The sequence below is a fragment of the Marmota flaviventris genome, chromosome 11, assembly GCF_047511675.1.
Source record: "Marmota flaviventris isolate mMarFla1 chromosome 11, mMarFla1.hap1, whole genome shotgun sequence".
Classification (NCBI taxonomy): domain Eukaryota; kingdom Metazoa; phylum Chordata; class Mammalia; order Rodentia; family Sciuridae; genus Marmota; species Marmota flaviventris.
Window position 1 is genome coordinate 60,458,004 of NC_092508.1, and position 288,358 is coordinate 60,746,361.

The following is a 288,358-nucleotide window of genomic DNA, read 5'->3' on the forward strand; positions in this document are numbered from 1 at the left end:
ACCTCAATCAACTCTTGAGTTTATTTTCCTTCATAGTAGTAGCAAATGAGAATCTCCAGGATTCCATACCCCCTAAAAAAAACACCTCAAGAGAAGAAGACATGTCCAAATGATAAACTATGGTATAGGACTGTCCTGGAGGTATAAGTTAGACAGAGAATTTCCACTTTAAAATTTAAAGTTGCCTCATCTTTGATTAAAAAAAAAACAGTTATTTAAAAGAATAATTCTTCTCCAGGCATGGTGGTGCATGTCTGTGATCCCGGCCGCTCGAGAGTTTGAGGCAGGAGGATCACAAGTTCAAAGCCAGCCTGAGCAAAAGTGAGGCGCTAAGCAACTCAGTGAGACCCTATCTCTAAAGAAAATATAAAATAGGGCTAGGGATGTGGCTCAGTGGTTAAGTGCCCCTTAGTTCAATCCCCAGTACCAAAAAAAAAAAAGAGTAACTTCCAATAAATATTGTTGTGAATTAGTATTAACAACTTTTTAAAACAGAGTTGTTCAATAGTAGAAGTTTCTCTCAAGAGACAGTAAGCAGTTTGTCATCAAAGTACTCAATCAGACCAAATAATGTGTCAGCAATGTTAAGTGATTCCTGATGTATATGGTGGGGAGTATTGAACAAGATGGACTTCCTAAAAATTTGTGATCCTAAGAACATGTAATGTTGACACAGATTTTTATTACTCCTGGCAGAAATGAACAATACAGTAAGGAGATATGTTGAGGGGGAGCAGGATCTGAACCCCATGCATGGCAAGATGAGGTACCAGATTCCATCGAGCTATTGAACTTCCAGGTGGTACTGTTACATTTCTTCTGGCATGTGAAGAATTCATTATTCTAAAAGCAAAGTAGTAGTAAGTTGTTGAGAGCCACAGCCGAAGGGGCCCCAGCAAACTTCCAGCTGCCGGCTGATGATTGGCTCACAGCGGCCCCAGCAACATCTAGCTGATTGGCTCCTCTGCGGTGATGCTCATTGGACTGTTTCCCTGCCCTTTCAGACCACGGAGCTGCTCATTGGGGGACTTTTTTGGCTCCGCCCACGTGACCCAGCCAATCGGCCTCAAGAGCAGGAGGATTGTGGGAGGTGAAAAGAAGCTTGTGTGGGAGAGAGAGGCTTGTGGAAAGCCGGTGGTGGCAGTTGAGGCTCTGAGGGTTTTTCCTGAGAGGCTGTTTTGTTTGGCGTGTGTGGTTCTAAAAATAAAGTTAGTTTCTTTTGACAAGTGGCTCCTGATTGTGCCCAGCCAGACTGTGGCAGTAAGTTGTACCAAGTGGTTTGTTTTATATAAAATGTGAACCATTTTTTAAACTTCCAAATGTTGACAATATATTACTCTTTGCCCCTTAATTCTTCACCCTTTGCCTTGCCTGCACCCTGGGAGGCTGACATCTACAGTACTTCTTTGCCCTCTCACTTCCTATTGGGTTTGACTGATGGGTGATTCTTACCAGAGATTAGGGGGCAGGAAAGAAGACAGGCCAGCCTTCTTATCCCACTGTGCCCGCTTGTCAGATCAGGGTTTTTGCTGTGATTATGTTCTTTTGTGCCATGCGACTTTCTAGTGTCCTCTCTCTCACAGTTATGACTCTCAGAGGGTCCAGCAACCTCCCCCCCACCCAACATATACACACTTGTTTTTTCAGGCCTAGGGTTGCTGCAGTTGCTTGTCCTCACCATTCTTGATGGATTCCCTTAAGTCTATTTGAACCTCTGAAAACATTCCATTTAATAAACTCTCTTCAATAAAATCATTTGTGCAAACCAGATGCTTCCTGCAGCACCCTGACAGGTACAAGTGGGAAAATACTCTGGTCTAATACTAGCCCCACCCCAGTTGTCCCTGCCTTCTTAGAACGTATCATGGATGGAGGGATAGATAAGGCAAGAGAAAAGCAAAAGCAGGAGGAATAAGATGAGGTCACATTTCCTTTTTACCTTCTACTAGACAAGAAGTTTGAGGATCAGAAAGTTGTCCCAGATGACCAAGATTAAGTTACTCCCTGCTGACACTGTAATTCAAGCCACACCCAGCAAGTGGTCAAAGGCTTCTTAACAAAATGATGAAAGGATCAGTGGTTAAAAGAACAAAGGCAAACCCATGTTAATGGGAAGAATATACCTTTGTCTCTGGAGGCCCATGAAAGACCTATAGGCAGGCAAATGTTTATTTCTAGGGAAAGTTAACCCCGAGAGGGGTGCCTTTCACAAGGCACTAATAATGCCAGAGATCAAGAATACAGAAAATAAGTTCGTTTTGTATCATGGAAATTTATGCTCTATCTGAGGTGCAGGTGGCCAAGATTTTCTCCCATTCTGCAGGCCCTCTCTTCACACTCTTGATTGTGTCCTTTGCTGTGAAGAAGCTTTTTAGTTAGAGGGATCACAGCTTAGTGGTCAACAAGATGAACTCAAGTTCTAACATTAGCCTGATCATGGTCTCACCACTTACTAACTAGTGTATGACCCTCATTACCCTAAATAACTGGAATTATTTATCTTTTTTGTACCTCAATTTCTTTATTAAATGGGTTCTTTATTAAATGGATTCTTTATTAAACGGGAGGACTAAATGGGTTAGTACATATGTAAAGGACTAAATGACTGGTCTAAAGCACACACTACAAAAAGAAGAAAAAGACAGAACATAAGGAAATATAGTTAATGTAGCTGGGAATGGTTGTTGACACAGAAAAGGCATTCAGAACACATTTATTCACTGTCTGTCTAGAAGAGTTAGCCTAAGATAGAGTCAGAATTAATGAAGAAAGAAATACCCTAGGACATTTTTCTTATAATCAAGCTTTCTTGCACATAAATCAAATGTTATAAGTACATCAAACTGTTTGGATGGGACATCAAAGTATGCAAAAAACTGAGCTGAAGGTTTTGAGGAGTAGCCAAACCCATAGTTTTACCTTTGGAGAACTTTATTGGATGCTTTCTAGTTTGGTTTTGTAATGACAGGAGTAAATGCTTTAATTATAATCTCCTCTGTCACCGATGCAATTTTAAAGTGTTCACAGGCAAAGTATTTCTGAAATATTATGTCCAGAATTTTGGCTCATAGACATCAGGGTCTTATTGAAGCATGAAAGGATCACATGTATCCAGAAAAGAGCTCTGAATGTAGACCAGAGCAGCTTTCTTAACAGCCTTACCTATAATCAATTACCTGTTAGTTTAGACATATCTCACTGGATCTTGGGGAAAACTTGACTTTGATTTCTGTTAGCAAGTAAGGCTCTATTTTAAAGAGAAAATCAAATAATATAAGTCCAAATTTTACATTTGTTCCAAAATAACTTGGCTCTGTCATTTATATGTTCCATCTAAGCCTAAAACCTTGAGATTCCAGAAAACAGGAAGCTTTGGAATAAGGGAATATATATTGTTCTCAGACTTCAGTTTGCTACTAGTTTGCTGTGTAATGAGACAATTCACAAGGTCCAAATAATTAGGCTTCACTTTGCTAATCTGTTAATCAGGATAGTTTTGGACTTGATTAAAGTAATTTTTTTGTTTTGTTTTGTTGTACAGTACTGGGGATTGAACTGAGGGCCTAATGTGGGCTAGGCAAGCATAGTACTACTGAGCTAAATCCCCAGACCTTTTTATTTAATTTTGAGACAGCGTCGTGCTAAATTGCTCACGCTAGCCTGAAACTTGTGGATCCTCCTGCCTCAGTCTCCCATATAGCCAGGATTGCAGGAGTGCACCACTCTTAACCTGGTTTATGTGGAGAGAACATAGATGGGGAAAATGGTATCTTTACTTTCATTAATTCCTAACTGAAATTTAGCCATTTCTTTAATTATGTATGCAGACAATAAACCCCACTAGTCTTCCTGGTAGCTATGATTTTGTTACCAATGTTATCCTTAAGTCACATTAGAATTGATACAAATATTTCAATTTATCATGTATGCTCAGCACTTCTTCAAAGTAACAGTAGTAACTAGTTAGATCTGCTACAGATTTTATTAATGAATAATTAAGCACATACGTTATTATATCACATATTTATTTTTATTTTTCTAATTTAAAAAACTCCTTTTCAATGGGACTGATTTCCTTCGTAATCCTATATTTTGTTTTGTTTTATTTTTAATGCATTTTAAAACAATATTGTGTGGAGAAGTCCATAGGATGTATTAGCTTGCCAAAAGAGTCCATAGCACTTTTGAGGCCTTCATCTTTTTGTTTTCCCACTTCAGAGTAGGAGTCAGCAATTTTCTGTAAAAGCCCAATAGTAAGTACTATAGGCTTTGCATGCCATATGGTCCCTGTGGCAAATACTCATTTCTGACATTGTAGCATGAAAGCAGCCACAGATATATGTAAATAAATGTATGTGGCTGTGTTAAAATAAAACTTGGTTAACAAAAGCATGCTGAAGACTAAATGGAGTGAAATATGTTCAAACTACATACCTTATAAGGGACTCATAGTTAGACTATATATAAAGAATCTTTAAACTCATCAGTAAGACAACAGACAGCACACTTGGAAAAAAGGGCAAAAGACTGCAATAGACACCTTATCAAAAAAAAAAAAAGGTATATACTTGATAACTAAGCACAAGAAATAGTGTTCAAAATTACCATCCATTAGGGAAATACAAATTAAAACCACAATGAGATCCTATTATACACCTCAAAGAATGGCTGAAATAAAAACACTGACATTTCTAAATGCTAGTAAGCATGCAAAGGAACTGGATCTCTCATACATCACTGTTGGAAATAATACTATGGCACGGCTACTGTGCAAATCAGTCTGGCAATGTCTTATTGACTTTCATGCACACTTGCGATATTTACCCAGCAGCTAAACACTCTTGAACGTTTATCCCAGAGAAATAAAAAATTATGTTCACCCAAAACCCTGTACACAATGCACGCTTGCAATAAGCAAAAACTGGAAACAATGTAAATGTGCTTCGACAGGTGAATGGTTAAGCACCTGTGGTACATCAATAGCAGGGAATGCTGCTCAGCAATAAAAAGGAATGAGCTGGGGCTGAAGCTGTAGCTCAGTGGTAGAGTACTTGCCTCAGAACTGTGACCAGTTGGATCCTCAGCATCATGAAAAATAAACACATTAGAAGATATTCTGTCCATTTACAACTAAAAAAAAATATTTAAGAAAAAAAGGAATGAACTATTGCTACATGCAATATAGGGCTCTCAAGTATATTAAGCTGGGTGAAAACAGATAATGCAAAAGGTTATTATGTATAGTATGGCCGCATTTCTATAGCATTCCTGAAAGGGCAAAATGATTAGAGAACAGGTCAGCGGTGCCAAGTGTTTGAAGGGAGAAGGCCACATGTGCTCAATGAGCAGCAGGGGGAGCTCCATAGTGAACAGCTCTGAATCTTGACCATGTGGTGGTTCTGTGATTCTCTACTTATGATGAGATGCCATAGATTGTATATGGAGGCTAGGTGTGTGGTTCAATCCTTGCCTATCATGTGCAAGGCCCTGAGTTTGATTCCCAGTACTAGGGAGTAAAAAATGGAAAGGAAAGAGTTAAGAACTAGTGAAATCTGGCTCATTTATATCAAGCCAGTGTCATTTTCATGGTGTTAATACTGCACCTTAGAGCTGAGTGTGGTGGACTTGGATCTTTGACGCAGGAGGATGGGAAGTTCAAGGCCAGCCTTGGCAACTTAGCAATACCCTGTCTCATACAATAAAAAGGGCTTGGTTGGAACTCAATTGTAAAACACCCCTGGGTTCAATCCCTGATATGAAGAAAAAAAATAATGTGACTTAGTTATGTTAGATGACATTATTGGGGGAAGATGGTGATAGATATTGGGCCCTCCCCCACTTTTTTTTTTTTTTTGGTAAATCTGTGAGTCTGTAATTATTTCCAAAGACAAAAACAAAGCAGGCAGTGGGCTGAATTTGGCCAAGGTGTGGTTTGCCAACCTGCTCTTTTATCATTTCCTTGTTATATATATATCCCAGAAGGTTCTGACAGACCTGGCTTGGGTCATGGGCCTCTCCTATCACTGTGTATAAATAGAAAGCAAGGCCATCTGATCAGATAGGAGAAGCTGCATGGGGTGGAGAGATTGTGCCCTCAAACAAGGAATAGGTGCAAGGTGGACAATGGGTGCAAGGTAATACGTTCACTAAATGGGTGTCTTAAAATCTCCAAACTAGGAAACACAAGCAGGCCTCATGTAGAACTGGAACCAGGAATTCAAAACCTCAGGACCAACAGTGCTTCCCTCTTTGTATAGTCACATGATCCTCTGCATTGGGTTCTTTCTGCTTTCCTGTGGGCTACAGGTGGTTCCCCACAGTTTTGTGTTTGTTCCCCCAATTACTTATATTATTAGGCTCATCTTTTACCTTGTGCTGAAGAATACTAAATGACAGCAACTTTTGATTTTCCATTTGGGAATTTGTATTACTAATCATAGGCAATTTTATCTTTGTGATGCCATCCTTTCCTAGCCCAACAAGTTATGTGTATTATGTTAAAAAAAAAAAAAGCAATGTGTAAAGTGTGGAGCAGATTTAAAATAAAATATTGACTCTGGTGAGAATGTGCATGTGTCATTATACTGAAATGCTTAGTAAATGGAGAAAATGAAAAACCACTACAACAACTCCAAGACTGACAAGTGTCTCCTAGTGTCTGACCAACTCTCTGAAGGCTCTTCTGAATCCAGTGCATCCTTCAGGTCATTAATGATCTATGACAAGTAGTGGGGTCAGACAATGACGATGTGGCACAGGGCTCACCCTCTGAGACAGCGTAGTTTGTGGGGGATGGGAGCTTTATGCTCAGCAGCTCCTGGCCCAAATGCATCTGCACCATTCAGGGACAACCATGGTGCTGTGTCCCTGTAGCAGAGACAGTGGGGTATCCTCAAAAGTCATGATCCCACTTTATAGGGTGTTAGTGTCCTGAGAATCAGCTGCACAGGTCTTCAGTTTAAAGGACCATGTTTCCTAACCCTCTTTGCATCTGAGTGGGCCCCATGACTGATGCTTACATCTGGAATGTGGACAGAAATGATAGGAGCCACCTCAGGCCTGGCTGCCCCTACCACCACCCCAGGCCCCATGTTTTACACACTTCTCCGGCCTACTCACCTGCTGCTGGCTCCAGGCAAAGGACTCCCAAGGCCCAGAGAGGGATGGGAAAACATTTTATGTAAAGGGCCAGAGAGTGAATAATTCAGACTTCTTGGTCATATGATCTCTGTCCCAATTGCTCAGCTCTCATGATAGCACAAATATAGCCATTAACAATACAACTAATGGGTGTAATTGTGCTGTAATCACACCGTGTTCTCAAATAGGCAATGGGGAGCCAGACCTGATTCATAGGAGGTTTAGGTTTTATTGCTGCTTTCATGTGATCTTGGCCACATTGCATAACCTCTCTGCTTCTCAGTTCTTTATTTGTGAAATGAAGGTGGAAGTGATGTCAAGATTGTCTTAATAAACCCAGGTTCCACAGTATCAACTCAACTGTTATTTCCATTCAACCTCTAACTAGGATGTATTTGTATGTGTGTGTGTATCTGTGTATACATTTTAAAATATTGACAACTTTCTTACTTCAAAACATAAAATTCAAAGAAAATTAGCTCTAAAATATATAGCAAGTAACCTCTCCCCCACCCCACCCCCAACCAAGTTTAAGAAAAAGTAGAGGAGAAAATTATCAACAAGAAAAGCATCAGGGACTTTTACCGTTTACAGAACTTAACAGTCTAAATACAAAAAGAGTGTCAGTAATGAGTTCCAAGCACACATTCTCATTGAACCAGACCACAGGGTTGGAGCTTGATCACAGCCATCACACAGGAGGAAAATGGGAAGACTTTCTTTGGAAAGTTCACCACATTATTATTAAATAAGCACACTGGGAGCTAGAATTGTTTGACTCTACAGCAGTACAACACAAGGAGAAGAGAGGAATGACAACATGAGTCCTTCAAAAACCTAGTGGTTTGCTCAGCAGAAGAAAGATCATGGAGTAAAAAAAAAATATCAGCTGTCATGGTCATAACGATAGCTGAGATCCATATTTGTGTTTAGGTAGCAATCTGCTTTCAAGAAGCCCTGAGCACATGAGTCTTCTAAAGCCCACATTGGTGGGATACTAGTAAATAATATAGTATTATTCTTGTTAAAGAGAAGAAAAACCTGTAAAAGTCAAGCATGGTGGAATACCTATTATCACAGAAACTCAGGAAATTGAGGGAGGAATATCACTAATACAAGGCCAACTTGGGCAACATAGTGAGAACCTGCCTCAAAATAAAAGATAAAAAGGGATGGGGATGTAGCTCAGTGGTAGAGTGCCTTGGGATTTAACCTCCAGTAGCACAGAAGAAAAAAGAAAGAAAAGAAGGAAGAACAAAGAAAGAAAGACATTAATACATAATTGTTATGGTTTGAATGTGAGGTGTCCCCCAAAAGCTCATGTGTGAGACAATACAAGAAGGTTCAGAGGTGAAATGCTTGGGTTGTGAGAGTCTTTTTGGAACCGAGGATTGAACTCAGGGGCACTTGGCCACTGAGCCATATCCCCAGCCCTATTTTGTATTTTATTTAGAGACAGGGTGTCACTGAGTTGCTTAGTACCTCACTTTTGCTGAGGCTGGCTTTGAACTTGTGATCCTCCTGACTCAGCCTCTAGAGCCACTGGGATTACAGGTGGAGAGTCTTAACTAATCAGTGAATTAATCCCTAAGGGGATTAACTGAGTGGTAAATGGAGACAAGTGGGGTGTGGCTGGCAGAAGTGGTTAATTTGGGGCGTGGCTATGGCGAATATATTTTGTATCTGGAGAGTAGTCTCTCTCTCTCTGCTTTCTGATCATGATGTGAGCTGCTTCCCTCCACCACACTCTCCTGCCAGTATGTTCAGCCTGGCCTCAAGCCCTGAGGAATGGAGTGGTCCTTCTATGGACTATGACCTCTGAAACCGTGAGCCCTCAAATAAACTTTTCCTCGTTTAAAATTGTTCTGGTCATATCTTTTAGTCACAGCAGCGAACAAGGAGACTCAAACAATAATTAAAGACAGACCTGTAAAGGCACTTATTAATGTATTAATGTCCCATTTGTGTCTATCCAAGTTTCAGTATACCCAGTGTAACTTCAGGGGCCAATATTTTATTGAACATTTTATAGAAATTATTCCAAAATGAAAAAGCAGGAGTAACTATTTTATCATGACTAATAATACAGGAACAAAGCCAGGTGTGGTGGCACATTCCTGTAATCCTAGTGACTCAGGAGGCTGAGACAGAAGGATTGCAAGTTCAAGGCTAACCTCAGCATCTTGGCAAGACCCTGTCTCAAAATTAAAAATAAAACGGATTGGGGATCTAGCTCTGTGGTAGAGTGCCTCTGTGTTTAATCCCCAGTACTGCAAATAAATAATAATATAGGAAAAATAAAATCCATTTTTAAAATACCAGGTTCTATGTTGTTTTAAGGGGCTCGCATTAAACCAGTGAGGTTGGCTGAATCTATGATGGGAATCCCATTTGATAAATGAGAAAATCGAAGCACAGGAAGGTAGATGGCATGCCCACACTTACTCAGCTTCTTGGAAGCAGAATGAATACCAGCATCTAGGTCTCCTGACTTGGAAAATGATTTCATATATTTTGGTTCAGATCATTCTTCTCCCAAATACAGCACCTTGTCATTTGAGAAAACAGCTGAAGCAGGAAAGTCACTCTCATCCCACCCTCCACCTTTCTTTCTCCTCTGAAGCAACTCAAAACCTAGCAAGGTCATTCTCTGACCTTCTTCTAATCTTCTCCTTTGAAACAGAGCTGTGGGTCATATATGCTAGAGTGACTGAGGAGGTGAGAAGGCCACCACTACTTGAGTTTTTCTCCAACTGTGCCCAAGAAGATGACAACCAATCTTTCCATTGAACTTTGCAGTCACTAACCTGGATAAGCAGTCTTGGAGTTACCCAAATCTAACCCTAATTCCAGAGGAGCCTTCAGCACCATTGCATTGGGGAAGACTTCCAGGGCCCCAGGCTTTTGTACTGTCCCCTTTTCACTTAGCAAAGGTAACTAGGCTAACAATCATACCTTTGTGTTGGTGATCATAAGATTAATATCACTCTTCCCAGCTAGAGAAGTTGAAAGGCCCAGGAGAGGGACTTTTTTTTTTTCTATTTCTGCTCTTCACTGTGTCCCAAGCACCTGGCCAAATAACTGGCATTCTGTTAAAAGAAACATATGTATGTATAGATGGGTGCATGAATAAATGAATAAATGTATGAGACTTTAGTGGTTTTAAGCTCACTGGTAGAGTGCTAGCCTAGCATGGATTTGATTCTTGGAACTAGCAAAAAAAAAAAAAAAAAGTTTTAAGACTAAAGTAAAATGCAAGTTACCCAGTTAAACTTGAATTTCAGATAAACAACAAACATTTTTTTTTAGTGTAAGAGCATCTTATACAACATTTGGATATACTTACACTAAAAAATTACTCATTAGTCATTGTGTATCTGAAATTCAAATTTTCAAATTTAATGTGTGTATTGTGTGTTCTATATTTTATTTGCTAAAACTAAACATTGGAGCTCAAGGAAACTTGGAAAATTATAGTTTTTTAGGTGGTGCTGGGGATCAAACCCATTGCCTCAGGCATGCTAGGCAAGCGTCTCCCACTGAGCCACAATCCCAGCCCTCAGATTCTTAATTTTAAAGACAAAGTGACAAGGGAGGGGAAGATTAGAAGTTCATAGGACTAGACAAAGAGAAATGAAGGGAAGGAAAGGGGATAGAAATAAAAAAGTCAGTAGAATGAATCAGACATATCTTGCCTATCCTTATATATGAATACATGACCAATGTAACTTGACGTCATATACAACCAAAATAATGAGATCTTAATTGGAACAAGTTATTCTATGTGTATATGTCAAAATACATTTTACTGTCATGTGTATCTAGAAATGTAAGGGTCCCGCGAAACGTCGGAGAAAGAGATCACCAAGTGACCACTCATGCAATTGGCAGAAGGGGATTTATTGAACCAGCATGCTGGGGCTCCGTGCCCACTCAAGAAGGGAAAGCAGCCCAGAGCCCCGAGCAGGGGCTGAGCACTGCTTAAGTACACTTTTTGGGGAGGGCGGAGGGCTTTGTATACATCAGAACAAATCATCATGAGGCGCGGGAAAATTGAACAACAATTCCTAAACATGATTAGTTCATTCATTGGTGGGAACAGGTCAGGCTGGAGTGATAGGTCATTTCTAAACGGGGTACACATTCAAACTGATTGGTTCAGGCCCTGCAAGGCCTACGTGCAACCACACAGAGCCCTTCAGTTATTAAACAACCAAACAGTCAGGGGAACTGTTTACTGGGCAGTTCCAAGCATTGTCTTAACAGCTACAGAAATTTCAGGTTTTGCAGGTAGCATAGAAACCTAACAATACCTAATCCTTTACATTTTAACTCAGACCTTGCAGCTTAGAAACTTTACAACACCCGGTCTTTTACCCTTTAACTTTTATGCTTTAACTTCAATTTCTTTTACCCTTACATTCCCCACTCCTTTTTCTGACTACTTTTAATCTTAAAAGTAATGCATCACGATTATTGAAGGGTTTCACATTTCATGAGTTGTTTTGCGTTCCCTGGAATCATTTTCAGCATGGCCTCCATTTTAGATTCCACTCGGTATTAGACCCCGATTTATCTAACTACACTGACTACCTAACTTAAAATCTGGCTTCCTTCCCCCCTCTAATTTGGGAACTCCTTACTGCTGTAAGGAAGGGGGGCGAAGAGAATCTTTCTGGCTTCTTCAGGCTGAAGAGGGATGGTGTGGGGCAAGCAGCTTGGAGTCCCCCTTTAAAAAATCGGGTCTATCTAGTGGTCCATGATAAAAGTCCAATTGAGAAGTATTAGGCTGGAGGGCCATTCGAGTGATGGGTGGTCTATAAGAGAAACAAGAATTCATTAATACTGGAACCATATTGATGCAGCAATAAATGTCACAGCACAGGAATATGCCAATGAGTATAATGGCCAAGACAGAGACTAACAATGTTTTCCACCAGGAAGTACCAAGAACCGGGAGCTAAGATACTGTTTCCACGACAAAGTTGCTGAGGACATGGCTTCTATCTGAGCATGTAAATCTTTAAGGACCTTTGTCACATTGCCAGAAATGTCGGGGATATAAACACAACAACTAACATTTAGGTTTACAGATGTTTTTTCCTTTAAGATATAGTCTAATAATTTAATGTCATTTGATCTTGCAAAATCCTTTTTACTAGTATGACCTATGTCTAATAGAGAAACCTTTAATTCTGTTACTTAGGGCTGGATAACCATACTAGCAAACACCAAGCCTACCTGTGTAGGTTAGGAATAAAGGCCTTAACCTTAAGCTAAAACTACTCTGGCAGTTCCTTTTAATAGTTATCAGGCATTCCTGTCTGAGAATCTCTTTTGTAGCCTCCAGTTTACTTATTTTTGGAAGTTACATTTAACTATTATTATCATTTAAAATGTCCAGGAACAGCTGTGCTTTGGCTTTAACTATCTTTGCTAAGTGTTTAAGATGAAGCAAGTCAAACTGACTTTTGTTCTTATCTATTGTCAACAGTCAGCTGAGTTTCCCTGGGAGTCCTCGGGGAACTTCATAGCAGCTTCTCAGTTCTGCTAGTGCCATTTACCTTAGGATGGGTCCAGGCCTTGCTTGACCATGTGGCTTCCCTCGGAAGCATCAGGGATGTTTCCCCTTTTCTGATGACCCTCCTCTTCATAGCAAATGCACCAATTGGCTTTCTGTCCTCCACTGGTCTCATTAATCTCCCTGCTCAGGAGGTTATGTGGCCTAGAGTTGCAGAGCCCTTTGCAGAAGTCCCCTATTCCCTGATTCAGACTGACTCAGAGGGCAAGAGCCAAATTTTTAATTTTAAAACTTAATCTTAAACATCCAGCAAATAAGTTAACAGCCTTCTATTAAGAGCACTGGGCTTTAATGTCTATCTCTCTATCCTGTAGGTGATAACTCCTTATCTTAAGTTGACCCAGGTTGTGAGTTCTTAAAGCAGTACCTCTTTAAAACATTAACAGGCAATCCTTAAACCATCTATAAGCAAACTACAAAACAAAACTAACTAGGGTAAAAACATATTTAGCTTACATAATAGCTACCTTGAATTCTGGCAGGGTTATACATCATAATTCCCTTTTTGAGATCCTAGTAATCTTGGCAAAAAACCTACTTTTGGACACAACTTTAACTGTACTGAAATCTGGCTTATTTCTTTCATAGCCACTTTCACATGTAGTGAGATGGGACAGAGCCTTATCTCAAGTAAGGCAGGGCTCTTTATAAATCTCAAGTACTATAGTTCTGAAGCTGATCATTTTACAAAGTTTACATAAATTGTTGTTCAAGTTTACATGAACATTAGCTAACACAACGTAATATCACACCTAAAACATGAATTAAAGGCTGAAAGCTTTTAACCCTTTATAGAAAAGTAGCAAAGTACTTTTGTGTTTTACAATAAAACCTTCACACAGATTAGGCTCTCATTAACTTAAAAATACATAAATTGTATCTCAGAGTAGAAAGTAACATGGAACTGTTGATAACAAGTCCAGTTGTAGAACACAAATGATATAAATAAATCTTTAACATGTTTTTTCTTTTAAGCCTAAAATTACCATACAACTTTAGAATACCAGCTTGATATAATGTTCTTTTGAAGCTTTTACCTTACAGACTTGTATACCTGGAAGATATGAACACATTAACAGCACCATAATTACATTGATGTTTTTATATTAACCGAGATTAGCTTTTAAAGTAACAACATTACAATATTGAAAAATAACAGCTGTTGTTTAACCATAGTTGTATAATCTTTAATTTCTTTAAGATTACTTGCTCAAAAACTTACACACATAACCAACTTACACAGACCTTCTTTATCACTTACTTAAACCCTCTTAATTACTTAATAACATAGACTCTCTTATCCAGAAACACATTTTTCCTCTATTAAATCTATATTTAGAACCTTTTAGATTCTCTTTTCCATCTGTTAACCTCCTTCCGTTCACATTTTGAAACAATATCTGTAAACTTCTGAATTTAGGCAGATTATTTCATAGACATCAACATTTTATCTGTTTACCCAATTTAAATTGAACCATTTGAATCACGTGAATCAAAGATATTTGGATCCATTTTTAAATTTTTTATGAGTGCTCCTCATCTGTCAATTGTCATATCACTGCAGGATATATGGACATACACACATACAGACATACCGACATACAACACATAACACAAGTGTAACACCCTTGTAGCTTTTTCAGGTGAAATCTCCATTGCAATGTTTAAAAACTCCACAGTTGATCAGAAATAGAACTGATCAGAAAACATTAACCCGTCTGTGGGATTAAAATCATGAGCTCCAAAAAAAAATACAGAATCTAAGAAAAAGCAAGAGTCCTAAAAAAGATGACTGGCCAGTAATTAATAAATACCATATAATTTACTTTTTGGTTGGGGTCTAGTTTGAGTTCAGGTAAAAACACACTTTAACTCTTTTTTTTTTTTCCCTTGGGCCTGAAATCTGTCTCCCGCTGAGTGTTCCAGACTTCTTCTATTTGCATATCAGCTTAAGTCCTGGCTGAGGTCTGGAAGGAACTGGGAAAACTGGAATTCTGAGCAGAAACCTCATGCCTAAGGCATTTTAGCTATAAGTCATAATTTCCAGGTTTAAGATGCAATTCTCAAAATTTTATATCTTTATATCTCTTTACATTAGAAACACTTGCCCACACAAAACTGAAAATAGGATCTTTTTCTGATAATATAAAGGCCACCATCAGAGGAAATTCCCTCAGGACCATTAAGCTGCTTCCTTTGTTCTGAAGTTCCTAAAGTAGTATTAAGTTTTACCATGTATATCCAAAATCAAGCCTTAAAAATTTCCAAGACTGTTGCTAATTAATGTCATTTCAATAAGCCAGACCAACGTTTTAATTTAGCACCCCCTTTTTTTTTTTCCTGAATCTTACACACTGAGGGGAACAGATATCATATCATAATTTATTATCTTTGCCCAAGTTAATGCACTGGAATACCTAGTGAAATTTTCTGAGGCTACCCAGTTCAAAATTGAAACTTTCTAATTTTTTTATCCTAAGTATTTAAGTTTTCTAGCATGAGCTATCTGAAATCAAACTAAACAATTGCTTAAACCCAACTTTTAACTGCAAGATAGTGCAATGCTTTAGAAACCCATTCAGATACCAAATTGTTACAATAAAAAATCATCTTTTAGATACACATTTAGCCAAGATCATCCCCAAGAAACAATCTATAATATCAACACATTACTGCATTTATTGTCCCATTAGTTAAGCAAACAGAGGTGGGGTAATCCCTAAAGTGCAGGTAAGGAAGGAGGAGACTCCCCAAAGCAAAATGGCTTTGGCAGCTGCTGGGAGCCCCTTAGTTCCACCTTTAACTTATAGGATTAGTTCCTCTGGCTTGGTCTGACCCCAGGCACTAGGCATTTTTCACATCTCCTAACTTTTCAGTAGTCAGCTTCCCAAAAAGTTCATCTTCTGCTTGCAGGAGTTTGAGAAAAGTTTAAGCAAGATATCAAAGTTTTTAGACCCCAGGCATTTCCCTCTGCAGTGGGTGTGCTCAAGCCAACTACGGAAAGAAAAGAAAACACTGCTTCCCTAATCTCGCTTAACAAAAGGGGGGTAAAGTTTATCAAAGTTCTTTAAAACACAGCTAAGAGAGGTGTAAAAGGTGAGAACAGAAAAGCTGGCGGTTCTATTGACTTTTGGTCCCTCACAGGAGAAACATTAGGTTAAAATTTAGCTAAAGTTACTTCCACACATCTAAGGCTGTTTGGAATTTGGGACTCTGCATCAGTCCAAAGTAAAACAATGCCATCACACTTAACAGAGACACAGACAAAAAGACACACAAAGATCATCATGCAGCTCCCGTTCGTTCACAACCCCAAGATCTACAATCTTGTGACTCAGGGAGAATGGAGGGAAAAGGGGGAGGAGCAGAAGGATTGAGTGATAGGATCTTGGGGGAAGGGGTCGGAGTGGAGGCAGGGACCAAGAAAGGCTTCAGGGACAGGGGCATGGAATGGCTTTGTCCCATACTGGGAGTTACTCAGGCAGAGACAGGGACAATACAAACGTGACACAGAGACAAGGACAAACAGTAAACAGTTAATACAAGTTTAGAGGCAAAGATTAAAGACAGACTGTGAATCCAATCTGAGAGAAAGAATTGCCGGCGAAACCAAACGGGTTGGCAGCAGAGTACAAACGAGGGCACTCTTGTCCCTCTACCAACTGGGGGCACTTTTGCCCCCCCCCAAATCCTCCAAGGCATCCCTTAAGACGAGTGGCCTGTGGATTAGGACACGTCTGTCACCACTGCCAGGGAGAATTTACACTCTCCACTGACGGCCACGCTGCCAACCCAACCAAACCAATCCAAGCCAAAAACCAAACCTGAACCACAAAGCTCTGAGAACTTACGCTCTCCACCGAGCCAAAAACCAAAAAGCTCTAAGCGATCGCAAAGGAAAAACAAGAAGGAGAAGAAGGAGGAGAAGAAGAGGAGGAAGAAGAAGAGGAAGAGGCACCTTACTTACCCCCTAAAGGAGTCCGTTGGAGCCTCTTTGGCGATGCGCACTTCCCGGCCAATGCACCAAGTGTAAGGGTCCCGCGAAACGTCGGAGAAAGAGACCACCAAGTGACCACTCATGCAATTGGCAGAAGGCGATTTATTGAACCAGCATGCTGGGGCTCCGTGCCCACTCAAGAAGGGAAAGCAGCCCAGAGCCCCAAGCAGGGGCTGAGCACTGCTTAAGTACACTTTTTTTGGGAGGGCGGGATTTTATATATATCACAGTCTCCTTTAACAAATCATCATACACCGCGGGAAAATCAAGCAACAACTCCTAAACATGATTAGTTCATTCATTGGTGGGAACAGGTCAGGCTGGAGTGATAGGTCATTCCTAAACGGGGTACACATTCAAACTGATTGGTTTTAGGGCCTAAAGGACTATGTGACCAGTTATACAGAGCCCTTCAGTTATTAAACAACCAAACAGCCAGGGGAAATGTTTACTGGGCGGTTCTAAGCATTGTCTTAACAGCTATAGAAATTTCAGGTTTTTGCAGGTAGCATAGAAACCTAACAATACCTAATCCTTTACATTTTAACTCAGACCTTGCAGCTTAGAAACTTTACAACACCCGGTCTTTTACCCTTTAACTTTTATGCTTTAACTTCAATTTCTTTTACCCTTACAGAAAGAACAACAACAACAAAAGGACAGAACCTCAATATAGAAAGATGTATGATTCTTAGACTAATGATACAGAAGCATCTAAAGTAATTTTTGAACTTTTCAGTAACATGAACCAATAAATTCCTTTTATCAGTTGAGATGGCTTGAATGGTATTTCTATCCATTTTAACATTCAGATTCCTTGCTAATATTTGTGTTTTCATATTTCTTGTTTCAAATTCATAGTGCCGTTCATGTAGAAGCTCAATAAATATTTATTAAATAAGTCATAGCTAGATCAATTGAACAATTTGTCTTGCACACATACTCAATTGAAGGGTCTGTCTTTATATATTTGTGCTAAAACATACTAATACAGAAAGTCCAAATATCATCTTAGTTAAGAGAAATTGTTCTGATATATGTAGTAAAAGGGAATTGGAAGTATTATTTCCAAATCAATCATACCACATAAATTTGGCCAACATATTATGTTTAATTCCTTTCATGGTCTTTTACTTTGCTGTAGGTTTTTTTTTCCAATAGAACTCCATGCTTTTGGGTACACACACCAAGAGGTGACAGAGAGTGGAAATTGTGATCACTTGTCCAATTGAGCATGTTGGAAACCAAAGGAAGGCTGAATATTTTTATACCTAGCCCACTAAGTCCAAACTGCCAAAGGACAAAATTATAACAATTTAGTTTAAAGATTTTAATTGGCTTTATTTTTTATTCTAGAATCAAGTAACACTTCATTCCTATAAAATGGAGTTAAGTGTTCTGATGCGTTGAGCAGAAGAGATTGATTTTATATACAGAGAAGGACTTAAAAAAAAACAGGGGAAAAAAAAAGAACAAAACATAGATTGGTTATTTCGGAGCTTCTTTCCTTGGAAGGTGGGGACAGGGAGACAACATCAGAAAAATAACTGGTAACATCAGGTTATGTTACCGTATTTTTTATTCTCAAGGATTAAAAGAGAGGAATTCATTATCATGTCAATTGAAGATGGCCTGTTTGGAAAATTTAGCTTCTGGTTTCTGGGAAGGTCAAATCACAGCTTTGTTTTGGTTTTGTGATATGAAAGTTTAATGAGTTTTGATGGTTAATCTAGTTGTTGGGGCCTTGTGCAGAAGCCTAATCTAAAACAATGGCTCCCTATAATTTTTAGTTAAGAGTTGCTAGATTATTAAAGAACCAAGCCATTTCCCATACAGAAGATGAAAGGATAAAAGAAATTGAAATTAAAATGTAAAGGACCAGGTTTTGTAAAGTTTCTAAGCTGCACTCAGAACCTGAAATTCCTGTGGCAGTTAAGATAATTCCCGGAACTGCCCATTAGATGTGTGTCGAAATCCCCCCGCCCTTGACCACCTAGTTGCTTAATGACCCGGATCCGTGCAGCTCAGCATGTACGCACCCCGCGGCCTAAACCAATCAATTTGAATGTATACCCCGCCTTAGGACTGACCTATCACCCTTGCCCGACCTGTTCCCGCCAATGAATGTACTAATCATGTTTGAGAATTGTTGTTTAATTTTCCCGCGATGTATGATGATTTGTTAAAGGGGACTATGACGTGTGTAAAGTCCCTGCCCTCTCTAAAAAATGTATATAAACCCTGCACAAGTTGTTCTCGGGGCTCTTGGCCGCTCTCCCTTCTTGAGTGAGCACGGAGCCCCAGCGCGCTGGATCTTCAATAAACCCCCTTTTGCTGTTGCATGAGTCGGTCTCTTGGTGGTCTCTTCCTCCGTCGTTCGCCGGTCCCTTACAAAGAAATTAGTTCAATAACAGAAATATATTGAGAGTCAACCCCATGCCAGGCATTCTTTTAGCCCATTGGGACACATAAGAAAACAAAATAAAGATGAGTTGCTTTCATGAAACTTACATCCCAGGGAATGTGGATTGAGGGAATGCAGGCTTCACCTAGAGTGAAACCATATGTTCTATTAATCTCCAGAGCCCAGAATGGAACCCAGAGTGACTCATGAGGCTGAAACAGGAGGACAGTAAGTTGGAGTTACCATCCTTGGCAATTTAGGGAGAACTGTCTCAAAATAAAAAATAAAAGGCTGGGGATGTAGCTCAGTGTAGAGCACCCCTAGGTTCAATCCATAGTGCCAGCGTTGGAGTAACAAGGCAGTCACAAGCAGCCACTATTATGTTCAAAGATACTATGTTAGAATCCAGCTCCCATTTGGTAGGTCATGAGATGGCACCCTCCAAGACATGAGATGGTACCCTTTGAAGTGGACTAAAAGGCTAGAAAATGAAAAATCTGGTCCATACCCTTAGAAAATACTCATCCTTTGGATTTAGACTTTCTGACAGTTTGTGATATGGGAAGAAGCATGTGAATCCAGATGTTACAATCAACAGGATCTGTATTGTGATTCTAGCTGGATGACTTTTTAAATTTTTTTAAAAATTTTTTATTACTGCTTTTCATAATCTTACTTTTTAAATTGCACAATGTTCATTTATTATAAGAAAAAATTAGGAAGACAAAGATAAACAAATCCTTTAAACCTATAATCCAGGGCTGGGGTTGTGGCTCAGTGGTAGAGCACTTGCCTAGCCTGGGTGAGGCACTGGGTTTGATCCTCAGCACCAAATAAAAATAAATACATAAAATAAAGGTGTTGTGTCCATCCATAACTAAAAATAAATAAATTTTTAAAACCCCATAATAAAAAAAACCCGTATAATCCCATCCTCCCTAGATAATCCCTAATTTGAAAATATGAAACTCCTTAAATAACAGTATGATGCCTGAAGTGGAAAATTCCACACCATGAAACTTTGTTTTTTCTAAAAATTAATAAAAATAATATATGAAATTACCTTAAGGTTATGTATATAAACGGTATATGAAACATGTGGATTGCAGGTTTAGACTTTGTTCCCAGTGTGAAAATATGTCATTGTGAATATGTAAGTAAGTATTCTGCAATCTGAAATTCAAAACACTCTGGCTCCAAGCATTCGAGTTAAGGAATATTTAGTTCGTATCATTTTGGCATGTCTCAATTTGGTATTCAGAAATATTTAAGTCAATATATGAATCAATACTTCAAAAATAATACTTTACCTTCCTAACTTGGACCTGAAGTTGGCTGACACCTGCCTTTTGAGGAGGGAAAGAGCCAACTTTCCTTCCTACTTGTAAGGGGAGGGAGAAGGGGAAAGTTCTCACATGACAAGTGGAATTTCTCACCCGAGTGCTTTCCTGGGTTCCTTGGGAGATTTCCTGCTGAGTTTCTTTAGCTGTAATTCCCATGGTACAGCCAGGAAGTCTGTCTCACAGGTGCTGTTACCTCTCTGCTCTGAGTTATTCATTCAGGCCCTTCTTTTTGAAGCTTCATCTGCTTCCTCTTCCCTGAAGCAAGGGCCAAAACACGTGCTCCACATCTGACAAACTCTGGGAGGACAGAATGCTCCTGATGCAGCCAGCAGCTCTGCATCATCTGGAACCAAGCAGGTCACTCTTCATCTCTCCCGCCCTGTGGGTTTTCATCAGCAGCAGAAAGACTCAGTCCTTTTGATCCCAAACTCAAGGGAACACAAATAAAGCCATGAAACCCCTCTAACTAGTGAAGTGAAGAGACAGTCATGCTCTTCCCCTTCCCCCGTGGGGAGGGAAAACAAATTTACTGCCTAGCTCTGCCCCCAAAAACCTTCTCATAAAATAATCTGCTTCTACTTTCATAATATTTTTCTGTCTTCCTTTCAGTTTCAGAGCTACATAATATGTTCTACATCATTTACTGTGAAATTTCCACTTGGTATTCTGACATCACATCTGTTATTTTACAGTGCCATCTTAGTATTCTACATCTGCTGCAACAAATTAGCACAGAACAGTTTAAGCAACACAAATTTATTATCTTACACAGCACTGTGGGATAGAAATCTGATTGGTCTCACTGGGCTAAAATCAAGGGGTCACAGGGTTGCTGCATTCCGTTTTTGTTATTTTCGATACTAGGGATTGAACCCAGGGGTGTGCAATACCACTTAGCTACAAGCCTTGTCCTTTTTATTTTTTATTTTGAGGCAAGGTCTCACTAAACTACTGAAGCTGGCCTCAAATTTGCAATTCTCCTGCCTCAAACTCCCTAGTCACTGGGATTACAGGTATGTGCCACCATGCCCAGCTGCATCCCCCACCACCCCTTTCACACACCCCCGCCCCCATCTTTTTTTTTTTTTTTTTTTTGTTCTAAGGAAGAATCCACTTCTCTGCCTTTTCTAGCTTTTACAGGCCATGGATATTCCTTGGCTCAACATACCACCTATACAAATGGCATCATCTAAGGTTATACAGGGCATGATATGAACAACTATATGTGGTAGCCTGGACCAGTTTTATAATATGGGGATTACATTTTACTGTTTCTGACTTGGTCTTCTGTTATTTGTGGCCATAACTTTTGGATATTTTGTTCTGGGCAACCATTCATGGCCATCAGCTAAGTCTGTCCCCTTAACTTGGTAGGAAGATTAATTCCAAGAATCAGCAACTATAGGAAATAGTGCCTACCAGATTATTTTGACTACTCAGACCAAGTCTAGATTCAGTAATGTTCCAAGATGTAACAAACTTAGCTTCTAGAAATGTTAGAGTCTGTAAACAAGTCAAAATAACACCTGGCATTTTGCCAGGGGAATGTTAAAGTTTGTAAACAAGTCTGGATGGTGCCTGGCAAAATGCCAGAGGGAGTGGTTTGAGAAGTAACAAAAGCGAGCCATTAAGTGTGGAGATTCCTTATTGGTTGACTGATGTATCTAGTTTATGCTAATTAGATAAGCTGTGTGGAATGTATAAATACTGCTCCTGTCCTGCAATAAACGGCTTCCACTCCTGCTGTATCAACCTGCGCAAGTTATTCGTCACCCCCCCTGATTATTCTGCTGCAGCTGGACTGCGGCATAGAAAATCCTTCTAACCATTTCCATCTCTTAGATAATAAATATACATTTAAGGTATATCAGGATGATTACTTAAGTCAAAAATGCTAAAATAAGGGCCTAGTCACCTTCTGGCTCTTCGGATACCAGGAAGGATTTATTTAATACCCAACAGAAAAACTATAATATATTCTGCTGGTCACATTCATGTCTGTTATCAGGTCCCTAAAGACATAAAAGTAACAGGGGCATGAACTTGCTTTACTTTGTAGATATTCTGCATTAGTTGCTGAAACATTCTAAATTAGAAAACTTAGAAGACATGAAAATCCTTTCCCCTAATTTACTTCCAAAAGACTTTATTACTGTAATTTTAAAGTAAGAAATGGATTATATATATATATATATATATATATATATATATATATATATATATATAAAATATTAATATATATTAAGTAGATGATTATTGATTATAATTTAAGGTTTAGATATATTTAATTTATGAATGCTTAAGAGGCTGTAATAATTTTCTACCATAAATTACTTTTCAGTGCAAAGATAATAGTAGAATCCATTGCCAATTTTAGTTTTGTACCTGCAATTCCATTCCATCTATTCCACTATAAAATGTCAGGCATGCATGCCTATTTAAATTATTTTAAAGCAAAGGACTGGCAAATTTATTGACTAGATTAAAAGTACAATAGTAATTAATCTTCGTAAAAATTGGTTCTTGTTAGGGAGAGAAAAATAAGATATTCTCTCATATATAAAGAATAGCATTTGGGACATTTGCAGTTCATGAAGCAACAAACTTGCTTTAGACGTCATTATTTGTTCAATTTTGCTTAATGTTCCATGTGTACTTGAAAAGTTTTCCCACTCCATGGGCTGGGGATGTGGCTCAAGCGGTAGCGTGCTCCACCGGCATGCGTGCGGCCCGGGTTCGATCCTCAGCACCACATACCAACAAAGATGTTGTGTCCGCCTAGAATTGAAAAATAAATATTAAAAAAATTCTCTCTCTCTCTCTCTTTAAAAAAAAAATAAATAAATAAAAGTTTTCCCACTCCAAAATCTCAGTGAAATTTTGAAATTGTTAACACTGCATCTATATTTCAGAAGGGAATGTAGAATATTTTTGAGAATTGCATGAAGCAAATATTTCATATATTTTTCAGTATTTATAAACAATATAAAATGATAAATTTGTACAACCTCTACAGGGCAATTTGATCTAGTAATTCTGTTTCTAGGAATTTATAATACAGATATACACACATAGGTGTGAAATGATATTGCAACATTGCGTATAGTAGCAAATAATTGGATTTAATGTGTAGGTCTATCATTGGGGAGCTGGTTAAATAAATTCCATACAACAGAATATTTATATAACCCTACAGAAAAATGAAGAAATTCTGTAATGATTTGGAGCAATAAGCAAAATATTTTATTAGGGATTTCCAAATATGATGTTACAGATGACTAGGTGCACTGAGGCATCCATCTGCTAAGGAACAATTAGACCTTGGATAGGACCCATTTCTTTGAGGCATTGTGGGACTCTGATAAAATAGGGAGTTCTCCAAAGGTGCTTTACCTCCAAACAAACAAAAAAAATCCAAAACCAGAATCATTCTGAGTAAAATGCAGATAGTAGTACTGCTATCAGGATACTAAGGCTTTGGCCAACACAAAATTTGGAAGGATGAACTGAGCCAAGATACTGAAGTAGTCCTTGAATGGTGGCATATTTTACCTATAAACAGAAGATGAAATAAATCTCCTCTGGAGGAGAATGTTCTGAGATTTATTTCAATCAATGAGTTTACAACCAAAGACCATGAAGTTCGTGAGAAGGCAAGGCAAGCCACTATTAGTGAGAATCTGCATAAACAACAGACAAAATGCAGAGAATATATGAATAAAATGATTATGAAGTAAAGGAACACAAAAATCAGTGTCAGATAGATTGAAAATCTAGCCTAAGGAAGGAAAAACTATAATGCTCTTAGAAAAGGATGTAGAAGAATATTTTCATGGTCTCAAATGACAAAGAATTTTAAATGCAAAATAACAACCATAGAATGAAAGAACTGATAAACTCAACTACACTAAAATTAAGAAGTTATTTCTGTTCCTAAAAATACTCCATTATTATTAGGTATTACACAGTAAAGAAAGTAAAAGATGGGAAAAGATATTTGTATTACTTATAATCAAGAATGCCTAATAAGCATAAATATTCAAAAGTGATAGGACAAACAAGCAAATAGAATAACAGGTAAGATACTTTAACAGTCAATTTACAAAAAGGGATATCCAAATGACCAATAAGCAAAAAGAAGATCTACCTTTAGTAACAGATAAGAGCTAATTAAAACAAACCTGGGACATACCCCTATTAAATTGGAAAAAAATGAAGTGTTTAGTGAATGGAACAACAGAAATTCTCAAACCCTGCTGTTGGGATTACAAATTAGTATTATCATTTTGAAAAATAGTGTGGCATCCAAGAAAGGTAAACATATACTTAGCTTCATAAACCCTAAAGAAAAAAGCACATATGTGCCTCTAGATGATGTAAAGGAACATTTAGGAAGTATTGTTAATAATTGGCCCAAGTGCAAACAACCAGAATGTCCATCAGGTATAGAATGGATAAGTAAATTTTGATACAGTTGGAAACTTTACCATAATAAAAACTAAAATATAATGAATAGGAATAAATTGAAGATAAAATGAATTGTACATACATAATGTTGAGTAAAAAATGATGAAAACAATATAAATAATAAAATTATATAATATTTTTTAAAAGGCAAAAGTAAGCCACACTTGGTGGCATTCACCTGTAATTCCAGAATCTGGAGGCTGAGGCAGTAGAATTGCAAGTTCAAGATCAGTGAAGCCAGATTTAAAATTAGGTAGTCAGTGTAGTTAGGTAAATCGGGTCTAATACCGAGTGAAATCTAAAATGGAGGCCATGCTGAGAATGATTCCAGGAAATGCAGGACAACTCATGGAATGTTAATGAAGTCCCAAGAAAAGCCCTAGGCCCAAAGTCCATCCCAAAGGAATGTTAATGAACAGCCCCAGCAGATTTGAAGATAGCCCATCCCAAAGAAGTGTTAATGAAGTCCTTCCTGCTCAGACTACTTCTTTGGCCCACCTGTGTCCCACCCCTCTGGCCTTCCCACCTACATTTCATCACTGAAAGACCTATAAAAAGGGAAGACAACCGCATTTCCACGGATTCCACCTCTTGGGTCCCCTTCTTCCTCTGGGAGAAGTCTTTTCTGCTGTCCTTTAATAAACTTCTAATTTCTACTCTGACCTTGCCTCGCGTGCTTTTCTGGTGTTATTCTTCAACATTGGGGAAGCAAGGACTCGTCACCGGTCAACAGCGGTAACACCAGCCTTGGCAACTGAGCAAGACCCTGTCTCAAAGTAAAAAAAAAAAAAAAAAAAAAAGGCTGGAGGACTCATGGAAGATGGCAGAGTAGGAAGTTACTTTCTAAGTGCTCTGTGGCATGAGACCAAAGAGTAGATAAATAGCTTCTCAATGAGGTGGGTAAAACAGGGACTTAACCCTGGGCTCAGAACAGCTTAGGGACTCAGATGTTTGGACACAATAAATAAAAGAAGAAAGCCTACTGCTGGCACCAGTGACTGTTGGAGCTGATCCACTGTGGGAAAAGCAAGGAGAGGGACTAAGAGGACCTGCATTGTGGCACCATGATGTGTCTTGGTACAGAGAAACCAGAGATCAAGGACGTTGCTAAACTGATCCAGAGGGTGTGCTACACTATATTTTCCTGCAGGAAAGATGCTAAGCATCTCCCAGTTGTCTGCAGAGAGCCAAGGCAGGACCCATTTTGCCATCTTGCTACTGTGGTCTGCAGCTGTGGGAGCAAGTCCAGGAGCCCAGAGCAGGGAAATCTAAACTAGGTCCATAAAACAGACTTGGCAGATGCCTGCCCCATGACTCAGAGTGTGCCTAGGAGACCAGGAGGAAATGAAGCACAGAGAGAATTTTACCCAGGGGAATACAGGTCCAGCCATAGAGACCCATGAGATCCTGTGTCCCTTTTCCCCACTTTGTGTCTGGACTCACAGGACCAGCTAGGGTGGGCTAGGAATTTGATTGGGTGGGCAAGAGGGACTATATGCTTGGAAACTGAGCCTGGAAATCTGGGAAAGGCAGGATCCATGGTTGGCAGAGGGGGCTAAGGGTTGGCTCCTCTGCTGTACCAGTGGAACCCAGGCAAGACTCCTGAGGTATAGCCTCCCAGCACGGTACCTTTGGGGCCTTGGAGGTGTGCTTATTTATTTAAAATCTTCGTACTAACTGCCATTCAAGGAAGCACCTGGGACCTACTTAGATCTAAATCCTGCCTTTAGGAGCTCTGCCTATGGGATCTCCTCCCACAGAATGTTGAGAGCCACAGCCGAGTCAGAATGATGCCTGGCATACTGCCAGAGGGAATGGTTGAAAGGTGAACCATTGAGATGATGATTTGAGTTAAGCTGTATATAATTGCTGTGATGCTGGATTGATTGAGTTGTATATGGACCCTGCTCTGGAATAGGGCGGCTCCAGGAATCTGCCTCAGGCGCCTGCTACTTTGGAGTTTCCTGCAGTTCTCGCGGGGGTTCGAGGAGATTGGAGCCCGGTGGAAGGAGTGTGTTCCCCAGGAGTGTGTGTGCAGTGCGTTGGGGAATAAAGAGTTGCTGTTTGAACCTACAAGGCTTTGTGGCGGCTCGGTTATTTGTGCCCAGCCAGACTGCGGCAACAGAACTCTACAGCGATTCCACCATGAGAGTGAGGCAGACAACACTCTCCAACCTGCTTCACATCATATTGCTGAGAAGGGAAGTGTGAATTTTTGAACTCCAGCTGGCAACTTGATGAGCAATTTGACATCCTGTGGCCCCTGCTCTTTTGTGCACAGTACACACTTCAAGAAAAAACAAAAAGAGGGGGATAGTAGAGGATAGGAAAGGCAGCAGATACAACAGACACTAGTATGGCAGTATGTAAAAACGTGGATGTGTAACCGATGTGATTCTGCAATCTGTATACGGGGTAAAAATGGGAGTTCATAACCCACTTGAATCAAATGTATGAAATATGATATGTCAAGAGGCTTGTAATGTTTTGAACAACTAATAAAAAAAGAGACATTTGGGAAAAGACAATGAACATATATTCTCATTGACAATTTTAGACCAAGGCAATGCAAACAATTCTTTTGTTTTTTATTAAGAACATTTTTAAAGGGGCTGGGTTGTGGCTCAGTCGTAGAGCACTTGCCTGGCATGTGTGAGGCACTGGGTTCAATCCTCAGCACCATAAAAAAATAAACAAAATAAAGGTATTGTGTCCATCTACAACTAAAAAAAAAAAAAAAAGAAGATTTTTAAAAAATTATTTTATCTTTTCCTTCTCTCTCCGTCCCTCCCTCCTTCCCTCCCTCCCTCCCTCTCTTGATTTTGTGCTGAATGGTTAGTGGACAATTACACATATACATAACTGTCTCTCTTTGCTCATTTCTTGTAGTTTTTGAAGGTAGTTATTTTTCATGACTGTTTTTTAAGAAATAGTGTTTGGGGTTAGTATATTTTGTTTTTGTTTGTAAAAAAACTTTTCTGTTTCTTTGATTTTCTTTCTCTCTTTTCTTTTGCTAATAGCAAAAATTCTATTGTTTTCTCTTTCATTTTTCCTTTATTTTTTTTACTCCTATTTTCTCTCCTCCTACCTCATAATCATCACATCCTACATCTCTTCTGCATTCTCCATGTTCACCTTTTGAAACTGCAAACACTTTGACAAATTTACTGTTTTTACTGTTGGCAATTGTGTATCATACCATTTCTGTATATTGTACCAATTAACATTGTAGATGTCATAGTAGGAATTAAATATTTAGTTTAATGCTGTATATTGTTTGCATTGATTGTTGTTATTATTTGTCTCCCATGAAACTGTGAGGTACTAGAAACCTTCAGGGACACCATAAGGTCATAGGGTAGAACTCTGCTACCTTCAGATAGAGGTAGAAACTTACCAATCAAAAGACATATATTGATAAATGGGTAGACACACAAACAATATGAAGAAATAAGAGAACAAACCATCCCATATAAGCCAAAATATCCCAATAACAGAAGCCATTGACACTACAGTAGAGGAAATGTCAAGAAGGAATTTAGAATGTTCATAGTTAAACTGATCTGTGAGGTAAAAGACAATGTAAAGAGTGAAATCAAAGAGAAAATATAGGAAGTGAAAGATCACTTCAAAAGAGAGATATTCTGAAAAAGAATCAAATAGAAATCCTCAAAATGAAGGAATCAATAAACCAAAAAATATTCAATGTAAAGCATCACCAACAGACTAGACCACTTGGAAGATATAATTTCGGGCAGTGAAGACAAAACATAATTTTGAAAATAAAGTTGGCCAAGGAGAAAAGATGTTAAAAGATCATCAACACAATTTCCAAGAAATATGGGATAACATGAAAATGCCAAATTTAAAATTAATAAAGGTAGATTTAAAATTCATAAAGGCTCTAAAATACAAAATAAATGAATGCACAACCATTTCAATGAAATAATATCAGAAAATCCAAAATCTTAAGAATAGAATGCAAAACCAAATACAAGAGGTATACAGGACTCCAAATATACAAAATTACAACAGATCTACACTAAGGCACATTATTATAAAAATGCCTAACACATTGAATATAGAATTTTAAAAGCTGCTAGAGAAAAACAACAGTTAGAGGTAAACCAATCTGGATTTCTCAACCCACATCCTAAAAGCTAGGAGGTCTTGGAATAATATATACCAAGCTTTAAAACAAAATGGATCCCAACCAAGAATACTATGCCCAGCAAAACTAAGCTTCAGAAATGAAGATGAATGATAAACCTTCCACAATAAACAAAAGTTAAAAGAATTCACAATTAGAAAGCCTGAACTACAAAACATACTCAATAAAATATATTTTAAAAGAATTTTTTAGTTGTAGTTGACATAATTCCTTTATTTTATTTATTTATTTATATGTGGTGCTGAGGATTGAACCCAGGGCCTTGCACATGCTAGGCGAGCATTCTACCACTTAGCCACAGTCCCATCCCCTCGATAAAATATTTTATGAAGAATAAAAGAAAAATAAAAGTGAAAACCAGCAAAGGGAGGATCTATACTAATAGTCAATAATAGTCAAAGGAGAAACTAATTCAAATTAAACCCCATAAAAATCAAAATATCAAGGAATAAAAATCCTATCTCAATAATAACACTGAATGTAAATGGCCTAATGCATTAATCAAAAGACATAGTCTGGGGCTGGGGTTGCGGCTCAGTAATAGAGTGCTTGCCTAGCATGTGTGAGGCACTAGGTTCCATCCTCAGCACCATGTAAAAATAAATACATAAAATAAAAGGTATTGTGTCTATATACAACTAAAAAAATTTTTTTAAAAGACATAGACTGAGCTCGGGATGTGGCTCAAGCGGTAGCACGCTCGCCTGGCATGCGCAGGGCGCTGGGTTTGATCCTCAGCATCACATAAAAATAAAGATGTTGTTTCCACCGAAAACTGAAAAATAAATATTAAAAAATTATCTCTCTCTCTCTTAAATAAATAAATAAATAGATAAAATAAAGATGTTGTTTCCACCAAAAATTTAAAAATAAATATTAAAGATATTCTCTCTCTCTCTCTCTCTCTCTCTCTCTCTCTTTCTCTCTCTCTCTTAAAAAAAAAAGACATAGACTGGCGACTGGATAAGAAATAAGACTCAATATGCTGTTAAGAAACTCACCTTTTAGGCAAAGACATCCACAGATTGAAGGTAAAATGATGGGAAAAAAACATATCATTTACAGGGATCTTGTAAACAAACAGGTGCTTCTATCCTCATCTCAGATAAATTGAACTTCAACCCAAAGTTAATCTGAAGGGACCAAGAAGGTCATTTTATACCGCTTAAGGGAATTATACATCAAGAAGACATAATAATCATAAATATTTATGCCCCAAACAGTGGAGCATCTATGTATATCAATCAACACTTCTCAATTTCAAGAATCAAATAGACAACACAAAAATACTAGGTAACTTCAACATGCCTTTCTCATCACTAGATAGGAGCTTCCAAACAAAAACTAAGCAAAGAAGCTTTAGAATTAATAAATACAATTAATAATTTAGACTTAACAGACATATGTAGAATATTTCATCCATCAATGACTGAATACACTTTATTCTCAGTAGCACACAGATCCTTCTCTAAAATAAGGCCACAAAGCAACTCTTAGCAAATACAAAAAGAGAGGGAAAGATAATACCTTGCATTCTATCTTAGGCCACAAAGCAACTCTTCGTAAATACAAAAAGAGAAAGATAAAACCTTTCATTCTATCAGATCATAATGGAATGAGATTAGAAATCAATAAGATAAAGGGTAGAAACTACTCTAACACCTGGAGACTAAATAATATGTAGTAGGAGAAATCAGAGGTGAAGCAAAAAAAAAAAAAAAGACTTAGGGGTAAATGAGAACAGTGATACAACTTATCAAAGTATCTGGGACACAATGAAGGAGGTTCTAAAATTCATAGCTTTGAGCTCATTCATTAAAATAGACACCAAATAAATAATTTAACATTATATGTCAAAGCCCTAGGAAAAAATCAACACCAAAATCAGTACAGGAAAGGAAATTATTAAAATCAGAGCTGAGTTCAATGAAATTGAAATAAAATATTTACAAAAGTTAATGAAACAAAAAAGTTGGGCTGGGCACAGTAGTGTATGCCTATAATCCCAGCGGCTCAGGAGGCTGAGGCAGGAGAATCCCGAGTTCAAAGCCAGCATCAGTAAAAGTGAGGTGCTAAGCAACCCAATGAGACTCTATCTCTAAATAAAATATAAAATAGGGCTGGGGATGTGGCTTAGTGGTAGAGTGTCCCTGAGTTCAATCCCCAGTACCCCCCCAAAAGTTGATTCTTTGAGAAAATAAATAAAATTGATAAACACTTAGTCAAGCTAATCAAGAGGAAGAAGGAAAAACTTAAATTAGTAAAATTTGTGATGAAAAAGTAAATATCACCATAGACACTACTGAAATATAGAGGATATTCAGAAATGATTTTGAAAATTTATACTTGAATAAGGTAGAAAATCATGAAGATATTGACAAATTTCTAGAGACATATGATCTACCCAAATTAAACCAAGAAAATATAGAAAATTTAAACAAATCCATTTCAAGTAATAAAATTGAAGACACCATCAAAAGCCTACCAACAAAGAAAAGCCCAGGACTAGATGTATTCTCAGCTGAGTTCTTCCAGACATTTAAAGAAGAACTTATATCAACCTTCCTCAAATTATTCCATGAAATATAAAAGGAGAGAACCCTTTCAAACTCATTCTGTGAATCTAGTATCACCCTGATATCTAAACAAGACAAAGACACATCAAGAAAAGAAAACTTCAGACCAATATCCCTGATGAACATAGAAACAATTATTCTTAATAAAACCCTGGCAAATCGCATACAAAAAAATATTAAAAAGATAGTGCACCATGATTATGTGAGTTTCATCCCAGGGATGCAAGGTTAGTCAACACACAGAAATCAATAAATGTAATTCACCCTATAAATAGACTTTAAGACAAGAATCACATGATTCTCTTTTTAAAAATATTTTTATTTTTTAGTTGTAGATACACACAATACCTTTATCTTATTTTTATGTGGTGCTGAGAATCGAACCCAGTGCCTCACACGTTAGGCGAGTGCTCTATCACTGAGACACAACCCCAGCCCCTCACATGATTATCTTAATAGATGCAAAAAAAGCATTTGACAAAATATAGCATCCATTCATGTTTAAAACTCTAGAAAAACTAGGGATAATAGGAATAAACCTCAACATTGCAAAATCTACATACAAAAAAACAAGGCCAATGTCATTCTAAAAGGAGAAAAATCTGAAAGAATTCCTTCTAAAAACTGGAACAAGATAGGGATGCTCTCTGTCACCATTTCTGTTCAACATAGTCCTTGAAACTCTAGCCAGAGCATTTAGGCAAAAGAAAGAAATTAAAGAGATACAAACAGGAAAAGAAGAACTCAAACTATCTCTGTTTGCCAATTACATGAGCCTAATTTAGAAGACCAAAAAAAAAAAAAAAATTCCACCAGAAAACTTCTAGAACTCATAAATACATTCCACAAAATAGCAGAATACAAAAATTGACATTCATAAATCAATTGTGTTCCTATACACCAGTGATGAGTCAACTGAAAGAGAAATTAAGAAAACTATCCCATTCACAATAGTCTAAAAAATAACAAAACAAAACGACTTGGGAATCAATCTAACAATGAAAACTACAGAACACTAAGGAAAGAAATAGAAGAAGACCTCAGAAGATGGAAAGATCTCCCATGTTCTCAGATAGGCAGAATTAATATTATCAAAATGGCCATACTACCAAAAGAACTATACAGATTTAATGCAATTCCTCTTAAAATTCTCATTATTCTTCATAAAAATAGAAAAAGCATTCACAAAATTCATTTGGAAAAATAAGAGGCCCAGATTGGGTAAAGCAATCCTTAGTGAGAAAAGTAAAGCAGGAGGAATCAGAATACAACACCTTAATTATACACAGAACTATAGTAACAAAACCAGCATGGAATTAGCACCAAAACAGGCATGAAGAGCAATGGAATAGATAGAAGACACAGAGACAAATGCACATAAATAGTTATATTATACTAGACAAAGGCACCAAAAACATACATTGGAGAAAAGATAGCCTCTTCAACAAGTGGTGTTGGAAAAACTAGAAATCCATATGTAGTAGATTGAAATTGAACTCCTATATCTCACCCTGCACAAAACTCAACTAAAAGTGGATCAAGGACTTAGGTATTAGACCAGAAACCTTGCATCTACTAGAAGGAAATGTAGTCCCATCATGTTGGCTTAGGAACTGACTTTCTCAACTAGACTCCTAAAGAGCAAGAAGTAAAATAAAAAATCAATAAATGAGCTGGTATCACTTAAAAAGCTTCTTCACAGCAAAGGAAACAAACAAGAATGTGAATAGAGAAGGGAGAAAATCTGTGCCACCTGCACCTAAAATAATGTGTTAATTACCAGGATATACAAAGAAATCAAAAACCTTAATACCCACCCCCCCCAAAAGCAAAGAACCTAAACAGACACTTCTCAAAAGAAGAAATATGAACAGTGAATGGTAAACAAATACATGAAAAAATGTTCAACATCGCTAGCAATTAGATCAATGTAAATTAAAACTATACTGATATTGCATCTCATGTCAACCAGAATGGCAATTATCAAGTATAGAAGTAACAAAAATGTTGGCAAGAATGTGGGGAAAAGGGTACACTCATACACTCATACCTTGTTGGTGGGACTGCAAATTGGTTCAACCACTCTGGAAAACAGTATGGAGATTCCTCAAAAAATTAGGAATGAAACCACCATTACTCCTGCTCTCAGTATGTATCCAAAGGAGTTAAAATCAGCATACTACAGTAATGAAGTCACATCAATGTTTATAGCAGCACAATTCACAATAGCTAATTTTCCCCAAGTTCAATCACACACACACACACACACACCCACACACACACATACATACATACAGGCAAAAATAAACTCTTGCTTAGAGATGCATTCACAGTAAATTTATAAAGAGAAGCAAGAAATTACTGTATCAGAAGTCAGGCAATGATTGTATCATGGGGAAAGAATAGGACTGTGATGACATAGGCATACATATCTATGTGGTTTCTAGGGTACTGATAGAATTCTATTTCTGGACCTGGGGAATGGCATTATGTAGTTATTTGTCAAGATATAAACCACAAAGGGCTTTTAGGCATGAACAGAAGAACTGAGGGAAAAGTAAAACTTTTCAAGTATGTAGCAAATTTGACTAAATGCTGGACCACAAAGCACATTTCAACAAATATCAAAGAAATGAAAAGGCATAGAAAATATTCTCTATCTATAATGGGAGTGAGCTAAAAATAAATATAAAAAGAGTAGAAGATCAATAAATTTATAAGAAACATATTTCTAAATGTGCCATTGTTCAGAGAAAAATGATTAAGCATAATTAGATATTTAGATATACCTCTCAAGAAATTAGAGAGGGGTGGTGATGTGGCTTAGTGGTAGAGCATTAGCCTAGTATGTGTGAGGTCCCAAGTTGAGTCCTAGCAACTCACACACACACACACAGGCAAAAATAAACTCAATCTTCCCCCCCCCACACACACGAAATTAGAAAAAGAGCAGAAAAGGAACCCAAAAAAAGTAAAGATAACGATAAAAACAAAAAGTCCACACAATAAAAACACACACATAATGGGAAAATTAACACAACCAAAATACAATTTTTTTATAAAAAAGAAAAGCTAATGAAAATAATAAACTCTGATAAGACTCATCAGGAAGAAAGAAGATACTTGAAGATACTTCAGATTATTAACCTTCACCAGTGGTAAACAGAATTTTCAGATGTCTAGTATTTACTAATCTTTATTACAAATACTTTAGACAGTTAGAAATCATAAAAAGGATATTATAAATAACTTTACTGTTATAACTTTGAAATTTTAGATGAAAGGGGCAGATTTCTAACAGGACTCTATTCTCCAAAATTGTTACAAGAAGAAAGAGAAAAACAAATCAATTAAAAAACTCCTAAACAAATTAAATCTGCAATTAAAAATCTTTTTAGGGTTTGACAAAGCCAATTTGGTGAATCACAGTTTCTGAGGCGAAGGAGCTAAGGGACAGTTGAGTTTCAACATGCTATAATTTGCAGTAAGTCAGGAACTAGTCAAATACAGTAGAAAGATCAATGACCATGATGATAAAATAGCCAAATGTAAATCTTAGGGTGGTTACTTTACTTTAAAATAACCTTGGGCAATATATATGTAAATAGAGAGCTTTGCAAAACTATGAAAGACTAAGATATTACAAAATGCAATGCATTATCTCCTCATAAAACTCAGATGGGATTTTGCAAGGGTTAATTGTGAATACACACAAAACACTTGGAGATGCCTGAGCATGTCAGAGCAAGCATGCAAAGACAGATCTTGTATGTAAAAGAAGGTTCCAATTGACATCTCCCATTACTGAGGGTTCTCATTTTCCTGTTAGGCAGATAGACTAAAAGACAGATCACCCCAATTTAATCAGTAACTGAAGTGGGTCAGGGCTTTTGAGAGCTTGTTTTTATTTTTTATTTTTTGGTACAGGGGATTGAACCTGGGACACATAATCACTGAGCCACATCCCCAGCTTTTTATATATATATATATATATATATATATATATATATATATATATATATATATATATATTTTATTGAGAAGCAGGGTCTTGCTGAGTTGCTAGGGCATTGCTAAATTGCTGAGGATGGCTTTGAACTCATGATTCTCCTGCCTCAACCTCCCAAGCTGCTAGGATTACAGGTGTGTGTCACTGTGCTCAGATTGAGCTTGTTTTTAAAAACCTAAAGTTTTGTCCTTAAGAGTTTTGAGCTTAACTCTTTGGCTTCTGTTGTTATGGGCTGAATTGTGCCTTCCCCCTACCAAATTCATGATTGAGCTCAACCCCCAATTACCTCATAGTATGATATGATTTCAAGATAAGTTCTTTAAAGAGGTAATTAAATTAAAATGGGTTCATTATGGTGGGCTGTAATCCAACATGCTGGATTAGGGCACAGATACAGAAGGAAGACCATATGAAGAGATATGAAGATCTTGATCTATAAGACAGGATAGAAACCTCAGAAAAAAACAATCCAACTGATGCCTTGATCTTGGATTTCTAGCTTCTAGAATTGTTTTCTAAACTACCCAGTGTGTGGTACTTTGTTATGACATCCCTAGTAAACTAATACACTTATGTACATACACCCGAGGAAGCAACTAGTTGTAATTAGTGATAGACTCCTTCCCCTTAATAAGATCTTTTCCCCTTTAAGTGCTACAAGACAATGAGGGATTTCAATCTGCTTTTCTGGCCTCATAGTCTCACAGATTATCCTTAAAGTCAGCAAGAGGGAAAAAAAAACTTGGACTCTTCCAGTTTCTAATAGGTCATATCAGCCCTTCTTGACTGTCAAAAATCCTGAGGGCTTCTTTTTCTTCCATTAGTGTCTCTCTGCCTGTGTCAAGTCCATTGGGGAAGAAAACAAAGACAACCATTAGCTTACTTAGGAAGACTTCTTCTAGAATTTTGGTTCTAGAAGATTTCTCTAGAATTTGGTTCACCTGTTCTTTGTGCCACAACTCCGATAATTTTACTAATATAATTTTGCAATTTATCCATTCTATTTTTTAGTTGTTGTGAAAAACACTTAATGCTGCAAATTAATAAATCTTGCATAGAAGTTTAGGTTATCAAGCAAAATAACAGCAAGCAACCAACAAAATATAAAAGGATACATGACAATCAAATTGAGCTTATCTTATGATTATTTTCACACACACACACACACAAACAATCAACCAAGGTAATTCATCATATTGGCAGAAGAAAGGGAAAAAATCATCATTATCTTAGATGTAAAGGTTCAGAAAAGTCTACTTATAGTATAAGAAGAATTCTTATCAAACTAGGGGTAGAAACTAATTTGTTAAGAGTATCTTTTTAAAATGCATGAAACATGGTACTTAATGGTGAAATGTTGAAATTGTTTGCTCTGAAATTTGGAACATACTTGAGGTCACAGATTGTAAGGGTCCCGCGAAACGTCGGAGAAAGAGACCACCAAGTGACCACTCATGCAATTGGCAGAAGGGGGGATTTATTGAACCAGCATGCTGGGGCTCCGTGCCCACTCAAGAAGGGAAAGCAGCCCAGAGCCCCGAGCAGGGGCTGAGCACTGCTTAAGTACACTTTTTGGGGAGGGCGGAGGGCTTTGTATACATCAGAACAAATCATCATTAGGCGCGGGAAAATTGAACAACAACTCCTAAACCTGATTAGTTCATTCATTGGCGGGAACAGGTCAGGCTGGAGTGATAGGTCATTCCTAAGGAGGGGGTTACATTTAAACTGATTGGTCGAGGCCCTGCAATGCCTGCGTGCAACCACACAGACCCCTTCAGTTATTAAACAACCAGACAATCAGGGGAAATGTTTACTGGGCGGTTCTAAGCATTGTCTTAACAGCTAACTCAGACCTTGCAGCTTAGAAACTTTTACAACACCCGGTCTTTTACCCTTTAACTTTTACGCTTTAACTTCAATTTCTTTTACCCTTACAAGATAATACAATAAATGTAAGAAAAAGAAATATCAGAATTAAGGACAGATGAAGTAATAAAATTGAATTAACTTGCATTTCTAGTTAGGCATCAAATTATTTAAAAATAAAATTTAAAAAATATTCCTCTTATAATAGCATCAAAACATATCAAATACCTAGCAGTAAATCTAAAGGAAGATGCATGATGTCTCCATACATCTTAAAATCTAGAAATATTTTAAGAGATTGAAAATCACCTGAATAAAGAATAAAATATATTAATGTATGGGAAGACTTAAAACAGTAAAGATGTTATTTCTTCCTAAACCTGTCAACAGAGTCAATGCAATCCTTGTCAAAATTGCAATGAGTTTATTTTTGTGGAATTGGCAACAGATTCTAAAATGTTCATGGCAGGGTCAAGACTAGACATGAGACTCCTGAGAAACAATAATGTGGCATACATACTCTACTAGATATTAAGACATGATACAATGCTGAGAGCCATAGCCAAGTTGGAAATGACGCATGGCATTTTTGGGTTGAAATTGTTCAGAAAGGTGACCCTGCTCAGGGATTAGGGTGGCTCCAGGTTTAGGGTGGATCCTGCTGGATTAGGGTGGCTCCAGGTTTAGGGTGGATCCTGCTGGGAATAGGGCGTATCCTGCTGCCTCAGGCGCCCGCTCCTTGAGTTCCCCTGGAGTTCTCGCGGGGTTCTGAGAGAATTGGTGGAGGGAGTGTATTTTTCCCAGAACGTGCGTGTAGAGTTTCGGTGAGAGTTCGGGAATAAAGAGTTGCTGTTTGAATCTACAAGGCTTGTGTGGTGGCTCGGTTATTTTGTGCCCAGACAGACTGCGGCAATACAAGTCTATACAAGTCTATAGTAATTGAGACAGTATGATACTGATGAAGATACTAATAGGTCAATAGATCAGAACAGAGACACCACATGTAGACACATAATATATGGCAAAAGTATTACTGTAAATGTGGCACTTGTAGTACTAGATTAATTGTTTGTTTGTGTGTGTGTGTGTGTGTGAAAGGAGGGAGAGTTAGACCCCATCTCACACCACCAATAAAAATCAATCAATTCCAGCTGGATTGTTGCTCTAAATGTAAAAGATAAAGATCAGAGAGAACCCAGAAACAGACCCAGGAAAAGGATGAGAAGGAGATTTACTTTTCACTTTTGATTATTTTGAATTTAATAACTGCAATAGAACTGTAAGTTACCCTACTACAGCATATCTAAATGGCATTGAGACATGGTGGTTTACAATAATTTCTGTTGGTCTTCGAAGGGATCCAGATCCCTTTCTTGAAATAGACTTAACCTAAGGAAAGATATTGTCAGGAAACCATTTCAAACTAAGTTCTTTCCTTTGTGATATGGATCATCGGTCAACGAGCATTACTGAACTGTGATTCCCAAGTTTCTAGTTCTCAGTTGTATCCTGATTCAGTCCAATCCCAAACGAGGCATTTCTACCTGCTTCTAATACCTTAGATATCTGCTGCATTTAAGGATGTTTCCTTATTCTGCAGAGTTGTTCATTCATACTCCTTCATGAGTCTGGGCAATTTTGTTAAAAATAACTCTGTCAATTCCTCTTTCTCCAAATAAATCTATTGATTCTCCTTGAAACATCAATAGGTTAAAAAAAAAAAAAAAACCCAATGAGCATAGCCCTAGGTATTAAAAACACACTAATTGTAACACCATACCCCATATAACATTTTTTATTAGAAGGACTATCAGGGGGCTGGGGATGTGGCTCAAGCGGTAGCGCACTCCCCTGGCATGGGTGCGCCCCGGGTTCGATCCTCAGCACCACATACAAACAAAGATGTTGTGTCTGCTGAAAACTAAAATGTAAATAAAATATTAAAAAAAAAAGAGAGATTACAGATCAGGGCTGAGAATATAGCTTAGTCAGTAGAGTGCTTGTTTTTTTTTTTTTTTTTTAAAAAGAAGAACTATCAGGTACTATGTGCTTTTGAACCCACCTAAATATAGAATTTCTTACTCAATAGAATTTTTTTTTTTTTTTTTTTTTTTGGCGGTGCTGGGGATTGAACTCAGGGCTTGTGCATGCAAGGCAGGCACTCTACCAACTGAGCTATATCACCAGCCCTTATTCAATACAATTTTGATTAATATGGGCCTATATGAAAATAGCTTTGCTCCATCAATCTGTTTATAATTGCAATAGTCAACTAGAAATTTTACTTCCTAGTTGCATCTCCTTGCCTAATAGCAGGTATCAGTAGTAGCTAAAATGAATCATAGCTTATTCCTATATCATTAAAAATATAATTAACAATGCTGTTCTTTGAAGATCTAATACCTAATGAGTATGGTGATCAAACTCATGAAATAGCCACAGAGGTTATTGCCTAAATAAATTTGATAGTTAATACTTTGAGATGACTCAAAAGTATTCTTAAATATTTCCATGTAGTCTATTAAGTTCAAAATGGGTAACAGATATTTATCACAGCATATTGATGAATTCCAAGATAAATTTTTAGAAAGAAACTCATGCAAACTTATAATACAGTCATTATTTCACTGCCACCTATTAGTGTCAACATTTATAAAATAACAGGTATTATTTCACTGGACTATGAAATGTGTATTTACTCACTGTAGAAGCATATGAAAACCATATCCACTTGAACTCTGGGAAACACACTTTAGAACCTGGAATAGATAGATCCATTCAGTGCCTGGACTTGCAAATTGGCAGTACTTTTGTGTGTCTCCCACACTTCCTCTTAAGGAATGGCTGAAATTTTGTTCTTCCAGCTCCACATGAAGCTAATGGCTAGGGCTTGTTTCTATCACCACTCCTACTTCAAAGTGGGCTCCCAGGAATATCCTCATAGCTCTCTTGCTCACCCCTCATGGGGCAGTAACCAGTCTCATATTTGTGAATGAACTTAGAATGAAAGTGCCCTTTGTTTCCTAGATAATAGGAGGAGGAAGTAAGAAAGTAAATAATGTTAATACTAAATTCCATTCATTCCAAGTTGTAGATTAAAATAATCAATGTAATCTATGAGCTATCTGAAAACTCTTAGAAGAAAACATAGGAGTAAATCTCTGAGAACTTATATTAGGCAATGATTTCTTAGATGTGACACTAAGAGCACCAACAAAAGAAGATAAAATTGGACTTCAGCAAATGTAAACCTTTTGTGCTTCAAGAAACACACACACACACACAGAATGATAAAACATTTGCAAATCACATATCCAATAAGGGATCTGTATCCAGAATTATATAAAGAATTCATAAATCAACAATAAAAGAAAATCCCAATAAAAATTGGCCATGAATTTGAGTAGATATTTCTTCAAAGAAGATATACAAATGACCAAGGAGCACATAAAAAAATGTTCAATACCAATAGTCATTAGGGAAATACAAATCAAAACCACGAAAGATCACTTCACACCAACCAGGATAGCTACAATAAAATAAAATGAAATAAAGCAGCTGTATCTGTGACAAAATATCTAAGATAAAACACTTAAAAAGAAAAAAGGTTTGGGCTGGGGTTGTGGCTCAGTGGTAGAGTGCTTGCCTAGCACATGCAAGGCCCTGGTTTGGATCCTAAGTACCACATAAAAATAAAAAAATAAAGGTATTGTGTCCATCTACAAATAACAAATAAATATGGAAAAAAAAAAAAAGAAAGAAAAAAGGTTAATTTTGGCTCATGGTTTCAGATGTTTCAGTTCATGGTCAATTGGTTCCATTGCTTCTGGGCCTGTGTCATGCTAAATGAATAAGCGAGTCCCATAATGCCAAAGGTTGAATGTTTTCTCTGATATGTGAAGGCTAACCCACTTAAGTGGGGGTGGGGCAGGGGGAGAAGTTTAGTAGATTAGATAATGGGGAATAGAGGAAAGGGAGGGGAGACAAGAAAAGGAATCTGACATAATTTTCTTATGTACATATATGAAAACATCATAGTGAATTCCACAAGAATGGATTCTAACTAGAATAAGATATATTCCATGCTTGTGTAATTATGTCAAATTGCATTATACTGTCATGTACAACTAAAAAGAACCAACAAAGAAATAAATAAATAGAATACCATGGCAGGGTGTTATGGAACTACACAGCCAACCTTATGGAGACCAGGAAGTGGGGTGTGTGGTGTGTGTGTGTGTGTGTGTGTGTGTGTTGAACTTGAGAGAATTTGAGAGAAAGGGAGAGGGGAATCCCTAGGTTCCCAAGATCCCCTTCAACGACACATCCGTAAGACCTAACTTTCTTCTACCCAGCCCTATTAAAGGTTCCACCACAGGCTGATGATCAAGTCTTTAACACATGGGCCACTGGGAGATAGTTTTAAATCACAGCATCTGGCCAGAATTTTGAGAAACTGGAACTCTTGTACATTGTGGTAGGAATATAAAAAGGTATAGCTGCTATGAAAAACAGTTTGGAAGTTCCTCAAAAAGTTAAGCAGAATTACCATCTGACCCTGTATTCTACTCCTAAGGATTTACCTAGAAGAACTGAAAAGATATGTCTAGACAAAAACTTATACACAAATGTTTACACAGCATTATTGATAACAGCTAAAAGGTAGATATTTTAGGCGAATCCATAGAGTCAGAAAGTTGATAAGTGATTGCCAGGGCTTAGGGGAGGAGGATATGGGAGTGACTGCTAATGTATACAGGGTCTCTTTTGGGGGGGATAAAAATATTATGGAATTAAGTAGTGGTGGTGATGTTGTACACCTTTATGAAGTATATACTTTGATAGGGTTGATTTTTTGGTATGTGAAATATAGATAAAGGTGTAATGAAAGAGCCATAAAGATTAATCTTTTATAAAGAATAAAGAAACTCTATTATCTGACATTATTAAGGAAGGTAGGTTAGTTGGTAGGTCAGTTAGTTTTAAAGTGTCAGTTAAGGGGCTGGAGTAGCTTGGTGGTAGAACATGTGTTGAGCATGCATGAGGCCCTGGGTTCAAATCCATGTGTACACATAACATCTTAGTTAAAAAGGGATTATGTAAAGATATATACAACCTAAAAATATTCTATGCCAATTTAAAATATGAGTGTTTTTACTTAAGTATCTTCATTATAAGATCAAGGTCTTTGCTTTTGGTTCGTTTGCTGATCAGTGTTTTCTGCCATCATTCTGGCATAAACTGCACTTAGTGGTAAATATTTCTCAAAAATTTTTTTTCTTTGCTGGGGAATGAATCTCGGTCCTAAGCAAGCATTCTTATATTGAGCTACATTCCTAGCCCCTAGAATTGGCATTTTAAAAGATACATCTGAAAAAATTTGGGCCCAGAATCCTTCCAAATTTTTTCGGTTACTCATTCCTTTTGCCAGATAGCCTGTGCTAATTCGGATTCTCTTGACCTCACTCCTCTCTTGTTCTGGTCACAGCTACCAAGACTGTTCTGTGTGGACTCTGAAAAACGTCATGCTGGCACCACCTGCCCTGTGTCCCTATCTCCTCCTGCCTGCCGCAGTCCGGCTGGGCACAATAACCGGGAGGTGACAAGCAACTTGAAGGTTGAAGCGGGAACTGCTTTATTGCGGGGAAACTCAGAGGGAACTCAAGGTAGCGGGAGCCGCTTTATTGCGGAACAGCATAGGTATATATACCTAACTGATTACACACAGCTTGACTCAATTAGCATCATCTAGATACAGCAGTCAGCCAATAAGGAATCTCCACCATCTTAACGGCTTGGTGGCATTGCCTCACAAACCATTCCTCCTGGCAAACTGCCAGGCGCCATCTTGACTTGATTTGCGGTCCCCAACACCTGCCTATTGATGTTAAGGTGAATTCTCCCTGTGCAATCTGGAAATTATGGAGAGACATTCTAGAAGTGAGCCTTTAAGGAGTGACAGGTAAGAACTGGAAGGTGAGTTCTTCATCCTTTCTCCCCAACCTTGCATCCCACTCATACTGCTCCGGGACAGTTTTTAATGATTTCTCAGAGATTTGTCCATGAGATTAAGCATTTAGTTGCACTTACTGGTGACAGACCTGATATCACACCCTCACACTGGCTTTCCTTCTGGATCTGTTTCACCCTGGAAGCTCCTCATTCTTGCTCTCTGACACTTCATTCCTCACCAAGGAAACAGCCTATAAGCTTTTGCCTCAGGCAATGCTTTTGGTGGTGGTGGACCCAAACTAAGGCATTTTCCAATCTTGTACAGGTATTTTATCCACACCTTATTTGACAGCAATTTTTAGTACCTTAATTTCAGCAAGTCTTTCCAAAGTACTTAATCTTGATAGAAAAATCAAACTTTTCAATATGATAGATAAATTATATAATTGCAATCACAACTGGCAAAAAAGAAGTTTAAAATAAACATAATTGGACTTGGCAGTTATACAACCCATGAGTATGCTGGAAGGCACTCATGAGCCTGCTAATTATTTTTTTTTAATGAGCAACAACTTTATTTACTCACATAAAGGCTGATGAAAAACCATTACTAGTCCTATTAAAGAAAATCCAACATTTCAATAGAATAGTATCTATTATTTACTCATTAAGTACTCATCATAAGAAATTTTGTAAAACACAATTTGAAAACATCTAGAATCCTTCTTTAATTTTAGTACAATGGATTCAAGACCAAGTATCAAAACTAGGACACATGCATCAAAGCTAGATTACAAATAATCATAGTCACTATCATCGTCATCATCATCATCATCATCTTCATGTTTCTTTTCAATGCACTTGACGATCCATTGGCAATATTTTATGATAAAACCATATTATTCATATATATCAATAATATGGTTTCATCATAAAATAATAAGAATGTTTTTGAGCCCAATTAATGGATTAATCAGACTGTTCTGAGCTGCTGGTGTTGCATGAATTGAGGTTTTTATGGCAGGAAACTGTGAAATAGGCCCTCTGTACTGTCAACTTTCCGCTGTGACATTGGAGTCCCTACTTCAGTTGAAACAGACATGGTTTGTTGGATTGGCACACTTCGTCTGGTAGTAACTGAACTAACACTTAACCTTGGAACTATTATTCTTCCCACAGCAGTAGGTGATTTTTTGTAAAGACTTGGGCCTATAGTTTGGAGCTGTTAAGCAATATCTATAAAGTGGCAACCAAGGACCTGAATATGGCTTGATCAGTGGCAAAAATGTTTGATTTCTTTGCCTTGCAATATCTAATAAAACATCTCTTGAGAGAGGAGAGGTAAAAGAGTGGTTAGCTCCACATTGGATTACCAATCACACATGTGCATCAACAGTAGCCTTCTTTGCATGGCTTGAATAAATTTTAGCATCATCTAGAATTGTGGTCACATATTAGAAGGCAAATTCCAACATCTGATTTGTAACTCTTGGTTCATATTCTGTAATCCCCATATCCTTTAGGATTCATGTCACCATCTATGCATTTTTCAGCATGCTCTTGGGAGAAGCCATCTTGCAGGACTCCATGATATCCGGTGATCAAACTTCTTAGCTAAATCATCCACATTAATGTATTTCAGTCCTGATCTTGATGCAAGTTCTTTGCCTAGTATGGCTTTTTCAATCCCTGATGTACTAATGAGAAGAATGTTCATAAGCAATATACTCCTGCACCTAAGGGTAGAAGTGACTGGAGTCATGCACCCAGCACACCACTGATCCTGCTGATTTTATATATATTAGATGGACACAATACCTTTGTTTATTTATATGGTGCTGAGGATTGAACCCAGTGCCTCACACGTGGTAGGCAAGTGCTGTACCCCAGCCCAGATGATTAATTTTGATGGCTTTTTCTGGCCATCAAAATTGGAATTTTTAAATGGCCCATAGTTAAATTCTTAAATGATGATTCACCAACAGCTGAGCTTGTTAGTAAATGCTTGTAATCCCAGTGTCTCAAGATGCTGAGGCAGGAGGATTCCAAGTTCAACCAGCCTCAGTAAATTAGTGAGGACCTAAGCAACAGAGACCTTGTTTCAAAAAAAAAAAAAAAAAAAAAGAAAAAGAAAGAAAGAAAGGGCTGAGGATGTGGCTTAGTGGTAAAGTGCCCCTGGGTTCAATCCCTGGAATCCCAGGTACAAAAAACAAACAAACAAACAAAAAAACATTTAGCCAGACACAGTGGCACATGACTGTAGCCCCAGCAATTTCAGAGGTTGAGGCAGGATAATTCCAAGTTTGAGGTCAACCTCAGCAATTTAGTGAGACCCCATTACATAAGAAAAAATAAAAACAACTGGGGATGATGTAGCTCAGTAATAAAGTGCCCCTGGGTTCAATACCTAGGTCAAAAACAAACAAACAGAAAACGGAACATTTAGTCTAAATTAAGATTCACTACTTAAAAAATTATAAGACTGGAACTATTAGAAGTGAACATCAGACAGGGAGGAGGCTGGTTGTACTGAAGGATATTAAACTTAGGAAATTGAACTCTACTTTACCTAGTTCCACATTAAATCTTGAGGGCCTGTTCTAGGATTTCTTTGGTGAACAAGAGGCAATATTCAGAGGCTCTAGAACCAGGAAATTAAAAGTCTCCTTTGACAGGGCAAATTGAGCAACTCATGTCTGGAGGATCTCAACCTGCATAAATGGTATCATCTGTAAGTCCTTATGATAATGTGTAAAGCCTGTACCTCCAGCATGCTGTGCTCTCCCTTTGCATTTTTGGAATTATTTCTGTAAATTTCCATACACTTTTCTATTACAGATGTTTTCCTACCTTTAACTCTGTTGGTGTTTTCCCATCATTTATATTGCTTTCCTGTTTGATAATCAGATCAGTGATAATAAGATTGGGACTGTCAAAAAGATCCCTGAGCTTAGTGGCTAGGTTGATTTAAGTCATAGGTAACCTGCAGGAAAAAGTATGAACTTGGAATACCAGGGTTTAATACAAAATTACCCTTGGCACAAATAGGTTTATAGATGAAAATGAGAAATTATTTTAATGGAGTATGTCCATTATTTCCTTATTTTGGGGAATTGGCATAATACATAAAAAAGTAATATGTAATGGGGCAGACTTATAGTTTCCTGTTACTTTTATTAGCTCCATCTAAAGTGACCATAAGTTCTCCTTGGTTCAGGGAGGCTTGGTTTATGCCTATTATCAGGTAAAATGATTATCGTCTCCTTTCATTCTTAAAACTATCCGAGTTTGGGCAATACATCATATGATCATTCCAGCTCTAGCCAGAGGTAGAGAGACACTTAAGACTTTCCAGCAGGGACTGGGCATGTAGCATGCAAGGTCTGGGTTAAATCCCTAGCACCACCAGAATGAAACAAAGCAAAACAAAAAACTTTCCAGCAGAAACTGAAACAGGAAACTACTGGATTAGGAATCTAGCTGGTAGCTCAGACCAAGACAAACTCTGCAAATATAACATTTGGGATGTTACAGTAGGTGTGGCAGGGGGTCCAGTGTCCTCTACAAGTACACACTAGGCTGTCAGCAGTCTTTAAGCAGATATTGTGTAACAGCTGAATATATATATGTATATATATAATAAGTCTTACATGAACACTAATATATATACATTAGTCTTAGATGGACAATAACATTATTTTATTTATTTATTTTTGTGGTGCTAAGGATCAAATCCAGTGCCTCATATATACAAGGCAAGCACTCTATGGCTGAGCTAAAAACCCCAGACCACAGGTGAGTTTTCAGAGAAAAGGTTGGAGCTGGGAAATAATTTAATTCATTGGCTTTGTTCTTTATAGTAGAAAGAGGAGACAAATTGCACACAGGAAAATCAAGTGTTAGAATGGCTTTCAACCATTATTTTTCACGTTTTGACCATTCTTATTGACCTTACAAATAAAGCTTGAAAAGCAATGTATTTGGAGCTTGTACTTACTTATTTATTAGTTCTCATCAGCTACACATGACAGTAGAAAGAAAGTTCTTCTATTCATTGTACATAAATGGAGCAGAATTTTTCACTTCTCTGGTTGTGCATGAAGTAGTCACAGCATTCATGCAATCATACATATACCTAGGGTAATGATAATGATGTCCACCTCATTCCACTGACTTTCCTACCCCTTTGCCCCTCCTCCCTTCCATTTGCTCCATCCAAAGTTCCTCCACCCATCCCCCCCATATGGATTAGTATCCACTTATCAGAGAAAACATCCAGTTACTGTTTTTTTTTTTTTTTTTGAAATTGGCTTATTTTGCTTAGCGTGATATTCTCCAACTCCACCCATTTACCTGCAAATGCCATAATTTTATTCTCTTTTAATGCTGAGTGATATTCCATTGTGTATATTTACCACATATTCTTTATCCTAATTTGTCTACTGAAGGGCTTCCACAGTTTAGCAATTGTGAATTGTGCTGCTATAAACATTAAAGTGGCTTTGTCACTGAGGTATGCTGTTTTTAAGTGTTTAGAGTATAGATCAAGGAGTGGGATAGCTGACTCAAATGATGGTTTGGAGCTTGGCCTTTTCAAAGATATAAAAAGGTGTTCAGAATAGGATTCAGAAATGATTGTCTACTTGAGCACATGCCCTTCTAAGAGAAATAAAAAATAATTAAGCCATCGACTTTTTAAAAAAAATATTTATTTTTATGTGATGCTGAGAATCTAACCCAGGGCCTCACACCTGCGAGGCAAATGCTCTACCACTGAGCTACAGACCCAGCCCCTAAGCCACAGAATGTTTATTGGTAAAACAACTGGTAAAGAATTTATTTTCCTTTGTAGATTTCATTTCAGAGACTTCTTTATGGATGCATATTACTTGGGCAGGTAGTGTTCTGAATGAATATTTTCACTGATCTTTATAAATTTAGCTAAATAAGTTTTATCACTTCCCTAGCGATCCAAGTTTTCAAAGCATGTTGAACTCAAATGAGTTCAAAGTAGTGACTGAGATCACAGGAAGTATTAACTGACTTTTCTACTTTAGATATTATTTTATTTAGTATATGAAACTGCTGGAATGAGATAAGACGGGAGTGGCTCGTAACATGCTCAGAGCTCCTCAAAGTATGTTTTAGGTCCTGGGAAGAAAATAATTTGAAGCTGTTAAGATTCTTGCCTTCTGGATCTGGCTTATGAAATTTTACCTGTCTCCTATAAATATGTACAAGAGCTGAAAAGATAAAAATAGTGTTGGAAATGCATGGAGATATAAAGTGAAAAATATCAACAGAAGGAAAATCAACTACACTTGAAAAACAGTTTTATTAAAATTAGTTAGCAAACTCTTGGAAGCTCAAGAACTAGAAACACAGGAAAGGAGCAGACAGCATGAAGCCTCACACTGGGAAGAGAGAGGCAGCGACATGCATTCCCTGATCCTACCCAAGCCGGAAAATACAATTTGAAAGATGGAGATGTCTAGGGATATATGGTGGAATAGTTGTGCTGTCCAGATGCAGGGGTCATCTGGACACGCAAGTGAATATTTTGGCAAAACAAAGAAGTAGAAAGAAGAACAGTGGGGCATAGGCAGTAACCATCCACCCTTTTCAGCTCTTTGGAGACAATTCTTTTATTTTAATTAAGAATCTTTTTTTTTCTTCTTTTGGTGTTCTTGCTGTGATGATTGGTTTGTGTATACACACACGTGGGTATATGTATACATACATATTTGTTTCTTTTTTTCTCATTTTTATGATAGTTATTTTTCCTTGTCTTTTGAGGATTAGGGTTTTTGGTTTATTTTTGTTTTGTATTGGTTCATTTCTTTCCTTTCTTCTCCTGCTACAGTCAAATTCTCTTGTATTTTCTCCTGTTACTTAGTTTTATTTTTTAAATTTTTTTCTTCTTCTTTATAACCATCACTTACTATATACATATCTTCTGCTACATACATATTTGCTATGTACATATTTTCAATATTCTTAACATGGTCTTTTGAAGAGAAGAAGTTCTAAATCTTGATAAAATTTAATATATCATTTTATTTATTTATCTTTTTAACAGATCATTCTTCTGGTATTGTATCTAAGAACATTTTGTTTAAAGTAGTAGTTCTCAACTGAGGGTGATTTTGCATCTAAGGGAGCATTAGGCAAGTCTGGGGATATTTCTGGTTGTCACAATTGTGATATTACTGGTATCTAGTGGATAGAGAATTGAGGGTCCTGTTAAACATCCTACAATATACAAGATAGCCTCCTACCACAAAGAATTAGACAAACCCCAAATGCCATTAGTGCCAGAGTTGAAATACTATGGTCTGATGCAAAATCACAAAGACTTTCTCCTATGTTTTCTCTTGTAGATTTTATTGTTTTATCACTATGATCCAATTTTTAATTTTTTTATGTTACAAGTTTGAATCAGAGTTCTTTTTTTTTGCATATAGATGTACAACACATAGGGAATAATATTCAGTCTTTCACCATTAAGTATGATATTACCTGTAGGTAATATGGATGAGAAAGTCAATAAAGAGTTAAAAATATTGAAAAATAATGAATTAGAAATCTTGGAAATCAAAGACACAACAAATCAAATAAAACTGTTCAGTTAAGGCTGGGGTTGTAGCTCAGCGCTAGAGCACTTTCCTAGCCATGTGTGAGGCACTGGGTTGGATTCTCAACACCACATATAAACAAACAAACAAATAAATAAATACATGATATTTTTAAAAAACTGTTCAGTTAAAAGTCTCTTTAAGGGTCTGGGGGTTATGGATCAGTGGTAGAGCACTTGCCTGGTATGTGTGAGGCACTGGGTTTGATCCTCAGCAATACATATAAATAAATGAATAAAATAAAGGTGCATCAACATCTAAAAAATTATTTAAAAAAAAAAAGGCTCTCTGGTAAAGCACACCATGCTGAAGACAGAATATCAGAGCTTGAAAACAAAGTAGCCAAGCCTGACATTCAAATAGTATTAAAGAAAATAAAATATATGACCAGACTATTCAAGAACTCTGGAATAACATTAAGAGATCAAATTTAAGAATAATTAAAATTGAAGAGCATTGTGAGATTCAGGTGAATAACATGGATAACCTCTTTGGGAAAACACTAACAATAATTTCCAATCCTTGAGAATGAGATGGACATTCAAATACAGGAACAATTTAGAACCCCAAATAAACAAGGTCAAAAAATAAACTTTACATGACACAATTAAAATACTTAACATATGGAACAAGGATAAAGTCTTAAAAGCCTCAAGTGAAAAATGTTAGGTTACATTAGAAGCAAGCCAATAAGAATTACTTCTGATTTATCAGCAAAAACTAAAAATCCAGGAGGCTTGGAATGAAGTATTCAAGTCCTGAAAGAAAATAATCATCTACCAAGATTGCAATAGCCAGCAAAGCTACCCTTTAGGATAAAAGGAGAAATAAAAACTTTACAAATAAGCAGAAACTAAAAGAATTCATGACTGCTAAGCTAGTGTTTCAGAAAATACTTCACACAGAAGAAATAAAAAACAAACCTCAGAGATCACAAATGGACAAGTTCAATTTGAAGAGTAGTTAAGCAAATGAGAAACAGGACTTAAACATTTGAAATAAATCAAAATGGCAAGAATTCATAAATCTCTCTCTACAATAACATAGAATGTAAATGGTCTCAACTTTCCAATTAAAAGACATAGGCTAACAGGATGAATAAAAAAAAAAAAAAAAAGAACCAACTAAATGTTCTTTGCAAAAGACATACCTTACAGGCAAAACCAGCACATTACAGGCAAGAACAGCCACAGGCTGAAAGTAAAATGGAGCCTGAAAACAAGCAGATGTAGCTACTCTCATACATGACAAAACAGACTTAAAACCAAAATTAATCAGAACCCCAAATAAACAAGATCAAAAAATAAACTTTAATCAGAAGAGACAAAGAAGTTCCCTGATAAAGGGAACAATCTAACAAGAAGATATGATAGTATATATGTATGCCCCAAATGTTGGTATGCTTAATTACATAAAACAGACACTACTCGAATTAAAGACTCAGATAAGACACCGATACAATAAAACTGGGTGATTTTAATACACCTCTCTCACAAATAAATCAGTCATCCAGACATAAACTCAGTAAAGACTCTTTGGACTTAAAAAATATTATAAATCAAATGAACTTAACAGACATCTATAAAATATTACATTCAACAACAAGAGCTGAATATAATTCTTCTCAGCAGTTCATGGAACCATATTTTAGGCTACAAAGCAACTCTTATCAAATACAAAAAAATTATATAATTCCTTGAGCCTTTGGGATCAAAAGGGAATGAAATTAGAGATTAACACCAAAAAACTCTACAGGAACTATATAAACACATGGAGATTGAAAAACTTTTAAACGATGAATTGGTATTAGAAGAAATCAGGGGAAAAATTTAAAAATTCTTAGAATCAAATGAGTATAGTTACACAACATACCAAAACCTCTAGATCAGTATGAAGGTAGTCTGAAGAGAAGAGTTTGTAGTTATGAGTGTCTACATAGGAAAAAAGAACGATCCTAAATAAACTGCCTAACAATGCATCTCAGTTTCCTTGAAAAACAAGAAACAATCCCAAAACCAGCAGAATGAAGGAAAAAATTAATATCAGAGCCAAAAATCAATAAGATTGAGAAAAAAATTTACAAAGGATCAATGGAATGAAGTTCATTCTTTGAAAAGATAAACAAGATTGGTAAAGTCTTTTTTCTAAAATTTTGTCTTGTAGTTGTAGATGGACAGAATGCCTTTATTTTATTTGTTTATTTTTATGTGGTGCTAAGAATTGAACCCAGTGCCTCACACGTTAGGCTGTGCTCTGCTACTGAGCTACAGCGCCAGCCTCAAGATTGATAAATTCTTACTCAAACTAACCAAAAGAAAGAAGATCCAAATTAATAAAATTAGAGATAAAAAGGTAGAAATCCTTAGGTACTGTTTTGAAAACGTATAATAAAAAATTTGAAAACCTAGAAGAAATGGATACATTTCTAGATATATACAACTTGCCAAAATTGTATCAAGAGGACATGGGAAATAACTGCAAATGAGATAGAAACAGTAATGAAAAGTTTTCCAACAAGGAAAAGCCCAGAACCAGTATTTCTTATTTTAAGAAATGTTTGTTCATGAATTCTACTAAATGAACAAACATTTCTTAAAATAAGAAATACAAATGGCCAACAAATATATGAAAAAATGCTCAACACAATTATCAATTAGGGAAATGCAAATCAACACTACACTGAGATTTCATCTCACTCCAGTTAGAATGGCAAACATGAAGAATATAAATAATAGGGCTGGGGTTGTAGCTCAGTGGCAGAGAGCTTGCCTCTCACATGTGAGGCACTGGGTTTGAAGCCTCAGCACCACATAAAAATAAATAAACAAAATAAAGATACTGTGTCCAAGTATAACTAAAAAATATTTTAAAAAAGAATATAAATAATAAATGCTGGAGAGGATATGGAGAAAAAGGAACAATTTTACATTCTTGGTAGGATTACAAATTAGTACAACCACCATGGAAACTGGTATAGAAGTTTCTCAAAAGACTAGAAATGAAACCACCATATGAACCGCTATATCCCTCCTCCATATTAATTCTAAAGAATTAAAGTCTGGAAGCTGGGGTTGTGGCTCAGTGGTAGAGTGCCCGCCTAGCATACAGGAGGACTGGGTTCAATCCTCAGCCCATATAAAAGTAAAATAAAGATATTGTGTCCACCTAAAACTTAAAAGTAAATATTAAAAAAAGAAGAATTAAAGTCTGCATACTATAGTGATACATGCATACCCATGTTTATAGCAGCACAATTTACAACAGCCAAATTCTGGAACCAGCCTAGGTATCAATGGGTGAACAGATAAAGAAAATGTGATATATATGTATATATACAACAGCATTTTATTCAGTCATAAGGAAAAATAAAATTATGTCATTTGCAGGAAAATGGATGAAACTTGAGAACATTAAGTGAAGTAAGCCAAACTGTTTTTTTCTCATGTGGAAGCTAAAGAAGAAAAGTTGGGGACGGAATTAATAAAAATTGAAGGGAAATCAGCTGAATAGAGGAAAGGGACCAGGGGGAGGAGGTGGGAGGGAAAGGGGAAAAACTACAGAATTTGATATTGGCCAAATTATATTGCTATTTGTGTGTATGTACAAGTATGTAACATCAAATCCCATCATTGGGTAGAATTGCAATGCACCAATAAAAATATGGAAAAAAATGAACTAAGGATACATGCAATACAGATGAATCTCAAAATAACCACACTGAAAGAAAGATAGAAAGAGCACTTATTGTATAATCCATTTACATACAATTATAGAAAATGCAAATTCATCTCAAGTGACAGAAACAAATGAGAGGTTGCCTTGGGAAAAGGGATGAGAAGGGCTCAAGAGAAGGATTAAAAAGGAGTATGAGGAAAATTTTTGGAGTGATAGGTATGGTCATTATCTTAATTGTGATGATAGTTTCATGGGTATACAAATGACAAAATTTACCAAATTATATACTTTAAATATGTCCAGTTTATTGTATGTCAGTTTTATCTCAATAAGTCTGTTATGAAAATCTAAAAATCTGATAATTCTAAATTATAATTTGATTTTATTTGCTGACATTTACTGGATTTATTGCTTTTCAAAATTGGCTATTTTAATTGAGAAAATAAATTAGTATTTATCCAAGATTTTTTTGAAAGTCAAATTCAGTATTGCCTCTAATAAAGAATCATAATGGGGGTAAGGGTATAGCTTAGTGGTACTGCATATGCCTTAGAATGCATGAGGCCCTGGGTCAATCCCTAGTACCAGGTGGGGGGAAAAGACACCAACCAAGAAGTTAAATAGAATTATCAGACAAGTTTTTCAAGCTTTTGCTCGTTTGAAACCTCCCTTTCATTGCTATTATCTATTAATCTCATGGGATTCTACAAGCGATCCTAGTACCCTGTGTGTGGTAATTTTTAGGGGGTCTATAGAAGAGGCAGAGATTCCCAGTCTCCCAGGTAGGGTTTAAGTGACCATGAGGAAAGGGACTGAATCTGTACTCTTTTAAAAAAAATTTTATTTATTTTTTATTTATATATGATAGCGGAATGCATTACAATTCTTATTACACATACACAGCACAATTTTTCCTATCTCTGGTTGTATACAAAGTATATTCACACCATTAGTGTCTTCATACCTGTATTTCGGATAATAATGATCATCACATTCCACCATCATTAATAATCCCATGCCCCCTCCCTTCCCCTCCAACCCCTCTGCCCTCTCTAGAGTTCGTCTATTCCTCCCATGCTCCCTCTCCCTATCCCACTATGAATCAGCCTCCTTATATCAAAGAAAACATTTGGCATTTGGGTTTTGGGGATTGGCTAACTTCACTTGGCATTATCTTCTCTAACTCCATGCCATGATTTTATTCTCATTTATTGCTGAGTAATATTCCATTGTGTATATGTGCCACATTTTTTTTATCCATTCATCTATTGAAGGGCATCTACGTTGGTTCCACAGTTTAGCTATTGTGAATTGTGCTGCTATAAACATTGATGTGGCTGTGTCCCTGTAGTATGCTATTTTTAAGTCCTTTGGGTATAGACCAAGGAGAGGGATAGCTGGGTCATGAATCTGTACTCTTTGGAACAAATTTTAGGGAACTCGAATTGATAATCAGAAAGAGTGAAAGAAAAAATGAAGTTTCTAAATTTTTTAACAGTTCTAAAACATGAATATATTATTTAGTATCACAACATATGTAGCCTAGAACACTACAGTTAGTGGGAAAGGCATAAAACTTATTTAATACACTTTCATGTTAGAGAAAAATTCACCTGATTATATTCCATGTTTGATAAAGAATAATTCAAGCTGAGTTGTGGGCTATCTTTTTTTTAAAATATTCTTTTAAAAATATATGTTTAGTTGTTGATGGACATATATATATATATGCAGTGCTGTAAATTGAACTCAGTGCCTCACACATACTAGGCAAGCACTCTACCACTGAGCTGACAGCCCTTTTGAAAAAGGTTTAGGTTATACATTTGCAACCTGAGTTGTGGGTTATTTTAACAATTATCACAAAGAATGTTTTCAGCAGTTCCTCAAGGTGAGGGTGCAGTGTGAAAAGACTCAAATATCATTCATAAGAAGGCTGTTAAAAACAAGTAGAAACAATCTATCAATTAGAAGTGATAACACATCCATCATAAATGTTAACAAAGGCTATCAACCATAAATGTTAAGTAAAATATAGAGTAACTGGAAGTCTTCTACAGTGTTTGAGGTAAGTGAAATGGTATACTCCTTTGGAAAAAGGTCTGGCAGTTTCTTATTAGACATACACCTACCAGAGGACACAAAAATTCTATCCCAAGAAATGTATCCAAGAGAAATAAAGACATTCACAAAAAAATGTGTACAAGAATGTCTAAAGCAGTTTTATTTATAATAGTAAAATCAAACAAACAAAAGCAGAAATAGTGCAGGGATCTATCAACAGTAAGATAGAAAACTGTGACATATTCATACAAAATATTACTCAGCAATTAAAATATACAACAACATAAATAAATCTCAAAAGCATTATGATGGGTGAAATGAAGTTTTAGGACAGGAAAATCTAATCCAGTATACAAAAGAATCAGAAAAGAGTCACACATGAAGGATGGAGATGGCTTGGGAAGAGATAGTAGGAAACTTTTTGGGATGATTGCAATGGTTTCAATTTTGAAAAAGGTTTAGGTTACACATTTGCAAAAAACTGAGGAAATTTATACTGAAAAATTGTGCATTTTATTGCATTAAATTTTAAATTTAAAAATAAATACTAAATAATCATAAACATGCTAATATATTGGGGGCAGTATGCTGACATCTGCAATTTATTTTGACATGTGCTGAATAGTAAGCTGGACAGGTAAACAGCAAAACCAGTTTAATAAAATGTCAAGTCCATGTGGTTAGTGTTTGGTTGTTCACTATAAAATTCTTTCAACTTTAGTGTATATTCAAAATTTTCATAATAAAATGATGGGGAAAGGTCCTTAGTTGATTTTATGTTTCTCTTATATATCCTTTGCTTGCAGTAAAGTTTCTTTCCATAAAACACAGATTCTATTGCAGCGCAGGGACCAAACATTAGCTTCTGAATTTTTTTAAGGATTCTAAAAGGTAGATGATACATGTATAAACATGGTTAAGGAAAAGAAGAAACATATTCCTGGGGCTGGGGTTGTGGCTCAGTGGTAGAGCGCTTGCCTAGCACATGAGAGGCACTGGGTTTGATCCTCAGCACCGCATAAAAATAAATTCATAAAACAAAGTTATTGTATCTGTCCACAACTAAAAATAAAAAAGAAACGTATTACTGAAAATAATGTTTATTGTCACTACAATTAGTATCACTGAGTATTAAAATGAGTATCATTTTTAAACATCTTCTAACTACTGAATGAAGAACCATCTTTTTAGTCAAATGATGGATGTATTGACTGTGTCTTATCCAAAATTTAGATCTTTAATCATCCTTTAAAACACACAAGCTGGGCTTGGTGGCACATGCCTGTAATCCCAGAGACTCGGGAGACTGAGGCAGGAGGATTGAAAGTTCAAGACCAGCCTCAGCAACTGAGCAAGGCCCTAAGCAACTTAGTGAGACAGTCCCAAAATAAAAAATGTACTGGGGATGTAGCTCAGTGGTAAAAGTACCTCTGGGTTCAATCCTCAGTACTTAAAAAAACCACTAAACACTTTCCTTCATACCTATTATAAGCTTCACTTTCTTCCCTCATATGTATAAAAGGGGAAGATGATAGCTTATACCTCATATGATTATTTTGAATATCAAGTGAGACAACCATTTTACATGTGTCTTAATGACTGGTATACAGGAAATAATAAAATTAAGTTTCCGTTATTAAAAATAAGTGTGCATAAGACACAAAACATTCAATTGGTAAAAGAATGTTGAGTGCCTTAATTTGTTTAAATAGAATATTATCTTCTCTTCATTTGTCTGTTCAAACAGTAACTGATAGGATTTGTTTTGTCTTCTCCCAGAGTTGAAAGAAATAATGTAGAAAGTCAAAGAATAATAAGCTTGCTGCATCAATAGTGTGAAAATACAGAAACTTAGATCAAGGAGTGAAATGCAGAAATGTATCTCTTTTTAGTTTAATGTCTGTACTTGCTGAAAAGCAACCTACTTCACTGGGTCTTGCATTAAACACTCAGAAATTGTACCCATAATGCTTTGTACCTGTCACTAGCACTTGTTAAGTATGTTGGCACATAGTTAGAATCACATAGCCAGTGCAGAGGTAGGGTCAAGGTGGGACAGGAGGATGTTAAGTATCATGCCCCATCACCCACAAACTGAATAGCAAAGTCTGCTGTCTGACAGGTGGCAGAATGAGAAGGTGCATGACACTAGAGTGATAGGAAGCCCATATCTTTGGGGAAGCATATAGTACTGTCTCTTGTTATTTGTGCTATTTAATTTTCCCACATTCTTTGCTATCTTCAGTATCTTTTGGCATCTTTTCTTTTGCAGTGCTGAGGATTAAACTCAGCACTCTTGCACCTGCTGTGTACACTTTACTGTTGAGCTACAACCCCAGACATCTGGCATTGTTTATCAATCATCTAGTTTACATTTTCAAATATTATTAAATTGGCTGAAACTAAGTACTTGCAGCTTATCCTTTTAGTTGGGATTTAGCTCTCCTGTTTGTTACATTGTCCACAATTCCCTACTGTCTTTCACACTAGGTGTATTTCCTGCCTAGCCTGTATGGCATTTGGCCTAGTCTAGTCAGATTTCAATGGTGATGATACATTACAAATTTCTTAGTGGTCTATTCCTATCTAGACTAGAAGGATCCTACTCCTAACCCTGTCAGGCACTGCAGGTATTTCTCAAATGCCTTTCTGAGTAGATGAGTTCCTTTCTATCGTTTTACTAAAAGTCGGCGATGAATTAAGAGGAAAAACCCAATAACTACCTTAAAAACAACAAAACTCTGCCAGAACTGAAGTCTGAAGACAACCTTGTTCTCTAGAAATGAAGAGCAAACACTGCTGATACACAGCACTGCACCTGCTTTGAAGCTCACACAGCATTGTTTCTTTCTTTTCTCTGCTATTGTGCTCCTCTTACCAGACTTGTTTTTCAGGATGTACATTTACTATGCAGGATTGCTTAGATATAGCTAGTGTCTAACTGAAAATTTGCAGCAAGATCTAGCACACTGTCACACTGTAACTATTTAATTGCTTTGTAATCATAATAATATCTTTAAAATCTCTGAAAGCTTAAGAGATATTTAACAGTATTTATTAAATATGCACAAAATAGATTTTTCAATTAGCAGATAATAAATATTATAATTTAACATATGAAGATAATTTTATCATCTTGCTTGTGAGGTAATCACTTCTACTTTCCCAGATGGTTATTATACATAGGATCAGATTCAGAAAAAATTATTTTTAGCTCACATATAAATATTTCAGCTTATTCTAAAATGTCAGTACAGGTTAAGCATCCCTAATCTGAAAAATCCAAAGTCCAAAATCTGAAACGTTTTGATTGCTAACATGATGCCACAAATGGAAAATTTTAACACCTGACTTCATGTGATAAAACACAGTCAAAATGTAGGCACACAAGGTCTGGGGGTACAGCTCAGTTGTAGAGTGCTTGCCTTGCATATATAAGGCCCTGAGTTCAATCCCCAGCACCACCAAAAAAAAAAAAAAAAAAAAACCAAAACAGTAGGCACACTAGAAATATTGTATAAAATTACCTTCAGGGTATGTGAATAAGGTATATATGAAACATAAAACCATTTCATATTTAGACTTGGGTCTCATTGCCAAGACCTCATTATGTACATGCAAATATTCTCAAATTGGAAAAAAATAGAATTCTAAAACACTTCTAGTTCCAAGCATCAGATAAGGGATATTCAACTTATAATTTTTCTTATTTATTTATTTTTTCCTTTTACATAAAGGACAGTTTTAGGTTTATTTCCTTTAAATTTACTGACCCTGCTACCAATTCCTTAACTTTTGGAACAGCTAACACTTTGTTAGTCCTATGATCATAATAAATCAGAAATCTATTTCCAAACTTTCAAGAGCAGAATGGAATAGATTTCACATCATTCTTAATATGGGATTGAGCCAAAACTGAAGGATTTTAATGTAAATCATTCAAGCTAAAATTCCACATTTTAATTTTAAGCTTGAATCAGCAATGATTTTTTTTAAACAAATGTTTCCTTCTTCTTTTTTAAAACTAGTTATTTTTCTGAGGCTGAACCAAAGAAATATGCTAAACATATGGATTGCAATAACTGCATTTCTCAGACAGGAAGTATAAAGAAACATTTCCTCCCTATATAAAGGCTTAGCTGCCTTTTTTAATAGTATGAAGAATGATTATTGGAGTTTAAGTATCATATTTAGACTTGTTCTTAAAAATGAAGGGAAAAATACTCCTTTCATAATTAAGATAGCCAAAATTTTCTCTGGCTAATTGGGTAATTTCCACATTAGGAAGAATTTCCTCTGGGACCTTATCAACTCTTCTCCAGGGAATTCAATTGGTGCAGGTCAGAGTACCTTTATTTTCTTGCATAGGTATGAAAACATTGCCTCAACAAAATGGTTAGACTCACAAAATAAATAGAATGGTGAAATGAGAGCATCCTTAGAAATACTGAGTTAAAAAGGCTACATATCAGAAAAAATTTCATTCAGGTTTGCTTGGAATCTTTTATATTAGTCTATAATATAAGCACAAATACTCAATGGGACATTAAGCCAAAAGAATAAAACCATGGAAGAAAGGTAATTTGGGAGTTAGAGTTAATCCTTGATACGGTATACAAATACAAAATCCTATATACATATATATGATTAAAAAAACACTCTAATGTCAACATTTTGGCTCAAAATTATGTTTTCACATTCTACATCTCATTTTTCATCCTCAAGCAAAATTTGGTACAGAGTAGACAGAATTTTTTCTGAATCTATAATTTGTATCTATTTTTGTCTCTTTCCTACCCTCACCAATCACAATTCCATACTGTCCTTTAAGAACCGGGTCAGACATCTCCACATCAGTGATACTCTCTCCACACCAACTGGGATTAACCTGTCCTTTCTGCTTTTAGCATTTTATATTTGCATTAGCACGTAGCTAAAAGTCCAAAAAACTAGACTTGTTGGGACAACATTTTAAAAAATACACAAACCTTTTCATAAAATGAAGTTCTCAGCACCTTCTATGGTAAAAGCTTTAGTCATCTGAAGTCAACCCAACACCTTTTCTGGAAAATACTGCAGAATGTGCCATACAAATAATAAAAGGAGGATTGGAACACAGTTCCTGGGTTGTTTGGCTAAAAGTTTCATAAGTTATAATTATTTCACTCCTTTTAATAACTTTTGTTTAGGATTTCTTCTTCTTCTGCAGGGTCACATACCATCTGGTAAACATAGCAGCTGAAGACCCTGTTTGGTTTCTGTTCTATGTGTAGCACCAAGTCTCTGTCAAAGTAGACTTCATGGCTATATGTCTGTAATAAAAACAGTCATATGAAATCTCATTTTCACAGAACCATATTCATTATTGTGTCACTTGGGATCATTGAATATACAATGAATACACAAAACATTTATTTTTAATTGTTTGTGGATATAAAGATTACTAGTGAAAAAAAACATTGTATAAAATATAGAGAATGAAAAGAATTCTGAACTTAGGAGTCTAAATATCAAGATTCTATAGTGAAACACTGCTAATATCTATTTTACTGTGTGATGGGGTACAAGCTGTGGTGCCTCTCAAGTTTTCCATTGATAAAACAAGTCCTGGATAGAATGTCTGGTGTTCCTTTTAACTTTTATATTCTATAGTAGTTGGAAGAGGAGACAAATGTTTCTAAGAGTGCCTGGAAATCCAACTTGCTTAGAGATGGTCCGGAATAACTGGGACTAATTATCTTATACTTTGCATTTAACAAAGACATAATTGGGAGAAAATCATACTATGGTAAGGAAGAAAGTCTTAGGAAAACATGAGAGCTTTCTTTTTAAGGCCTTCACTAAGGGAAGCGTCCCTGAGTGCTGGGGAAGCTTAAGAAAGTTCATTTTGTTTCATATATTGGACAATGACTTCTTTCATGTGGTCACCAGCATAGACGAGTCTGGACAAGTAAAACGTAACACCTTTTCCAGTAAATGGCACCCATAAAGAAAACTCATAATTTTGTGTCCCATCATTTCTACTTACCACATCCCATGACTCCACTAGTGGAATGCTTTTAAGTAAAGTTCCATATTCATTACAGTGGAAATCCAGGTGAGCTTTCCCTTCAGCATCTATTTGCGTAACAGCTACCACAGAAAGCAAATCCAACTCATCTTCATAATCCACAATTTTGAAAGTCTTGGGGATAGATGGGTAAGGCAATGAAAAGAGGGTTCAAATCTAGTTTTTCAGTTAGGAGTATTACTACATTTATAGTTTAACTCTTCTATTACTTACAAACATATGGCCAAAGGAAAAGTGAATAGGTGAAAAAGTAGAAATGTGTCTATTCATATGCCTAGTTAAACATCAGCCTCAGACTTTGAAGACTTAGCAATATCCTAAAGATTTTGACAAATGGATCCAAGTTTATATATATATATATCTCAGAGTAAAAATGGAATCTCTACAATGACAGCAAACCAGACCTCTCCAAATTCAAAAGTAGTCAACTGCTGCCTTTGATGTGTGTTCACAGGTTTCTGGTCTAAATATAAGAAGCTCAGATTTGAAACCTGAAGACTGCTCTCTGAGCTCTAAAAGTTCTCACTCTGGAAAAACAGTCATTTCAAGGACTGATAACCTATCATGCACTATTTATGACTCCTATTTGCCATCCGTTTTTTTTTTTTTTTTATGATTCCATTTTTTTGGTCTTTATTTATTTTTATGTTGTGTTGGGGATCGAACCCAGGGCTTTGCCTTTGCTAGGCAAGTGCTCTACCGATGAGCCACAACCCTAGCCCCCTTTTGGTTCTTTTAAAAATCCTTTTTGGTTCCCTAAAGAAAGAAAAGTGGCTATCTATACTTGAGAGGAAATATTGGGAACTGAAATCCAGCCTACAGAACAGGACTGGGTCAAGAAGGCTTAGCTATGGTAAAGAGAGAAACAAAAACAAAAACAAAAACAAAACAAACAAAAAAATCAGAACTCTGCCTGTAGGGAGAAAACCTGAGGAGGCAGATCAGTGCATGGCCAGCCAATAATGGACCAGATGCCTGTTATCAACCTTTAGGAAGGCACAAAAGTTTCTCTTAATCACCAACTACTAATTAATCCTTCACTTAGGTTTGGTCAAACTGCTTTTTAACCCATTTGTATTTTCTGTCTTTACCACTTTATGACAAAAATTTATAGATTTGTTATCTATGATTCCTTTTTATTTACTTTTTTTCTTTATTACCACGGTCAACTTTCAAAATGTAACTTATTACCTATTAGTGATTTTATAGATTTTAGCCAGAATCCCTTTCAACTTTTCATTTAAAGGCTAAAAAATTTTGCTTTATAACCTCATGAAATAGAGCATCTCTCTATTTATTGTCATTCTTTGCCCCTTACTTCTGCTACTATTTGGCAATTTGACTAAATCTTTCTTGAATATACTTTTATATATGGTGTAGGAAGCTTTTTGCTTCCTTCTTAATAGATTTCTGTGATCCAAAAGAATATAATTTTTTGTTTTGTTTTTTGACAGAACACCATATCCTGGGCTACATCTAACCTAGAAGATTTTCAAAACCTAGAAGATTTTCAAAAACTGTCCTTAGAAGGTTACTCTGTTTCCACCTTGATATGCTCATACAAACAATATAGTTATAAGGTTTAAGTGGATTTAGTATTATGCAATAGTTTTATATTTAAGGCTTTTATAATACTTTCAATGTCTCTAAAGGAAAGATAAAAATATATTCGGTGACTGGTGATGCCAAGTTGAGGGCAAAGGCTGAAAGGATTTGTCATACCCTCACACCTACTTCCTCTGGCCCATGAATATTAACAACATATCCATATCTAGTAAGTAAAAACATAAGGTAAAGGTCATAAAGGCATGCTAATATAATCTTGAGAATTTTCTATTAAGAGATTTTCTTAGAAAATATATCAACAACAACAACAACAACAACAAAAAATGAGTTAATCATGTTTTCAAATTATTTTGGCCCTATGAACTTTCATACAAAATATTATGAATAATTCCAATAAAAAAAGAGGATAATGGGGCTGTACACTATAATTGTACACAATTCTACCATTTGGCCTAGAGAAAATCCCTAGCCCTAATCTCTAGCTCACCACCCACACAAATACAATCTAAAAGTAATAATTTGAAACTTATAGTGTAAGTACACACTGGTATGCTTTGTTATCTTAGGCTAAAGTAATACCTCTTGTTCTGGGTCATCATCCAGAAGGTTAAAACTTTTTTTGACCACCCGTCCAGAAGCAGTAACAGTGACTAAATTTTCATTCTATCACATGGAGAGAAATAAAAAGATACAACAAATTCTGTTACATGCAGTTAAAGGCAAAATTGTATTAACAAATGGGTAAAACGAACCAGCCCTTCTTTAACATCCACAATTCTTTCCTAACTGAGAAAATTCTGAATCAGATTTCTAATCCTTCAGTTAGTAAAAGTACTTTTTTGTGGTAAAGGCTTTAAGTGGATAAAATCCCAGAATAGGCAAAAGTTAATTAATTACAAGGTTATAGGTTTGCTGCTTAATCCATCCTTTATACTTTTGACTTAACAGTTTAAAAAATAGTAAATAAAAAGTAGATTTGCTTTTAGAAATTTCACTCCTCATCATTTTCTTTAGTTCTTGATTTATACACTAAGGAAAAGTACCAAAGGAAAAGTACCATCTGGAGTTCAAGTATGGGATATAAATTTAGAGATTTACCATATCTTCCTAATCCTAAATTTGCACAAGTAATTGGACCCAAAGGTTGAAATTCATTAAAAACTTAAAAGAGAAATGCAGAAGAATAAGCAAAAGATAAACTCAATACAATCAATCAACTCTTTTCAAATCCATTAAGTACCTGGGTCTAAGACCCATATAGACAACATGAATAAACTTATAGGGTTGTGCTATTATTTTCATGCATACTCAAGGCAAACATATATGTATATTATATACTCTTACAAAGACAATTATATACAAAGGATTTTAAAGTATTCTGACTTACTTTGTTCTCCCTGTTGGCCAAAATGACAAAATCCTCAGAGATCTGATGCTGAGAGCTATTATTTTCTATTTCATTTAGCTTTAAAACTCTGAAAAGGGAAAATACAAACCTAAGAACTCAAAAACCATCAAAGTGCCAAAGCTGAATTACTTCATTAAACTCTTTCCAACTTAGAGAGTTTATTAAATAGGAAACAGCAACTGTTAAAACAGGTACTAGGCATGAAGTAGGCATGAAGCAGCTTGCTTAGGCCTAAACATCTTCTAAACTGGCTTAATTAAATTTAATCTATAGAACCTCATTTCTCACCTGCAACAGGTCTTTAATATCTCAGTTTTAAGGATGGCATTACAATATATATTTCCTTTTTTTTTTAGAGCTGAGGACTGAACCCAGGGCCTTGTGCATGTGAGGCAAGCGCTCTACCAACTGAGCTATATCCCTAGCTCCTATATTTCCATTTTTATTTCTGAAGATAGAATGAGATATCTATGAACAATATTTAGAGTTAACTATAAAGCAGACTAGCAACTAAATCTGAACTAAGTTTTTATTATAGAGTAATAGTTAAAAACTGCAACTGACAATATGTTTTTCTTTGGATTAAAGATTTGGCTTTTCTGAGTTCAAATGACCTCATGGATCAGCTTATTCAAGAAGAGAAAATAATTTGCTCACTACCCACACAAATACGATCAGATCATCAATAAGCTTCAAAAGCACAATGTTCTCAAATGCTCAAAGTCTCAAGTGCATGTAAAGAGCACAGTTGGGAGAAGCAGGTACTGTGCCCAGGGATAGCTACATGCCTCAGAGTTTCCAGAAACAAACAAACAAAAATCAGATAATATTTTAAATTACTTGATTAGTTATCTGAATTAGTGACAATATTTAAAAGTATCTATCTTTTAAAACCTGGCAAAAGGACATATAGTCTTTGTGGGCCTTATTTTCTTAAAACTAATTATGATTGATAAGAAACATTAAAAGGATGGGTGATAATAAACATCAAAGTAAGGTTTACTGAAACTGAATCACAGTTTAAAATGTTTTGTAAAAGCTAATAAACTTATTTTGTTAAATCCTTTCATCCTCCTAAGAAGAGATGAAGAGAGGTAGACTGATTATTATGAAGCATAAAGAAGAAAAAAGGCAGACACTGTTCTTATTTAACAAATACTTACTGAGTATCTGTTTTGTGTCAAGCACTGTGCTCAGCACTGGAATTGCTGGTATCAACAAAACAGACCTTCTCCTTTCATTATGGAGAATTAATTAAAATTGTTCTATGTGCAAGATTACACAGTTTATGCAATGAAAATATGGTGGGTGAGTAAATCTAACAAGGGTATCAGGAAAGGTCTCTGTCAAAAAGTGACATGTGGGTTAGGCCAGAACAGAAAACAGATAGACTCCAATCCAAGAAAATAGGTCCTCAGCTGTCTAAAAAACACAGCATGATTGAAGTTAACTGAGTGGGAAGAAGTCTTTCAGACCCTGTCAACTATATTGGTCTATATTCTAAGAGCAACAAGAAGCCACAAAATGGTTAAAACAGAATTCAGTTGCTTAGGTTTTTTTATACTTCATGTTTCTGAAAATGATTCTCACTGCTGAGAAGAAAAAAATAAAGTCCAAGAGTGGATTCTGGATGCCCTCTAAGTAGTCAAGGTTAGTGAAGACAGCTGTCTGACCAAAATGATGAGTGGCCATGGTAGAAATAGGCACACTTAAAAAATATTTAGTAGTGAAATAGACTGTATTAACAGAAGATATGATGTGTGTGGGGGGAGAGAAGGGAGGAAAAAGGGAGAATGCATGTAGGGCAGGCCCAAGATGGCTATAATTAGGCTCCCTCACTGAGATTTTCAGTGGGCTATGTTTTTAGTATGTAGCCAAAGTCACAAACACCCTGATTCAGCGGATGTACTCAAGGTCATAAATATTTGCTTATAAGCATGCACCCACTTTTCTAACCTATTGGCAATGTGCCTCCTTCATCTGGCCTGCATATAAAAAAAAGGCCTATGGAAATGGCTTAGGGGGTTAAATGGAACTGGTTGGGACAAAATGAGGCTGGGTAGGGGTTATTGCCACCAAACAAAGAAAATCTATCATCCCAACTGCATCTTGTATCCTCTTCCACCTGCCAGGATCCAGAATCTTCTTCCTAGGTCTGAGCGTCCACCCTGACAATGCACACGTGTTTAAGTGTGTGCATGCTGATGAAAGACAAGAAAGTGAGGTATCAAAAAGAATTCCAGATTTCTGGCATAAGCTTAGATGAGAAGGTTGAGTTAGGATATAAATGTTAGGGGTTTTGGTACATATATTTGATATTTGAAGACAAGGGAATAAATAGAATCATGAAGAAAAAGAATGCCTACTGAGAAGAAAGCCCAAGTACTGAGGATATTCAACAATTAGAAAGTCTGGGTAGAGAAGAGCAAGCATATAAGGTTACCAAAAAAGACATATAGGAGAAGGAGGAAAATATTCAGGAGAATTGAGGTGTCAGGAAAACCAAATGGAGAACACTTCAAGGGAGGACAAGTCAATTTATGGGAGACGTGTAAAAGCAAAAAAACCTAAAACAAAAAACAACCCACTACCTTTCTTGTGTTAGGGCTGTCTTTCAGAATAAGGATAAATCATCTCATTTCTTATTAATCCTAGAGAATTAGGATCTGGTAAGGGCAGCCAATCTGTAAGTCCCTTTCACTTACATATCATCAATCAAAGACTATACTCAAATGTAAATATTTACAAATAGTAATGATGAAGTTAAAGGAATAAAGTTAGATTTCTAGATGCCAGTTTCTGAGGAAGTGCCCTACAATATACTAATTATTTTCATAACTGGCTCAATAGTTAGCTGGTAAAAAATAAAGATGCCAATAAATGCTATCAAAAGCTGTTTTTAATTTAAAAGTGTTTCTGAAATTACTCACTTGATTTGATTTGGGCCAACATGTATTATTCTACCAGAAGCATCAGGATGAAAATAAATCCAGTCAGATTCCAAAGAACAGCACTCCATTTCTTGGATCCCATTTTTTGCCTTAAGTTGGGGGGAAAAAATGACAAAGATTAGGAGTAAATCAAATAACTTTTCAAATCTAACACTAGTGATGTATCAAAAATTCCCAAGTATAGGGAAGAGACAACATTAACCAGTTGAACTGGAGTGTAGGAGGGCTGCATTAGAATACCTAAACTTGAGAAATTGAGAACATCTGAATTCAGAAACTCCATAAATTTACTCTATACTATATACTTATTATACCTTACAAATAATAATATAAGTTATCATATCTCAAGCACGTACTCTGTGTTGGGAACTACATTAGATACTTTATGGTCACTACTTAATTTGATCTTAATAACACTCAGACAAACATTAACTCTATTTTATGGCTAAAGGAACTGATACTCAAAGAGATAAATCATTTGTCCACTTTTGAACTTGCTATATAAAGGATCTGACGCCAAAGTCCATGAACTCTCCACTATATAACTGCCCTAATTATGGTCATGCAGTTCCATACAACTTCCTCCTTCCTTTCCCATCTCCAACTACCTGTCAATCAGGGTAACATGCATATAAACACAACCACACTAATGCCTCAGACACAGGTCACAATCTCCTTGGATAAATGAATGTTAAATTCTCAAATCTAGTCGGGTATAGTGGCATATGCCTACAGTTCCAGCTGAGGAGGAAGGATCATTTGAGTTTATAAGATTGAGAACAGCCTAAGCAATATAGAAAGACCCTGTCTCAAAAAACAAAAACCAACTCTTTCATATCTGAGGAAATAATCTAATACTGCTTAGCAATTAAGGCTGGAAAAGAGATTTATTTCATTACAATATATTCATACATTAAATTGGAAAAAACCCTGTATGACACATGATCACATGTGTATGCAAATATTCTATCTTATACAGAGGAGCACTGGGAACTAATACTAACATAGATATATAACTTTTTCAGCTTTATTCAAGTTATTTAATTTCTCAAATGTAAAATAAAATGATATGTCATACCTAATGGATTCTCATAAAAGCTTTGAAATATTAGAGTTCATAAATTCCATAGCATATATTGACTGGTTACTACATTTTAGATATTACAGTTGGCATTTGTACCTGATATGAATTAGACATCAAGATATTTATAGTCTAAGGTAGAAACAGAAACAAAAATAGAAAATAATAAAGCAGTACAGAAAATGAAATGATTGAGCATAAACAGGATATCTGAACAGGAAATTATCAAGAAACCAATCCAGATGAACAGAATTTCAGGAGGAAAAACTTAAACTAGACCTTAAAGGATAAGTAGAAAACAGTGTGAAAGAAGAGACAGCACAGAACAAATGTACAGAAGAATTAATCCAGACTATGTATGTACAAAAATATGAGAAGGTGCTAAAATTAAGTAGTATGTAGGCACGAGGCTGAAAATATTAAGGCTTGGGCTATGATGTTAAGCACTCTGTATACCACAATTCCCCAAATTCTGGAATTTAAAACATTTTATATATCACATTAGTAAATGAGTTTCAGCCTTTCATTAATTTTTACAAGTATTCTAATTATTTCTAATGGGAATGATGGTATTATTATTATATTTTATAAGAAAACTAATGCAATTATACATCTTGTTTGTCATGAGTTAAGGTTAATATATCCGTGATGGTACTGGCTCCAGAAGCTCCATTGTTTAATATAAACTGTACATACTATATATATCTTTCTTTAGAAGGCTATTCTCTTTATTATAATATCTAAATAGAATGTGCAAAAAATTCTCTTTATGTTAAATACTACTAGCAACTTCATTACCAGTTCCTGTAGTTTTTATTATTTACTCAAATGCTAGATTTAAAGCTCAGGGTAATAAAGAAAGCTATGAAACATTTTCTATAATCTTCTTTGGCTACTTAATGTGTTTTGGGATTATCCACTCTTCTGACTGAAAGGAAGGTAATATGCATATGAATCATAAAGGTAATGTCACAGCAATAAAACTGCCCAGCAAAGATTAATAAAACTGGTATTACAGTATGAGAGTATGTGATAGGGATGAGGGATGCTTGGCATAAATGTTGAAGGCCACCATTAATATATGTATACACACAAATATATAAACAAACACATACATGTATATATATGTGTGTGTATATGTATACACACACACACATATCAGACATATATTATCTGTTCTTATATAAGAAGAAGATGTGCTAAATGTCCAGAATGTGAATTATGCAGGGTTTCACTGGATATAAAAGTTAAATGAAAAAGAAGGGACAGGTCCCAGTGTCTGAAGGATATCCTGGCTAGGAGGTAAACAATCAAATGAAGATTTGTCATGGCAGGAAACGGTCCCTAGAAGGTGCTTTATAAAAGAGGATGTCATTGGGCTGGGCCAAATAGAAGCCCATTGTGATAAATAAATGAGAAAATCGAAGGGAACAACGCTAACACAAATGTGCTTATTTTAAATATAGTGAAAGGTAACCTGTGAGTCATTGGTGTCAAGAGTGACTGTACAAGGTCCTGGAAGAGACAAGGGTAGAATAAGCTGAGCCTACCTCAAAAAAAAAAAAAACAAGCTCATCTGATATATCAAGAGGGTCCATAAATAAACTAAACAGAAATGTAAAACAAAAATGGAAATCTCCATCTTTTGTGGACTTTTATACTTACCTCAATCACTGTACTGATCACACCACATCATTCATATATATATATATATACACACACACATATATACTTTCTTTTGAGAGTACAGGCAAACTGAGGGAAGTAAATGTATTCCCAGTCATGTCTGGCACATTGTAGGCTCTGGATAAATGTTTATCAAATAGCAAATCAATGCCTAATCATGTTTTAAAAGAAAATGAAGAAAAATGAATCCAAGAGGTAGAAATTTCTATTGTTTTGCCATATATCATTTCTTCCTACTCTGCCATATATTCATACTTAATATCCTTTAGAATTCAGTGTTTTAATGCCAATACTGTGATCTCCAGAATTCCATCTGATTCTGCCAAGGAAGGCAAACAGCAACAAATCACATAGAAATAGAACAATAATATATTCCACAGCAATTTTAGAGGCAGTCTGAACATATTTTATCAGTGTTTCCCGTTGTGGAACATGAGAGATGCTTTGGGTCCCTTGCTAGGACGCTGGTAAGAAAAAAAGATTCTTGATACCTTAAGAATTTCCAAATGTTATATTTTTAGATTCTGGGTAATACACACAAGTTATTTGCTATATTCTCTATACTCCCACAAATTATTAAAACAAAGTAATTCTTAGGAATGTAGAGCTATTAGGAGGTAGAGAATAAAGAATTTCTGATATAAATTTACTACTAAGAAGTCCGATCACTAATGATTACCAATGAATTATCTTTTAGGGCACAAATATGGAAAACTCCTTTCTGTTTCTTCTTATTGGGTGTGATGATGTAGTGCCAAGGATGGCCTCCAATCTGAAAAGCATTCTCCAGGGATGACACCTCAAAGAGCAGTGGTGGTGAGTCTGTAGAGATGAACAAAAGGAATTTACCAGCATCCCTGCTTCCTGTGGCCTTGGACCATTTATTAATTGAATTTAACATTTCTTTGCATGCATCATTTGTGAGTTTCCATTAATGAAAAATTACTCTATCAAATGAAATAAAATGCAATCAGGAAGAAGGTTTATTGCTAAGAAATGAAAAAGTTAGGAAACAAACAGTCTATGAATTAACTTTATAGACATCTGCTTTTGGGGTATGTGTGGCCTGTAAGCAGAAATTAAGAGAAATAAGAGATGAAGGTGCTTATTATGTTAAGAAAAAGAAAAAAGGATAAACTGTACTTAATAAAAGTAGTTGCCATTTATTGAGCTTCTGCTATGTGTAAGACTCTGAGTTAGCTACTATTTCTAACTCCCACAACAATCCTACCAGGTAATTAGCTCTAATAATTCCTTTAAATATGAGGGAGAGCTCTTCCATATCCTAGGAGTATATGCAGTAACTTTTCAAGATCTGTCTTGCATAAGATTTGCAATGTAGAGATGACATTACTCATAACGAATGCAACCACTGAGGATACGGCCTGCCACAATGGAGGCTTTATTAAGGATAGCCACTACTGCTAGTATTATCATCATAGAAGTTAGCTTTAACCTGGTGCAGATATATCCAGTCAGTTTCTCCTGGAGACTGATATCACAAAAGAAATTTCTGTTGGTGTTTTTTAGTCTTCCTTTATGATTACAATTTTAGTAGTGTGGAAGGTATTGCAGCTTTAGAGGATCAGAACTGCTTTTAGGCAACCTATGGGAAACACTACATGGTTTTTTTGGGCAGATGGCTAATCTATGACTGACTCTTCATCAATCCCTCTAAGTTGAAAATTTAATTTTTGGTTTGTGAAGCCACTACTATTATATAGGGGCTTGTCTTAGGAAGACCATTCATGTAAGAGTCACACATTTTATACAGAAGTGTGTACTCTTTCAGGCTTCTTCATAAGGATTATTTACTACTTACAGCTATTCATAGGATAAAAACAATGAGAAGTGTTTCAAACTGACAATACTGAGGAGAAAGGAAGAAGCAGGTATCAACCTTTACGGAAAAGGTGATATCTTTAATAGAGTTTTTTTCAAGTAATAAGAAAAATATAACAACCCCAATGTAAAAATGGTCACAGGACAAGAGTTGGTAAATTATGAAAGAAATATAAATACCATGTAATAATTTAGTGGTTACCAAACAATAATGGATGAAGAAAAGAATTATAAACAGGAAACTCTAAGAGTTTTAATTTGGGATTAAAATTTATTAGGTTATAGAGAATGTAAAACAGAAATTAAAAATAAAAAAACAATGCAAACAGACATATTTAGAAGAAATACTTTTTCTCAACAGTTGCTAAATTTGGCTCAGAAACAGCATAACTCTGATGGGACCTGCTAATCTTCCAAGAGCTCAAATTTTGACCTGTAATACTATTCTCAACTAAAAGGCCTAAAAGTTCCCAGAGAGTAACTGTTTTACTCCTTATGGTGAGAAAATTTTTGGATGCATCCAAACCATCCTGTTAGAAAGCAAGGATATTACAAGGATGGCAGCGGGTAGTGTGAAAAGAATAGGAAAGCCAGCAAAACAAACTCCTTCTGGCTAGACTGTGGAAAGACAGTCATTACAAAGAAAGTAACAATTATGGTTAATTAGAATACTGTCAGTCAGTGTAAGGTCCAACAATATTTAAAAGGAGAGTTTTAACATAGTTGTTTTTAGTTGTTTTGTTTATTAAAAAAGGACTCCAATAGGACAGAATTTTCTATACTTTTAATGTACAGATAATTACCAAAAAAATGTTCATCTTAAAAAATTTAAAACATAGATATGTTTTAAGTAAAAATATAAGGTACAAAACAGTACTGTCATATTTGGTATAAGAAGGCACTATTTAAAATATATATCTATATATTCGCTTAATTTTGCAAAAAGAAACAACAATGGAAGAATAAACCATAAACTAAAAATAATGGTTATTTTTGAGGACAGATGTGAGATACAGAGAGGGAAATAACAAAAGGATGGAAGGGCAAAGGTTGGAAGCAAAATTTCTCAGAGTATATCTTTTCACATAGTTTTGACCTTTCAAAAATATATATATATATATATATATTTCGTAACTTCAAGAATAAAATCAAAAGGAAAAAAGCAAACTCAAAAATTGAAAATAAACTGAAACAAATGAACTTAATTAAATTGGTACCCTAATCACACAGAAAAATGATTTCAAATTACCACTGCACACATTACTCTGTATGTACATTGATTGGTCTATATATACTAAGGACAAAGGAACTACAGAGAAATCTTAACCTACATTCCATGATTTAGTTTTTCATAGTAACATTGGTACTGCTATTTTAAGTGACAATCATATATTATAGGATAAATTTTTATTTAAAATCAAGAAGTTCATTGTGGGGCAGGGGATGAGGGTCAGAGTTAGAAGAATGCCTAGCATATGCAAGACCCTGGCTTGGATCCTCAGCACTGGGGAAAAAAAAAAAATCAGTGTGAGTTAAAAGAAATACATATATTAAACAAAAAAGAATGATTAAATTAGGAAATACAAAAATGAACTAATGTATTTCCCAGGTGTTTATTGAAAGGGTCTAAAAATATGTATAAATACAACTAGGTCTTGGTCTTTGTTGTCGGGTGAACTGTGTCCCCCCAAAATAAATGCTGAAGTCTTGACTCCTTGTACCTGTGAATATGACTTTATTTGGTTATAGGGTCTGTGCAGATATAATCAAGTAAAGATGAGGACATACAGGATAAGTCAGCCCCTAAATTCAATGACTGGTGCTCTCATAAGAAGAGAGAGATCTGAACACACGAAGCTTGCATGAAGAGAGGCAGAGATTGGAGTTATGCTGCCACAGGCCAAGGAACACCAAGGATTGTGAGCAACCACAAGAAGCTAGAAGAGGCAAGAAAGGGTTCTTTCCCAGAGCCTTCAGCAGAGGGCTGGTAGTACCCTGATTTTGGATTTCTAGCCTCTGGACTGAGAGAGAATACATTTCTATTTGTTACTCAGTTTGTGGTGTCATAGCAACCCTAGGAAACTGAGAGCCTCTATTGATATTCTCTAGTAAAATGGCTCCTTGTGAGATCTAGGACAAATAGAGTAAAAAAGTAAGCCTGGGACATATCATTATTCCAGAAACAAGAAATTCTCCAAGACTACTGGGATATGTTCTTAAAGCTGGGTGTGGTGGCTCTTCTTAGGAGGCTGAGGAGAGTCACAAATTCAAGGCCAGCCTGGGAAACTTAGGGAGGCCCTATCTCAAAATAAAAAGTAAAAAGGGCTAGGATGTAACTCAGAGATAAAGTGTTCCTGGGTTCAATCCCTAGTACCTAAAAGGAAAAAAAGAAAAAAAAAAAAGAAAGAGCTCTTATTGGCCAAATTCAGGACAATTTGAGTATTATTAAGAATAATGATAAAAACTATAAATACTTAGTAAGTAAAAATTCATGAATCTTATTGTATTTATATAATTTTGTCACCACTGAAAGTAATTATCAGTCAACTCCTTGTTTGAAATATTAGTAAAAGGAAGGAATAAATATTTACCTTGCCTTTTTAAAGGAATTATAGTTTATCCTTAAGTTGATGAGTTGAAGTTTTTACTTATAGAAAAATGCTGGTTACTAAAGGTTGAAGAAATAATGTAATTTTTAAAACCGACTTTCTGTAACTTACAATGACACTGATTCAGGCAAGGCTCATTAATAGTTGTAGTATATAGTTATGTTATTCTTGTACTATTTATAAACACAGAAAATTAGAAACAACCTAAATGCTAAAGTAGCAAATTGATTAAATATATTGCAGTTCATCCATTAAGTGGCATATAAAAGTTCTTTAATACCTTATGGGATATGCACAAAGAACTCCTTTTTGACATAGGTAATATAAATACTGTGTTTTATAAACACCAGAAACTATTTCATGAAAACTAAGTTCTTCCTTCACCTATATCTCCCCAGAGATAATGACTATGTATCAGATATTTCAGGCAAATCTAAAAGCCTGATTGTATATGTACCTTTAACAGGAGTATAAATATACAAATAAATATACATGGTTTTATACCTATTTTATTCACTTACTATGCTGGAAATTTTTCTATGACAATACAAAAAGAATTATTCTTTCTTTTTAAACAATTTAACAATTAAATTAATGATATGGTCATATAGTGAAATATTATTACTATCATTTACCAACATAAAATTGTTTCTAATATTTTGCTATTAGAAACAATGTTATAACTGTACATTTATCATTTTCTACACATGTGAATATATCTAGGGTAAATTCCTAGAAGGGGAACTGCTAGGCTCAAGGAGTAAACACATTTAATTTTTTTTTTTTGAGAGAGGGGGGTGGAGAGGGAGGGAGAGAATTTTTTAATATTTATTTTTTAGTTTTCGGTGGACACAACATCTTTATTTTATTTTTTTTTTATGTGGTGCTGAGGATCGAACCCAGCACCCAGCTCGTGCCAGGAGAGTGCGCTACCACTTGAGCCACATCCCCAGCCCCACATTTAAATTTTTGGTAAAAGTTTTGAAGGTCATATTGACAAAAAGGACAAAGTAACAAACTGTCCTCCATAAAGGGTCCCAACCATAAATGAGAGTGCTTTTTCTAAAACTTCACCAACCACAATATACCAAAAAGTTCTTTTTGATATCTGAGAATCTGAAAAGATGAATCTTATAATTTTAATATGCACTTATCACTGACCTTGAGCTTTGTACTACTCTGAAAGTCATTTATATTTCCTACTGAACAATGTTCCTTGTTCATTTTTTACAATATTTTTTTAGTTGTAGTTGGACATAACACCTTTATTTTATTTATTTATTTTTATGTGGTGTTGAGGATCGAACCCAGTGCCTCACACATGCTAGGTGAGTGCTCTACTGCTGAGCCATAACCCCAGTCCCCTCCTTGCTCATTTTTAAACTGTTGTCATTCTTGTTCTTACTGATCTACAGACCTTTTTATATACTGAGGAATTACCCCTCCCCATACCATTGGGTTACTTGATTTCTCAGTTAACTGATGTTGTTTATGTTTTTGTTTTTTTGCAATGTACAACTTTAATTTTATAATCAATTTATCAATCTCTTTTATGGTTTTGTGTCATTACTTAGAAAGGTATTCACCATTCTGAGATAAAGACTCTCCAACTTTTCTTCTAGAACTTTTAAATCTTTCATCTGTTTAGTATATATTTTCAGGTAAAGAGTGAGACTTTATTATTTTCACAAGATAATCTATTTACTACTCATATTAACATTTAAAAAGTGTGTTTAGCTACAGATACATGCAATAAGATGAAGCTCAAAAATAATATCCTGAATGAAAGACAATGGGAAAATAAAAGAGTACCTCATATTATTTCATTTATACAAAACTCTAGAAAATATAAATTTAACAAATCAAAAGAAAGCAAATCATTGTTTAGAGCTGTGATGAGGAGAGAACTGGATAGGAGGGGCACAGGGAAACTTTGAGGAGAAAAAGATTCTAAATTTTCTCTTTTGCTTATTTTATTTCCTAAGTGTTCTGTAGTAATAATGAATTGTTTTTGCACTAAGAAGTTACTTAAAATTAAAACAAACATTGTATTGGATAGATCTTAAAAACACTGAAAAACAAATTTGGGGAAACAAGGATTACAGTCTGTACCATATGAAACAAACATTCAAAGCTTCCAGTTAGCTTCATACTACTTCTTCTTTGCCAAATGGGTAAAAATCAGTGAATTATATCATTCTACAATGACAAGTGATTTCATGTTTTCAAGAATTACTATTTTAAAGTTGAGAAATGTAAGCCCAGAGAGGTTAACAGGCTCACTATCATATTAACAGTTAGCAGAGGAATTTCACTATTTTAATAGTAGCAGATTTACAATTATGACTCTAATCCAGTCTTCCTTCAAAAAACAGAGACCAAAGCTACAGCACAATCATTCAGGTGCTATGTGTTTTGTCTTTACCATCTTGTTCTTTGTTTTGATACTCACTTATACTCTGCACATAAACAAGAATAATGATACCATTTTGGGAAATTCTTTTCAAGATAACCCATTTTAGTTATCACTGGAGCCTGTAGTTTTAAAACTCTTAATAGATTCCTGTTAGTGTATTTGTATTGAATATAGGCGGTACTGCTGAGGTTACAAAGTACTGCTGAATTTTCATCAAGTTGCCTAATTCACCTTGTCAAAGGAATTTAAGAATTGAGTCATTTTTAAAATATTTATTTTGAACTTCATGGATAACTTAATTGGCTATGTTGAACTCTCAATATTTTTATAACTTATCATTTACTACAAAAAAAACATATTTTTTTCCTTTTTCACAATTCTATCTTTTATTTGTTACTTGATCCATTGATACAATGGTAAATAATAATAGAAAAATATCCTGTCTTATTCTGCCTATATTAGAAAACCTTTGGAGTTTCACTTAAAAATATAATGTTTACTGGTTAGAAATAGAAGGTATATAACTCAATGTGATAAGGAATGGATCTCAATGAATTAAGAATAAAGATATTGGTATAACAAAGTGTATTTTCTCTTTTAACCTGTGATTTTTATATCATTTTGCAATCATTAAACCATTCTTGGATTCCTGAGATGCATGTCACACAAAGTTTTTCTTTTAACATATACTGCTGAGTTTCTATAACAGTTTATTTATTTTTTTAAAAAAATAGTTATACTTAAACAGTTAAATAAAGAACATTATTACTATATAGAATTATGTACAATTTTGTTTTTGAGCTTTGTCAATCTGTAAGTATATTGGGAAGTTCTTTTCTGTATTTAGGTTAGGTTCCATCTATGTTCAGAGGGGTAGTAATATTTTCCCTGGAAAACATCTTTCTTAGATATGGATAAATGTCACAAAATGAAAAGTACTAAATTATAAGGAAACTTATAATTTAGTACTTTACAAAGTTTGCTGCAACTAATCATCTTTCAGATAAGGAAATCAAAGATTGAAATGTAAAGGGACTTCAAAGTCTCAGGCCAAGCAAGGTTCAGCATACCCAGGCTTTTAGTTCAATGAGTAAATGACAGAATTTTGCTGATACTTATTCACTTAGCAAGGAAATGTACTGTATACAAATAAAATCAGTTTATAATTAAAAACATTTGGATGTTTACAGTGAATAATTATTTATATGCCTACTTATTAAGATAAAAAATACTATACAGCAGCCATACCTGTGATTTTAATATTACAAGGAATGCCAAAAGGAGCCTCTCCTACAGTTCCAGTAGTCCCACCCCATCTGCATGCACACCCTAAGTCAAGTTTCTGTTGCATGAACTAAAAACAAAACAAAACAAAAAATGGTGGCTTTAGCACCTATTTATTTGCTGTTTGGAGAGAAAAAAAAATTCACATGTATATGACAGAGAAAATGTCTTTATTCAAGAGCCTTTCTATTTATCTTCCCACCCCACTTTTATAGATTACTTTGTCTTTCTACATTTCCATTCTATATTTCATATAGTTGAAAATAAGAAGTGCTTTATTTTAAAAGCATCTAATTTAAAAAAAAAATCATATTGCAGTACAAACCTCATGATAGTAAAATATAGAAAATTTCAGTTTTCTCTACCTGTTCAGTGATGGCTTGGAAGCTATAGAGTCTGACCAGTCCTGAGCTGTACATCACAATCAGTATTCCATGAGACAGAGTAGCATCTGTTACGTTCCCGAAAATCTGAGGGGAAAGGCAGATATCACCTGAGAAAAGACCAGAAGGCCAATCTTCTGAGTGTTCACCATGGTTCATCCTCTTGCTTAATACTCAGGTCATCATTACAACCTTGCTGCCTAGCATTAAAAATTAATTACAATTTAGCCAGGCATGGTGGCACATGCCTGTAATCTCAGTGGCTCAGGAAGCTGAGGCAGGAGAATCTCAAGTTCAAAGCCAGCTTCAGAAACTTAGCGAAGCTCTAAGCAACTCAGAGACCCTGTTTCTAAATAAAATACAAAAAGGGCTAGGGATATGTCTCAGTGGTTAAGTGCCCCCAAATAAATAAATAAATAAAATAAAATTTAAAAATTTAATTACAATTCAGTAACTTTAGGCTAGGGTGTTATTAGGGGTGAACAGTAAGCTATTTGATTCTCAGACTAGAGCACATACCTGTCCAAATGATGCACCAAAATTTTTAGCTTCATAGCTTTGTCAATACCTATTAATCAAATCCTGTTCCTTATGGACATTGGCATACAGTAAGGTCAGGTAATTCTAATGAATATTGAATTTACCATGCATATCCTGCCAGGGACTCAATTCTTTATGCTGCAATGTTTTTTACAAAGAGGTAAATTATTAGTTATTAAGAGGTGAAAAGCTTGGGAAAGTAATTATAAGAGAAACAGCCACCTCCAGTTTATTATTATTATCTTATTCTTTAATTTCTAATATTGTTTGATTTTTTTATTCATACAAAAGTCAAACATATTAAAAACCAAACACCTATAGAGACATCTAGCCTACCTAACCTTGAATAAAGCTTTGACTGACTGTTCCCCAAAGTTCTATGCATGATTCTGTCATGAGTCTCCATATAGCTACAGCAAACAACTTGATTCTATACTTATTTTAATAAATAATTAACAAAAGCCAATATAACCAAATATTCATAGCAATGAAAGAGCAACAAGATATAAAATGAAAACCTGTCTATTTCTATTGAAGAAAGCTTAGTGAAGATTTACAATCTTAACAAACAGCTTAAATATATAGGACTACACAGGATCCTGGCCCGTAAGTAGTTTTTTTTTTTTTCTTTCTTTCTTTTGTTCCCTCAGTATTATGGATTCAACCCAGGGATACTTTGCCACTGAGTTACATCTCTAGCCCTTTTTTATTTTTAGAAAGCTTTTCACTAAGTTGCTACATTTCCTCCCCTTTCTTGTCCTTCCTCCCTTTCTACTCCACTAGTCTTCCCTATATCTTTATGATACACGGTCCTCTCCTCCTCCTTACTGTCATTGTGCTTTAGCTTCCACATATGAGGGAAAATATTTGACCCTTAGTTTTCTGAGACTGGCTTATTTCACTTTCCATTTCCATTCATTTACCAGCAAATGCCAAAACTTCATTCTTTTTCATGGCTAAGTAAAACCCCACTATATAAACACACCACATTTTCTTAATCCATTCACCTACTGACAGTTATCTGGGTTGATTTCACAATTTGACTGTGAATTGTGCTGCTATAAACACTGAGGTGGCTGTATTGTTATAGCATGCTGATTTTAGTTCTTTTGGATAAATGCAAGTAGTGGGTTAGCTGGATTATATTGTAGTTCTATTCCTAGTTTTTTGAGGAATCTCCATACTGCTTTCCATAGTGCCACCAACAATGTATGAGTAGACCTTTCCCCCACATCCTTGACAGCATTTATTATTGTTTGTGTTCCTGATAATTGTCATTCTGATAAGAGTAAGATGAAATATTAGTGTAATTTGATCTGCATTTCCCTGATTGCTAAAAATGTTAAACATCTTTTCATATATTTGTTAGTTATTGTTTCTTCTTCTGTAAAATTTCTGTTTAGTTCACTTGCCCATTTATTTATTTTTAAATTTTTATTTTTTCTTTTTAGATATACATGACAGTAGAGTGTATTTTGACATATTATATACACATGGAGTATAACTTCCCATTCTTGTGGTTGTACATCATATGGAGTTATACCGGTTTTGTATTCATATACAAACACAGGAAACATTACGAATTTGCCCATTTTTGGTTGGGTTTTTATTTTTATTTTTTTATTTTTTGGTGTTTTAAGTTTTTTGAGTTCTTTGTATATCCTGGATCTTTTTTTTTTTTTAAATATCTTTTATTTTATTTATTTATTTTTATGTGGTGCTGAGAATCGAACCCAGGCCTCGCATATGCCAGGTGAGTGCTCTACCACTTAGCCACAATCCCAGCCCTATCCTGGATCTTAATACCTTATCAGAGGAGTTTTTGTCAAAGATTTTCTCCCATTCTGTAGACTTTCTCTTCACACTTGTGATTGTTTCCTTTGCTGTACAGAAGTTTTTTAATATGATGGCATTCCACTTATTGATTCTTTCTTTTATTTCTTGAGCTTTGGTGTTCTTTTAGGAAAGTCAATATGATGGAGTGTTGACTCTGTTTTCTTCCAGCAGCTGCAAGGTTTCTGGTCTAACTCTTAATCCTTTTTAACTTTTTGTGCAGGGTGAGAGATAGGGATCCAATTTCATTTTTATACATATAGCTGTCCAGTTTTCCCAGCACCACCTGTTAAAAAGATTGTCTTTTCTCTAAGACACATTTTTGAGACCTTTGTCAAGTATCAGATGGCTCTAAATATATGGGGTTTGTCTCTGTGTCTTCTATTCTATTCCATCAGTCTTCAAGTCTATTTTGATGTCAATACCATGATGTTTTTGTTACTACAGTTTATATCTTTATGATACACAGTCCTCTCCTCCTCCTTACTGTCATTGTTTATTGAGGATTTCAGATCAGTTATTGTGATACGTCTTGCATCATTTTTCTTGCTCAGTAGCACTTGGATATTCTGGGTCTCCTATTCTTCCAAACATATTTAAGGATTGCTTTTTCTAATTCTGTGGAGAATGTCAATGGTATTTTGATAGGAATTGCACTGAATTGGTATATTACTTTTGGCAGTACTGTCATTTTGACAATATTAATTCTTCCTATCCAAGATCATAGGAGGTCTTTCCATTTTCTAAAATGGATTTTCAATGTCTTTCTTCAGTGTTCTATAATTTTGATTGTAGAGATCTTTTATCTTCTTGCTTAGATTAATTCCCAAGGGTTTTTTTTTTTTGTATGTTTGACATTATTGTGAATGGGATGGTTTTACTGATTTCTTCCTCAGCTGAATTACTGTTAGAATACAGGAATGCTATTGATTTACTCCGAAGTTAATCTTGTATCCTGCTACTTTGCTAAATTCATTATAAGCTCTAAAAGTCTTCTGTTAGAGTTTTTCTTTTTTTGATGCGGGGGGGGGGGGGGGTGTCTTCTAAATATAGGATCATGTCATCAGCAAACAGTCTGACTTCTTCTTTTCCTATTTGTGTCCCTTTAATTTCCTTCTTTTGCCTGATTGCTGACTAGTGTTTTAAGAACTATATTGAACAGAAATGATGAGAGTGGGCATCTTTGTCCTGTTCCTGATTTTAGAGGAAATGCTTTTAGTTTTTCTCCATTTAGTATGATGTTGGCCCGTGTTTGTCATAAATAGCCTTTATCATGTTGAGGTAAGTTCCTTCTATCCCTGGCTTCTTGAGCTTTTAATATAAAAGGGTATTCAATTTTATCAAAGGTCATTTTGCATCTATCAAGATGATCATGTGATTTTTGTTCTTAATTCTGTTTAAGTGGTGAATTACATTTATTGATTTGCATACACTGAATCAACCTTGCATCCATGGAATGAAAATCACGGCATATCATCTTTTTGATATGTTTTTGAATACATTTACTAATATTTTATTGAGGATTTTGCATCAATGTTCAGCAGGGATATTAGTCTGTAGATTTCTTTTTTGATGTATCTTTGTCTGGTTTCGGTATCAGAGTTGTACTGGCTTCATAAAATATATTTGGGAATGTTCCCTTCCTTTCAATTTCATGGAATAATTTAAGACTGGTGTTAGTTCTTCAAGGTTTGGTAGAACTCAGCTCAGAATCCATCTGGTCCTTGGATTTTCTTTGTTGGAAGGCTTTTAACTACTGTTTTCAATTTCATTACTTAATAATGGTCTTAGTTTAGGTTTTCTGTATCTTCCTGGTTCAATTTGGGCAGTTCAAATATATCTAGAAATCTGTCAATATCTTCTAGATTTTCTAGTTTATTAGAGTATAAATTTGCAAAATAAGTTCTGATAATCCTCTGGATTTCAGAAGGGTCTGTGGTGATATCTCTTTTTGTTGATTTGGGTATTCTCTCTTTTTCTTGGTTAGTTTGGCTAGGGGTTTATTAATCTTATTTATCTTTTCAAAGAACCAACTCTTTGTTGCACTGATCCTGTATATTTTGACTCTCATCTTAATTATTTCCTGTCTTTTACTGACTTTGGAATTATTTTCTTTCTTTTCTAAGGCTTTGAAATGGAGCCTAAGCTTATTTATTTGGGATCTACTATCTTTGTTCATTTATTTCTAAAAAGTTTTTAATTTCTTCTCTCATTTCTTCTATGATCCATTCTTCATTTAAGAGTATTATTCAATCTCATGTGTTTACATGATTTCTATATTTTCTTACTGTTGACTTCAAGCTTCATTCCATATGGTCTGACAGGATATATGGGAATTTATCAATTATTCAGCATTTGCTAAGACTTACACTGTGATCTACACTATTTGGAAAAAGTCTATTTGTAAAAAAGTTCCACATAGCTCTTCCACTTTTAGGATCTGTATAATTACTTAATTTCTGAATTAAACACATTATATGTTACTATGTTATAAAATACTCAAAAGCACTTATCACGAAGTAAACAATAATTAGTAACTAATGCTTTTAGTTTATGCATTTTACAGTATTATTTTTATAAAATGTTTAAATACATTTATCTTGTTTACTAGTGATTATTAGTAGACCCTCCAGACCTTGTCCTCATGATTTTAGATACTTAAAGTCTAGTATAAGAGGTCAGTAAATAATTATTCACCCAGAGGAAGGTAGAAAACTTGATTCTGTGGGTTTTTTAACATTTAAAAAATTTTTGGTGTTAGGAACTTAATCCAAGACCTTGCATATTTTAGGCATGTGTTCTACCACTGAACTATATCCTGATTCTTTTACTCAATTATAATTACTCAATTATAACTCGTTCCTTTTTTCCTCCCATGTAACAACTTCACAAATGAAGAAAAAACAACAGAACCCCAAACTGATTGAATTAAAAAATTTACATGTGATTATAAAGCTTATTTGCATACCATCAATCACACTTTGGACCTACATCTTTCGATTAAAATAATACTTTTTTTTTTTTTTTTGGCAGCTTAACGATCATTTTAACAAAGTTTGGAAGAAATTTCTTTGAAAAACATACCTTACTCATTTCATAATTTTATAAAATAGTAGTTCATTAATAACTCACTACCTACTTGAGAGGCATAAAACCATGCAGAAAGATAAAGGGATAATCAGGCTGTCTTTTGAAATCAAATGTTCTCATATGTTTTGATATGAAAGAAAACAGGTCAGTGAACATTTTATAGTAGGGGAACATTACTAAATAAATCATCTAATAAATAATTAAATGACATTATATCTTATTGTCAAAAAATTAATATTATAATTAAATAAGAAGTGAGTTCTTACCCTTTTGTTGATCTCTAGAATGCCTATAAGAGAAAAAGGTAGAACTTGGAACACTGCAAGGTACAACAAAATGGGTTGCTGAATGCCTGCCTAGAAAAAAAGACTAAAATTACAGGCAGCTCTCCAAAGTACTTCAGAAATGCTTTGTTTCTGAAAACATCCATGTCATTATACAGAGGTTTTCCGAATTGAAACATCCATTTATCTAGACTGAAAAGTTACTGAAGAGGAAGGCAAACATATTTAAAATATGTCAGCTAAACCTTTGGCTCTTCAGATACACACGTGCACACAGACACACACAAAAACTTACAAACGTAAAAAGAACAGGTGGCATTCTGTAGCAACAAGATACTGTGTATTTATCCTGTATACTGAAGTTCTAGTAATAAACAGCCTAATCAAGTAGAATTGGGAAGGTATCTCAATGGTAGAGTGCTTCCCTAGCATGTATGAGGTCCAAGTCTGATTCCCAGTAGTTCCCCACCTTCCCCCAAAAAAGCCTAATCAAATCTCATATAGTTATTATGGTTAGATCCCTGAAAATAGTGTTGCACTGACATGCCTGTATGAAATGAAAAAAAAAAAATATATATGCCAACAATAAATAAAAGCTTGAGCTTGAAGAGGAACACTCCCTTTACTTCGAGGAATAGGTTCCAGTCAATTTCTTTCTATTATGAAATGTAAAATAATGTTGTACTTCCCCAGTACTGGCTTGAAGGGAATTTCTTGTTTTTTTGTGACAGGCAAACGTGTCTGCCCCATCACAGCCTGACTCTACTTCAACAGAACCCTAAGTAATGGAGCACAAAGACCACCAATCAAAACTGCCATAACTACAGGTTAGAAAACAAAACAAAAAAGACTGCAATGTTTTAAAGCTCTAAAGATCCTCCTTTCAAAAAGAATACATTCTTTTAAACTATGATTTTTTAAGACATAAATAGATTCCTTCCAAGTTTCTAAAAACCAAAGGAAAGGCATAGTTTATATATCCTGATTTTGAGCTTTTGAGCTACGAGTTCTTGGCTGGATAAAGTCTAGAAATGCAAAAATACTGACAAGACATTAATTGGCATTATCAGTGGTAAATGAAAAACCTTAATACATAGTACTTGCTCTTGAGGAATTAAATTCTTAAAAAGACACATTAGAAACTTGAGCTGGGCTGGGTGTAGTGGTACGTGCCTGTAATCTCAGTGGCTCGGGAAGCTGAGACAGGAAAATTGCAAGTTCAAAGGCAGCCTCAGAAACTTAGCAAGGCTCTAAGCAACGTAGCAAGACCCTGTTTCAAGATAAAACATAAGGAAGGGTTGGGGATGTAGCTCAATGATTAAGTGTCCCTGTGTTCAACATCTATATGAAAAAAAAAAAAAAATTTGAGCTGGGGGTAGTGATATTCACCTATAATCCTAGTTACTAAGGAGGCCTCCTCTTGATTCTCCTCCTCCACCTTAGAAAATTCAAAAATTCAAGGCCAGCCTGGGCAACTTGACAAGACCCTGCCTCAAAATAAATTTCTTTTAAAAGGGGGATCTGGAGGTAAAGTTCAGAGGTACAGCACTTGCCTAGCAAGCTCAATGTCTAGGGTTCAGTCTCCAGAACCACACACACACACAAAATAAAAATAAACACAGAAAATGAGAAAGAACACAACCTCTGCCAAGAGGAAACAAAAATAATTTTTTCCTCCCTAGATCCCTGGGAGATAAAGCAGCAGCAAACTTCTAAAAGCAGAATCTATGTCTATTTAAGAGAAAGTGCTCAATTAAATGTTTGTTATAGCATTTCCCTATTAAGTCACCAACAGAACCAAAATAAGATTCTTGAAATAAATTTCTACACTTTAGGTAATTCTTTAAAAGGAGAGAAAAATATTAATCACATGCTTTAGAAAAAAAACACTTACCTACTAACTTTAATAGCAAGCTTCAGAAATCAAAGATCATTAGTTCTTTCATAACAGTTTTTCAGACAAATTCCTAAGGAAGAAGTTCTTGGTTTATTGACTGTTTACTGATGCGTACCTGTCGGGCCACTGCTGAGCTTTTGTTCTGAGCAGACTTGACTGCAATGACTTCTTGAGGTGTGTCCCAGCTCAAGTACCTTTTAAGAAGTGGAGATTTAATGATGTAGGTCAGTTTCCTTATACAAAACATTATAGGTAGAAGTAAGCAAATTTTTAGTTACCTAATTTATAAAAGCAAATTAATCTTTTTAAAAACAAACAAATCAGCCAGCTGCAGTTGCATATGCCTGTAATCCCAGCAAATTGGGAGGCTGAGGCAGAATTCCAAGTTCAAGGCAAGCCTCAGCAATTTAGCAAGGCTCTAAGCAACTTAGTAAGAATCTGTCCCAAGATAAAAAATAAAAAGGGATGGATAGGTATCTCAATAGTAAAGCACCTCTGGGTTTAATCACCAGTGGTACCACCACCACCACCAACAACAACAACAAAACCCAGGAGTTACAAAATGTATCAAAAATAGTATTTTCACAAATCACACACAAACACTCTAAAAATTTACATCTAATTTACAAAACTGTTAAAATAATAATTCTCAGATTGTACTAGGCAAATAATTTAACTGAAAACAGATCAGCCTTCAGGAAAACCTCCATAAAGTACACTTTACATAGAAAATACTACTTGTAGAGGAGTGACACATTATTAAAAAAAAAGTTTATCTGTCAACTGATATGTATAAGTTACTTACTTATTAGGGAACCAAAGATAAATGATAGAGGGTTTCTATCCTCAGCTCTTCAAAGGTCACAAGGGAAGAAAAAAATTAAGTTTATAGAACTAAGATCACGGTAAATACTGAAAAAGTGGGGGAGGCAGCTTTAAAAATTTCCTGGGGTACATTCTCAAATTTTTATAACAAAATCTTAAGTAATAAACTCAAGAGTTAATACCTGAATTTGCAATAGGAAGCAAGATAGATCTTCTCCAGGATTTTTCCTGTAGTTGCTGATATACGAAGTAGCCAATTGTGAGCAGTCAGTGCTATGAGTGAAGATTTATAATCTGATGGATCGGGAAGTACCTCCCCCTAAAAAAATAAATGAGGTGTAAAAGTGAAACTGCTTAGCCATGAACAATTTGCAGTAATCAATGTCCAAAGAAAATAACTAAATACTTAAAGACAGTTGAAAAAGTAAACCAGAGAAGAAATATTAAATGCAGAGAAAGATAATTAAGGTAAGGAAAAGTAAGATTGTGGGAAATTACTTTCATCATTAACTTATTAAGTGGATTTATTCACATAAGACATTTAAACAGTGCTTCAAGTAATTTATTTACTACGTATTCAACAGATAGTAGCCAACAATAACAGTAGGAGTATTAATGCTGCTGTTGCTGCTGTGATAATGATAATAGCAGCTCTTAAAATCATGTATAACTGCAGAGCTATTAAACATCATATGGTAGAAGAGTTGTTCCTATTGTCCCCCCGCCTTTTTTTTTTTAGTACAGAACTTGTTTTCCTTTAGATGGAAGTGAATGCGACAAAATGCAAATTATCATACAGTTTACTGCTGTTCTATTCTAACTTCAAATGAGAACTTAGAATCCAGAATCAAGGTAGCCAAAGAAGAATAAAAGATGAACCTGTTTTTAAAAACAACCTGTCATCAATGAATAACCCAGAAAAGGTAGATAGCTGTTTGGGTACTTTTGTTACAAAGGAGCTACCTCAAGGTGGAAGTCTAATGTAGGAAGGGAGAAAAAAAAAAAAAGAGCAAAGGAGTCTACTATGAATTGTGAACTATAATGTAGTTGGTAAGAAGAAAGTTAAGAATAGAAAATTGAAATTAATTTAGTATTTTCTTAGGACAAAGAGTAGGAAAAAATGAGGTCATGGTTATTTTACATATGCCCCAAAAGAAGTGTCTGCCCTTTCAAATGTTACAGAAAGAAAAATGATCGCTTCTTTGTGTTTTGCTTTTACTTTATTAACTGGAAATCTTACATCCTCAGGTCATAGACAATGATATAAGAGCATTTTTTCTACAATATCTTAGTAAGTATCACTTCATGGGGATTTCAGTTTTTAAAAACATACTACTTATACTTTGCCTATTAAAAAAACATTTGATGCAGCATATATAACAGGTTTAAATTATTTTCTTAAACCAAAAGTTGGATTTCACACATTGTCTCAAAAAAGAAAGGTAATAATTGAAAAGTAGTTTCACATTAGTATGTTAATGTTAATACAATATGCTTCTTACTCTTTCTTCATGGAAAATATTATTTCACTGCAAATGAGAACAAAATATTTAAATGTTAAAGGGAGAATAGAAAATAAGTTACTAGAAATTTTATTTTTGCCAAGATTTCTCTATAAATTTTTGGTGTTTTTACAAAACTTTCTCAAGTAAGAAATCTGTCATCTCTCTACCATACCAAAATGAAAATGGATTAAGATGCTTAAACTGCTGGAGGCACAAAATTATTTTTTATTTTTTAAATTTATTTTTAAAAAATAAATGACAGTGGAATGCATTACAATTCTTATTACACATATACAGCACAATTTTTCATATCTCTGGTTGTATATAAAGTATGTTGGGCACAAAATTATTTATAGCTTTCAATGAGAAGATGAGGGGAAAAAAAGATATTTTGAAAGGAGCCTTCTATGAACAGAAGATAAATATATAGGGAAAAAGAAAGCAGCTCCAGAAAACTGATTTAAAGATCTGATTAAGTGGTTGTAGTATTCCAAAGGCATTACTTAGAATATTAAAAAATGATGCCATGGAAAACTTACATTTAGAAATATTCCTCCAAAAAAGGAAGTTTTACAACCAAAAAAATTTAGGAAAATGATTTATAGTCATTGTGTACATTAGTACTATTTGAATTACAAAGTCTCTGAGAAGTAATTATGTAAGTAAACTTATGTAAAATTATGTAAGTAAAGTTATTATAAAGTCTCTGAGAAGTAATTATGTAAGTAAACTTTTTGAATTCAGAATGTTCCAGACTTATTTTTCCACAGCCCAATTCCTCCCAACTCTTTTGGTACCTACATACCTGTTAACATTCCATAAAAACAGTGTTCTGAAAAATATGTACCAGGGCAAGGCTGGTCTGATGAATGAGCTTATACAGCCACATTTGTTATTTTTATCTTATTATTTTCCTAACAACATTTGCAGAGAAAACTTGTAAGAATCCGCTTTATGATGGCAAGTATGTGGGGAAAAGGTACACTCCTAAGTTGTTGGTGGAACTGCAAATTGGTGCAACCACTCCAGAAAGCACTATAGATTCCTCAAAAAACTAGGAAGGGAATCACCATATGACCCGGCTATCGCACTCCTCGGTATAACAGTATACTACAGTGGTGCAGGCATATGAATGTTTATAGCGGCACAATTCACAATAGCTAAGATATGGAGCCAACCTAAGTGCCCTTCAATAGTTGAACAAATAAAGAAAATGTGGTATATATACACAATGGATTATTATTAAGCCATAAAGAATAACAACTTATGGCATTTTCCAGTAAAAGGATGGAACTGGAGACCATCACGCCAAGAGAAATAATGCAGGCCCGAAAAGTCAAGGTAGGGGGGATTTAAAAAAAAAAAAAAAAAACAGAAGAAAGATCAGTGGAGTAAGACAAAGGGGAATAAAGGGAAGGGAAAAGAGATGGGTTAGGAAAAGACAGTGGAATGAATCTGATCTAACATTCTTGTGTACATGTAGGAATATACCACAATGAATCTCACCATTATGTACATCCACAAGACACTAATTAAAAACAACAACCAAAAAACCTGTAAGTAAATAGAAGAAAGATTAGCAGAGTAGAGGGAAGGGAAAAGGGGGTGAGGAAAAGGGAAAGTACTGGGGATTGGATTAGAACAAATTATATTCCATGTTTTTATAATTATGTCAAAATGAATTCTATTATCATGTATAACTAAAAAGAACCAATAAAATTCTGTATATCATAAAAGAGGCTCTCCATACTTTTTTATTGTTCTGTTTCAGTAAGTAGAATGATCCACCAAGAACAGTAATAAAGTAGTTTAGATTGTTATGAAACTTTTAATGTTTCTAACTTTTCCTATTTTCAATATTTAAAAACTACACCTATTTTAAAATATTCATAATATTAATGATTTTTTAAAGATAAAAACATTTATGAGAAAATGATAATAAAAAGATACATTCTCCTCTTCATTGTGCTAATAATTCTGGAATCACTGTGATATTTAATTTTTAATCCTTAATGGAATATATTAACAATAACCAGTTCTTCTAGGCTAAAAATACTGTAGAAACAAATGCTCTAAAAACAAATCTTACCACTGGGCATTCCCATAACAAAGCATCCTCTATTTTTTCCGATTTGGAACATTTTGGCATTTCATAAAGTTTTTTTGGCTCTGAGGCAACACTGGAAAAAAAAAATTATTAGTATTCCTGATAAATGAAGCAGTATTTGCTCAGGTTTGAGACTTTTTTTCATACAGATAACTGAAAATACCAAAATACTATTTGTTGTTTGTTTTCCTTATTAATTTTTTTTTAGTTACAGAATTCATCATATACATACATAGAAAAAAATATGAAATAGTTTATAATACTATACAACTACAAAACTAAACATTCACATTTTGGTTCTTTTTCTTCTAGTTTTTCTTTAAATACATAGAGGTAGCTGAACATTGTTTTGCTAAATTGGATTATATTAAACTTTTTTTTTTTACCCTTGAACATATCTGAATTCCATTGAATTCTTCAACTATTTTTCTGATATGTAAAATCAAAATTAATAGATAAGTTGTTCCCATTATTTTAGAATGAAAATCAGTGGATAAAAAAGGAAACACTCTTGGCCAGGCACGGTGGTGCATACATACCTCTAATTCCAGCATCTTGGAAGGCTGAGGCATTAGAATAGTGAGTTCAAAGTCAGCCTCAGCAATTTAGCAAGACCCTAAATAACTTAGAATTTATCCTTAAATTTTTTTTAAAAAGAAGGCTGGGGATGTGGCTCAAGTAATTAAGTGCCCCTGGGTTCAATCCCCAGTACCACAAAAATATTTTTTTTTAATTTAAAAAAATTAAAAGACTCTTTACAATTTTTGCTCCTAAATTATCTATCAGAAAGGTAAAATAAGTTGATATTTCTACCAATATTGAACAGTCTTTGAGGTAAAAACAGTCTCTTATTTATTGGTACTGGGAATTATAGATCCAGTGGTGCTTTACCATTAAGCCACTTCCCCAGCCCTCTTTATTATTTGAAACAGGGCCTCACTAAGCTGCTGAGGCTGGCTTCAAGGGACTCTCCTGCTTCAGTCTCTCAAGTGGTTGGGATTACAGGGATACACCACTACACCTGGCTTATTTATTTTTAAGACAGGATCTCACCATGTTGCCCAGGCTGGTCTTGAACTCCTAGGCTCAAATGATCCTCTTGCCTCAGCCTCATAAGTAGCTGAGGCTACAGGTACATGCCACCATGCCTGGCCAACTTCCATTGAGATGTGAATATAGATGTTTAACATATGAACTTTAGTATTAAACCACTGTTAAAAGAGAAATGAAGGAGGTTCTGGAACATAAAACTGAGCAAATAATATTGTTTTTCTGTGCACACATATGAACATGTAACACTAAATCCCACCATTACATATAATTATAATACACAAAAATATTTTTAAAAAGAGACAATTTTCAGAGTGACATTCTATTCACCTTTGATATTCTCTCAGAGTTAAAGGTTTAAACCAAACAGTTTCACAGGAGTAAAATCAACCTCATTTGTGATTCTAGCCTTTGGGTAAAAAAATCCCTGGATGGCATGTTAAAGAACTCCAATGTTATTTACCATTAGAACACTAATCAATGCCAATTACTCTGATTAATCTTATTAAAATTAAGCAATATGTACAATCTGGAGAAGTTATGAACTGCGTGTTAAATGGTACCAAAGAAATACAACTAATTTTGTTAGGTGTGAAAATGATACTATGAACATAAAAATTTAAGTCTAGATTTCTACTTCCAGCATGACAGTGGTAAGGCTTTGTAGACACACTCTTAAAGCAAACTTGTAAAAAATTATAAAAAGATAACAACCTAAAAGTCTTGGGAAATGCTATTGGGGACATAGAGCACATGAAGACATGTTTATTAATTAAAATCTATTAGTACTCATTAAGAATATAGAGTATGGGCTGGGGATGCAGCTCAGTGGTACAACACTTGCCTACTGTGCACAAGACCCTCAGTTTAATCCATAGCACTGGAAAAAAAAAATCTTAGAATAATAGGAGTCTTTGGTGTTTGGAGCAGGAAGGGTTCCATTCTTCCTCACTCCTAGTTCAACAAGATGGCCACTCTACTTCAAACTGGTATACCAAGAACACAAGGCTCCTCTCCCCACTGCCTCTACTAAGAGAACTATCTCCCCAAGAGAGGCAGGATGGCAGCATTCCTCATTCAACCCCCAGCTGTCTGTTGCAGACAATGAGTCCTGAGTGAATGTAGTCAAGAGGTGGGGCTCCTCTCTGCCACCTAGGTCCCACTCAGGAAGTGGAGGCTCTGCCTTGGGTGCAACATGGCTGAGAATACTAGGGCCCTGATAGGCCTTATCCCTCTTTATAAAGCAATGGGTCCATCCTAAGAGAGGCAAGTTGAAAAGATGTAAGGCTAGTGTTCCCTCAAACCTACAAGTTCAGCTTTTAGAGCAGGGATGTGACTCACAGAGAAGAGTTTCATTTACTAAGAGTGCTGGTTTGAAGATTTTGCCTGGGAAATGCAGGTCATAAAACAGATAGTCCCTAGTTCCTTCTAGAAAAACTGACTTTATTTACAACAGATGTGGAGAAGATCAAGCCTAAGTGCACTGTCAAAACAAGTGAAGATTGTGGTAAAAGACAAATGGGAGATAGGCAGATTCATTTGAAATACAGGCTAAATTATTGTCTGGCTAATTTGCCAGAGTGAACCAGAAAAAGCTAACTGAAGGAGCCCTTCTGAGTTCAGAACAAACTCCAAATGCAGACTATTCTAACTTCTGCTTCTGGTGCAACATGAAAAGAGCAGAAGTTGTGATGCTTGAACTCATTAGAAAATAGCTAAACAATTAAAAAATTAACAATTATTCTTAGATCCATCAGAGAATTGAGGTTACAGGGAAAGAATCACAGGTTAGCAGGAACAGAATCCAAGAAACAAGCCACTGGAACCAGTAATGGGAAGACATAAACAAGACAATAAGAAAAATTTAACTTCTGATACCTATGGTTACATCAAATAATAATAGCTTCACCCAGATAAACATAAAATCTAAAGGCCTACTTACCTCAATTCCTTTTCCCTAATATGTCATACAGTCTTCAACAAAAAAATTACAAGGCATGCTAAAAGGCAAAATACAAAGTTTGAAGAGACAAAGCAAGCATCAGAACTGGGCTCAGATATGGCAGAGATTCTGGAATTATAAGATCAGGAACTTAAAAAACCTGTGGTTAAACCTGAACTCCCAGCTATTTGATAGGCTGAGGTAGAAGGATCCCATGTATGAGACCAGTCTAGGCAACTCAACGAGGCTGTTTAAAAAATTAAAAAAAAAAAAAAAAAAAAAGGCTAGTTGTGTGGTTGAGTGGCAGAACACTTGCCCATTATGCACAAGGCTCTGGGTTTAACAGTAAGGCAAAACAACAACAACACTATGATTAATATGTTAAGGGCTCTAAGGGAAAAAGTGGACAACAAGCAAGAAGAGATGGCCAATTAAATAGAAAGATAAAAATCAAAGGGAAATACTAGAAATCAAAAACACTATAGTAGAAGTGAAAAATGGCTCATCAGTAGGCTGGATACAGCTGAGGAATCAGTAAGCTCAAAGAGAAGTCAACAGAAATTTCCCAAACTGAAAAGAAAAAAGAAAAAAATAGAACAGAATATTCAATAACTATGGGACAATTAAGAAAAGGTATAATGTACACACAATGGGAATACCAGAAGGAGAAAAACAGAAATAGTTAAAATAAGGACTGAGAATTTTCCAAAACTCACGAGACGCCCAAGTACAAGTCCAGGAAGCTCAGAAACACTACTAGGGAAGTTAAAAAGAAAAAAAAGAAAAAGAAACTACACGTAGATATATCATATTCAAACAGCAGAAAACAAAAAAAAATGAGGAAAGGGCTGGGACTGTAGCTCAGTGGTAGAGCACTTGCCTAGCACAGGTGAGGCACTGGGTTTGAACCTCTGCACCATATAAAAAACAAATAAATAAAAAATACAGGTTAAATTCTTTTTAAAAAAATGAGAAAATCTTAAAGAGAAGCAGGGAGGGGAAGGCACCTTATCTATAGAGGAGCAAAGAGAAGAATTACATCAAACTTCTCTTTCAGAGATCATACAAACAAGAACCAAGTGAAATATCTATAGTGTTGAAAGAAAACAAAAAAACTCCACAGCCTAGAATTTCTGTATCCAGAAAAATTATCCTTCAAAAGTGACTATCCAGATAAACAAAATTGAGAATATCTTGCCTTGTAAGAAATATTCAAAACATTTTTCAGAGAAAGGAAAATGTTATAAGTCAGGTCTAAAAATGGAAGTGTTAGAGAAGACATAAATGAAGGTAAAATAAAATTCCTTGTTTTTCTTTATTGAATTTAAAAAGTTTGTTGAAAATAAAAACAGCAAAAAGATATTCAGTGATTATAACAAAAATGTTTAAAGATATCTTTATATCAACTAAAATGATGTTATAAAAGAGGGAGAAAATAGGAATATTCTGTTGATACCAGTACTACCCATGAAATGGTCCTGTATACAAACAAATATACACTAGTCCCTTCCCTTGCCCTGAATATGGCTTTTTTGCCTTCTTTTATAGTCTTTTGCCCATAAGTATTACAGTTTTTGAGATTTCGGCTTTTAAAATTTCAACATTTGGCATTTAAATCTCTTAGGATTATAATTTTGGGGATTTTGATTTTGGGGGATTTCTAAATTTAGGATCACAGCATTCAAGATTGTCTTTTGTTTTACAACAATGAAAATGTATAATTATGGTGATGGCTGTGTGTATCTGTGAATGTAAAAAATCAATTGTACATTTTTCATGGAGAAATAGTATGGTATATAACTATCTTAATAAAGTTCTTAAAAAGAAAATGCCCAAGATTTTTTAAGAGATACACACTGAAGCATGTTCAGAATATGCTTTAAAATACCTAGCACAGAGGTAAAGGAAAGGGGATATGGATGAGAGAAAGAGAGTGTTGCAAATCTTGATAGTTTCTGATTCTAGGTAATGGGTATATGGGGATTCACTGCAGCTTTCCCTGTAGCCTCACGTTGGACTGTTGTGGTTGAGGTTAACTGTTAAACATTCTGGATCTATAAATACTATTATTTTGTTTGAAAATTTTTCTCTTAAAAAAGCAGCATCTAATTATATACTAACCAGCTTTCAGGACTCTGGTATCTTTAAGTTTTATAAATAATGAGGCAGGAAGAAAGGGGGGGAAGTGCTGTGGAATGATATTAGACAAGTTATATTGCTGTGCTGTATGCATAATAAGAATATGTGACAACAAATTCCATCACTATGTACAACTATGATGCACTGATAAAAATGTGGGGAAAAATGTATTATTTTGCCTGGATTAAATGTAGTTGTGCTTTAATACAGTATTTCTAAAGAGTAAACCCACAATTTTAGACTTAAGATTTTTAAATTACGTGCATTTTACTGCCTAGTCTTATTTCGGACCTATTTTCCCTTTCTTCTATTTTCCTGTACATTAATGTAAGCATGTGATTCTATAAAACTTACTGATGAGATCAACAGTCTGAAAAATTATCACTAAAAATTTACCTGCTAACACAGCACCGATAATTGTCAAAATATATTCTTCCTCTCTCATAAGCTATAGGTGACTTGGAATGAGTTGTCCAAACATTCTTAAATTTAGTACTTTCCTGAAAAATACAAGGGATTTCGGTTTAGGAAAGAATTCATAAGTTTCCACTCTGTGCATCCATTTTAAGTAGGGTAAATATATCATTTTCAAAGTAATTTCACATACGCTATTTAAAAACACTTTGAATTCTTCCTCACCCTGCCCTCGCGTTTAGGTTAAACTGGGTGCCCAACTTTTAGAAACACAGTTTGCGGGAAGGCATAAGCAGCTTAAAACTAAAACCATATGGCGGCCCTATTAACACCTATTTACTAATCCCCCAGGTGCACGACACGTATTCCCCCTTCCCGTCACATGAAACACACTCAAAAGGGAGCCCTAGAATGCAAAAACTGCACCCCAGCAGGAAGTCTGACCACAGGCGCCCCGCTGCCTCCACTCTGCCCGCGACCGGCGGGAGGTCACCTGGCACACCAGCTCCCGAAGGATGCCCAGGTTCGTCCTCTGCACCACGCCTGCGTCGCGCGCGAAGAAGCCCAGCGCCCGGCGACTCAGCCTCCGGCACACGTTGGGCTTCCGGGTTGGGCCCATGGATGAGCGATCGGCGCGCAGGGTTGGCTGGGCGGAAGAGGGGCTGGCCCCTCACTCCCACGTAGGGCAGAAACAGCTACCTCCGAATCTCAAAAGAAAGCTAACCGGGTAGCCGCGTACTGGGTACCCAGTAACTGGGCGAGGGAACGCAAAGCACGCACCACCTGAACGGGAAGAGGGGAAGAAAAAAACGCCCCCTTCCTGTCTTGCCCCTAAGACGCTCTCCGCCCGCGGACAATGCAAAGCCGCTTTACCTCGCGGCCTGCCGTAGCCGCTACCTCAGAGGGAAATGTAGTTCCCAGGGCACGCTGGCCTCCTCCTGGACTACAACTCCCATCAGGCAACAGGAAACGCGTTCTTGCCCCAGCCCCGCCCCAGCATGCCGTGGCCCCGCCTTCAGAACGCCCTCTTGGGTCCAGCAAAGGTGTGGGTTGTGCTGTGCGGCTCGAGAGCTTTCTCGGGTTGGTAGCGGCGCGCAAGGAAGACCCCTGGGGGCGCTGTGTTGCCGCCTCCTGGTCCAGTTTCCTGTGCTGCACTCAGGGGTCATTGCTTCTCTGGTACCCCGTCTCCTGCCGCCCCTGGCTTTCGCTCTGGGAGGCTCAAGCCAGGCGCCCGCAGGGGCTGTGTCGAGTGTGACCACTCTCCAAAGGTACGCCCCGAGGCTTTCCCTTCAGCCGCTCGTTAGACGTCGTGGATGAGGTTAACTGTTAAACATTTTATTTGTATAAACACTTTGCTTTTGTATTATGATTAGTGGTGAAAGATGATGGCTTTCCCACCAAACTAGGATTGAATTACTCTCCTTCTCAGAGGCCCGCCTTTTGTGTGGCCTGCGGAAAATGACTGGTATTGCGATAATTGCTGCGTTTTCCTTCCTCTCCATTCCAATCCCATACCCTGCCCCACTTAAAGGGAATAAAATATGAAATGCTTACATTCTTATAGGACTACCTAAGATATTCCACCTTGATTTCTGTAAGTAAAAGATAGCATACTTTGTTAACTAGCCCTGCCTATATGTTCAAAGTTTCCAGTGCACTAAAATTTCAATAATCTTAAGCCAGAAGTTGTCCCATTGTTTTGTTGTAGGTCCCTGAGAGAGGTCTTTGCATCTCCATCTAGTACTTAGGTGTTCTAGGAAGGTGAGTGATCATGTCTGACTGGCAGTTCAAAAATTACAGTACTGGTGAGTGCGCTGGGTCACAATTTAAATTCAGTAAAAAAAAAAAAATCATATCTCTTTTTAACCTTGATGCATTTCCTTCAGAGCTTGGCTTTTGCTGATTTTCACGACTTATTTAGAGCATACAGTGGAGTGCTTTATTTTTAGACAGCACTACAATAGTTAATTTGGTAATTCATGAATGCAGCTGTCACTGAGAAAACTAGAACCCAGAAAACATAACTGGATTTTCTTTGGCTGGAATGAAATTGAAGTCATTGCTGAATTGAACTCATTATCTCTCTTTTCTCCTTCCTCTTTGCCTTCACTTGTTTGTCTTCCTGTGGTCTTTATCTCACCACCAAAACACCCAAGCCAGAGTCATTCTATCTAGATGTCTCCCTTTACCTCACCACAGCCAAGTCCTTCTGTTCTCTTATTGTCTCATCTTCATTTCATTGAGTAATTTGGGGCCTTACCATTTTTATCATATTATTAAGTAGCCTCCTAACTGTTCTTTCAGTTTGGTACTTTCAGTTCCAATGATCCCTTCTTCCAGAGTGATTTTTCTAAAGCACAAAGCTGTTCGCATGTTACAATCTTTCAGTGGTTCCCTGTCACTTACAGCAGAATTTCTCAAACCAGAACTGGTACCCAGGATCCTCCATTCTAACTTAAAATATCTCAGTATGTTAAACATAAAATCAAGTATGAAACTAGGTATAAACTCTTTATATTGTATTTTTATACAACTATAACACCTAAGCATTTAAAAATGAAGCAAAACTATAAAATCAATAAATTCAAATGAATACTTACACCTTATGTCCAATAAGAATATTTAACCTCTTCCTTATTGAAAAGCCTATCCATTTTCCCTAGTGTCAAGAGATCACTCGATGTTCCTTTCTTTGTTAAACCACTGCAAAAATTTCCTTTATTTGGTGTGTCATGACTTCTGTTTATTTACTTGGTTGAACCCAGGAGTGCTTTACTACTGCCCTATATTCCCAACCATTTTAATTTTTTATTTTGAAATGGGGTCTTGCTAAGTTTCCTAAGACTAGTTTTGAACTCGAAATCTTCCTGCCTCAGGCTTTTGAGTAGGTAGGATTACAGGCATGCATCACTGTACCCTGTTGGTTCATAACTTCACTGAACCTTCATTTGAAAATGTCATTTATGTATAATAGTCCCCATTTCTTTCTCATCCTGCACCAATGACAAGTGGTGCAACAAATGTGACACAAATGTGTCTGAACCAAATGTGTGAACTGAAATCTTGTAACACTCAACTAAAAGTGGTCATCCAGATGACCCAGAGTACCCTTTTTTAAAAAAATCTTTTTTTCCCTTCTTTTCAATTTTTGTCAGACTGAAAGTGAAAGGTTTCTCCTACAGAAATCTCAATCTTGAGAATGTATGTACAAATCCCTAAGGGTCCATATAAGCCTCATCTTTCTGGCCATCCCTCACATGTGCTCTGTGGTTCTGATATTTGCCCACTTTATCTGGAACTCCTTTCCCATTATCTCTTATGCATTTATGGCAATACTCTTCCCAGGTGTCAAGAGTTCCACTCAGACCCTTTTCCTGACCTCTCGAGCTTAATATAAGTAGCCTTGTTTTGTCCCTCCATGTTTCTCTGCCTGAGCAGAAACAGTAGTAAGTCATTCTGCCTCTTTAGCACATTGCCTAAAATGTGGCTAATGCACATGTGTGTTGATGAATGAATGACCTATAGGAACATGTGACCATAAGGAATTTATTTAAGTACTTTTAACATAGATGCAGATTCAGTCTCCACTTATTCAGGTAGTGATAATCAAATCAAAATGGAAATTATAATATTAAGAAGAAGAACTAACTTTCCAAAATCTTAAATCCCTAAGAGTTCCACCTATAAAATAGATATTTTTTCATTTTTTTAAAGGAAAATAGCATGAACAGATACATTTATGATTGGGAAACAACTTAGTTTGGGAAGTTTAACATAATTTGATTCTTTTGTTTTCTTTTTTCCCATTCTTTGGCTGTGTTATATTTATAGAGTCCTTAGCCATCCTAGCCATAATATTTTTAAGACAAAGAAGAAGAAATGTAAATTTACAAGTGAATAAAATGCTTTTTGTTCATATGCTTTTCTTAAAGAAGCATAGTATGACTAAATAAACATATATAACACTCAGGTTATTAAACTTAAATTTTTGTTCAGAGACAAAGAATTCTGAACCAAGGCCTCAGGAGGTCATTCATTCAATACACAATTATTTTCATTCACAATGTCCTGGGAACTATTTTGGCATAGGTTATAATAGCAGACAAGCTAGACAAGGTCCCTAGTTATGAGGAAGAAGATATACAGGAAATAATTAGATGAAAATTTCAGATAGTGATAAGTGCTAGAAGAAAAATAAAACTGGGTGAGGTACTAGAACATGGTTGGAAGCCCTGCTTTAACCAGAGTGGTCAGGGAAGGTCTCTTTGAAGAGGATCCCTGAATGGATCCCTGAATGATGAGGAAGAGCTGAGCTATAAAGATCTAAAGTAAGTGTCCAGGCAAAGGAATGCTTGAGCACAGGGTTCCCAAGGCTTATAACAACAAGCTTGGCTTATTCTGAAATGGTCAAAAGACCAGTGCAGCTCTTTAATGTGCAAGAGAGAGAGAATCTTGAAGTGGTAGGCTGGGACCTAATCATGTTGGGCACACTTTCTTCATCCCCCCTTTTTTATTGGTGATTATAGTTATACATAATTCATGTTGGGCTTTGTAAGGCCATGGTAAGGAGTTTGGATTTTATTCTGTTGTGATGGACAGCCATAGTAGGCTTTGAGGAGGAAAGTAATGTGATTGAATTTGTGTTATAATAAGCTCTTTATGGGTATAGTATGGAGAATGTATTGCGGGGGGGGGGGGATAAGTGTTGCAACAAGACAGGTGGCCACATTGTTCTAGGTGCAAGCGATGATAGTGTTTTGGACTAAAATGGTAGCAAGAGAGATGGAAAGAAGTAAACAGATTCAGTATATGTTTTGGAAACAGTTAAGAGAACTTATGCTATTAAAGATATTAAGGATGAGGGAGAAAAAAAGAATCAATTGAAATCATAGTAAAGCAGAATGATAACAGTTACCCACAAATTCCCTGGAATAAATGGGAAACAGGTAGCTACTTATAATGTCAATAAAACAATGCCTAGATTTTATGAAAAATATATATTAGCATTATAGACATTAGCACTGAAGAATGTTAGAATATATTCTGTGACTAGGACATAATAGAAGAGGAAAATAAAATCAGATATCAGAAGCAGGTGAGAATAGAGGATGTGGGATTCTGGAAATGTGATGATAAGTCATTAGACTCCTATAGCTAGCACAAGAAATAAAATCAAGAATCAATAAATGGGATAGATTCAAACTGAAAAGCTTCTTCTCAGCAAAAGAAATAATCAGTGAAGTGAAGAGAGAGCCTACAGAATGGGAACAAATTTTTACCACATGCACATCAGATAGAGCACTGATCTACAGAATATATAAAGAACTCAAAAAACTTAACACCAAAAAACCCCAAACAACCCAGTCAATAAATGGGCCAAGGAACTGAACAGAAAATTCTCAGAAGATGATATAGAATCAGTCAACAAATATATGAAAAAATGTTCAACATCTCTTGCAATTAGAGAAATGCAAATCAAAACTACTCTTTAAGATTTCATCTCACTCCAGTCAGAATAGTAGCTATTAAGAATACAAACAACAATAAGTGTTAGTGAAGATGTGGGGGAAAAGTCACACTCATACATTGCTGGTGAGACTGCAAATTGGTGCGGCCAATATGGAAAGCAGTATGGAGATTCCTTGGAAAACTTGGAATGGAACCACCATTTTACCCAGTTATCCCACTCCTTGGTCTATACCCAAGGGACTTAAAAACAGCATGCTACAGTGACAGCCACATCAATGTTTATAGCAGCACAATTCACAATAGCTAAATTGTGGAACCAACTAGATGCCCTTCAATAGATGAATGAATAAACAAACTGTGGTATATATACACAATGGAATATTACTCAGCATTAAAAGAAAATAATATCATGGAATTCTCAGGTAAATAAGTGGAGTTGGAGAATAGCATGCTAATTGAAATAAGCCTATCCCCAAAGCCAAAAGCTGAATATTTTCTCTGATAAGTAGATACTGATCCATAGTGTGGGTGGAGGTGGGAGCATGTGAAGAATGGAGAAACTTTGGATAGGACAGTGGGGTGGGAGGAGGAGAGAAGGGAATAGGGGTAGGGAAGATGGTAGAATGAGATGGACATCATTATCCTAGGTACATGTATGAAGACACAAATGGTATGACTCTACTTTGTGTACAACCAGAGAAATGAAAAATTATGCTTCATATGTGTACTGTGAATTGAAATGCATTTGGCTCTCATGTATAGCAAATTAGAATAAATAAATAAATTTTAAAAAAGTCATTAGAGTGATAGGACATTCTCTTTAAATAGATACTTGGGTATAGTATTGGGAATGGGAGTGAAATGTAGGGAGATCAATTAGCAGGTAAGTGTAGGCTTTTACATAAAATAATTATCTAAGAAGCAACTGTCCATCATATTCACAGGTCCTATCCACACTCAAGGACTATATGGGAGGTGTGTAACAGTGGGAAGCTGAAGGGGCAGAAATCTTGGAGATCATTTCATAATTTTGCTTACCACAGAGTATTAGTACATAGGCATTGAATTACTGGATTATAGGGCATATGCATTTTCAGCTTTATTAGGTAATACCGTGTTGACTTTTTATGTAACTGTAGCAGTTTTTATGTTCCCATTGACAGGATGTAAGACCTCTCAAGCATTTCTTTACCTCCTTGCCTGCCTGTATATTGTTACACTTTCACTTTTTGTTGTTGTTTGTTTGTTTGGCAGTACTGGGAAGTGAACCAGAGGCACTGTACCACTGAGATACGTCATTGGCCCTTTTTATTTTTGAAACAGGATCTTCCTAGGTTGCCTTGCTGGCCTCAAACTTGCTATCCTCCTTTCTCAGTCTCCCAAGTTGTTGGGATTACAGGCATGCAGCCCTATGCCCAGCTGGACTTCTACATTTTTTCCTATCTAGGCAATATAAAATTATATCACATTATGAAGTTATCATGGATTTCCCATGTCATCGCTTTTGCCCATTTTCTATTGGATTTTTTTTTTTTTGTGGAATGCTTATGCATGTTCCTTCTGTTGTACTAATCTTCCATCATATGTGTTGCAAATATATTCTCCCAATGACTTGTTACTGTACAGAAGCTTTAAATTTTTTTAATTTTTAATTTTTATTTTTGTTGTTCTGGGTATTGAACCCAGGGCCTTGTGCACGCAAGGTAAGCACTCTCTCAACTGAGCTATTTCCCCAGCCCCAGAAGCTTTTAATTTAAATGTAGTAAAAATAATCAATATTTCTCTTTAGAGTTAGAACTTTCTGGCTGTTGTTTGAGAAATCTTTAAATTTTCCTAAAAAGTTCTAAAATTTTACCTTTCCTATTTAAATCTTTAATTGAGGACAGAATTGATTTTGGAATGTAGTAGTACAAAATAGGGATCCATTTTATTGTTTTTTCATACATGAATAACCACTTGTCCCAGAACTATTTGTTTAGTAGCCCCTCATTTCCTCACAGATCTGCAGTGCTAATTCTGTTACATATCAATTTACAATTTACATGGTGTATTTGTCTATTTTCTATTACTATAACAACATTCTTGAGTTTGGATACTTTATAAAAAGGTTTATGTTTTTCCCAAATTTAGAGACTAAAAGTCCAAAATTCAATGACCCCATCTGTTTGGCCTCTGGTAAGGGCCCCCTTGGGTACATAATAGCATGGTTGTAGCATTGTTGTAGGAATACAAATGAGAGAGAGAGAGACACTATAATATGACAGGAAGCCAGAGAGATTCAAAAGCCAGGCTTCCTCTTTTTATAACAGTTTGTTCTCTTGGGAACTAACCAGGGTGCTATGAAAACTATATTAATCTCTCCCAAGGTGGTGCCCCTGTGAACTAATTACCTTCCACTAGACCCCCTCTCTTAAAAGGTTCCACAACTTTTCAACACTATCATACTAGAGACCAAACTTCTAGCCCATGAGTCTTTGGTGAACATGCTGAAATCATATTTCTATTCTGTTTTTTCCTCCATTGTTCTATCATTCTATCCCTGGGCCTGCATCTGTCCACTTAATTACTACAGTGTTATAACACTTGATAACTGGGAGAGTAGGTCCTCTACTTTATTCCTCTTCTTCAGGGATGTCTTAATTTTTGCTGTTTGCCCTTTCATATGTTTTTGGTTTTTGCTGCAGTTCTCTTTGTTTTGGGGTGTTGTCGTTTGGGCAGTACTGGGGATTTAACATGGGTGCTCTACTACTGATCCACATTGTCAACCCTTTTTTATTTTTTATTTGAGACAGAGTCTCACTAAGTTGCCCAGGCTGGCCTTGAACTTGTGACCCTCTTGCCTCTGCTTCCTGAATGACTGGGATTAAAGGCATGCATTAATGTGCCCAGCTTCATACACATTTTTTAATCAGCTTACATTTCAGGGAAAACCTATTGGAATTTTGAATTGGATGACACTAAATGCCGCAGTCTGGCTGGGCACACAATCACGAGCCACCACACAGCTTGTAGATTCAAACAGCAACTCTTTATTCCCGAACTCACACCAGCCGTCTACAATCACGTTCTGGGGAAATCCACGTTCTCTGCCCAAATTCACCTCCATTGGGCTTCTGTCTCCCAAAAAAATACTGTCTGAATCCCGTGAGAACTCAAGGGGAACTCAGGCAGCAGGATACGCCCTATTCCCAGCAGGAACAATCTTAAACCTGGAACGCCCTAAACCCGATTATCCTAAACTGGGAACACCCTAATCCCGGATCCGCCCTGGTCCTTGAGCAAGGTCACCTAACTGCAATGTCACTGCAAAATGTCCTATTTCCACGAGTCCTTCCACTAAGCAACATGGGGTACGCTGGCAAGGAAATTGTCATACCTACTTGGCTAATGGCTCCCAGCAACTAAATCTGTATATCAATTTGAAGAAAACTGACAAATTACCCATATCAAATTGTCCTGTGAAGACAGTGTATCTCTCCATTTATTTAGATCTTCTTTGTCTTTTAATTAAGTTTTATAATATTTTCTTTAAGGGATTTGCACATTTTGCATCTTCTCAAATATATTTTTGTACAGTATTATAACTTGTATATTTTTTACTAGAACGTTATAATTATACATAGTATTTGGGTCCATTTTGACAAACTCATACATGCAAGAAATTTTATTTCAATCCCCATCTCCCCTTTTACTTCCCTCCTCCCTATCCCTCTTCTCCCTTCTCTATTAAACTTCCTTTCATATCTATCTATCTACACACATATATAAAAATTTACATTTTCCATATATATATATATATATATATATATATATATATATATATATGGAAAATTCCCTTTGGTACCTTTATGCATGAATATAATATGATTTTGTTAAATTCATTCCCTATTTCTTCCCCTTTTCCTTTCCTTCCTCCTTCATTCTCATTCTTCTGCTCTACTGATATTTCCTGTACCTTTAAGATATCCAATACCCTCCCCAACCACCTTCTTTTCCTTATTTTGCTCTAGCTTCCACATATGAGAGAAAACATTCAACCCTTGATTATTTGAGTCTGGCTTATTTTACTTAGCATAATTTTCTCCATTTCCATCCATTTACCATCAGTGCCATTATTTCATTCTTCTTTATGGCTGAATAAAATTCCATTGTGTATATATACCACATAATCGGGATTTTAAATTATATTTTGCTATTATATAAAAATGCTGTTATCTTTTTGTATAACTAGTCTTTTATTTAGCAATCTTGAAAAACATTATCTTTAATAGTAATTATCATCATTAGTAGGATTTGGAAGATTTTCTGTGTAGATAGTTGTGTCCTCAGGAAATTGTGATAGTTTTGCTCCTTCCTTCTCAACCCTTTGACTTTATGTTTCTCTTTCCTTTATTACCATGGTGGCCAGTGCACTCTTGAATAGAACTGTTGTTAATGAGCATCCTTGTCTTATTCATGTTTATAAAGGGAATACTTTCAATATTTTGCCATTAAGGAAGACAAGGCAGGCAATTGGCAGCTTCCCTTTATCAAGTTAATGAAATTCTCTTCAATTCCACATTTGCTAAAATTTTTATTTGATTTTTAATCATGAATGGATGTTGTATTTTATCAAATGCTTTCTCTGCAGCTGCTAAGGTGATATGATTTTTACCTTTAATTTGATAATGCAGTGAAATTCATAAATATATTTCTTAATGTTAATCAAATGAGCTTATTCAGATGAATTTCTGTGATGCTTTGTTTTTCATACATTGTAGGCTTTGGGTAGCTGCTGGCTTCAATACTCATTCAGCTCTGCAATTTTGCTAACCTTTGGTTTCTGAAGATTTGTTTTTCTTGGTGGCTCAGTGATGTATTTAACAAGATATTTTTAAAAATTAATTTATCCAGCATTTTGGGAGCTGTATAACAATTTTTTAAGGTGTCAAGTTCACCAAATTTCCAGAATTAGAATTCACTTTCTCATGTTTTTAGTGTGAAAGGTTTAGTTAATATGAGATATAATTTAAATGACCACTTACCACCACTTCTACCTTTTATTCTTGTCTCACTGCACAGCCATCCACTTGCTGCTGAAAAGAAGAAAGGATTGTGTAGTAGAAAGAGCATCATACCAGGAGTTAGAAGGCACAAGTTCTAGTGCCAGTGCCACTTACTGAGATGTTGAGTGAGCCTCTTACTCTCCTTGAGTTTCATTCAGTCATCTGCTAAGTGGAAACATTTAGGATTGAAGTGAGATCACATATGTTTACAAATACGAACATGGTATAAGGGGAAAGAATGAAAGTATATTGTCTGTTAGAAGAATGTAACAGCAACAGAGCTCTGGAGGAGAGAGGGTTGATTAACCAGGGATTTTTTAGGTTGATGAAACTATTTTGTATGATACTGTACAAAATGATGGGTATATGATACTATAAACCCCCTACAGTTACAGCACAGAGTAAATCTTTCTTTTTTTTTTTTTTTTAATTTTTTATTGTGGGTTGTTCAAAACATTACAAATTTCTTGACATATCATATTCCACACTTTGATTCAAGTGGGTTATGAACTCCCACCTTCACCCCATACCCAGATTGCAGAATCACATCAGTTACACATCCATTGATTTACAAATTGCCATACTAGTGTCTGTTGTGCTTCGCTGCCTTTCCCGTCCTCCACCCTCCCCCCTCCCCACCTCTCCCCTCCCCTCCCCTCCTCTCTCTCTACCTCCTCCACTGTATAACCCTGAGGGTCTCCTTCCATTACCATGCAATTTCCCTTCTCTCTCCCTTTCCCTCTCACCTCTCATCCCTGTTAAATGTTAATCTTCTTCTCCTGCTCTTCGTCCCTACTCTGTTCTTAGTTACTCTCCTTATATCAAAGAAGACATTTGGCATTTGTTTTTTAGGGATTGGCTAGCTTCACTTAGCATAATCTGCTCTAATGCCATCCATTTCCCTGTAAATTCTATGATTTTGTCATTTTTTAATGCAGAGTAATACTCCATTGTGTATAAATGCCACATTTTTTTTATCCATTCGTCTATTGAAGGGCATCTAGGTTGGTTCCACAGTCTTGCTATTGTGAACTGTGCTGCTATGAACATCGATGTAGCAGTGTCCCTGTAGCATGCCCTTTTTAGGTCTTTAGGGAATAGACCAAGAAGGGGAATAGCTGGGTCAAATGGTGGCTCCATTCCCAACTTTCCAAGAAATCTCCATACTGCTTTCCAAATTGGCTGCACCGATCTGCAGTCCCACCAGCAATGTACAAGTGTACCCTTTTCCCCACATCCTCGCCAGCACTTGTTGTTGTTTGACTTCTTAATGGCTGCCAATCTTACTGGAGTGAGATGGTATCTTAGGGTGGTTTTGATTTGCATTTCTCTGACAGCTAGAGATGTTGAGCATTTTTTCATGTACTTGTTGATTGACTGTATGTCCTCCTCTGAGAAGTGTCTGTTCAGGTCCTTGGCCCATTTGTTGATTGGGTTGTTTGTTCTCTTATTGTCTAATTTTTTGAGTTCTTTGTATACTCTGGATATTAGGGCTCTATCTGAAGTGTGAGGAGTAAAGATTTGTTCCCAGGGTGTAGGCTCCCTATTTACCTCTCTTATTGTTTCTTTTGCTGAGAAAAAACTTTTTAGTTTGATTAAGTCCCATTTGTTGATTCTAGTTATTAACTTTTGTGCTATGGGTGTCCTATTGAGGAATTTGGAGCCCGACCCCACCGACTGTAGATCGTAGCCAACTTTTTCTTCTATCAGACGGCGCGTCTCTGATTTGATATCAAGCTCCTTGATCCATTTTGAATTCACTTTTGTGCATGGCGAGAGAAAGGGATCAGTTTCATTTTGTTGCATATGGATTTCCAGTTTTCCCAGCACCATTTGTTGAAGATGCTATCCTTCCTCCATTGCATGTTTTTAGCCCCTTTATCAAATATAAGAAAGTTGTAGTTTTGTGGATTGGTTTCTGTGTCCTCTATTCTGTACCATTGGTCCACCCGCCTGTTTTGGTACCAGTACCATGCTGTTTTTGTTACTATTGCTCTGTAGTATAGTTTGAAGTCTGGTATCGCTATACCGCCTGATTCACACTTCCTGCTTAGCATTGTTTTTGCTATTCTGGGTCTTTTATTTTTCCATATGAATTTCATGATTGCTTTCTCTATTTCTACAAGAAATGCCGTTGGGATTTTGATTGGCATTGCATTAAACCTATAGAGAACTTTTGGTAATATCGCCATTTTGATGATGTTAGTTCTGCCTATCCATGAACAGGGTATATTTTTCCATCTTCTAAGATCTTCTTCTATTTCTCTCTTTAGGGTTCTGTAGTTTTCATTGTATAAGTCTTTCACCTCTTTTGTTAGGTTGATTCCCAAGTATTTTATTTTTTTTGAAGATATTTTGAATGGAGTGGTTGTCCTCATTTCCATTTCAGAGGATTTGTCGCTGATATACAGGAATGCCTTTGATTTATGCGTGTTGATTTTATATCCTGCCACTTTGCTGAATTCATTTATTAGCTCTAATAGTTTCTTTGTAGAGCCTTTTGGGTCTGCTAGGTATAGAATCATATCATCTGCAAATAGTGATAATTTAAGTTCTTCTTTTCCTATTTTTATGCCTTTAATTTCTTTCGTCTGTCTAATTGCTCTGGCCAATGTTTCGAGAACTATGTTGAACAGAAGTGGAGAGAGAGGGCATCCCTGTCTTGTTCCAGATTTTAGAGGGAATGCCTTCAGTTTTTCTCCATTCAGAATGATGCTAGCCTGAGGCTTAGCATAGATTGCTTTTACAATATTGAGGTATGTTCCTGTTATCCCTAGTTTTTCTAGAGCTTTGAACATAAAGGGATGCTGTACTTTGTCGAATGCTTTTTCCGCATCTATCGAGATGATCATATGGTTCTTATTTTTAAGTCTATTGATGTGGTGAATAACATTTATTGATTTCCGTATATTGAACCAGCCTTGCATCCCAGGGATGAATCCTACTTGATCATGGTGTACAATTTTTTTGATATGTTTTTGTATCCGATTCGCCAGAATTTTATTGAGGATTTTTGCATCTAGGTTCATTAGAGATATTGGTCTGTAGTTTTCTTTCTTTGAAGTGTCTTTGTCTGGTTTAGGTATCAGGGTGATGTTGGCCTCATAGAATGAATTTGGAAGTTCTCCCTCCTTTTCTATTTCCTGAAGTAGCTTGAAAAGTATTGGTATTAGTTCTTCTTTAAAGGTTTTGTAAAATTCTGCTGTATACCCATCTGGACCTGGGCTTTTCTTAGTTGGTAGTCTTTTTATGGTTTCTTCTATTTCCTCAATTGATATTGGTCTGTTTAGGTTTTCTATATCCTCCTGACTCAATCTGGGCAGATCATATGACTTAAGAAATTTATCTATGCCTTCACTATCTTCTAATTTGTTGGAGTATAAGGATTCAAAATAGTTTTTGATTATCTTCTGTATTTCTGAAGTGTCTGTTGTGATATTGCCTTTTTCATCCTGTATGCTAGTAATTTGAGTTCTCTCTCTTCTTCTCTTCGCTAGCATGGCTAAGGGTCTGTCGATTTTGTTTATTTTTTCAAAGAACCAACTTTTAGTTTTGTCAATTTTTTCAATTGTTTCTTTTGTTTCAATTTCATCTCTGATTTTAATTATTTCTTGCCTTCTACTTCTTTTGCTGTTGTTTTGCTCTTCTTTTTCAAGGATTTTGAGATGAAGTATGAGATCATTTATTTGTTGGTTTTTTCTTTTTTTAAGGAATGAACTCCAAGCAATGAATTTTCCTCTTAGAACTGCTTTCAATGTGTCCCATAGATTCCGATATGTTGTGTCTGTGTTTTCATTAATCTCTAAGAATTTTTTAATTTCCTTCTTGATGTCTTCTATAACCCATTGATCATTCAGTAACCTATTGTTCATTCTCCAAGTGATGTATGCTTTTTCCTTCCTTCTTTTATCGTTGATTTTCAGTTTCATTCCATTATGATCAGATAAGATGCATGGTATTATCTCTACTCCTTTATATTGTCTAAGAGTTGCCCTGTGACATAATATATGATCTATTTTTGAGAAGGATCCATGTGCTGCTGAGAAAAAAGTGTAACTGCTTGATGTTGGGTGGTATACTCTATATATGTCAATTAGGTCTAGGTTATTAATAGTGTTATTGAGTTCTATAGTTTCCTTCTTCAACTTTTGTTTGGAAGATCTGTCCAGTGGCGAGAGAGGTGTGTTGAAGTCTCCCATGATTATGGTATGGTGGTCTATTAGACTCTTGAACTTGAGAAGAGTTTGTTTGACGAACATAGCTGCACCATTGTTTGGGGCATAAATATTTATGATTGTTATGTCTTGTTGTTGTATGGTTCCCTTAAGCAGTATGTAGTGTCCCTCTTTATCTCTTTTGATTAACTTTGGCTTGAAATCTATTTTATTTGATATGAGTATGGACACTCCTGCTTGTTTCCGAAGTCCATATGAGTGATATGATTTTTCCCAACCTTTCACCTTCAGCCTATGTATGTCTTTTCCTATCAAATGCGTCTCCTGTAGGCAGCATATTGTTGGGTCTTGTTTTGTGATCCATTCTACTAGCCTGTGTCTCTTAATTGGTGAGTTTAAGCCATTAACATTTAGGGTTATTATTGAGATATGTGTTGTTGTTCCAGCCATATTTGTTTATTTCTGTTACTAAACATGGTTTGTTTTCCTCTTTGATTATTCCCCCCCCCCTTTACTGTCCTACCTCCCACTGTTGGTTTTCATTGTTATTTTCCATTTCCTCTTCCTGTAATGCTTTGGCGAGGATGTTTTGAAGAGATGGTTTTCTAGCTGCAAATTCTTTTAACTTTTGTTTATCGTGGAAGGTTTTAATTTCATCTTCCATCCTGAAGCTTAATTTCGCTGGATACACAATTCTTGGTTGGAACCCATTTTCTTTCAGTGTTTGAAATATGTTATTCCAGGATCTTCTAGCTTTCAGAGTCTGTGTTGAGAGATCAGCTGTTATTCTGATTGGCTTACCCCTAAATGTAATCTGCTTCCTTTATCTTGTAGCTTTTAAAATTCTCTCCTTATTCTGTATGTTGGGCATCTTCATTATAATGTGTCTAGGTGTGGATCTCTTATGATTTTGCACATTCGGCATCCTGTAGGCTTCTAGGATTTGGGATTCTGTCTCATTCTTCAAGTCTGGGAAGTTTTCTTGTATTATTTCATTGAATAGACTTCTCATTCCTTTGGTTTGGAGCTCTGTACCTTCCTGTATCCCAATGACTCTTAAGTTTGGTCTCTTAATGTTATCCCATATTTCTTGGATGTTCTGCTCATGGTTCCTTAACAGTCTTGCTGAGCTGTCTATGTTCTTTTCCAGTTGAAATACTTTGTCTTCATTGTCTGATGTTCTATCTTCTAAGTGTTCTACTCTGCTGGTAGTATTCTCCATTGAGTTTTTAAGTTGGTTTATTGCTTCCTGCATTTCTAGGATTTCTGTTTGTTTGTTTTTTATAACCTCTATCTCCCTGTATAGTTGATCCTTTGCTTCCTGGATTTGTTTGCGTAATTCGTTGTCGAAGTGATCTTTCATTGTCTGATTTTGCTGTTTAATGTCTTCCTTGATACTCCAGATCATTTGAAGCATGTATATCCTGAATTCTTTATCTGACATTCCATCTGTTGCAGCTGTTACCTCTTCTAAAGTTGCGTTGACCTGCATTGCTTGTGGTCCTTTCTTTCCTTGTCTTTTCATACTGCTTGCGTATCTTTCCTGCAGGTGCGGGCGGCGGCTCTGCTCTCTCCTTATTCCAATTGGGGTTTCGTGGCTACCACGCCGGCAGGTCACTGGGCCTGTTCTGGGAGCTGGCGGCGGCTCTGTTCTGCCCCTGCTCCGATTGGGGTGACGAGTGTACCACGCCGGCAGGCCACCGGGCCTGATCCGCCGGTCGGTTGCAGGTTTGCCTACCCTGCAGGCGTGGGAGGCGGCTCTACTCTGCCCCTACTGCAAATGGGGTGACGTGTCTGTCGTACCGGCAGGCCACTGGGCCTGTCCCGCTGGTCGGTCGCAGATCTGCCCACTTTTCGGGCACGGGTGGAGGCTCTGCTCTGCCCCTACTCCAATTGGGGTGTCGTGACTACCCCGCCTGCAGGACGCTGGGCCTGTTCCTGGCACGGGCGGCGACTCTGCTCTGCCACTACTCCAATTAGGGTGGTGTTTGTACCACACCGGCAGGCTCCTGGGCCTGATCTGCCGGTCTGTTGTAGGTCTGCCTACCTTGGAGGCGCGGGCGGCGGATCTGACCTGCCCCTCCTACCACGCCTGCGGACCCCTGGGCCTGATCTGCAGGTTGATCACTGGTCTGCTCACCCTGCGGACACGGGTGGCGGTTCCGCTCCGCCCCCACTCCAATTGGGGTCACGTGACCACCACACCGGCAGGGCCTGATCCGGGCGTGGCAGAAGGATCTGCTCTGCCCCTACTCCAGTTGGGGTGATGTGTGTACCACACTGGCAAGCCACTGGGCCTGACCCGCCAGGCTGTCACAGGTCTGTTTACCTTGCCCGCGCGAACGGCGGCTCTGCCCTGCCCCTCCTACCACGCCCATGTACCACTGGGTCGCGGGTCTGCCCACCTTGCGGGTGCGGGTGGCGGCTCCGCTCCGCCCCCTCTCCAATTGGGGTCACGCGGTCACCACGCTGGCGAGTCGCTGGGCCTGCTCTGGGCGCTGGCGGCGGCCCGGCTCCTCCCCTCTGGCTCGATGACAAATTGAGGAGACTCGGGTGACTGTGCCTCACCCCCCCTACCAGGAGACCAACTGCTTATGTCACCGCTGGTATTGATGAAGTTCTCTCCTCCGCCGCTTTCTGCTGACATCAGATCTCTGCCATGTTGGTATCCTATGCGAATGGCAGCATTTCGTTCCCCTTGCCAGGCAACCAAAGCAACGGGTGAGTCCTGACCGGCCCTCAGCAGGACCCGGACCGAGAAGCAATTTCCGCGGGCTCCTAGCCCTGGGCCAGGGAAGTTCCGGGAGCCGGAACTCGGCCGCTCCGTGCTCTGTGTAAGCTCCTATAAGTGTAAGCTCCAAGAAGCAGTCCCGCGGGCTCAGTTCCGGGAGCCGGAATTCGGCTGCTTAGTGCTTGGTGTATGTAAATCTTTCTTTTTGTGTGTGTGTGTGTGTGTGTGTGCTAGGGATTGAACTGAGGGCCTCACATCCTAACCACATCTTCTACAACTGAGCTATACCTCTCAACCTCAGAGAGAATCTTAATGTATGCACAATGTAAAAAATAATTTAGGTGCAGTAAGGATACCAGTATGAAATTCAGACTGTACCAAAACCAAATTGTATTTACAAATGTAGGCAATGATCCCACTAAAAGGGACCATGGAAAAAGTGCTGACATGAATAACTGTGTAAGACTAAGGCAAGCCTGGCATTTGCCTGTAATCCCAAATTCAGAAGACTGAGGCATGAGGAGTGCAAGTTCTTGGTCAGCCTTGGCAACTTAACAAGACCCTGTGTCAAAAAACAAACTTTTTTTTAAAGGACCAGGGGTATAACTCGGAGGTAAAATGCCACTGAATTCAATCTCCAGTACCAAAACACAATACAAAACAAAACCAACAACAACAAAAAAAACCCACAAAAAATTAATGGTAATGGGAACTGTATGTAACCCTATACTTTAGCTAGTAGTTTTCCACAGAGGTGTGGGTTAATGATTCTGAAACCACTATATATGTATACTGGAATGGAACAATTAATAATTGGATGGTGATGTTAAGAATTGTGTTTCTTACTGTTGCAGTGGAAACTATAAATAAACAAGAACAAAAAGCTAGCATGAACCATGTAAAATAGGTCAGAATTAAATATTAGTGTCATCTCTAGTTTGATTTTGATAGAAATAGATACATATAAAAAACATTTATAAATATAGGTGTATGGGGCTGGGATCATGGCTCGGTGGTAGAGTGCCCACCTGGCACGTGTGAGGCACTGGGTTTGATCCTCAGCACCACATAAAAATAAATAAATAAAATAAAGGTATTGTGACCACCTACATCCAAACATTTTTTTAAGTATGTAGGTGTGTGTACATAATTGGTTTATTGTACACACATCTATTTCCTTTTTTTGTCCATTGTGAGGGCCAAAAGCAAAGACAACTTAATAGCAAGGAACAATACCCAGTTTTCAGACTATTCTCTAATAAAGGAAACAAAGACTTTTGGAGAAATGGCTGATTTTAGGATTGGCTCAAGGAATAAATAAGATGAGCCTGCAGCATCCTATAATGCCAAAGAAAGTACTCAAAACAACAACAACAAAAAACATAATGATGGGGTGCATCAGAAGGATATTGGCGATAACTGAAAGAGCCTTCAGTGGTCAAGATGGAACACTTTGAGCAACAAAATAAATAAAGTACTATTATGTTATAATCTAATAATCTTAGCAATTTAGCAAGGCTCTAAGCAACTCAGTGAGACCCTGTCTCTAAATAAAATACACACACAAAGAAAGAATGCTTGGGATGTGCCCCTGGGTTCAATCCCTGGTCCCCCTGCCCTGCCAAAATACAACAGAAGTATGGTAGACACTTCTGTATAGAGGGATCACAGCTAGTGGTCAACAAGATGAACTCAAGTTCCAGCCTCAGCCTGATCTGAGTCTCACCACTTACTAACCGTGTGACCTTTGTTACCCTAATTAACTAAAATTATTTAACCTCTCTGTGCCTCAATTTCTTTATCTATTAAATAGATTATTGGGATGACTAAATAGGTTACTATATATTGTAAAGGACTAAGAGTAAATGACAAAAGCACACACTATAATTGGTTCTCCAATTATTAACCTCCATTCTTTTGTTTGGGGGAATCTCTGTGATTATAGATGAATTTAGTGCATCTCTCTTTCAGCAGACCAGTAGTTTAGTTGGTTTTCCAACAAAACAGTATCCATAATGTTTTGCTTATAAGGGAAATTATTAAGATTGTAAAGATTTAAGAGAAAGCAGGACCAATACTTTAACCCAGTTTCATGCTTCATGAGTTGTAGTAACTACGTGAATGCAGAAGATACAGAGCCTGACAGGATCTACTTTTTATAGGCATAGACATACCACACAGTAATTCTGGAGTTAACTGTGTTAGTCAGCTTTGCGTTGTTGTGACCAAAACATCAGACAAGAAAAACTTAGAGAAGGAAAACTTTATTTTGGGTCATGGTTTCAGAGCTTCAGTCCGTGGATGGCCCACTCCACTGATGTGGGCCTGAAGTAAGGCAGAATACCAGGGGGAGGCATGGGGAGGAAAGATGCTCTGCTCATGGTGGCCAGAAAGCTGAGAGATAGAAAGAGAGAGATGGGGAAGGGGCCACAGGGAAGATGAACTCTCCAGTGCATGCCCCTAGTGACCTGCCTCCTCCATCCATACTCCCCCTGCTTACAGTAACCATCCAGTTAGTTTATTCAAATTAGGATAGACTAAGTTTCAGTTCTCATAATCTAATCATTTCACCTCTGAAAATTCCTGCGTTAACACAGAAGCTTTTAGGGGACACCTCATATTCAAGCCATAGAATTAACAATCTCAGTCTTCAGTAGATTCCTTATTAATCCTCATGAGGATTAGGTATAAAGATGAATTTGAGAGCTCTCTGTAAGTTATAAAACCTATACAGATATCATCTGTTGTAATGATTCTTGGGTTTTCAACCAGAGTAAGTTCTAAAGGAGCCTTATAGTCATATTAAATGTTGCTGTCATCTGAATAATTATTAAGTAACAAAGAGAAATTACTTGAACCTACAATGCTTTGGATGGAATATTTTCTCATAGCACTTTAGCTTTTATGATGTTTTCCTTTATTTTAGTCTAGAGTTATCTCTTTCAAGTAACAGTTTGGGGAAATGACTCCCAAATTCTTCACTGAAATTATTGGAGTATGCAAAGATGAATCCCTGTGATTTAGGAAGCTGTCTCCTAACACAGAACCTCTTGTCCTGGTGTGGAGCTGACCAGCAGAGGGTGCACAAGTCTTCCCAGGAGCTGGCTTCAGGGACAGCGGGAGGATAGGCAAACCTGATGGGGCCATCTGTGTTTGCTGTCTGATGATTAACAAGTACTATAAATGAAAAGATCGTAGCGCCTCAGAAAAACAGTTACCAAGTGGATAGAGAGAGCAGCCACAATGCTTAACAGCAATTTAGAAGTAGAGAGTAGAACAGTCATCACTAGAGGCTAGGAATGGGGGGAGGGAGAATAGGGATAGAAGATCTGATAGCGGGTACTAGGAAGAAATAGGCACACTGTTCTATAGCACAGTGGAGTAACTAGTTCACAATTTATTTTATAAAGAACTAGAAGACAAAAAAAAAAAAAAGAACTAGAAGACCAAGTACAAAAGGTTTCTAACACAAATGATAAAGGTATTGTAGATAGAAATGCTAATTATACTGATTTGATTGTTACATGTTTTATATATTATGTGTCATTTTACCACACTACATCTATAAACATATACAGTTAAAATAACTTTGAGTAAAAAAGCAGAAAAACAAGGTGGCAAATGCCTGCCATAGTTGAATAGTAAGTTTCTAGATAATTGGAATTTGGCATTCTAGTGTGGGTCACTAGTCTGTTTTCTACCTCTTCCTTTTCTAATCATTTCTTTCTACAGGCAAGGGTTTTTTTTGGTCCCACCTTCATCAGCATCAGCAACCCTTTGCCTCATTTGGTCTTTAAGCCACCTTTCTTGGAACTTCTTTGCCCCAGGGTATTTAGATCCTGGATACAGCATTTTGTCTGGTTCCTACTAACCAGGCTCTTACAGACTGATCAGTAATCATTTTTCCTTCATGTAAATGGGTGACTACCAGGAAAATTTTTGGATCTTCTACTCACAATTATTATATAGAATTTGTGTACCTGGTGATTTAAAAAGTATTTTTTTTTATGATTATAAAAGTAATTTGAATTTACTTAGAGGAAAGAACATTTCAAGATATATAAAAAGAATATGAAGCTCTTTATGAGCCTTTCAATCAGAGAAAACTACTATAAATTCTCCTGTATTTTCTCTATGCATTTGTATATTTCTTGATAAATATGTGTTAATTTTTAAAAACAAGATCATACTATATAGACTATTTTGTACCTTATTTTTTTCCCACTTACCAAGTTATGGACATCTTTCCATATCAATAAATTTCATTTTTTTAGCAACATTTTAAGTGGCTACATAAATTTCTTTTCTATTCAATCCTCTAAAGATGACTATTTGCATTGTAGTTTTTCAGTAGTATGTATAAAAATGCTGTGACAAATCCTTAATGCATTCTTCTTATTATATTCTTAGAATGAAGAATGGAATTTTTATTGCTTTTTTCCTATTAAAAGTGTTCATACACATCATCAAATTCCCCTCAGAAAAGTCTCAGTTCAGTCTCCCTCGGTGTGGAAGGATACCTGTTCCTGACCACTACTGATCACAGCGTTTCATCTTTGCCACAACGATAGTAAGGAAATGATTACACTTTTTCTTTTCGTGATGCTTGGATCGAACCTAGGGCCTTGTGCATACTAGGCAAACACTCTGCCACTGAGGTACATCCCCAGCCCTTTTGTTTAAGGTTGGATCTTGCAAAGTTGCTGAGGCTGGCCTTGAACTTGCCATTTTTCTCCCTCAGCCTTCCAAGTAGCTGGGATTACAAATGTGTGCCACCATGCCTGGCTTGCTTATTTTTTTATTTATTTATGGTGTAGTTTCTACTAGCTATGTCATTCTAGAAAATTAATCTAAGGGGCACTCAAAAATTATGTAAGCCCCCAAAGAGCTTTTTTTTTCCTTCTGTTCATAGGTATAGATGTTTACTGTATTAGAAACTAAACCTAAGAAAAAAATTAAATATTTATTAAATCTTTTTAAAATAGTAATAAATAGCATGCTCATGATAGCATGATAAACGTTTTTATATGAAATATTTTCCCAAAGAAAGAAATTCATTAGAAGACTGGCATTGTTTTGCATTTTTGCAGGTCTTCTTAATGTCTAGCCTAAGAGAAAACTGGATTCTTATATCTGTTTCTGCATCTTCTGTTATTTTAATTGATATATATATGAAGAAATCTGATATCACACAGATATATAAATAGATAGAAGGGAGAGGAATGCTGTAATAGTCTCTTCAGAAGAGTATGGTTATTTTGCTTTGATGCTACGCCAAATTTCATTATGTGGTAGTTTCTTTAAGGTTAACTGCAGCCAGTTGCATCGGCACACACCTATAGTCCCAACAACTCAGGAGGCTGCGGCAAGAGGATCACAAGTTTGAGGCCAACCTCAGCAACATGGTGTGACTTTGTCTCTAAAGTAAAATAAAAGACTGGAAATGTAGCTCAGTGGTGAAGAGCCCCTGGGTTTAATCCTGGTATCACCAAAAAAAAAAAAAAAAAGTTTACTTCACTCTAAAATTTGAAGCCATATAAATAACAATTTTGTATTTTGCTGCATTCAGATCCATTGGTCTATTTTGCACTTTGAATGATCTTTCACTCCCCTTGCATGATTTTGTAACATCATATCTTGGTCATCTGGAAAATATTAGTTGACACATTTCATTATACACTATCAAAAATATCTTATTCTCATCAGAACAGTATGTAAGTACTAGAAAGCTATTATGCTCACAGTGGTGGACACAGGTTTTTCAGAATTCTAATTTTTGCTTAAAAGCTTGAATTTTATCAAGGGCAACAAATGGTATTAGTTGTTTTTCTATTACTTTGTTTATTTTTGAGAAAATGTCAAAGTAAAAATGGTCTTCCATGAAAGCAATTTTTATTGCTTCACTCAAGAAATGCTTACGTGAAACTGGCTTTTTTTTTCCCCCTGTGAGTCCATGGTTAATAAAGACAAGAACCTTCAATATAATCTGCCAGTGCTTTGATTCAGGCTCAGGTGCTAGCCCTTTTATCCATATTGCCTGTGTACCATCAGTGCAAATGTCAAGGCAGTAAAAAAAAAAAAAAAAAGGCAATTAATATGTTGATACTATTATGAAAATAATTCTGATCTTCTGAAGATCTCTTGAAAAGGTCTTGGGAGCCCCCAGGGATCCAAGGACCACACTTTGAGAACCTTTAGCTAAGAGAGTCATAGTAACTCATTCTCTCCCCAGACATTTATTGGGGAATAGTTTGTGATCCAATTCTGGCCAGTGAAATTTGAGAGCAAGTGTGCTGGGGAGCTTGTTATCCTAAAAGAGATAAAAAGAAAGAGAGTTTTTTTCTTCCTCTAGCCGTTGCTGTTGGTGTAATGGCTACCCTGGCTACAGCCATTTTGTAACTAGCAAAAGGACCTGATCTTAGGATGAAGGTGGTGCCATGAAGAGCAAGATAGGGAAATGGCAGGAACCTGGATCCTTAATGATGGTGTAGAATTGCAGACAAAACCACATTTGGAACTTGCTCAACCCTGCACTTCCAGTTATAAAGGATATTATTCCTTTATTATTACTTAAGCCAGGTTGAGTAGTGCCTTCTCTGACTTATGAAAAGAATTCCCAAGTTATTCATAAGTGTTTAGTGGACATTTGTATTTCCTTTGTGAATGGTTGTTCATGGCATTAGCATATTTTCTACTGAGTCATTTTTACTTATTTTCTGAACATTTCTTATATGTTAATAGTAACACATTGTAATGTTTTACAGATATTCTCACCATCTTTTATAGCATATTTTCTCCTGCATGTTTGTTTGTTTTTTCTTTCTTTTTCTATACTTCATGACTTGATATCATGCTTAGAAGTCTTTTCTACCTCACTTTTTAGAAATATTTACCTGTAATTTTTCTAGGCCTATTAAGATATGATTTTTTTACTTTTAAAAGGTTAATTTATCTATAGTTTGTTTTTATGTTAGATATGTAGATATGGAGAAGGGATATAACTTTTTTTCCCCAAGTGGTAGTCCATTTTTTAAATATAGTTCTTTGAATAGGGCAGCTTTAACCTGCTGATTTGAAATCCTAGTTGTATTACAAATAAATATGTTTATATTCTTACATATGTGTTGGCAAGTTCCTCAAATTTTATTCTGTTCCATTTGTAATAACTATATCCTGGCATTAGAGGCATAGCATGGATTTACTTGTTTTGTAATGTTTGGAAGGGCAAGCATGCTTCCCAGCCCTACCCCACCCTACTACAACCAACATCACTCTTTTTCCCTCCACTATTTTCCTGGCACTTTCTGTATGTTTTTTCTTCCAGATGAACTCTTAAATTATTTTGTTCAAGTTCCCCAAGAACATTTTTGGAATTTTAATTGGAATTATTTTAATTTCATAGATGATTTTGGGGAGAATTTACATTTTTACAGTAATGAGTCTTCAGCTTCAGAAACCCATGTACTATTTATTAAAACTGTCTTCCACGTCCCTCTGCAGAGACAGACAGCTTTCTTTGTAGCATCAGTCTGTGCATTTTTGGCTGTTTATTGCTAGGTGTTTTATACTATTTTTATTGCATTTATAGAGGGATCTTTTCTTCTCCCGTGTATATTTTCTGTTTTAAAAAAAGAAAAACCCACTTTTTGAAAACATTTGATTCATATTTCCAGATAGTTTTGGCTTCTTAAAAGAGCACGCACTAAGGATACTATCATTTGTGGTATTACAGTATGTACTGTGTGAACATGATTTATGAGATTCGACTGTTGAAAACTGTTTAAGAAAAAGAACATACCAGAAACTATTATCTTAATGGATATGATCTTCCAAGCTGGTTATGTTGGGGTTTATACAAGAACAACTTACTCTGAGAACAAAGGATATTATCCTAAAGTTAAAGAGTTTACCACCATTGAGAATATGAAAACGAATAATAGCTTGCTATGAGGACATTCTCTGAAAATGGCATATCAAAACTGTTTTCCTATTATTATAATAAATTATAATATCTATTATGACTTATTTGAGGGGACAACACTTGTTTTAAGTACTGCTGTAGTGATTTGTTAAATAACATTACCTTCTAGACACCCATTATGTTGTCAGATGGCAGAAAGATAGCTGACAGATTTTATGATTTTTGTTGTTGTTTTTGTTGTTGTTTTAAAAGAATCATCATTTAATCAGATTGTTTTTGTATTAAATAAGACTCAAGTTGCCCCAGGCAGTATGGATTGGCAGTGTTTCAGCTATTTGGGAAAATGGAATTTGTCAGTTTTCTAAGACCATTTGAAATAAACAAACACATTTCTTTTCATCCACATTATGGATTTAAAAAGCATGTGTGAACTAGCCTGGTATCTTAATTACCATTTAAAATGTTCTTATAGAAATTGTGCTTCTGAGCTCTTAACAACTGTCTTACAAAGGATTTTAGGAATAAGACCTTTCATAGGTTGGAGATTACTAAGGTTTGATGTGTTCCTTGAGCCAAACTAATGATAACAGTTCTTTGGAGATTAAGAAAATAATTAATAATTATATTCTTAATTATTATAATTAAGCAGCCTCTGTGGTATTATTCTTCGTAGACTTTTTAGATCCTTTTTATGTGTGTGGTGCTGAGGATCTAACCCAGGGCCTCATGCATGTTAGACAAGTTACAGGACCAACTAAGCTACATCCCTAGGCCTAAACTATACTTAAAATTTATTTATTCTTTTGAAGTTTATATGGTTTCTTGGGATAAAGTTTATTATGTGTTCAGTAAAGAATGATTGTATTCTCTTTTTCTTTGGGTACATGAGGAGTCTCGCACAAGGTGGAAATCCTACATGTTTCCCTTTGGGCTGACCATAGGCAACTACAAGGCTTTATCTGGAAGGCATCATGGGGAGAAGCTGCCCAGTGCCATTTGGAGGTGGGATTACAGTTCCCCCTGCCATGTTCTTATGTGTGGCTGTGTTTCTAGCCAAAGAGCTTCCTTTCAGAGGGCTCTTTTATTGGGGGACCTCTGTTGAGACACTTTGTCTACTTGAGTCTGTACCATTCCACTCCAAGCTCCCCACTCTCAGCCCCAAGGTATTATAAATAAGTAGGTGTCTTTATTTTTCCAAGCTCCTTGACAGTGAGACCATTTCCCCATCTATGCTATATCTACATGATCTTCACCCAGTGCTGTTCATTAGGGAGGGAGGAAATGGAACATTGGGGAACCACCTGTTTGGCTTCCTGCATGCAGTGTTGCACTAAGATACTTGATGTTACTTTTAGTTTAACTTGTCCTACTTGACCACTCAGCAGGATTTCTAGACAATGAGATGTGGGAATTAATTATTTATTTCATTGTGTTTATTTTTTTCCTTTTCAAACTTTAAGAAGTGTCCATTAAAATGTTAGAGAATTCATTGAATAATTATTTCACTTTTTATTTGTGAAGCAACACATGGTTTATCATTTTCTTTATAAGAACTCTGTGACTTATGAATCACCTCCATTTTATACATGAGCCTGTAGGTTTAGGCTAAGTAAGTAATTTTCCCAAAATCATGAATAATAGGTAGCTGAACCAGAAGTTGAACTTGGTTCTCTGTTCAGCACTCTTTCTACTATTCTACTTAACTTCATTAATAAATTAGTCTTTGACCTCCTTGGGAAGTTGGGATTACTAGAGCTGTTTAAAAATCATCTTAGTGGAAAGCTTAACCTTGTGGTATTCATGAAGTCCTGTGGGAATTGTTAGGACAGCCAGACTAATAAGAACAGTAAGTAATATCAGCTAACTTTGAACACTTAACCATGAACCCAGTACTGTGCTACATGTATGACCTCCTGGAAGCTTCCTATCTTTTGAAATAATCTTATTAGCCACATTTTATTCAGGAAATTGAAGTCAGCAAAATCAAGTATAATGCCAGAGACTGTCAAACTAACCTGTATTCAACTTAGTTTAGACTCTTCCACCTCTACTTGAAATTGCTTTCCAAGGAGAATTGAGGTGAAGTGATTCCACCCTACTTGGAGTATTTCTTCTACTAAGGAAAAGTAAGAGTAGATTTCTCTGGAATAGAACCTTTTAGGACTATATTTCTTAATGTTGAGATATAAGGCTCTAACAGAGAAACATTCTTATACCCTTGGGTTGACTTAAAATGTTTTTACTATATTGTTTATAAACAGAAATCTGGGTATAAAGTCTCTGTGCATAGAGCTCGTATTCAGCCATAAAGTTAAAAAAAAAGTATAAATACATTCACAAAACGAATAAAACTTGCAGCATTATAGTGTGACTGCTGATGTTTTTCTGAAGCTAAATTGCTACTACCATTATAAACAAGGCAGTGACCATCACCAACAGATTCTTTTGACTTCAGCCCATCTATGCAGTTGTATGCTGTCTGCTCAATTCCCTTACTGCTTTTCTCTTTTCAAAATACTGCAGAAATTTTTACAGTGTGCTGTATACTCAGATGCATCATTTACATACTACTTCTGTGCTGCTTGTTGCTCACAAGATCATAAATGCAAACATAGGCACTGAAACAAAGTAGCAATTATACATGTGCTTCTATTCATTTTACTTTAAGATTATAAACATAATAAAACATAACTTAAAAAACTGTCTTAGGACCTTCTTTTGACAAACCCTGTTTAGGAGATATGCCCAGTGGGAGACTGTTCAAAAGAGCAAAAGATGGAGATCTTTTTATACTGACCTTCAGAAGATTAAAATGAAATAATGAATGGAATCTATGTTTTAGCTTTTGTCAATGCCAAAATGTTTCTCCTTTCTAGGTGTTTGTGGCCTTGTGTTTTCAGTCATACCTTCAGAACTTCTCATTCAAAGTGGTCTAAGTGTTACTGTTTTTCTTACTAGGAGCAGAGGTTAGCAAACTCAGATGGCCCAGTTACTAACCAGTACCTCCTATTTATTTCCCACTCCCCTGGTTTCTTCAGCCACATGGAGTCCATCAGCCCACCTGATCCCTCCTATTGTCTTCTCATCCTCTTTATCAGTTTTTTCTAATACACATGGGCTTACTTCATGGTCGCTAGTTATATTTTCTCTCAGCTCCACCATCCCAAATCTCCATTACTTTCTGTCTTACAAGCTTTGACAGAGTTCAAACTCAATATTTTGCTGCTAAATTACCAGATGGTAGAAGAAATTAAGTACTGTTTTACTATCTAGATTATTTTTGGGTGCAGCTAACAGAAAAATCAGGCTGGTTTAAACAGTTAAGGGAATATATTGGCTCAATAACTGGGGGGGTAAAAAAAATGGAAGGAACTGGTTCAAATGAAACTTAATCCAACTACCTAACAGTGGGCCATAACTTATTTTTTATCTTCCTGGTTTTCCTCCCTCATGATTGGTTTCATTCTAAAATTGTACCATGCCATCCTAAGGCCAGGCCCACTCTTGACTCTGAGTTGGTTTTTATTATGGACTGCATTGTATCCCCTCAAAATTTATATGTTAAAGCCCCAACTCCCCATGGGATTATATTTAGAAATGGGGCCTGAATGGAGGTAATAAAGGTTAATGGATATGGTATGAATGGGGCTCTAACTGAATAGGTACCCTTATTTAAAAAAAAGGGAAGAGAAACTGGGTGTTGTAGTACATGCTTATAACCTAGCTACTCGGGAGGCTGAAGTGGGAGGATCACAAGTCTGGGCAACTTAAGGAGACCTCCATCTCAAAAAAAAAAGGAATACACATCAGACATTTCTGCCTCTTCCTCCCTCTCTCCTGCTCTCCCTCCCTCTTTCCCTCTGTGTGAATAGATTCAGCCAGCACCTTGAATTTGAGCTTATAGCCTCAATACCAAAGAGAAAAAAAAATTGTTTTTTTAAGCTTCCCAGTCAATGATATTTTGTTATGGCCGCTCAAGTGGATTAATACAGCTTTCTAAAAAAATATTTATTTCTTAGTTGTAGTTGGACACAATATCTTTATTTTATTTATTTTTATGTGGTGCTGAGGATCAAACCTAGGGCCTTGTACGTGCTAGGCAAGTGCTCTACTGCTGAGCCACAACCCCAGCCTCTAATACAGCTTTTAAAATGTGTCATAGTATCTCCTTGGATTTATTTTGGCTCTGATGGTTTATGAGGCATCCCTTATGTTTGTTGATCTTGACAGTTTTGAGGAGAACTAGTCAGGTGCTTTACTGGGATTCACTGATGTTTTTCTTACAATTAGACTAAGGTTATGAAGTTTGGGGAGAAGGAACACAAAGTTATAGTGTCATTTTTATATCAAGAGTGCATGCTTTTCCAGGTGGTGTAATCCCAGCTCCTTGGGAAGCTGAGGTAGCAGGATTGCAAGTTCAAGGCCAGCCTGGGCAATTTAGCAAGGCCATGTATCCCCGACTCCAAAGAGTACATGCTATCAGCATGACCTATCACTATTGATGTTAACCTTGATCACCTGGCTAGGGATGTCTATATCAAGTTTCTCCACTGCAGAGTTATTCTCTTTCCCCCTTTCCATATTTTTCTCTTGAACATAAGGCATGAGGGGTCCTGTTCCACCTTCTAAGTTCATAATATTTGTGTAAATTATCTGGGATTGTTTTGCATGGAAGATTCATCGTTTCGATCCCATTTGTTTATTTATTCGGTTATTTAAATAATATATATGTGGATATTTATTTTATACTTGGATTTTAATTCAAAAAGTTATTTTTTGCTCAAAATATTTTTTCTAGCATTGGTCATTGGGAGGTCTTTGAACTGGCTCCTGTGCCTTTTTGACATACCTTTATGATGGAGGAGTTTGGGGATTTGGGGTGGTGTTGTTTTGTTTTGGTTTTTTTGGTCTTTTGTTTGCTTTTTAGCACAACCTTACTTTCTAGTAGTATAAGATGTTCCAGGCTCATTTTGTGTCTCTTTCCAATTCCTAGAATCAGCCTTTTTTTCCAAAGAGTCTGGTTCCTTTTCATTAGAGAAATAGTAGTAGAAACTAGTGGGGCTGGGGTTATATAGCTCAGTGGTACAGTGCTCACCTTGCGTGTGCAGGGCCCTGGGTTCAATCCTCAGCACCACATAAAAAAATAATAAAATAAAGATATTGTGTCCAACTGCAACTAAAATAAATATTAAAAAAAAGAAGAAACTAGCGGATTCTGGGTGTGCTTGTAGTTACTGGAGTATGGTTGCTTTTAGACTCATTCAGCTGATCAAATGAGGAGGTATATGAATATATACCAACCCATGTATATACATCTACATCTACAGATATTTCTATGGGAAAGACCTCTATTTATATTAAACTAAATATAAGCTCATTTGATGGCTTCAATTCTAATCAGTTACCACATGCATTATTATAGCCTTCTCCCTCACTTATCTGTAATCTCCCACTGGAACAATGAGAAAACTAGCTTCAACCACCTACTGTCTATCAATTATTCAATTCCTGTTTACTAAAGTGGTGGTTTCAGAATTGAAAACATTTTAAAAAATATTTATTTTTAGTTGTAGCTGGATACAATATCTTTAATTAATTACCCAGGGCCTCACCCGTGGTAGGGGAGCACTCTACCGCTGAGCCACAACCCCAGCCCCAGAACTGAAAACATTTTTGTCAACTACAGCATAGCTTATCATAGTTCCTACTGCCTTTAGTCTTGCAGACTTTATTCATATGCAGAGTTACTTAGGTCAGCACCTTTTTCCAAATACTTTTTTTTTTTTTTTTGGTGGTGCAGGGGATTGAACCCATGGCCTTGTGCATGCAAGGCAAGTACTCTACCAACTGAGCTATATCCCTAGCCCTCCAAATGCTTTTTAATTCTATGACTATCCCATGTGCATTCAAGCTGCTTTGTCTTTATTTGTGCTAATCCCTTTACCTGAAATGCCCTGGCTTTCACTATTATCTCTTGGAATATTCCCACTCATTCTTCTACATCCAGCACTAGTATTACCTCTACCATGAAGCTTCTCTAAACCATTATGAGTAGACTGGGTCATTCATTCTTCTGTGCTCTAATAGAACATGAGTCTTCCTTCTACTATTTATTGCCTCTACCATATATCATCCATAATTCTGTAGAATTCTGTAGTACTCCCTAAAAACTTTCAACTCATCTGTTCTTATGTGGAAATTGTACCCTTTCCAATTTTTTTCCCCCTGTATCCTTATCTGGTAGGGTTGTGTTGCCTGTGGTGTGGCAGTCAGAATTTTACCTGATATAACATGGTGCAGTTTGCTTTGTTGTTTGTTTTTTCCAAATTATAATGAATTGTATTCTTTAAAAATAAATTTACACAGTGCTATAACCTCTGCTTTCTTGAATTCTATGTGCTTTTGAAATTATAGAAATACATTCATTGGGGCATTTTTATTCACTAATGATGTAGTTCAGATTTTTTATATCTGACATCTACATATGACTTGAATTTTTTATAAATCTAATTTTCAACAAGGGCAGCCTAATTGATAAATCAGTTCAAACATGACTGAGTAAATCTTGCATGTGGGTATAAGCATCTCCTATCACCTGATGTACCTAAAGACAGGGATTTCTGCAATGTTTAAAAAAGCAAAAAACTTAGTAAGGGCAGAACTCCATTAATCTCATCCTTACCACACTTATAAGGACTCATCACACAGAAAGAATGAATACAAAGCCCACCAATTTGGTTAATGTCTCCAAAAGTTACTGTCACATAGACATATGAAATGCCAGTAGGATGAGTTAAAACCGATGTCATTCTGGTCCCACATAATGTGTTTGGAGGCAAGTTTCAGAGTAATTAGAATAATATATACTCTTCAGATACTTTGGTTTGAGATGACTTTGAAATGAGCTTACATGAAATCCCTTAAAGAAAAACTTCCGAGTCCCAGTAGCTTCTTTTTGTGTACACAAGTGCTTGGTGTGGCCACCTTTCAGGGCGGTCCTGGAGAGAAAACACTAAGCATGAGATTCGCATTTTGAAGCTGCAGAGGGACTTGACGTCATAGTGGGATCAAAGTGCTCTGCAAATACTTACTGTAATTATTGTTGTTGTTCTGTTCTTGCTAATAACCTTATTTATACCCTGAAATTATAATCATCCAAAGAAAAAATTAAAACAAGATGTGTGAACTGCGTGAGCTGTTTACCTTGCAGATGGTCACCCTCAGAGTTCTCTGAAATTGCCAGGGTTAATTGAAGCTTCCTGTTCATTGCAGCGTAGTTGAGACTTAAGTGTTTCTTACCTGACGGCTTTCACTCTCCAAAACAGTACAACAATAGCACTTTAATTTGTTCTCATTAATGCTGGCCTCTCAGGTAATGTTTAGTGCAGCTTTATCTAGATGATGTTTGCTCCTTTGAATGAAACCTTTGTACCAGCTTTCCAGCTGAGAAGAAAAGCTAAACAGTTACAAAGGTAAAGACATGAGTATCTCACTAATTTATTTATTTAAAGGAAGCTTGGAACCCTGGAAACATTGAAGGGTAGTTAACTTTTAAATAGTGGGCAGGCGTTTAGACTACAATCAACCATATTTTCTCTCCATTGGGGTTTCAGTTAGCTGAGACAACTGGGAATCATTCTTAGGCACACTTAAAAATAAATAGTTTTTACCCAGAGTCAGCTAAGTGTGCTCCAAGCATAATCATTATATATTCTCACACACAGTAGCACTACTTGCTCTAGTTCTTTGGGGTTCCTCTATCCTGTAGCAGTCTTGAAATGTAAGAAAAGATCAAGCTTAAAAGGAAAGGGAAATAAGTACTTCTTTGCCTCTATTCCTCAGCTGAGTAAAAACAGCCCACTGAAAAGAACTCTGTTAAAAATGTTAACATTTTTTAGGTGATGCAAGAGCCCTTTGCCTGTATCTTGAGACTGGAATCCTGGAAAGAAAAATGACTGATGCCTCCCAATGCCATTGCATGCTATTTGATTAAGACTCAAGAAACAGGGATGAAGGAAGAGAAGAAATTTGGACCTCTTTAAATCAGTGGCCACAAATTAGCAACTTCAGTAAAAGCTGGGGAATCAGTGCTGTGATCCCTTTTGTGTATGCAGTGTATAATAGTAGTAGATAGTGGGCGAAGGTAAGTGAACAATAAAGCTATTCAAAAAAAGAAAAAGTGGGGCTGGGGTTGTGGCTCAGTGGTAGAGTGCTCACCTCCCATATGAGAGACCCTGGGTTTGATCCTCAGCACCACATAAAAATAAATAAACAAAATAAAGATATTGTGTCCATGTATAACTAAAAAAATATTTTAAAAAAAGAAAGAAAGAAAAAATGGAGCATGGGCTCTCCCAACTCATTTTTGGTTGTTATTTGGTTCTGGGAATTGAACCCAGGGTGCTTTTCCACTAAGTGACATCCACAGGATCTCACTAAGTTGCCACGGTTAGCCTCAAACTTGGGATCCTCCTGCCTCAGCCTCCCTTGTTGCTGGGATTACAGGTGTGCCCAACTGTGCCTGCCTCTTCAGTAAGACTACTTGTATTCAAATTGAAGTCTTATCAATTTTCAGTTGGGTGACCTTAAATTTGTGAGTTTACTTTGTCCTTTATAGATTTTTCCTAAAATAATACCCTGAATAGGGAAATGGAAGTTAAATAAGATAATGTAGCTGATCCTCCATTTCTGTGAGTTCTGCTTGCATGGATATAACCAAACATTGATTGAAAATATGAGGAAAATAACCGTATCTGTACTGAATATATAGACTTTTCCCCTTGCCATTATTCCCTAAACAATTCAGTTTAACAACTATTTACCTAACATTTATATTAGGTATCATAAGTAATCTAGAGATTGTTTATTTATTTATTTATTTATTGTGGTACTGTGGACTGATCCTAGGGGTACTCTACCCCTGAGCATTCCCCCAGACCTTTTTATTTTTAATTTTGAGACAGGATCTTGCTAAATTTCCTAGGCTGATCTCAAACTTATGATTCTCTGCCTCAGACTTCCAAATTGTTGGGATTACAGGCAAGACACAGCACCTAGTTGTATATTTTTTAATTTTTTTATTTATTCTTTTTAATTATACGTGACAGTGGAGTGTATTTTGACATATCATACATACTTGAAGTGTAACTTCCCATTTTTTTGGTTGTCATGGAGTTACATTGGTCATGTATTTATATATGAGCATCGGAAAGTGATTCATTCTACTGTCTTTCCCATTCCCATCCCCTTTTCTTTCCCCCCATTTCACCCTCTCCAATCCAGTGAACCTCCATGCCACCCCCCCCACCCGCCAACTACCACCTGCCTATTTTAAGTCAGCACATCAGAGAGAATATTCAGCCTTTTGTTTTTTGGGATTAGCTTATTTCACTTTGTTAGTCTCGAGTTCTATCCATTTACTGGCAAATGTCATAATTTCATTCTTCTTTATGGCTGAGTAATAATATTCCATTGTGTGTACTACATTTTCTTTTTTCATTCATCTTAAAGGGTACCACACCTGGCTGTATTCTAAAGATAATTTAAAGTATAGAGAAGGGTGTGCATAGAACGAAATACTACTCCATTGTATGAAAGGGACTTAGCATCCATGGATTTTGGTATCCACAGGAGTCCTGGAACCAATCCCCCATGGATATCAAGGAAAAGGAAGTAAATATTTGACACAAAGTAAATATTTAACTTTTTTAAAAAAATTGAGATTTACATGAAAGGTAAATTGAAGTTGGTACTTAAATTCTAAAAATTTTTTTTTCAGTTTACAAATTATATGGCGGAATGTTTTCTTTTACCAAAGTCCTCCTTTTTTATGAAATAAAAGTATTGAAAACTGCTGCTATACAAAATTAAAAATTACAATTATTTAAGATTTTTTTTCATGTGTGTAATATATATTTTACCTATTCCAGTAATATACGTCATAGTTTGTTGATATGGTAATATGTTGATATGGTGTGTAGGTTATTATGAAAAGGTCTCCATTTTAATAGAAGGCAAGGAAGGCATCAGGCCAAAATTTAGAGTTGGGCTGCAGAGATATATTCCCCAAAAGTTGTCCTTTGGATCAAGACCTCATGAAGCTATTAAGCTCGTTGTCGTGGTGGTGGTGGTGGCGGCTGACCCTGAAAACTTGTGTTAAAACCATCTTCTCCTTGGCTTGTCATACTGTCTACAAAAACCAAGTCATTTTATACTTTTGTTCTTTTGTTGCATTCTAAAATAGACACATACCTCCTTAGACCCTCAGCTGGCGGGAAGTCTGTCAGCTCTTCACAGCATACCTCTGTATACTTGATAGCATAAGAATTGCTACTGATAATGACACTCTGTCAATATGATACTTGTAGGAGATCAGTTTCCTTCTGGGTCTATTCCTAAGGGACTTCTTCAGCCAATTGACTATTCATGGCTGAGACTTGGCCTTGATCTGAGAGGGCCATGGCCCTAAAGTTATTCTCATTCTTTTCATTTTGGACTTTACAGGATTCAAAGGACAGAACCATCATAGAATGGTAAGCTGAAAGTGGGAACCTGTAGGCAAAGGAAGTAAAAGAAATGCCACTTGATTACACAGACTAGAATTTGATATGGCAGAATTAGTTTGAGCTAAGCAAAAGGTCAAAATCGTATTTTCAGATGCTTCCTAAAATAAATAAAAATTCAAGCACTGCAGGATTTGTGGAGATTTTTGTTGCCTTCTTAATATTTTTCTGTTCTGAACTGAAGTACAAAAATATAGCATGTCACTTAATGATAGAGATAATGTTCTAAGAAATGTGTCGTTAGGCAATTTTGTCATTGTGTGAACATCATAGCATATACTTACACAAATCTAAATGGTATAACCTACTTTACACCTAAACTATATGGTGTAACCTATTGCTCCTAGGCTATAATCTTGTATAGCATATTACTATACTGATATCATAGGCAATTATAACACAATAGTATTTGTGTATCTAAGCACAGAAAAGCAATGATAAAAAATACTAGACAACAGGAATCTTCAACTCCACTCTAATCTTATGGATCAATTTCACCTTTAACCAAAACATTGCTATGCAGTTTGTGACCCTCAGCCTTAGCAATTAAAACTACACGAAAGCACACTTAGAAAACGCTTGTCTATGTTTATCCTTTTTAGAAATCTTCAAGTTTTATTTCTCACAGACACTTTATAACTTGAAACGTGAAGCCCTAGATCTATCAAAAAACTGAAATGTAAGAATATGGCCAGTGTTCAAACCTTTACTTCACACAAGCGTGCTCTCTCACAATTGGGCTGGTCTCTTAAGACAGTGGGAAAGTGTTCTCTCTTCTGTTTTAAGATTGTGTAAGATTGATATTGTTTCTTCTTGAAATATTTGATGTTCATTAATGAGGACATCAGGCCTTCGGTTTTCTTTCTTTATTTTTATGTTTTTATGATGCTGAGGATTGAGCTTAAGGCCTTGAACATGCTAGGTGAGCACTGTACCGCTGAGCCACAACCCCAGCTCTCTATAGTTTTCTTTGTGGGAAGGTGTTTGCTTGTTTTTTTTTTTTTTTTATTGTTGTTGTTGTAAAATATACATAACATAAAATTTACCATTTTAATAATTGTTAAGTTTACAGTTCAGTGATATTAAGTATGTTAACATTGTTGTATATACAATCCATCCATCTCCAGAACTTTTTCATCTTTCCCTTCTAAAACTGTACCCTCTTTTAAAAACTTCTTTCTTTTGGTCTAGCTTCTTTTTTAAAAATTTATATATTGAAGTTATAAAATAAGATGTTTTAATATCACTACATATGAACAGTGAAATGATTACTGTAGTCAAGCAAATGAGCATATGCATCATCTCAGAGTTACCTCTTTTTCTATATGTATGTCAAGATAACTTATTTTTTAGCAAAAATCCCAAATGCAGTACAATATTATTGACAGTACCCCTCATGTCGTACATTACCTCTCTATATTTGTCTATCCTGCATATCTGCAATTTTATATCCTTCAACCTACATCTTCCCCATTTCCTCTCCCCTACCCCATACTTACTAAACTCTTCAACTTCCCATTTTTCCTTCACAGGTAACCATCACTCTACTTTTTGTCTATTGACTTCCCTAGAAACTTCATAAAAAGGAATCATACAGTATTTGTACTTTTATGACAGAGTTAGTATTGTCTTTAAGATTCATCCATATTATAACCTGTGTCAAAAATGTCTTCTTGGGCTAGGGGTATAGAGTGCTTATCTACCATGCACGAGGTCCTTGGTTTAGTCCTCAGCACTAAAATAATAATCATAATCATAATCATAATCTTTTTTGCTGGGAGGGGTTACTTGGGTTTTAACCCAGGGGCATCTATCTCTGAGCTACATCCCCAATATTTTTTATTTTTAATTTTGAGACAGGGTTTCATTAATTTGCTGAAGGTCTTGCTACACTTATGAGGCTGGCTTCGAACTTGCATCTTCTTGCCTCAGCCTCCCCAGTCACAGGGATTACTGGTGTGAGCCACTGAGCCCAGCTAAAATCATTCTTTTTTAGGGTTGAATAATACTCTGTTGTAAGTTTATATTGCTTCATTTCTTAGTCATTTATCTTTCAATGGCCACTTGAGTTTTCCTTCCATCTTTTTCTTTTATGACCAATGCTGTTCTGAATATGGATGTAAAATTACTCAATGACCTTGCTTTGACTTCTTTTGGATATATACTCAGAAGTGAAATTGCTGGATCATATGGTGTTTCTATGTTTAATGTTTTGAGGGTTCCCAATATTATTTTCTATAACAGGTATGTTATTTTCATTCCATCAGCATTGTTTGAGTTTCATTTTATCCATATCCTTGCCAATACTTGTTATTTTCTGTTTTGTGTTGTTGATTTTTAATAGCCATCTTGATGGATATGATATTTATTTTGCTTTAAATTACAAATTGGACTTATTTAATAAACTTAGTGCTATTTAAATTTTCTCTTGTGTTGTTTCAGTAAGTTGTGTTTTTCAAAGTGTTTGTCATGAATAAAGTAAAAATTATCCATAACAACCTTTAGCTTTTCAGTATTGCTGGGTCATTCCTATTATTGGAAATTTGTATTTTCTGAAATACACATTTGAAATTAGTCTTGCTAGAAATTTGTCAGTTTTATTATTGTTTTCTTTTTTTTATTTGTTAAAACAGCTATTCTCTTTTTTTATTAGTTGTTCAAAACATTACAAAGTTCTTGACATATCATATTTCATACATTTGATTCAAGCGGATTATGAACTCCCGTTTTTACCCTATCTACATAGTGCAGATTCACATCGGTTACACATCCACTTTTTTACCTACTGCCATACTAGTGTATGTTGTATTCTGCTGCCTTTCCTATCCTCTACTATCCCCCCTACCCTCCCCTTCCCTCCCCTCCCCTCCCCTCCCTTCCCGTCTTCTCTCCCTACCCCATCTACTGTAATTCATTTCTCTCTCTTGTTTTTTTCCCCTTTCCCCTCACTTCCTCTTATATGTAATTTTGTATAACAATGAGGGTCTCCTTCCTTTACCATGCAATTTCCCTTCTCTCTCTCCCTGCCTCCTCTCATCCCTGTTTAGTGGTGATCTTCTTCTCATGCTCTTCTTCTCTATTCTGTTCTTAGTTGCTCTCCTTATATCAAAGAAGACATTTGGCATTTGTTTTTTAGGGATTGGCTAGCTTCACTTAGCATAATCTGCTCTAGTGCCATCCATTTCCCTGCAAATTCCATGATTTTGTCATTTTTTAGTGCAGAGTAATACTCCATTGTGTATAAATGCCACATTTTTTTTTATCCATTCATCTATTGAAGGGCATCTAGGTTGGTTCCACAGTCTAGCTATTGTGAATTGTGCTGTTATGAACATTGTTGTAGCAGTGTCCCTATAGCACGCTCTTTTAAGGTCTTTAGGGAATAGTCCAAGAAGGGGAATAGCTGGGTCAAATGGTGGTTCCATTCCCAGCTTTCCCAGGAATCTCCATACTGCTTTCCAAATTGGCCGAACCAATTTGCAGTCCCACCAGCAATGTACAAGTGTACCCTTTTCCCCACATCCTCGCCAGCACTTGTTGTTGTTTGACTTCATAATGGCTGCCAATCTCACTGGAGTGAGATGGTATCTTAGGGTGGTTTTGATTTGCATTTCTCTGACTGCTAGAGATGGTGAGCATTTTTTCATGTACTTGTTGATTGATTGTATGTCCTCCTTTGAGAAGTTTCTGTTCAGGTCCTTGGCCCATTTGTTGATTGGGTTATTTGTTATCTTATTGTTTAATTTTTTGAGTTCTTTGTATACTCTGGATATTAGGGCTCTATCTGAAGTGTGAGGAGTAAAAATTTGTTCCCAGGATGTAGGCTCCCTATTTACCTCTCTTATTGTTTCTCTTGCTGAGAAAAAAACTTTTTAGTTTAAGTAAATCCCATTTGTTGATTCTTGTTATTAACTCTTGTGCTATGGGTGTCCTATTAAGAAATTTGGAGCCCAACCCCACAATCTGTAGATTGGAGCCAACTTTTTCTTCTATCAGACGCAGAGTCTCTGATTTGATATCAAGCTCCTTGATCCATTTTGAATTAACTTTTGTGCATGGCGAGAGGAGGGGATTCAGTTTCATTTTGTTGCATATGGATTTCCAGTTTTCCCAGCACCATTTGTTGAAGATGCTATCCTTCCTCCATTGCATGCTTTTAGCCCCTTTATCAAATATAAGATAGTTGTAACTTTGTGGATTAGTCTCTGTGTCCTCCATTCTGTACCATTGGTCCACCCGCCTGTTTTGGTACCAGTACCATGCTGTTTTTGTTACCATTGCTCTGTAGTATAATTTGAAATCTGGTATCGCTATACCGCCTGATTCACACTTCCTGCTAAGAGTTGCTTTTGCTATTCTGGGTCTTTTATTTTTCCATATGAATTTCATGATTGCTTTATCTATTTCTACAAGAAATGTCATTGGGATTTTGATTGGCATTGCATTGAACCTATAGAGAACTTTTGGTAATATCGCCATTTTGATGATGTTAGTTCTGCCTATCCATGAACAGGGTATATTTTTCCATCTTCTAAGATCTTCTTCTATTTCTCTCTTTAGGGTTTTGTAGTTTTCATTGTATAAGTCTTTTACCTCTTTTGTTAGGTTGATTCCCAAGTATTTTATTTTTTTTGAGGATATTGTGAATGGGGTGTTTTTCCTCATTTCCATTTCAGAAGTTTTGTCGCTGATATACAGGAATGCCTTTGATTTATGCATGTTGATTTTATATCCTGCCACTTTGCTGAATTCATTTATTAATTCTAGTAGTTTCTTTGTAGACCCTTTTGGGTCTTCTAGGTATAGAATCATATCATCCGCAAATAGTGATAATTTAAGTTCTTCTTTTCCTATTTTTATGCCTTTAATTTCTTTCGTCTATCTAATTGCTCTGGCCAGTGTTTCAAGGACTGTATCGAATAGAAGTGGTGATAGAGGGCATCCCTGCATTGTTCCAGATTTTAGAGGGAATGCCTTCAATTTTTCTCCATTCAGAATGATGCTAGCCTGAGGCTTAGCATAGATAGCTTTTACAATGTTGAGGTAAGTTCCTGTTATCCCTAGTTTTTCTAATGTTTTGAACATAAAGGGATGCTGTACTTTGTCAAATGCTTTTTCTCCGTCTATCGAGATGATCCTATGGTTCTTACCTTTAAGTCTATTGATGTGGTGAATAACATTTATTGATTTCTGTATATTGAACCATCCTTGCATCCCAGGGATGAATCCTACTTGATCATGGTGCACAATTTTTTTGATGTGTTTTTGTATCCGACTCACCAGAATTTTATTGAGGATTTTTGCATCTAGGTTCATTAGAGATATTGGTCTGTAGTTTTCTTTCTTTGAGGTATCCTTGTCTGGTTTCGGAATCAGGGTGATGTTGGCCTCATAGAATGAATTTGGAAGAGCTCCCTCTTTTTCTATTTCCTGAAATAACTTGAAAAGTATTGGTTTTAATTCTTCTTTAAATGTTTTGTAAAACTCCGCTGTATACCCATCCGGTCCTGGGCTTTTCTTGGTTGGTAGTCCTTTGATTGCTTCTTCTGTTTCATCCATTGATATTGGTCTGTTCAAATTGTGTGTATCCTCCTGATTCAGTCTGGGCAAATCATATGACTTAAGAAATTTATCAATGTCTTCACTATCTTCTATTTTATTGGAATATAGGGTTTCAAAATAATTTCTAATTGTCTTCTGTATTTCTGTAGCATCTGTTGTGATATTTCCTTTTTCATCTCGTATGTTAGTAATTTGAGTTCTCTCTCTTCTTCTCTTCGTTAGCATGGCTAAGGGTCTGTCGATCTTATTTATTTTTTCAAAGAACCAACTTTTAGTTTTGTCAGTTTTTTCAATAGTTTCTTTTGTTTCAATTTTGTTGATTTCCGCTCTGATTTTAATTATTTCTTGCCTTCTGCTATATTTGCTGTTGTTTTGTTCTCCTTTTCTAGGGCTTTGAGATGAAGTGTGAGCTCATTTTTTTGTTGGTTTTTTCTTTTTTTGAGGAATGACCTCCAGGCAATGAATTTCCCTCTTAAAACTGCTTTCTTTGTGTCCCATAGATTCCGATATGTTGTGTCTGTATTTTCATTTGTCTCTAAGAATTTTTTGATTTCCTCCTTTATGTCTTCAGTAACCCATTGATCATTCAGTAAAATATTGTTCATTTTCCATGAGATGTATGATTTTTCCTTCCTTCTTTTATCGTTGATTTCCAGTTTCATTCCATTATGATCAGATAAAATGCATGGTATTATCTCCACCCCTTTATATTTACTGAGGGTTGCCCTATGGCATAATATATGGTCTATTTTTGAGAAGGATCCATGTGCTACTGAGAAAAAAGTATATCCACTTGATGATGGTTGATATATTCTATATATGTCAGTTAAGTCTAGGTTATTGATTGTGATATTGAGTTCTATAGTTTCTTTATTCAACTTTTGTTTGGAGGATCTGTCCAATGGTGAGAGAGGAGTGTTGAAGTCACCCATAATTATTGTGTTGTGGTCTATTTGATTCTTGAACTTGAGGAGAATTTGTTTTATGAATGTCGCAGCACCATTATTTGGTGCATAAATATTGATAATTGTTATGTCTTGTTGGTGAATGGTTCCTTTTAACAGTATATAATGTCCTTCCTTATCCCTTTTTATTAACTTAATCTTGAATTCGATTTTATTCGATATGAGGATAGCCACCCCTGCTTGCTTACGAGGACCGTGTGCGTGATATGTTTTTTCCCAACCTTTCACCTTCAGCCTGTGTATGTCTTTTCCAATCAAATGTGTCTCCTGGAAGCAGCATATTGTTGGATTTGTTTTTTTAATGCATGTTACCAGCCTATGTCGCCTTATTGGTGAGTTTAAGCCATTTACGTTTAGAGTTACTATTGATGTATGATTTGTACTTCCAGCCATGTTTGAGTATTTATCTTTTTTTTTTAATTTGGTTTGTTTCTCCATGATTAGCTTCCCGCCCCCCCCCCCCCCCCCCCCCCGCTCTCTGGCTTACTGAGGTACTTCCCACTGTTGGTTTTGGTTATTGTTTTTCATTTCTTCCTCGTGTAGTGTTTTGCTCAAGATGCTTTGCAATGCTGGTTTTCTGGCTGCAAATTCTTTTAACTTTTGTTTATCATGAAAAATTTTTATTTCGTTGTCGTACCTGAGGCTTAATTTTGCTGGTAAAATTCTTGGTTGGTATCCATTGTCTTTCAGAGTTTGAAATATGTTGTTCTAGGATCTTCTCGCTTTCAGCATCTGTGATGAAAAATCTGTTGTTAACCTTATTGGTTTACCCCTGAATGTAATCTGCCTCCTTTCTCTTGTAGCTTTTAATATTTTCTCTTTGTTATGTATATTGGATATCTTCATAACAATGTGTCTTGGCGTTGGTCTACTGTGATTTTTGTATGCTTGGTGTCCTGTATGCATCTACAATTTGTACATCCATTTCCTTTTTTATGTCTGGAAAGTTTTCTATAATTATTTCATTCAATAGGTTGTTCATTCCCTTGGTTTGAACCTCTATGCCTTCCTCTATCCCGATGACTCTTAAGTTTGGTTTTTTTATGTTATCCCATATCTCTTGGATGTTTTTCTCGTGATTTTTTACCAGCCTTCCTGAGTTGGCTAGACTCTTTTCAAGATGATATATTTTGTCTTCATTATCTGACGTTCTGGCTTCTACTTGTTCTACTCTGTTGGTGATACTATCATTTGAGTTTTTAATTTGGGTTATAGTTTCCTTCATTTCTAAAATTATTGTTTGATTTTTTTTTATAATCTCTATCTCCTGATAAAGATGCTTATTTGCTTCTTTTATTTGCTTGTGTATTTCATTTTCAATGAGTTCTTTCATTGTTTGAATTTGCTGTCTCATATCCTTTTTAAGATTCCATTCCATCTGTCTAAGGTATTCTTTGAGTTCTTTATTTGGCCATTTTTCTGATGCCTGTAGGTCCTCCTGTATATTTATGCTGTCCTGCATTGTTTGTACTCCTTTTCTTCCTTGCTTTTTCATGCTGCTTATGTTACTTCTTGCTTTGTTTGACTGCTAAGTTACTGTTTACTCCTATAAATTTATTTGGTTTTGTGTGTCTCTGGGGTCTCTCTTTTGTGATGGGAGACTATGACTAGAGATGATGAGTTTTGTTGCACTTTAGTGTAGATTCATTCGTTTCCTAAACTGTGTACAGATTCTGATGGCATATAGCGGTCTGCGGTTTGGTGTTGGGACTTATATTTAGGTCGAATAATGTGATGGTATTGAGGTTGGTATCTCTTGGCAACCTTGGAAGGTTGCTCTACTGATGAGGGATATTAACAGGAGAATGGTCTGGAGTATTTGGGGGAAGTTAAGGTCTTGATAGCACTATATAATGTCCCGGAACATTGACCTATATATATTTAGTAAATTACACATAAACAGCTTCGTATTGCTTGGGAGGAAAGGTATTAGAAGGGAAGGGAAGATGTCACTAAAGAGAATGAGAGTAAACAGATATAATTCAAGGAAAGGGGAATATGGAAATTGAAAAGAAATGAAAAGACAAAAGAAAAAAATAGGAAATAAAAAAAGAAAAAATTAAAAAAATATAATAAAAAAGTGAAAATAAAAAATTATAAAAATACAAAAAATATTTTAAAAAATTAAAAAAGAAAAAAAATTAAAATTAAAAATTAAAAAAAAATAAAAAATGCAGTCTTAGAGTTTGGTTAACTTCTTTTCCAGTAGGTGGAGCTGTGCCTACCGGGCCAAGCTTCTCCTCTCAGTGCGCGGGAACCAATCACTGTGCAGCAGCTCCTCCTCCCCCAACTAGGCGGGTCTCCACTCCTGAGTGCCTCGGGCCGTTTCTTGTGTCTAGTCACCTCTCCCTGGCCCCGTTCACAGGTGACGCTCACCACAATACTGGTTACGCGCCAGGTCTACTGCTCATGGGAGCCCTATCTTCTTGAACAACTGGGCACACTCTCCCTGCTTGCCAATCCCTCAGCTCCTAAGGTTGTGGAGCTTGGGGCTGAGAGCCCTCGGCGTATTTTGCTTGCCCTCCGGTACCCACGCCCCGGGGAGCTGGTGCAAGAGACCTCAGTTGTCTGCGCTGGTGGGAGCGGTAGCCGGGGTCCCACGCATCGGGTCCCGCGCCACTCCTGAATCCCTCAGTCTGACTATCGCACTCACAGGAGAGCTGGGAGGGGCCCTTGAGGTTTCCCCGCTGTGTGGAGGGGGGGCTAGGGGATTACACACCTGTCGCCGCTGGTATCAAGAAAGTTATCTCCTCCGCCGCTTTCTGGTGACGTCAGTTCTCTGCCATGTTGGTATCCCATGCGAATGGCAGCATTTTGTTCCCTTTGCCGGGTGACCAAAGCAACAGGTGGGTCCTGACCAGCCCTCCCAAGCCCCGTCTCAATCCTGTTGCCACTGCCTATGAAGGCTCGGTTGGTATTTACCTCCACAGTATTCGGCGGGACCCGGACCGAGAAGCAGTTTCCGCGGATTCTTTAGCACCGAGCCAGAGCAGTTTGTCTGCGAGATGCAGGCGAACAGGAGCCTGAATTTGGCCCCTACGGGCTCCATGTGTGTTCTGAGAGGCCCAGACTGTTCGCCCCAGATCGACGTTAGCTCAGCAATGCCTAGTGATCTTGAGCAAACAGCATTTAGATGATTTAAGAATCCCTATGCCCGCGCAGCTGGAGAGGTCAGAGACTTGATACCTCCGTGCCTGCCGCCATTTATTATTGTTTTCAAAGACCTAATTTTAGGTTTTCATTTTCCTTGTTTTGTCTATTTTCTATTTCCTTGATTTCCTCTTTTTTATTATTTCATTTCTTTTACTTACTTTGGATCTAGTTTACTTCTTATTTTCCATTTTTAAAGAAGAAGCTGAGATCATTGATTGGGATCTTTCTCCTAATAGAGGCATTAAAAATGAAACATTTTCCTCTAACTACTGCTTTACTTGTACCCCATATACTTTGATATTTTGTGATTATAAAATCAGTTCAACATATTTTTTAAGATTTTTTTAATATGGACACAATATCTTTATGTAATTTCTTCATTTTTATGTGATGCTAAAGATCAAACAACATTTTTTTAAGATTTTTTTTAATATGGACACAATATCTTTCTTTATTTATTTTCTTTGTTTTTATGTGGTGCTGAAGATCGAATCCAGTGCCTCACAAGTGTGAGTCATGTGCTCTGCTGCTGAGCTGTAACCCCAGCCCCAGTTCAGCATATTTTAAAATTTTCCCTTAAGAGTTTGTCTTAACCCATAGATTATTTAAAAGCATGTTGGTTAGTTCCAAGTATTTGGGAATTTTTCTAGATATTGTTTATTTCAAACATGTCAGTTTTTTGGAATTTAATGAGATTGTCTTATAGTCCAGCAAAAAGGGCCTATTTTGGTGAATGTTGCAGGTTCATGTTAAGAAGAGATTGAGCATTCTGCTGTCATTAGGTATAGTGTTCTTTCGATTATTGTTAGTTAGAATCCATTTACATTTAATATTGTTGCCATCTTGGGGCTGGGGCTGTAGCTCAGTGGTAGAGCACTTGCTTAGCATGTATGCCGTCATGTGTCCAGTCCCTAGCACTGCAATAAATAAATAAACCTTGATAATTTTAAAAATTCCATTTGTTTCTTTACTGCCTTCTTTTGGGTCAATGAAATATTTTAAACTATACTATTGTGTATCATTTCAAATAAAAATACTATTTAGGCACACGGTTTCATTATGTGAATAATATCTTAAACTTGTATTCAAATTAGAGTATGCCAAGAGAGTTTAAGGGAGGCACATAAAGTGAATGGGTCACTGTGGTGCTGCAAACCAACTTTTACTACCAAAACTATTTGGTGCTAGTTCTGCCTTTCTTTTCCCATCCCAACATGGAACCATGAGCTGGTAACCTTTTTTATTTAACATGTCATAAAACATGTTTGTAGAATATTTTAGTCAATATAACATGATCATTGCCTGTATACTGTCACTCTTTTTATGACTGAGAATATGAATTTCCTTCCAATTAAATGTCAGACAAGTTTCATTTTTATGTAATCACTCAAACATTTAATTCATGAGCAGCTTTGTGTTGCCTCCAGAAGCTTTCGATTTAGATGAGAAGGCATTTTCATGATTTTATTATGTATTAATCTATGTTGTATTTTATATTATATAAATTTATTGTATATTTGTATAATTTAAAAGATAAATAGCAACACAATACTGTGTGTGACTGTTACAGATAAATGAAGTAGATAAAGATGTTTGGTTAATGAGAGAAACAGTTGCCTAAGCAAGGAAATTACCATGTTAGGCCCTGGCCACAAAGGATTCTCTCTACAGACTAGCAGCCTGCAAGGCATACATTTCTCTGACATTTTCTTGAATTTCCTAATAAACAGTATGGTTTTATTTATTTATCTATTTATTTAGCCTCTGACTGTCTACAGAGGTTCTTGATCGTTTATAATGAGGAAAAACTCTTACCTTTTTTCTTCTCTTTTCTTTTTCTATATATAGCTATAGATAAGTATCACATAATTATTTGGATTAAAATTTCATTTCAATTTGACTTTCCTGGTGAGAAACATTTACATCATTTTAGCCTTGTGAGCATGAATTGCCTCTCTTTCTAGGTGTAATCAGTTTCTACTCTTCAGCATACACAACATTTTGTGAATAATATTCAGTGCAGAAAGAGATCTAAAAATAATTTGTAGGCAGCGTTTTGTGAGTAGAACACTGGCTAGCAAAAAGAACAAAGGCGCTTCAGGGTAAAGGTATAGTAGGTGGAGCATTTTATTTCATTTGCTCCACCAAAGAACTTACATTTAGTGGAGAAGAAAAATAAACAAGAAACAGGCTTCTGCACCAGCTACTGAATGCTTCATTTCTCATCACTGTTAGTCACATGTGAACAGAACTATTGCAGTTCTTTGGGTGTGTATGACTAAGCTTACCCCCTCCTTTTTTTTTTTTTTTCCAAAAGGCAAAATCCTGAATTTTATGTTTAAAAGCACAATGAAATGTTTTTTTTTTATTTTCTGCAGTTCATTTTGGAATTCCCAGTCTTAAATTCCATTCATTTTCAGTAAGGTGGCAAAGGATGTATAATACATTGCATTTTTATGCCTAATAGCACTTCCAATAGCCCTTAATACATATTATGTATACACACCTTTTAGCATCTGTTTCTACCTGACAGCTTACAGCACCAGGCTGAATCTTGTGATGAACAACTTGAAATGCTGAACACCATTACAATAGATTCTTATTGGGAAAAGAAAGCTCTTCTAGAGTTCCTTACTACCATCATCTGCTTGCTGGGGATTGAACCCAGGAGTGCTATACCACTGAGCTACATCTCCAGCTTTTTTTTTCTCTTTTTGGAGACAGAGTCTTGGAAAGTTGTCCATGCCTGCCTCAAACTTGCCATCCTGCTACTTCAGCCTCCAGAGTCACTATGCCACTGTGCCACGCTCTTTATAATGTCTTTATTTTCCTTAAAAACAAAACAAAACACTTTTCCATAAAGATTTTAAAGTGATATATTTACCAGTATATAAAAGATGTCATGCTATTTTAAAAAAATATATATTTTTGTTACAGATGGATACAATACCTTTATTTATTTATTTACTTTTATGTGGTCCTAAGGCTCGAGCCCAGTACCTTACACATGGTAGGTAAGCGCTGTACCACTAAGCTAACCCCAGCCCAAGATGTCATACTCTTTCAATTAGTCTTCCAAAATAGGGATCAATTTGGGCTAATCAACTAAGCAATTCTCTTGGGCAAGGATTAAAGCTTGTATTTTATAAAGGGCAATCCATTATACAACCATATTACTGACTATTCTTCAAAAAATATATGTATATAGAATTGTTAATATTAAGAATTGCTAGGATCCTGTCTTAATATGGTATTTATTTATTTGAATAATTTTTTGTATTAGTTCCGTATGAAGAATGAGATTTAATAAAGGCTTGTTTTCTTATTTTGTCACTACACTTGGGGTTTTTGGTCTTGAACTATCTCCTAGAAATATATTTCCTAGAATTCCCAAAACAAAATAGTAAAATCTTTTTTAAAAAACTGTCTTTTGTATGCAAAATTCAGATTTTGGGCTTGTGTAATTTGGCCACATGCTAAAAATTAAGTAAGCACATACCCAACAAAGCACAGTTGGTGGAGGCTGTAGTTTATGAAAAATTCCAGCCAATGTTACCCACCCTAAACTTTCCTTTCTTTTGGCCTGACAATAATTCAGAAGAGGCACTATCGTACCCGTCTTTCATTTTTAAATGTTTGGTTTCCACGTCCTTTCTGAGGTTGTAAACCTGTAGGAACCAGTTTTGACTATTAAGCAATATACCATTTAGTCCATACTGACTAATTATTTGTGACTTTGCAGGTACTGCTGAGGATGAATGTGATTTGGAGAAATTATATTTGCTGCCTAAGACTAAGAAAGGTGCCACACAGATGCCACAGTGGTTCCCACCCAGTGGCCCCTCTGGGATCAAGAATTTTAACTGACCCAGCCAAAGTTTTTGAGCACAATATGTGGTGAGTTCTCTTTTTTAGGTCTGATATTATGTATGTTTATTAAATATCACCAGTGATATTATTTAAATTTAGTACTAAGAAAGGATTTTAAAAACTATTGTTTTTATTTAGGTTGTAGAGAAAAGCAAGGGTAACCAGTCCTGACTTAATGTGTTTCTAGTTCTAAATTGCTTTGCTAATGAAATTGGAAAAGTGGAACTTCCCTAGTGCTTTAAGCCAGCCCTCCCTCCTTGCCTCTGATCCTGACTTGCCAGTGTATTACTGGGTAGAGACTGGGTGGGAGGCTCTTTCCTAGGCAGGGTCCTCCTCTCACCCCACAGGCCCTTCATCTTTACAAATTGTTGTCAATCAGCCAATTGTATATACAGCACCTGCTGCTTCCTAAGCATCAGGGGAAGTCCCTGCTTTCAGAGAATCCAACACTATTTGGGAAGATAGGTAAATAGGTATGTATAGGAAAAGCTGATAATCAACAATACCAAACAGTAAATTATAAGGGCCCAGTGAGTGTTATAGAGGACATAAGCCTTATGAAGAACAAATAAGTAATGTAAAACAACTTGTGTATGGGCATAGTCAGGAAGGCTTCTTAGAGTGAGCAGAACTAAAATTAGGATTATTTATTCTGCCTCCTATTCCTGGCACAAAGCCTGACACAGAAATATTTGTTGACTAATGATTTGGATAGGTAGAGCTGGATTAAGGGCATTCTGAATGAGAAGAAAGTCATAAAACAGAGATGAGGAAGTACAAGGCATTCTTAGGAGACAATAAATAGGGCAGTTTGGCTTAAAAAAAGAAAAAGCACATCTAGGAGACTATTGAAAGATAAGATTGGAATGATATAGGCCAGGTGTTAGGATGGGAGCAAGATTATGCATGGTCCTAAATTCATAGCTGAAGTACAAGATGCTATAGAGCCACCAAGGAGAAATGATTATATACATATTTGGTAACAATATGCTGGACAGATCAGCAGGGAACTTGAAGCAGGAGAGAGCTAGTGAGAGAGCTCGTGAAGGAAGAATAAATAGAACTTGGTACTTGTACAAAATAAAGGAAAAGGAAGAATTTGAAGTTTTGAACTTAGGTCACTCCTAAGAAAATCAAGAAGTTAACTGATTTTTTATTTTGGAAAAAAAGATGATGAATTTAGATGTAAACATTCAAATAGGCTTTGAGAAAAGGATAATCTGGTAAAAAAATGTCCAGAATACAGAGACTGCTGCTGGGAAGAGGGAGAAAAAGTATCTGGGCTGGAAATGCAAAGTGGGATGTAATAGCTCCAAACAAAACTTGTTATCAGACTACCTCTGGGACAGGTCTATAAGACTGGGAAAGTGATTTGGGGACTTTTTTAATGTTTTTATTCCAACAGAATATCAGATTAAAAAGGAAGTTTACTGATCTTTTATTAATTAGTCGTATAGTGTGCAGTATGGTAGCCACTAACCACGTATGGGTTATAGAGCACTCTAAAATGTAGTTTATCTGAGTTAAGGTGGGCTGAAAGATTTTGAAAAATTAGTATTAAAAAAAGGTAAATTATTCAATTTTTATCGAATTTCATGTTGAAATGAATGAAATTTTGGATACATTGAGTTAAATAAAATATATTATTAAAATCCATTTTATCTCTTTACTTTTTTAACATGGCTACTAGAAATTTAAATTATATATGTGGCTCACATATATAATTTACTTTTTTGAAATTAAAAAGAGTAAATTAAATCATTTTGACTACCATTACCAGTATGGACAATTACTGTAGGTTGTGAGAAAAAATAGGCCCTTTTCCAGGCAAAGAGATCTCCAGAGGAACTTCTAGTCCTAGCCAAAATCCTCATTTACAAGGTTGGTTTTGTTTTTGTTTTTGTTTTTTCTCCTTCATTAAACCCTAGTGATTTAGTTGTCTATGTTCTATTTTCCTATCTGCTGCTACCTCCAGCTCTTTTGCCTGAAATTTTTGCTTACCTATTTAAATTTCTGTCTTGTCATCAACTCTTGGGAAAGCAAGGGTTCATTAGTCCAGTGCTTCTCAAACACTGAGGGTTAGCTTTGGGATGACTGCACAAGAATCCCTGGGAGAGTACCTTTGCATTAGGCCTAGAGATGTGGCCTAGGGATTTTTAATTTGAAAAGCTTTTGGTAATTGTTGAGCAGCCAGCCAGGTTTAAGAATCCTTGATCCAGTCCAATGACTTTCAGATTTTTTCTCTTTGCCTTTCTTCCTTCCTTCCTTTCCTTTTTACTGCTGGGATTGAACCCAGGGCCACTCACTGAGCTACACCCTCACCCCTTTTTATTTTTATTTTGATACATGGTTTTACCAAGTGGCCCAGATTGGCCTCAAACTTGTGATCCTCCTGTTTCAGCCTGAGTAACTGGGATGCACCACTGTGCCTGGCTCAGACTTTTCTTTAGCAGGAGAACTTTTTTCTAGTGAAGTTTTTATATGACATCTCAATATTTAAAAGGTAAAAATCAACCTGTTCTGAATGAAGCACATGGAGGCCTGGGACATAAGCAGCTCCACTTTTTTCCTTTCCCACATTCCATTACTCTACCAGCCTGGAAGACCTTCAGAGCTCTGCTCTCACAGTTTGAAAACCTCAAACTAGTCCAGACAGCCATCCTTCTCCATAGCTTGCTCTCCAAGGGGTTATCCAGCCTGCACTGGGATACCACTAGTAACCCCCTCCTCCAATAGATATATACTATAATAACAACAGTAAAAATTATTTCCCTCAAGAGAAAAGGAAGTAGCAGCTTCACTTCATCTCCCCACACATCCTTATTTCCACCTCCTATATTTTTTTGCATGAAGATTTGTTATATATATTTGTTTGTTTTCTCCTTCCTTCAAGTCCAAAGTTCTGTCTAAAAGTTTTCATTTTCTTCCTTGTTTTTTTTTTTTTCTTCATATTTAAGAATAACATTTCCACTCTTGCTGAATTTGACTTTTTACGGACTGTTTCTGTGAAAGTACATGTCAATTTTCTCTTACAGATGTTGCTCTGAATTATATGTAGTTCATTTTTTCCTCTAGCCTCTACTTTGTATGGATGAATTACTCTTTCTATGATCCTTTTAAAACTTTTTCTTAACAAAAATATTCCATTTTATTCAGCTTCTAATATTCTGAGACAAATTTATCTTCCAGATTTTAGATATTTGTATCACTATATTTGTCAGCCTATAGTCTTGATTTTAAATAATTTAGTGAAGTGAAATTCACATAACATAAAATTAACCATTTTAGAGTGAACAATTCCCATGGTGTTAGTTACATTCACAACTTTATACAACCAGCGCCTCTATCTAGTTCCCAAACATTCCCGTAATTCCAAAGTGAAACCCCTTGTCCATAAAGCACTTATTCCCACCCCCTTACTCCCAGCTTTTGGCAACCACTAATCTATGTTCTATCTTTGTAGATTTGACTATTCTGTATAATGGAATCATACAATATGTGACCTTTTCTGTCTGGCTTTTTTCACATTGCATAATATATTGGAGCTTCCTCTACCTTGTAGCATATTCTTTATTTTTTTTAAGGCCAAACAATGTTTCATTATTTATATATACCACAATTGTCTTATTCATTCAACTTTTAAAGAACATTTATGCAGTTTCCACCTTTTGGATCTTGTGAATAGTACTATCAACACATGTATACAAGTTTGGATCCCTGCTTTCAATTTGAGGAGGTGTATACCTAGGTCTAGAATTGTGGGGGTCACATGGTAATTCTGTGTTTAAGGTTTTGAGCCATTGTCAAGCTTTTTTTCCACAGCAGCTAGAAACAGCTGGACTATTTATTTTACATTCTATCTTTACTCTTTTAATTACACTTACTGTATTTAAATCATTACTGGGGAAATACTGACCAGAAATGATATTCAAAATGCTTTTGAGACATGACCCAAAGGTCTATCTTTATTAAGCAGCTTACACTGTTACTTGGGAAAATCATTCCCCATTCCACATTATTTCTAGTTTAATTGTGTGGGAACTTTTCAAGATATCCCTGAAATTTGTAAGGAAGCAACAAGCATTTGTGTTTATCTTATGACTAAAGTAGCTAAGCCTGTGGGATGATCCTTAGTTTAAAAAAATACAGCTTACTTCATGAACCAGTACTTAGAGATATACTTCATTACACATTCATAAAATAGGAACAGAAGTTGCCTGTACAGTTTTTACCATGTGAGATGTGTACCTGGGTTCCCATTTGTTCTATGCGTCTGTGTTTCCATTTCATTCTCTTTTTAAGTATTGGGTAGACTAAGTTGATTTCATGACTCATGGAAAGGTTATAACCTTTAGTTTAAAAAACACTGAGCTAAGCCATTGTCTGTAGACCCAAGGTAAGACCTGGATGTTGCAACATTATTTCTGTTGTATAAGCCATTTAAATAATAGGATGTTTTTCTGATCTCAATAAGGTTCAGATTCTAAGAATTCTTTAATATTACATAATTTTCCTTATGTAATCATTGTATGATCATCTGACTGCTCTTGCCCTATTTCATACATCGTAAATATTTTCTTTGACTTCCTCCATCATCACATTTATTTTGAGAGGCAGTAGAGTACAAATGTTGACATTACAGACTTAATGGTTACCCAGCCTTGGGAAGCTACTTAATATCTCTCTCTCTCTCTCTCTCTTTTCTTTTTTTATAATTCAGTGAAGTGAAATTCTCATAACATAAAATGAACAATTCTGTGGTATTAATTACATTCCCAAAGTTAACCTAATTCTGGGAAGATACTTAATCCCTCTGTGACTTAGTTTCCTTTTTCTAAGATGGGATAATAATAGTAGTATCTACATCATAGCATGTTATTAGGTTTAAAATGATCACATTTAACATAAAGTATCTTTACATTGTAAATAAGCAACATACTATATAATAATTAGTTATCTTATTATGATTACTATTTTCTAATGTGTTCTTTATTTATGTTTTTTCTTAATTATTTGACTGTATGATTATATAGAGAAGAGCTTAGCTTGCATTTATTTCTTAGCTATATTCTCCATAATATTAGCACACAATAAATATGTTTGAGTAAATGAATCTATATAGAGAAATATAAGATCTAGCTTCTGTCTACTGGAAGTTGACAATTAGACTGAAAATGATACAGTGGCTAAACATGGACTTTAAATCCAAAATACCTGAATTTGAATCCTGTATCTATCCCCGTCCATCTATATGAACGAGCAAGTTCCTTCCTGGTGTGAGTATAAAGGAGATAATACATGTAAAGCTTGTCATAATAGTAAGTGCTTACTAAAAGTCATAATTCATATTATTATTAGATGAAGAACTGAGATATATACTTATGAATAAATAAACAACATAGAGCAATATGCAGGATCATAATAAATGATAAAGACAGCAAAGACCCTAGGAATTCAAAATAGGAGATTCCTAAGATGGAAATGAAAGAGCAGGTAGAATTTAACCTGAGCCTTGAAGAATGAGGAATACTTAAAGAGTAAATCATTTTTTTGTTATTGCTGTTCAAGTGGTTGCATGAACATCTGGATTTGAGAATAAATACATGAGGTATATTGTAAAGCATGCAAATAGACCTGCTCAGTTGGAAGTTGGGTTTAATGTTTTGAAACTAGATGAGTGATATGATGAAAGTATTTAGGAAAATTAATTAGCACTGTTGTTCAGGATACTTAAAGTTAGCTATTATGGAACATGTAGTGATATCCTTTATCTCCGGCATTTTCTGAATATTGATAGGTGCCCAGCCCTGGGCTAGGATGTGTGGAGTATGCAAGAAAAGACTAAAAAATAATCACTGCTCTGATCTATTTAAAAAATAAGCCAGAGCCTTTCAGGTAAAGAAGATGGGATGAACTGAAAATCAGAATATTCCTCCTCCAACAAAATGAAAAGAATTAGTAAAAGCAAGCAAAACAATGCCAACAGCAACCCAGTGAAAAAGACCATACACATGGAAAACTAGTCACCAAGGAAAGAAATTATAGATTCTTATGTGGTTCCTAACCCCATCTGCATCCATCAGAAGTAGTAACTAGAGAAAGAAGGTCAGCAGGTAAATTATGAGACTCCTTCCTAAAACTCATTAGGCAGCTGTGGCAAAAGGTGAAAATTGGAAATAAATACTCTTACCTATCATCACAGAATTTGAAGTCTCAGCAAAGCAGGGAAAACTAGAGCATTCCTTATTTTCTGGGGCTCCATGTTGAATTGAGAGAACTATCTGAAGCCCAAGACAAACTTATTTAGGAATAGGACACATCCTAACTAGGTAAATGAAGCTTAGCACAGGACTTAATCATCCTTAGAAAAAAGAAGGAAAAAAAGAAAGACGTGAAAAAGAAAAAGCAGACTCAGCTTTTTGGCTCTCAGAAGGCCAAGGTGCAACTTTCTGCAGTTATCATGCATCCAGGCACAATTGACCTTAGCTGCATTTGCTGGGCCTTTCAAGTTTAATCCTAGAGATTAAAGTGGAATACCTAGGTGCACCTGTGGGAAGCTGGTGCCTCATCTGCCCTGGTTCTCCATCTCAAACCCCTTGTTTAAAAAAAAAAAAAAAAAAGATATCACCAAGTCATCTGGTGACTTGAAGTATCTAAGGACTACAGTAAAACTGCCATTAAGGGGACAGGCCAACTCAGATTAAGGTGGTATCCTCTGCCTCTGCCCTGATCATCAAAACCCTCCACAAACCACTCAGAAACACAAAGGGAAAAAAAAAACAAAAAACATTAAGCACAATGAAAATATCACTTCTAACGAGTTTGATAGTATTGCCTGCTAGATATGTCATTAATTTTTAGCCAGAGAGCTCCCTGAAACCATTAAAGAGGTTCTAGAGACTGCCTGGTCTTGGGCTGCAGTGTTGAATGCTGCTGCCTTCATGACTTTATAAGTGGCATTAACAGTGGTGCAGTAGAATGTCCAGCTAGTGAAGAATTACAAAGAAAAATATTCCAATAAAGAATCATTTGGCAAAACAAGGTAAAATGCAGATTCAGACTCTCATAAAGGCTACCTATTACTCAGCAAAGTCCATCAGTAACCCCCATCCCCCATTAGGCTACAAAAACATGGATAAAATACATAATGCCCAGCCTTTGAAATAGAGCTTACAGAGAGAATCCTGGACCAAGAGTCACTGCCTGGATCTGTTGACACTTGGAGAGCCAGACCATTCCATCCAGACGTGCAGAGAGGATTCAACAAGATGAGCTTCCAGACCATACCCACACTCCAGGAACTGGTGATACAGAACGTACTATGCGAAAAGGACTTGCCCATCCCCAATCTGGAGTACCTGCCTAGGGTGCTCATCCTGCAGTTGTACAAGGAGGCTATAATGGGGGGTCACAAGGAGATGCTAAAGAAGATGGTGCTGTCCTGCCCCTTGGCCTGTCTGCATGTGGACTACCTGGTGAAGACAGGAGATCTGACGGCCTTAAGAACTCTACTGTATGGGCTAAGCTCGCTGATTTTCAACAAGGTTCACCCCAGGAAATGGAAACTGAAAGCAATCGATTTTGATTTTCGAATGAATCAGGACTGCCCCAATCAGTGGTCCAGAGCCCCACTGGGTGCCTGCTCACAAGAGGCCACGTCTCCAAAGGAAAGAGAGAAATGCAGCCAAAGAGCAGCGAAGCCACGCTTGAAGATCTTCATAGAATTCTGTCCGGACACAGTCTTCCCAAGATTACTTTTCATCCTCACTGAGTGGGTGATGAAAGCAAGGAGGGTGGTCCGTATATACTGCAAGAAGCTCCAGGTCAATGGTTGCTACTCAGAGTATACAATCCGGAGGACTGTGTCCTTTTACTACGTGCGGGAACTGGAGGTGAATGCTGACCACTGGAGTTTGGAAATAATGTTCCGTTTTTGTTTTATCCTGAGCAAGATGAGGAACCTTCGAGTCCTCCATTTCTCCAACATGAGCCCGCAGGTCTTCACCAAGCAATCCAAAAACAGGTGGTATTCCCATAGATACAGCTTTCAACTGCGGAAGGTGAACAAACTCCACGAGCTCTACGTGAACAACGTCTTCTTCCTCTGCGGAATGCTGCACAAAATCCTCCTGAGTCGGACCCCCTTGAAAACACTCTCGCTGAGAGATTGTCCGCTCAAGGAGAAGGATTTAAAGCATCTGTCCCTGTGTCCGAGCACTGATCAACTGAAGTGTCTGGATCTCAGCTCTTTTTCCATGAAAGGTATGAGTCCTGAGCCCCTCCGGGTCCTGCTGGAGAAGGTGGCACACACCCTTGAGACCCTGGTCTTAGAGTTTTGTGAGATAACAGAGTCCCAGCTAAATGCCATCTCACCAGCCCTGGGTCACTGTTCCCAGCTCAAAACCTTCAGTTTCTGTGGGAACCAAATCCCCCTGACTGCTCTTAAGAACCTGCTGAGCCACACCGCTAGCCTGCCGCTGGAACAAGCGAAGTACCCTGCCCCTCTGGAGATCTTTGACGAAATCCTCGGGGATTCTTGGACTGAGATCAACCCCATGAAATTTGACCAGGTTCAGAATGAGCTAATTCAGCTGGTGAAGGACATCAGGCCTGTCCACGACATCCAGATTTATTCTTACAATTGTATTCTTCACTTCAAACGTACAGATTTTATTGCCTGAAACTCAGTGGCAATTCGGTAGGCAGGGGATTGCTGACATGCACAACACATTAGCTTTCTTGGCCTGGGGGTGAGGCTCAGGTAGAGTGAGTTTGATCTCCAGAACCTCAAGAAATGCTTCTTATAAATTTCTGATGGGATTCATGTGTGCGTATGTCTTCAAGTTTGAGTCCAGTCTTGACAACTCAGGATGACCGTCTCAAAATAAGGGCTGGGATGTAGCTATGGTCAAATGCCCTGGCTTCAATCCCCAGTACCCCTGAAAAATGGGTTAGGGTTGGCCTTCAGGAGAGAGGTATAAGGGCCTTCATTTTACTATGCTACTTGGTTTTTGGATCTATTATTCCATAATAAAAATGTACTAAATTTTCAAAAAAAAAAAAAAAAAGAAAAAGAAATAGAGCTTACAGGGACAAATAAAAAGTTATCTGGAAAAAGTAGAATGTCAAGCCAGGTGCCATGGTCCACGCCTGTAGTCCCAGAGGCTCAAGAGGCTGAGGTAGGAGGATCATGAGTTCAAAGCCAGCTTCAGCAACTTATCGAGGCACTAAGCAACTCAGTGAGACCCTGTCTCTAAATAAAATACAAAATAGGGCTGGGGATGTGGCTCAGTGGTTGAATGCTCCTGAGTTCAATTCCCAGTACCAAAAAAAAAAAAAGAAAGAAAGAAAGAAAAAAAAGTAGAATGTTGAGGGAAATTTACCTGTAAAACAAGAGAAAAGACAGAAGAAAGGAGGGAGAGGAATAGTGCGTTATGGAATATAGTGCCTTGTGTATTAGTTTGCATTTTTCTAATAGTCTTTATAAAGGGAATCATATAATATGTTCTCTTTTTGCCTAGCTTCTTTTACTCAGAATAATTATTTTGAGGTTTATTCATGTTGTAGCATGTATCAATATTTTTTTCCTTTTCATTGCTGATAAAAGATTCAGTCAGAATATATTTTAAAAAACTCTCAAAAATCTTTGGGCACAATGGCACACACCTGTAATCTCAGTGGTTCAGGAGGCTCAGAGGAAGATTGCAAGCTCAAAGCCAGCCTCAGCAACTTAGCAAGACCCTAAGCAACTCAGTGAGACCTTGTCTCTAAAAAAATACAAAAAAGGGCTGGGGATGATGCTCCGTGGTTAAGAGCCCTTGGGTTCAATCCCTGGTACAAAAAAAAAAAAAAAAAAAAAAAAACTCTCATAAGTCAATAATAAGGATCTGGGACATAGCTCTCAGTGGCAGAGCAATAGCCCAGCTTGTGCAAAGCTCTTAGTACTCCCCCCCTAAAAAAATTTCAGTAATAACAAAACAACCCAATAAAAATGAAAAAAAGATTTTAACAGACAGTTCACCAAAGAAGTTACACAGATGGTAAATAAGCACATGAAAAAATGCTCAACATCATTAGTCATTAGAGAAATGCAAATTAAAGTCACAATGATATACCACTTCACACTAATTGGAATAGATAAAATTCAAAATACTGAGCATACCAGTGCGAGTGAGAATGTGGAGGAAATGGAATTTTATACATTGTTAGTGTATAAAATTGTTAGTGAGAATATAAAAATGGTATAACCACTTTGGAATACAGCTTAGAAGTTTCTTCTTTCCTTCCTTCCTTCCTTCCTTCCTTCCTTCCTTCCTTCCTTCCTTCCTTCCTTCCTTCCTTCCTTCTTTCGTCTGAGTGCTGAACTCAGGCCTTGTACCCTGCCACTGAGCTACATCCCCAGTGCAGCTTGGCAGTTTCTTTAAAAGTTAATCATATACCTACTATTAATAGACACAAAAAGATGAATGAATTTCAAATTATTATGCTGAGTAAACAAAGCTAGGAATAAAGAGTATAGTAGTCTCCTCTTATCCACAATTTCAGTTACCCAAGGTTAACTGTCATCCGTGTGTGTGTGTGTGTGTGTGTGTGTGTTGTGTGTGTCCTTCACACAGGCTAGGCTCTACCATTGAGTTACATCCCCAGCCCTGGTCCAAAATATTAAATGGAAAATTTAAATATTAAAATTAAAATATTAAATGGAAAATTTCAGAAATTAACAATTCATAAGTTTTAAACAGTATATTGTTTGTTATTCTGTTTTATTATTAGTTGTTGTTAATCTCCTATTGTGCCTAATTTATCAATTAAATTTTATTATATGTGTGCATATAGAAGAAAATACCCATAGTATATCTAGGGTTAGGTACTACCCACCATTGGAGGCATCCACTGTGGGGCCTTAGACTATACCCTCCATAGGTAAGGTGGGACTGTTATACATACTATGTTTTCTTGTATTGTTCTAGAAAATGCAAATCATTCTGAGCTGGGGTTGTAGCTCAGTGGTAGAGCGCTTGCCTGGCATGTGTAAGGCCCTGGTTTGATCCTCAACACCACATAAAGATAAATAAATAAAATAAAGGTATTGTATTTATCTAAACTACAAAAAAAATATTAAAAAAGAAAATGCAGAGCTGGGGATGTGGCTCAAGCGGTAGCGCACTCGCCTGGCATGCATGCGGCCCGGGTTCGAGCCTCAGCACCACATACAAAACAAAGATGTTGTATCCGCCGATAACTAAAAAATAAATAAATAAATATTAAGAATTCTCTCTCTCTCCCTCTCTAAAAAAAAAAAAAAAAATGTAAATCATTCTTTACAGACAGAAGGTGGAATGGAGGACTGCTGAGAAGGAAAGAAGTAGAAGGGAGGAATTACCAAGGCACAAGGAATCTTTTTTTCTGCAGTACTGGGGATTGAATCCAGGGCTTCACACATACTGGACAAGTGCTCTCCCGGTGAGCTACATCCCCGGCTCTCCAGGAAACTTGAAGTTTGGTGCATATGTTTGTTATCTTCACTGTAGTGGTGATTTTACCACAGTTTACATATATCAAAACTTATCAAGTTATACAACTTAAATATGTGCATTTTAGTATATTTCAGTTATACCTCAAAAGCTGTAATCATATAAAGTATGGTTATAGCCATACATTGGAAAATAATGTAGCAGTTAGTAAAAATAAGAGATCTTTGTATACTGATACAAGGAGATAGTTACAATGCATCATTAAATAAAAAGAGCAAGTTTAGAAGAGGTATCTCTAGTATAACCTCATTTTTTAAATGAATTTCTGTGCTACAAATATTTATATATCTTTGTTTTTATTATTTTTTAAAAAATATTTATTTTTTAGTTGTAACTGGACACAATATCTTTATTGTATTTATTTTATTTTTATGGGGTGCTAAGGATCGAACCCAGGGCTTCACACGTGCTAGACGAGTGATCTACCGCTGAGCCACAATCCCAGCCCCAATATATTTCTGTTTTTAAATACACAGAAAAATTCTGAAAAAGTCCACATTATCCTGAAAACAGTGCTTATCTCATGGATAGGAATAATAATAAAGTAGAGATGAAAGACTATTTTAAATGCATCGGTATTGTTTAAAGTTTAATTAAAAGAAAAAGAATGACTTCCTTCAAGAGATGAATGGATAAAGAAAATGTGATATAAACACACACACACACACACACACACACACACACACACAATGGAATATTACTCAGCCACAAAGAAGAGTAACTTTATGACATTTGCAAATAAACGGTTGGATCTGAAGACTATCACACTAAGTGAAATAAGCCAGTCCCAAAAAGTCAAAGGTCAAATATTTTTGCTAATATGTGGAAGCTAACCCACAATAAGGAGGGTGAGGGGAGGTATAGGTATTCAGTAGATTAGACAAAGGGGAATGGAGGGAAGGGGGATTGGAAAAGGAAAGACAGTGGAATGAATCTGAAATAATTTTCCTATGTACATATATGAATACACCATAGTGAAAACCATTCTGGGCTGGGGTTGTAGCTCAGTGGTAGAGCGTACATCCATAAGAATGGGGTCTTAATTAGAATAAGATACATTTCATGCTTGTATAATTACAGCAGAATGAATTCTACTGTCATGTATAACTAAAAAAGAACCAAAAAAAATGCCCCTTTTACTCATCCAATCCCTATCTTGTTATCTAACTGATGATAAAGTGTGTATTCTTTAGTATAGATTACAATTCCTCAAAAATTTTGAATTCTACCAAGTCTTCTTTATCTTTGTGTCCCCAATTGACAGCTCGGTGCCTGATATATATTATAGGTTCCCAATAAATATTTAATGAGGGAAGTGGACATTGGCCCCAGCAGCTGTGACACCCATTGCATTGTATGTAGAAGTGAGAAGGCATTATTTTCAGTATTTATGTCTTCTCCTTCCTAAGTAAGAAACTTATTGCTAACAGCAACAGTCAACTGAAATATTCATTATTGCCAAAGAGAAAAGTAGGTAGCCAGAGTCAAAATATACATTAGAATAAATAGAGGAAAAGAAGGTTTAACTGGAGCTAGTTCAGTTATTAGCTGATAGGCCTATAATAGCTATATTTTATCCATTCTGAGACTCACAATTTCTCACCAATTAACATCTCTGAAATCATGACATTTCTTGTAATTGATGACATCTTAAAATTGTACTTGGAAATGGCTTTTTTTTCCTTAATAGTTCAGAAAATTATGCCATTGTAGATTTGATGAAATCGGATAATTATAACCCCAGAGTACTTAAGCTTAACTTGAACACTGTTTTGAGAACTATTACTCTTATTTGACTAATACAAAAACAGAGAGACATAAAATTTAAATGATTTTTTCCATTGCCATATATCAAGGCTAAGAAAGTGTTTGTTATATTCTTAGAAAAACATTAAAACCTTTTGCTCTATGGATAAGTGTGCCATGGATGTAGATATAAAGTTCAACCAGAGGAAGTATGTGTGAATATAGGGGGAAACACTCAGTAATAAAAGCAATAAAAATTAAAACTATGAAGTAACCTTTTAGATCTATTAAATTAACACCAGAAAAGAAAGGGAGGGAGGGAGTCAGGAAAAGAGGAAAGAAAGAAGGAAGGAGGAAAGAGAAGGGAAGGGAAAAGGAAGAGAAGGGAAAGGAAGATAGATAATATCCAGCCCTATCCTGACAATGTTGTAAATTCATAGAACTTTATTTAGGTATCTTTTTTTTTTTTTCAGTCTCATCTTTTCCTTATGTTCCCTTTTTTCCTGTCTTCTTTTGGATAAATTGAATACTTTTTTTTCTTTTACTCTGTTCTATTTTTTCTACTGGCTTTTTGACTATGTATCTTTGCATTATTTTTTAGGGGTTATTCTAGGACTATAGTTTCAAATATCTTTGCCTCAGGACCCCTTTATACTCTTAAATCACTAAGGATCCCAAAGGTCTTTTATTTATATGGATTAGGTGTGTTGATATTTTCCATATTAGAAATTAAAATTGAGACATTAAAATATTTATTATTTTCAAGATAAAAATAAAACTATTATGTATTAATATAAATGACATTTTAATGAAAATATCTTTATGTTCCCAAAAATGTAGTGCAAAGAGTGGCATTATTTTAAATGTCCGTAAGTCTCTGTAATGTCTGGCTCAATGGATGATGCTGGATTCTCATAATTGCTTCTGCATCCAATTTTTGTAACATGTTTATGTTGAATTACATGAAGGAAATTTGGCCTTACACAGATATGTACTTGTAAAGGAGTTTTTAACAACCTTTTTCAGTTAATTGTGGAAAAATTTTTTGATATTACATTAAATATCAGTAGTGGCAGTTTCTTTGTTGTAATTTCTAATATAAAACCATAAGAATGAGCTTTTCATATTCTGCTACATTATAATCCCTTGATGCACCTTGCACTTTGGGTGGATTCTTTACCTATGTAGCATCATGCATGGGTAATTTGGAAAAGACTGGCTCTGTTTTATGTAGATCTTCTAAATATTGACACGTTTTATTATGCAATATTTAAAAATCAATTTGTTAATACCACCATCAGTCTTATCAGGAAGATCTGATAGCTATGATTAATATTATTATTATTAATATTTTTATTGTATGATTAATATTATTGATAATATCTTGTACAGAGTCTAAGATTATGTTGTCTTCCTTTAAAGATGTTGAGTTTTTGTTTTGTATTGTTTGATTTTTTTCCTGGTAAATGGCTAATTTACTGACTGATTTGTTTGGGGTTGTGTTGATTTTAGGTTGTTAGAATGGGATATTTTGATGTCCCTGAGTCTATAATGGTTCCTAATCCTGTGGCAGGGATTTCTAGGGTTTTAACTGAATACCTGAGGTGTTCAGAGAGGTCTCTCCATTCTAACTTAGCTGGAAGTCCAGAGAAGCACAGTACTTCCTATCTCCAGTGATTTTCTTCGCCCCCACTCCCATAGGTTTTCTGGAGCCTCACCTTGTGGATGAGCAGCTAGCAATAGCTAAAAACTCTGGGGAAATTCTCTTTTGGCTTAGGGGCCTCCTCTGAATCTACTACTCTCTCAGTATTCTGCTACACAAACCCTTACTACCTCAGCCACTCTGAGCCCTGATCTCTGCCTTTTTAGCTCATGAAACTATCATTCAGTAAAACAACTACTCTCTTCTTGGGGGACTTCACCTATTTATACCAGTCTAGAATTGTCTCCCCAAACAGAATGTCTGCTTAACTGGGGGGACTCATCTTTTGTGTTTCTCCTATCTTACGGATCATAGTATTGTCTGATGCAGTCCAATGCCTGAAAAAAGTTGCTTCATATATTTTATCCAGTTTTATATTTTATAGAAGAAGACTAAGCCCATTATCAGATATTCCATCATGGCCCAAACTAAGTCCTATACAAGATTAGTCATAATTATGATGAAGATTTTGGAGCTGTATAGAAAAATATGTATATAATAAATATGAATTTGTTATAGAAGTAAGAATTATTCAATACTTTTAGGCTGAAACTAGTAAACCCTGTTTTTTTTAACTTAAAAATAAATATTTTATTTAAAATTCCCTAGCTGCCTCATATTTGTCTTTAAATTATGTTCTGGACTAGAGGTATACCTCAGTGGGAAGGTGCTTGCCCAGCATGCACAAGGCCTTACCTAGGTTCGATCCCCAGCACTGAAGAAATAAATAAGTAAGTAAATAAATAAATAAATACTATACTATACTGAGACCTTTATATAGACGGTAAATAACAAAGACAGGAAAACAGTCTATTTATGTAGTTTACACTGGGTGCTTTCTTCATTAATATCTGAATATTAAGAGTTACGATATGAAGCGTCCCCACATTTAGAAGAATTTTCTATAGGTATAATCTTCAAAAATGTTAGTATACAAGCTAAACAAGTATGGTATGAATGTGTGTCTTTTAACTTCTTCAAACCAAAACAAATGCAATTATTTAGACTGCTGCCGCCATCAGCTTAAAGTTAAAACAAGAGAATCATGATTTAATTATACCATAGATATAAAAGGAATGGGAAATATATATATGTAATATATGAACTGAGATCACAGGACAGATAAATACTACAAAATCCTGAGGCCAATTTTACCAGTCATATTATGAATATTTGTCTTACTAAAAAAAAAAAGAAAACTTCCCTTTTATTTTCTTTTTTGAGTGTTCTTTTTTCTAAATTTTCATGAAAAGTATTGAGTATATTTTGCATTTTCTGCTCAATTCCTTTTTTTTAGTTTTTTTCTTTTTCTAAGGAAACATAAGTTCCCTTTTATAATAAGAATTACTGTTTTCCCCCATGAACAGTGATATAAAAGTCTTAATGACCATCATTATTATACGTCTTAAACATATAGTATAGTATTTATATAAATATAGCTTTTAAAAATTATTTTTAGTTGAAATAGCTTTATAATATTAAGGAAATTTTAAGATAGTTCTCTCTTAATCCTGCTACTCTAATGTAATTGTTATTATTTCACCATTTAGCATCTTTATTCAATGTGTATATAATTTTAAACAGTTATAATTTTAACACAAACACAGTTTTGGAATCTGCCTTTTTAACCTAGTTTAATTTCACAAATACTTTTTGACGTTATCACATGGTAGTGAAATTTTTTTTGGAAATGTCTGTATAATATTCCTTTGAGTTAACTTATTTTTTCATTCCCCTATGACTGAGTTTGTTTCCAATTTTTTGCTATTTTATTTAATGTTCAATGAACATCTTTGTACAGATATTTTCTCTATAGAACTTTATTATTCTTTTGTTAAAATAAATCCCATGCAGTACATTTCATAAGCCAAAACAGTGTAACCATTTCTGTCTTTGGTTTTCGTTTTAGTTGTTAGCCTAATTATTTCAGTTTTATTATTAGTTATTTGTCTCTGTGCTTAAATTCTATTGTTGTATTTATTACTTGTAAAAATATTTGAGTGATTCTTAATGCTGGCTGTTGGATTTTGGTTTGTATGAATCAGACTTATAAGATAAAGAACTGCCATAAAGCAGCAGGTCTGGAGGAAGTCCCCATAAATAGAGTGGGAACATTTTGTAGGTTTCTGAGCGGATTCTGTTAACTATATAGTGGGAAAATCTGTTCTGCAGGAACTTGGGATATAATATTCCCTTAACAGTTTAAGAAAATGAAACAACATAAAAAACAGTATAAGGATGTTAGGACAATTTAAGAAATAACCAAATCTATTACATACTTAAGAAGTAGGAAGTTAAACCAGCAGTTTAAAACACGTGCTTTTAAATAAATAAATAATAAACACTTGCTTAATCAAGCTGAAGACTCCATATACTCTTGTTGGCTCACCACTTGGTTCTCTATAGAGAAAGCAATTGTTCTGTTTTCTTCCTTTGTGTTATAAAAATTTATAGGTGAGAAACTCATCCCCAGCCTTAGTAACACTATTTTTTAAGCAGATGACTTGTTGCCTTTAATGTTATAACAGTCATGCTATAGCCTCTATATTTACACATACAAAATGTATAGTTCCCAGCCTCAATTCATTTATAATTACTTACATTTATTAAAAGGAATCATAACAAAAATCCATTCTAATTTCATTTATTAAAGCAAATGACAAGCTTCTTAATGATTGGGTTATAACTGGTTTTTTTTTTTTTTTTTAAAAATACTGGTGGTTAAATTTTCATCTGTGAAACTCTGATTTTTACATTCTCACTCCCTTTTCTTAGAGATCCAGTGTACCATTTTTGATCCTTTTAAAAAGATAATAGATTCTTATCTTTCCATAGTGTATTTTAGTTTGGTCACCTGACTCTATCCTCTGATATCTGATTGCATAAACATGAGTTAAAATAGAATCAAGCTTCTCATCATTCTACCCAAAGCAACTCTACTCTGTCATCATTATTCCTGCTTTCCTAGATACTAAGGGTTAAAACCTTGGAATCATTCCTGACTCTTACTCTTCTTCTCCTTTAATATCGAGTTCATCTCCAGTCATAACTATGATTTTTTTCAGTGTCTCCCACTCCACTGTCTTTTTGTGTTTTCCGTTATCTCCACCTTAGTCCTGGTACTCATTACTCCTAGACCACTGCAACAATCTAATTGGTCTGCCTCCAGTCCTTCCCCACTCCATTGCATCTTGCACATAACTTAAAATCCTCTGAAATCTGACCATTACCCAGATCCCAACTTCATCTGCAGTTGCCGAAGAGAACCAATCAAAATGGAATTTTTCATTATTTCCTGTAATATGTTGTCCATATTGCCAGCTTCTTAATGGCAAAAGTAATTGCCCCACTGCCCAATCCCCAGCCTGATCCCAAACCAACCTTCCCCTTAAGCCTTCCTCTTTGCCCTAGCCAGCATTAATTGGCTATACTCCCATTCATCAGGTGCTAACCATGTCTGTTCCATTGTAGTATTTACGTTTTGTTTGTCTGCCTGCAATAGGAGAGTATATGCCTTTTTTTTTTTGTATTATTATAGTGTATTTTTAACTAATTATTAGGAAAATAACACAACAGACATCTTAACACACACACATAACAAAAATTACAAAGAAGTATCCAAATAACCTCTAATCAAGTTGAACATATGTGAATATTACCAATTCTCCAAATGACTTCTGTGTACTCCTTTCCAACAGTACCCATTTTCACATTCCAGGAGTAAGTTCTATTGTGATTCTTTTTTTTTTTTTTTTTTTATAATTTTTTATTGTGGGTTGTTCAAAACATTACAAATTTCTTGACATATCATATTCCACACTTTGATTCAAGTGGGTTATGAACTCCCACCTTCACCCCATACCCAGATTGCAGAATCACATCAGTTACACATCCATTGATTTACAAATTGCCATACTAGTGTCTGTTGTGCTCCGCTGCCTTTCCCGTCCTCCACCCTCCCCCCTCCCCACCTCTCCCCTCCCCTCCCCTCCTCTCTCTCTACCTCCTCCACTGTATAACACTGAGGGTCTCCTTCCATTACCATGCAATTTCCCTTCTCTCTCCCTTTCCCTCCCACCTCTCATCCCTGTTAAATGTTAATCTTCTTCTCCTGCTCTTCGTCCCTACTCTGTTCTTAGTTACTCTCCTTATATCAAAGAAGACATTTGGCATTTGTTTTTTAGGGATTGGCTAGCTTCACTTAGCATAATCTGCTCTAATGCCATCCATTTTGGAGCCACCATTTGACCCAGCTATTCCCCTTCTTGGTCTATTCCCTAAAGACCTAAAAAGGGCATGCTACAGGGACACTGCTACATCGATGTTCATAGCAGCACAGTTCACAATAGCAAGACTGTGGAACCAACCTAGATGCCCTTCAATAGACGAATGGATAAAAAAAATGTGGCATTTATACACAATGGAGTATATGCCTTTGATGGACAAGATTAAGTCTTAAAATCTCTCAGTATCCCATACTGTGTTGGTAGATAATAATAGATGAATGGATGAGAAGGTGGACTTTGTTATGACATAAAGCTGGGTTTGAATTCTGGTTTTGCCACCTTTTGACTATAGGACCTTGAGTGAGTGAGTTACTACACTTTTATTTCTTCATATGCAAAATGAACATGATTAAAACCCTGTCACAGGATTTTTGAAAGCATTAGATAGGACAAATATGTATGAAATGTGCTTAACAGTGCCTGACATATAATAAATAATAAATGGTTGCAGTTATGATTATTCTAACTGCTTAGTTAATGTTTGTCAGTCACCATTAATGATGCATCTTCAAGAACTTTATAATTTTTCCTTTTTCATCAATCAGATGACTACAAATATATAGTTACAGTGTGAAGGTGAAGATATCAGTAGGCTATATGGACTTGAATGTAGGGTGTGTTGTTGTTGTTGTTTTTCTTATGTAGAAAAATGATTTGTTTCAAGAAATTGTTTCACTCACTTATAAACTAACCTCTTGTAAAAAAAGAAACACAGCTTTGTAAAAAATGAAACCAAAACCAAATCACCATTTTTGTATATAGATATTGCTTCTGTTCTAAGAAAGACCCCACCTCCACCACTACCTCTGTGGTGCTGGGGATTAAATCAGGGCCTCACACATGGTAGGCAACAAGAGACATTTTTACAGCACAAAGGAGTAGCTTCTCATATAGAGAAAATAATTATGAAACTAAAATATACTTATAAAAAAGGGCTAGATCTTAGAAAAATGACCCTTTTATATACTGTATCAGTTTACTTTTACCATTTAAATGTTAAATGAATTCATTTTCAGAAACTAAGGTAGCTAATAAAAAAATCTAAAGTTACTTTTTAAATTGCAGGGTAAGTACCAAACATTTTAAAACTTGAATCTGATGGTAAAGTAACAAAATGCAAGTGTTATAAAAATAATGTTAAAATATTATTAAAGAATGCTCTGCTCATAAATAAACAAAAAGTCGAATAAATTAGCCTTGGAGTAAAAAATAGCAATCTGTACCAGTACACAGGTAATTCACCAGAGTGTTCTGGGGACATTACTTTAGCAGCCATTTCCCACAAGTGGCTGGGACTGGCAGCATGGCCAGATAAAAATAGAAGAACCATAGGAGTTGCAGGGTCACTCCAACACCATTAGGAGGGATATCTGATACAAAGTATATTCATTCAGCATAGAATTTGTTATCACTTGTGTTTGCCTAATCTAGAATAAAAGATGGAATCCCTGGTCACTTTTTTTCTGCCTTCTTCAATTATAAAGCACATTTTACAATCTTTTTATTTATTTATTTATTTATTTTTTTTATCCCCTAGGGATCACATGCAGTGGTCTAAAGAAGAAGAAGAAGCAGCCAGAAAAAAAGTAGAAGAAAATTCAGCTGTGCAAGTCATTCCAGAAGAGCAAGGTAGCCAATGACATTGTGGCTCCTAGAGTCAGACTTCTCTTACCTTCCACTGGTTCAGTTCATAGCTAGCTGGTGTCATTGCTTCTAGGAGTTCATAGCTTCTACCTAAGCCAGTCAGTCCACTTGTTCCCTTTGGTAGAATTCCTAGTTCTTCCAGGGTAGTAGGACCAAAATTAATGAAATAAATTATGTATTCACCCTATAATTAGTCTTTTGGTAGTCATAATGCTTTTTCTGGAAGATACACATATGGATGGCATTTTAAACAAGATATGAAAATATAACTTTAAATTTTTCTTCTTGCTATGCTACTTTCAGTATGCTATTGTGCATTTCACTTGCTAGGAACTTTGAACATATTCATGAACTTTGAGTGAAGAAGATAAAGTCATATCAAAGTTTCAATAAAGATCAAAAGCATTTTTCTTGGAGGCCTATGTATTTAGAGTTTAATTTAGGTAAAGTCTTGTCAGCCTTCACAAATGGCTTTTTAAAAAATTGGCCTATGCTACTGTCAAAAAAATAGAAAATGAAAAGTGTTGACAAGGATGTAGAGAAATAGGAGCCCTTGTGCACTATTGGTGGGATTGTAAAATGGTGCAGCCACTATGGAAACCAGTATAGAAGTTTCTCAAAAAATTAAAAATAGAATTCCTATTATGATCCAGCAAATCATTTCAGGGTTACATAAAAAAAATTGAAAGCAGGATCTCAAAGTGAGATTGCATTCCCATGTTCATAGCTGCACTATTTATGATGGGCTGCTGTGAAGACACAGAACAAAAGATACCATTTCAAAATGACTCAAAGAGGTAGAGATTTCCACTACATCCCTTCTGTATCCTCCCTGCAACACTACTCAGTGCAGTGGGCTTCATGTGTATGTCAAAGGACCACAGCAGTGGGAGGAATACATTATGAAGTGACCATCTTATCACACTTAAAGCAAGGTTGCACAGAGCAGTAGCTAAAGCTGCTAGCAGGCTGCCAAAGGAAGAAGACTGGTGTTCTAAGGACAAAAGGTGGAAGTAACACAACCATGTTGGATGAATGTTATAAACAAAATGTAGTATATACATAAGATGGATGTTATTCCACCTTAGAAAGAAAGAAATCCTGTCACATACCACCGAATAAGCCTTTAGGACATCATGCTAAGTGAAATAAGCCAATCACAAAACAGAAAAATACTGTATGATCCACTTACATGATGTATCTAAAGTAGTCAAATTCATAGAAACAGCTGAATGGTTGTTGCCAAGGGTTGGGGGGGGGGAGGGGGAAAAGGACAGTTATTTGGTAGATTTAGAGTTAATGTTTGGCAAGATGGAGACATTCCAGAGATCTGTTTCCCAACAATGTGAATATACTTAACACTACTGAACTTAAAAATGGTTAAGATGTTAAGTTTTATCTTGTGCATGCTTTTCACAATGTTTTTAAAAAAGCACAGGAAGGAAAGGATGGAGGGATGAAGAAAAGAGAAGAGAAAAGAAAAGAAGTTGGCCTATGTCCTCACTGCATAACTGGGAACCCACAGATCCTCTGCCCAAGTCCTACCCTGTCCATATGGGATTTTCCACCTTATTTTTCTTAAAATTATATCTTCTTTAGAACATGTTGGTTCTTTTTTTCTTTCTTTTTTTAAAAAAATAGTTTATTGAAGTATCAAATAGATACAGAAATTTATGCAATTTATAAATGGATTTTCACAAAGTTCAGTGAATTTTCAGAAAATGAATATATCTATGTAAAAAGCACCCACATCAAGAAATAGAATATTACCAGTAACCTAGCAGCTTTCTCATGCTCCTTCCCAATTATAGTACTCCCACAGACCTCTCACACATAAAAGAATAGCCCCCATTCTGGCCTCTAATACTATGGGTTAGTTGCCAGAACACTTGGTTCTGGTCATCATATTCTGATCATTCTTGTAGCAACGTAAGTATAACCTAATGATAAAGTGAGAGTCAGCAAACTATTGCTTATGGGCCGTATCCAGCCTGCTTCCTATTTTTATAAAGTTTTATTAGAAAACAGACTTACTCATCTCTTGACATACTGTCTATGGCTGCTTTTGAGCTATAAGTACAGAGTTAAATAGCAACAGAAATTGAATGTGTTCAACAAAGACCAAAGAACTTACTACCTGGTCCTTACAGAAAATATTCTACAAGTTCTAAGGTAATTTTTTTTTCATAGATTGATAGCTGTCCTGAAACTCCCAGAGAAAAATGTTTGCTTCCTGTGTAAGCCAAACAGCAAAAATCATCAATTCCATTGGTGGTTAACTATTATTCTAGTAACTTTAGTCTACAGTTGAGGCTGAAGTTCTTTGAAACAAAGGTAGTTGTAGAGACTGAACTAGTGAGACAGCCCTCATTAGCTCTGCCCTTAATCAGTGAAGATAGCAATGCTAACCTAGCCTCTCTTGGTATCATGGATAACCTGTCTTAACCTCTGTCATTGTTTGCTATGCCTTATAGGTAGTTCTTCTTCCTCCTCCTAAACATTAATGTGTCTTTGGGAATGGACAGTAAAGAAGAGCACCTGATTTACAGTGGAATCATTCTGTTTTTATAAGTTCCAACCGTGCAGTCCCAGGATGGAATATGGCCAGGGAGTGTTGGGGCTGGATTTGAGGGTGCATACCAGTGGCAATACTGCCTACAGATCAGCCAACATTGCATTCCTTTGCAGGACTCTGTCACACTGTTTTTGAGGAAGTATAACTTTGCTTCTTTTCCAGCAGCTGCACAGACATATTTTCCACATTACTCAAACTTCTGCTAGTGGCCACCTGGATTTGACAGAGAGAGTCAAGCCTAAACTGAATTAAAAGTTATCAGTCATTTTAATTCACTTCCAGGAAGCTGAAAATGATCCACAGTGTATTTCCTGATAATGCAAAAAAAAAAAAACAAGTTTTTTTTTTTTAACCCTCTTTTGAATATATCTGTTCAGATCATAGATAGATGAGCATGGCTGATACTGTTCCTTTAAAGTGCTCTGTACACGGCTGCCTATTTTGTCCTATTTATGTTAACAATGAACTTGAGTGAAGCTAATGAGAAGGTTATTTTAGGGCCTCGGAAACCGCAGTAAAGGAAAATGACAGTTCCCACAGAACCATAGTGTGACCAAAATAGAAAGGTGGTGACTGGCCTCTCTCTATAGAAACAGGAAAAGCAGGCAAGAGAGGGCTGATGGTGCCACGTTGAGGCATTTGATTTGCTTATTAGTATGTCCATTCTTTTCTGTGGAAGTTTTCTAGCTGCTTCGAAGAAACAGAGCAAAAGATTCCATTTCAAAATGACTCAAAGGCATACAGGTTTCTGCTGGGTCCCCTCTGTTTTCCCCCATAACACAATTTGGTGCAGTGGGCTTCTTGTGTGTCAGGGAACCACTGTAGGGAAAGGAGTGCATTATGAAGTGGCCATCTTATCACACTTAAAGCAAGGTGGCACAGAGAAGTAGCTGAGGCTGCAGGGAGACTTGTGTTCTGAGGAACTATGTCAAATGATAGGACATTGTAATGAGAGCCATATAGTGCAGTTTCTGCTAGTGCTCATAGACCTACTACTCTGCCGAAGCCCTGGGTGAGGCTTCCAATTTGATATTCTCTGATGAATATGGGTCAGGGTGAATAGACTGTTTAAAAGCTCTGCTCCCAAATTTTGTGAGAACCCCAAGGAAGCCTTGATCTGTCTCTTTCACCACTGCCTCTGTTAACCATCTTTTCTTACCTAGGAGAGTTTTTAAAGAGCCAAGCTCTTGCATCACAAAGTATTCTGTATATAGATCATTATACAGTAGGTGTTGGGAGTAGCCCCAGTTCCAAAGACTAACTTCCCCATCCCCCGAGAAGAGCTGTCCAATGGTGAGCCCTGCTGGCTCACATGATCCTTACCCACCAATCAGACTAGCCCTGCTGGCTCACATGATCCTTACCCACAATCAGAAAACACCCCATGCCAACTGTCAAACCCTTCAACTGTTTAACTGTCAAACCACCCTCAGCTCTATAAATATGCAGAGCTGTTCCTCAATAAACGGGCATTTTCTCCAATGATGAGCCTTATTCGTTCTTTCAGTAGGAGCACTGTTTATTGATCTTATCTCACTTTATTAATGCCACTGGGAAGAAATACTGGTTGTTCTCCCATGCTGGCCAATTCTGGCCCATTTCTCTTAGTCTCTCTATGTTATACTCTCCTGTCACTCCTGTCTCCCACTTCTCACCTATTGTCTCATCTGTTGGTGAGAACCAATGCCAGGAAACACCCCCATAACCTGAAAATAAGAAGTTATGCGTCACAAATAATAATCTTTTGCTGAATGGTGGTTGACAATCTTGTTTCTATGGTTAAAATGCATAGCATGCAGGCTCTCCTTAGTAATATTTCATTCAGTTAGATTGCCAGATTAAAGATTTTTGATTCCACATTTACTTTTTGTAATTACTTTTAAATTTTATTATAGCTCATATTTCTTTTAAATGAAGGTTAACTCAGAAATGAGAAAGATATATTTGGCAGTTTTGAGTTTACATGGTTATATTTTATAATTTTCTAAGAAGATCTCCAGTGTGTTATATCTCAGCTGGTTACATAGCTAATGTAATAGGTATTTTAAACTTTTTTTTAAAAAGTATTTTTAGTTGTAGATGGACACAATACCTTTATTTTGTTTATTATTTTATGTGGTGCTGAGGATTGAACCCAGGGCCTCACATGTGCGAGGCAAGTGCTCTACCACTGAGCCACAACCCCAGCCCAGATTTTTTAAACTTAATAACAAAAGCAGATGCTATTTCCACTTTAAAATATCTTTGTAAATAACTACCTACCTAGGATGGGTCATCTCTATCTAGTAAAATAATCAAAGTCTTATTGTACCCTGCCTTGTGAATACCTTACCACTTAAGAGAATGTTCTATATGAAAAAAAGAAAATGAATGGCAAAGTTCTTTGAAGCAAAGGTAGTTGCAGAGACTGAACTCTGAGATAGCCCTCATTAGCTGCCCTTAATCAGTGAAGGTGGCAATGCTAACCTAGCCTGTCTTGCTATCATGGATAACCTATCTTAAAAGTTGTGTGCTGATAAATATAGACTACTTGTTTCTAAGATGGCTTTAACTGTTTAAAGTTTCATGCAGCACTCTCAGAAATACACTTCTAATTTAGAAATTTTAAAAGTTCTCTTTTATTAGACAATGAACTTCATCAGTGACATGTGGAAATTTCCAACTTTGAGAGCTCAGGTATTTGCGTAATTGATGTGCAAAAATAACTTCAAATTGCTTTTTGTTACATGGCAACTTAGAATAAATTTTCATAATTCATATTAATCATATCATATATGCCAGATACATAAATGGTTTAATTCAGTTTTTTAGTTATGATGTTCGGGGTGATTCAGAATGAATCTGAATATTTAAGTATAGTTAGTATGCCATATTCCTTCTTCAGCAGTATTGAATTTAGTAAGTGAATAATTGAGAAGTTGCTTCATCTGGCTTTGTTAAACAGATCACTACACCCCTTTTACTGCCACTGGCATGGAGCAGTTACCCCTGAATTGGCAACTTAGGAATGCAAAAAGGAAAAAAAAATGTTTCTCCAAAAAAAATTAATGATTCACACACCTGTTAGGAGGTCACTTAGACAAGATCAAATTGATATAAATTTCTCAAAACTATACACTTTTTTTTTATCATTATTGACCTGAACTTGTGGCAGGATTAACAGCAGGTTGAAACCATTTTTCATTCATGGTCAGAGAGTAACTCCTCCACTTCCACTGTTATCACAGATACTCATGCAGTTCAGGAAATTAAATCATGCATCAAAGGTGTTTGTTGTCTCGTGCTCATCATTATGATGAGTTTGATTAAGCTTCCGTGGGGCCTCAAAAGCTGTCACACATCACTGGGAACTATGGATTTGCCAGCATTGATTTGAAATATTGCTTAAAGCACAGCTGTAAGAGACCCATTGGTGCCGCTTCTTTGTTTTCTTTCTGTCTCACACGTCTATTCTTACAGAGTATTTTATATTACTGTTGTTCATCATAATTTCATCATATAACCTAGCATAGTTTATATTTCATACAATATGAAAATAAGATTTAGTTAATTCTGTACATCTGATCTATTTAAGGAAGGTTAAATATAATCAGTGTTATTTTTTACAATTTACTTATACTGACTAGAAGTCATACTGAAGTTTTAATTTTCATCTTTATGTTTCATAATTGAGAGGAAAGAAAAAAAGAAAAACATCATTTTCAGAGATATTTTGGGGGATGATCATGACTTTGTGTTAGGAAGATGGTGTTAATATAATGGTTAAGAGCACAACTTTCAGAATTTGACAGACTTGATCTAAGTCGTGACTCTGCTTCTTCTAGCAAGGTGACCTTAGGGAATTTTTTTATCCTCTCTGACCTTGGATTTCTTTATGAATTGGAATAGCAATGTCTATATAGGAGATATTATTAGGATTAAATGGGGAGGGGATAGTCCAAGTAAAGCATTTGACATACTACTTGACATACCATAAATATCTGTGATTATTGTTATTTTTTGTATATTCATCTTTATTTCAGTTCATAAATGTATTAGTTTGACCCCAGTGATTTAAGGTACATTACAGATATCTACAGTAGAAAGCCCAAACTAACACAGATCTCTCTAAGGACATCTAGCTAGGTGCATCTGTAATCCATTCAAAAACATGACTGGTTGTTTGAATACTCCACTGTCTACTTAGGAATAGTGGGGAAAGCAAGTAATTTGTTAGATTCATATGTTAAATTTTTATTCCATAGACTTCCTGGCAATCTATGGTATATCTTTGGGTAGGGGGTGGTACCAGTTAAACCCAGTGGCCTCTGAGTTACACCCCTAGCCCTTATTTGTTTTAATACTTACCCACATTCAGGGCCTTCCTGAATTCCTTATAAGTTTAAATGGGCACCTGGCCAGGTGAGTAGTCTGATACATCATGGGTTAAGGTGTGAATACAGGGGTCATGTAAGAATTTGCATTCCTAACCAATTCTCAGGTGAGTCCAAAATTTCTAATACTGAAATAGATTTTTCTGTTTAAATGACCATTTTTAAAAAGGAGACAAATATGCCCAAATATTTACTAGAGATTTTCAAACCCTTTGTTTAAAAAAAATTTTTTTTGATCACTTTACTGGCCAGGCATAATGGCATACACCTATAATCTCAGTGACACGAGAAGCTGAGGCAGGAGGATCACACGTCCAAGGCCAGTCTTAGCAATTTAGTGAGGCCCTAAGCAACTTAGGGAGACCCTTTCTCAAAATTAAAAGAAAAAGAGGCTTGGAATGCCTGGGTTCAATCCTCAGTACCAAAAAGAGAAAGGAAAAAGAAAAATAATCACTTTACCAATTCTTTCTGCTAATTAAAGGACCCCAAGTCAAGTATTAGGCCAGTAGCTAACTCTTCTCTCCTCAAATAAACATTATTTGGAATCGAGTGTGATTTCAAAATGAAGTAGAGATGAGTGGCAGTCTTTCTCTAAAAGCTATTGATATTTTTAATTGTTGTTATTGGTATAATGGTTCATGTAATTGTTTGATTTTTTTTTCTCTTAATTTTTGAGAGGGAAAGACTTGAAAAACAGCTTGAAAGTATAGATATATTAGCAAACATTAACCATTGTTTTCTAATAGTAATTGAGTTCTTTTTAAAAATTGCATACACTGGGGTTCAATTTAGATGCCTCATATATTTGTTATCTAAAACAGATTGCAATCACATTATTACAGGTTAATTTTCTTTATAAACTTTAAAAAACTAAAGCAACAGGCTCATGTTTAGACCAGCAGTCCAATTCAAGATTGTGCTGTTTGTAAAACTAATCATGTTTGTTTTTTAAAAATTCATGGGGCTTAATAGAAAAATACACAGAATTTTTAGAGCTTAAGCAGACTAATTTGGAGAACTGTAATTCAACTTTCTCATTAAATGAGGAAACTGTAGGCTAGGTTAATGAAGAATTCAGCTAAGATTATTCATCTTTGTGTCAGATGTAGAGATACTACTTTACAAAAGATAGAACAGTATACCTAATAATTATGAAATTCTTATCATTGCCTCAAATTTTCATCTGTGATGAATGAATATAAAATAAATTTTAAACTTACCATCAGTGTGTTTACTGTGATGTGATTTTTTTCTCTTAGTATATTATCCTTTATTTTTGAATTACTATGTAAAGTTGCCCTGTTTGACTTGCATGGTTTATTTGCTCCCATGTCGTTGGGCACTTGAATTCTTTCCCACTTTTTTCCATTACAAATAGGATTGCTATGCACATACGTTTGCCAGGATATTCCCCTGTACTCTCTACTTCACTGCCATTAATTCCTAGGGGAATATATGCAAACTTAATCAAGGTATAGTATTCTAGTTACTGGTAATTAGGCTCAAATTTACCTCTCAAGTAACTTGACTTTGGAAACCTAAATACTAGAGCTATGACTAAATGTAGGTCTTCTTATCTTTAAATATAGGTCTTCTAGCTGCTTTTTATTAGGCATAAAATCTTTCACCTGCGTGGAATGAGTTACAAAGAGAGTTTCTAAGGCAAAGGAAGAAAAAGAGGTTCAAAAAGACCCTTGGGAAATTTGGCAGTTTTTTAATTTCTCCTGAGTCTAATTTTTAGAAGGTTGTTTTGTTTTCTTACCCAGTATATCAAGTACCCTCCAGTTGTTGAAAGTGGAGATAGAACTATTTTCAAGATAAATATACATTTTTAGATAAACCATACATAGACTTGCTTCTATTTGTGCAGATGTGAGCATGTTTTGGACTTAACATCCCATAATTCTCTTGTTATAAAGATTCACTTTCATTTCTCAGATCTTAAGTACAAATTGGAGTTCCTGACTTCATAGCAGTGTTGCTGCTGCTGGATACAATTGTCTTGATGAGAAGGAAGTCTTGTGGTTAGATGGGTGGAGATCTATAGTGGGAGGCCATAAAGATAAAAAAAGAAAGAAAAGGAAAACTGTAAGCTTCAGGACAGGGCTATATAACAATGATGAGCCTGACCATAGGCAACTGCTTGTTCTGAGAACAGGGGCTTCTTTATAATGATGAAGAATATGAATCTTTTAGTTTTAGTTTTAATTTATTTTTTTAATTAGGAAATTCACATGGATCAAATTCAAATGAAAATTCTCCACATCATGATCCCTAGCTCCTCCATTCATATCCTGAGAGAGATCCAAGGTTACTAATATGTGCTTACCCTTCCAGAGGTATTTGGTACCTATACAAGTAAGTGTGTATATACACACACATGAATGGTTCTGTGTGTACACGCACATTTATTTTTCCTCCTCCTTTGCCCCCCCCTCTCTTTCTTTAATGAATGGTTGCATAATATATATGATATTTTACAACTTGCTTTTCCCCACCAAAACTAAATCTTGGAAATACTCCATATCCATTAAAAAGCTTTTGTATCATCTGCATCCACTTTTAAAATGTTATGTGTCTATATTGGGTAAAAGCAATTATTTTTTTAATTTTTTTTTTTATTTTTTGTAGTTGTGTATGGACAGAATGCCTTTATTTTGTTTATTTATTTATTTTTTTAATGTGGTGCTGAGGATCGAACTCAGTGCCCCACACATACTAGGCAAGTGCTCTGCCACTGAGCTACCCTGAAAATAATTCTTAATTCATGGATTAAGCCTGGGGATTAGTCTGTTATCTCATAGGAGTCAAGAAATGTTTGTTGGATGAATAAGATTGGGAGTAAATTTTAATGTAAGGTACATATTGGAAGAATCAGGAGGCTAAGAATTGCCTGAAGCTTTGAGACATTTGACCTAACCCTGGCCCCATGGCCCCTTTGTATTTTTTTTTTATTTTGAGAGAGGGTCTTGCTAGGTTGCTTAGGGCCTTGAAAGTTGCAGAGGCTGGCCTTGAATTTGCCATCCTCTTGCCTCAGCCTCCCCAGTTGCAGGGATTACAAGCATGTACTACCATACCTGATTTATCATTTGAATTATGCAATTTCTGTTTTGATCATGAATTTTCACATTTGTCAAATGGAAACTTATAAAACAAGGTATCCTTTCTGTAAGATAATAAAAATCCACAAAGATTATTAGTAAAATATGTGATTGTTAAGATTCCAATATTAGACTATAGAAAGTAATTCTCAATGATTATACTCCTCATAAAAAATGGCCATACTGTTAAAGATAAAAGCAGAATTATGGGGGTAGAACTAAATAATTCACTTATTGATAATTTGAAGAGAAGTAAGCAAACCTCTAATTTTAACTTTTTATCAGAAATAAAATTATTATAAGACTAAAGATATTCAATCATAAATGTAATTATTGACAATGTATATTTTTAACAATATTTATTAAAAATAGTCACCAAAGCAGTAGCTAACAGTAAATATGATTCATAGTTAAATAACTTTCTTTTTTCCTCTCTTTTAGATAAGTATGAAAGTGAAGCTAGTAAATACTGGGATGTATTTTACAAGATTCATAAGAATAAGTTTTTCAAGAATCGTAATTGGCTATTAAGGGAATTTCCTGAAATTCTTCCAATTGATCTAAAAACTAAAGAGAATGCAAGAGAATCATCATGGGATCATATAAAACCTAATGCCACAAATTGTTTCTCAAGAATACAAGAAGAAAAAAAACATTTTAAGAAAAGTTCTGGCTCATCAGATGGCCCAAGCAAAGCAGGATTTGATTTTTCCAACCTAGACCCTAAAAAACTTGGAAAAGGACCCCTGAAGACTGAATTGTTTCCTGGTAGCAGGGCCAATTTCAGAATACTAGAGGTACTATACTTAAGGGACAATAATGGGAAGTGACAACATTTTCAAATGCATGTTTTATTAATGTTCCAGATGTTTTAGGTGGAAAATGATCAAATCTAAGTGCTCAGTGTACTTTTATGCATAAATAATACTTAAGGGACTCACATCTTTAATCAGTCAAATTTTTTTGTAACTTTCAGTTTCATTTCTATTACCCCCTTTTTAAAAAAATTTGACTGTTTTCATTTCTACCGTGAGAGCAGTTTTACCTATTTATAACATTTTGGTCTTCATATTTACTCTCTCTGTTGTTACCTCTTTAGGTGAAATAGAAATAAGTGAAATATGTAATATGCTCTATCTAGTGTAGACCTTTGTTTTCTATTTTTTAAAACTAAGACCTGTCTTTCTGATTAAAAGGGTAATATATGTTGATTACAGAGAATTTGCTAAAAAGCAGATAAGAGAAATAAAGTTATCTATAGTCCCCAAAGGATTTAAACACTGTTAAAATTTTATTGATTTTTTTCTCCTTTTGCTTATATTGTACACACATTTTGGGGTTCTGCTTTGTTTTTGTTTAACATAAGCAGTTTTACCTATCTTTAAAAGTTCTCTGTAAACATTTTCCTCAATGCAAATTATTTTACTATGTGGAAAACTATAATTTTTACATATCTATTTCTATACTACTGGACATTTAAATTGTTTTCTGTAGCAGAATGTCTTTGGGTATAGGTTTAATTAGCCCTAGCCTTTATCATTTTTATTGCAAAAGTTTTAATGTGGTTTATTTTGGGGTTTGGTGTATACAAATTTAAAATATTTTCATAGTCAAATTTTCAGTGTTATTCTTGTGATTTATTTCATTGTTTTTGAATATAGAAAGCCCTACCATACCCAGAGATCTAGTAAACTTCTTGTTTTTAAAAAACAGAAAATCTGACATTGTGAGGAAAATGTAATGCATTCATGGTATTTGTTTATTCTCTTCATTTTAGGTTGGCTGTGGTGCTGGAAATAGTGTTTTTCCAATACTGAACACCTTGCAGTGAGTTTTATTTAGAGTTTTCTCCTACAGAAGTTTGCATATTTATGAGATGTTGAGAAATTTTGAAAAAATGTTGTCATGTATATGCCAGTGGTGTTCTTAATTCCCACATAAACAATAACTAAAACATCTTCCAAAAAAAATCTCAGTGAATAATTTACATGAAGTTGGAATTACTCTGAAAATGGTATTTCACAGACACGGGTTGTCCACCATGTGTTTGAAGCCTGCGTTTATGAGGATAAGAAGACAAGAAAAGAGCAAGAGTTTTTTTTCTTTCTTTTTTTTTTTTTTTTTTGTGTGTGTGTGTGTGTGTGTGTTTTTAACTAAGTTATGAATTGTTCAACTTCAGAGATAGCTTGTTCCTCCTGGATACTTAGATATCATTTTACACATAGAAAATTGAGTTTAAAGTTTACACCTTAGTCCTCATTTTATTTTGTTGTATTTTCTGAAGCAACACCCTATATAAGACTTTTGCACATCAGATCATTGTGTCTAGGCTTGAGATTGTTTGGAAGTGGAAGCAACTAATCATAAATCTTAAAAAAGAAGAGCAGCTGATGGAGACAGTGATATTCTCCTTACCTTCCCCCTTGTTCACCATCTCACCTCTGTGTGTTAGTATTTCCATAAAGAAGAATATATACCTTATAAAACTCGCCATACATCTTTTACTATGCTGCTTTGTCAAGTTGTTTTTGTTTTTTTCAAAGTTTATACAATAGTTTTCACATAATTTTTTCTCTATAAAACCAGCCATAAGTACATTTCCATTAGAGGAAAGGGGATGGAAATCACCCATCATCCTAACATAACCACTGATAGAATTTTCATTTATTGTGCATAATTTTTAATTTAACAATGTGATCTTTTAAACTTTCTATTATGAAAATGTAAAAGCACTGGAAAATCAAAGACAAGGACCGGGAATTTCCATAAACCCACTGCCTCGTTCAATAATTGTTAACATAATGCCAACATCATGACACTTTATGTTGATTATTCAGGTGTGTCACCAAAAAAATCAGAGCATTCTCCAACACTTCTATAAACCAAACATAATGAATAGTAATTCCCTAGTATTATCTAATTCATGACTAGTTAAAGTGGCCAGGCACAGGTGAATCTGGTAAATTTACAGTTTTGAATGCCCTTTCTTTTTTTTGGGGGGGGGGGGGATTTTTTTACCTTTTTTTTTTCGTATTCTGTTTTCAATTTTCCAGTTTCGGGGCTGAAACATTGCCAGGTTCCTTCACCCCAATAATATCTGAACTTTTAATACACTTAAATACACTTTATTGGCAATTAGATTGCATTTTATTTTATGGCTGTTCTCAAGGTATTATTTGTCATCTCATTTCTTTATTCCTTATCTCTCCAGCTACTCTTTTTATATATCTTGGGGTAAAGAGCATATTTTGTCCCAATATGATTTTCCAGGTTGTCCCATAGTACAATATAGAGCTCAGTGTGTATCGACTGCTCAATCTCCAATTCCCCATGTGTTAGTTGTAATGATTCCCTACTTGTTAGTTGCATTTTTCCCTCTGTACTTCTCCCTCCAGCTAATAATTACAAGTTCTTTTCCCCTCACTTCTGACTCTTTGCTTCTTGGCTGTGTCTTTCTTTCTTCATATGTTTTAGAAATCATGGTAGCTCAATAACTTGAGATAATTCATTCATCTTTAAAAGACAACCAGTGACTAGTTTTCCAAAAGATGGGCTTAGTCATCCCCCCAAATCAACTAAGAAATTATATTCGTCACTTTTGGAGAGTATAGGATTAATATTTTACCCTTTCAGAATACCTTACCATAATTAGACCTCTGGAATTGGAGGTTAGGTCATTCTCCAAGGATCATTTGATTCTTAAACCCCCTGCCAAGAGAATGCTTGGTGGTGTGGTAGTAGTAGTGATATTTGCACCTGCTTGCTTGGATAAGGGCCAGGGCAGTCAACTGATTTTACAGAAAGTCATTGAGTGGTCACAAGACTTCAACTTGGGCTGCTGATGTAGTGGGAATTCTGTCTCAGAGGTCATGCTGCCGTCCTGGTAGGATATGTGCAAGTGGCACATGCTTTCTTTTAGTTCCTAGACTGTTCTATATCTTGTGGGTATTCAGTAAATATTCAAAGGTAGATTGCAGAACTTTTATTAATAAGCTAAGTAAACCAGGGTTCAAAAAAGCATTTTTAGTTATTTTGAAGTTTTTAGAGGACCATGTTAGTTTTTTAGTTCCTGAAAGGCCAAGGCAGATATCCTTTAATAATAGTGGAAGTAGTAATATTAGCAACAACAATATAATAATGACTAACATTTACTGGGTGCTTACTCTGAGTCAGGTACCTTTCCAGAAGCTTTACTATGTGAGTTCATTCAGTCCTCATAACCACTTTAGATGACATATTTATCTCTCTTTTAAAGATGAGGGGACAGAGCTACTGCAAATTTAAGTCACATCCTCAGTCATACAATTATCCCTTAAGTCACTAACTATCCCTTGGTCACACAATTAAATGGTAGAATCAAGACTCAAACCTTTAGCTGTCTGGTTCCATAATCCTCATCCTTAGCCATTATACCACATGTGCAATTTGCATCTGAGTGGTAATTGAGACCATTTCAAACACATGTGACCACCTAGAAAATTACAAATCACATTTATATGTATTTCACAGGAAGCAACAGGGGTAAATGGTGGAATGAAGTATATTGATGAGATGGATGAAAAAATATCAAGCAGTTCAGGTTTTACGTTTGGTTCAGTACCAGTTAACTTTTCAAAACCAAGTCTTATTTATTATACTTCAACTTAGACAGATTTTAAATTGAATGCAAATTCCTAGTGCCACAGAATAAATGAATTATATGTGAACATAGTATTCATCAGTGAGTAGCATTTAAGAGTATAATCTGAGCCTGGGTGAGATTTTGCTAAATTCATATTTGTGCTTATGAATTGCCTCTTGAATCAAATTAGAGGTTCTAATTTTGTGCTTCCAGGCCTGCCTTTATGTCTTGCCACATACCAGCTTGGGCTCTCCAGGATCAGCTCTGCTTCTAATTCCTGACATGTGATTTCCACCTCTAAACTGTCATACCATTGCTTCTTCTCCTTACTTAGCAATGCTATCATCCCCCTTCAGAACTTTTAAGACTTATGGTGCTGGCCCTCTCTGCATATCCCAGCTAGACCATCAAGTGCACAAGAGCCAGGACCATACTTAAAATTATTGTTGAATGATATGGTGACCTCTTTCTGTGATTCAGACATGGTTCTGTACAACATGACTCAAGAACTATTTGATACCAGCCTGCAGACAATGATCAGGAAGGGTACTGGCCCACAAAATCCACAGTCCATTCCTACCCATGATTAACCAGCCATTGTTACTATATTTCAAAGTAAGGCCAAACAGAATGTATTTAGGTTCTGAAGAAACCAGTTAAAATTAGTTAAGATTTTTATACAGATAAACATTCCCCTGCAAAAAAAAATGGAATTTATTTATATATTATAAACAGTTGCAACTAAGTCGTGGATCAAACTCACAGAGTTAATAATTATCAAATCTAGGATTTCAACATAGGTCTATTTGGCTCCAAGAACCATACTCTTACAATTGTATTGGACAATTTTATTTATTACTTTGTATTCTAATGCTTGGTACATATATGATGCTCAATAAATGTTTGGCAATAACTTAGAAACACAACTAAGAATTACTATGTTAGCATTTTATTTTTTTTTAAAAGTTTATATATATATATATATATATGTATATATATGCTATTAAAAAAGTATGTGGGTCAGTGCAATGGCACATTCCTGTAGTACCAGCTCCTTGGGAGGCTAAAGAGGATCGCTTGAGCCCAGGTTTCAAGGCCAACATAGGCAACATAGTGAGGCCCTGACTAAAATAAAATAAATGTGCATATGTGTTTCTGCCCATTCGAGCTTCTGTGAGAAGCCCAAGAGACAAATGAGTAATACAGAAAGGAAGAGGAATGAAGGAAGAGTCTGGGAGTCCTTGGAAAAGGGTAGGACTGGCCAAGCTAAGGAACTACAGTACATGCTGGGGGGAAAAAGGAGGAAGGTGGAGCAATGTTGGATGTTGGCCTTGGAGATTTCCCATGTGGGAGTATGATGACTGCCAGGACCATACTTAAAATTACTCTTTAAAGACATGGTGACCTCTTTCTGTGATTCAGACATGTTTCTGTATAACATGACTCAAGAATTATTTGATACTAGCCTGCAGAGGCTGATCAGGAAGGGTACTGGCCCACAAACTTCCTAGTACATTCCTGCCCATGATTAACCAGTCATTGCTACTATATTTAAAATTAAAGTCAAACAAAATGTATTTAGATCCAAAAGAAGACAATTGAAATGAGTTAAGATTTTTTATAAAGCAAATAGGCCCAACTAATGGGGGGCCTTAAAACTGGAACAGGAGCTTGAAAGTTACCCTATAATTAATAAGTCTCAATCAGTACAGGAAGTGATATTCAAAAAGGAGAAATGACAAGCCAAGTGTCATCCAAAATTCTATTAAAGAAGTAGTTACCAATACATCAAATCTATAGTTTGCTTTCTTCTAGCCTGACCATGTTTGGACTCTAGATTTAAATACTTCTTCCTTTTTCATAGGAACACCCCAGAATCCTTTCTTTATTGTTGTGATTTTGCCTCTGGAGCTGTAGAGCTTGTAAAGGTACACTTTATATTTTCTTTAAGGAGTCCATTTAATAAGGTCAAATTTATTTGCTTTTGAGGAATTCTTTTGAAATGTTTCTAAATCAAATATTATCTGTAACCATTTTAACTGAATTTTTATGACTTCTGAGAATCATGTCATCGACTGCCTAAGATATTAATTATCCTAAAGCAATAGAACTTGTCTTAAATTTTTTAATAACTTTTTTTAAAATTTATTATTTCTTTTATGTGGTGCTGAGGATCGAACCCAGGGCCTCACACATGCTAGGCAAGCGCTCTACCATTGAGCCACAATCCCAGCCCCAAACTTGTCTTAAATTTAAGATAGATTTAACTGGTAGACCTAGAAAAGCCAACAGCACACAGAGATGACCAAAATGGTAGTGACCTACAAAATTCATGTCTATGAGTGTGACTGTACTCCAAACAACTTGTTTAAGTTCAAAGGAGATCAGTTAAAATTAGTTAAAATTCTCATATGGGTAAACAAGTTCCCACCCCCAAAATTGAAATTTTCTGTTAAATCTTATTCATATCTGCCTCTAAAGCCTCCACATAGTCTGGCACAGTAGACATTCATTGAATTAAAACTTCAGAAAAATATCTGAGAAGGCATTTAATGCAAATCCAGACTGTCCTAGACTATAAGAAAAACAGTGGAAAACCTAAGATTATTGCACAAATCCCTGAATGGTAGTGAGCACTACCTTAGAATGAAGAGACAATTTTAACAAAAAGGAAAGGAAATTTTACTAACAAAAATGTACAATAAACACATAGTTGAGTAAAACTTTCAGCACTAAAAAATGACAAAATCATGGAATTTGCAGGGAAATGGATGGCACTAGAGCAGATTATGCTTAGTGAAGCTAGCCAATCCCTAAAAAACAAATACCAAATGTCTTCTTTGATATAATGAGAGCAACTAAGAACAGAGCAGGGAGGAAGAGCAGGAAGAAAAGATTAACATTAAACAGATACATGAGGTGGGAGGGAAAGGGAGAGAAAAGGGAAATTGCATGGTAATGGAGGGAGACCCTCATTGTTATACAAAATTACATATAAGAGGGGAATGGGAAAATAAACAAGGAGAGAAATGAATTACAGTAGATGGGGTAGAGAGAGAAGATGGGAGGGGAGAGGAGGGGGGATAGTAGAGGATAGGAAAGGTAGCAGAATACAACAGTTACTAATAGGGCATTATGTAAAAATGTGGATGTATAACCGATGTGATTCTGCAATCTGTATTTGGGGTAAAATTGGGAGTTCATAACCAACTTGAATCTAATGTATGAAATATGATATGTCAAGAGCTTTGTAATGTTTTGAACAACCAATAAAAAAAAAAAAAGTAAGTAAAAGCCAAGTGCAGTGGCACATATAATCCTAGCTACTCTGGATGCTCAGACAGGAGAGTCACAAATTTGAAGCTAGCTTAAGCAACCTTGTCTCAAAAAATTAAATATTGTAGCTAGGTGGCACACCACTTGCCTAGCAAGCATGAGGTCCTGGGTTCAATCCTCAGTACTGCAGAAAAAAAGAAAATTAAGTAAAAATTAGATTTCTGATAATAAGAGTAATTCTTATTCATTGCAAACATTTTCCATAGTAAAAAAATAAAAAACAGGGGCTGGGGTTATGTGAGACACTGGGTTCGATCCTCAGCAACACATAAAACTAAAGATAAGATATTGTGTCCATCTTTAAAAAAATCTTAAAAAAAAAACAAACGCCTAATGGAAAAGAAATAAATACACCAGTAATCACACTTCCTAGGGTGAATCAACATGATGTGTTCATGTATTTACTTCTGGTGATATTTCTGTAGACAAATTGTGTGTGTGTGTGTGTGTGTGTGTGTGTGTGTGTGTGACTAATGCAGTTTTTTTAAATTATAGCTTTATTGAAATATAGTTCACATACTATCCCATTTTGAAGTATACAATTCAATGGTTTTTAGTGTATTTAGAAATGTGCAACCATTACCATTATCTAATTTTGATTATGTGCTATAGGATATTTGTATTTTAAGCCAAAAGAGATGGAAAAAGCAGTAGGAGAGTTGAGGAATATCTTAGTGCCTCTAAACAATACAGGCTAGTCCTCTAACAACTGCCTACTGACTCATAAGACCTGCCCTACTCCTAAATTCAAAGAGGGATTACGAAAAATATTTGTTATTAGATCTAGGTACTAGACTTAATTTTTTTAGGTCAGCCTGAACTAAGCTAATAGAAAAATGAACTGGCAATAAAGTGTATTCATATTTACAGAGAGAAGACTCTTGGGAGAAAAAGTAAAAATTTGACCTTTTTATTTTTTAAAAATCAGCTAACTCCTTTTTTTTTTCTTTTTCTTTTTATTCCTTTATCATGACAGTCACACTCATCCTACAGAGCAGCCCAGTGTTCTGCCTTTGTTCATGATGTGTGCAATGATGGCTTACCCTACCCTTTTCCAGATGGGATCCTGGATGTCATTCTCCTTGTCTTTGTGCTCTCTTCTATTCATCCTGACAGGTAAATGAAGACGAAAGGGCAAAGCAAATGTGTAAAGCTTCTTTATCACTAGTGGTTTTTGAAACTATCAAAGCAAAAATGACAATTCTTGAGTTTATCATTTAGTGAACTACATTATGTATAATATGCAGCCTTTTAAATGCAGTTTTTTCTTTTTTCAGACTTTAAGAAAGAAACTGGTCAAACTACTTCATTAGCGAGCTTTCTGTCACTGTCAGAATGAAGTGAACATATTCTGGCAAGACACATACCTATTAAAAGTGACAGTGCTTCAAGGAAATTACAAATTCAGAACAGCCTAATAGACTCCCAAGAGGGAAATTGTACTTGGTGATCAGAAACAAACATCTTTGATTTAGCATCTCCCTAAATGTTCGTGAAGAGGTGGGCTGTGGATCTGTTTGGCTTAACACAGGTCTGTTGATGGGCTTTTGAACTTTTGTTAAAGAAGCCCACTAAGAAATTAGAGGTCATAGCAATTTGTTGGATTATCCGTAGACCTTTATGATTTAAGGTGGGCCCAGTGCCATTATTCAACTATATCTGCATATATAAATATAGATAAAGTTGTTTTGTTTTTGTTTGTTTTTTCCACAGTGCTAGGGATCGAACCCAGGGCCTTGTGCATGCTGGGCAAGCACTCTACCACTGAGCTATATCCCCAGCCCCCTAAATATTTATGACTGAGATTTTTATGTTTGCACAATATTTTAAAGCTGTAAATGCAGCTTTTCTCTGGAAACATAAAGAGAATATTACTACCAATTATAATGATCACCTCTTTTAAAATTGTGCCACCTTCTGTGTATTAAAGCATATGTGTGACAGGTGGCAGGACTTGTTCTTTTATAAGGTTTCTTAAAACTGTTTTTTTTGCAGTATCCTGGTAAGAGATACAGGCCCAGATCACCAGATCAAGCACTTTATGTTTGATGACTGTGACCCTCTCCCGAAGAATCTGAGTTACTGCGTGCTTCTTTCTTTGCAATTATGAGATCACTAGGATGCTTTAAAGTTGTTTTACTTTCCAGAGATAAGCACTTTGATTATTTTGGAATAAGAATTAGATTTCCAAATAAATCTGAAAGAAGATTCTACCTGATATATGTACCTGGTTCCATGAAGCTAACTTTTCCTCAGCTTCTATACCCTATTTCATTTCTGCTAATCTGTTAATCTATTGGCATTGTTCAGGAACTAGTAGAAAATGTCATCTATGTTTTTTGTTTCTTTATATGAATAGTTAAAAGGTTGGTGTAGGTGGGTAAAAAATAATATTTCCTATTTGGTACCCATAACAGGAAATGTATAAATTCAAAATAAGACTACATAAAAACTATTTGAAATTAGTTTAGATCATGTATTTTCTCATTATTTGAATTGAATGTTAAAGAAAAGGGGAAGTAGATGTCTTAGGAATGATTGTTTTTATAGTACAGTATTTCATTTTGTTTTTTTAAGAAAATAAATTCAGATATATCATGTCAGTACCACTTTCTAACCTACATGGAAATGATCTAAAAATTAAGTGGATGAGCTGAGTGTGATGGCACATACCTGTAGTCCCAGTTATGTGGGAGGCTGAGGTGGAAGAAATACTTGATCCAGGAATTCAAGAATAGCCTTGGCAACATAGTAAGACTGTGTCTCAAAATAAATCAAATCAAATCAAAGTAAATTTATTAAAAGGGGGACAATGGTAAGTGAAAAGGCAAGGCAGTATCTTTAGAATCATTTAGGATCATAATCATGAATTTGCCCCTAGGAAAGTTCTAGAAGAGTAGCTTGGCAGCTTGGAAAATCCAGACACAAATAAATAGCCAGCAGTTCAGCTAGACCCTGAGTCTGTAGGTTCCAGCTGAAATGAAAAAAAAAAAAAATGTAGGATGCTACAGGGGGGGAAAAAAGCTAGTTGTCCTGGTTATTGAAATGAAAGTATAAGATACTTCCTGTAGATCCAAGCATAGAGTAGATAGTCTACAAATACTCATGTTTTAAATCTCTTCTTTTCCTCGTCCTGTCCCATCCTTCCCTCTTATCATCTCCCTCCAGCAGAGGAGAAGATAGCAGAGTCAGCCCAAGCAGGAAAAAGAAAGAAAAGGGGCTTTGTCCCATTTTTGTCTTGTTTACCTCTTCCCCAGCCTGGTCCCATCTGCGGTTCTCAGGAAGCAGCTCTGGAACTGCAGTCTGACCCAAAACCAGGATGCTCAAGAAGAACAGCGCCCTGCTCCTTACCTTTATCCACAAGCCCAGACATTAGAGGATAGTTGGAGGAAAGGATGTGCAGACGGAGCTGGCTGTGTATTTTGAAGTCCATGGTTTTTATTTTTTTGCATTTTAGTTTCATCTTTGTTTTACTAACAATTACAGAACTTTTGCTATATACATAAAACATTTATCCTGAAAGTGAATATTTTAAGGGTTAGGTATGGTTTTCTTTCATTGACAAAGCCCAAGGATATAAGCACAATATGAAAATGATTTATAATAAACAAGGAAAAAATATATTTCTTTTTCCATTTCGTGTACTTACGTTCCCATTTTTTAAAAGGACTTTTCACCTAATCTACAATCTCTGTCATATTTTTCTTGTTTTCATAGTAGCTTTCATTTTCTCATCATCTACTTCCTTCATAACATGATATAATATGGCTTACACCCCTCTTTTCCACTGAACAGTGTTTTAATTTACATATTAAAGTAATTGGAAGTAATTTACATATTAACAAATCTAAACTCCTCGTTTTCAAAGTAGAAAACGTCAGCAGCTTTAAGTAGCTTGGATAAAGCAGAGACGACAAGGACAACACAGGCTGCCATTTACCATTCTCTGCCCATGGCAGACATTGATAATCAGTTTTGTACTTTGATTGTCATTCCCAGTGGGCTCTGTGAGTCCTGAACAGAACTCCATAGGCAACTAATGCCACTCACTCAATATTGACATGAGATCTGAATCTGCCATCCCTGGCGCATAACAACACATGCACCATGAACAAGTAACCCCAAACACAAAGTTAAGCAATTATAAGGAGTCATATTTGACTGCAAGTCATAGGAGTAGAATAAAAGGAAGAAAGCATAAGGCTTTCCAGTATTGAGGTAGGAATTGAGGTGTGAATAAAATTTAAATAGGCAGGGATTAAGGAGAAGAGATTTTTTTTTTTTTTTTTTTTTTTTTTTTTTTTTTAGAGAAAACCATATAAGCAATAGTTTCAATAAGGAATAGGTGCTCAGAACCAAGCATGTAACAGTGTGGCTAGAGGAGGGGCTTCAGATTGGGAATAGTAGAAAGGATGTTGGAGGGATTCATTGGGGTCATTAGTAAGAGATCTTAAGAACTCTGCTAAGAAATAAAAATTTGCCCTATGGGTTAAAAATTACAAAAATTTGTAAACAAGGAGATTGATTGTCAAAACCACCATTTTAAGCAGAATAATTCACTGATAATGTGCAGAAAGAATTGATGGGAGAATAAAAAGCATGTTAGGAAGTGAGGGGTCTGTACTAAGGGAGTTCCAATGGGGGAAAAAATAGAGAAAACAACAAAGATGTCATTAAAAAAAGAAAAAGCACAAGAGAGAGGATGTAGAATTTAATGCCCACATAGATAGGATAGAAGAAGAGAAAAATTACCTCTCCTTCATGAAGTGAATGAGAGTACCTGTGAACAAAAAATTAATCAAAAGAATGTACTCATTTGGGGGAAAGATAATCCCTGTCTGGATAATGTACAATTTGAAATGACTGGCGTTGTTTTTATTTTGCAAGGAAAATGAAGTATCTTCACTTTTTGTCTCCCTCAGAACAACCTTGCTTTGCTTATATATTAAGAGACATCTAATGGTTTTGCAGTTCAGCTTTCGGCATCATATATCAAACTGTATGAAGGATCATTTGGGTGATTTCTTGAAACTGTAGGGCTTTTGAATCTGGTCATTTAGCAAGTCAGTGGCTTTTTTGGGGGAGGTGAAGGGTACCAGGGATTGAACTCAGGGACACTCAACCACTGAGCACACATCTCCAATCCTATTTTATATTTCATTTAGAGACAGGGTATCACTGAGTTACTTAGTGCCTCACCAATACTGAGGCTGGCTTTGAACTTGGGAGTCCTCCTGATCCCCTAGGCATGTGTCACCACACCTGGCTCTTTTTTTTTTTTTTTTTTAATTCCTTCTTTACACAATATGTTTGTTTTTGTTGCCTTTACACTGATGATTTAAATTTCTTTGGCATTATTGAGCTTCTCTGACTTTGTTTTTAAGAAGGTTAAATCTGGCAGAAGATTTCCACAAACAGGGTATCTTGCTTTGTTTTCAAAGGATGCAAGGTGTTGTGAACCGGCTGTCGAAGTTACTGAAGCCTGGGGGAATGCTGTTATTTCGAGACTATGGGAGATACGATAATACCCAGCTTCGTTTTAAAAAGGGTAATGATATATTCAGTTTGGGGTTATTTTTATGTGTTTTAAAGAATGTTCTGTTTATCTATTTCATGTCAGGTGGTTTGGGGTTTTTGTTTTTTAAGAAATACCAAGTGTTTCTTTTCTTTCTTTTTTTTTTTTTTTAGGGCATTGTTTATCTGAAAATTTTTATGTTCGAGGAGATGGTACCAGAGCATATTTCTTTACAAAAGGTATGCTAACCTACAAGAGGAAATAATTATCTTAAAAAACTCTTTTTGGGTATTATTTGCATGGAGAAACCCAAAAGCTATAAATTTGAGGCTTTAGTCATGATTAAATATTGGATAGCTTCATAGTTTGGTGCTTGTAATCTACATAAAAACTTGAAAATGGCCTTTTTGCCTTTTAATCTTCTTCCAGTTAAAACTACTTTAAAGAATTACCTGCTATACTCTCAACTCAAGTAAAGGTGCAATATGTAATTTTGGAGATATTGTTAGCCTGGATATGAAAAATTGATAATATTCCACAGCCAAAAGAGGGAATTTTATAAGTCTATAGAAAATTACTTACCTCTAGTCAATTTCTCATTTTAAAAAAGCATTTCTGACAGTACCAAATGAATCCTGCATTCAAAGACTTCCCCAAACTTATGTAAGTACTCTTAAAACGTATCATTTAGGGTCTCTGTAAACCAACAAAAAAGCTCAGAAAGGTGGCACTTCTCAAATATTGAAAGCAGCAACCAATAGTTTTGTGTATCCATTTGTGCCTGCTTGTTAGTCTGTTTATGCTTGGTATATTTTTCTAAGGTAGAAGAAACCTGTTTGGTTTCACAGATTCCTTCACCTAGTTGTATTGGACAGTGTTTCTTGGTATAAATGAAATTTGAATGTCAAACATTCCACTAATATTCCATTGTTCATTACCTCCTCCTTAGTCATATGTCCTGTCTTTGCCATTTTTGTCTCACAGGGGAAGTCCACCGTTTGTTCTGCAAGGCTGGGCTAGATGAAAAGCAAAATCTGGTTGATCGTCGCTTACAAGTTAATAGGAAAAAACAAGTGAAAATGCACCGAGTGTGGGTTCAAGGAAAATTCCAAAAACCATTGCACCCAAGTCAGAATAACTCCAAATTGATATTTTCATTCTTTTCTCACGACTGAACTATGTACCATGATGAAGTACAAAGCCAGAAGACTACACTATCCAAAGGCTCCTGCAAATCTTTCATTTCTCAAAAAACAATAAGAAGAAGAGAATTTGTTTCCTTCTGTCTTATCATGGGTGGGCTCTTCGTGCATTTGAAGCACATTTAAGTAATTTGGAAGAGTGTACCACTTTCTGTGTTTTCAAAACTTGATACCCAAGCTTGTTTGGGTTTATTACATCTAACAATTTTGCTTTTCCCTGAGTTTTTAAAACATTCAATTAAATTACTAAAATAAATCAGATGATTTTGAGAAACCATAACCTGCCATTTTTTAAGAAGCAGAAAAATCATCTTCTATATTTATATATATAGGCTTAGTAAAGCATTTTTCCCAGTCAAGCCCTCCTCCGTTGTCATCTCGTGGCAGATAGGTAGTATGTCATGTTTATAGGGAAAGCTACAAGCCCAAGATCAAGATATATTATTATTTTTCCCCCAAAGCTTTCTTTGTTTGTATGTTCGGTTTGGTTTGGTATTTTTGTTTTTTGATTCAAAAACTATTATGTCTGAAGTGCAATTTTAGTTTCTCTTTCTTTTCTAAAATTGGGAAAGTATGGCCAAGCTAACATTACTTTTAGGCTATTCTTAGATGTACAAGTTGTTGTAGACTCTCTTTAGGACAACTGTCATAACCAAGAAAATTCCTATAGCAATTAAAGATTTATTTACTCCACTGCCTCAAAGGACACATGTTGGTTTACAAACTTCACTTTGTAAAAATGGAGTTTCTAAGATTGGTCTTTCATTACATAATATTCACTGAGTACTTTATGTTGTGCTGAATTATGTAAAATAATATAATCAATAAAGATCCAGCGCTGTCTTCGGGGAGTATAAGTAGAATCTAGGTGGCAAAGCAAAATGTGCATATCCTAAACCTCTAAATCATGATATAAGATAATATATGAACAAATACTCACATGGAGAACTCATTAGCTAGTGAACTTTGATTGTGAGTCCCAGCATCTGGAAGAAATGGGCAATTTCTTGAAAGGGCCATCATTGGAATAATTAAGTTCCATCTGTTTTTCCTTTTCAAATTATTTGAAATACAGTTTTCTAGAGGAGTAGAATCGGTCCAGCTTAGGTCATGGGTTCATCTCTTATTGAACTGAGGCAGGGCAGCTTAATTGATTTACCACCAGAATGTATGAGTGGAAGAAACTTCCTCAAAGGAAAATCAAAACCCTGTTATCAAAAAGAGGAGGATGGATGTTGGTCGGTCACCATCAACATATCACCTAGTAGTGGTAACACTTGTCATAGTTTTAAAAAGAATCAGGCTTCTGGGAGGAGGTGGGCTTCAGGCTAATCCTTGGACTTTCTGTCCTCAGAATAAGACAAGTCTTTTGGTGTGAAATGTTAATGATGGGGAATAGTAGAGAGAAGATGGGCAAGAACGAGTCAGTTCGGAAACAGTCTAGAATATCAGTGTGTTGACTTCTAGTTTCAACTGGAGCCATCTGAAGTTGATTTCTGTTTCATACTTGCTATAGTGTTTTATAAAAGTGTTAGAGAGATTTGTTGAAGAGTTGTCTATACAGTGGAATGGAGTGAGTCAGAAATCAGTAGCAAAGAAGACCACAGAAAAGTTTTTGCATAAACTTGCCTTGGTGGGAAGTCCTTAGAAGTATAGTTATCAATTTCTGTTTAAATGTGCATGCATCAGTAAATGTAAGAGTAAAAATTTGCCTGAGACTCTTAACTCGTATATTTCATAATTAAAGTGTACATTTAAAAGCCAAACTAGTCAGGAAAGTATTACATACAACAAGGGCAGTTTAGATAAGTTAATGTTGCTATGGGAACCCCAGCAGATCTTCTCTTGTCTCCATTTAAAAATCATGGCCCAAGGTGGTTTTAAAAACAACAGAAGGTAAAATTATTCTCACATTCTCACACATGTAAATTGTACTGTCTCTCTCAGTTCTAAATAGCAGATTCAAGCCAGGCTCTTGACTGGCACAGTAAAATTCAGCTTCGTGTCTTTCTATAATGTATTACAGCATGTGAGTTAACCTTTAGAAGCTTCAAAAATACATCAACCAAATTTGGACTGTGAGACACAAACCAGGCTGTCTTGGGCTTTGTCCAGCATAGACCTCCTATTCCACATGGCCGCACAGCAGGCCTTTCCCGGTGTCTTCTGCTTGTCCACTTAGTCTTTTTCTTTTCTAACTTACCTGCATCAACCTCCTCCTCAGGGTTTGCTGACAGGCAAAAATTCAGATTTGGGCAGAAAAAGAAAAGGGCAAGGCCTATTTGGAATTTTGCTTATACATATGGAAAATTCATAAAGTGTTAAAAATGTATCTGCTTGGGTATTAGCTTAAAATATTTGATAACTACTTGAAATTCTAATTTTCCCCTCACCTCCATAAAGCGGGGACCAATTGGTTTATGCATAGTCTGAGATCTAAAAATTCATCTTCTGAGGGAATACCATATTCTTTTTAACAGAAAAAGGTGTATTTATCCTCTAATACCACAGCAACAATAAAATATATTTAAAATGTACCCTCCGTTTCTCTCTATTTCTAAAAATTCACTTTTGAGCATTGTCCAAATGTAAAAATTCACATGAAGAACTACTTTAGAAGGTTGTGAGAAAGTCAAGATAACAGTTTCTATTATTGCAAGTTTTGCTATTCAGAATGTCACATTTGTCTACATTGAAACACCCAGTTAACATTGACTTCTGAGAACTTATTTGCTTTGCTTGTTTCAGTTCCATATGCTTTGTCTCCAAATTGTGAACACATCCGGGTTTCTACCATTATGTAATTCTAAATCATTGCAGTATTCTAGTTTGTATGTAAAAATTTCCCCATATGCAAATAGCTGCCCTCCTGTAGGCCAAACTTAAACCCATCTGAACCATCTAGATTCAGGTAAGTTGAATTCTTGCCCCAAAACTCCATATGTAGTATCCTGGTTGTCTTTCCATCTCATCAAAGTTCTGAAGCCTGAATATATCACACATTGTTACTTTTAATTGGTTCTAATGTTTATTATGCTCCTCACAAGTGCAGATGACTTCACATTTGCATCGCTAATCGACTTCTTTCAAAGCCTCTGTTCCTCCTTCCCCCCTCTATTAGTCACCAGTAGACTACGTTGTTGTGGGTATTTTCCCACTTGTGAAAGCACACTTTAAATTCTAGAGCACTGAATATATATATGTGAGGTATTGTTAGTAATAACAGCATTTACAATCTACAAGGCAGCACACACAGTACTCAACAGATACTTTTTCAAAGGTTTTATGAGACATTGTGTGAGAGAAACAGTATCATGCTGTGGAAAAAAGTATTGCCTGGGAGTCAGAAAGCATGGGTCCTAGTTCCTATTGAACCACTTACCTACTCTCCATTTAGCTGTGAGTGCTAAATTTTGTATACACTGTACACGGTCCTTCCTTTAATCCTCAAGCTCCTATGAATTAGCTTTTATTATAGCCATTTAACAGATGAGACTGGGGCTTTGAGGTGTTAGGTAACTTGCTGAGGAAATCAGAGCTATTAAGTGTCAGAGCCAGAATGTGGACTCAGAACTATCTGATTCCAAAACCTCCCCTTCATCCTGCACTTTTAATTGATGGGCAAAAGTGCTGCTGGAAAAGGTACTGGAGAAGAGAGGGCTCCTGAATCAAGTGACGAGCTATGTAGCAATGGGCAGGAGTTTGGATCAGACTGTCTTCAAGGTTATAGCTCATTCTAGATCCAGTCATTCTAGGAAATAAGTAGGCTGCCCTTGTCCACAGTTAAAATTGGAAAAGAAAGGAACAGAGAGGAATGACAAAGCAAAAAGCTTTCAATCAGTTCTTTTCAGCATTCAGCTTGGGCTCATTTCTGCTCTTGCCCCACCCCCTTCAGGCTTCAGCCTTGTGTTTGGCATCCCTCCTAGCAGAGCACTCCTCACTTGCCTGTTCCTCACTTAAAGGAAAAAACCATTCTGTGCTATAAGGGAGGAAAAGCGATTAAAATGTCTTCAAAGAGATTCAGCTCTATCGTAATCTAAAATATGTGAAATCAGGAAGTGTCAATAATAATACATGAGTAAAAACATCTTTATTTAAAACCTTGTATGTACATTAATGCCACATTAATGCCAATTCAAGCATGAAATGTTGAGCATTTCTTGGAATATGGTCTGGGATTTGAGAGGCTCAAAGGTACCTGCAAGATGGCTTTGGTGTAGTTATAAATATAAATAGAAGTAAAATAACAGTTGTATCTTCATTTATAATGAATCCGTATTGTGGTCTCAGAGCTATAGAGGAGAGTAGATGCCAAAATCTGTCTTTCATTAACATATGCCTTAAATGACAGGGAAGAGGTGTTGAAGACAAAATTAATTTTTCCTATGAGTATGAATCAGCAACATGCAGTAACAAGCAAGTAATAATAGTTCTGTGGTGAATTCCTACAGAGAGTAAGAAAAATAGCATCAAATCGAAAAAGCAAGTGCACCTGCAGGAGGGGCCCAGGAGGCCACAGAACACAGCTCCCTTGAGCATCATGATCTCAAAGGGTCTCAGAGCACAGTGATCCTAACTTAGCAAATTGGGTTGGCATGAGATGGATGGAACACATTAAAAACTCCAGATGGTCAAAGACAACCCACCCTCAGCTGCCGCTAGAGCTCATGAAAGGCAACCTACAAGGCACAACTACTTGGCTAAGAGCTTAAAACAACAGCCTTTGATTCTCCAGTGCCTGTGGTTTCACAACCACTTAACCTTTAGTAAGGAACAGCCAGAGGCAGGTGAATGAATAAATACATGTTAACATTTCATAAAGAGGGGGGAAAAATCAATACTTTAGGAGCACATTGACTTCAAGCAGTCACAAATAGTGTCCAGGTAGCTGTGTCTTTGGCATCCCAGTGATCTATGTCTTTAACTTTGATTTTTTTCCAGCAGGTAGGCACTAAGTTGAGCCTGGAACCCCAGGAAAAAAAGAATGATTTTCTATCAGATGTTACCTGCCAAATAAAATAAGCCATTGATTGCTTCCTAAAAAGCTCCAAGCATCATCACTCCTACTTGGGCTATTGAGGTTTGGTTAAGGAAGGTAGGAATTTTGTTATGTTTAGAAAAGTTCTTTGGCAATCTTTCCTTTCCTTTCCTCTTTTTTTTTTTTTTTTTTTTGTTGTTGTTGTTAAGACAGGGTCCCTCTGTGTGGTTGCCCAGGCTAGTCCTGAACTAATGAGCTCAGTTGAACCTCCCACCTCAACCTTCTCTGGCCGTGTTTTCCATCCATTGCTCCTTTTTGTGACTCTTTCTAATTCATTGCAGAAATTAATTTTTCCTAAGTTAATCATTATATATCATCTGTTGTTTTCCCCAAAAATATTGGGGAAGGGCAGTCACCTTTCATTGGGAAAAAGCACTAACACTATATGACTTCCTAAAATTAGCAATGAGCCATTGTGGGGCTGGGGTTGTGGCTTAGAGTAGAGCCCAGTACGTGTGAGGCACTGGGTTCTATCCTCAGTGGCACATAAAAATAAATATTATGTCCATCTATAACTAAAAAAAAAAAAAATAGCGATGAGCCACTGTTGAGTCAATTACATTAGTGAGTTTTTTATTTTTTTATTATTTTTTTTAATGCTATGTGCTTAGCACAAGCAACATCATGCAATTACTGCCTCATTTCTCTCAATTCCTGCCTCCCAAGAGTAACCTGTCTTTCTCCTAAGGCTTGTGCCCAGCTCCCTCAGATTCAGCCTAGATAGTGGCCCCCCAAGCAGTATTTGGAACTGAAAATCACCTGAAAGAAAATGGCTAAAATTGCCAGCATCACATGCTGCACTGAAGCAAGAAGGAAATTTCTGCCTCCAGGGATAATTGCTTTTTCTCATTGCTAGTATTTCTTCCTCACAGCCCTCATTTATTTTAACACATATATTCCATTTTGACTTTCCAGAAGATGTTTTTAAAGTTATTTCTTTCGAAAGAATCCAAATGAAAGATAAAATTCAGGATCCAGAAAAGTATTTATCTACTCATCCTTTCCATGAATATATCCGTAATCAACCAGTCTCTGTGAGTGTCTCTTCATTTGCAGCTTTGTTTCCTATTAGAACACTTGGGCTCTGGAGATTAGTGAGACAAAGCTTCATTATAACCATCCTTGTTTTACTCCATTTCTTATGTGCTTTGCCTTCCTAACTCACTCTCCAGGTGCTTCTTTCTCTTGCCAAATAGTGCAAGGAAATACTTTTGCAGATCTTTTATTTACTTTAGAAAAAAACATTGATCCAGGCTTTCCCATTCGGGAGTGCTGCTCATTTCCTGACTGGCCTTTCAAGTATGGCTCAGCAGCAACTTAGGGATTTGTTTGCTATCCAGAGAGAAGGGAGCTGGGTGCCCAGCAGCCCTGTGCTGAAATGAAAATTATGTTCTGTTGATTTCCTGGGTAAGCAAGCTGATGTTTTCCAAACATAGATTTTTCCCCCCATTCCTCAAAGCTTTTTATTACATTTGACTTTTTAAAAAAAATAATGTCTGTTTACATGTATTTATTTCTAATTGACACAGTAATATAGTAATAGTGCATATTTATGGAGTATAGCTTTGTTTTTTGTTTGTTTGTTTGTTTGTTTGCCATGCTAGAGGTCTAACCCAATGCCTTCTGCATGCTAGACAAGCACTCCACCACTAAGCTACATCCCAAGGCCATAACTTAGACATTTTTACAAAACATTTTGGTTTTATTTTTTTTATTAGTGCATAATAATATATAGAATAGTAGGTTTCACTGTGACATGTACATAACATGAAAAAGACATTTTAGTAGCATTGTTTCTCTTCCAAGTACACACAGACATTGATCATGTGTACAAGAAAATTCTCAAGAATAAAGAACTACCTCTTTGCTGCTTTTCACTTACTATGTGACATGCTGCATAACACCTGCAGGGTTTACCTCTACTCCAATTTCATTGCCAATTGCCTAGCGTGTTATAATAGGAGGCACTGTAATACTGAAGCCATTTGGCTAAGGCTACCTCACATTTCTAGGTCTCCAAGGTTGTGGAGGTAATGAAGCCTTGGCTCTTACATGGTTCAACATTTTTGTACTTCACATAGGGTTGAAGGGAGATCTTTTTCTTGGAGGGGAAGTCATGCTGGGGATGAAACCCAGGGCCTTGAGCATGCTAGGTAAATACTCTATACTGAGCTACATCCCCAGCCCCCTCATGTAAGTTTTTAAAGTTTTATGTACTTCCTTCTTCCTGGTATATTTACAATTGCTTTATTCTAGTTATGCAACTGTATACTATAATTATGCTTACATATGAATATAAATTACTCTTGGTTCATCCTACTTTAGGGAATTTACTCATAGTTTGTTACAAGGTCAGTAACTTTCCAAAGAGACAGACTAGAGCCTATACTTTTATACAATAATGCTTTTTAAAAAATGTTTATTTTTTAGTTGTAGTTGGACACAATATCTTTGCTTCATTCATCTATTTTTATGTGGTGCTGAGGCTTGAACCCAGGGCCTTGCACACGCTAGATGAGCGCTCTACCACTGAGCCACAACCCCAGCCCTACATTAATGCTTTTTTAACATTAAAAAAAAATGTTTGGTCTAGGAAAGTTGAATGATAAGTTGGATATAGAAACACTGACAAATCAGAGATACTGTCAGGTGTGAGTATTGTCGTTTTGAAGGGCTTAATCTATAATGTACAGTAATATGACAAATGAAATACCATATTCAAAAAGGTAAGTAACAGCTGCGGCTAGGGTGGCGGTGGTGGTGGTGGTGGCGGTGGCGTTGGCGGGCTTCGGGCTCAAAGCGCGAGGCACCTTAGAGCAGCTGATGCCAGGCAGTGGGCGGAGCAGGAGCCTCCCTGGCCAGTTGTGGAGATGGAGAAAGAGTTTGAGCAGATCGAAAAGGCCGGGAGCTGGGAGGACATTTACCAGGACATCGAACGTGAAGCCAGTGACTTCCCCTGTAGAGTGGCAAACCTTCCTAAGAACAGAAACCGAAACAGGTACCGAGATGTCAGTCCCTTTGACCACAGTCAGATTAAGCTACAGCAGGAGGATAACGACTATATCAATGCTAGTTTGATAAAAATGGAAGAAGCCTAGAGGAGTTACATTCTCACCCAGGGCCCTTTACCTAATACGTGTGGGCACTTCTGGGAGATGGTGTGGGAGCAGAAAAGCAGGGTCATGGTCATGCTGAACCGATTGATGGAGAGAGGCTTATTAAAATGTGCCCAGTATTGGCCACCAAAAGAAAAAACAGAGATGATCTTTGGGGACACAAATTTGAAATTAACATTGATCTCTGAAGACATCAAGTCATACTATACAGTGCGACAGTTGGAGCTAGAGAACCTTGCGAATCAAGAAACTCGAGAGATCTTACATTTCCACTATACCACGTGGCCTGACTTTGGAGTCCCTGAATCACCAGCCTTGTTCCTGAACTTTCTTTTCAAAGTTCGCGAGTCGGGGTCACTTAGTCCAGAGCCTGGCCCCATAGTGGTGCACTGCAGTGCTGGCATTGGAAGGTCGGGGACCTTCTGCCTGGCTGACACCTGCTTCTTACTGATGGAAAAAAGGAAAGACCCTTCTTCCGTGGATATCAAGAAAGTGCTGCTGGAAATGAGGAAGTTCCGGATGGGACTGATCCAGACAGCTGAACAGCTGCGCTTCTTCTACCTGGTCATGATCGAAGGTACCAAGTTCATCATGGGAGACTCTTCAGTGCAGGAACAGTGGAAGGAGCTGTCCCACGAGGACCTGGAGCCCCTACCCGGGCATGTGCCCCCACCTTTCCAGAGGCCCAGGGAAATCCTGGAGCCACACAATGAGAAACGAAAGGAGTTCTCAAAACATCAGCGGGTGAAGGATGGGGCTGAGGCGGATGAAGATGGCCCTATCAGTGAGGAAACTAAGACACCCTTGAGGCACCCCCACAGCATGGACAGCATGAGTCAAGTCACTGAATTTAGAAGTCGGAAGCGTGGCAGAAGCCTGCGCTGGCAGGTGGCCCTCTCTGCTAAGAAGCAGCAGTCCAGGAAGAAGAAAGAGGAGCCAGCACTCGAGCTGACCAGCTGGAAGCTCTTCCTGGTCAAAATGTGCGTGGCCTCAGTCGTCACTTTGGGTGCATATCTCTGGTACAGTTTTCTGTACGATAGCAGCACCTAACCTAACCTTCCTCCACCCACCTCCGCCCACTGTCCGCTCGGCTCTCAGAGCCGGTCCAACTAGCAGGCTGCCATGGTAGGAAGTATTGGGAATGCAAGACTATGCCCTGAGCCTGCTGTGTCGACCTGTTCTGGCAAGGAGGACGGTTGTGAGCAGTCGTATGTAGTGACTGTGGGTCACGTGAGGAGGTGGAGCGCTGTTGTAATATATGATGAACACTTGGTATTTAATAAGACTCTCAATGGGAGATTACTTTGTCCTGGGTCTTCTCCCCTGTTACCTGGTAGAACCTTGTTCTGGGTCACTGCTTTCCCTGGGTGTATTAAAATTGTAAGTGCTTCTGTGTCCCCCATTGAATACCATGTGCTTGAAACAAGAAAGAAAAAAAAAAAGGTAAAAGTCAGAGCTCTTGGCATAGACAAGGTCCACTTGAAGAAACATTGTATCAGTAGAGAGACAGGGAATCCAGGGTTGGCCATTCATTCCTCTGAAGCACATTCAGGTATAGTTAGTCACCAGTAAGACAGGATACCAGCAGAAGCAAGTGGGATTCTAGACTTAGAGTAGGCAATGTTTGCAGGCAGCTTAGCCAAATACTGTTCCAGTGACCCAAAGAGAAATGCAAGGTTAAGGAAGACTGTAGCAAGAGTGACTTGTAACTAAGTCTCAGCAAACCAGACTGTATGCTTAAACACTGAGCTGGGGGGGGGGGGGGGAAGCCTTTACTGAGCCATGAAAACAGGAAGGCCAAACACAGCTCTTTTCTGCTTGCCTGAACTATAGTTCTGCCTGAAAAATTGTTAGTAAAGCATTTTGTCTTGATATGTTTTAGAAGAGCAAACTCTGATCTCTGATTCTTCTTTTGATTCCAGAGCCCTTGGGATTTTTGTGTTTGTTTTCCATCAAGAATGTCACATGAATTTATTGACCCTCCAGAAACCTGGAAAGATAGGGGCAACAACTCAAGGAGAAATATACTCAGAGAGGTGTGGGAAGAAGGACTCTTTGGCCCAGCCAGATCCTTCCCCAGAGTGAAGGAGGAAAGTCTGGCTCCTACTTTGCAGAAGGGAAATCAGGTATAATAGAGTAACCAAGTGATTCAAAATTTCAGTTCCTCTATTAGGAAATAAATAGGGGGCAAGTAAAGAATACAGACTAAAATAGCCCACTAGATAAGACCACCATGTGAAATCACCATGCTCTGGTGAGGTCTGTGAGAGGCACCCCCCAAATATTCTTTGTTTCCTACCCAAATTTTAAACCAAGAAGAGACACATAATATGTCAACAGATGAAGATTAAAATGCAGATCAATTACCAATGACACTGATACTGGAAGAAAAAAAAAACCCTTCTTAGGGTGTATTGAAACAATTGCCTCCCTAATATTGAACCCCAGAGTCAGAACCCACAACCAGACAGCCACGGGACTCAAGTGAAGACCATTAGAGCACTTTCCTCCACTAAAAAGAGTGAAGAAGAGCTAAATTCATTTTCTGTATGGACTTACTAGGTAAGTCACTCCAACCTTCCAGGGAATAAGGAAAGATACAGAGATCAGGAGTCTTGGATCGGTTTTTGCCCTTCCATATGGCAGGAAATAACAGACATGGGAATTACTCAAACCTTTTAAGTGCTGAGTAAAGCATACCCCACATACACTGAGGCTAGAGCAGTGTTGAGTGGACTTCATTTTGTCCCTTTGTTACTTGCTGAACAGTCTGCTCAGAGATGCACTGTCACTTTCTTCAGCATTTACCTACAAGCCTGCGGCAGCTCATCTAGCCTATAAACATTTGCCTTAGTGATGGATGGGATCTGCAGGGTGTAGGCCAACACAGTGCATGATTAGAATACTGGGAACTGCAAACAAAATGAATTTCCGAAGTTATAACCAGTGACTCATTCTGGGAACCCTACTACACTTAAATCTTTACTAGGCTGCTAAATAAATGGCTAGGAGGTCTAGCAACTCTATCTTGCACCATTTCCACATGACTCTAAATGAATAGCTGGCTCTATATCAGTTTCTCAAACTATCTGAGTTGAAGGACAGTTGTTGCTTTTTGTTTCATTTGATTAATTTCCAGTCTCAGACCAATTCTTTGTGTAAAGCACAGTAAAAGTGAATTACCAGAAAATAAAAATAAAAACAAAGGTATACTCTAGTTCCTGCCACTTTGATTCTTGTTTTCTGCCCTCCCTGACAATCTTGCCACCTTATTACCATCCAGTCAGCCAGTAAATATCAGCATAGAGTCAGGCTCTCCTCTAGGTTTGGAGAATAAAGGGATAAACAAGAAAAAAGTAAAGATAGATGAAATACAAACCTGAGATCTTTATTAGATTCAATAAATAAAAATTATTCAGTTTCTGCGCTTACCAGAATTCACTGGCCAGAACCCACCCATAGTTTGAACTGATTTTCTCTAAGTCATGGGGATTAGACTAAAAATCTGTTATATCATGGTTCTTGTCCTGCTTGGCCTCCAGAGCTGTTATCTCTTTTTATCTCAGGATCTATAGTGCCAGGATCTGGGCTCTTGTACCTAGAAAATGTTTGATCCAAATGTTAAGTTGCTTTTCCCTGCTGTCTTTTTTTTTAAATTAGGTATTTATGACAGCAGAATGCTTTTTGACTCATTGTACACAATTGCAGCACAACTTTACATTTCTATGGTTGTATACGGTGTAGCACTGTACCATATGTACATGTACCTAGGGTCTTTTTTCACACAATGATCATTAAGTATGCAAAACCATACCTCAGGGGCTAGGGCTGTGGCTCATTGGAAGAGCACTTGCCTGGCATGTGTGAGGCACTGGGTTCCATCCTCAGCACCACATAAAAATTTTTAAAAAAAAGTATTGTGTCCACCTACAACTAAAAAAATACATATTTTTTTAAAAATCCATACCTCACCACCTGGCACTTTGCCAATAGCTATTGATCCTTTTAGTTGTTCCATTTTTTAAAATTTTTGATATTTTGTGCATGTGAGAATGTGCAAAATAGTTTCTATGCTGACTCAAAATGGAAAGAAAGATGGTTTTATTTTGTTGTAGTCAGAGGTGTGTGTGTGTGTGTGTGTGTGTGTGTGTGTGTGTGTGTGTATGACTGAACAATATTTTAAATGCTGGGTTGATACCAAACTCAAGGAACATGGAGAACTTGGGGAAAGGCCAGACACAAAAAAATTATTAATAGTTTGCTTTTAAGGGCTGTGATTAAAGGCTGAAGAAAATGTGTTTGTCTACCCTAAAAGGAAAGCATGCTGGAAGATGAGAATGATGGATCTCAAGTAGAAACAGGTAAAAAGAGTTCTCAGGAAAAGAAACACAGGACCCATTTTGGATATAAATCCTAATTTCACTATTGCTGATATATACTTTAAGCAGGAAACTTAATATCTCCAAGCCAAAATGTCCCCAACAATAAAATAAAGATAATGCTTACCTGAAGGCTAGAACAAGGCCTAAATATAATGCACAAGTGCTAGGCATGATCCCAGAGATGACTGGTGTTTAATAACTGATAATTTATGTTGTAAATAGATTTGTTTTGTTTTTATAAAGCATGGTCTGATGGTTCATTTCAAGTTTCAACTTGACTGGATGAAGGGATACCTAGAGAGCTGGCAAAAGCCTTATTTTTTGTGTGTGTCTATGACAGTATTTATGGAGAGCCCAATAGAACAAAAAGGCAGAGGAGAAGCAAATTCTCACTCCTAGTACCATAATACCTGACCTCCCTAATAAATCCTCATGTGTGTGGCAGGCAGAGGTGGGGGAAGTAAGTGTGTGTCTATCTGTCCCTCTATCTGTCTGCCTGTCTGTCTAGTATTGGTTCTGTCTCTCTGGTAAACACTGACTAATACAGATGGTGATCAAGACTTTGTCTCTTTTGAGTAAAGAAGAAGAAATAGATTCTTCCTAAATAGTTTAGATTAGCTATAAGAAACAGTTACTGTGAAAAGTTGAGTTTTCTTATTTCAGACAGTCATTTCAGTTTCCTTGGTTTATGTTCAATTAAAGTCAATAGACATTTATTAAATATCTACTGTGTGCCAGCAACTGTTCTGGCCATGACAATAGTGAAATGAATATGTCTTTGTCCTGCTCTAAAAGGCCTACAATTCAGGGTGGATGTCCTTTTATCTGAGATATGGTACACACCTCCTACTTAAATGTTTGTTTTTATAAAGCAAGCACCAGCCTGTGACCACCACAGTGTAGCCAACCCCATTATATTCATTGGTATCTTCATTTTTGAGACCTTTTCACGGCCCTCCAAGAAGAAATATGGTCATGTGCTACCCGGGAAAATTCAACAAATGTAGAAAGGTACTCAAGAAAAGCTCTGTATTTCCTACTCCTTGGCGTCCAAGGTCACTTTTAATAATGTTGCCCATAACACCATATACATCACCTCCTGCCACAATGTCAGGGCATCCACTCATAATACCTTGCAGCACCATTCAGCATCACCACAATCCATCCAGTTGGTCACAGCTGAGATGAAATTGAACCACTTTCAAGAGATCTGCAAGATCCCCCCACAATAGATGAAAAATTGCTACAAAGCCTCACCTATTCCATGTCACCATTCACCTGAAATGGTTACCCAAGTATGGAACTTGATCTGATTCACCTGCTGCCATTATTATCACCTTATCCTCACATAAATCCAAAGGTAGCCTTTGTAGAGTCCAGAAACAAACTTTTGAAACTGTAGTCAAATGCTTTTTGATAAAGGTGACAAAAATCATTCAATGGGGGAAAGGATGGTCTTTTCAACTAACAGTGTTAGAAAAACTGGATACCCACACAAAAAAAGAAACATTAGATTCTTTTATATCAGATACAAGAATTCAATAAAAATGCATTAAAATGTAAATTTGAAATCTTAAACTTTAAAACTCTTAGGAGAAAACTTTATGACATTGGGATTGGCAGTGATTTAACAGATATGACCATCATAAACACAGGTAATACTAAATAAGTCGGACTATATCAAATTAAAACCTTCTGTGCTTTAGAGGACACATCAGCAGAGAGGGCCTGAATCAACACAGTAATAAGAAATGGTGGGAGAAGATACTTGCAAATCATATCTGTAAGGGCTAAGCCAGAATATATGAAGAACTCCTATAACTCAACAACAATAAAACATCCTAATTTTAAAATGGGCAAAAGACTTGAATAGACATTTCTTTAAATATATCTCCAATGATTTATGAAAAAATGTGTAATGTCATTGATCATTAGGGAAATGAAATCAAAACCACAATGGGATACCACCTCATACCCATTAGGATGAATATTATTAAAAAAGAGAAAATAGGACTGGGGTATAGCTCAGTGGTAGAGCTCTTACCTCTTATGCACAAAGCCCAGGGTTAGATCCCTAGCACTAAAGAGAGAAGGATACAATAACAAGTATTGGCCAGGATATAGAAAAATTGGAACTTAAAAAAAATTGTTCTTTTTAGATATATATGACAGTAGAGTGTATTTTGACATTATACATACATGAAGTATAACTTCCCATTCTTGTAGTTGTACGTGATGTGGAGTTACACTGGTGGTGTATTCATATATAAACATAGGAAAGCTCTGTCTGATTTATTCTACTGTCTTTCCTATTCCCATACCACCTCCCTTCCCTTCATTACCCTTTGTCTAATCTGAAAAATTGGAACTTTTGTGCACTGTTGGTGGGGATGTGAAATAGTGCAGCCACAGAAAATGATACGGTGGTTCCTCAAAAAAAAAAAACAAAAATAGAGTAACCATATAATGCAGTTGTTCAACTTCTGGACATATATTCCAAAGAATTGAAAGCAGGAACCTGAGGAGAGATTTGTACACCCCGGCTCATAACAGCATTAGTCATAATAGCCCAAAGGTAAAAGCAACTCAGGTGACTTTCCACAGACAAATGCATAAACAAAATGTGGCATGTAGTACAATGGAATATTACTCAGTCTTAAAAAGGAGGGAAGTTCCAACACATGCTAGAAGATGAATGAACCTTGAAGACATCATCACAATACCTGCTAATAACCTCCACCTCTAAGTAGGCGCTGGGATCATCCTACCCATTCACTAAGCAAGCCTAGAAGAGTTCAGACCTTCCGCCACTCATCATGGTTGGGTGATGAGCCGGTGGAGAGAGCCTGAAGCCAGTGTGTTACACTTGGCTCTGGCTACACTCAGTGCTGGACACGACAGGAAAAGAACCCTGTGTTTGTTAAGGGCCCAAGTGAGACATTTTAGGCACTATATTTCTTCCAACACTTGCTTTCTGACCAGAGTACTCATTTCCCCTTTTCTGGTCTTGCATATCCCTTCAGAGCTCATGCTCATCTTACCCATTATTTCAGTTTCACTGCAATTGCAACTCAAATGTCATCTTTACCTGTATTGCCTAAAGCTTGGTCCTAGCTGGGCACAGTAGTGCACACCTGTAATCCCAGCTATTCAGGAGGCTGAGTTGGAAGAGTTACCAGTTCAAAGTTATTCTGAACAACCTAGTGAGACATACTTTGTATACTTTATATACAGAGCTATGAAAAATTGTGCTGTAAATGGGTAATAATGAGTGTAAGGCATTCCACTATTGTCATGTAATAAATAAATAAATGCCCCCCCCCAAAAAAACCCACTTTTTTTTCAACATAATGAATTGTATTTTCAGCATATGAATTTGTTAATGGAGGATTTACACAAACATCTAGACCATAGCAGTGACCAAGTTAAAATTCTTGGTCATATTAAAGAGACCATGTATTTTTTGTTTTGTACATTTTTTAAGTCATTATTTTGTTAGTTCTTGGCTCTGCCCACTGTATTCTGGAATTTACTATTGTATTAATTTTTCTAAGTCCTTTCTACAGTTAAGTGGTTTGCAGACTGTGGCATCAGCATCACCAGGAGAGGTTGTTAGCAATTCATCCTCTTGGGCCCCAACCGGACCTACCATGTCAGGATCTGCACTTTAACAAGTTCCCCAGGTGACTCCTATGCACACTAAAATTAGAATTGTAGAAAGCTTCTAACCGCTCTTGTTGAAACAATGGATCTCTACCTAGGTTGTTCATTAAAAGTAGCAAGGAAGCTTTTAAAACATACTGATTCCTGGATCCTCCTGTTGGATTCTGAAGATGTGGGGCATAAGCATTGGCGTTTATTATTCTCTAGTAGCTTTTGATATTTAGTCAGGGTTGAAAACCACTCAATTGTGATTAAAAGGAAAATATCAGAGAATTTCATAGATTATTAACTGGTTCAGAATTTTGAAAAGAAGTGAGATAATTAAATTTGAGTAGGTCTTAACCTACATCTATAACTAGCAATGTGAAATTACAGATTGCCTGTAGAAGTCTTCCTCTCTTATTCCTTATTTTTCTTTTATTTTGGATTTCCTGAGTTCCTAGAGTGTCTCAACAACTGTCTTAACCTCTATCAGTGGTATTCAGAGCCTCCCTCCTTACCCATTGAGATGGCCATGCTCCTGTCCCCGTGCTGAAACCTGGTGCTGCTTGCTGCTCTGCCAAAGGTGAGGTGCTCAGTTTTGGGGGGATCAGCCATCACTAGCACTTTCTCTGATGGTGCTATTTGGTTGATGTCCTCAAAGACATCAAACTGTGCTAAAGCCATCACCAAGACATTATATGCTTACTACTGGAAAAGCAAATAATACTTTTACATAATCCTTGGAAATCAGCCATATGGACTTGATACCCCACTCCTCCAAGAAAAGAAAACTTGGAACAACTTTGGTAGCCTCACCAATCTTTAACTTCCAAAATTTCTTTAGCCTCTCCCCATGGTTTTTCATTTTCATCTGTCCTTCTGGAGAGCACAGCCAGAATCTGTGATTGTCTAAAATAATTTTTGTAATAGAGAGCCTCATCTGCCACATGGGTCTCACTTTTCCTGGGGACATGTTTTTCTTTTTATGGTCACAGGTGAGCAGAGGAGGGTCTTTCTACAAAAGTGTGAAAACACTTATATATTCTCTCATATCTTTCATTTCTGCCCCAGAATTTAGTCCTAAGATGTTTAAATTGATTGTTTTTTAGCCATTTGGTATTAGAAATGGTTTTTTAAAAATGTTTGAAGGTGAAATTCAATTTAATTGATTTGTCAAATCTTAATTGAATTCCTGCTGCTTCTGTCACTGGAAAATGACTAGCAGCTTCCTATTGTTATTGAAATATTCATCTTCTTTATAAATATTTTGACATTTTTTGAAATGCCAAAAATATGCATGATGTGTTCTATACAGTCAAGAATAAGACAGGACTCTTATTTTGGCATAAGTTTATTTCAGGTGGGGAAAGGAGGCAGTTGATATTGCAGAAAAAAGAAAGTAAAATTAGGCTAAAGTCGTTTTTATTAACATGATCTATTTCAAGATATGGTCCTAACAACCTAATTTCTCTGCAGGAAATGTACCCTAAATGATTGTGAGTCATTTTTGGAATTGTAAGCTCTGGCTCCTATTAAATATGTGTCATTGAGCAAGTCAATCTTTTTCTGCCTCAGTGTATTTATCAGTAAAATTAGTAAGTTGCAACCAAAGTCTGATAAAGTCTCTTACTGCTTTAAAAGCCAATGATTTATGAATTCTCAGTGAATTTATGTATTACTAAAAGGCAGAAACAATCCTTTTTTTCCCCAACTCTTGATTTTGCCATCACATGAAAATCAACAAAAATAAAGGAAATGGGGGGAATGGACTGATTAGCATTATGCCACCCAACATCCCAAGTGTTTTCATTTGTATTCCATTCTGTTCCCTTGAACATATGTATACATAATTTTACATAATTGGAATCATAAATAGGTAAAATCTTATAATTGGTCTATTCACATGACTTTATATGACTTTTTAAAATTACAATTATCACTCATAATGATAGTTTCCATAATTCCATTTCATTAAGGAACCATGTTTATTTCCATATTCCCTATATTTGGAAATTTTGATTACTTCCAATATTTGATAACATAAAGTATACAGCAACAAATTTTTTATTTGTATGGTTTTTGTTTTGTTTTGGCTTGGTTTAGGTTTGGTACTGGGATTGAACCCATAGGCACTTAACTACTGAGCCACATCCCCAGCACTTTTTTGAATTTATATTTTGAGACAGGGTCTCCCTAAGTTGCTTAAGACCTCACTAAGTTGCTGAGGCTGATCTTGAACTTGGATCCTCCTACTTCAGCCTCCTGAGCCACTGGGAGCTCTTTTTTTTTTTTTAAATAACTTTCTACTGATAAATTTCTAAGAGTGTAATGACTGAGTTGAAAGAGGTTCTTTACCATTATTTTTTTAAATATTTTTTTAGTTGTTGATGGACCTTCTATTTTATTTATTTACATGTAGTGCTGAGAATCAAACTCAGCACCTCACATATGCTAAACAGGAGCTCTACCACTGAGCTACAACCCCAGTCCCTCTTTACCATTATTTGTAAGTACTAACAAATGGCTTTCCTGGAGGCTTACACTGATTGACATTGTTGCTACCATATGTGAGAGTAACAGTGTAACTAAACCTCCCCAAAGATGTGGTATGAAATGATACTTAATGTCTTCATTTACATTTCTTTGATTACTGGAAATCTTTAACATTTTTTCCATTTGAGATTGCATTTTATCTCATGTGCCTTGTCTGGCTATGTACTTTTTCATTAATCTGGCTGTGGATGAGTCACTTAACCTCTCTGCAGTTCATTGTTCTCATCTGTAAACAACAGGATGATAGTAGTTCCTATTTCATAGAGGTGTTGTAAGGATTAAATGGATTTTTCAACAAAATGCATGTAGAATAGTACCTGAATGATGGAGAACAATTTAAAAATGTTAGTACTCATAGTAGCATTAGGATATTAATGATTTTCATTACGAATTATTATTTCCTTTACTACTTATATAAATGCATAAATACTTTTGATTGACTTTTAAGAGAGCTCTTTATACAATATACATGTGACTTTTCTGGGCTGCTGTGCTTAGTAAAATCTTTCTCTGGATGTATTATTTCTGCATGTGTGTGTCCAGGCATATACTCACAAACATATTGAGTATGTATTTTCTCACAAACCCAGAAACAGAGTGTCTATGCAAAAAAGGGCAACTCTTAAAACTGTTACTGCCTGACAGTGTTCTGAATGGCATGCCCAGCTCCATTGAAAACCTGTTCAACCAAGTCATCTAGAAACATAAATAAAACCAAGGCAAAATCAAATTGCATACATGCACACACTTACAAAACCCAAACCAACCAGTCAGGGTAGCACAAACCTATAATCCCAGTGGCTCAGGAGGCTGAGGCAGGAGGATCACTAGCTCAAAGCCAGCCTCAGCAACTTAATGAGTCCCTAAACAACTCAGCAAGACCCTGTCTCTAAATAAATATTTAAAAAGGGCTGAGAATGTGGCTCAGTGGTTAAGCACCACTGGGTTCAATGCCTGGTACCAAAAAAAACCCTAAACCAACATCAACACACACACACACACACACACACACACACACACACACACACACACACATTACAAAAAAAAAAAAATCCTGTTTCAAGCCAGAGAGATGAAAGAAACTGTAACCCATAGGAATTTTGCTTTAAGAGTAACTGATTGTTTTTCTACAAATGTTACTTAGACTACATGGAAAAAAAAAAAAAGGAAAAGGTGGCACCAATAAATTGCCTCTGAGAGTAAAAGAACCTCTCAGGGTCCATAGTATCTAGGATGGAAAGGATCCTTAGGGAGAGAATGACAAATAGCTCAGAATGGCAAAAGTTAACAATGTTCAAGACCCAAGTTAATCATCTATCCAGTGAGTGAATTGAAAGCAAAGGATTAAAAGCAACAACATCAAAAATAATAATCATATGAGTAATGGGAAGAGCGGATGAAGCCCGCCGCCCAGATGAGAAACTATTTAAACTGGATAATACAGTATGCGTTTTGGCTCTAAGAAAACAGAAGTTGAACTTTTGAGTACTAATCAAGGACTTGGTCTCAAAGTATTTGCAAATAGTGCTGGTATGGAGAACAGATGCTGACATGATTGCCAATGGGAATCGCAACGTGATAGCTAGAGTGAGAGACTAAAAGAAACCACAGGGAATTTTTGTGGAAAGCTCGGCATTGAAAATGATTTATGGTTGATTTAAGAAGGAGACAAGAAAAATAAGGCTACAGTGTATAGCATCTGACTGCTGCAGACAAAGGATGTAAACAGTTAGCCACAGTTCTCCAACCTCCTGGATATCAGAATTCTGCTCATACAGAAAGGCGCCAGAATGTTTGTCTGTATTAAGTGCACACTTCTTTTCTAGCATCTAAGAATAGTTATCCTCCTTTCCTCTCCCATTACTGCTTGTGAATCCTTAAAAATCTTCACCAGCTAATAAGTCCTATGGAGTCACCCAGAGAGATTTGCAGGGAACTTGATTATTTCCCAAAGAGGATCAGAGCAACCTCACATGCAGCCCTCGGGTCAAGAGCTGGGCCACTCCATTTTGCTATTATGTTATGTGTGAAGTACTTTTATGTTAGAAAATGGAAGTTTGGAAGATTCAGAACACTCAGGTGAGTCTTCCAAAAATATTTAATGAAGTTTGTTGAGAAGGTAAGTTGAAAGAGGAGATTGACCATCCCTTGTCTTGGGGTTACTTAAGTCATATCCTCTCTTCAAAGCAGAGAGAACCAGCAGAACTGTCTGAACTTCTCAAGGTAGATTATGGGGTGTCCAATTTTTGAATGGGAAAAGAGAGACATTTGATGAAGAGTAGTAGGATTTTCATATGATAGAGACATACCACAGGGATGTTGATATTGGTCCTTAAGTCCTCAGAATCATTAGAAAAATCAGGCTCATATAAAGGCAAAAGATAACAAAACAGGAAAGTGTCACCAGGGCTGTGGTTGTGGCTCAGTGGAGAGGGCTTGCCTAGTATGTGTGAGGCACTGGGTTCGATTCTCAGCACTACATATAAATAAATAAAATAAAGTTCATCGACAACTAAAAAATATTTAGAAAAGAAAGTGTCACCAAATGATAGGAAGAGTGGGCTTTAATACCTGACCAGTAACAATGCTTATTGAATAGCAAAGAAAACAAATGAGATAAGAAAAATAAGACCGGGCTTTGTGCCTAGGAACCTAAGCCAACTAAGCCAACCAGTGGTCAGAGTTATGTTACCTTAGGAAAATGAATCTAGGTTCTTTCAACCTAGATTCATTTTCTAGTTTCTGGTTCTAGGTATTCTCTCCATGCACACATTTCACAACCATCCTCCCCTTTATTTCCTAGTTGAGTCTTCTTTGGAAACTTCTACTCCAAAAGGTTGTGCTAAGACTGTAGAGACTCAAACCTAGGCCTAGAGCAGAATGACTAGGGAGGTCCTTGGTGAGCAGGATGTTCATCTCAGGTGTATGCTCAAAGAGCTGATGTAGCTAGGGCAAGTGGAAAGGTGAAGCGTCTTACTGCTTGCATCGCTTTGTTTTCTAGAAAGATTCTTCAGTTTTCAGGATCCACTCAAGTGTTTCCAGTTACTTCCTCTCTCTAAAACCCATTGAAGGAAAGCTCGATTTCAAAAGCATTTCGTGCATGGTACTAATTGTACATCTACTGTATCATTTGCTTGTCCACTTTTCTTGCTGGACCATCAACTCCATCCATGATGGTATGGACAGCGTTTTCATCTCTGTACCTCCATCCCTAACACAGTATCTAGAACTGCACTGTTCAGTATGGTAACCACTAGCTACGTGTGGCTACTGAGTACTTGTAATGTGACTTCTTTGAAGTCACATTAGATGTGTTGCAAATATAATGTGTTGCAAATAGATGTGTTGTAAATATAAAATACACATCCAATTTTGATGACCTAGAATGAATAATGTAAAATAACTCAAAATTTTTATAATGACTACCATTAAAATGATAATATTTTAGACATGTAGAGTTGAATAAAAATATTAATAATCCATGCAAAAAGTACTGGGGATGTAGCTCTGTGGTAAACTGTTCCTGGGTTCAATCTCCAGTATCCCCCCCAAAAATATTCACTGAATATGTTTCTTTGTATTTTTACATTACTACTAAAAAGCTTCAAATTATACCTGTGTATCCTGCTATATTTTTATTGAGCAGCACAAATGTAGAACACAGAAACTTGTTCGGGTTAGGGTCTTAGTAGAAAAGGATTTGGATTTGAAGTGTAATGAATAAAAGGAAAATTTACAGAGAAGTGTGGGCAAAGTTAAGGAAATCTACAAAGATTGAGGAAATCTACAAAGATTGCAGAGCTACCAAGAACCTAGTAGAAGGATGATAGTTAACACAAGCCTACAGAGAAGGGGAGGAAATGATGTTATTAGAGTTGGTAAGCGTAGCTAGTTGTGGTGATGCACACCTGTAATCCCAGTGGCTCGGAAGGCTGAGATAGGAGGATCGTAAGTTTAAAGCCAGTCTCAGCAACTTAATGGGACCCTGTCTCAAAGTTTAAAATTAAAAAAAGGGGGCTGGAGATGTGGTTCAGTGGTTAAGTGCCCTGGGGTTCAATCCCTGGTACTAAATAATAAAAATTAAGAAAATAAAATAGAATAATAAACTAATAAAAAAACTAAATAATAAAATAAAATAGTGAGTATTTTTAGAGCTGGTGAACACAGGAGGTGCATTAGAAGAGAATCATCCTTCAGGACACTACCTGCCAAACCATGAAATCAAAGCAGGGAGAGAACCCACCCTTGATCTGCCTTGCTTTTGGGAACTGAAAGCCAGAATCCTGAATGATGCAGCCCTTAGGGGTCAGCTCCTATTTCCCTGGGCATTAAGTAGTGCCAAACAGAGTAGAGAATAGAGAACAGGAACACAGGGTACAAAGAATAAGGATCACAGGGTTCACAACATTTGTTGAATGAATGAATGAAATGAGCCATTAGGGAAAGGATGGAGAATAGAGGTAAGTTCATTTTTTTCTCACCTGGAACCTTTCTGCAAAAGTGCTCTTTAACCTATTCTGAGACATATTACGTTAGGCCTTCTGCAGACATTTATTCCTGTGTTTTAAATATGTATATTTCTAACTATTTAAAACGCTCTACTAAAACACAACATGCACACCCACATGTGTTATATATCAAAATGTTTAACACATGGAAACAAGTCACGCATCAACTTGTGCTGCCAGGTAAATTTGGCTTTGTGCAAGCCTAAAAATAAGAGTTCCTCCTGCCTCTTCTCATTTTTATTTGGATATCTTAAATATGCAATGAATTAGGAAGGTTTAGGTCTGATTAATCTTTTAGAAAAATTCAGGTCTAAAAGTGTCCACTTATATAAATTGCATATCACTGTAGCACCCATGCCAGCTCAATTAAATGCTAAGCAAGGTTTGGGCATTAGTATTTGGCATGTGCTCGGGTCTCCTGTCTCATCAGGTCATGTCGGTTTTTATCATGTCTATGTAAATATGATATGTTCATGTGAAGGAAGTCTACAATTGCCAATATGGTTAGGAATTCAATTTGAAATGCACTTCTGGCCATTTTCTGTCCTTATGCTGTGAAGGTTTTTCCTTTGATTCTTGGCAAGGTTGGGATTAAGATCTTCCCCCTTTTATCCCTTTCATCTTTTTCTCCTCTGGCTTTCAGCTCAAAGGTTTCCTCCTCAGAAAAGGCTCTCCTGACCACCTAATATCTTCATTAGCTTATCTCCCCATCCTCTCCCCAGCTTTTTTATTGCCTTCATAGCATCAATCTGTAGTTTCTATGTTGATATATTGATCAAGTTGTAACTGTTTTGCTCAGTGGTCTCTTCACCGGTTTTTGTCTTTTTCTAAAGCTAAAAAGAATCTAAATTTTATTGGTGTAGGACCTGGGTTCCTACTTGGCATGAGTGGGGGACTCTTGTAAGAATTTTACCTGTATGAATTCATCTACTTTCAATAACCTGTGAGTCTCTCTGACTCTCCTTTGAGAAATGAGAACACCAAGAGGTTAAGAGACATGGTCAAGTTCACAATAGACATGGTCAAGTTCACATTGCTATTATAGAGGTGAGGCATCATTCAAAACCAGTGATCAGGACCAAACATTTTTTTTGTTTTTTGTTTTTTGCAGTCCTGGGAATTGAACCCAGGGCCTCATGCATGCCAGGCAGGCACTCTATCACTGAGCAGCATCACCAGCCCTGAAGCATTATGTTAAAAGCTTCAGACTGCAGGCCCCAAAGTGCTAACAATACTGGCTAATATTTACTAAAAGCTTCCCATGGTGCTGTTTTGTATGAATTATTGTTGTTCTTACAATAAATTTATGAAGTAGGTACTAATGTTAGCCCCATTTTACAAGCAAGGAAATTGAGACTTAGAGAAATTAAGCACCAAAGAACATTTAGCCAAAAAAAAAGATAATTTTTTTAAAAAGAGAGAGGGGAGAGAGAGAGAGAGAATTTTTTTTTTTTAATATTTGTTTTTTAGTTTTTGGCGGACACAACATCTTTGTTTGTATGTGGTGCTGAGGATCGAACCCGAGCCGCACGCATGCCATGCGAGCGCGCTACTGCTTGAGCCACATCCCCAGCCCCCTAAAAAAGATAATTTGAACCGAACCTCCTATCCAGGATGCTCTATCACCTGCCTGGAATCCTGCTTCTTCAGTGTGTCACACTTTTTCCATGTCTGAAACCATCCATAATTGGGAAGCATATCTGTACTTGCTGAGCATATCTGTGCTCTCTGGATGGAGAGCTGGAAGGCAGGCTGAGAGGGACAAGTTCATTTTTGAGAAAAGATCACCAGGAAATCTGTGCTTACTATCCTCTGTACCTTCTTGTCCTCTCCAATCAGCATTCATCCCAAGCCTCCCAAATCGAGGCAATTGAACATTATCATTTCCCTACTGAAAATCTGAGAAACACAAATATGTGGAAGTTAAACAACATGCTCCTAACTAATCAATGAGTCAAAGAAAAGAAATCAAAAGAGAAATAAGAAAATACTTTGAGACAAGTGAAAGGGATGAAGACATAATGTTCTAAAATCTATGGGATATAGCTATGCATACACACACACACACATACCACACGTGTATATTGTACAGGTGTGGTGGCTCAGACATAAGTGTATGTATGTGTGTGTGTGTGTGTGTGTACGTATGTATAGAACTATGTTTAACTTATTTCTATTCTGTTCTCTCTTTCACTTGATTCACTTTTTAAAAATTCTATTTAAACAACACTTATTGAAGGCCTACTCTGGTCTGGGCAGCCTGAGGTTTAGAGATACAAATGACCAGAAGATGCCTACAGTGTGCTGGAGTTTAGCAAAGCAGATGAGACCTCAGGATATAGTCAGCAAGACCAGAAGAAGAATGTTATCCTCCTGGCCCATTTCTATCTGATTTTGTCTTTTACCTTACTCTCCACAGCTTTCCTTTTCTCTAGAAGACTTACTTTTCTGAAAATCTCATGTTTCTTTTTATTATTTATACAGGCAATTCTGGATGAGCTCTTTTGTGAATTTTGTAGAATTAACCCTGACCACTGGAATCTGGAATTAATCCTCCCCACCACCCCCCTGCTCTGCAGATGATGAATGCTCAGGGAACAGGGATTAGTTGAAACATTAGCCTAAGGAAAGTTGGAGTAGACCATCACTAGCTCTTAACCACTTTGTATTTCCTGCTCTCCACAAAATTTAGGATGTCTTCCCAAGCCACATAGGAATGATTTTTTTCCCCCTTTGGTTCTCTGCTCCACCTCCATGGGAACAAATACAAATACTTCAAATAGATATCTTCTGACTTCTTTCCCACTGTCCTCAGGATTGTGGAATGTTGTTTTTGTTTTTTAATTTTTAGATCAAAATTTATATCCCCAATCTTAGCATAATGCCTGGCACATAATAATGGTCCAATAAATATATGTGAAAAAAAATTCAAAGTGAAAATGAGGGGAAAAGTCAGTAGATAATTTTTGCACGAATGTGGCAATTTCATCCATACTTTGTGTTAGGTGCAGAACAGGCTGAACTAAGTTGTCTGCAGGGCAGGCTGAACAAACATTAGCTGCAGGATAACCCACGCACCCAAACCCCGCTCTGTCTGGTCCTTTATCATCTGTTTGCGTCAAGTCTGTACACTCAACTCCACTCAAGACTGAACACTCAACCCCTACCCCACTTGTTCAACGGAAACCCACATTTGACCCCTGCCCTGTCTGCCCGAAGGCAGAAGATAACACCCTTAGCAACTACTGTATGATCCAATCACTGTACGCCAACAAGGCATCTTGCAGACCCAAAGACCCCATTAGATTTTGGCTATAAAAACTTCCTCCTGCCGGGGCCCCTCTCTCTTGCTCTCTCTGTCTCCCTCTCTTGCTCTTGCTCTCTCTGTCTCCTTCTCTTGCTTTCGTTCTCTCTTGCTCTCTCTTTCTTCTCTCGCTCTCTCTTTCTTTCTCTCTCTCTCACTCTTTCTCCTCTTTTGCACTGCAGCAATAAAGATCTCTTGGTCGCTCCGGGTGTTATGGTCACTTTCCTTTCACTTTGGTCCTCAAAAATATAGGGAATTGTCCTGGTGTGGTGGCTTATGCCTGGAATCCCAGATGCTCAGGAGGCTGAAGCAGGAGAACCGCAAGTTCAAGGCCAGCCTAAGCAATTTGGTGAGGCCCTAAGCAACTTAGTGAGATGGTATCTTAATTTTTTTAAAATGAAAAGGGCTGGGGATGTAACTCAGTGGTAAAATATCTCTGGGTTCAATCCCCAGTATCTCCCCTGACCAAAAAAAAGAAAGAATACAGGGACTTGCTGGGAACAGTGGCACAGGCCTGTAATCTCAGCTGCTCAGGAGACTGAGAAGACGACACGTTGAGGGTGGCCTTGGCAATTTAGCAAGATCCTGACTCAAAAATAAAGATGACTGGGGATGTAGGCTGAAGGTAGAGTGCACATGGGTTCAATCCCCAGAATTGAGAAAAAAGAAAAAGAGGATACAGAGGATCATCATCTTTGTTCCTCTTTGTATCAATACTTACCACAGAATAAAATTTTCTTTCCTTATTTTTTTCTTTCTTTCTTTTTTTTTCTGTACTGGGGATTGAATGCAGGGCCTCCTACATGCTAGGCAAGTTTTTACCACTGAGCTACATCCACAGCCCTTTTTAAATTTTATTTTGAGATGGGATCTCTCTAAGTTGCCAAGGTTGGCCTTGAACTTGTGATCCTCTTTCCTCAGCCTCCCAAGTAGCAAAATCTTAATCTCTATTTGTCAAATACAGCATGAATAAATGCTAGAGGCTTAGTAAATCTCTGTGGTTGATATGAAAGAGAATTTACATCACTAATGTTATCTTAAATATTTTCTGGAACCAGATATGAATAACTTAGGCAAATATACTATAAAAATGACTAGAAGACTGTCCTAGAGAAGAAGAAACCACATTAGTGGAACTCATGCCCAGGGAACCTATTTCTTAAAATGGTTGTGCCTGCCCATTTTTGTTCCCCTGGAAAGAAACTGGAGCTAAACTTTGGGGATGGCTTTGCACACTGAATGGTAGTACAACAGTGTGAACATGTGGTTGTGGGATTTTCATTAATGCAGCCATTTCTTTCCAAATACTTGAAAAATACTTTTCTTTTGTAATTCCATTCTGTTGCCATTGTCTCTGTGCTTGCTTCTCATTGCACATTTAAATTCTATAAACTATCCTGTTGATGTGGACATGCATAGTAAGTAGACCCAGATCTGATTCTAAATGGAAGCCAGAGTCAGTGTCCAGACACTAGGAAAGCATAATTATCCCAAGAGTAGAGTTGTGTTTTCTGGAAGAGCTTTTATCAGTGTCTGCGGAGCCCCAGATATATGTTTCAGCATTAGACAGGAAAAAGATTTATGAAACACATTTCACCTTTTTCCTGAGGTGGGGTAGATCTTCTCTTTTGCAAAAAGACTTAGTATATGAGTACATCCCAACCCTTAAGGGAAAGGAAGAAAATTATATCAGAAATCTATGCATGCTAAAATAATATTCACTCAAAATGGAGAATGATTGATTATTTCCATATGTTCTTATCCTATTTCAATTTAAATTAATTTTGCAGGAGTCATTAACCATCTCTGCAAAATTTGCTGGGTTTTCTCCTAATGCTGGCTTTGGCACACCTGCAGCCAGTGCATATCTTTGTGGTTAATCTGTACAAACCAAAATTAATTTCAGTGAGAAAGCTAAATGGCTCTCGAGAGTCCTCACTCATATGTCTGGTTAGCATTCACCGGGGACAGTAAACACAGCCTGACAAGGGTGATAGAAACGTTTCAAGGGATCTCTTCCAAGTTCTCTCACTTTTTTTTTTAATTTGCAGGTGCAAAAATTCCATTTGTAATTCTTTAATTCCAAGGGCAATGAGTGTCTTGGGGTCTCAGAATTCAGGACAAGGGGCCAGCTGGGAGATGATATTCTACTTGCAAGTCATGGCAGATGCAGAAGGAGGGCAAGTGGTTAAAAGTTTGGCCCACTCTCCTTTTCTCTCTTTTTGTACTTCCTTTTCCTCTTCTAGACGGGTGTACAATTACATGAGCTGAATTAGTTATCTCCCAAAGCTGTGCTGTTGTATATCCAGGAAAAGGACTTGATTACTCAACCCATGTTTCCAGGAGCCTTATTTGGGTTCTTTTGTGCAGCAGAAGAAAAAGTGCTGAGTGTACCCTCTATTTGTTTTGCGATTTGCCTGCTGGGCACATTACTTGCTATCACCCTGCTTTCAAAAGATGGTCTTTCCACTGAGGTTGGAGAATATCTATATTTAGAAAACAATGCAAGATGTAGAAGATGGAAAAATTAGACAAAAGCAAAAGTGCATTGAGGAGAAGAAAGAAGAAGTGCATTAAAAGGGATCCGCAAGCAACCATCGCGGATCCCTTTTAATGACAGGAGCCCTGTCCCTGGCATTCAAGCTTGATTTCTTTCTTACCTTGCCAAGTGTTCCACTGTGAAATGTGGAGTTATTAAGTGTGGAAATGACGGGAGTAACAATAGCCAAGGAAAACATGGCTCCAGTACTCTGATGTCCTCAGAGTGAGTTTTGCCAGGGCACACACCAGACACAGTGTGAGAATTCAGGAAGAGACAGACAGATGTGTCAGCCAAAAACAGCATATCCGTGTGGCTACCATGGCCACGTATAATCTCCTTTGTTGGGACTTTGTCAGCACATGAGTTACGGATGAGGTCAATGACTTCTTTCCTGACCAGGAGTGGTTTGTTTGGCTTTTCTACAAGCTATTTCTGGATTGGGGATTCCTGGGTAGATGTAACCAGAACAGATTCTGGTTTATCTTCACTCCGATTTTGATGCTTTATAAAGATTAGCAAAATACTCAGAGATTTTTTTTTAAATGGAAAAAGAAATAGAAAGAATAGAGAGTTGGAATCAACAAATGATGTTGATAAGGTCTAGAACCTTGGCCTGTGTAGCTATAAATACTTCGTTTTCCATCATTTCAGATAGTAGATCTGTTTGGTTATCTGTAGGCTTGGGATATTTTTTTATCTCTTTAATGCTGTGTGAAATTTTGTAAACTTATTTGTAAAGGAATACACCTACTTATTTTGTAGTATACCTGGATTAGGGACACACCCAGTTGGATGCTTAATAGATACCTGAGTTGCCACAGCTACTAACTTATATTAATAAGATATACAGTGCCATTCTCTTGTATATTAAACATAAAATGAAAAAAGAGAAAGAAACAAGTTGATTTAGCAAAAAAATTTGTCAGATGTCTGTACATTTATGATGTTTACTTGAACATAAATCTCTTTCTTAAAAGTTTATTTCCCATGACCATTTCCAGTAATCTGGAAGTAGCTTTCATCAGGTTGCAGCGACTTAGATGTTACCTCAAGACTAGCCAGATTTCAGTATTGGATTCTAGTGTTATGGGGAAAAAAGTGACACTGAATTTTCTAGCTTTCCCCTGGGGGACATCACTTTCCTTTAGCATTAAGTTGGCTGCCCTTGGTCTCCAGGTGGGAAGTTTTGGATGTAACTCTTTCTTAACTGTTTATCTCCAGTCCCCTGGTTTTCCTTGGGAAAGGAAATGGGTCACAGCTTGTCAGAATTTAATACTAGATACTGAGAACATGGGATTCTAGTCTTGGCCTCACCCCTCTCTTAGCTATGGACAAATTAACTTTATCTCTCTGGGCCTCAGTTCCTCATGGGAGGAAAGAGGGGTACTACTTTCTCTGAAACTTCAAAAGACTATCTTACAGAGTAGCCGGTGACATCACAGAAAGAGCAAAGGCTTTGGAGTCAGCCAGTTCTTGTTCATTTTTCAACAAATATTTATTTAGCGTCTATGATATGCCAGATACTGGTTTTGATGACTGAGATGTCCTCCTTGAGAAGTTTAGACGTCAATGGGGACCCAGTACTAGCTAGTCTGTGACCTTGAATAAGTCATTTCACCCCTCTAAGCTTGTTTTTTTTTCCATCTATAAAATGAGCATTAAAACCATATTTTAAGATTTGTTAAGATTAGACACAGTGGCATTTAAAACACCTATTATATAGTAGGGGCTCAATTAATCCTGTGTAAATAATACTATGTAACGTGATAAAAACTTTTTCAATTGTGTGATTCAATCCAGATACGTGATTTAAAAAAATTTTTTTTAGTTGTAGACAGACACAATATTTTTATTTTATTTATTTTTATGTGGTGCTGAAGATCAAACTTCACATGTGCTAAGCAAGTGCTCTACCACTGAGCCACAACCCCAGCCCCAAATATGTGATTTTTTAAAAATCTCTCCTTGGTATCATGTGACTTTGAAACCACAGACATCACAAAATTATACTGCGAATTTCATATATTTCTTTCCTTTATTTCCTTAAAAGCAACTTAATTTAATCAAAGAAATACTTTAATCTACTATGCATTAGCTAATAGGTTGGCTTTGGGCATATGGACATAAATGAGACTTTCCAGGTTTTATGTAGGATCATAACAGTAAGATTTGGATTTCACCAGTGTTTTAGAGGGCTCTTCTAGAGTTCATGTTGGCTATTGATTGTTTAGAAAGAAAGAAAGCAAAAAAGGAAAACAACTTTCTACTTGGAAAGTAACTCAAGCTAAAATTTTATCAAAGACCTATACCTATGTCTATATGATGCCTGGCAATCTCACTCAAGGCCAGATGGTAGAACATGTGTTTCCTGAAGCTGCCCCAGAGGTAAAATTTCAATCTATCAATCTCATTTGAAGAAGAGAAAAGTCAGTCAGGTTATTTACTCTATCGAGTTACATAACCAGAGTTGTTACAGATATTTCAGAGGATATAAATACAAATAAATTGGTATTTCAGGGAACATAGGTCAATATATAAGATACAATGCCTACCCTTAAAGCAGGAGGTGGGATGTGTTCATTTATTTATTCAAGAAAATTCTGTTAAGTAACCATGGACTCTGAAGAATACCGAGTACTAGGTCTATTGAGAGAAAAAAACAAGTGGAAAAAATTTATTGAGCATCTATTATGTACCAGGAACCAAGCAATATTTATCTATCACTTTACTTATATCATCTCAATTTATTTTTCCATTAACTTAAAAAGGTTGCAATCTTTGACCTCAAGGAGCTCACTTGGGTGTGACAGAACAGAGAACAACAATATTCATTGTGAGAAGTGATGTTACCTGCTGAGCCTCAGAGAAGTAGGAATGGCCAGCTGTACCCAGAGGATAGCGGCAGGCTTTATAGAGTAAAGCATCCTACTCTTTAAACAGGAGGAACACCTGTGAAAAAGGTCATTATCAGGCAGGCAGGGATACAAATGGCAGAGAGACAGATGAGCAGGAATTGAAGGCACAGACTGTAAGTGCTGCAGGAGGTAGCAAAACCCAAGGGTTCTCAACACTGCAGTGGCCTCAACTGAGAAGCCTGATTTCTCTAAGATAAGGACACTCAGATTTCCAGCCCAATTCATAGTGTTCGTGGGGTCTCATTTATAACTCACTCTTCATTTCATAAAGAAAGTATTTCCTCCTGCTTGCTCTATGCTCTGTTTGGGTCAGCAGCTGGTCTTTGCACTGATGCCATATTGGATCTTGGCTTGTTTTTTTTTTTTTTTTGAACTCAGGGGCATTCAACCACTGAGCCACATCCCCAGCCCTATTTCGTATTTTATTTAGAGACAGGATCTCGCTGAGTTGCTTAGTGCCTCGCCATTGCTAAGGCTGGCTTTGAACTCGCCATGCTCTTGCCTCAGCCTCCCAAGCTTCTGGGATTACAGGTGTGCACCAGAGTGCCCAGCTGGCTCTTGGCTTTTGTTATACCAATCAGATTTAGGGGTAAGAAGTGGGAAACAAATGGGTTCTCTATGTTCCACTTTTGTCCCATGCAGTGCCCCCACCCCCACCCCACCTTGAGAGAAGATCTTGCTAAATTCCTAAGGCTGACCTTGAACTTGCTAACCTCCTGCCTCACCCTCCTGACTAGGATTACAGGTGTGTGACATTGCACCTGGCTTTGATAATGTGGACTTCTTGCAGCTTTCTTCTTTCATGTGGAAGGAGTTAGAAGATGTAAGTTAAATGCTCAAGGGTGGAGAGAGAAACATTATTCAAATACCAGATCTGTCCTCTTACTAGCCAGGTGATCTTGGGCAATGAATCTCTTCACCCAAATTTGGATCCTAAGATCCAACCCTGAGAGGTGCGATGCATGAGGACAAATTCAGAGAGGGCAACTTTACTCCTCTGCGACTAAGAAACAAACAGGTGTAGTTCAGTAATCACACCTGCAGCACTGAGGCTATAGTGAAAGAGAAGAGCAGTCCCAGGCTGACTCTCTGACTTGCTCTCCATTGCCCAATTCAACAAGAAAACCATGGGATCCTTGGGGGGAATTGTTAGGGATTTTTGTAATAAATACTGCTTTCTGGCTCCTCTGCATCTTGAAGGTCTGTGGTTATATTCAGAAAACATCCATGATTGAAAGAGCTGAGCTTGTAAATAGACTAGTGCTTTCAGTTATTATTATTATTATTATTGATTTTGGAATTATTTACTCTATGTCAGGCACTATTTCAAGTATTTACTATGAATTAACTCATTTACCCTTATAGCCAGGTACTATCATTATTTTATTTTATTATTTTTTAAAGTATTTTTAAAATTGTTGATAGACATTTATTTATTTAGTTAGTTATATGCAGTGCTGAGAATCGAACCCAGTGCCTCACACCTGCTAGGCAAGCACTCTACCACTGAGCCACAACCCCAGCCCTCATTATTTTAATTTTACGATAAGAAAATTGAGGCCCTGAGCAGGCTTGATGACCTGTTAGAGCCAGGGTTTCTACCCACACCATCGGCTCAGAGCCTGGGCTGTGAACCAAACTCCAGTTCCATAAGCCAACTTCTTTTAGAATAATTATAATAATAACATTTTGTGTTCTAATTATAAAACTAAGTCATAGTAGGGATTTTTTTTAAATAGAGGAAGGAGTAAAAAAGTCAAAATTATTTGTATTTTTATCACCCAGTGATAATGTTTATTAATATTTGGGTCTATTTCCTTCTGGAAATTAAATTGCATATATAATTCTCAAGGAGCATAACACTGCATATGACTTTTAAAATTTAATGTTACAATTTGGGCATTTTTCCTATGTTACTAAATATTCTTATAAACCATAGATTTTAATGACTGCAAATATTCCAATTATCCAGAGGTACCATAATTTACTTTAAAATCCCATCATGTTGGGCCAATAGGTTATTTCCAATGTTCCTGAGACTTCTGTGTTGGTTCCTTGAGGATTTTGTAGGTTCTTCCTTTCAGGAAGGCTGTTTGAAGAGCAGCTCATTTGCTGAAGGGACTGTTCCCTTATCTCTCTCCCCCAGGTACCCCTAAGCCATGGAAGACAGGTGAGAGTTTTGAAAAGTCTCTTGAGCACCCAAATTCTCAATGAAGGTCCAGAATTTTAAAAGAAAATGCATAATTTTTCATAGTTTTATAAACAAAACAAGGATTTTATAAAGACGATACAACATAAAAATGGGCAAACAAGAAAAATAAATTCAATTAATCAAAAAATCACACCATTTAGCTCAGCGAGTGTTTATTTTCCCACTGTGCACTATCCTGTTATCTGTTATTTTACTCAACAACATATTATGCACATTTTCCTGTTAATAAATTTAGGTCAGCATTCCAAAAGGTAGCTAACCTCCGCCCCATCCCTCTTCAGTCCTCAAGCCTAATCCCTCCGGACAATCCCTCACTTTCAACACATTTATATTTGCATGAATATAAAATACTTTTCCTTCTCATTCATTTTGCCACACCTACTACAGTCTAGTTACTGTACTTTCAGAGAGTCAGAAGTAGCCTCCCCAACACAAAGGAGTCTCCTTCTACTTGGGGAAGCAAGGCCCATATTCTTGGGAAAAATACCAATAAGTCTATTAAAAAGTTACCCAAAGTAGTTCCTCCAATGTATGGTAATAAAGAAATATCGAGACTATTTTACAAACCCAAACCCTATATCTTCTCTTTAACACAGTCATTAGATCCAGTTTTCTCTTGTGTCCCTCTACCTTGAGTTGGTAGAGAAAAGGCCAGTGGAGTTAGCCATGTCTATGTATAATGTCCCTAAGTAAGTCTGCCTCTGTCTTTTGCAACGGTGCAGGTTTGCAATCTCAGTGACTCAGGAGACTGAGGCTGGAGTATGGCAAATTCAAGGTCAAGCTCAGCAATTTAGCAAGAGCTTATTTCAAAATAAAAAATAAAAAGGGCTGGGGGTGTGGGTCAGTGGTAGTGGGCCCTTGGATTCAATCTCTAGAACTGTGGGGAATAAAAGAGTGTGGGGTGGGAGGAGGAGGGGCCTTATACCCAGAGGAATTGTGAGCCTAGATATCACTAAGCTTAAATTACAAGCAGTAAAAGGAATAGTTGAAGCAGAAATCATCTTGCATTGTAATCAAACTACTGAAGGAGTTAAAAAAAAAGGTTTATTTTTATAATTTGAGAGAATGAGTAGTTTTAATTAAAATTTATGCATCTTTCCCCATTTTATAGCTGCATGTTAATCATATAACATCACTCTGAACATGTTTTTGGAATAAGTACTTATTATAGCCCCGCAATATTTTATTATTTTTGTTTTAATAGTCAATTTTATTTTGAAGCTTTTTTAAAAAATAACAAACTTTTTAAAAAAATTTTTACCTGCATAGCTACCACTTCTGATGCTCTTTTTTTATTTTGTGTAACTCCAGCTTTTTATCTCATATTATTTAACTTTTGCCCAAAGGCCTTTCTTGAACACATCAGATCTACTTGTAAATTACTTTTCAGTTTTTGTAGTATGCAGAAGTCTTTGGCCTTTTGTTTTGAAAGATGTTTTTGCTGGGTATAAAATTCTAAGTTGGTGGTTTATTCTGCTAGAACTTTTAGGATGTTGATCTATTATAGTTCTGGCCTGCATGGTTTCTGACTAGAAATCAACTGGTCCACTCTCATTCTCTTATTCAAATCTTTAATTACTGCCTATATAACATACCTTTTTTTCCCCAGCTGTTTTTAAGATTTTTCTCTATCACTGGTTTTGAACAATTTATGGTGTGCCATGGTGTACTTTCTCATTTCTTGTGCTTGAGTTTGTAGAGCCAAGGGTTTAGAAATTTCATCAAATTTGGAAATTTTTCAGCATTATTTCTTCAAAAAATTTTTTTCTTCTTCTTTCTCTTTCCTTTCTGTTATAAACTGAATTGTGTCTCCCCAAAATTTACATATTTAAGCTAACATCAAATGACTTTTTGAAGATTGGGCCTGTAAAGAGGCTAAATGAAATTATAAGCATGGGGTCTAATCCAAAATGACTGGTGTCTATATAACAAGAGGGAGAGATATCAAGGATGCACACAGAGAACAGGCCATGAGAAGGCCCAGCAAGAAGGTGGCTATATGCAAGCCAAAGACAGTGGCCTCAGGAGACACAAAACCTGCCTCAGGAGACACAAAACCTGCTAGCACCTCGACCTAGTGTTTCTAACTTCCAGAACTGTGAGAAAATAATTTATGTTTAAACAATTGAGTTTTATGGTAGTCCTAGGGAATTAAAATATGCTTTGGGAATTTCAATTATGCATATATTAAGCTGCTTGAAGTTATTCCATTGCTTATTGAAACTCCATTAGTTTTTTCAGTCTTTTATCTCTCTATGCTTAGATATTTTCTATTTCTATGTCTTCAAAATCACTAATCTTCTCTTTTGTATTGTTTAATCTATCATTATTCTTACATCATGCATTTTCTCTTCTTTTTTTTATGGTACTAGGGATTAAACCCCAGGGTGCTTAACCACTGAGCCACATCCCCATCTCTTTTTTTAATATTTTATTTAGAGACAGGGTCTTGTTGAGTTGCTTAGGCCTTGCTAAGTTGCTGAGGCTGGCTTTGAACTCTTGATCCTTCTGCCTTCACCTCCCAGTTGGCTGGGATTACAGGTGGGCACCACCACACACAGTCATGACTACTTTTTAATTATCTATATCTCTGTTAGAACATAAGCTCTGAGAGGACAGATTAAATCTATCTTATATATTTAGTTAGCACATAACAAATGCTCAGTAAACATGTTAACTCCATGAACAAATGTATGAACTTTTACATCTGAGAATTAGTAGAAATGAAAACTTGAGGCTGTATGTTTTGTTTTGTTTTTTTAAAAAGCATAAAACTAGGTGTTTGTTGTTGTTGTTGTTGTTTTATATGGTGCTGGGGATTGAACCCAGGGCCTTGTGCATAGGGTTTTGTCATAACTTTGCTACCAATTTGTGTGACTTTGACAAAATACTAAGTCTCTGGGATCTCAAGTGTCCTCATCTGAATGATAAAGAATTGTACTGAATTACCTCATGATTACTTCAGCACTAATATGTCTTCTTTCTATGATTTTAGGTACTCATTCTAGGATACCTGATGTCACTAGTTTTGCATATTTAAAAATTCTACAGCTTTTGAAGTTGCCTGTTATCAGGACTGAGACAGAACAGAACTCAGAACAAAGTCCCTGGTGGACTGAATTGGGTGCGGAAATAGTCAAAGGCAGAGGACATCAATGATCAACACAATAAGAATATCAGCCATCAAAAAATATAAGGGTCCAGTGCCAGGTATGGTGGTGCCCACCTGTAATCCCAGTGTCTTGGGAGACTGCGCAGGAGAATCACAAGTTCGAAGCCAGCCTCAGCAACTTAGTGAGGCCCTAAGCAACTTAGTAAGACGCTGTCTCAAAATAAAAAATAAAAAAGGGAGGTGGGTTGGGAATGTGGTTCAGTGTTTATGCACCCCAGAGTTCAATACCTGGTACAAAAAAAAAAAAATCTGAATAGTGACTTACTTCATTTTGTTGATCGTAGGCAGTGCTAGGCCCAGAGTTCTGTCCCCACTTCTCTATCTCAGGCTCCCTAACAATAAAAGGGTGGGATTAATTGCTACTTCTCTTCCAACTGGGCTAGAGATAAATGGAAATTAAAGTTTCAAAAGGGGCTGAGAGTATAGCTCATTAGTAGAGTGCATGCTTATCATGTAAGAGACCCTGGATTTCTTCCCAGCACCAGGAAACAAAAAAGTTGCAGAGAACCAGACTGTAGTTGTTGGGCTTTTAATTAACTAATTTATTTATTCTAGTTTGTCTCATATGACAGCAGGATGCATTTCAATTCATAGTGCACATATAGAACACAATTTTCATGTCTCTGGTTGTAAATAAAGTAGACTCACATCACTTGTGTTTTTATACATATACCTAGGATAATGATGTCCATCTCATTCCATCATCTTTCCTACCCCAATACCCCGTCCCTTCTACTCCCTCCCCTTTGCTCTGTCTATAGTTCCTGCATTCCTCCCATGCTCCCCTCTCACCTCCATTATGGATCAGCATCCACATATCAGAGAAAATATTTGAACTTTGGCTTTTAGGAGTTAGCTTACTTCATTTAGCATGATATTCTCCAACCCTATCGATTTACCTGTGAATGCCATGATTTTATTCTCTTTTAATGCTGAGTAATATTCCATTGTGTATATATTCCACAGTTTATTTATTCATTTACCTAGTGAAGGGCAGGCATCTAGGTTGGTTCCATAATTTAGCTATTGTGAATTGTATTGCTATAAATATTGATGTGGCTGCATCACTGTAGTATTACTATTTTTAAGTCATTTGGGTACAGACCAAGGGTGGGATAGCTGGGTCAAACAGTTGTTCCATTCCAAGTTTTCCAAGGAATCTCCATACTGTTTTCCATATTGGCTGCACCAATTTGCAGTCCCACCAGCAATGTATGAGTGTGACTTTTTCCCCACATCCTCGTCAACACTTATTATTATTTGTATTCTTAATAGCTGTTATTCTGACTGGAGTGAGAGTAAATCTTAAAGTAGTTTCAATTTGCATTTCTCTAATTGCTAGAGATGTTGCACATTTTTTAATATATTTGTTAATTGATTCTGTATCATCTTCTGAGAATTAATTTTGGCTTAAAGTCTATTTTATTTGATATGAGAATGGAAACCCCTGCTTATTTCCACAGTCCATGTGAGAGGTATATTTTTTTCCCCAAACTTTTACCTTCAGTCTGTGGATGTCTTTTCTTCTGAGATGAGTCTCTTGAAGGCGGCATATTGTTGGGTCTTTCTTATTTTAATCCAATCTGCCTGTCTATGTCCTTTATTTATTTATTTATTTATTTATTTTTATTAGTTACACATGACAATACAATGATCTTGACATATCATACATTTGAATCAAATGGGGTATAATTTCTCATTTTTTCTGAGTGTACAGGTTGCAGAATCACATTGGTCATACAGTTACCTATATACATACAGCAATTCTAGTGTCTATTTTATTCTGTTGCCCTTCCTATCCCCTCTTCCCCTCCCCTCCCCTCCCATCACTTCTCTCTACCCAATATAATATGACACACTTCTTTTTTTTCCCCCTCACATCATCATACATGTATTCTGTATAACGATGAGAGTCTCCTTCCATCTTTCGTGCAATTCCCCTTCTCCTTCCCTTTCCCTCTCACCTCTCTTCCCTATTTAGTGGTAATCTTCTTCTCATGCTCTTTCTCCCTATCCCATTTTGAGTCACCCCCCCACCCTGTTATATCAGAGAAGACATTCGGCATTTGATTTTTAGGGATTGGCTAACGATGGACACAATACCTTTATTTTATTTGTTTATTTGTATGTGGTGCCGGGGATCGAACCCAGTGCCTTGTGCATGCTAGGCAAGCACTCTACCACTGAGCCACAACCCTGGCCCCTGTTGATTGTTGAGTTTAGGCCATTAACATTCAGGGTTATTATTTAGGCATGATTTGTATTCCCAGTCATTATAGTTTATTTTTGGTATTTAACTTGACTTGGTTTCTTCTTTGATTGTTTTTTCCTTTAGTGTAATAACTCCGTTTGCCAATTTTCATTGTTGTTTTTCATTTCCTCCTCATGGAATATTTTGCTGAGGATGTACTATAGTGTAGGCTTTCGAGTTGTAAATTCTTTTAACTTTTGTTTATCATGGAGGATTTTTATTTCATCATCAAATCTAAAGCTTAATTTTGCTAGATATAAGATTCTTGGTTGGCATCCATTTTCTTTCAGAGCTTGGTATATGTTGTTCCAGGATCTTCCAGCTTTCAAGATCTGGGTTGAAAAATCTGCAGATATCCTAATTGGTTTCCCCCTATATGTAATCTGATTCTTTTCTCTTGTTGCTTTTAAAATTCTCTCCTTATTCTGTATGCTAGGCATTTTCATTATAATGTGCCTTAGTGTATATCTGTTGTGATTTTGTACATTTGGTGTCTTGTAAGCCTCTTGCATTTGTCTTTCCAATTCATTCTTCATGTTTGGAAAATTTTCTAATATTATTTCATTGAATAGATTGCTTATTCCTTGGGTTTGTAACTCTATGTCTTCCTCTAGCCCAATAATTCTTAAATTTGGTCTTTTTATGTTATCCCATAATTCTTGAATGTTCTACTCATGATTTCTTATCATCTTCACTGTGTGGTCAACTTTATTTTCAAGATTATATATTTTGCCTTCATTGTCTGAGGTTCTGTCTTCCAAGTTATCTAATCTGTTGGTGGTACTTTCTGTTGAGTTTTTAATTTGGTTTCTTGTTTCCTTCATTTCAAGGATTTCTGGTTTTTTTTCTCCAGAACCTCTATCTCTTTATTGAAGTAATCTCTTGCTTCCTGAATTTGCTTATGTAGCTCTTTTATGATTTTTGCTCTCTGTATTTGCTCTCTTATATCATCCTTTAATTCACAGAACATTTTGATTGTGTACATCCTGAAATCCTTTTCTGTAATTTCTTCTGCTGTGCTGCCCATGGATTCTAATAATGTAGTATCTTGATTTGTTTAGGGCACTTTCTTCCCTTGTTTTTTCATGTTGTTTGTATGTCTTCCTTTCTAGCACCATGGATCAGAGGCATTACAGTTTTTACCCTATAGGCTTAGAGTGTCCCTGCAGAATTCCAATACCTCTTCTTTAAGGGGGAGAACAATATTAACAGATCCCAATGCAAACAATATACAGCCTTAAACCAAATAGCTGCTATTAAGAGGTATACAGTTTTGTTGCAATATATACAGAAATGGTGAGTTCAATTGTAATTTACAATATAAACAGTAGGTTTGCAGAAGGGTCTACAGTTTCTGATGGTGGACAAAGAGAGAACTGGGGGTGGGGGGTGGGATGAGATGATAAGGAGGTAAGAAGTGAAAATATAGTTATTAGATCTTAGGAAGCATGAAAGAGGAATCTAAAGAAGTTGGCTAGTAGCAGGAGAAAAGAGAGAAAGTGATTTTGGGGAGACAAGTATATGGGAAGACAATAGAGAGAATACTAAAAACAAACAAACATAAAAATTAATAGAAATTTTAAAATGTAAAAATAGGAGATAATAGAATATGCAACACACTGTAATATACTATTCAGACATCCCAGTTCTCAGTAGCCTAATTCATGAAAAGTACTTGGTTTCACAAATGTTGGGGATTTGAGGGTGGGAGATTCAGTATCTTTCCTGCTTCCCTTCTCATCCAATTGTTGGGGTTGTCTGTTGTCTACTGGTAACTCCACCCTCAGAGTGGTGAAAGTTATTAGGGTGGAAGGGTTGGTCTTTGGGGTGGAGCTCCTGGAGGTGGGGTATAGCACTTGCCAGTCCGTGATGGGAGACTGCACCCCAAGGATCTCCTTTGGGACCGTGTAATGTGGGCACCTGGTTTTATCTCCTTATATAGCCTGTAGACCTCACAATTCCTGGTCTCTAACTTAGTCTCTAAACTGTATCTCACTCACCCCCTCCTTTTCTACTTCCCAATCAGGAACCTCTCTCCTGAGGTGTTGTGGGCTGCTCTCTGCTGGCTGCCCATCTATCATGGAAAGCTGTTTTGTATTGGGCAGTTCAGGACCAGGCTTTGAGAGCTATGGACAGGCAATGTAGCTGCAAACACTGTGCTTGGGATAGGGCTGCTGGGGAGAGGGGGGGAATTGGGGGGGCATAGTTACCTTGATATTGCTTCTAGGCCCCAGCTTTGTCTCAAGCTGGGAGTTGCCCCAACTAAAGATGGCGACAAAGGTGTCCCAAGATGGAGGAGGCTGCTTTCAGAGATAGGGTGTTGGGTCTGACAGACCCAGGTGGTGGTGTTGGGTGGCATGTTCAGAGACGCAGCTCTGTGGTGTGCAGTGTTGTGGCTGGCAGCTGTATCCAGACCCTGTCCGGTGTCCCCAGGTATGGGCTACCGTGTGTAGGGTACTATGGCAGTGGTTGCAATGTCCCAAGATGGAAGTGATGTGGGAAGCCCCATGATGGTAGATGGGGGTCCACACGGGAGTAGTGGCTGGAAGTCCTGTGCATGGACAGCCGCTGGGGTCCTGCACTGATACTGAGGCCTGGGGACCTGCACAGGCATGGTGGCTGGGATTTCTGCATGGGAGCAGCTGTGGGGGTCCTCTAATAACTCACAGAGAAACAGAATTCCATTACTAGAATCCCAGGTCACTGAGCAGCTCAGATTGCAGCCTCTCTCTAGCCCACCATCTTGGAGCTCTGCCTTTAAAAAAATATATAGATATATTTATTTTTTAGTTGTAGTTGAACACAATACCTTTATTTTATTTATTTTTATGTGATGCTGAAGACTGAATCCAGGGCCTCCCACATGCTAGGCGAGCACTCTCCTGCTGAGCCACAACCTCAGCCTCCCCCCGCCCCGCCGCCTTATTTTTTAATTAAACAAAATCTAAATGTGAAATTTATTTAGGTTGTAGAAAAATATAAAAATTGGTGAATTTGAGCAGAGCATATGGAGTTTCTTGTATTATTCTTCAAATTTGAAATTTATCAAAATTAAAAATTTCAAAGAAAAAAAAACTATGTAAGCAGGAGAGTGATACAGAAACCAGAAGAGGACACACAAGCTTGCCTACCTGGGCCCTTGCCGACCCCTCTTCCTATATTACACTCCACTTCTCCTTAAGCAATAGATTTGCCATCAGCTGAAGTCATACCCGTTACAGGGGAAGGAGGTATTTACTTCACTCTGGAAATAGCTAATATGGGAAATTTACCCTCTGCTTCTTTAGAATCCATTTTGTACGCATAGATGACCTGTTTCTAAGATACAGCATCCAAATCATCTTGTTATAGAGGTCTTTTGTCCTTGACCCTGAAAGTCCATCAAAATAACTGTGTATAAATATGAATGTCTCTAATTTGTAATTAAGAATTTAAGCAGCCACACATTGGATTTATCAGCTCATCAGAAATGCTGATTGTATACTTAAATTTTATGAAATTTATTGTATGGAATTATATCTCAATAATTTTGGTGTTTTTTTTTTTTAAAGTTTAAAACAAGTTGTTCTTTTTAAAATTACATATATTTCACTTGGGACACTTGGAATGACCTAAATTGTCACCTTCCCTTTTTGTCAGGACAAATTAAAAATAAGAGTGTGTGGTCCATATAATGGAATTTTCTTCACCAGAAGGCTTCTAAAGATAAATTATTTGATCTGAATGTAAAGGTGATAACTATGGGGGTCATTTTAGTTCAGATGTATCAACTCTCCTTTTTATTCTACAGCAAATATTAGAAGGTTGAATGAAACTCAAGCTGTAGATATTTCTCAGGTCTATTTTTAAACTCACACTGGCTCTTTCCCAGAAAGAAGAGAAATAAAAATCTACTGGCAGTAAAGCCTTTACCTTTTTCCATTGAATTTTCTGAGGAGATTTAAAAAAAAAAATCTTCTGAAAGCCCAGAACAGATGGAGCATTATGAAGAACATTGCAAAACAGAATACTTTTCAAAGTAGTTAGGAGAAAATAAAGTGCTCAAAAAGACCTTGTCTTTAAAAAACTCAGTTGACTAGAGACAAAGTATCAGATGTAGTAAATATTTGCCTTCCTTTGAAGGAACTGAAAACAATAAAAGCTCAGTCACATTAAATTGTTCTCAAGGTTGGTTTGTAAAGCCTCAATCCAAAGGATTTCTACTGCAAAAGAGTTTGTAGAATTCTTTCTAGTAATAAGATAGTTGAGTGATTTGGGTAACGCTCAAGAGAATTGATAAAAATGTTGTCCATTAACATTCAATCTCTTTTTTCTAACCATAAAACTATTCTTTAGATATCAGAAAAGTTAAATTTAAAACAGAATAAATTCTCCAAGGAGATAGAAGCAGTGAAGGAAATTCCAGATATAGCAGCCATGCTTTGTGTTCACAAAGGTTTTGTGCAACTCTACTGGTAGAGGATGAATAGCAATTAGAACCAGTTACCTGGCTCTTTATAATAGGTAAAGGATGCAAGGTGGCCTGCACAAGGGTGGAGAGCTCCAAGTGTTAACTCCACCTCCCAGCTCACCAATGACTCATTCATTGCGACTTGCTACCAAACCATTGGGAATGAGCCTGCGGAAGGGAGCATGTTACAGCAGCCAGTGAAATAGACCAAAAAACTGTCAGTTCCAGGAAAAGTACTGGAGAGGAGAATCACAAATGCAGCACTGAATCTTTGCCAAACAGATACAGTTGGTTGTATTTTTTTTTAAACGTCACACTTGACAAATCCTTCCTGAGTTTCAAAGGAAAGAGACAAATAAGCTTCCATTTTGTTATTGATAAAGTAGGTTCTAAAGGGCTTAAACACCTTCCTAAGACTAAAATTTAGAGGGAACATGGCAAGTTATTGTAATGCAAGAAAGAAAAGATCGAAAAAGAAGTCCAGTGAAAACCAATGAAAGCTGGATCTTCCTTGAAGGGAAACTGGGAACACATTTCCTTGACTAAAGATCTGATGTGAGGGCTGGGTTTGTGGCTCTGTGGTAGAGCGCTTGCCTAGCATGTGTGAGGCACTGGGTTCCATCCTTAGCATCGATACAAAAAATAAGTAAATAAAATAAAGGCACATGGTCCATCTACAGCCACAAAAAAAAAAAAAAATGATGTAAGTAAAAGGGAGGAAAAATAACACCTGATAAGGCCACATGAAATGATAAACCAACCTGGAGTACATTGTCGAGAGATCTTCAGATGGGTAATTGTGAGTGCTCATTTTTTGACACCTGAGGCTGTTTACCATGCTTTTAAAAACTGGCAAAAGTCTCAAAATACTTTCAAAATCACTTCATTATGATTTTATTTAGTTCAGGAAAATCAAATAGATGCCTATATCTCTAGATAATGGGGGTGGGGGACTAAAAAGCATAAATTCAGTGTTGTAACAATTCCAAAGTGTTTGGAAACCATAATGTCTGTGACTTTGAATGTTTGAAATTTCAGCATGATTGCAGAGATGACAATCTAAAAGTGGATGGTCAGGCCTGGCTGCAAATGGCTGCCCCAAAGCAATGAGGATCCTGGGAAACCTATCACAGACCCCTCAGAGTTTCAGAAACCAGCACAATTTAAGTATGTTGCTTCCTTAAAAAAAGTACAGATGATTTATTGTTTTGATCATTTGGCAGGCATGCCTTCTCCAGGAATGGGATGTGATTCAAGATGCCAGGTCTATTCCAGGACATAGTTCAGGTGTCCATCTCAAAAAAACTGGGAATTGGACCTGGGTTCTCACGGCAGAATTAGTTTTCTTCTTGGCTTAGGAGGCTCTCAGGAGAAATCTCTCTCTCTCTCTCTCTCTCTCTCTCTCTCTCTCTCTCTCTCATTGCCACAGGTGTCAAAAAACGAACATTTACCTATCTTTTGACCTATGTTTTGTTATATTCAACAAATACTTTTTCAGGGCCTAATATGCACCAAGCACTATGGTAGGTGCTAGGGAGAAAGCAATCTCATTAGTGAGACCCTAATGGAGTTTACATTCTAATGAAAGAGTCCAAAATGAATAAGTGCACAAATATACAAACATTTTAGATTATAAAATGAACTCTGAAGGAAATCAACAGGGTGATGAAACAGTAAATTAAAAGGTGACTAAAGCTAATAAAAGTCACCTTAGTGGGAATGATCAGATCACACAAAGCCAAATCTTGACTCGTGAGAAAGAACCAAGCATCGGAGAAGAAAACAGCAACAGAGAAGGAAAAAGCATTTCAGGTGGAGGGAACAGCAAGAGCAAAGTCCATGGAACAGAAAAGAAGGGGCATGCTCTAATGTATTTAGAATGTCATGAATCCAGAGAAGAGTGACATCAAATGAGGTTTGAGGGATGAGATTTTAGGCTTTTATTCTGAAAGCCCTAGGAAATCATTGGTGACTTTTAAGCAAGAGAATTGGGTTTGATGTGCTCTAATGAGAGCCTTTGACTGTTTTATGAAAAATGTTGTGGAAGGGGACAAATGTGGGGAAAAAATGAGACCAGTTAGGGGATGCAAGGTGATGATGGGTTGTATCAATGTCCCACTGAGATACCTCCCCTTTCCCTCCACCCCCCACTCTGAACCTACTCATGACTGCTTCCACCCATGGAGTAACAGTGGAAATGACCCCGGGGCTTCCAAATTAAGATCATATGAGGACATGCAGTCCCTGCCTTTTCTGCTGGACACTGCTTGATCCACACATTAAAAAGTCCTCCCAGGCTGAGCTGTTATAAAGGTGCCCAGGCTACGTGAAGTGAGCATGTAAAAATGTTCCAGTTAAAAACCCCAACTGAGGTTCCCTTTGGCAGACAATGTCCACTACCAGATGTGTGAGTAAAGATTCTCCCAGATGATTCTGGCCCCCATTGTTCAATCATCCTGATCACTGAGTCTTCCTGGCTGAGGTCCCAAATATCATGGAGCCAAGATGCTCAGTCTGAATTTCTGACCCACTAATATTTGAAGTGGTTTGTCACATAGTACTATAAGCTTGAACCCCAGGAGGTAATTCTTATTTATTTATTATTTATTTAGGCAGGGTCTTAATTGCCCAGGCTGGTCTCAAACATGGGTCCTCCTGCCTCAGTTACCTGAGCAGCAAGGAGGGTGACATGTGCCACCACATTCAGGGAAATAAACACTGAGGGGACAAATAAGGAGTTGCCAATGAAATTTGAGGGTAGACCAGTAAAACGACCAAGGGGGATTCCAGTATTTAGTTGCACATCTGTGTGTGAGCAGGCATCTAGGCTCTAGATGTCATTGGCAAACTGTATGTGGATCCTATTTAATTTCACAAAATGGGGCAAGATTCCCCAGGACAGGAGGTGGGTGAAGAAGAGAGGCTGGTTCAAGGCCTCCTTTGAGGAAGTCCAACGTTAAGGGGAACAGAAGAGAAGGAAGATCCAGAAAAGGGAATTGAGACAGTGTACCCAGTAAGGTAAGGGGGGAAAAAAGGCATGATAATGATTTATCACAAAAACTGAGAGAGAACATTATTTCCAGAACAAAGGGAGCGGTCAACTTTGTGGAAAACTATTGAGAGTCAAAAAGATAAAAGTGGCCATTAGATTTGGCAGCAAAGAGATCACTTTGTGACCTTGAAAAGAGCAATTTCAGTGGGAGAAGATGGGGCAGAAACATAATGGGGGTTTTTGATCTTGCAAAGAAGGAAGAGTAGTATATTATTTCAGAAAGAGTTGGACCAGCCATGCCACGTGCTGCTGAAGTGTTATTGAAACTGCAGTTCACCTACTTAGAGGAGCAGCACGGTCAACAGCGTCAAGTTTTAGCATCAGACAGAACTGGCCTGAAACAGCTATCGGTGAATTATTTAAACCCATCTAACTTCAGTTTATTTATCTGTAACTACAGGGGAATTAAAAACAAACAAACAACAATAACAACAAACCCTTTTCTCTCCTAGGTTTTATACTTGGGGGCCCTGGCAATTAAACTAGCTAAAGACAGTTTAACAAGGAAAAAAAAAAGTTTAAAAATGCATGCAATACAGTACCCATGGGAGAAATTAATTTATGAGTAACTTACAGGGCTGGATAGAATTGGGACTTTTAGAACATCTAACAAAGAATAGCAAATTTTGTAGAGAAATGGCAACAAATTTAGGCTTTCAGGGATGGCAAACTGGGAAGGTAAAAATATGGGAAGAACTAATGGAAGATAAGGGCTATTTTAGTAAGGTCTGTTTTGCCAATTCTTCTTGTTACAGGGGTGAGGTCTTCTGGAAACTAAGGCAGCACAAAGACAGCCCCCTTCAAGCCCTGATTCTTGCAGTCAAGTCAGAAAGATTTCAGACATGTCATTCAGAGGAACAGGCATGAGTTTATTATGGGATAGGAAAAGGGAAAGGAAACACTCTCAAGGGAGAGAGTGGGTCCTCTCAGAGAGGAGAGGAATATGGACTCTTCTGCACACCAGTTTTATTGGGGATCCCAGAGATGTTTCTGGAGAGTCCTGCCCAGTTCCATCTCTTTTTTTTTTTTAAAGAGAGAGAGAGAGAGAATTTTAATATTTATTTTTTAGTTTTCGGCAGACACAACATCTTTGTATGTGGTGCTGAGGATCGAACCCGGGCCGCATGCATGCCAGGCCAGCGCGCTACCGCTTGAGCCACATCCCCAGCCCCCCAGTTCCATCTCTTGACTTTTGACTGACAGCAGAGTGACAGCAGACTTTCAAGTCCCCACTGCCAGGACAACTCCAGGTCACTTTGGCCTATGCTGACCGGTTCTAATTGGATTCTTAACCATAAATTCTTCAGGTTTTTATGGTTAGGAGAAATTATCCTTATCTTCTTGAGTTTTGGGAGCTGATCTATGAAGAGGGTCACAAAAGTCTTCTTCTTGTAACTTGGGTGCCTCTTATCAACATTATATTGGGCCTATATTTCTCCTGCAGTTAACAGGTAGCTTGCTGAGGAATGTGACACATCCTGTCCAGTTAGGCCAGGCAGGGCTGAGGGTAAATTGCTTCTTGGAAAAGAAAGCATCTGGGGGTCAGCTCAGTGGGCTCATTTTATAGAATTATTCTCTTAACCTCATGTCCTCACCATTTGTACCTATCTGTCCCCTAAACATTCTTGGTAATAAGATTCTAGAGTTATCTCCAGTGATTAAGAATCTAGGAGCTGTTCCCTTTTTCCTGGTATGAGGAGATGGAGATACCTCTACAAATTAAAATGTATATCCTGCTTTTAAGCAAATAGAGACTTTTTGGCCTGTGCTTTTTCTCAACTATTTTCAGATCAAAATAAGCCTTATGTCCAAGTGTCATATTTTGGAGTAGTATATTCTAATGCTTGACAAGCGTAAGGATAAAAATACTTCTTCATAGTGAATAAGAAAAGATAATAGCCACACAATCAGGGTAATAAGCCCCATCAAGGCCCTTTTTATATGTGAAGAGGCTGAGGCTGAGTCTTACCTCTGGGAACATTCCAGCTAACTCCCTTAGTCCTGGAGTGGGGTTGGGGAGAAGGATGGAAGGTGGGGATGAACCCAGAAGGGAATTACAGGAAGTATTAAAACCCAAAAACTAAAGAACACAGCCAATAACTGGTACTTTTTCAATGCCTATTTTTTATATATATAGCTTTATTTAATTTATTTATTTTTATGTGGTGCTGAGGATTAAACGCAGGGCCTCCCATGTGCTAGGCGAGCCCTCTACCAGCATGTGCTAGGCTGAGCCCCAGCTCCAGCTCTCAATGCCTATTTATCATAGATTTTGATCAATGCTCATACCCCCCAAAATTTTATAAGCCTATAAGCTACCAGACCAAAATGAATTTTGGTCTGCCACATTCAAATCGCCACCTTCACATTGCCACATTGTAGAAGTTCTATATCTTCTCTTCTTTTCTCACTTAAATAAATCCTACTCTGTTTACTTTTATCTTCTATTATTGTCCAAGGATTTTATTTTTAAAATTTGTAAGAAAAGAACCCAGAAAGAAATTGGTGGAGAATCTAGTTTCATCTCAAAACTCAAGTTTCAATAAGGTTGTTATCAGCACTCGATGAGATAACATTTTAGCACAGGGCTAGGCATTTAGAAGTTGCTCAGTGCTTATTCTTTTACACTTAATTAGTGCCTATTGTGTGCCAGACCCTGTGTGAGATGCCTGGGATACAAGAATGAGAAGTCTCAGTCCATGATCTTCAGAAACTTCGCAGGCTAATGAATAGACAGACCTGGAAACCATTGCATTAGAGTAGGATCATTGGATCCATAGAACTGTAAATAGGACTTAGATTCTTCACTCTTGCCTGCAAATGTCCTATGAGTGGCTAAAAGCAGGATTAAAGACTTGGCCTCGCTGCCTCCATTTGTATCCATTTTCTTTGCTCCAGAGTCACCCTGGATTTCAGGAACAAGGTCTGATCTGACAACAACAGCAACTTTCTTATCTGGGACAAGTCCTTGCCTGACCAATCCTGAGATAATGACGGACAGACCACATCTGAACAAGATCACCTGCTTTGGCAATTGTGAAAAGCCTCCAGCTATGCAAACCCCCAATGCTTGCCCTTATGCCCTTTTTCTATCAGACCTCACAGCCTCTGTCAGCCCCTTGAAGACAGGTCTAAGCACATGGATCTCCTAATCTTCCCAATGTAGTTACACTGAGTAAAGTTCTTTTCATGTTTTTCACCATTACCTCTTCTGCTTGGTTTTTGGGGTGAATGGCCAGACCTGATTTGTTGGATCCCCAAAGTCAGGTGGTTGGCCTAGAACTCAAGTAACAGGACTGAAGAAAAGAAAACCTGAATGCTTCTGAGATGGGGGTGGTGGTGGTCAAGAAAGCCTTCTCAAGGAAAATAGCATTCTACCTGCAATTTGAAGGTGAATGGGGGAGGGGGGTACCAGGTGAACAAGCTGGGGAGGGTATTCCTAGCAGAGAGAGTTGTGTGCAAAGGTTCAGAGGTGAGACTGAGTATAGCATGTTCCAGAACTATAGATAGCTGAGTGTTACTGAAGTATAACCTGCGAGGAGCAAGTGGAGGTAGTGGTAGGAAATTGAGGAGGTGGATAAGCCTAGGCAGGTAAGAAGGAATTAGAGGATGAAGAACCTCATTTGTCGTGTAGAGGACTTTCAATTTGATCTTGAAGGGAGCAGGAGTTGCTGGAATACTTGGTAGTAAAGCTGCGACAAAACTATTCTTAGGTGCAGAAGATGAACTCAGAGTTTTCTTAGCTTTGTAAAATGCCTTGATCTTTGCATTTAAAAAATGGTTCCTCCGGCTGATGCTCTTAGCAGGACTCATGCTAAGAACTCATGCTAAGATTTGTTTTTCCAATCCTGATGCTGACCTATTCTCATTCTGTCCTAGGAAGATACTCCTGGGCCAATTGAACAAAATAGAGAATGAGGAAAGAGACCAACTAGAGGAAGAACTAAATTAGTTTTCTATTGTTTCTGTAGAGAATGATGTCAATGTCGTATGAAGCAGTGACCAAAGAGTACATAGCACACACACACATACACACACACACACACACACACACAAAGGTAAGGGAAAAGCTAGTAAAGAAATGTGATTAATAATGAGACAATAATTATTATCTTATTATCTAGACTTTATGAGATGTTTGCATTTGTAGCTTTATAAGTTTTTATTATTCTGAATTCATTTTTGTACCTTTGTGTCAGTTATTTTGCATTCTTTTTCTTAAAGAAGGCTCAAAAATTGAATATGCTTTAGATCCCCCAAAACCTGGATAAACTGCGAGTACTGCACTATCCTTTATTTGTTTCCATAAACCTGTCTGCAACTCTGTAAATAGTCATGTTAAATTCTCCTCAATTTCCCAGTTTGAGCATACCATCTGTTTCCAGGATTATGACTGAAGCAAAAAGTGATCATATTAATCATAATCTTTGTTCAACACTTATACATTCTAGTCCTTCATATATGTGAAGAAATTCACAAAAATAAAAAAGATATGTGAGAGAGATATATAATACATATACACACATTATGTCTATAAATGTTTTATGCATATATACATATACAACGTGTGTATACAACTTGTGTATATGTGTACAATCTACATGTCATGCCTAGCTACTTAAGTAATTGTTAGCAATGGTTCTAGAAGGGGAACAGGGAACAGAGATTAAATGAGGAATTACTTTCATTGTATTCTCCTTTCTTTATTATTGAATATTTTTCAGATTTAAGTCTCAATTTAAATATATTTTTTTATTGTTCTCAGAATGGAACCCAGGGACATTTAACCAGTGAGCCACATCCCCAGCCCCATTTTGTATTTTATTTAGAAACAGGGTCTCACTGAGTTACTCAGTGCCTTGCTTTTGCTGAGGCTGGCTTTGAACTTGTGATCTTCCTGCCCTAGCTTCCTGAGCCGCTGGGATTACAGGTGTGTGCCCCAGTGATTTCATTTTTGATCAGACAAATTGACTACTTTTCTAAAAAAAGAATTCTCTCTATATATATTTTTTAATTTTTTTAGTTGATGATGGATCTTTATTTTATTTATTAATATGCAGTGCTGAGAATTGAACCCAGTGCCTCACACATGCTAGGCAAGTGCCCTACCACTGAGCTACAACCCCAGCCCTCAAATTGATTATTATTATTATTTTTTAAATATTTATTATTTTTTATTTTTTTAGTTTTAGGTGGACGCAATATCTTTATTTTATTTTTATGTGGTGCTGAGGAAGAACCCAGTGCCTCGTGTATGCTAGGCGAGCACTCTACTGCTGAGCCACAATTCCATCCCTGATTACTTTTTGAGGGTGGACAAGACTAAAGAGTTAGGTTTCATTTATGGTTAATCAATAAGGTTTTTTTTAATTAAATTTTTTCTTTTAAAAAATTATTTATTTATTATTATTATTATTATTTGTAGTACTGGGACTTGAACCCAGGAGCACTCTACACTGAGCTATATCCCCAGCCATTTTGATTTTTATTTTGAGACAGGGTCTCACTAAGTTGCCCAGACTTGCCTCAAATTTGCAATCCTGCCTCAGCCTCCGGAGTAGCAGGAGTAGCTGGGATTATTGGTGAGGGCCACCAGGCCTGGCCTTTTTTGTTTGTTTGTTTGTTTGTTTGAAACAGAGTCTCACTGTGTTTCTCAGGCTGGTCTTGAAGCCCTGGTGTACTCAAGGTATCCTCTTGCCTCAGTTTCCCAAGAATTTGAGGCTATAGGCATGTAACAGTACCAGGCACATCGTTTATTTTAATGTTGTGCAATTTCAGGGCTCAGGACACAACACCCCAAAGCATGGCATTTTGGTGTCCCAAATACTTTGAACCAAAAATTGTAAAAAGCCTTAGAAGGAAAGTTTCTCTGACCTTTGCCTGCCCTCCTGTTTTCTGTCCCTCTTTCTCCCTATGAAGTAACTTAAAGAAACAAGAATTACTTCAGGTCATAGAAACTAGAACCTCTCTCTCCCAGAGGAAGTTATAGAACCTAAAAAGGTCACTCTCCCTTTTCTCCCTATTGGCTTCAATAGCCCCATTCAAGAAGGGGACTGCCTGATACCAGGGAGGAAGACATGCCGCATGTAAAAGCCAAGAAGAATTCGAAGACACAGGCCTTGCTCAGTTTTCCCCCTTAGTCTCTTACTAGTAGACAATTCCCTTTTGTCCCGTATTCATTACACTAAGCATAAAAGTAGACTTTCCCTGGGTCTCTAGACCTTCATTTCTGAAGGCTCCCATGTTGGGTAAAACTCTGACTTAACAAATCTGTTGGGCCTTTCTCTTGTTAACCTGTCTTTTGTTTTAGGAGTGTCAGTGTCCCCTATGATGTGTAAGGAGAGGAACCATGCCTTTTCATCCCTACAATGACTACCCCATCTTTCATGTATTTGGAAGATTTCTGGAGCTGAGGATCAGGCCCTAAGGAACAGAAAAGCCTAATGTTGCCAATCAAGTAAAAGTAATAGAAGTATCACTTTTCACTTTATTCTGATCTTCACTTTGCTTGAAAATATTCTCTGAGGTGCTACCTTTGAGGAGAGATCACACTACTCGAGGATGATTTTTATTTTTATTCACTTTTGAGAATCCCCCTAGAGTCCCATAGGCATTTTCAGACATAACATGCAATGCCCACACCATTATTTCCTCAGTTGTTAAGCTGTGCCATTATGCACCATCATGAAGTAGAAACAAATATCCTAGGAACTTGGAAATGGAAAACAGACCCTAGCCTTTCTAGCTGACTGAGGTCAAACCTGATTCCCCAGAGGGTACCATACCAGGAGTAGAGACTTCGGTCATGGGTAACTTCTCTGTGAGGTCACCTTCACACTCTCCACAGAAGATTAGAAAGATGGCCAAAGCAGGGGCAATGTGTTTAGTGGGAACCCTTTGGACACCCACACATCATATTGCATAGCTACTTGCTCTTGGCCTACTGGAATGGAAGCACTGGAACCAGGGAGACAGCTGAGGTCTCAGAGGTTTTGTTAGGGAAAAGGGGAAATAGAGGGACCACTTACTGTGCAAACACAAACTCCCAAACCTAGAAGAAGAAATGGGGAAAAAAGACTGTCAAAGTTGATCCATTGACTCTTTTGGTCCTCATGGTCATCTGCCTGCAATTTATCTCCTCCAATTACCAAATGCCTTTGGAAAGCAAATGACTTCTGGAATATGGTCATTGACAGTACTTTACTTGAGATGATGTCAGTTTCTCTCCTACACAAATGGCTCCATCATGACCAAGAAAGTCTGCAACCATGTGAGTTCTCGTCTCACCAATCCAAATACTTTCCTTTCTCCCCATGCCTCAGATTCTTTTAATAAGATAAAGCTTTTTATCCCACAATTAGAGATAAAGAGGCTTCCCTAGTAGGTGGAGTATGCCAACTTAAATACAGAGGAAGGTTGTCATGGGAAGACTCTCCGAGTCCTCATTGTAGAACTGTATTCTTCTCTTGGTAAGCCGATGGAATTAACAGGCCATGACATTGCCTATTGTTCTTAAGCGGCACATAGTAATCTCTGTGTCCTTTCTCAGAAGATAAGCTTTATATCTGCACCAAGGGACAGGAACATCTGCACCTACTTTGTTTAGGAATCATGCTCACCCTTTATGTTCCTATAAAATAAAACAAAGAAACCTGCTCCATAGTGGCTCAATTTGATTTTAAAAATTGAGATTGAAAAACCCCAGGTGCCTTTAATTTCTGCCTTGGAGAAAGAAATCAAAAAGCTCAACAATGTGGTCCCCCACCCCTTCCTATCACCTTGCATGACTTGCAAAGACCTGGCTGTAAGAGAGCAGAACTTCAACTGCTCCCAAACTCCACAAAATAACTATTAATTCCTGGACCCAAACCATTCTGGTAACTGAAGAATCTCACCTTGGAAGAATCAGGTCAGATACATTGTGGGTAATGCTTAGCACTGATTCTTTTCAATATCCAAACATTTTTGACAGATTTATTGGAGTATAATTGACATACAACATATAACATACCCTTGAAATGTACAATTTGATGCATTATAACACATTAATGTAGTCATGAAACCCTCACCATCATCAAGGTAGTGAAAATATCTATCACCCTCAAAAGTTTCCTCCTACTTTTCTGTAGACCTTACCTCCTGTACCTCCCCATCTTCTTATACATGCGGAAACCACTAATCTGCTTTCTGCACTTTACATTAGCTTTCATTTTCTAGAGTATTGTATTAATGAACTCAAACAGTGCATACCTTTTTGTCTGGCTTCATCTTCTCTAACACTTATTATTGCCTGTATTCTTGATAACTGCCATTCTGACTGGGGTGAGATGAAATCTTAGAGTAGTTTTAACTTGCATTTCTCTAATTGCTAGAGATGTTGAACACTTTCTCATATATTTGTTTTTTTTTTTTAATTTTTTATTGTTGGTTGTTCAAAACATTACATAGTTCTTGATATATCATATTTCACACTTTGATTCAAGTGGGTTATGAACTCCCATTTTTACCCCGTATACAGATTGCAAAATCACATCAGTTACACATCCATTGATTTACATATTGCCATACTAGTGTCTGTTGTATTCTGCTGCCTTTCCTATCCTCTGCTATCCCCCCTCCCCTCCCCTCCCCTCTTCTCTCTCTACCCCCTCTACTGTCATTCATTTCTCCCCCTTGTATTATTTTTCCCTTTCCCCTCACTTCCTCTTGTATGTAATTTTGTATAACCCTGAGGGTCTCCTTCCATTTCCATGCAATTTCCCTTCTCTCTCCCTTTCCCTCCCACCTCTCATCCCTGTTTAATGTTAATCTTCTTCTCATGCTCTTCGTCCCTACTCTGTTCTTAGTTACTCTCCTTATATCAAAGAAGACATTTGGCATTTGTTTTTTAGGGATTGGCTAGCTTCACTTAGCATAATCTGCTCTAATGCCATCCATTTCCCTGCAAATTCTATGATTTTGTCATTTTTTAATGCAGAGTAATACTCCATTGTGTATAAATGCCACATATTTTTTTTATCCATTCGTCTATTGAAGGGCATCTAGGTTGGTTCCACAGTCTTGCTATTGTGAATTGTGCTGCTATGAACATCGATGTAGCAGTGTCCCTGTAGCATGCTCTTTTTAGGTCTTTAGGGAATAGACCGAGAAGGGGAATAGCTGGGTCAAATGGTGGTTCCATTCCCAGCTTTCCAAGAAATCTCCATACTGCTTTCCAAATTGGCTGCACCAATTTGCAGTCCCACCAGCAATGTACAAGTGTACCCTTTTCCCCACATCCTCGCCAGCACTTGTTGCTGTTTGACTTCGTAATGGCTGCCAATCTTACTGGAGTGAGATGGTATCTTAGGGTGGTTTTGATTTGCATTTCTCTGACTGCTAGAGATGGTGAGCATTTTTTCATGTACTTGTTGATTGATTGTATGTCCTCCTCTGAGAAGTGTCTGTTCAGGTCCTTGGCCCATTTGTTGATTGGGTTATTTATTATCTTATTGTCTAATTTTTTGAGTTCTTTGTATACTCTGGATATTAGGGCTCTATCTGAAGTGTGAGGAGTAAAGATTTGTTCCCAGGATGTAGGCTCCCTATTTACCTCTCTTATTGTTTCTTTTGCTGAGAAAAAAACTTTTTAGTTTGAGTAAGTCCCATTTGTTGATTCTAGTTATTAACTTTTGTGCTATGGGTGTCCTATTGAGGAATTTGGAGCCCGACCCCACAGTATGTAGATCGTAGCCAACTTTTTCTTCTATCAGACGGCGTGTCTCTGATTTGATATCAAGCTCCTTGATCCATTTTGAATTAACTTTTGTGCATGGCGAGAGAAAGGGATTCAGTTTCATTTTGTTGCATATGGATTTCCAGTTTTCCCAGCACCATTTGTTGAAGATGCTATCCTTCCTCCATTGCATGCTTTTAGCCCCTTTATCAAATATAAGATAGTTGTAGTTTTGTGGATTGGTTTCTGTGTCCTCTATTCTGTACCATTGGTCCACCCGCCTGTTTTGGTACCAGTACCATGCTGTTTTTGTTACTATTGCTCTGTAGTATAGTTTGAAGTCTGGTATCGCTATACCGCCTGATTCACACTTCCTGCTTAGCATTGTTTTTGCTATTCTGGGTCTTTTATTTTTCCACATGATTTTCATGATTGTTTTCTCTATTTCTACAAGAAATGCCGTTGGGATTTTGATTGGCATTGCATTAAACCTATAGAGAACTTTTGGTAATATTGCCATTTTGATGATGTTAGTTCTGCCTATCCATGAACAGGGTATATTTTTCCATCTTCTAAGATCTTCTTCTATTTCTCTCTTTAGGGTTCTGTAGTTTTCATTGTATAAGTCTTTCACCTCTTTTGTTAGCTTGATTCCCAAGTATCATGTATTTGTTGATTGCGTGTATATCCTCTTCTGAGAAGTGTCTGTTCAGTTTCTTAGCCCACTTATTGATTGAGTTGTTTGTTTCTTTATATATCCTGGAGATTAGTGTTCTATCTGATGTGTATGTGCTAAACATTTGCTCCCATACTATAGGCTCTCTCTTCACCTCAATGATTGTTTCTTTTGCTGAGAAGAAGCTTTTTAGTTTGAATCCATCCCATTTATTGATTCTTGATTTTATTTCTTGCACTTTAGGAGTCTTATAAAGGAAGTCTGGGCCTAATCTGACATGATGAATATTTGGGTCTACTTTTACTTCTATTAGATGCAGGGTCTCTGGTCTAATTCCCAGGTCCTTGATCCACTTTGAGTTGAATTTTGTGCATCATGAGAGATAGAGGTTTATTTTCATTTTGTAACATGTGTATTTCCAGTCTTCCCCAGAACCATTTATTGAAGAGGCTATCCTTTATTTAATGTATGTTTTTGGTGCCTTTGTTTAGTATGAGATAACTGTATTTATGTGGGTTTGTCTCTGTGTCTTCTATTCTGTTCCATTCTTCTATATCTCTATTTTTGTGCCAATACCATACTGGTTTTGTTACTATTGGTTTGTAGTATAGTTTAATGTCTGGTATTGTGATACCTTCTGCTTCACTTTTCTTGCTAAGGATTGTTGGAAGCATTCCCTCTAAAAATTAGAACAAGACAGGGATGCCCTCTATCACCACTTCTATTCAACATAGTCCTTGAAATTCTAGCCAGAGCAATCAGACAGGCAAAAGAAATTAAAGGGATACTTATAGGAAAAGAAGAACTCAAACTATCACTATTTGCACATGACATGATTCTATATTTATAAGATCCAAAAAGTTCCATCAAAAAACTTCTAGAACTAATAAATGAATTCAGCAAAGTAACAGGATATAAAATCAATACCCATAAATCATATGCATTTCTATACATGAGTGATGAATCCAGTGAAAGAAAAATTAGGAAAACTACCCCATTCAAAATAGCCTCAAAAAATATAAAATACTTGGGAATCTAACAAAAGAGGTGAAAGACCTCTACAGAGCACTGAAGAAGGAAACTGAAGAAGACTTTAGAAGATGGAACGAGCTCCCATGCTCTTGGATAGTCAGAGTTAATATTGTCAAAATGGCCATTCTACCAAAACTGTTATGCAGATTTAATGCAATTCCTATTAAAATACTAATGAAATTCTTCATAGAGCTAGAAAAAACAATCATGAAATTCATTTGGAAAAATAAGAGACCCAGAATTTTAACCACTTGATAACTGTGGTTTTAATTTGACTTTTCTAATGATTAATAATGCTGAGCATCTTTTAATATGCTTCAGATGCATATTTGTATGTCTGTTTGAATCTTTTGTCTATTTAAAAAAATTTATTGCATTTTCAGAGTTTTAAAAAATTCTGTTTTTAAGTCTAATATCAGATATAATTCTTACAAACGTCATTTTCAAAAGACCCTGTTTCTCTATTGATTTTCTTTTTTCTATTTAATTGATTTCTACTCTGATCTTTATTGTTTGTTTGGGTCTTATTTGTTCTTCTTTATATAGTTTCCTAAGATGGAAAATAATTAATTTGGGTCCTTGAGTCCTTCCTTCTCTTCTTTGTCTTTTTTCCATTTTTGGTACTAGATATTGAATCCAGTGATGCTCTACCACTAAGCTGAACTTACTTTGTTTCCGAAGCTTTCTTTGTTTTTAGACAGGGTCTTGCTATGTCACAAAGGCGGGTCTCATAATTCTCCTGCCTCTGCATCCTGAGTAGCTGGAATTACAGGTATGTGTCATTGTCTGGCTCTTCTAAGTACTTCTTTAGCAGCATTGTACAAATTTTGGTGTGTTATATTTCATTTAGATCAAAGTTCTTTTTAATTTCCCTTTTGATTTCCTTTTTCTAATCCATGGGTTATTTAGATATATGTTATTAATTTCCAAATATCTGAGAACATTTGACTTTTAATGTAGTACCATTGTGTTCAGAAAAAATAAGTTTAAATTATTAAATTTATTGAGACTGATTTTATAATCCAGAATATGATCTGTCCTGATAAAATATCCCATGAGAAATTTAAAAGAACACTACTGTACTGATTTTTTTTTTTTTTTTTTTTTTTGGTCAATTAGGTCAACTTGGTTGTCAGTATTAATCAAGTCTTTATCTTTGCCATCAATAATTGAAAGAGGAGTGTTAAAATCCTGAATATAGCTGTATATTGGTTTATTCATCCTTTCAGTTCATCATTTTCTCCTACTGATGAAATGAGCCCCCCAGCATTATGAAATGAACTTCTCTATCCTTAGTAACATGCTTTGTTCTGAAACCTCCAGTTTCTTGTATTTGTATAGACATTTTAACTTTCTTTTACTAGTGTGTTAACATGGTATGTGTGTGTATATATATATATATATATATATATTTTTCTTTTAGCCTATTTAATTAAAGAAGATCTTTTCTTAGGCATTAGAATATAGGGTCTTGCTTTTTGATCCAATCTGATAATCTCTTTTAATTGAAGTATTTGGTCCATTCACATTTAATGTGATTGTTACTGTTAGGTTTAAATCTATCATCTTGTTATTAAACCATTTGTTCCTTTTTTCCCCCTGGTACTAGGTATTCAGGGTGATATGCCACTGAGCTACATCCCCAGTCCATTTTTTTTTAATATTTATTTTTTAGTTGTAGTTGGACACAATACCTCTATTTCATTTATTTGTTTTTATGTGGTGCTGAGGATCAAACCCAATGCCTTACATATGCCAGGCAAGCGCTCTACCACTGAGGTACAACCCCAACACCCTTTAATATTTCTTGAATAACAGATAAGATAATGATAATTTTTTTAGCTTTTATACATAGGAAAAATTTTTGTATACCTTCATCATTTTAAGATATCTTTGTGGGCATAAGTTTCTGGATGATGGCTTATTTTTCTTTCAGTGGCTTAAAGATGTTGCTCCACTGTTTTATCACTTCTATCATTTTCTATGAGAAACATTCTGTCATCCTTTTCTTTGGTCTGTGTATAATATGTCTTTTTTCACTATCTGCTTTTAACATTTTCTTTTGATCACTGATTTTGAGCAATGTGATTCTGATGTGCCTTTGTGTGGTTTTCTTTATATGTCTTGTGCTTAAAATTCATTGAGCTTCTTGGATGTGTAATCCAAATTTCATCAAAATTGAAAATGTTGCAGCTATCATTTCTTCAAAAAGTTTTTCTGTCCCTGCCCACACTCTAAACTTTCAAGTTACAGAATTAGGCTGCTTGAAGTTGTCCCACAGCTCATTGATACAGTTTTCAAATCTTTCTTTTTGTGTTCTATGTTTGAATATCTTCTATTATTATGTCTTCAAGGTCACTGATCTTCTTCCATGAATCCCACCAGTGTGTAATTTTCACCTCAGATATTAGTTTTTATCACTAGCAATCTTATTCTTTAAAATATACTTTATGTCTCTGCTTAACTTTTTCTTTTCTTTTTTTTTTTTTTTTTGTACTAGTAATTGAACCCAAGAGCACTTAACCACTGAGCCACATTCCCAGACATTTTTCTTTTTTATTTTGAGATAGGATTTCACTAAGTTGCTTAGGGCCTTTCTGATTTGCTGAGGCTGGCTTTGAATTTGCAATCCTCAGGCCTTCACCTTCTGAGTCACTTGGATTACAGGTGTGAGCCACCATGCCTGGCTCTGCTTAACCTTTTAAATATCTGGAATACAGTAACAACAACTACTTTAATATCCTCATTACTAATTTTTATAGCTGTGTCTTTTTAACATTTTTTTGTTGTCAATGGACCTTTATTTTATTAATGTACATGTGGTGCTGAGAATCAAACCCGGTGCCTCATACATGCTAGGCAAGTGCTGTACCACTGAGCCACAACCTCAGCCCCAGCGTGTCTTTTTTATTCATTTCAATTGGTTGGTTTCTGTAGAGTTTTTTTTTTTAATATGACATTTCGAATGTGTGTGTGTGTGTGTGTGTGTGTGTTGATTGGGATCAAATCCAGGGCCTCATGTATGCCAGGCAAGTGTTCTTCCAATGAGCCACATCCCCAGCCCACATTAATTTTAATCCACTGGGTGACAGATATTTTCATATTCCTATAAATATCTCCTCCTTTCCTTCCTTCCTTCCTTCCTTCCTTTGTTTCTTTCTTCTGTGTGTGTGTGTGTGTGTGTGTGTGTGTGTGTGTGTATACACATGGGCGTGCACATGCATGTATGTGTGGTGATGGGTTTGAATCTGGGGTCTTTGTGCATGCTAGGCAAGTGCTCTACCACTGAGCTAAATCTCCAGGCCTCTATAAATATTCTTGAGCCTTGTTCTGCAATGCAGTTAAATTACTTGGAAACATTGAACATTTTGTATCTTGTTTTTATGATTTATTAAGTGGGACCAGAGAAGCATTTAGTCTGGGGATAATTATCCCCTACTAAAAAGGCAAGCTCTTACTTAGTACTCTCTGAAATGGTGCTGTGATTTGCTAATAGGAGTGCCTTCAGATATCTGGGAAATTCCCTGAATTATGGGTCTCCATCCCCATCACCACAGAAGTCAGTCACTTGTTGTCTCTGTTTCCCTTGCAGCTTTACCATAGACACATAATCTGGGATCCAACCTTCAGATCCACCCACACCAGAATCAAAAACTTGTGTACAAGTAGCAGGCATTGGCAGAATCCATTCTGGTGAAGTGCAAAGAGCAACATTCCAGTTTGCAGAGAGAGAAGTGCCAAGGCTTCTAGCAGTCCTATCCAGTGCCTGGTGTTGAAAGCATTAGCAGCACCATGGATGGTAGAATTGGAATCGAACCAGTCTATGGTGTAATTTTGTGAATTTCCTGCCTGTCTTGCCTCTAAGTCTGGTTTTCTGGCCCTCTTAGAGTTTGAGTATATCCTAATTCAGAGACTGGTAAACCTTTTCTGAAAGGAGTAGTTTGTTGCTATGGTGAATTGTGGCTCCACTAAATGCATATGTTGACATCTTAACCTCCAAGGTGATGATATAATGGGCAGCAATTAGGTTTAGATGAGGTCCTAAGGATGGGTCCTCATGGTGGGATTGGTGCCCAGAGAAAATGTATCAGAGAGTTAGCTCTCTCTCTCCGCCGTGTAAGGACACAACAGGAAGGCCGGCATCTGCAACCCAAAGAGGGTACTCACCAGCAACCAGGCCATCCTGACCCCTGCATCTTGGACTTACAATCTCCAGAACTATGAGAAAATACAACTCTATTGCTTAAGCCACTCAGTCTATGGTATTTTGTTAAGACCGACAGAGCCAACTAAGATATTAGTAAATATTTTAGGCTTTGTAGGCCAAATAAGTAAATATTTTAGACTCCCCATCCCCACAGCACTGAGGATTAAAACCCTGGGGCACCCTACCACTGAGCTCTATCTCCTGCTCTTTTTATTTTTTATTTTGAGACAGGGTCTTGCTAAATTGCTGTGACTGGCTTTAAACTTAGGTTCCTCCTGCCTCAGCCTTCTGAATAGCTGGCTTTATAGGCATGTGCCACTGTGCCTGGCTCTAATTTACATTCTGTTGCAACCACTCAGTTCTGCCGCTGTTGTATTGAAAACAGCTGTGAACAGAATGTAAGCAAATGAGTGTGGCTGCTGCTGTGAATTTCATGTATTTTTCATGGCTCATGAATAAGATTCTTTTTAAAACTTTTTTTTTGGTCACAGGCATGGTGTCTCATGCTCATGATCTCAGTAACTTGGAAGTTTGAAGAAAAAGGTTTGAAAGTTCGAGTCCACCCCCTGCAATTTAACAAGACCCTAAAAAATAGCTCAGTGCTATAAAGCACCCCTATATTCAATCAATCCCCAGTACTACAGGAAAAAAGTAAAAAGAAATTTAAACTTCTCTTGTCCAAGTATTTGAAATAAGAAACTTATACTTAGCTGTGTGCCATACAAAAATAAATGACAGACTGCATCTGCTGATTTCTGTGCAAACATGGCTTTTCTATGTAAGTGACCTACCAGTGGTTTCTGATTTGGAAGGATGAAGCTGGATTGATACACTTAGTCAAGGCTTGTTTTAAGACAAGCTTATTATTAAGCTGCCTGAGATAGAAAACACTCATTCTGCTTTTTTTCAACTGCCAGAGAAGAATGTTCTACATAAACTTCCAAGTTACCTGCTACAATTTTTAGCAGCCCGTAGATCCCTGCAGAAGGTTGTCTAACATAAACCAGAATCTCCTCATGAGAAAGAGTTTTGAATAATTTTTTATTTCTCTCTCCTGAAGATTGCCTTGCTCTAGAAAGCCCTTGCTCTACTGAGTGATCTACTTGTTTCTTTGTCACCTGAACTACATGACTTTGGATAGACACAACTCAGTGTCCATACCCACAGCTCAGCTTTGCCAAGCTGACAGTAAAGATGCATGAAATAAGATTCACAGAGATGGCAATAAAATAAAGTAGGCTGCATGATGAAAGCAGGTCATTCCCAGGACTCATTTGTAAGGTGGATTTAGGAAACTACCACTCCATGTTGGAAGCTCAAACTAACTGGCATTGTTGACATTTAGTCTTTCCCTTCTTATCCAAGCACTTCACTATAAGACACAGACTTTGCATTTTCAAATCCAGTACCTTGCCTAATAAAAATATGATGCTTAGCAACAGAAACGGATTACAACTATATTTAGCCAAACCAAAGCTCTATAAAAGTGCACTGGACAACATGATTGACACAATTGGCAATTCTCCTCGTCTTTTGCTGGCAGTATCACCTGGTTGATATTCTGGCATGAGAAGAGTCTCACCAGTTTGAAGTGATTTGATTTGTCAAGGGAACAATGATAAGGCAGAGGCTTAGACAAACAAGAAAGCTTCTCCTTGGGTATGGGTCTAGAATTTTCAGAATTCCTGCCTGCATTAGGGATTCTCTCTGCCTTTGAATATGTGGTTCCCAATTTCACTTTTGAAATTATAATAGTTATCAAAAAAGAAAGGCAGTGTTGTTTGGGGACCTGAAATAAGGTACTTCAGATTGAGAGGACAAAGTAACTCCCCATATATCACACTATAGAGAATCTCTTTTCTCCCTTAAATTAATCAGAGTTCTATTTTGTGAAACTTGTGACTAAATTGTAGCTTCTGGCATGTTGTCACACTATCCAGTGTAGTATGTACCCTTGATAAGATGTGAAAAAATGGCACTTTGTCTCCATGGTTCTCCTTCCCCAAACCCATAGCCACCATCTAATCAGGAGAAAAACATTAAACAAGTCTCACTGAGGAACATTCTACAAAATACCTGACCAGTACTCCTCAAAAGGTCATCATAAATAAAGACTGAGGAGCTGTCATAGCCAAGAGGAGTCCAAGGAGACATGGAAATTAAATGTAATGTTGTATCCTGGATGAGATCCTGGAACAGCAAAAGAACATTAGGGGAGGAGATGGAAGATGGCGGCGAGGGGAGTGCATTGCCCCCGTGTGCTGCTTCACTGTGTGGGAGTATGACAAGTCAGGACGGCTAAAGGATATCTTGTTAGGAATTTCCAGCAATAGTGGGGTGCTCCGGAACCTGGAGGAAGGATTTCCATCGCACGAGGATCAGCTACGGGGACTCAAACGCGAGAGGTTTGTCGCACGGAGGGTAACACTGCTTATTCAGCAAATCGCCCCGCGGCTAGAATCTGCAGCGTGCGCTGGGATAGAGACGCAGGGTTACAGCGCTGCAGTTTCTGCCAGCCGCGCAAGCACCGTACTCAGGGCTGAATTCTGGGTTCAAGACGGGGGAAGGAAGCAGTCCATCTCGGTTCTCCACACCGGTCAGACCACAGAGGAGGCCAGCAGCCACCATGTTTGTAAACTGACGTCACCACCCCTGTTTTTGACTGACCGCAGCTCATTCAGCCATAGAACAGGTAATTTCAGGCTGCAATTCGCCTGCGGCTTGCAGACAGATTGCTAGGGCTCAGCGCCTGGGTGCTTCTTAGAACCTGATCTTATCGGAGTGAATACCGAGCGCGGGGCGGCCGAGTTCCGGCTCCCGGAACCGCCCTGGCCCAGGGCTGCTGAGCCTGCGGAGGCTGCTTCTTGGACCCTGCTCCTACCAGGGCATACAACAAGCACTAAGCAGCCGAATTACGGCTCCCGGAACTGAGCCCGCGGGGACTGCTTCTTGGAGCTTACATTTATAGGAGCTTACACCGAGCACGGAGCGGCCGAGTTCCGGCTCCCGGAACTTCCCTGGTCCGGGGCTAGGAGCCCGCGGAAACTGCTTCTCGGTCCGGGTCCTGCTGAGGGCCGGTCAGGACTCACCCGGTGCTTTGGTTGCCCGGCAAGGGGAACGAAATGCTGCCATTCGCATAGGATACCAACATGGCAGAGATCTGATGTCTGCAGAAAGCGGCGGGGGAGGGAACTTCATCAATACCAGTGGTGACATAAGCAGTTGGTCTCCTGGTAGGGGGGGTGAGGCACAGTCACCCGAGTCTCCTCAATTTGTCGTCGAGCCAGAGGGAAGGAGCCGGGCCGCTGCCAGCGCCCGGAGCAGGCCCAGCGGCTCGCCAGCGTGGTGACCGCGTGACCCCAATTGGAGAGGGGGCGGAGCGGAGCCGCCACCCGCAACCGCAAGGTGGGCAGACCCGCGACCCAGTGGTACATGGGCGTGGTAGGAGGGGCAGGGCAGAGCCGCAGTTTGCGCTGTGACGAAAGAGCGTGCAAGGTAAACAGACCTGTGACAGCCTGGCGGGTCAGGCCCAGTGGCCTGCCAGAGTGGTTCACACGTCACCCCAACTGGAGTAGGGGCAGAGCAGATCCTTCTCCCACGCCCGGATCAGGCCCTGCCGGTGTGGTGGTCACGTGACCCCAATTGGAGTGGGGGCGGAGCGGAACCGCCACCCGTGCCCACAGGGTGAGCAGACCAGTGATCAACCTGCAGATCAGGCCCAGGGGTCCACAGGCGGGGTAGGAGGGGCAGGGCAGATCCGCCGCCCACGCCTCCAAGGTAGGCAGACCTACAACAGACCGGCGGATCAGGCCCAGGAGCCTGCCGGCGTGGTACAAACACCACCCTAATTGGAGTAGTGGCAGAGCAGAGTCACCGCCCGTGCCAGGAACAGGCCCAGCGTCCTGCAGGCGGGGTAGTCACGACACCCCAATTGGAGTAGGGGCAGAGCAGAGCCTCCACCCGTGCCCGAAAGGTGGGCAGATCTGCGACCGACCAGCGGGACAGGCCCAGTGGCCTGCAGGTAAGACAGACACGTCACCCCATTTGCAGTAGGGGCAGAGTAGAGCCGCCGCCCGCGCCTGCAGGGTAGGCAAACCTGCAACCGACCGGCGGATCAGGCCCGGTGGCCTGCCGGCGTGGTACACTCGTCACCCCAATTGGAGTAGGGGCAGAACAGAGCCGCCGCCAGCTCCGAGAACAGGCCCAGTGATCTGCCGGCGTGGTAGCCACGACACCCCAATTGGAATAAGGAGAGAGCAGAGCCGCCGCCCGCACCTGCAGGAAAGATACGCAAGCAGTATGAAAAGACAAGGAAAGAAAGGACCACAAGCAATGCAGGTCAATGCAACTTTAGAAGAGGTAACAGCTGCAGCAGATGGAATGTCAGATAAAGAATTCAGGATATACATGCTTCAGATGATCTGGAGTATCAAGGAAGACATTAAACAGCAAAATCAGACAATGAAAGATCACTTCGACAACGAGTTACGCAAACAAATCCAGGAAGCAAAGGATCAACTATACAGGGAGATAGAGGTTATAAAAAACAAACAAACAGAAATCCTAGAAATGCAGGAAGCAATAAACCAACTTAAAAACTCAATGGAGAATACTACCAGCAGAGTAGAACACTTAGAAGATAGAACATCAGACAATGAAGACAAAGTATTTCAACTGGAAAAGAACATAGACAGCTCAGCAAGACTGTTAAGAAACCATGAGCAGATATCCAAGAAATATGGGATAACATTAAGAGACCAAACTTAAGAGTCATTGGGATACAGGAAGGTACAGAGCTCCAAACCAAAGGAATGAGAAGTCTATTCAATGAAATAATACAAGAAAACTTCCCAGACTTGAAGAATGAGACAGAATCCCAAATCCTAGAAGCCTACAGGACGCCGAATGTGCAAAATCATAAGAGATCCACACCTAGACACATTATAATGAAGATGCCCAACATACAGAATAAGGAGAGAATTTTAAAAGCTACAAGAGAAAGGAAGCAGATTACATTTAGGGGTAAGCCAATCAGGATAACAGCTGATCTTTCAACACAGACTCTGAAAGCTAGAAGATCCTGGAATAACATATTTCAAACACTGAAAGAAAATGGGTTCCAACCAAGAATTGTGTATCAAGCGAAATTAAGCTTCAGGATGGAGGATGAAATTAAAACCTTCCACGATAAACAAAAGTTTAAAGAATTCGCAGCTAGAATACCATCTCTTCAAAACATCCTCGCCAAAGCATTACAGGAAGAGGAAATGGAAAATAACAATGAAAACCAACAGTGGGAGGTAGGACAGTAAAGGGGGGGGGAAATAATCAAAGAGGAAAACAAACCATGTTTAGTAACAGAAATAAACAAATATGGCTGGAAGAACAACCCATATCTCAATATTAACCCTAAATGTTAATGGCTTAAACTCACCAATTAAGAGACACAGGCTAGTAGAATGGATCACAAAACACGACCCAACAATATGCTGCCTACAGGAGATGCATTTGATAGGAAAAGACATACATAGGCTGAAGGTGAAAGGTTGGGAAAAATCATATCACTCATATGGACTTCGGAAACAAGCAGGAGTGTCCATACTCATATCAAATAAAATAGATTTCAAGCCAAAGTTAATCAAAAGAGATAAAGAGGGACACTACATACTGCTTAAGGGAACCATACACCAACAAGACATAACAATCATAAATATTTATGCCCCAAACAATGGTGCAGCTATGTTCGTCAAACAAACTCTTCTCAAGTTCAAGAGTCTAATAGACCACCATACCATAATCATGGGAGACTTCAACACACCTCTCTCGCCACTGGACAGATCTTCCAAACAAAAGTTGAAGAAGGAAACTATAGAACTCAATAACACTATTAATAACCTAGACCTAATTGACATATATAGAATATACCACCCAACATCAAGCAGTTACACTTTTTTCTCAGCAGCACATGGATCCTTCTCAAAAATAGATCATATATTATGTCACAGGGCAACTCTTAGACAATATAAAGGAGTAGAGATAATACCATGCATCTTATCTGATCATAATGGAATGAAACTGAAAATCAACGATAAAAGAAGGAAGGAAAAAGCATACATCACTTGGAGAATGAACAATAGGTTACTGAATGATCAATGGGTTATAGAAGACATCAAGGAGGAAATTAAAAAATTCTTAGAGATAAATGAAAACACAGACACAACATATCGGAATCTATGGGACACATTGAAAGCAGTTCTAAGATGAAAATTCATTGCTTGGAGTTCATTCCTTAAAAAAAGAAAAAACCAACAAATAAATGATCTCATACTTCATCTCAAAATCCTTGAAAAAGAAGAGCAAAACAACAGCAAAAGAAGTAGAAGGCAAGAAATAATTAAAATCAGAGCTGAAATTAATGAAATAGAAACAAAAGAAACAATTGAAAAAATTGACAAAACTAAAAGTTGGTTCTTTGAAAAAATAAACAAAATCGACAGACCCTTAGCCATGCTAGCGAAGAGAAGAAGAGAGAGAACTCAAATTACTAGCATACGGGATGAAAAAGGCAATATCACAACAGACACTTCAGAAATACAGAAGATAATCAAAAACTATTTTGAATCCTTATACTCCAACAAATTAGAAGATAGTGAAGGCATAGATAAATTTCTTAAGTCATATGATCTGCCCAGATTGAGTCAGGAGGATATAGAAAACCTAAACAGACCAATATCAATTGAGGAAATAGAAGAAACCATAAAAAGACTACCAACTAAGAAAAGCCCAGGTCCAGATGGGTATACAGCAGAATTTTACAAAACCTTTAAAGAAGAACTAATACCAATACTTTTCAAGCTACTTCAGGAAATAGAAAAGGAGGGAGAACTTCCGAATTCATTCTATGAGGCCAACATCACCCTGATACCTAAACCAGACAAAGACACTTCAAAGAAAGAAAACTACAGACCAATATCTCTAATGAACCTAGATGCAAAAATCCTCAATAAAGTTCTGGCGAATCGGATACAAAAACATATTAAAAAAATTGTACACCATGATCAAGTAGGATTCATCCCTGGGATGCAAGGCTGGTTCAATATACGGAAATCAATAAATGTTATTCACCACATCAATAGACTTAAAAATAAGAACCATATGATCATCTCGATAGATGCGGAAAAAGCATTTGACAAAGTACAGCATCCCTTTATGTTCAAAACTCTAGAAAAACTAGGGATAACAGGAACATACCTCAATATTGTAAAAGCAATCTATGCTAAGCCTCAGGCTAGCATCATTCTGAATGGAGAAAAACTGAAGGCATTCCCTCTAAAATCTGGAACTAGACAGGGATGCCCTCTCTCTCCACTTCTGTTCAACATAGTTCTCGAAACACTGGCCAGAGCAATTAGACAGACGAAAGAAATTAAAGGCATAAAAATAGGAAAAGAAGAACTTAAATTATCACTATTTGCAGATGATATGATTCTATACCTAGCAGACCCAAAAGGCTCTACAAAGAAACTATTAGAGCTAATAAATGAATTCAGCAAAGTGGCAGGATATAAAATCAACACGCATAAATCAAAGGCATTCCTGTATATCAGCGACAAATCCTCTGAAATGGAAATGAGGACAACCACTCCATTCAAAATATCTTCAAAAAAAATAAAATACTTGGGAATCAACCTAACAAAAGAGGTGAAAGACTTATACAATGAAAACTACAGAACCCTAAAGAGAGAAATAGAAGAAGATCTTAGAAGATGGAAAAATATACCCTGTTCATGGATAGGCAGAACTAACATCATCAAAATGGCGATATTAGCAAAAGTTCTCTATAGGTTTAATGCAATGCCAATCAAAATCCCAACGGCATTTCTTGTAGAAATAGAGAAAGCAATCATGAAATTCATATGGAAAAATAAAAGACCCAGAATAGCAAAAACAATGCTAAGCAGGAAGTGTGAATCAGGCGGTATAGCGATACCAGATTTCAAACTATACTACAGAGCAATAGTAACAAAAACAGCATGGTACTGGTACCAAAACAGGCAGGTGGACCAATGGTACAGAATAGAGGACACAGAAACCAATCCACAAAACTACAACTATCTTATATTTGATAAAGGGGCTAAAAGCATGCAATGGAGGAAGGATAGCATCTTCAACAAATGGTGCTGGGAAAACTGGAAATCCATATGCAACAAAATGAAACTGAATCCCTTTCTCTCGCCATGCACAAAAGTGAATTCAAAATGGATCAAGGAGCTTGATATCAAATCAGAGACGCGCCGTCTGATAGAAGAAAAAGTTGGCTACGATCTACAGTCGGTGGGGTTGGGCTCCAAATTCCTCAATAGGACACCCATAGCACAAAAGTTAATAACTAGAATCAACAAATGGGACTTACTCAAACTAAAAAGTTTTTTCTCAGCAAAAGAAACTATAAGAGAGGTAAATAGGGAGCCTACACCCTGGGAACAAATCTTTACTCCTCACACTTCAGATAGAGCCCTAATATCCAGAGTATACAAAGAACTCAAAAAATTAGACAATAAGAAAACAAACAACCCAATCAACAAATGGGCCAAGGACCTGAACAGACACTTCTCAGAGGAGGACATACAATCAATCAACAAGTACATGAAAAAATGCTCAACATCTCTAGCTGTCAGAGAAATGCAAATCAAAACCACCCTAAGATACCATCTCACTCCAGTAAGATTGGCAGCCATTAGGAAGTCAAACAACAACAAGTGCTGGCGAGGATGTGGGGAAAAGGGTACACTTGTACATTGCTGGTGGGACTGCAAATTGGTGCAGCCAATTTGGAAAGCAGTATGGAGATTTCTTGGAAAGCTGGGAATGGAACCACCATTTGACCCAGCTATTCCCCTTCTTGGTCTATTCCCTAAAGACCTAAAAAGAGCATGCTACAGGGACACTGCTACATCGATGTTCATAGCAGCACAGTTCACAATAGCAAGACTGTGGAACCAACCTAGATGCCCTTCAATAGACGAATGGATAAAAAAAATGTGGCATTTATACACAATGGAGTATTACTCTGCATTAAAAAATGACAAAATCATAGAATTTACAGGGAAATGGATGGCATTAGAGCAGATTATGCTAAGTGAAGCTAGCCAATCCCTAAAAAACAAATGCCAAATGTCTTCTTTGATATAAGGAGAGTAACTAAGAACAGTGTAGGGACGAAGAACAGGAGAAGAAGATTAACATTTAACAGGGATGAGAGGTGGGAGGGAAAGGGAGAGAGAAGGATAATTGCATGGTAATGGAAGGAGACCCTCAGGGTTATACAGTGGAGGAGGTAGAGAGAGAGGAGGGGAGGGGAGGGGAGAGGTGGGGAGGGGGGAGGGTGGAGAATGGGAAAGGCAGTGGAGCACAACAGACACTAGTATGGCAATTTGTAAATCAATGGATGTGTAACTGATGTGATTCTGCAATCTGTGTATGGGGTGAAGGTGGGAGTTCATAACCCACTTGAATCAAAGTGTGGAATATGATATGTCAAGAAATTTGTAATGTTTTGAACAACCCACAATAAAAAATTTAAAAAAAAAAAAAAGAACATTAGGGGAAATCTGAGGAGATCTGAATAAACTTTGGGCTTCCGTGAGTAATGTATCAATATTTGTCATCAGTTTCAGTAAACATTCTATACTAATGTGAGATGTTAGCAATAGGGGAAACAGGGTACAGGGTGTATGAGAACTCTCTGTAATTCATGATTCTATAAGTCTAAAACTATTTCCACATAAGAAGATTATTAAAAAGAAGGGAATGGACTTTTCCCTTGTTAGGCTTATTCCCCAGCCTTCCACAGGTGACCAGAGACAGGAATCACCATCTCCACTGAGCTCAGTCTGAAGTCATTATCTACGTCTGGGTAATAGAGGATACAAATGATCAACTAAACATTTTTAAATGGAATACAGGCAAAAATGGAATAGAAAGAGTGTACACTGAAGAATAACTTCCCCAAACATTTTGTATTTGTCACTGTGAATAGAACATAATCTGTGAGAAACTCCAAGATGGAATCCGACCTTTTATTTTTAACACAACAGCTGAACTCTCTGTGGCTGCCTGCAATAACTACAATCATTGTCTATAGACAGCACCTCTTCCAAATTAAGGAACATTCCTTGAAGTTCTCATTAAATGCACATTACTGTTTTGAGGTTGATATCCTGGGAGCTATGATTGTTCAAGCTACTCTTTACGGGGTTGAGTTCTTATATAAAGGAGTAGCATTATGAGGAAAGTGAAATGTATTCTGCAGCGTAGTTTTGTTTTAAGTGTGTTATTCAGTACAAATATCTCCTTTGGGAATTTTACTGGAGAAAGTTTTTCTGATTACTACTCCATGACTATGTTTTAGCAGTAATTACTTCCCTTAAGGTAACCTAACAGAGGTCCTTCTTACATAGAGAAAATTATGATTGATTATCCTGTCACTGCCCTTCATAACTGGTCACAATCTAAGCTGGCTTAGAAAAAGGAGAAATCTTCTTGGTTTACCTTTTAACAATAAAACAAAAAGTCTCTTTCTGCCACCTTTGGGTCTTGTTTTCCTCCTTGGCAGGAGAAGCTGCACCTCTCAGGTCATTTTTTAAAAATATTTTTTAGTTGTTGATTGACCTTTGTCTTATTTATTTATATGTGGTGTTGAAAATCGAACCCTGTGCCTCACACATGCTAGGCAAGTGCTCTACCGCTGTGCTACAACCCCAGCCCTCACTCAGGTCATTTTAATGCTGGTCTTTATCTTTGTGATCTTGATACAGGTTGAGTTTTGATGATGAGCCTTTCTCTCTGTTTTTATTTTGCCTGCACAATAAAGATTTACAAAGGAGAGAAGAAAACATTCATAGGATTGGATTTCAAAATTCCCAGCTTTGCCTGAAGCAGAGCACTTTGGCTCTCTGTGCCTCAGTTTCCCAAGCTATAAAATTGGATTCAAAATACCTGCCCTAATTATTTGATGTCACTATGAAGATGAATGATTTAGTAGATATCAGCATGGTTTTAAAGCTTAAGATGCAATACAAACTCATATTTAAATAGTTAAAGAGAACTACACAGATTCCAAAGTGCCCTTCAAACCCCCTAAAGCAGAATTTTATTTGTGACAACATGTCAGAAGCTACAAGTTGGTCACAAATTTCACAAAATAGAATTCTGACTAATTTAAGGGGGAAAGAGGATTCTCTATAGGATCTATATATCTTTGTGTTGCTGATTCAAAGTCCAAGGCAGGGGTTTCTGATTGGCTTTGCCCACATTATGTAATATCACTTCTAGTAAAGGGAGCTGGGGAATGAAGATCTGGCACTTTCTGCTTCTAAAGTGGGACACAGGCACTGTTTCCCACTAAGACCCATAAAGTAAGATTCACCAAACACAGGAAGGCAGTGCAGAAGCTAAGTCATACCCCAACAACAATAAATATCTTCCATCTGGGATTTTAAAGGGGTTAGGAGAGGGCTACTTGACGTTAGAAAAACTGCAAATATACGCCCAACAAAATTGGCCTGTCTTGGATATGTTCCTGGTGTTCCTCGCTGAGATCCTTATCCTTTGTATAGCTATTTTTTATTAGCCTTAGTTTTCTCCTATGTTAGACCTGTTTACTAGCCAACTCTGACACCCACTTCTGACTCCCAACTGTCACAATCTTTTCCCCATAAGTTCCAACTTGGGGCACAATCCAGAATTGAAGCTATAAAAGAAAAAGCCACACAGCAATACAGACCTCTATCATGTTCCATAATATTAGCAAATAGCTCATTTTTCAGGAGGGAAAAATTATTAGGTTAGAGTATGTTCTTATATGGACTCAAGGTTATTCTTTCAAATTTTGGAAATGTTAGTTCTTTCCCATTATCAGAAATGTTCCCTAAACAGTTTGTGCAGGCATACTCCTGATGGTGTCTATGAGTGCCAATTACATTTTTAAAAGCTTCTTTTCACATTTTTATTTGATGAATATAGAATTTAAGCCCTGATCTAAAGATGAGAAAGGCCTTGTCACATCCAAGTTTTTGAAGAGTGCCCCAAATGACTGGAGAGGCTCACCAGGGTCCTGAAGCTAGGTGAGTGTGGGGATATTCAGAATGAGGGCAAGAGGGAGGTTGGAGTTCCCCTTATCACCCCGTGGTTTAGCCTGCCCTCACTTTGCTTTTAGGCAGCAAGGAGAGACTATGAGGTATTGCTGCAAAAGCTATTTTCAGAGCTGTTAAGATTTAATCATTTCACTGTTTTTAACTTGAGGAACTTATTATTTCTTTCACTACATTGGAACAAATAAAAAAAGAAGAAGAAGAAAAAGAAAAAGAAAAAGCACACGGACAATCACTGACTTAAAATAATTGACTCTAAGTGCTTACTCCTTCCCTGCCCATGTTATCATTATTGCCCTTTGACAGGCTTCACACAGATGAACTCTCATTCATGCACTCTGTAAGCATTTATTTTAAAAAAATATTTATTTTTTAGTTGTAGTTGAACACAGTACCTTTATTTTTATGTATTTATTTGTGGTGCTGAGGATCGAATCCAGGGCCTTGCGCGTGCTAGGCGAGCGCTCTACCACTGAGCCACAACCTCAGCCCTCTGCAAGCATTTATTAGGTGTCTATTTTGTGCCTGGCCGTCTGTCAGTAGAGGGGAATTCAATGTGAAGCCAATAAAGCTTGATCCTCACAGACCCTCAATTTCATGCCTCTTCCACAAATGCACCTAGCAAAGTAATCATATGGTCCTGTTTTTGCAAAATTTGTAAAAGCAGAATATTTTAACCACAATTGATTAAGACCATTATCTCTTTCCACTTTGACAATCCCTCTTTCATAATTCTCTCTTGTATCAGGTAGTATTGGAAAGTCCACAGTTATCTGGGGCATTTAGCTAAGGGACTTTAGCTAGGAACATATAGTTTGGGTTTAGTGGGATAAGTTATGTGGTTGGCAGTCATTTCTGGGAATAGTTAAGTTATTGCTGACACCCAGTTTAGGACTGACTTGTAGAAATATTCTCTTCAATCTGCCCAGTCACTAATGTTTATTATTTCTTTTCCCTCTTTCCCTTCCTTCCTTCTTTCCTTCCTTTTCTTTTCTTTTTCAGAACAAGGGGTTGAACCCAGAAGGCCTCTATCACTAACACACCCCTAGCCCCATTTTTTTTTTTTGAGGCAGAGTCTTGCTAATTGCCCAGGGTGGCCTTGAACTTGCAACTCTCTCACCTCAGCTTCCCATGTTGCTGGGATTTCAGATGTGTGCCACCATGTCTGACACTGATGTCTATTCAACATAGAAAAGGATCTTACAAATTGTTGTCATTTGAGAGAAATAAAACCAAAGAGTACAAGTTTTTAAAAAGGTAAGGGGAAAAGCTATATAGAGATTGGTCAGTTAATAAATAAAAACATTTTATTTTTATATATTTTGTGATATTTTCCAGCATTTTATATTTCTTTTTTTTTCTTTCCTTATTTTGGGGGGTAGGTACTAGGGATTGAACTCAGGGACACTCAACCACTAAGCCACATCCTCAGCCCTAGTTTGTATTTTATTTAGAGACAGGGTCTCACTGAGTTGCTTAGTGACTCATTTTTGCTGAGGCTGGCTTTGAACTTATGATCCTCCTGCCTCAGCCTCTGGAGCTGCTGCAATTACAGGTGTGTGCCACTGCATCCAGCCTATATTTCTAATTTGTTGTAATATCTTTTTTAATGTTTATTTTTTAGTTGTAGTTGGACACAATGACTTTCTTTTATTTATTTATTTTGATGTGGTGCTGAGGCTCAAACCCAGGGCCTTGCACATGCTAGGTGAGCGCTCTAACGCTGAGCCACAACCTCAGCCCCATAATTTGTTGTAATTTCTTTATTTCTAGTTTTGGATTCCTTTGAAAAATCCCTCCCTCCCCAAATTATCTAAGTATCAGGCCTGTAGAACCTGGATTTGCCCTTGGTAAGTGAATATAGATGCATTAAAGGACATCTCCGTCATTCAAGTGCTCACAGCCTAGTAGAATGAATAGGCAAGTGTGACAAGTGCTAGAATGTGGCATCATCTGACCAGTCAGTAGAAAATGAATCATAACCTTACAGACATATATGTGGGTGATTTTTCTTCTGACACCAAATGTGTAGTATCTTTTCCAACAATAAATATGTTGTTCCAAAACCAATCCACCAATTCTCTCATATCAACTGGGTGTCCTATAATTCCATTAGATTATGACACTATCTACTTGGAAATAGCACAGACCCTGCAGGGAAGGGCTTGGCCCCACAATACTGCCCCCCACTTCAGATGCCAACCCCAAGTCCCAAGTCTCCAAACTACTCACGCCTCTGTCCTACTTGGCTACAAATTTAGCAGTTCCCACAACCTTCTCTCATGTTTGATAATTTGCTAGGATGAACTGCAGAATCTAATTACAAACAACTCAGGAACTGCCATATGTAAGAGATACAAATGGCAGAGATGGTAGAGAGCAACATCTAAAGCTTTCATTTTCTCTTCTGGGGTGCCACCCCTGCCAGAACATCAATATTACTACCTAGAAGTTCACTGAATCTCACAGTTCAAGAGTTTTTACAAAGTTTCAGTATGGAGGCAAGATTGAACTTAATCTCTAGCCTCCCTCTCTTCCCTAGAGTTTGGGTGGTAGGGTTAAAAGTTCCAACCCTCTAATCATACATTTGGTTTTCTGGTGACCAGTTCCCATTCTGAATCTATCAAGAGGCCCCACCCTCATGAGCACAAGTTCTGTCATGGTCAAAAGGGGCTCTTTCATTATGAATAATGGGACGCTCCATGCCAGATATGGTGGCGCATAGTTCAGTAGTGGTTCCCAAGTACTCAGGAGCCTGAGGTAAGTTCAAGGCCAGTATCAGCAATTTAGCAAGATCCTGTGTCAAAATAAAAATATCAAGGGCTGAGATGTAGCTCTGTAGTAAAGCACCCCTGGGTTTAATCCCCAGTACCAAAAAAAACATTATTTTCAATTCTTTGGTCCAAGGTTTCTTGTCATGGTCCTTCCATTTTGGCTTTGCTACAACAAAAATAAGAAACAAATTATGAAAATATTAAAAGAGGCTTTCTAGACTAACAACATATCATATAAATTGAAGTTATGTGTGATGAATTACTGTTTGGATTACATATATTTTTGAAAACCACACACTTTTCAACATCAGTTATATAATTTATTGACTGTAGAGTATGAAGTTGCTATTCCATATTTGTAAAATAAAAGAATTAGAGTCTCTGGATGTTTTTAAGTTTACTTCCAGTTTCTCACTTGTTTCATTTTAATTAGTTCCTAGCATTTATTAAATTATGGGCTTCAGGCCCTTAGTGAGATGCTTCATCTCCTTCCCACAGCTTCAAAAGAGAAAGTCAGATCCAACTTACATCATTTTTATTGATAATACTATTTTTGAGACTATGAATCAATTGAGATACATAGACACCTAGACCTAGACCTTTATCATAATAATATAACTTATTTTAAAATGGTTCTATTCTATGAAGAAGTGTTTATATAGTGTTTTGATTTTTTAAAAAAGTCTCTTTCAAGATGCAGATTGGTCAGAGCAGATTGTAAAATGCAGGGTTAGCAAAGAAATCACTTAAGCTAATTGAGAAGTGATGAAGGAGGAAGTTACTTGAGTGAATTAGTAGCTTGGTTACTAGAGTAAATTGTTCCTAATTGAAAAGAAACAAAGTGGTTAGACATAGACTTTGGAGAGTGATAGATGAAAAATTAAAGTTGAAGAAGCATGATTTCTTTTTCTGAATAGGAAGAAGAAAGAATAAGGGAAGGGAGATATTAGAGAAAATTGATGCCATTTCATAACAGAACAGTGAGTTCTCTGTTATTCCTTCCCCCATCCACATCTTGCCTCTGCTTCTTTCTGTGTGTGATCACACACACACACACACACACACACATTTTATATTAATACATGTATACTATAACACTTTATTTTATTGTCTTTCATCTTTCATCTTTAGTCAGAAAAGTCTTGAGAAAGATGACCTGACTTGAGTTGGGGACCCATCCATAGACCAATCACTGTGGACAGAGAGGTATTGGCTCATCCTGGGTTAGATGTTCACATCTGTGGCCACAGGAATGGGCATGGGGATTAGAAATTCCCAAAAGAGCCACTTGTTTAGAGTGGTGTAAAATTCAATTTTCAAAAAAAAAGGAGGTGGGGTTTTGCTCTTCTGGACAGGCAAAGCTATAACATTCTAAGACAGGCTCAAGCCTCATGAACTGAAAAAGATAATGTCTTTCTGGTTAAAAATAAAAGTTATTCATAGCACTGTGATGGTTGGATAATGATAGTAGGTCCTCCTTCTTCAACCAGTTGGCCAAGGCAATAACTGTGGGTGTATCTCCTCAGTCCAACAGGACTTAGTGTGGCAGATACAGTTGGGTGCTGTCAGCAGCCAGCCTTTCCCATATTGCTTATCAATAGAACTCTGATTTGTTTTACTCACATTATGGCCATGTGCTCAGTTGAAAGATCCCCTCTGAGCCCCAAATGGTGAGCATATGTTGGCAAAATCCATTGTGATAGATAATGAGATTTTTCTTACCCTTGATAACTTAGGTTTGTGAGGTAATACTGGTTAATAGGATTTGGAAGAAATTTTTCTGGAGTGAGCGGGTAGCTTCTGGGAAAGGTTTTTGGAGAAAAACTGACCCTTTTGGATGTTTCAACATTACTGTATGAGGGAAGAAGCCTGGAGATGTGGCAGCCATCTTGAAATCATGACAAGATAAGTGAGGGGACAAAAACCAACAAACTGAACATGGAAACAAGAAAACTTGTGAAGAACCAGTCCCTGAAGGCACTGATGAGCTCTTAAATTAACTAACTTGGAAATCACTTTATACCCAGAATTCCTGTGTGGAAAAATAAACTCCTCACTCTTTTTTAAAGTATTTTTAGTTGTAGATGAACACAATACCTTTATTATATTTTTTTATTTTTATGCGGTGCTGAGGATGGAAACCAGTGTATAGACAGTAAGCGGCAGAACCAAGATTTTAGGTTAAGATTCTGAGATCAAAGCACACACTTTCCCTACCATGTTGCCTCTCAGGAAGTTGCAATCTTTATAATACCAAGAGACATTTTAAAAAGGTAAAATTCACATTGGATCAACAACTAAGCAAGTGCTCTACCACTGAGCCACAACCCCAGCTCTAAAACTCCTCACTCTTTAAGCCACATTTAGTTGCCTTCTCTGTTATATACAACCAAAAGAGTTAGAATTGATAGGAGACCTCATTTATTATCAATTTCACATTGGGAGACTCTTGGACTTTATCTTATAAAGAAATTAAAATGGCCATATTAGAGGTAATAAAATCAACTATAATACTCCTAACACCAGAATTATCTGAAATCAATGAATCACACATAATCTGATATTGATAAAGATTTAGATCTCATCCATAAAAGGCAGATGTGCATCTCTTTACAAGTAGATACAGCCTTAAAAAGAATATATATATATATATATATATATATATATATATATATATTCTTTTTTTTCACCTTTCAAAGCAATCTCATTTGCCAGTAAGACAGACATAGGCATTTGAAATGCATTATAGCCTTCACAGCCCATGTGGGCATCTCTCATTTGGAATGCCATCTGCTGAGCTCTTCCAAAAATGTGCTCGACAGGTAATTCTATCTGTGAGGAATGTATTCAACTGACATGCAGCTATTTAGTTTCTCTCAACAGGAATGAAGAGATATATATTCCGCATTGATGTCTTCCTTTTATAGCTTTTTCTGAACTACACATTTTGGCCCTTACATATATTCTATCTAACTCTTTAATTTTTACCTTTTTTAAAATGTCTCTTGGTATTATAAAGATTGCAATTTCCTGAGAGGCAATATAGTAGGGAAAATGCGTGCTTTGGTCTCAGAATCCTAGCCTAAAATCTTGGTTCTACCACTTACTGTCTTTGCGAATTTGGGAAAGTTCTTTCACTCCTGAGCCTCAGTTCCTCCTCTATAAAATGTGAATACTAACATGTCCTTTCACACTGGCATCCCTCACTTTTACATAACATTTTTATCCACAAGTTGTCACATTTCTAAATTGCACTGATCTTAAGTTACCCAGGGATTTGGCTGGAAAAGAATGTTCCTTGATTCTCAACGCTAGGATTCTCAGTGGAAAGCAGTTGACTCTTCATTTCTTCTTCATGGCTTCACAGAAGGGTAAAGAGGATTCTAATTAATCAGTATGGAGGAGAGATCTAACAAAGACCATCTTCCCACTATCAACATACAGAAATGCTGGATAAAATGCCACTATGTAACTTTTTTAAAAATATATTTTTAGATGTTGATAGGCCTTTATTTGGTTCACTTATTTATATGTGGTATAGAGAATTGAACTCAGTGCCTCACGCATGCTAGGCAAGAGCTCTACCACTGAGCCACAGTCCCAGCTCCACTATGTGACTTTTTAATGGAAGAAATGAGTAATGAAAAAAAGTAAAAGAAATAATGCAATAAACTCTAGAAATGGAAAGGCAGTGGAGCACAACAGACACTAGTATGGCAATTTGTAAATCAATGGATGTGTAACTGATGTGATTCTGCAATCTGTGTATGGGGTGAAGGTGGGAGTTCATAACCCACTTGAATCAAAGTGTGGAATATGATATGTCAAGAAATTTGTAATGTTTTGAACAACCCACAATAAAAAATTAAAAAAAAAAAAACTCTAGAAATGAAGCAAAAACTCAGAATCACAGTAATAAGACCCAGGAGTATCAGTTGCTCAATGAGACCAAACCAATATATTGAGACCACAGGATGGCTGCTGAGTGGCAGCACCCATATAACCTTGGGACTCTCTGAGAGTCCCCAATAGGGAAAATAAATATAGATTGACCTAGAAGCATCATAATAATCAGCAAAACATTAAAAACAAAGGAAAAAATCTTTACAAAGAAAAGGCTGATTGTCCACACTGTATCAACCAGTAGACAACAAAATAGAGGTCAGAAGCAATAGGAATCATCATCTTAAAAGTACTAAGAGAAAATGTCTATTATATATGACTAATAACAAAACCTTAAAATATAAAAAAGCAAAAATGAACAAGATCACATGAAAATTTTGCAAACCCATTTGTAATTTAGTCTCAGGATCTTAGCTTAAAACCAGGAATTACAAATTCATCTTAGAAGATTTTAATATCAGTATCCAAAACAGAAAGATTAAGGAGACAAAATAATCAGTGCCCCTCTAGAAGATTTGAACCACACAATTATCAGCTTCATATTCAAAGAGTACTTTAAAGCTTGCATAGATTTTTTTTTTTAAAAAAGCCAAATATCAGCCAAGTCAAATATCAGGCCATAAATGAAGAGAAATTTTAAAAATGATGTATTTTCTCCAGATGAAACATAATAAAATTTAAAATGAGTTATCATAGCATGATGGGCTGGAGTGTATGTAGCTCAGTGGCGGAGTGCTTGCCTAACATGTGCAAGGCCTTGGGTTTGAACCTGGCACTGCTAAACAAGAAATAGTCATAAAACCTATTGTAGAAACTAATAAGTACTCTTTTAGATAATTTCCTATTAAAAGGAAAAATTAAGATAGAAATTAAAATGTGTATAATATTGTTCTGCATAGTTTTAAGCTTCATATACTAAGAAATATGTAGAACCAAATAATGATGAGAACACTACCTATAAAAATTTGGGGCTTGGGGATGTAGTTCAGTGGTAGAGTGCTTGCCCAGCATTCATGAGGCTCAGGGTTCCATCCTAGCACCAAGAAAAAGAAAAAAAAATCTAGCTAGGAGAGTTAGAGTATAAAATATAAAAACAAGAGTATAATTTTTGTGTGTGTGTGTGGTCCATGGGGATTGAACCCAGGGCCTTGTGCAGGCGAAGCAAGCACTCTACCAACTAAGCTATATCTCCAGCCTAAGAGTATAAATTAATGAAATTAAAAAATGAAGAAGCAGTAGGGATAAATCGTATGTTTTTAAAGCCTAATAAAACAGAGAAACATCCAGTAACAAACCAAAATATACAGGAGGCACAAACAATAATATTAGGAATGAAAAGTACTTACAACCACAGTTAAGGAAGGAAAGTATAAAGCCACAGATATTAATATGATGAATCATATGAAATTGCCAACATTCAACCTTTTGACCTTACAAAGCCATAATTTGATGTTATTATGAACAACCATGAGTCCAAACATTTGAAAATGTAAAGTGGATAATTTTCTAGATAAATATAAATGACAAAAATTAACTAAAGAGGATATTTTTAAAATTTTAATATCCTTATAATCATTAAAGAAATTGAATTATAGTAAAAAAAATCCCATCCCCCAAACAGCATACAGTCCAGTTAGTAGCCCAATGTTAACAAGCCTTTAAGAAACAGTCAACACCTTTTTCTCTTCCAGAGAATAGAAAAATAGAGTAAAGAAACTATCATTTCAACATCAAGATGTCAACACTCAAGAAATTCTTACAGCTGTGTATTTGAGGTTAGGGAGAAAGTATCCCAGGATGATCATGACCACAAAGTTTATAATACCCCAAACCATGAAGTGGCTAAATGCCTTTCAATAGAGGAATGGATAAGTAAATTGTGGAAAATTCATACCACAGTCAAAATAAATAAGAACTAGATGTGTCAGCATAGATTTTTAAAAAATTCCCAGTGAAAAGAACTAAGTTGCAAAAAAAAAAAAAAAAAGGTATAAGGTATTTTCAATCTTATAAAGGTGGTACCTGTATATAAATAACTACATAAATTCACTGTGGATACACAAAGGTAGTAAAGGTACTAAAATATACATGGCAGTGATACTTATGATAGTTGTATCTAGGGATGAGGGGAAGGAGATAGAAGGGGACTGAGAGGGAATTTCTATTACCTGTGATATTGTATTTGTAAGAGATAAGTAGATAGTTGTAGTGGTTAAATGGCGGCCCCACTCACCAAAAGATAATGTGGATTACTATTTGGAAAAAGGATCTTTGCAAATGTAATTAACTTAAGAATTTTTATTGAGATTATGCTGGCTTAGGGTAGGCACTCAATTCAGTGATACACCTTCTTAAAGAAATGAAAAGAGGAGAAGACGGAGAAATTCCAAAGATTGCTGGCAGTCACTGGAAGCTAGGAGAGAGGTGGGGAACAGATCGACTCTCCCTCAGAGGACCTCTGGCATACAGACTGTGAAAGAATAAACTCCTGTTGTTTTTAAGCCTCCATGTTTGTAATAATTTGTCATAGTAGCCCTAGTACAATAGTACAAAATCATACAATAATACAAAAGCCAATATACATCAAATCTGGGAGGTTTATGGGAATTATTCTCTGTATTTTTCTACATATTTCAAATACTAAATATATTTTTATATAGCAATTTAAATTACCATATAATATTATATGTAAGTATTACATATATTTACATATGTGTATTTATTTATTTATGTGTTTTTTTATTCATATAGCTCGAAGGGAGACCCATCCCACCAACAGTAAAATGTTCCTTCATGTCTGGGCTGCTTTGGGCTTCAGACATTTATACAGACTTGATAGCAGAGAGGAAGTCAGTTTATTTTCTCTAATGCCTGACTCAAGCTATTTCACCAAAAATGTCTTTGTTTTTGGTTTTCTCCATAGCATGTCCCCCAAATTATTTTTTCAAACATCAAGCTCAGAATCAACATTTTTTATTTACGTATTTTAAATTTTTTTAATTTGTTCTAATTAGTTATTCATGACAGTAGAATGCATTTTTGACACATCATACTTAAATGGAGTATAACTTCTCATTCTTTTGGTTGTACATGATAAAGAGTTACACAGGTCATATAATCATACATGCACATAGGGTAATAATGTCCGATTCATTCTACTATCATTCTTACATGCATATAGAATCAGCTTTTTAAGAATGAAATTTGTGCAAGGTAATGAAGTGTTATTTAATATATTTTGTGGCAGTGAATGAATAAAAAGAGTTATATGGGGGACTCCTGGAAATATATATTAATTTTTTATGGAAAATATTATGTGGTGTTTTTTTTTTCCTACTACTGGGCTTTAACCCTAGGGTGCTTTACCATAGAGCTATATCCCCATATCATTTCTATTTTTTGAGACAGAATCTCTCTAAGTTGCTGAGACTGATCTCCAACTTGTGATTCTCCTGCCTCAGCCTCCCAAGTAGCTGGACTTACAGGTATACACCACTGTGACCAGCTGGAAATCATTATCTTTTACATATTCCTCTTTTTTTAATCTAAGTTCCACAATTTTCCTGGAATATCAACTTGACTTTTTTTTTTTTTTTCCAGTGCGGGGGATTGACCCAGGACATTGTGCATGATAGGTAATGCTCTACCTCCTGAGTTACACCCCAGCCCTGGACCTGACTTTTAGTATGAACCCTTAAATAGAGGGAGCTTCCCACTTACATGGATGGAACTAAAGGATGGACAAGAAAAAGAGCAAGCCTTGTGCATAGGAGGTTTGTGCAGACAGAAAGTCTCCCCACACCCTTATCTGTCGACTTCAACTTCCTGTTTTAACTCATCATACCTCTGACACAAAATGGCTCAAGTAGGATATCACAGTTTCTGAAAGAGAGGGCACCAAGAGAGGGCACAATTCTAACAGGGGATTCTCTGTGACACCTAGCTCACCTGGAATTGTGTTGAATAAGAAAATGCTAGTCAAGAAAGCTCTGATCTTGGAGGCCAAGCATTAGACTCTGAGGAAGATAGTCCAGCATCTACTAGGTTGCCTAAGACTGGCATCCAACTGCAATTCTCTGTGACACAATCTAATTAATACTATAACTGAACTAATCAAATTTCTAGGGTTTTTGTTTTGTTTTGTTTTTATAGAGGTTTTTCTTTTTTTCTTTTTTTGATACTGGGGATTGAACCAGATGGTTTTTAAACACTGAGCCACATCCCCATCTCTTTTTAAATATTTTATTTAAAGACAGAGTCTCCCTGAGTGACTAAGTACCTTGCTAAATTGCTGAGGCTGGCTATAAACTCTCAATCATCCTGCCTCAGCCTCCTGAGCCACTGGATTATAGGCTTGCACCACCATGCCTGGCTTCTTTGGAGATTTTATAAGGTCAATCCTTTCCTCTCAGAAAGCCCCCGGGAGTCTTGGACAATTTAATAGGAAAGACTCACAGGAGAGATCCTGGAAAAGAACATATAGAACATTGAGTTACTGGGAAGATGAAAGATATAAGATTATCTCTTACATTACTTATATTATTCAGCTCTTGTAATCCTAGTGGCCTGGGCGACTGAGGCAGGAGGATCACAATTTCAAAGGCAGTATCAGCAATTTAGTGAGGCCTTAAGCAACTTAGTGAGACCCTGTCTCAATATAAAAAAAAATAAAAAGAGCCATGGATGTGACTCAGTGGTTAAGCACCCCTGGGTTCAATCCCCAGTTTAAAAAAAAAACAAAAAAAAAAAAACAAGACTATTGCTTCTGAAGCTGCAGAGCTGGGTCTTATAAACCACACATATATCCTTTCAGTTTTAGAATCTACTGGTGAATGGAAACTTCCAAGTGAATATAATTAACGTGACCAGGTTCAGTGTCTATTTCTGGTCCACGCATTTCTGGTCATAAGGAGGGAGATCAATAGACAGGCATTGACAGAAAGGTCTAGCATTCTGCAAGCTACTAGCTTCATAAAGTTAAGCAACTAGCTTCATAAAATATGTCCCCAGGGTACAAAATACTGCCTTCACAGACTTAAAGAACCATTATCTAAGATTCAAGGTTAACAAAAGAGACAGGCATTATGTCTCAGAACAAAACCAACTTCAGAGCCAGAGAGACATGAATTTAAATGAACTGAGTCATCTCCAAAAAATTACTATCTCTGAGCCTTGTCTCTGCCATCTGTAAAGTGGGCATAATAATACCCCTACTTGGTAAAAAAAAAAAAAAAAGAGTTGGGAATATTGAATAAGGTAATGTTTATAAAATACCTTGTATAGTTCCTGGCATACAGCCTATTTTTCAGAGAAGATGAATGTTATTTTTAACTATACAAACAAGAGTTAGCAGTGTTCTTTCAAGGTGTCTAATATACTTCAGGATATTCTCCAAGGTTATGAATGCTTAGAGATTCTTTGGGAAAATGTACTATATTTAGAAGAAATTTTATTTGTACTATGTTTCTGGTTCAATGACTAAGTCATAGAGATAAGACCAAGGAGGACTGTAATATTTTTCTAGCTGCTTGACTGTTCTAAAATAGCGAATGCATTAGTCAGAACTCTTACAGTTACAAGTGAAAGAAATCCAACTGGCTTAAACAGGAAGAAAAAAAAAAGGAAATTTACTGACTAATGTAAATGGAAAAAACAGGATGGTTTCAAAATTATTTGGTCCAGGTAAACAAGTGTTAAGACAGTAATGTCTTGATCCAACTGTCCTCTGTATGGCCAAAAAAAAAATGTCCAAAGGGAATAAAAGGCTTACATTCTATCCATTGGAAAGGATTTAATCATTTCAGTACAAAATTGGAGGAATGTTTCATTGGCCCAAATTGGGTTACATACACCTCTCTGAATCAGTCATGAGGACAGTAGATAGGGTATTCTAATTAGCCAGGCTATATTAGCACTAGATGGAGCTTAAGGCTAAAGCAGGGATCAGCTGAACAGATAGCAAGTACGATTGGAATGGGAAAAAAAAAAAAAAAAAAAGGACGGGGATGGTACGTTGAAGAGGCCTACAAACAAAACCACTCCTACATAAGGGACTGCAGCTATGGGAGAAAAGTCAAAATGATTACCCTCTGGTTTTTTGCTGCTTTGAAATGATTATGTACAGTCAGCTCTCAGTATCTTCAGATTCTGCATCCAAGGATTCAGCCAACCATGGATGTGAAGTTTTTGAAAAAAAATCCCAGAAAGTTTCAAAAAGCAAAACTTGCATTTGACACATGCTGACTGCTATATAGAATCCATGTGACCCAAGTGATGTGTGGGCAACACCCTGCTGTAGCTTTTGCCATTTCACAAAGTTTCTCTCCAGCACTTCTTGTTTGAATATTGTTCTCCTCGAGTCTTATTCATGTACCAGGTAGTTAGGCCTGTGATGGTTGCATTTACACCGAACATATATAGACTTTTTTCTTGTCATTATTCCCTAAACAATATAGTATAGCAATTCTTTATACTTACATTGTACTAGGTATTATGAGTAATCTAGATGTAATTTAAAGCATATGGGAGGATATGCATACATTAGATACAAATACTACATTTTATAAAAGGATTTGAGCATCTGCAGATTTTGGTATGGGGCAGGGGAGGTCTTGGAACCAATTCCTCATGAATAGTGTAGGATGACTATATCTACCTCTTGGTGGTCATTGAAATTTATGGAATTCATTTCTAAGTCCATTTGAAAGAAATTATGTAATTCTAACCAATAATGTATTCCTGGATGACAAAAATGAGGCTGATTACATGAAGATGAACTTACCAGAAACTGCAAATAAATTATTTTATGTAAGAGTAGTTTCACACTATTTGGATAATTTTTGTATGCGTGACCACTACCTCAACCAGCTCATCCTATAACAAAGGAAATTGCCATCTGTCACTTTGCTTGTATGAAATATTTCTGGAGGTGGCTTGCCAACTTCAGCCAGAATTATAAAACTAATGAGTTTTTAGCTACCATATGCACAGAGTGTAATAATAGCAGGTTCTAGGCAAATGTTGTCTACTTGCTTTTGGAAGTGCTTTCCTTCCATGATAGGAGCAGATGCCCGAGGCTCTATTAAGAATTCTGTTTTCTTCATAAATCTGTACAGTGACATGGAGTCCTCATATTCTCATGAAGTGATTTTTATATGGAAAACATGGCCCTTGTTACCCTGTTTCTCAAGGGGTTTTCATTCTCTGTTACGTAGAAACTGCCCTTTATTATGTCAGAATTGAGTTCCAGATGGCTTTTAGGAAATTTGGTCAGTTTGTAATTTCTGATTGGTCTTCTGCTCTTTTGATGCCTTACTGATTTATATGAAAGCAAACAAGATTTTAATTTCTGAGTACTTCTTGCTACTTAACATTAAAATGACTGTTTGTACCTAGCCCAGTACTTTTGTACTACAACAGTCAGAACAGGACAGATGATTTAACAAACGATTTAAAAAATGATCCTAAATGTCAATAGTTTGTAATAATGAGACTTATTTCTCATTCTTACTATATGTCCCACCACTTTCTGTATATTATCATGCAATTTGCTTCCTTGGGGATCTAGGTTATGAGACTACCAAGAAAAATTCATAAATACACATTTATATTACATATAAAATTACAAGCATACTTTTTTTAAGAATGCTTTTTTTAAAACTAATACCAGAAAAGCCAGTTCTATGCACTAATAGTTCCCAGAAGCAAATATAGCCATACCAATGAGCACATCTAATACCCAGATTTGGCTTCTAAATTCCATTCACCAATGCTGAAAGCGATCAAGGCTCTACATTTTCCTTTAAAAACATGTTTAATGTGCTAAGAAAGATGGAGTATTTGAGTATGTAGAGTGTATGACATGAAGTTGTGAATTGGTGGGACTTAAGTAACAGCTTTCAGCATTTGAAGATACTGGTACTTTGATATCCTCTTTAGGAAATTTGCCTCAAAATTTGAAGCTGGAAGGTCATTGGAATAACTGAAAAAAGAATCACAATTAAAGACTTTTTTGATTTTCAGTATGTGGGTTAAGAATTATGTACAAAGGGGCTGGGTTTGAGGCTCAAGTGGTAGAACACTCGCTTAATGTGTGAGGCACTAGGTTCAATCTTCAACACCACATAAAAATAAAATAGAGATATTGTGTCCATATAAAACTTAAAAATAAATATTTAAAAAAATGTGTACAAAGTAAAATGTCTGTGTACTGATCCCCAATACAATCAATAAAATCTCAATTATGAAAGAAAAAAAAAAAAACAAGTCTCTTTAGCAAAATGGCTTGGGGTCAGGGAAAAATTGGTCCAGAGAATAAAGAAGCATTAAGTAACTAAAAAGAACATGTGTATCATTCAACAGTTGATAGATATTTGGATTTTTTTTCCTGCTTTTTGTCTTTTATAAGTAATAATGGGGGCTGGAGTTGTGGCGGTAGAACGCTCATCTCGCACGTGCAGGGCCCTGGGTTCGATCCTCAGAACCACATAAAAATAAAATATGGTTATTGTGTCTAACTACAACTAACACACACACACACAACACACACACACACATACAGAAGTAATAATGCATGAATATTCAGGTATAAGTTTGTTTTCAATTCTCTTGGATATATACCTAAGCAGTAGAAAGTCTGGGTCATAGTAACTCCATCTGAATTCTTAAGGAACTGCCAGGCTATTTTCCAAAGGAGCTGTACCATTTTATATCCCCTCCAGCATTACAGAGTTCATTTGTCCACATCTTTGCTAGCACTTGATATTTTCTTTTTATTCCCCTTATAACCATCCCCGTGGATGTGTAGTATCTCACTGTGGTTTTTATTTTTGCATTTCCTAATGACTACTATTAAATATTAAGCATATTTAATATGCTTACTGCCCATTAGTTTATTTTATTTGGGGAAACTTTTGTGGGGACCCTTTGCCTTTTCTTTTGTATTGTTTTGGTGATGGGGATTGAACCCAGGGCCTTGCACATGCCAAACACATGCTCTACCTTTAAGCTACTCCCACCCTCTGCCCATTTTTGAACTGAGTTATTTTTCTTTTCATTGTTGAATTGTAAGTGTTCTTTACATAGTCTGCATACAAAACTGTAATAACACATATGATTAGCAAATATCCTCCCAATTGTTTGTTGCTTTTGCATTTGCTCTCTCTCTCTCTCTCTTTTTTTTTTTTTTTTTTTTTTTGGTCCTGGGGATTAAACCCAGGGCTGCTTTACCATTGAGCTTACTCCCAAACCTTTCTTTCTTTCTTTCTTTTTTTTTAGTGGCAAAATGTTGTTAATCTTTGAATCTGGGTGATGGGAACATGGGTATTCATGATATTATTTTCTTTCTATTTACATGAATATTCACAATTTTCATAATAAAATATTCAATGAAGAAAATATATTATCTTCTATACGATTCTCACAAAAATGACTATATACCAAGTCTCAAAGTAACCTTAATAAACTCCAGAAAGTATACTATAAAGCATAAAGTGATCATAAAGTAACAAAACTAAGAAAAAATAATAAAACTAGAAAGTACAACTGAAGATACATCACCTAAAAATGATTTTTTAAAAATTTTAAACATATTTTGAGAAAAGAGGAAATCTAAACATAAACTATATGGTAATATAATGTTCTAGATTCAGCAAAAGCAGATCTCAGAACAAATTCAGTCCATTGTTTGTAAACATGAAAGAAATTAGAGAAAGATAATCTCTTCCTTATTTCTGCTCCTTGTGTTAAAAAGGAATTCATAAAGATTAAAAGGAAAATAAACATGAAAGCAAATTGGAGAACTTATCTGCTGAGAAAAAAATAATAAAATACACCATTAACTACAGCTGACAAAGAAAAAAAAGAGTGAACATAGATGGAATCACCACAAAGGGAAGGGGAAGAAGCTTAAGAGGACACCTTGTTCAGTGTTATTCAGTTAAGTTTGAGAACCTGCATGACATTCTAGAAAAATATAAATTACCAATACAGATCCCATGACAGATACAAAACAAAAACACATCAAGAAGAACAAGAGAAAAGTTGTTGAAGAGGCGTGCTCCAACAAATGCCCCCTTCCACATGGTCACCCAAGGGAGTTCAACCTGAGCAGATCAACTCTAGTGCTATTTAGACTGTTCCAAAATGAGAATAAAAAGGAAAAGTCCCATGCTATATTATTGAGTAAGGCAAACATAATATTGCTATTGGATTAGTAGTATTCTCTGTATTGGTACCTCAAGGGAAAAAAAATCACCTGAGTATCTTGACACCTGCTTAAATGCGACTCACCATCTATTCTTTTTTTTTTTTAGTTAATTTTTTAATTTATATATGACAGTGGAATGCATTACAATTCTTTTTTTTAAATTTTTCATTGTTGGTTGTTCAAAACATTACATAGTTCTTAATATATCATATTTCACACTTTGATTCAAGTGGGTTATGAACTCCCATTTTTACCCCGTATACAGATTGCAAAATCACATCAGTTACACATCCATTGATTTACATGTTGCCATACTAGTGTCTGTTGTATTCTGCTGCCTTTCCTATCCTCTACTATCCCCCCTCCTCTCCCCTCCCCTCCCCTCTTCTCTCTCTACCCCCTCTACTGTCATTCATTTCTCCCCCTTGTATTATTTTTCCCTTTCCCCTCACTTCCTCTTGTATGTAATTTTGTATAACCCTGAGGGTCTCCTTCCATTTCCATGCAATTTCCCTTCTCTCTCCCTTTCCCTCCCACCTCTCATCCCTGTTTAATGTTAATCTTCTTCTCATGCTCTTTGTCCCTACTCTGTTCTTAGTTACTCTCCTTATATCAAAGAAGACATTTGGCATTTGTTTTTTAGGGATTGGCTAGCTTCACTTAGCATAATCTGCTCTAATGCCATCCATTTCCCTGCAAATTCTATGATTTTGTCATTTTTTAATGCAGAGTAATACTCCATTGTGTATAAATGCCACATTTTTTTTTATCCATTCGTCTATTGAAGGGCATCTAGGTTGGTTCCACAGTCTTGCTATTGTGAATTGTGCTGCTATGAACATCGATGTAGCAGTGTCCCTGTAGCATGCTCTTTTTAGGTCTTTAGGGAATAGACCGAGAAGGGGAATAGCTGGGTCAAATGGTGGTTCCATTCCCAGCTTTCCAAGAAATCTCCATACTGCTTTCCAAATTGGCTGCACCAATTTGCAGTCCCACCAGCAATGTACAAGTGTACCCTTTTCCCCACATCCTCGCCAGCACTTGTTGCTGTTTGACTTCGTAATGGCTGCCAATCTTACTGGAGCGAGATGGTATCTTAGGGTGGTTTTGATTTGCATTTCTCTGACTGCTAGAGATGGTGAGCATTTTTTCATGTACTTGTTGATTGATTGTATGTCCTCCTCTGAGAAGTGTCTGTTCAGGTCCTTGGCCCATTTGTTGATTGGGTTATTTGTTATCTTATTGTTTAATTTTTTGAGTTCTTTGTATACTCTGGATATTAGGGCTCTATCTGAAGTGTGAGGAGTAAAGATTTGTTCCCAGGATGTAGGCTCCCTATTTACCTCTCTTATTGTTTCTTTTGCTGAGAAAAAACTTTTTAGTTTGAGTAAGTCCCATTTGTTGATTCTAGTTATTAACTTTTGTGCTATGGGTGTCCTATTGAGGAATTTGGAGCCCGACCCCACCGAATGTAGATCGTAGCCAACTTTTTCTTCTATCAGACGGCGTGTCTCTGATTTGATATCAAGCTCCTTGATCCATTTTGAATTAACTTTTGTGCATGGCGAGAGAAAGGGATTCAGTTTCATTTTGTTGCATATGGATTTCCAGTTTTCCCAGCACCATTTGTTGAAGATGCTATCCTTCCTCCATTGCATGCTTTTAGCCCCTTTATCAAACATAAGATAGGTGTAGTTTTGTGGATTGGTTTCTGTGTCCTCTATTCTGTACCATTGGTCCACCCGCCTGTTTTGGTACCAGTACCATGCTGTTTTTGTTACTATTGCTCTGTAGTATAGTTTGAAATCTGGTATCGCTATACCGCCTGATTCACACTTCCTGCTTAGCATTGTTTTTGCTATTCTGGGTCTTTTATTTTTCCACATGAATTTCATGATTGCTTTCTCTATTTCTACAAGAAATGCTGTTGGGATTTTGATTGGCATTGCATTAAACCTATAGAGAACTTTTGGTAATATTGCCATTTTGATGATGTTAGTTCTGCCTATCCATGAACAGGGTATATTTTTCCATCTTCTAAGATCTTCTTCTATTTCTCTCTTTAGGGTTCTGTAGTTTTCATTGTATAAGTCTTTCACCTTTTTTGTTAGGTTGATTCTCAAGTATTTTATTTTTTTTGAGGATATTGTGAATGGAGTGGTTGTCCTCATTTCCATTTCAGAGGATTTGTCGCTGATATACAGGAATGCCTTTGATTTATGCATGTTGATTTTATATTCTGCCACTTTGCTGAATTCATTTATTAGCTCTAATAGTTTCTTTGTAGACCCTTTTGGGTCTGCTAGGTATAGAATCATGTCACCTGCAAATAGTGATAATTTAAGTTCTTTTTTTCCTATTTTTATGCCTTTAATTTCTTTCGTCTGTCTAATTGCTCTGGCCAGTGTTTCGAGAACTATGTTGAACAGAAGTGGTGAGAGAGGGCATCCCTGTCTTGTGCCAGATTTTAGAGGGAATGCCTTCAATTTTTCTCCATTCAGAATGATGCTAGCCTGAGGTTTAGCATAGATTGCTTTTCAATATTGAGGTATGTTCCTGTTATCCCTAGTTTTTCTAGAGTTTTGAACATAAAGGGATGCTGTACTTTGTCGAATGCTTTTTCTGCATCTATCGAGACGATCATATGGTTCTTATTTTTAAGTCTATTGATGTGGTGAATAACATTTATTGATTTCCGTATATTGAACCAGCCTTGCATCCCAGGGATGAATCCTACTTGATCATGGTGCACAATTTTTTTGATATGTTTTTGTATCCAATTCACCAGAATTTTATTGAGGATTTTTGCATCTAGGTTCATTAGAGATATTGGTCTGTAGTTTTCTTTCTTTGAAGTGTCTTTGTCTGGTTTAGGAATCAGGGTGATGTTGGCCTCATAGAATGAATTTGGAAGTTCTCCCTCTTTTTCTATTTCCTGAAGTAGCTTGAAAAGTATTGGTATTAGTTCCTCTTTAAAGGTTTTGTAAAACTCTGCTGTATACCCATCCAGACCTGGGCTTTTCTTAGTTGGTAGTCTTTTGATGGTTTCTTCTATTTCCTCAATTGATATTGGTCTGTTTAGGTTTTCTATATCCTCCTGATTCAATCTGGGCAGATCATATGACTTAAGAAATTTATCGATGCCTTCACTAACTTCTAATTTATTGGAGTATAAGGATTCAAAATAATTTCTGATTATCTTCTGTATTTCTGAAGTGTCTGTTGTGATATTGCCTTTTTCATCCCGTATGCTAGTAATTTGAGTTCTCTCTCTTCTTCTCTTCATTAGCATGGCTAAGGGTCTGTCGATTTTATTTATTTTTTCAAAGAACCAACTTTTAGTTTTGTCAATTTTTTCAATTGTTTCTTTTGTTTCGATTTCATTAATTTCAGCTCTGATTTTAATTATTTCTTGCCTTCTACTTCTTTTGCTGTTGTTTTGCTCTTCTTTTTCTAGGATTTTGAGATGAAGTATGAGATCATTTATTTGTTGTTTTTTTCTTTTTTTAAGGAATGAACTCCAAGCAATGAATTTTCCTCTTAGAACTGCTTTCAATGTGTCCCATAGATTCCGATATGTTGTGTCTGTGTTTTCATTTATCTCTAAGAATTTTTTAATTTCCTCCTTGATGTCTTCTATAACCCATTGATCATTCAGTAACCTATTGTTCATTCTCCAAGTGATGCATGATTTTTCCTTCCTTCTTATATCGTTGATTTTCAGTTTCATTCCATTATGATCAGATAAGATGCATGGTATTATCTCTACTCCTTTATATTGTCTAAGAGTTGCCCTGTGACATAATATATGATCTATTTTTGAGAAGGATCCATGTGCTGCTGAGAAAAAAGTGTAACTGCTTGATGTTGGGTGGTATATTCTAAATATGTCAATTAAGTCTAGGTTATTAATTGTGTTATTGAGTTCTATAGTTTCCTTCTTCAACTTTTGTTTGGAAGATCTGTCCAGTGGCGAGAGAGGTGTGTTGAAGTCTCCCATGATTATTGTATGGTGGTCTATTAGACTCTTGAACTTGAGAAGAGTTTGTTTGATGAACATAGCTGCACCATTGTTTGGGGCATATATATTTATGATTGTTATGTCTTGTTGGTGTATGGTTCCCTTGAGCAGTATGTAGTGTCCCTCTTTATCCCTTTTGATTAACTTTGGCTTGAAATCTATTTTATTTGATATGAGTATGGACACTCCTGCTTGTTTCCGAAGTCCATATGAGTGATATGATTTTTCCCAACCTTTCACCTTCAGCCTATGTATGTCTTTTCCTATCAAATGCGTCTCCTGTAGGCAGCATATTGTTGGGTCTTGTTTTGTGATCCATTCTACTAGCCTGTGTCTCTTAATTGGTGAGTTTAAGCTATTAACATTTAGGGTTATTATTGAGATATGGTTGTTCTTCCAGCCATATTTGTTTATTTATGTTACTAAACATGGTTTGTTTTCCTCTTTGATTATTTTCTCCCCCTTTACACTCCTACCTCCCACTGTTGGTTTTCATTGTTATTTTCCATTTCCTCTTCCTGTAATGTTTTGCCGAGGATGTTTTGAAGAGATGGTTTTCTAGCTGCAAATTCTTTTAACTTTTGTTTATCGTGGAAGGTTTTAATTTCATATTCCATCCTGAAGCTTAATTTTGCTGG

The 288,358-nt window shown here is 36.8% G+C and overlaps 2 protein-coding genes and 2 pseudogenes across 10 annotated transcripts; 2 read left to right on the forward strand and 2 right to left on the reverse strand.

Moving 5' to 3' along the window:
- Nucleotides 1-22,706: 22,706 nt before the first annotated feature.
- Nucleotides 22,707-97,744, reverse strand: Dcaf17 (DDB1 and CUL4 associated factor 17). Of its 9 annotated transcripts, none has more exons than XM_071619086.1 (16): nucleotides 97,679-97,744; nucleotides 96,788-96,891; nucleotides 92,314-92,471; nucleotides 91,243-91,333; nucleotides 87,831-87,967; nucleotides 86,939-87,017; nucleotides 84,909-84,998; nucleotides 79,162-79,266; nucleotides 78,761-78,866; nucleotides 71,325-71,467; nucleotides 67,858-67,967; nucleotides 64,907-64,994; nucleotides 64,099-64,182; nucleotides 61,912-62,067; nucleotides 61,103-61,195; nucleotides 22,709-23,243 (listed from the first exon to the last, which is right to left on the reverse strand). In XM_071619086.1, the coding sequence occupies exons 3-16, from the start codon at nucleotides 92,448-92,450 to the stop codon at nucleotides 23,160-23,162; spliced, it is 1,503 nt and encodes a 500-aa protein (XP_071475187.1). In that variant the 5' UTR covers nucleotides 92,451-92,471; nucleotides 96,788-96,891; nucleotides 97,679-97,744; the 3' UTR covers nucleotides 22,709-23,159. The 9 variants fall into 9 exon arrangements, 8 of the variants coding, with proteins under 8 accessions (XP_071475188.1, XP_071475187.1, XP_071475186.1 ...); XM_071619085.1 differs by lacking the exon at nucleotides 97,679-97,744 and adding an exon at nucleotides 97,250-97,356; XM_071619084.1 differs by lacking the exon at nucleotides 97,679-97,744 and adding an exon at nucleotides 97,232-97,356.
- LOC114101227 (transcription initiation factor TFIID subunit 9-like) lies at nucleotides 44,301-45,098 on the reverse strand (annotated as a pseudogene).
- A 155-nt stretch (nucleotides 97,745-97,899) lies between the features above and the next one.
- Nucleotides 97,900-192,590, forward strand: Mettl8 (methyltransferase 8, tRNA N3-cytidine). Its single transcript, XM_027946112.1, has 10 exons — nucleotides 97,900-98,073; nucleotides 146,131-146,285; nucleotides 167,064-167,155; nucleotides 177,661-178,016; nucleotides 178,997-179,046; nucleotides 183,705-183,768; nucleotides 186,153-186,292; nucleotides 190,618-190,724; nucleotides 190,865-190,930; nucleotides 191,676-192,590. The coding sequence occupies exons 2-10, from the start codon at nucleotides 146,143-146,145 to the stop codon at nucleotides 191,864-191,866; spliced, it is 1,209 nt and encodes a 402-aa protein (XP_027801913.1). The 5' UTR covers nucleotides 97,900-98,073; nucleotides 146,131-146,142; the 3' UTR covers nucleotides 191,867-192,590.
- Nucleotides 192,591-199,780: 7,190 nt separating this feature from the next.
- On the forward strand, nucleotides 199,781-201,097 carry LOC114101237 (tyrosine-protein phosphatase non-receptor type 1 pseudogene; annotated as a pseudogene).
- Nucleotides 201,098-288,358: the final 87,261 nt, after the last annotated feature.

Excerpts from the sequence above, each read along its gene's own strand:
- Dcaf17 (XM_071619081.1), bottom strand. The coding sequence starts at position 97,424 with ATGGGCCCAACCCGGAAGCCCAACGTGTGCCGGAGGCTGAGTCGCCGG. Across the intron at positions 84,999-86,938 it reads GCTCAGCAGTGGCCCGACAG|GCAGGCATTCAGCAACCCAT; the intron begins GTACGCATCAGT and ends CTTTTTTTCTAG. Across the intron at positions 62,068-64,098 it reads ATGATGACCCAGAACAAGAG|ACTTTCAAAATTGTGGATTA; the intron begins GTATTACTTTAG and ends TCTATCCCCAAG.
- Mettl8 (XM_027946112.1), top strand. The coding sequence starts at position 146,143 with ATGAATGTGATTTGGAGAAATTATATTTGCTGCCTAAGACTAAGAAAG. Across the intron at positions 167,156-177,660 it reads AGTCATTCCAGAAGAGCAAG|ATAAGTATGAAAGTGAAGCT; the intron begins GTAGCCAATGAC and ends CCTCTCTTTTAG. Across the intron at positions 186,293-190,617 it reads TCTTCTATTCATCCTGACAG|GATGCAAGGTGTTGTGAACC; the intron begins GTAAATGAAGAC and ends TTGTTTTCAAAG.